We start from the raw sequence: 277,638 nt of genomic DNA on the forward strand, positions 1-277,638 counted from the left end.
CTAATTAGCAGGAACGGTAGCGAAGGCACCGCCGTGCTGAAGCGTGATGACCTTTTATTTTGTTTCTTTAAAATTCAGAAACGCAGTCGCATAAAACACGCTTTACTTTTTAAATGGATTTTAAAAAGCCAGTTGGACTCTGGACGTTGAAAGGCTTGAGAGTCCTTAAATGGTACCAAAAAAAAAAGTAAAATACTCCAAACTAAAAGAAAAAGCCACCAAAGAGTGACTAATCATATAATTATTATTTCAGACATTAAGTCGCTGGTTAACTCAGGTTTGCTGCAGCAGATATTAAAGGTGGAAGAAAAACTCTGATTAAAGCAAATTAATATACTCAGTAAAAATCCAAAATGAATAGTTGCAGCTTTATTTAATTTACTTTGCGTTATGCATGCAGCTGAATGCTGCATGTTAATATTTTCAAACAAGCAGCAACAACAACTGAACGAGTCCACCTTGATTGCCTCATTTTTCATTGGGTGTGTCTTGTGCCCCCCTCACCCAAATCAGAGATATTTCCACCGTTTGAGAACGACGTTGCTCTTTTTAATTTCAGGGCACATCGTTCATATCACTCCAGGCATATTTTCTCTGAGGTGCTATTTAATGTACTTTCCTCCATTTGCACCTTGTGCAGAGTCTCGCTCTTTAATTACTGAGCAGAGGTCTGCTCGACGGATTCCAGCTCAGCAGAGTTGCGCATGTTCGCACCTGAGGAGCTCATCTATGAGCTGCTTCCCAGCGAACCGCCGTATAATCGGTCTTGTTATGCAAAAGCACTTTCTGACAGGAGACTTTCTGCTATTTTATTGTTACAATAAGCAAAAAGTCCAGATGGACAGAAGGGTTAAAGATTCCATGAAGTAAATTGTGCGATTAACTGAACTGAAGGATAAACAGATTGTGTTGAGCTGCTGCTTTTTAAATTGAGAGGCTTTGGTAAAGTGCACCAGCCTCTTGGTAACGATCGTAACCATCTGTTCACCCCCCTCGGGAAGGCTGACCATTTGGGAGGGAACCCTGGAGCTTCCTCCGGCTGCTCAGTCTATTTGACACCTTGACCAGAGTAGGAGTAGCTGCTGCTGCTGCCACTGTGCCACCGAGCAATGGAGCAGAATCAAATATTGAGTGGATGTTGCTTTGGCAGAAACTTTCAGCTAATGAATTAATAGTTTGCAAAAAAAAAAATTATTAATTAATAAAAATCCCTTTAGGATTTAGGACGGCATTAACAATCAGTCTGGATAGTACTTTCTCCAATGCTACCAGTTTTGGAGATCAGGGAAGATAAAATAATAAAAAAAAAAAAAACTCACTCAGAGCAAGCAGACAGAAATGTCTCAGTTTGATCAACCAAGCTTCTAAAGTTAAAAACACAGGGATCTAATTGATCCCAGAGGAAGGTCTGTGAAGAAGGCATGGAGGTTCAGCCGGAGAGAGAGAAATCCCAGATGTGGACTTGTATGAAGGTGTAAAAAAAAACTCTCACGCTCTGCACCTATTCCCCCGCCGAGGGCAACACCTCTGCTGTCAGACTCAGCCGACCACCAACGAGTGTGAGCATATCGCAGGAGAGGTAGGCTTCACTTGGTCACTGGGTGGACAACATGTGGAAATGAAACACATCTGGTCATCTGTTTCCACAACAGTATGAAAAAGAACCCAGATACTTGTGTTAACAAACCGGAGTAAACAAGACAAGTTAACCTCGATAACAGGGGGACAAGAACATCCCAGCAACATCCACTTAGACCCCCTTGGATAAATTGAGTCTGGCTGATTAATAGGACCTTAAATGTGCCAGAGCACAAGTGGCCCGAACCCGGAGCGGGTGGTGGAAGTGAGCGATGCGTTGTTTATTTAATAAGCAGGCTGGTCAGAGCGTGTCAATTATTTCTGGGTGCTGGGAGGGATGTCAAGGAAAGGAAGGGGAGGGAAAGGGAGGGGAGGGGAGGGAAAGGGAGGGGAGGGAAGGAGAGGAGAGGGAAGGGAAAGGGAGGGGAGGAGAGGGGAGGGGAGGGTAAGGGAGGGAAAGGGAGGGGAGGGGAGGGAAGGGAAGGGAAGGGAGGGGGAGGGAAAGGGAGGGGAGGGGAGGAGAGGGGAGGCGTGTGACCAAGGTTGTGGGCGAATTGAGGGTGAATCTGTAGAGCAAACAAGCAGGAAGGTGTGCAGGAGTGTGTCAGCGACTGCGTAATGTGTGATTGCAGAAACCCGTAATGGATTCCAGAAGGGGAGCCGTAACAAACATGAGGGAAATCAAACAGTAGAAATTACAAGTCGCTCTAAACATCGCATCAAGAATGCGCCGGCAGGTTTGCTGTCCAATTACACAGCTGAAAAATAATAACCTTTTTCTGTTTTCCTACCCCCTCCGGACCATGCAGGGCCTAAAAGTACGATGTGGCATCTGGTGGCTGAGAAATCAGTCAGCGCTGGAACGAGACATCTGAAGGTTTGGACCGCTATCTCCCGCGCCAAACGTCGGCCCTGCTGGCCCGGGATCAAATCCCTGCAGCACCTTTTTCTCCAGCGTCTCCTGAAAAATCCTGCGCTGTAAACCATCCCACTCCTTCAATGAAGCAGAAAAACAAGCAAAAAAGAAAGAAGACCTGTGGGAGTTGACTGCAGCGCTGTTGGAAAATGTTTTAAATAAAATCCCTAACCATGTCACATTCATACCCGGGAGTTCATTCATTATTCAACCTTTGCTGTGCAGCCATGTATAGCTGTGTCTCCACTCATCATTTATTTCTGATGATGTGCAAAGTGCAAACTCAATTCCAGCCCCTTTGTCAGAACGTCTAATGCCTCAGAGGCAAAACACACGATTTTACCGAGAACGATGCTGCTGCCGACAGGATGAAGGTGGGTTGGGTTGGGTTGGGTTTGGGGGGGGGGGCAGCGTCTGCAACACTCACAACACAACACTGAAAATGCTGCATCAAAGAGCAGTCCAGCCAGCAGACATTGCTCCGACCCTGCTTGTTCACACTGTGTTAAACTCAATTACAGCAAACACACCAGGCTAAAATACTAATGCTGCTGTCTGTGAGAATGAGGTTCATAAAAAAAGCGTTAAGAGTCAGCAGGCCTGTTCAGGAGACCAGCCCGTCCTGCTGTACTACACTGCGGCGAGGCCACTGATGAGCTGGCGGCTGGCGGTAAACAAAAAAATTAAAATAAGTATGCGAGCCATCTAAACAAGCTCGCAAAACAACATTAAAATGAGTGAATCATCGGCTCCTACCGGACAAAACCGGACACACAGGTCAAAGGTCCCGTACAGGCTGGAGGCCGATGTCAGTGCCTTCTTTAATCATCGTGCATCTATAATCGATTCTGCTAAAAGGACCAAAGTGCCTGTTTTAAAACTAACGGTATCAAAAAAAAAAAAAGCATCCAACCTTGCAGATTTTCTCGCTCAATGTGTTCCTTCTTTAAGGCATATTTTTGATGGCGCTGTCGCAGCTGTTGCATCACTGTGCACATTAAACTGATGCGGCGTGTTGATGAAAGAGCCTGGCTACCTCGATCTCTCTGCCTCCAGTGCGCGTGCTAAGCTTGACTAATTACATTCTAGCTGCAGCCAAGAAGTAAATAAGGCTCTTTCCCATAATGCCAAATTATTCCATCAATTATTATATTCTGTCGGTCGCTATTCCCAACAGCTGCATAATCTTTTTTTTTTTTTTTTTTTTTTTAAACAACTTCAGTTACAAATATCAACTTTCTGGCAGTTCATAGTTAGCAAATTCATTCTCCTTCTGTCAAAATGATGAGGTGTCCTAAGATGGCCACCACACTGAGGGGGCATCTTGTGAACAGAAAGCATTTTTCTGTTTTGTTTGTTTTTTCAGCACAACACTGAGGAAGGTATAAACTGTTTCTAAATGGACTAATCCAATGCCGAGGCACACAAATGCAAATTTAACTTCATCGCAGCACCCCTTTTTTTTACTATCTGCTGAGAGCGTGTGAAGGTGGCTGCGCGGACACATTATCGCAGTCAGGGAGAGGTTGTTATCAGGCTGAAGGAGTTCATGGAAAGATGGCTGCTGCTCCCCCGCACTGTCAGTTAACTTCCTCTCTCTTCAGCCAGAACCTTTGCTTGGCAGCATCAGTGTGTGTGTGTGTGTGTGTGGTGCATCTGTATGTGTGTCTCTCCAATCTTATATTTGCTTATGCTTATGCTTATATATATATATATATATATAAGCATAAGCAAATATAAGATTGGATATTTCTAAAAAATTTTTACAAAAATTTTTCGATTAGTGTCTCTGCCACCATCCATCAGCCGACTGGGCCGCCATTTTGATTTAAGGAAAAGAGTCCCAGAAATGAGCGTTGCCTACTTCTCTGGGAGTGGGGCTGCAAATCAGGCTGATAAGGCTTCAGCTTAGTATTAATGGTGCAGAAAATTAAATTAAGGCCAAAGTTGGGAAAGAAAAATGTCTATGTGGAGAGCGGGAGGAGCGGGCGGAGGAGAGCTGGGGGGGGCAGGGGTTAATGCGAGGGAGGGAGGGGTGAAAAGAGGCGAGGAAAGAAGTGTAGTGGAAACATGGAGGGGAGTGATAGTTAGGAGAAGATGAAGAGGACACTTGTGGTTAAAGTAGAAGAGAATAGAGATGGAGGAAGAGGAAAGGGGGAGTATGCAGGAATGGGGCGGTTGGAGGTGGGGGGGGGGCAAGTGGGAGCAGAAGGGTGGAATGCTGGGAGGCAATTTCAGGAGGAAGATGATAATTGTCCAGCTAACCACAATAAAGACGCCTTCAAAAAAAAAAAAAACTATTTCATTTTCCCTCCACAAACTCATACTGTTAATGGGATTTCTGCTCTCTGCCCCTGCTGTCACAAACACACACACACACACACACACACACACACACACACACACACAGTCCTTATTCAGATAGACACTAAGCACAAACACAGTCGATTCGTTTTCATTTGATATTGGGAAAAAAACAACAATAAAAAAAAAAAAGAAGAAGGGAAATGGGGACGTGGTTTAAATTTCCATCTCGCCCCGACGTCCTGCCAGCATCACCCTTTACTTTCATGCCAATGAATCATGTCAGAGTGAACCGAACTGAAATGGACTCGGAGGTTAGAGGGTGTTACATCCTGTTATTTTGCGCACAGCTTTTCAAATCATTCATTGTCCCGAGGAAACGGCTCGGCGTTGCCTCTCAAACCGTGGAATCGGACATTTGTCGGCTCCGTGGATGACAGGCTAAACACAAACACTACACAGGTGTGTGTGTGTGTGTGTGTGTGTGAGATGAAGAAATGAATGGGCATGTCGAACATACAGAGACAAATTACAAAGAAAGTCATGAAGGTGTCTGAAGCTGTGCTTGCATCGGTTTTGCAGATTAGCCAATCTATACAGGCCCAGGCTCATGCATGCTGATGACGCTAGTGTGTGTGTGTGTGTGAGATTATTTTCATCTCGAGGGAAAGTGAGTAAGAAATCTTCCGACCCCTTTGTATGGAAAGAATCTAATCTATCCATCTTGTGTTTTTGTTTGTTTGTTTGTGACTCAGCACGCGCGACAGGCGACTTCTGTATTTCACTGCAGAAAACAGAAAAACCTTCTCTTCCCCTCCTGGTGAAACCCAAAAACAGTCGCCGTCCGATTCTTCACGGCTGGTTTCCCACAGTTTGACAAAAAAAAAAAAAAAAAAGGAAGAAAGTGCGGCGCTTGAGGACTAGAGGCTCAGAGGTCTTGTGCTCAAAGCGAGCAAAGCAAAGAAATTAGTCCACTTTCACAACAAAAAACAAGATCTTACATCCATTTTGTCATCTCAGGTATAAAAGGAGGTGCTTCAAGGCTTCTTCACGTCACTTCGAGTTGCTTGCACTTGATTTTGTGCCAGTGTGAGTCATTATTAAATAAATACAGCAGCCGGCGTGTCGCTCCTGTTTTAGCATCAGGTACGTTTTTATGTTGACTTAGTTAGTTTGTGTTGTCAATTATCTACAAGCACTCACACGGCAGAGCTCCAGGGTTCATCTTTGAACTCCCATAAAAGTCATCCTGCTGTTCCTCACAGTGGCACCCACACAATTATTTTAATGATCAATCTGTGGCCCCTTAACATTAAAAAACAATCATTTTTTAAGTTGTTGTTTGTGGCTCTGGTCTGTTTAGCCCTTTTAAAGCTTCGTAGTCGTTATGTGGAGAGATAAATTGTTGTCGTCCTGCTCAGCTTTGGGCCGAAAGCTGCAGCTGTGAGGGTCCACTGTGAGCGTGGACCTGTGGCACAAACATTCATTCATTCATCTTCAATCGCTTTTCCTTTTCCGGGTCGTGGGGGGTGCTGGAGCCAATCCCAGCTCACACTGGGTGAGACAGACAGAGACCAACAACCACGCACACTCACACTCAGACCTACAGACAATTTAGAGTGGGGACTCCACGCAGAAAGGCCCCTGTTGTTGTGGGGCAACACTAACCGCTATGCCGCCGCGCTGCCCTGTCTTAAACAATGAAAACGAATTGGAAAGTGTCAAAGTGCTGCTCCTGCTGCCAAAACCGGAACGGGAAAACAGAAATGATGATAGATACTTTTGTAAGTGTGGAAGAAAAGCTCCCGTTGCTTATCCTGCGGTCGAAAGCGAAATGAAATGCAAATCCCTCATTTTGCTAGAGCTACAGTTTCCCAGTGTGAGGTTTAAGTATTATGCCATAACACCCTGACACAGTGAAATGGCAGCCATTGTGCCCCCTCTTCCCACCCCACTGCCTCTGCCGTCCTGCATCAACCTCTGCAACAGCAGCAGAATACACTGTGAAACTATAATTTATCCCGTCATACCATCCAGACAGATAATTCCCAGTAATTTGTGGCTCTCAAAACAGCTTTTGTTAATCATATTACTACCCAGCTGCAGTATAATGGAGCATAATTGTTGTAGTAGGGAGTTTGTTAAAACCTCTTCTAAAAACACCAAAGAGGATTTATTCTTAATCTTTTACACCAGAGTTACTATGATTATCTGTACCCTAAAGCAGGAATTTAGAGGTGCAAGTAAGTAATTACAGAATAAATCTATCAATCTTTTTTTTTTTTTTCAATTAACTGACTTACTCTGTCCGTCAGTGAAATTCGTGGGCGGGAAAAAAAACAAAACAAAAAAAAGGTGTTCGCTCCGAAGATGTGAAACGCAGCACGGGGATGTGATTATTTTCCATTTTGAAGTTGATTAAACGATAAATAAATTCGACACGTTTCGGTTAAAATATGTTCAGGGTCTTTGAGGAGGCTCTGCAAAGACACCTGTTCATGACACAGTCCTGTAAAGTTCAGGATCCTCCTCCAAATCAGGGCCGTTTATGGTTAAAGCAAAAAAAAAAAAAAAAACCTTCACTGAAATAAAAACTGAGAAAACTGGGTGGAGGCGTTGAACTTTACTATTTTAGTTGAAATTGTGTTTTAGCATCTCTGCTCTCTTGGTCTTATAGTATCTGAGGAGCTCGACTCCCCCCGTTTTCTTCTTATCGAGCTAAACAGAAAGGCACCCTGAACCCCACTGAGCTTCAGAGAGTCCTGCCTGATGTTCAATCACACACCTGAGGCAACTCCATCTGAGCCACAGAACATGAAGGGTCATGTGAAAGCAGTTTGAAATGGACCCGTTTACCTGAGGGGGGGGAGGAGGGGGGGGGGTTTATCCTCAGTGACGCTTAATGACGAGCGATTGGCTCAAACACTGCCGGCATTCAGAGTTCAGTTCTCCTGAAGTCCCATATGCTGCGGTGAAATTGGAAAGGAGCTTTGTACCGTAACCTGAAAACGAAAACAAAACAGGAAACCTAACAGGAATCATGCTGCATGCCGGGCAGCAAATCACAGCGTAGCGTGTGTGTGTGGAAGTGGATTTGCTGCCATGTTTGTAGTTACACCGCTGAGTGAGCAGCGCTATCGGTTTGCTTATGCCTGCTTCCTGGTTCGTTAGCTCCTGCCTGCCACTCACTCCTGCTCACCGGGCCCTGCTGTCAATGTCTGACCTCTCAGTGTGATCTAGTCGTTTTGTTGTTGGATTGTTGGATTTGTATTCTGTTTGCTTGAAAAGATGTAATATGTCATTTCAAGACGCTTTCATTAATATTTAATTCTATAGTCAATATTTCCATTTAATCAAAGGTTCAAATGGTTCAGCTGTAAACTCTGAGGTGACGCAAAAGGAAATTTCCTCTCACCGGAGCAACACAATCAATAGTTTCCTAAAAAAAAAAAAAAAAAAAAAACACCTCAGCGTCGATGAAATCCCAATTTTCTGTCCGCCAGGAATAATGACATTTGAATTAAACCCGACCGGACCACCAGGAGACTTTACTCTGACAAAATAACGAATACAAACATCAGCTGTTCTTCACAAAAATAAGTGCAGAAAAATGTGTCACACCCCCATCGCCCCAAAGGAATCCCTCCCCGGCCTGTATGATCAGGCTCCACCCGCCCCACTCAGGCAGAACTTGGCTAGGTCAACGTCTCTTCATCCCTTTAACCCCCCCCCCCTCCCCCCCCCCGATTCGAATGGGTCCAGATGGCGTAGCGTGACGGGCCACGTAATGTGCCAATCGCTGTCTCACAACCGATTGCTTCGTAAGTCACTGAAGTGGAGGAGCGGACGTCGCACCCCGACTTCTCCTTCCTCCTGTTACCGACCGCCAAAGGCGTCGTGATGGAGATCCAGTATCCATGAGTTGATAAGATCAGGTTTTCATCATAAGTACCAAAGGTTTGAGGTTCCATTTCACTGGAGGAGTTTGTAAGAATATCAGTGCTTATTTGGAGTCGTATTTATTGGCACCTAAAATAAAAAAAAAAAATGCATTCCCACTTTTAGATACAAGCCAACACTTCATCTTTTTGTCTCTTTATTTCTTCCCATTTCAGTTTGGACTCTCCCTGACTGGACTTTGTCAGTCGTTGAATTGTCGTGCTTCAGTTTCCTGTTTGGATCCCGAGCAGAGCTTTATTTTGGAGGGAAACGACTGCCCACAGAGGATGATGAGCGTAGTAACTGATGATACTGATGCATTAAGCCAACGCAGACTCCAGAACTTTCAAAAGCGTCGTATTGAAACCCTGAAGGAGTTTTGGACCGGCAGTTGGTCTGAACCAACCCCGGATCAGTAACGGAAGAGGTGAGAAGTAACAATTTGTGTAGAAACATTAACAGCACACGACAAAATGATCTGAAAGCGAGACGTGACTTCCCTCCTGATGAGTACGAGCACACGGTCCTCAGTTTGTGCATGTTCACCTGTCAGTCTGCTCGTTGTGCATTCAAGCAACATCGTCAAGGGAATATGAGTAAAAGACGCTGTGTGTGTGTGTGTGTGTGTGTGTGTGTGTGTGTGTGTGTGTGTTTGTGTGTGTGTGTCATGGACCTCATGTCACTCTACATCTACCTGCCTGCCAGATGCCTGCTAACAAGGACCTAGCTTCTCGCAGTCTAATACTCTGCCTGCCCATCATACACAGGCCCACACACAGACCCACACACACACACACACACACACACACACACACACACACACACACACACACACACACACACACACACACACACGCAGAATACCAACTAGGCAGCGGCAGGGCTGCTCTCACAGAACAGTGCAGGTCTGACTAATAAGTGTGACTCACACATCTCTGTGTGCCCAAGACCTGGACTCATGCTTAATGCATGATGTCAGGAAGTGCACACACACACACACACACACACACACACACACACACACACACACACACACACACACACACACACACACACACACACACACACACACACCCCAGTGTGGAGGTAAAACCTTCTCTGAATTTGGTATCGTCTTCATGTCAGTAACGTTGTCCGTCCATGTCCCTGAATTTGTCCTCATCGGTTAGGCACCAGAGATAAGAGCCTGACAGCTCTGTGTGTTGGGCCTTGCTCCTGCTGTTGCGTTTGTGTGTGTGTGTGTGCTTTGTAATGTGTGGTCCTTGTCAACAAATGTCAACAACTAATACTACCCTCGAACAAGGAGAGAAAGAAATCAATTAATAAAGAAAAAGAAGGACGAGGCTGACAGAAGTATTGAATACATAGCAGCAAAGAAATGAAGCTCCATTAAGATGTGCCGTAAAAATGTTCAACCAAAAGACTCCCCAGGGAAGGAAATAACTGCGGACCCCGCTGAGTGTTAGTATCTGTGTTCACGTATCCTAAGCCTCACCCAGCTGAAGCACACGAACATCACACAAATCCCATTTTCATAACACCGAAAAAAAAAGGAACCATATGTGCACAAGTTTAAGAGCCAGATTTCCATCTTTCAGAGCGCCGGTTAATCTCTTAAATGGACAAAAACTGGGTAAAATAAAAAAGGAAAAATTCCAATGGGATCTTTGCTTTGTGTTGTTTGACTGCACATTGTGGCCCATGTGCCAAAGTCTTTCCCTGCCAGAAAACATGTTGCCTTGAAGACGAGTTAATGGCACACAGTCCCCCAACACAAGTCTATTTCACAGGTACACAATGCTTTTTCTGAATGACTACAACTTGAAATAGCACAAAAGGGACATAAAAAAAATAAGAATAAGCAAGCAAAGCTGAAGCTGAGAGAGAATCTTCTTGATGCTGCAAACACAACAAATAGAAGAGAAAACTGGAGGAGCGGTCCTGGACAACTGGCACTCTGCAGATTTTAAATCGGCCTGTTCTGCATTCGGGTGTGCGTTTAAGTTGCTTCAGCGTTGTCGAGCCACAGGTGGCAGGACTCGTTTGAAGTTCTGTGCCAGATACACTTAAGCCCTCAAAAGACGAATGAAAGAAGAAGCTTTTCAACTTTTACAGAACATTTGGCGGATCGTTTTTAGTGAACGGTTTGCAATTAAACATTTTTCAATGCATCCTATTTCGGAAATGAATCAACGGACAATTAAACCTCTGAATAAACTCAAAAGTTGATCAAAGAACAGCTGTTTGGAAATTTTGAGTGGTTAATGGGCCCCAGAGGCAGAAACATTATACTGTGGTTGTTTGCATCTAAATCTTAAAGAACATCGCAGCTAACTGCAGCACTTCATTTGATCGTATCTGATATCAAACACACTAACGGGACAGAAACACGCCAGTTGTCACAACTTTACATAAAGTAAAAGTGCGTGCAGCTGCGAGTCTGTTTCGATCAAACTTCACGGCAGACTTGGCTGCAGTAGATGTGAAGCTCCGCCCCCTCATTCTTATAATGTTAAGCTTCAGCAAAGACAAGAGCCCAAATCCATCTGAATTCACCACACGTCCTCCCTCCTTCTGCAGCCAACACACAAACAGGCAAACCAGCAGATTCCCCACGTCGTTTCCCCCCTTCGCCACTCTTGAATGATGATAAACGACACAAATCCAACGCCATCACGTGGCCGAATTACAGAGATCTAGGTAGACAACAAAGTATGTACTAAATAAATAAATAAAAAGACAGACAAGTCGACAGACATCAGGTGTTTCATTTGTCCAACAGTATGACACAACGTGCCAACTGCGGCTTCAGCAGCAGAGCTTCTGGCAGGTACCGATGAGTTAGCAGACCAGTAATAAAGTGTTTAGCGCTGAATATTTAACAAGCTGTGCTGAGCTGAGCTCACGATGCTGCCGGATATCAAGTCAGGAGCAACAAATTTGCCAACTCGCTGAAAAAACAACAAAACTAGTTACTCATTCCTCACACACACACACACACACGCAAAATGGCTGCACATTTGTAGTTTTGCCCACCACCACCCTACACACACTCACACAAAGAAATCCACATCAACTGTCAGCTACATCTGTCAGAGCGGCGGCTCTCCTCGGCATCAGCCGTACACGCCGTTTTATTTATATCCACAACTTGGCAACGACTCACACAACAGCCGTGGAGACGCACTAATGTGCACAAACGCACTCATGTGGAGCTGCAGCGTCGCACACTCAGCTTGGAAACTTGGCGGAGGGGTGAACAAAAGAAACTTGTGCACTCACTTGTACAGTACAAAGTCTGAGCCACAATTACTGTCAAAGGCATTGTTCCTGCTCATTTATCACACACTGATATACACACAAATACACACACACACACACACACAGTCTGCTAGACTGTTCGGTTGGTTGGCAGTCTCACATATATGGAGAGGATGGAAGGCTTTCACTAGAAAGGAAAAAGAGTTCTGTTTTCCTTATTACAAATATATCAACAACACAACACACACACACACACACACACACACACTACATATGCTCCCCACACACAGCCCAGAAAAATGAATCCAGCATTTAAACTGAATGTTTTTCAGAAAGTGGCTGTGAAAACGTTTTCCCGTCTGGCCCTTCGTCTCCTAATGACTGAGACTGAGAGATTTCGGCTCTCAGGCCGAAGACACAAGCAGGGAAACATTCAGCATTTCAGGCTTTTGGGCTTTTGGTCGATGGTTTCATCCACCGGGCTTTAAAATGCAGGAGCAGGTGGGGGCCGCTGCAGCTTATAAAAGGACACAGGTGGATAATGAGAAACCGAAAATTGACACAAGCCTTTTGAAAATATGATTTTCCATTTGGTTGTGATTTGCTTTGGGTTTTTTTTCCCTTTTAAAATACATATTTGTAAACATGACAGTTTATTAAAGAATAAAATTGTTCCAAATAGCCATTTACGTTGTCGCACTACTTTAATCTTTGGACTGTCGGAGCAACATTAAGACAGGACCCATCCAATATTCTTAAAAAAACAATGAATGTTTGACAGATTTGACAGACAAATAAAAAGAAATGTGAGCAAAAAAGCAAACAGTGATTAAAAAACAAGCTGAAACTAAACCTAAACTTAAAATACATAGAAAGTATTTAACTGTCAGAGTATTTGCAGATTAACAATAAAAAAATAAGGAAAATGAAACGGATTTCAGCACCACGGACAGAGGCACAGGGAAAGGTTTTTTTTTGTTTGTTTGTTTGTTTTCCAGTTTTGCAGCTTTCCTTTTTCTTCTTTTTTTTTTTTTTTTGTCTTCAGCGCCATGGGCAGCTAAAGCCGATATGTCCAAATGCAGAGAGACACTTTGGACAGGCCACCGCTCCATCACAGCGTGAACACAGACGTGCCGGCGCTCACATTCATGCCTGCGGCCGGTCGAGACAAAGTCCACCTGAGCTGGAGTGTTTGTTTGGACCGCTAACTTCACGCAGGCCTTCGTCTGGCTGCAGAAAGCCGAGGAGCCTCTCAGACAGAGAATTTGTTAGCGCCCTGTTGTGATGCAGATTACAAGAAAAGGTTAACACCTATAGATCGAGCTCAACAGTCGAACCCCGGTGAAACAGCCTGGGGCGCTCTCTTTCTTTCCGTCTTTTCTCTCTCTCCAGCAGCGTGGTGTTCAGACCACAGCAGCTGGCTACAAGCTTGCCTTGATCCTTGTTCCAGCATGACAGACCATTGGAAAAATACAATATACTCCACCGGCCTCTGGGTGATTCATCACTATTCAACCTTCTACTCATCTGCAGCATAACAAACACATCTGACCCCGTCTTCTCTGTGCCAGGACTCCTCTCCACAAGAGCCCTGAGTATGTTTTGGTCTAAGAGGAAGAACACAAGGCTGGAAGTTTTGAATTTAGATTAGCTCTGACAGACTGAGAGAAAGAAAGCCGCTTTCATTAATAATCTAAGGTTTACTTGAGTAATGATGGTCTAAATTTTACTTTTCTTGTCTTTGGTTTGCGTCACTGTTCCTCCTGATGGCCTCTGTTTGGTCTTTGTTCCCCGTTTGGATGGAGGACTGGAGGCGCCCTGGACCTCCACAGCTCTCAGACAGCCTGCTGCCAAATGCCTCGTTCCATTTTAACAGGAGGATTCAGTATAAAACATGGAATACACTCCAGTTGGAGTGTTTTGTACATTTTTCTTTTGCTACATGGCCAGTGATCGCATTAACAGCTGAATTTTCACTGCGTTAAAACGAAGCCCTTTTCTTCAGGACGGACTGGACACTGCAGCGACTCCAGATCAGAAAGGCTCAAAACAGTCCAGGCCGGGACGAGCCAGTTAGCTCGGGAACTTCTGCAGACAGCTCTTGGTGAGTTTGTCTGACTTTGGACGACTTTGGCTAAAACCTTATAAACAGCTCCATTATGATAGAAGTACAGTGTTTAGGGGAACCAATTTAGCGAATTAAGTTTTTTCTGCGTAATTGCACAATCACACAATCTGACTGTCGAGCAAATGAACTAAATGTGGCAAACGTTTCATAGTTGATTCGGTCCACGGGAAAAGTTCAGGTTTTTCCCCAACACAGTGTGCGATTTCAAAGATCTGCTGTCTGCTAACGAGGCAGAAAGGAGACGTTGCTGCGAAGTCGTACACAGTGCGAGTTATTTACTCAACTATATTTCTGAACTGTGCTGACAGTCTTCAATAATTTCCTCTTTGTATGGAGGCTTATTAAAGTAGACGTGAAACTCCAACACACTCAGCAGAAATTCCACTGATAATGTGCTGGAGTACCAAATCGAATGAAGACTGATGTATTCTCAAAGAACGTCGAGGGATTTGGATCATGGATGGTAACCTGCTCAGATTTTTGCTGACCCGTGCAGTCTGTGTTTCATCTCCAAAAGTCACTCTTCACAACGAACCTATTACTGAATCAGGAATGTGCTCAGGTGTTCACGTTCATTTCTGTCCTCCACCGGAGGGGCCGAGGAATCACAAAGATGTAGGTTAAGTGCTTTGGGACGTTTTTCCAAATATTGAACTAATCTGTCTGCTTGAATCTAATTTACGAACATCTAATCTGCCCTCGGGAGCGACTGCAGTGGTTGGAAAATATCATCAGAGTCATTTCAGGGTGTCAGGTTCAGGAGTTAGAGACGGCCGGTAAAAAGGTGGAAGCTGATTCAAAGTGAGTGTTACCATGGTTTCAGGTACAGTATACATCCATGGAGCGATCACAGAAGTGAGTCACATTATCCTATTCTGCCCAGTCACTTCACTCCTCTCGGCTCCGGTGGGTGTTAAGCATACGTGTATTCAGTCCCTTCATAATTATATCATCAGTTCCCAACCTTGAACTCACACAGTCGGATTTTCTCAGCAGCTTTAGGATTTGTATGATCTAAACTGCAGGACTAAAGTGGGAGATGAGAACTTTATCTCAGCCAGCAGAAAGAAAACAGACACGGGGGGGAGAAAACACCAGGGACGGCTGCCACCCGGCTTCTCCTCAGACCCGCCGAGAGACTGCTTCACTAAAAATTGCGGATTGGCTCCTGGAGCAACAAGCGGCGGTAGAATATCACCTCGTAAATGAAGCCAGTGAGCTGATTTTTAGTATACAAAGGGAGCAAGATGGCCGAATGAACAGCAATTAGGAAAACGACTGTGTGTGTATGTGTGTGTGTGTGTGTGTGTGTGTGTGTGTGTGTTCACGCTCACACATGTGCCACAAGCTGGAGTTTTGAATTCAACAAACATAAGAGGCAGAGCTTGTCTGGAGGCAGAGATAAGCTGAGCGAGTTAAACCTCAGTGGGCCGAGCCAAACAACCACAACTTTCTCTGGTTACGTAAACGGAAAGCAGAGCAGTGTGAGAGAGGGCAGAGCTGCAGAGGAAGGAGAGCCTCTCTCCGGACTATCACTCCTGACGGAGAGGAAGCGAAGCTGCAATCAGGAAGATGTACCGAAAGATCTCTGACGCAGACGCCTCATCGGGGCAGATTCTGCGTCAAGAGCGCCGATTCCAATGTCCAGGAGGAAGGTGTGAAGTGAAGCAACATTCCAGCTCAGGATCGCAGCCGCTGTGGGCCCTGGAGCTGTTTGGTACGAGCTGCCTTCAGCTCATGAAGTGAAAGTGAAAGTCGTGACATTGGACTCAGGATTTAAACTCCAAGGCCACATCTGAGCCTTACTAAGAAATTTTACTTCATGTGGAAGAAAAGAAGAAAAAAAAAAAAATCACGTCTCAAAATAAACTTTTTCAGTAGATGAAGAGCGACCTCTCTCTCCAGAATCAATTCAGTTTAATGATGCAGGTGCAGCCTGACTGAACTTATTTTAAAAGTGGACAAAAACACCACCAGCTTTGTCAACATCTTATGCCCACATCTTGAAACAATGCTTAAATGAATAATAGGACGGGGACTCTTCACGTCCCACACATCATCTTCCTTCTCCATCGACGGCTTTTTCTGATAATTTCACCACAAAGAGCAGTTTTCATTCTCGTGTGTCAGTTCCCAGCGGAGGACAGACTTCAGCTTATTTTTGGATGATGGATTTGGCTTTTAAGTAAATGACAGGAGACTGTTGTGGTCTGATAAAGACTTGACAAGTAGCTGGAATAAAAGCGAAGCTCCGCACCTTTCAAAGTCGGAGACAAAACAACGTGAAGACGAAGCCAGACGGCTAAAAATGGGATGAAAAAAAAAAAAAAGAAGAAGAAGAGTGGAGCCATTGTGCGTTTTGCAGCAGGAAATTTAGTGCATGAAAGAAAGCTTGTGACGGTCGTCCTGCTGAGTCAGAGCGCACAAACACGCAAAGAAAAGGACGCCGTGTTAACTCACACTCCCATTAAAACAGACACATAAACACCGACACACACTCACTCAAAGGCTGCTGCAGCTGCCACTGGATACTTCAGACCTGCAGACAAACACGCACACACGTGACAAGTGAACAACACACACAAATAAAAACAAATACTGTCAATAAGGGAGACACTGTATTCGTTCAAACAACCAATATCACGCACACAGACACACACTCTCTGGGTCAATAACCCTAATTGCTGTCCGTCTGACTAAAACCATCTCTAAGCCTGCAGCGTATGAACACACACCATCTGCTTCCTCCTGTTATGTGCACACAAACACACACACACTCACACTCACCGGCTCCCTCCATCCATTCCAGTCTGTCACTTCTGTCAATCATCCTCCATCGCCACTTCCCTTTTTTTTTTTTGTCCTCCTCGTTGCCATCACTCTCAGCTTCTCTGTAGCTTCAGCATCTCCTACGTCCCTCTTTCAGCCTCTCTTGCTCTCGTTCTCTCATTTTACATCCTTAAAAGTCAGTTTGAAAGAGAAATGAGTTCTGCAACAATCATAAGAGTGCACTGATTCATTCACGTTTAGCGTGCCGCTTTGAGTTCGGTGTCCTTTGGCTTTTAGGAAAAAAAAAAAAAACACACATATTGTGAAAAGGTGCTTGAAGCAGACCATTTTTTATTTCCTCATTCAGTTTCCATCTGCCGAAGTGACAGCTAGTTTGTGTCGCTCCAAAAACCTGAATTTGCCCGATTGGACAACTCGCACTTGAAGTCGCCCCCCTTTGAACTTCCTCTAAAAATCCACAAAGCACGGAGTCACCCTTTGATGCTTTTCCCATCATTCATAGCAAAACCTTCAGTCTGCCGTGCTTCAAAACTGGTGTCCTACAAAGTGGATGCCAGTCAGCAGTGATCTCAACGTGGCTGAGGTCACCTCCAACGCCCGACCTCAGTCAAGTGTCGGGGAGATCTGACTTGTCAAAATCAGATGAAGTCTGATGTCACAAAGCGTCTCTTGCCAAATGAAACCGTTCAGAGAAGATCAGACAAACCAGAGCTCCCCGATGTCAGATCTTTGGTTTCCGTATAAATCGACTCCCCTCCGTCAGGGCCTGCCGAGACTTTTTGGTAATTAAGTTTTTAAACGTCCAACTGGCCATCGTGCTGTGAAAACATTTCCTCTTTCTTTATTTGTGGGTTTTTAAAAAGCAGTGCTTATTTTGTCTCTTTATGGATTTTGACTTTCTGTTCAGCGGTGATCACAGTAAAAACTGCCAACGTGAAACAAAAAAAAATCTAAATAAAAAAAAAAAAAAAAAAGGAGAGAGACAATTTTAGAACAATAACAATAAATGTTCCCAGTTGTTGACTTTGGACACTAATCGCTGCGCTCCATCAGTCGACAGCAGCGAGCAGTGACGCTGAAATTCATTTATATGAAAATGTTGCAGGTTATTTATTGCTTTTAGATTGAGCATCGACATCAGGCGATGGCCGTGATCTCAGAGAGCGTGTTCACAGTAAGTGAGCCGCGGCCTCTTTCATCCCGTCACTGAGTCACTGAGTCGATGTTCAGCAGGACGGTTTGGTTAAACATTCGTGGTTGCTGAGAAAGGAAAACAATGCCGCTGCAGGTTTTTCTGTATTCTTGGACGGTTTGGGTTTTTGTTGTGGAAAGCTTTCAGGCCTTATCACCAATTTAAACACACAATAAGTGTATTCCAGGTTAATCGAACCTGGGAAACTGAGGAATATTACACACTTAAGAACACGCAAAGGGAGTCATTTGCTGGTTCGCAGACAGGCGGCAAACGCAAATGCAGTCGCATCCCTGTTGCTTTCGTCCTCGGTGAAAAGGCAGAGTGAAAACATTTTTCCATCCCTCTCAACCGGAGACACCCGGTGACTGAATTAAACTGCAGACAGAGAAGGTGAGATGTGAATTACACAGCACAACCTGTCAAGGTCGCTTCAACTCAACGGCGAACTGTTCTCCAAAGAGTCTGTTTTTCTCAGAAAGACTTCCCAGCGAATTCACTCTGCTTAACTGAGGCCTGTCATGGTACTTTTGTGCGTTTGTGAGCACGAGATAGAGCATGTGTGTTACTACTCGCTAATAATAACAACAACAACAACAACAATCCCTCAGGTAGAAAAAATTTAATTCTCATCAAGTTAAAATGAGATCAAAGCCTATTTTATATATTCAGCTGATGTCGGGATTCACTTTTAGACAGTCAGCAAAATATGGTGCTTTTTTATTTATTTATTTATTTTTTTTATCCCCCTTCTGTTTCAACAATGAGAACATCCCCCTGTGCACAAAGACGGGTCCATACTGAACCCTGAACATTGATATTTAACTCATCTGTGCTCTTGAACGGGAACAGAAAGCCCCTCAGATATTCAGCTGCACTGCCTGTTTGTGTCATACAGTGTACAACATGTTTTATTGCAGGAAATTATTCTTCAGACGGCGATTTTTTTCTCTGAACAAAAATATCTGACCGCTGTGGAAGCTGATCCAGCAATTCAAATATCACAGGTTTGGTTTTGCGTTGTTGTTGTTGTTGGTTGGTGCCCTTTTAATTCTCCAGACATGTAAAGTTTTTCTTTTGGGTTTGTTTTTTTATTCTTTTACTGAAAACGAGCAGGCTGTTCAGGTCCGTGTAGCTGGATTGCTTAAAACTGAAAAGGTGAACTTTAACAATCTGTTACCTAGTTGGAACAGAAAGAGCACGTCTCACATTCAGGCTTGTTAAACCGATGTCTGTGCTTCCCTCAACAAACCTGCTGCAAAACCTGAAGCTATGAAAAAAAAAAAAAAAATCTTTGCTTTTGAAATTCAACTCCAAAAGCCCGACGCTCCAGACTCCTCGAAAGAAGTCTGAAAAACTCAGCTGTAGCTGCGGTTGGAGTTCAACAATGAAATGACTTCAGTTTCAGCAAAACCGAAGAGAAAGGGGGGGGGGCGGGGGCTGCACACCCAGTGGATTTAAAACTATTTTAACATGACTGTTCTTCTCCCACAACGTCATGTAGGACTTAAAGCATTCTTCTTTTTGGAGTTAGGAGGACATTCAGAAGGACGTCTGTGGGGAGGATTTTCAGTAATTCCTTTAAGGTTATACCTGCAACCCTGCAGATAATTCCTCCATAAAGATGTCGAAAAACTAGCCTTAATTTCTATTAAGCGACTGAAACGGGGGCTTTGAACTTCGTGAAAGAGAAAATGGAAAGTAGTGAGAAACGGATTAATGCACCAAAAAAAAAAAAAAAAACCCTGAATAACCACAGACGTGTGTTAATTCAAACCTGATTACAACCTGAATCCTAAAGCTCATTAAGTCTTAAACTTGATTAACTTGTGGTGACGGGACAGTAATTTCCACGAGGAGATGAATCCCGACGATGAATCAGGCAACACCAAAAACGTCTCAAATCTCTGACTTAGGTGCAGAGACTCCGGGTCTCTGAGGCCACAGCCCCCCCCTCAGTGGTGCTGCATGTGCTACACCATAATTAAATAACAACTCTAAATAATTTGGAAAGAATCTACCACTTCAAGTTAAGTGGTTGGCAGGAAAATGTCAGACTCCAGTTTACATGGTTCTTAGATTAGATGAAATTAAAGTTTAATGATCCCTGATGGTAAATCGGGCCGTTGCTTAAAGATGGTGACGGCAAACTGAGACCACAGCAGCAGGGGGAGAAAAACATTTAGAAGAAGAACACAATGAAACTAAGACGCACTGCTCCTAAAATAAACCTAATTGGTTGTTGAAGTTGCTCAGAGAGAACCAACTGGACTCAGTGTCATGGTGCCACAAGACGCGGCGATAATAACTGACGTAGTTCGGAGCACGCGGTGAGTCGGAAGAGCGAAGAGATGGGCAGAGGCTAGCGGGTTAGCGTGCTAACTTCAACGGAAGAGAAGACGGTCATTACCTTTTTCTTTCCGAGGCAGGTTTTGGAAAATAAAGGAAGGTAGTTCGTTGCTTGAGAGCTGCAGCTACTGATTATTTTTTGGAAGTACTTCCCATCTATTCAGCATGAAGAACAACAACAAGTTGGGCTGAAACGATTACTCGAGTAATTCCAATCATTTGATCACAAAAAAAAAAACATCCAAGATTTGTTTAATTTACTTCACTCATTCTGCTCGTGTTTCACAAGGATGGTTATTACTGACGCACAATTTTTTCCAAATGCAGCGATGCTATCACAGATTAGATGACAAAAGAAAACAGCGACTGTTGGCGCGTCATGCTTTGGTCGCAATAAACTAAAAGAGCAACGCAGACAGGCTTTCCACAGGACACTCTCCTCTGTGGACCTCCATCTTGTATCTTATTACACGCTTGGTTTCTCATCCGTCCCCTCTCTCACGTCAAACGGCAGAAGTCGTCATAATCAATTTATTACCAGACACACAAGCAGCTTTAAGTGTGGACACGTTGCTGGTCAGATACGAAAAAGATATCACAGCCCTTTTTGATTTTTTTTTTTTTATTTTTATTTTTTTACCTTCGACAGGTAATTAGTCGCAATCTTTTCAAGTTCTCCCTTCAGGCTGAGCCGTATCTGTCTGAAGCAGAGCGAGGAGCGGTAAAGGAAATGGCTCCTGACTTATCTAACAGTAGTACACACTTCATTTGCAAGATAAGGTTAGTCCTCCACAGCCGGACCTTTCCGCTCACTTTGTTTTAGCACCGTGACAAAAGATGAGAAGAAAAAGAAAAATGGGAATGAAGTGGAGGCAAAAGGTGAGTGAGATTCAATACTACTCCAAACAGAAGTAATTAAGGTGTTTGAAGTTATGTAAGCATTCAGCTGACATGAAGAATCTTTGGAGCTCGTTAGAGCAGATGAAGTGACCGGTCAAAAGGTGAAAATGGAATAAAAGGGTTAACACACAAAGAAACGGGAGCAGATCTTTATCTTTATCTATAACAGAAATTGGTATTTTCCTATCATCAGTTGGAGAACTGGGATCAGATGGTTGAAGAAAAAAAAAAAAAAAAGGCCGAGCCAAGTTTCCCTCCTCGACGAGTTTTTGCCCTGAAAAATCTAGCAAGCCGGCCCGAGATCAGATAAATTAAGCAAGTCTTCAGTTCTTCAAAATGTAATTACCCGGCGCTGAAGCTGCTCAGGTGTGCCTGCAGGTCAGTAATGGATTACAGATGAAGAACCGCTGGTGGCACAACTCAGAGGAGTTCAGCTTCTGATGTTTGAAAAATGTTTATGATCGTTAAAAGTATTCATTGATATAATTGTACTGTAACATTTTTACAGCCTGGTTTCTCCAACTTTCCAAATATGGAACAAAAAAAAAAAAAAAAAAAAAAAAAAAGGAGGAATAGCAAAAGGATAAAAGAGAAATTCAGCACATAACCCCGGAGGAGCTTCTAAAAACATTTCACCCCAGAAGAGGAAACTAAAATTAACATGACAAGGAAAGAAGTAGCTACAAGTAAATACAAACAACACCAGAAGTTAATGGGACAGATAACAAAATGTACAATTACAAAGAGGAAGCGGGTGAATTAAAGTAAATCTCTTTAAGCTAAATAGGAGCTACAAGCACGGTGTGGAAAAGCCCAAAGGCAAATAATAGCTGCTGCTCCAGTAGTTAAAGTAATTGTAATAGTCCTCACAGTGTGAACAGATGTTATTTAAATGCACTGCTTCTACTTCTGTATGTTCTGCAAACACATCTTAAGCAGTGTTCACTCAGGACTGGTTTCTATTTAAATGTGGAGAGCGTCGGTGGAATCCAAATGCTTTTCAGCGAGTCCTCGTGCGGACGTGAGCAAAATTCTCAGTCGCTGGTCGTCCCAAGAACACAGATATTTCCAAAAGGAAAACTTTCAGCTTCCGAGGAATCCAACACTGACTGCTGGTTTCATGTCTGCCGCACTTTTTATCTTGGAGGAGAGACATGAGCTGTAACAGGAAATGGTTAATTCAACCTTTATTTAAATCATTAAAAACTGCCTCTTAAATAGGTTAAATAATAACTATAGTGCCGACGGCGAGAAGCCACGGAGAGCTTTCTAAGTAAACCGAGGTCTGCCGTGTCGTTCCCACACAAACTTTCTCTTCAACGATGTCGGAGTAATGAGTCTCAGAGCAGAGAGATCAGTTGTGGGTCATTCTGAGCTTCTGAGAAACGCTCTGTAAAACCAGAGTGGGTGTCTCCATCTGTCCAGGCCACATTGAAGTTAAATATGTTTTTTTTTTTTTTTTGGGTAGTTTTTTTTGGCCTCCACTTGGCCCGTTTGTCCACCTCCAACCCCTTCGATCTCTTATGCCACTCACTCTGCTTCTTTTTTGTTCTTTTTATTTAGTCAGTTCTGAGAAAACCTCGGCGCAGAAACGACAAATTATTTCAACCCTCGCCTGCTGAGCGAAATGTTAAAATCACGTATGTATTTATTACACACACAGCCACATTACGATTGAATCAAACGGTTCATTGGAATTATTAATAAGCACTATTGATAAAGTAAGTCCTCCTGTATGAACCTTGAAGGCCTCTGGTGTGTTTAAACCCCCGTCACTTTATTTAAACTGCACTGGAGTCGGGCCACCTTTTTCCTTTATCTTTTTTTTTTTTTTTTGACCACCAGCGTAAATGAAAGTAGACGAGAGAGAGATGCAAGAGACACATAATGAATCAGAGCCGGAGCAGCCGTCGTCGGGCACAGACACAGATTTGAAATTGTTTGTGAAGCTCTGTTAGAGCATGGCCTCTGCTGCATTGTGACAGCGAGAGCCGCTCCACACCACATCACGGCTCCTGAGTCTGGGGTGTTTGATAAACAGCCTGCAGTGCAAATGCACCACTTCAGCCTGAATTTTTTTAAGCTCCCGCGTCCAAGTTTCCTGCACAGTCGACGCCCTGAAAGTTGTCCTCTGCATATTTAAATATCCGAGCGGCCGCCCCGCTGAGTTTAGAGATAAAAGCAAAAGGCAACACAATCTCCTCCATCTGTTAGACAGTGAAGATTCAGGCAGCTAACAGCAGGGCTGCTTCTACTTCTGAGAGAAAATTACAGGACGCTGGAAGAAACAGCCCTCTAAAGAAGTGATGTTTTCCAGTTTCTGCCCCCAAAACCATTTCCCACTTTGCAGATCTAGAGACCACTTTGTGAAAGAAACAAAGATCTAGCTGGTTGAGAGACACTTTATTTAAATACTTACTGAATATATAATACATTTAGTGTCAAACAAAGAAAGGCAGAACGCTCCACCTCTGCTGTGGCTGAAGGTGTGGAGTATTTACTCCATCGCTCTCCTGCCTGACTGAGCTTTATGAAACACAGAAAGAATCAACAGAGGGAGAGAAAGCAGCATGCGGTGGACTCGCAGCATTTCAGACAAGCTTTTATCTAAAGATGAGTGAAATTACTTCAAATACATATGGCGATTACCTCAAAAGGACGACAAGGATAATTACTTTTCCAACTATCAGTTCTTCTCCGTTCTGGAGACGACCTGATTTTCAGTACAGATGGTCTCTCCTCGCACTGTCCCAAAAGAGTTTGACAGGCCGGAGACAGGAGGTGTTACTGTTTCTGAGGGGGAGGGTTGATGCACAACATGAGTAAAGTATCAACTGAATTAATAATTCAGCGTTTTCCTGATTTTTCCTCTACACTGTTCGAAAACGAACCGAGATCACTCAAACTAAAAGCTGCCAAACTCATTTCAAAGGTAATTTAAATCACGTTGTTCAGTAGTTTTTCCAAAAACATTCAATAAAAGTGATAGTATTAAAAAGATGTGGGGTAATTCCAGTGAGAGGGTTTTCTGTAACAACTTTTTTTTGTTGTTGTTGTTGTTTGGAAAATTTCAGAACAAAGTAGGAGCCAAGGCCAAATTCCCTTTCCTCCACTCTATATGCAGGTTATTTCAATTTCTCAACTCCACTGTGACTTGCGTTTGTATCTAGTTTCCATTCTTTTCAACTTTTGTTTTTTGTGGGGTTTTTTCTCCCAATCAGCACCCAGAAGATTATGAAGTTTGAGGCAAAAAAAAAAAAAAAAAAAAAAAAAACATACAGAGAGAAGGTGTGTGTGTGTGCGTCTTTGTATATTTATGTGCCTGATAGAGGGAGTGTGAAATCCGCAAACCAAACAAGAACTTTCTTCCATCACCTCCCAGCAGATTCAGCTGCTATCATCATAAAAAAAATAAAATAAAAAAATAACTCCAAGAAGAACTTCCAGCCTTTCTGCTGGCTACAGGATGAGGAACATTAAAGATTCCCCAGCTGTCTCCAGCAGCAGCAAAGAGAGACTCACACAAGTGCGACATGTAAAAAAAAAAAACATTTTAAAGTCCTAACTGAAGGAAATCAGATTATATGGCACACACAGGTAGCAACTCCCCTCCAGACTTCAGGATGTTGTTAAGATTATGGCGGCAGAGGGAACAATCAGGGAGCGACGCACCACCTCACGTCATTTCATCGGGAAGCAGCTGCGAAAAAAAACGGACACTATGGTGCAACAACTTTTTTGTAACGTCAAACACAAAGTGGGGGCCTGATGGAGTCTAGTCTAGCTTCAAGTTCCAGGAATTGGACCACTTAACGGATGTTAAACGCAGTTATGATCTTAAATTTAGGTTTAGCTGTTAATCGGACGACTTTTATGGGCTCATGATGAGCCCAGAGCAGGAAGTCTCCGGTCGAGTGGCGTCTGGAAAAACCATTTATCAAGTGTCAATTTCCCAATTTCCTGCCTCTCTCCACTGTACTAATCAAATAAAGCTGTCAAAAAAATAAATAAATATCAAGGGCCTTTGATATCTCAAGCTTGTGCAGTTAAAAGCATACATTTTGCCAAGACAGTGCAGAAACAGCAGTCACATTTTCTACAGAGCATTAATGAAAGACAAAATCCCTCCAATGGTTCAGCTGCCACATCGTGAATTTGGACCGCTGTGATCGTCCTGGATTTCAACCCGGACCAGATGAGGGTGAGAAAGAGCCGGGAGATTTGAGAGATGAGCTGTCAAATCTCACGTTAACTTCATCGTAACATGCGGAATCTAGCCAACATAGCAGAGCGAATGTCTGAATGTCAGCTAAAGGCAGAATGGGTCTGATGGCGGAGCGCCTTGAAAAACATCGAGAGAAAACTTCCCTCTACTTCTGTAAACCGTAAACTAAGCGACGTCGTTCGCTGGATCCAGTACCAGATTACAACGTCTAATTCTGTACGACTTCAGGAAGGCCTGCAGCGGCGGCACACTACAACAGCTCCGTCCATCCCGTTTCCTCCTTTTGTTGTATTTATGTAAGAAAAAAAAAAAAAAAAAAAAACAGCCAAATGGTATTTTTCTCCACCAGCCGCAGTCTGCTGTTTCACATTGGCAGAGAATAAATATTGGTTGAAGTTTCTCCGGCCCTGTTGCTGACGGTAATGTTGGAGACAAACAGCGGAGTTAACGTTCGTCTCTTCTCTCTCCGCCCAGGCAGAGATCATTAGCGCCGCCCCCGCCGGCGTGGAGGTGAATGAATCACGTCTGGTATATCATGACATTTGAACCCCAGTTGCAGGGCGGCGCGGTGCTGCAGCGGTGAACACTGTTGAGTTTGTGTGTGAGGTTTGAGTCCGAAGAGATGCGCAGGGAGGTTGATGGGTGGATGTTGGAAATAAAAAGACTTAAAACTAAACACTGAAAGCGTGAGCTTGTTTAAGTGCATTTCCCATAGATTTCAACAACTAGTGGGATCACCCAGCGATGGCCTTCCCTTTTCCGCCACAGTGTTGATGGCCGTTTCTTTAAAAACCCCCTCGTAAGCCGTCAAACTTTGAAATGGTTCCGTGACTTTCCCGCCTTCAGCTCCCTCCCCTCGTCACTACCAACTCCTGTCTCAGCTTCAGCAGGGGGGGGGGGGCCTTAAACCATCTCTGTTAGCGATTTCTTTCCCTCTTTTTTGTTGTCTCTGCCTTTAACCCGCTCATCGCCACCTTTCATGTCGGGCTCTCCTGTTGCTTTTATTATTAGCTTGTGCAGAGAAACGGAGGGAGGGAAAGACACGATGTTGCCTGAGTCCAGTTCTAATTTCGCTGCTGGTCAGAGGCTGCGAGCGATCGATATTGATTTGTGCTTTGCCTCCTTTTCCCCGATCAGAGATAGCGACTCGCGGAAGGTTACTCATCTGTGTTCGTGCTCATGTGGATCATTGAGATATTTGTAATCCCTCTTCATCGGGGAGTCCAACCGACTCAAACCTTTGAGAAACACTTATTGTTGACAGTTCTCTTCTGCATGCAGCTCTGCTGACGTTAATCGTGCATTTAGAGGGACAAACCTCACGTGCCGTCTGTCGCGACACGACGCAGGTGTGAACAGGCAGGTTGTTCCTGCGGCTGCCTCGTCTTTGCAGTTTTTTCCCTCCGCAGAGTGTGCTGGCCCTAAAAACACGGGGAGGGACTCTCTCACGGTTACAGTATGTACGTGAGGAAAAGGTTCTGACTGATCCAAATGTTGATGTGAGCAGAAGACTGTCCGAATCGTGGAAAAGTAGAAAAACCTGGAGATTTAAAAAAAGGAAGTGGAGACTCTTTATTTCTGATGCTGCTTAATTTAGCTCATTCAACCCCAAACTGAATTTAAACAGAACTGATCTGTTGTGAGTTCTCTGCTAAGACGTTCACTCACTTTGGCTTTTCCAACTAATCTGTGGTGGGTGGTGGGGTGGTACTGTCAACCCTCCTTCACAATAAAAGCCTGTGGCTAATATCCCTGCCAAGCTCAACATGGATGGGGGGGGGGGGGGCTGGCAAGCCCATCACTTACTGTCTCCCCATCCACCTGTTGCCATCTACTCACTTCCACTTAGCTTTTCTTTTTGTTCACATGACCCCCCCCCCCCCACACTGATAATAAAACGATGTCATCTGTGTCACTTTGCCTGGACTGTATTTCCGTCAGACCGGCGTGCCTAAACAACACTGACTGCCACTGCAAACCTCCGCTGACTGATAAACCCCTTCATGGATGGAGCTCACACTGACTGCAGAGTCTCTGAGCTTATTGTAGGAAACAGTGTTCTCAAACAACACGCTTGTTTTTCTCCCATTTTTCTTTTTCCACGTCTCACTTCACACATTTCGACTCTTTGGTCCTACAAAAAAAAAAAATAATAATAATTTCACCTTCCACACAGGTTTCACTCACTTTGTTTCAAGACTGAATTTGTCTTTGTGGCACTTGTAGATATTCTCCGCCTGGTGTTCTTCAACATTTCCTCCGTCCTTCTTCGCTTTCTCGCCTCCTTATCTACCTCATTCCCCCTTTCCTTTTTTTTTTTTATTTCCCTGCTCACATTTTCTCTGGATTGGGTGTGGCCCCGTTGGGACCTTAAATCCAATTCTGTGTTCCAGCTTCGCCTACGTTACCGCAGCCGCCCTGCAGACACAACATAAAATGCAACCATTCCCCAGATCACACTTTTCAATTGACTTTTTACGCAGAGAAAGGCTCCATTAGGGCATGCGGCCTCTTGGCTTCGGGATTATTTCATGAGTCACTCTTTCGTTTTAATAGAACACAATGAGTAAGAGCTGTAGGGATGGAAACCTGAAACTGAATGTGTTTCCCTCAGCTGCAACGTGGACATCTCTCTGCTGATGCTTTGACTGTGGTGTTAAAGCAGCTGTACATCACCAGATGCCTAATGCCTGTACACCTGCCTGCCCCCCCCCTCCACCAAATAACAGCTTGGTTATACTGTGGCGTATTTCACAATTTCACATCTGGAGAAGAGGAGAAAATATGTACCTTCTAAATTTAATCGGCTTCAGATCAGATGAAATTGTTCGGCCTGACGATGGACGTGGAGGAAAAGTTTCAGCTCCACCACACCTGGAGTCTCTCCATCGATTTGGAGGATGACAGTGATGATCAATGTAACACTGATAAAGATTATTATGGGATACGGGGGAAGTAGATTGATGATGATGCTGCTGCTGGTGATGATGACAGAGATAAAAAAAAAAAGAAGCAAGAAACAGGAGGGAGGATCACCAAGAAGGTGAATATAAACAAGGAAAAAATGATGATGGTGAGAAAGATGAGATAATGTCATGGTAGCCTACTGATGAAGATAATTTCATGATAAGGTATCTTTGCATTTTGATGATGGATTGTTAGGATGATAGCAGGGTTAATAGGAGCTAATGTGATGAAGGAGAACGGGACAAATGTGAGACAGTAAGGATGGAGGGAGAGATGATGAGGAAGATGAGGAAGATGGCATCTGGAGACAGACACAGTACAGGGATGGATGTTATTATTGATGATGATGATGATGACGGCTCCATAAACCTTGGATGAACGAATTCAGCAAGATCTGAGTGACCTGGAGGCAGAGATGAGATCTCACCGGTGGGGAAAACGTGGCACTGCTGGTTGTCACATCGCATAAGTCGTGAGTGTTTTCATCAGTCATGTCCAAACGTGTGTTTGGCCTGCTGGCCAACCCGGTAATAACGCGGGGGGGGGGGGCTATTATTCCGGGTGAGATAGGTGGATCATCCAGATCAGTCGGTGAGGCGTCAGCGGGAGATCGCGGGGGGACCCGGAGCTTTGTGCGTCAGTGCGCAATGGAGAGACGATAAATCAAAGGGCTGCCAGGAAGCACTGGTGTAGGGCGCCACCCCCCACCCCACCCCACTTCATCTCTCACACCCCCGCCCCCCCCCCTCTCTCTCTCTCTCATCTTCCCTCCATCTCATTTTCGATCTCTCTCTTACTCTCTCTTCGTCTCCAAAGGCGCACACTGCTGCTGCTGAATGAGGTTTGCAGGACTGAGACTAACCCCCCCCTGCCCCCCTCCACTCCACTCCACCCCCCCTCCTTCATCCTTACTAATGCACAATTATCCAAATAACCACTTTGATGTGGAAATGTATAACTGGGGCACTCAAGTGAGCTCCATGCTCAGATTTCTTCTTAAAACAGCGATCACTGCTGTACACCATCTCTGCCGTTCACACACACACACACACACACACACACACACACACATTGTGATCATGCTATCTGCACACACCCATGCAGATAGCATCGCCGCCGCGCACACCAGCAGCAGCTGTCCCTCTCCTCCGTGTTTGGCACCGAGCAGTTCCGGCACCACCTCGGCGCTCCGAGCTAATCAACCCGGGATCTGCTGATCCGCAGGCAGCCGCTACAGACCGGAGAGACCCCCCCCTCCCTCCCTCCTACTCCCCCCCAAACACCGCTGTTCAACAGCTGTCCTGCCCACCTGAATATGAAAAACACAAGCTGTGAAGCCGGAGCGAGCCGCCTGCCCTTTGTCCATCTCTTTAGGACGGACGGGGAAATTGTCAAGTCAAGTCGCGCCGGCAACTATTTGTCCAAATCCCTCTCAGCCTGCTCTCCGTTTCTTCTGCTTTCCCGCTCCACCTCCACACAGACAAGGTCCGGGACAGCAGTTACACCGACTGGCACACACGGTAGGACACATTTCCGTGCCATCCACACACACACCACAAGCTCGCAACGTGGCAGCATGCGTGTTTCCAGAGCGCACACGGACAGAGCCAACACTCCAGCCGGCACTGACAGCCCGGAGCCCGGGAGGGAGGGAGGGAGGGGGGGGGGGGGGGGGCTCCTACCTGGATCTGGGTCTCGGTCTGGCGCGGAGGAGGAGGAAGAAGAAGAAGAAGAAGAGGAGGAGGAAGAAGAAGAAGCAGCTTTACGATCCGTTCTGCGGCGGCACAGACGGAGAAAGCGAGATTATTATCCCTGGACAGCTGCGGAGGTCCGTGCGTTCCAGCAGAGAGAGAGGGAGAGAGAGAGAGGGAGGGAGGGAGGGAGGGAGGGAGGGAGGAGGAGGGATGAGAGACAGAGGCGGGCTGGATGAAGAGAGAGAGAGAGAGAGAGAGAGAGAGAGCGAGAGAGAGAGAGCTCAGTCCGACGGTGGGGTGATGCTGAATGGGAGCAACAGCCGCTCCCGATTTAACATGAGTGACACAAACCTGCAGGGCGCACTCACAGGAGGAAAAATAAAAAAATAAAACCAAACAGGCTGTATGAGCTTCTTCTTCTTCTTCTTCTTCTTCTTTCCCTTTCCTCTCCCCCCTCTTGATGTCAGTGTTTCAGAAATGTCGTCGTTAAAATGCCAAAGCGAGCCCGCTTTAAATGCCACACTGATATTCCCGCCGGGACTTCACGCATCTCTGAGCCTCAGATGCGGAGAGTTCGTCTTAATGGTGCTATTTTTAAAATCATCATCAGGGGTCATCCACGTCCTGAACAAATATTTATTTATTTATTCATATTTACGGGCTTCAACTTCTCAGTCGCGGATGAAAAGCGCGTTTACCGGGAACGATGTGCAGATACTTTGAATTGTGGGACTGCTGAGAGGTGATAATTACATAATGTTTAGTCTCAGGCAGTGACTGTGAGATTCCGGGGCGGGGGGGGGGGGGGGGGGGGGGGTCGGTCTGGGTGGGGGACCGGGGTCTCTATCCATCTATCCACCCCCACCCCTTCAATCATTTCGGTAACTTATTGCCTCCACACGCGGCGGCGCGCAGCTGCTTTCCAATCTGGGCACGTAGCAACGCGCCTCCGAAGCGCGCGCAGCAGAGAGAGAGAGAAAGAAAGAAGGGGTTCACGCACACGCACGCGCAAACACAAGCACCGAGCGAAAAGGTGGATGAGGAAGAAGAAGAGGAGGAGGAAGGGGGGGGGGGTGGCAACTGACGTCATTGCCGTTCAGTTTGAGAGGTATTGATCTGCCTCTGTGTAATTTGTGTATGAGTATTTTTGGGCATGTTTATGCCCCCCTCACACACACACACACACACACACACAGCTGAAAATATTAAAGGAAATGTCGAAATATGGGAACTGCTGAGTTCCTCTCAAGAATAATAACAACAACAACAACAAGTTACAGCTTTACAAATAATATCGAGTTAAATTCTAAAACATCGGTTTATATTGTGGCGTGACGTCATCCAGACACACGTGCACAACAAATAGTTCCAGCTAAATGATGCACAATCCAAAAGAGAAAAAAAAAAAGTAGATAAATAATAAAACAATAAAAATAAATCACACACTAATAATGAAGGTCTGACAAACACATCCTGCGTTCGGCAGCACCACCAAAAGGCTGAATTCCTCTCCACACCAAGTGCACTGGATCGAAACAACATTGATGTGAACACAACACAACACAACACAACACAACACAACACAACACAACACGACACGAGGCGGCCGTACAGCAGGTATTACGGTCAATCAGCCGAAAAGGTGAGGAGCTTCCTCCACCGGTGTAACTCAATCAACAACCCGCAACGCATTAAAACGGACACGTTCACAAATAGATCCATTCAGGTCGAAGATTAATCCTCAACAAGCAGAACAAGAGCAGGTTTAATCATAAGGACGATGACTGGACTCACCGATGATGGTCGTCTCTTCAGGAGGAATGAATCCTTCGTGTGCGCAAATCTGTTGAATCCAAAAGGAGGAGCCGAACCCCAGCAGGTGTTCCGGCGGAAGTGTGTGTGTGTGTGTGTGTAGTGTGCTACAGGTGTGTCCCTCAGTTCAGGTACGGCGGCCCAGAGAGGAAAACCTCATCGACAACAACAGCGCGCAGCAACACCGGAAGCGTTTCCGGGAACGCTCAAGATCGATGCACCGATTTTATTTTAAAATCGAAATAATCACCGGAGAGATTGAAGCTTCTGAGAGGGAATCTCTGACTTTCTAAACAAACCACCAGATTACTGAGCGAATGAGCGTCTTTCATATTATCTTTGGGGTGATTTGATCTGTGGGGACTAAACAGCTACGAACAATTTGTTGCTCAGCCAAAAAGTGTTACTGAAGTGTTGGAAGGATGAGCTAACACTTGATGTTGTCAGGTTTTGTGTTAACAGTGCGGCGGGATGATTCAGATGTTAGACTGCTGTTAGTGTGAGCTGTGTGATGACAACAAGCAGTGAAACACGTTGTGTTGGCCTGCTGTGGTCACCTCACTGTTACTGTACATCAGCGTCACTTTCATCAGCTGTAACTCTTAAACTTCGTCTTTTATTCGGACCCATCCGTCGTGATGTATGCACTGTGCTTGTGGTGTAATTGCTCCACATTTGTTTGTTTTAGGTGAGCAATAAGGCTGCAGACGAGTCTCGTGGCTTCTACATTTGTCTTTTCATTGGGGGGTCATTTCCCAGCACTTCCTGGCTGCTGCTGATAAATTAGTGCAGAGAGGAGGAGGAGGAGGAGGGTGCAGACTCGCTTCAACCGCCGAGAGCTGGTTCATTAGAGACGCTGTTTAAAGTGATCAGTTAACGTTTTATTTTTTTATTTTTTTTTACAGATCTCACTATCCACTGCAAAGTAGATGCAATCACAAGAAAGGCTTTTGTTTTTAAGATATTTAAGGGTGTGGTGGTGTGGTTCTGCTGAGATGGATGCAGTTACTATATTTTGTGTCTGTGGAGCTTCACTGTGTTCATTTGGCCGCTGATCCACAGAATAAAGACGTTGTTTGGATGCAGGACGATTTTTATTGTCAGAGCTGGCAGCGTGGTTCCCACTGGGACTGCAGTAATATGCCGGTAAGTGTGCTGCAGAGGGGTTTCCTCCAGGTACTCTGCCTTCTTCTCACAGGTTAATTGAAAACATTAAATTCTGGACTTGTGACTTGTCTGGGTCGGACTGGGCCTCTTGTCAAATGTCACCCAGGGGTGACTGTGAGCTTCAAAACTAACATAACACAATAACTTTATTTGGTTCGGCACCAAGGTAGCCCTCATGTCGCCTTCCTGAGTCTGCAACATAACACTGAACTCATTTTATTACCTTTTGTCCAATGCTACTTTCACAGTTTCGCTGTAAAACCTAAAACGGCAAAGTCCTGTCGTTCACTGTAAGAAGTCCCATTTACCATCCAGAAGCTGGCGTCAACGAAGACAGATCAAATTCACCATCGTACGATATGACGAGCTGTAATCTTTTCTGAATGAAAGCCAGTGTTAAGTGGTGAGTATTGAATTTCAGCCACAGTCAAAGCGTTTTTTATTTATTTTTTTTTTATTCCATTATAAATTGACAATAATAACTTTTATATTCTCGCTGCTCAAGATGAAGCACAGGTGATTGCTAAAAAATGAAATATTACGTTTTATATATCGGTCGTGAAAGTCTGGATTTGTTACAAGGTACTGTCAAACATTGATTAAAGGAAATGTGTGGTGACGGATCTATAACTTCAGTTACATAAATATATATAGAGAGATATTTTTTACAAGAGGGGATTGTAAATTTGTTCATTAGTAAATAATGACCATTGTTTTAAAGTGTCCGCATGACAGTCGTGCCCTTAAAGTTTATCCTCTTTGTTCGAGGTTAGCTGTGTTACTTTCGTTCTTCGTAATCCCGTGAAATGATTTTCAACAGTTGTTTTACAATTTGAAAGAGATGGCAGTAGGAAAAAAAACCCAAAACAATCCTCCCAAATAGGAATGATTTCATTATGCTCCTCTCTGCCGTGAAATTGAGGCAACGACTCACTGCTGGAGCGCCAGTATTTTTAAGGGGAATGTAAATGTGGGCACAATGCAGTGATATGGTTACATAAACAGCGTCTTCATACTGCACTTCTTTATTTTTGTTTTTCGTCTTATTATATATCCACATTTGCATGTTTGCATCCAAAGCAAAGCAAAATCTGTCAGTCTCAGTACCACATGTTCTCATTTGCTCCCTTTTCTCTTCTATCTGGGGCTTTATTAAGGACGTCCAGAGCTAAACAAACACAGACGTGTATTTTTCACCCACAACAGTCCTCGGTATTCAACCCTTATTGACTCTGCTGCTATAGACGCTTCTCCACGGCCTCTGAAACATTTAAAACCTCCAAGCCTGACATGGATTTGCTCTTTGGCCCCAGTTTGTGAGCAGCGGCTGTGTTTAGATGACGCCCGTCACGCCGAAGATCACCTCAGGAGAGATGTTAATTTGACCTTTGACACCACGAGAAAGGCTGGATCAAACGCCACACGTGTGTGATTTATAAAACTCCCCCTGCGAGCCTTCCTCTCATCCTCACATCCGCACACATCATTTGGTAAGTTCATCCACATTTATAAAAACACAAAGCTTTTATTTCTATTCACACATTTTACACACATTTTACACTTTTTCTGAATTGTTCATAATCATAAGAAAATTTATTTTAGATTTATTTGGCCTATCCATGAGAATACAGAACATTTCAAGTAAAACAAATTAATCCTGCGAGATTGGATGGTGGGAAATGCGTTTTATATGCAAATTAAATAGACAGATAGACAGTTAGATAGATAGATAGATGATTTTGCCTCAGGCGATATATATTTGGCAAAAGGTTGTGCGAGCTGAAATGCGACAGCGGCTCCATATGTAAACATCTCATCCTTCACAAATTATGCAGCAGCCCCCCTTGAGCCAAAGACCGGCAAGATCCATCATTCTTTCAAGTTTTATTCAAATTAGAGCGCTGGTTGAAGTTATGTCCTCTCAAGGCTCTTAATGAGGTCAGAATGTGTAAATGTTTTAAAAAGCAAGAGACCGTAACGCCACCCATAATCTCTCTCTCTGCTTTGACACTGTCGAACTCGCACCATTTGTTTAATCTTGTCTGAGTTAAAAAAAAAAAAAAAAAAGACAATAACTCTCCTTTACATGAAATAACTTTCTCGCCACCTTTTTCTTTTGTCGTTATTTCTCCTTTTTTATGTATTTATCTATGTATGAGCTGTAAGACTTGCCTATGTGTTTTTGTAAATAAGCTCCTTCTGAAGTATATCTAAGAGCTGCAGCTCGGGGGAAATGTGACAGAGGGATTATGAGATGACAGTAATCTCATTAATCTTTGTTCTTTGTTCTTTTTTTTTTAGGTTTGTCCTTGTCTGTGATTTTGTGACTGTGATGTTAGAAATCTAAGTGGGGATGTTTAAAGAGTAAGCTTGATGTAAATATGGGATGTTTTAGTTCAGCGCTCTGTCTGACGGCGTTCTGGGAGGGGACGTTGTTTACAGTGGTAATAAGGAGCAAGACTGAGTCGTGCCAGGCTGATTAGGGACAATGGTGCTCTGAGATAAATGCTAACATTAGCGTGCCGTTATACTCTTAGTTATGGAGACATGTTGGTGATATGCTGGCGTAAAGTTGTGCAGGGTTTGAACATTCACCGAGGCTGGGCAGACTGGCTTCCAAATAAAATCCCTTGATTTTAATTTCCTTCATAAAAACAACCTAAAATGGCCGATAAATGAAGTTTTTTTGCTTTTATTCTGTTTGGATTTTCCCCTTTGGGTTAAAGTGTTAGAGTGTAAAAAGTTCAGATCTCTTATTGAACGTGTTCTCACAAATTTGGTGCCATTTTTTTGTCCAAGATGGCATCCCTGTATGAAGGTTCTTCGTGAAGCTGAGGCTGAGAGGAGCGGCAAAGAGAAAACCGATTTTCATGGCGGAACATGGCGGAATAGTGGTTAGCGTTGTTGTCCCACAACAATCAGGTTGTGGGTTCGGTTCCCGGCCTGGGGCCTTTCTGTGTGGAGTCTCCATGTTCGTGTTTGGGTTCATTAGTGACTCTAAACTGTCCGTAGGTCTGAGTGGTCTGACCTGTCCAGGGTGACCCCAGCACATCCCGTGACCAGACAAGAAGATGTAGAAGATGAATGAATGAATGAATATCAGATTACCCTTCACTTTACAGCTGAGTGAGAAATCTTCCTAAACTAGAAATTCATCGATTAAATCGATTTATCACCCAGCTCTAATGTAGCAAACCGAAATGTGTTGGGGCGAAAATAGAAATTTAGACCTTCAGAGCTTTCACTCAAAAATGCATTTTTTTGAGCATTTGTACCACCAAGGTCAATTTCAATCCATCAAAAAACCAAAAAGGGTCATTTTATTTCAGACGTGCAAAGCAGGGCCAAAATTCTTCCACGTGAGCTAAATGCATGTAGAATGTGCCACCTTTTATTCACATGCACTCCTCTGTGTCCTTTCTTTGCCTAAAGTGGAAGAACACTCTCCAAAATATCCCCAGCAATATCTTCACTATCTCATCACACACTCAGCGGGCAGACGGGGGGGGCTTTGCGACTGTGACTGTTTTTCCATCAGTCAGGATTTACCTCAGCGTCGGCATTCGACACAGGCACGGGCCTGCGGAGGAATCCGTCTGGTGCTGCTGGCGGGGAAAAAAAGTGAGTTGTGTTTAGTCAATTCACGCCCGAGTGCTGATGGAATTATTGTATAGAAGACTCAGACACGAGTAGTAGGACAATAACACGCAATTCCCTCCCGCAGCAACACAATCCACAGCTGCTAAAATTACTCTAGAGTTAATAAACACCTTTGACACAGTCTCAGAGACAATATACGCTTCACAGAGGTTGTGTTTATAGCAGGGAAGCTGGTTGAGACACTACATTAAGCCGCGATATATCACCTGCACTTTACCAGCAGGAGTCTGCAAACGTTGAAACGAGTCCTTCGCTGTTTTGTACTCACCCGTGATTGTTGTGTGAGCTGATTGTATAAATGTGATTTCAGCCTGATGGGACCAAGTTGGACCAGATCTGCTCATGTGTGACTTGACATTTAGCAGACCGCGGTGTTGATGGACTTTATTCGTTTTGTTTAGCGGCCTTCTATTTATCTTATTTGTACAGACAGCTCTACGTCGGGTTTGAAGGCATTTTTAATGGCAAAGTCAGTTTGTGAGTACTTTAATTTTCTCCCCGCAGCATTTTCGAGCAGTTTCCTTGGACACCATTTGTCTATAAGCATTATCTTTGTTTGACATATTGTTTGCTGTACATTTGGTGTGATGCAAATGGGGCAAACAAACTAAGTGGACCTGTTGGCATCGCTGTAATCTGTCAGCTAACCCGTCTTGCCCTTTGTGTTTCTCTTCCTCTAAGCAGTTAATACATTTGCTCTGATTCTTATTTGTTTTCGATGTGGAATAAATTGTGCATCTTTATTAAACTTTCAGAAAAAGCCACTGGGGGTTCATTATCTCGCTCAGGTCTACTCATTGGCACGACAATATATATTTTACTACATTTATCGTACTTATAATTGTTTTTTTTTCCTGATACTTATTATTAGCATCAGGATGTTGGCGTTTTGTGACAGGGGAATTATAAAAACAGAACTGTGGGAGCATGCAAAGCAATCTGTTAAAGTTAAAGTTACTTAAACTGACCAGCATCTTTCAGATGACAGAACGGATGGCGTGGTTATGGCTCAGGAAACTAAAAGCCCTCGCTTCATGTCATCTTTGGCTTTAAGATAGGGCACGATCTAGAGACTCCAATCTCCCATCCAGGACTCGGCCTTTCTCAGTCCACCCATTTGGTTTTTATATCCAAGTCACAGAGTCCTGCTGTCTGGGCCCAGACAGACGGATTGCATCAAGGTCACCCTGGGCCGGACTTCTTTTTTTTTTTTTTTTAATGGGGGGACCATTTGATGTTACCACGGCTCAGATTCTCAGAAATAAACCGACCGATGATGGAGGGGGGGTCTCCAAGGAGAGTTTACAGAGCACTCAGGATTCAGTTAGATCGCGCTCTGATATTCACGTGTCTCGGAGCGAGGTGCGCCAACGCTGACCCAGATTGGTGTCAGGCTGAGATTGTTCTCAGTGGGGGGGGGGGGGGTCTGATCTGTGTAGGCGTGTGACGGGGGCACGGCCGAGGAGCAGGATGCAGGCTCAGCAAACACTCCCTGGACCAATAAAGGTTAGGAGGAGGAGAAAAAAAACCGAAAGTGAGTGTGTCAGATAGATGGATGGCGGGGTTAGTTGCTCAGGACACAGAGACAGTTGGGCATGCACCTCATTGACTCCCATGCAAACAGACATCTGGAAAAATGGACTGGACTCTGCCACTATTGAACCGAGCTCAATGGTCTGCATCACCACCGGGGATTACGACCCAAACACACACACACACACACGCAAGTTGGCCAAAAGTTACGCTGAGAGATGAATGTCGGACTCGATGGGGACTTTTTCTCAAATCCTTGAGTCCTGCTTTTAAAAGGGCCTGATTAGTTTAGAACATGCCTCTGCTGACTTGTTCGGATTCAGCTCAGAATCACTTCTGGCAGGTAAAGAAGGGGAGTAATCACATTTCCTCCTTTGTGTTGGCCCTGCGGCTTCAAGCTGAAGACTCTTACTACACTTGGAAATCACAGCTTTCAATGGCAGACTCATGAGCCGAGGGAGCTTTCTATCAAAGGGTGCACTCCTACAAAGATGCTGTTTTTCTTTTTCTTTTTTCTTTTTTTTTTACTTTAGAGCAGATACCCTGGGGCAACCACGAGCAGCCGAGATAAAAGTTGCCCCACAGCCAAGCTGACAGGCGGATTGAACCAAATACGACAGGGGAAACGATTCTCTGTGCCTGAAAGTGAAAGTCTAATGATGATCCTCCCAAAAAAAAAAAAAAAAACAGAGAAAGACGTCAAGAGCTGACAGGAACGGAACCAAGAAAAAAGGTTTGTTTCGTGAAAAACCTATTATTGTCTTTTGGACTGTTTGAAAACTCAAGTTTTAGCCTCACTTTTTGTCAAATTTTCTCCAAAAATGAAAGAGTCTGAGTTACCAGACCTGAAAGCTTCACAGCTTGGTGTGTTTGTTGGGAAAGTGGCATGTGAATTAACCACTGACAAAGGTAGGCCCAGAAATCATTGCACGATGCCTTCTCAAAGGATTAAGAATTTCATTGAAGGCCCGCTTTTGTCCTCTTGGTTCACCACAGTTAATTTTCTTTTTGTTCGTTATTTTTCAGTTTGGGAAAAAAAATACTTTCTGTATTTGGAGTTACAACAAAACAATAATCACTGTTTTCAGTCTTGACACATTAAGTCTGTGAATACTAATTCCTCCGCAGGGATGATGCTGCCTGGTGCTGCTTTTGGTTTGAACATCTATCCATTAAAGGAAGGAAGTACTGTAAGCCCCGAAGCTGGACGCTCCTGAGCCCCTCTGGAAAGAGCTTTGGAGTCGACGTTCGTTTGTTGAATAAAAGTTGGAAAATCCCCTCACCGAATGCCTCACATCCAACTTCAGATCACACATCGCAGCTCACCTCCTCGAGAGCCGCCATGCACAAATACCAGCAAGAGATAATTCTCTTATTTTGCTTCGCTGCAGTTTGGCCAGATTTTGTGTTTTGCTTGAAAGATCTATGGACAATCTCTTCTCCCGCTCTGGGGGTGAGTAAGCGAGAATCACTGAAGTGTGTTTTAAACACTTACACCCAGCGAGACGTGCAGGTAAGGAGGTGAAGAGGCAGCGGGTGGGGAAGCAGAGGTGACAAAGATGCAGGCTCGGCCAAGAAGCTCTCGAATTACTCGATTACGCCAGACAGCTGCTATTTTTGGTCTTTAGGATTATCTTTTTATTCCTACACCTCGCTGCAGTCTCATAAATCAGTCACAGCTGACTCTTACAGCGAAATGAATTAATTCATCTTCAACAATGTTTAAGGAAGGTCGTAAGTTTTCAACATGCAAACAGGGCAGCTACAGATTCCTCGTTTTAAGTAGGAAAGAACTCAACGGTGTTATGGCTTTAAATCAGTTAGAATAAGAAAATAGGCTGAAGCTGTGCTACTTGACACACAGCAGTCATCTGATTGAAATGAAATATTTCATTCATCAGTCACCCTGTTTTCTCTTCACCTCTGTCCACTTTGTGAAATTAGTTTTAAAATAGCTCAGGTTGACTTCATCACTGCTGGGAAAGCTGAAAAGTAGCACTTCATCTCAATTAATATGCAACTGGAAATTTCACTCATTGTGGATAGCTACGGTCAATAACTTCCTGCTGTTTGTTAGAAGCCCTCTCTTAAAACCAGCGTGAGCTAGTGGCTCCAATACTAATGTTTCTTTATAGCCTACGTCTGATTATTATCTCGGGGAAGCAAAGTCATTCTGCTGCTCTGTATTGCTTCTTAATGTATGTCGTAATGTGAGCTCTTCACACATTTTGATTCAATCCTCTCAACTGAATCGTCCATAAATGCAGCGCAGAATACCACAGCTCATCTCTGGCTGTTCTCACTTGGGAACAGATGCCCAGCAAATCATTACATTCTACAGCCTATCCGTTTCCGGGTTGTTGGGGGGGGCGGGAGATTGTTGCTGGAGCCAATCCTAGCTCAGCCTGGGTGAGGGGCGGGGTCACCCTGGACAGGGCGCCAGTCCGTCACAGAGACAGACAGACCAACAACCACTCAGTTACTGATGAACCCAAACATGATGTCTTTGGAGACTCCACGCAGGAAGGGCCCAGACTGGGAATGGAACCTTCTTGTTGGAGGAAACAGTGCTAACCAGTACGCCGTCATGCTGCCCCCGGGCAGATCATAGGAAACATTAAAGGGGCCAGCGAGCACCAAATCTAAATGCAGTTTTCGACGATGAATGCACCGTCTATCAATCCCGATGAGTTATTTTGTTTTTTGCTTGTTTTGGGGTTTTTTTCAAACTAAATCCAACAGTTTTGTTCATTTGACCCCCCCCCCCCCCCCCCCCCAAAAAAAAAAAAAAATAATAATAATAATAATATATATATATATATATATATATATAAAAATCAGTGAAATGTCTGACATGCTTCAGTGAGCTCATCCCCAAACCACAGGTTGTCAGATTCTTCCCACACTCTGCCCCCCCACCCCAAGACATAAACAATCACTCAGCTGTCAGCAGTGTCGACATCTTCTGTTGAGAGAAGTGCAAGTGGGAGTAGAAATATTTATAAGTAGTTTATACGGTTGATCAGTGTTGTTGTTGTGTTTGTGGGGAATTTCCTTCCTCCGCAGCATTCATCCATATTCACTGTAGTTCGTTACTAAACAACAGAAATGGGCCGACGTAACATAAACTATGAGCTGCAATCAGTTTGCTATTTTCAGTTTTTTCGCTGAGTTTGTTCTTAAAACTCAGGCGCTCTTTCGCACTCCCCAAAAGTCAAGTCAAATCAATGAAGCTCTCTGAAAACAAAGCAAAAACGGCTTTCACGCTAAAGCAAAACTATTGCATTTCACAAATTTTAACTTTACAGTTTCTTCAGGAACAAAACGACAATTAATTTGATTGTTGATTCAATTATTTCATTTTTATTTAACTTGTTTACTTTACTTAAAATTTACTTTAAAATTTACTTCTACTTCACTAACATTAACCATCCATCATAGATATTATTCATAGATCTCTGAAGTCATGCTCGCCAAGCAGATTTAAACAACCACACATCTCCGTTAGCTTTGGAGGCTCTCTAAAAGTTGGATTTCCTCCTTCTTACTGGGCAAACATACAGTAAAAACCAACAAATTGCCAAAAGAAAAACAAAAAAACAAAAGCATTTCTGTATTAGTGGGCAATGAAGTGTACGGTTTCCTGACACCATCCTGACCGACTAGTTGCAGCTCTCAAGACAAACACAAGGCCGCCGTTTCCATTTGGAAGTCGGTGAAAGAAGCTCAGCGTTTAATTACACCTGTGGCATTTTTCTAGGAAGCCGTGAGCAGCTTGCCTTTTGCCAGTCAATAATGCAGCGAAGCAAACGGTTTGCACACAGGCAGAGCGAAACCAAAGAGTCTGTGGAGTTAAACTCTGAGCTCTGATGTATAATTCCATCCCATCTGGGCTAATGAAGGTGGAGAAGGTAGTGGAGTCTGCCAGCATTAATATCAATATCATAGCACTTAAAGTCGTGCCCATGATGCATTGAGGCCTCCGCTGTGGCATTCACGGATCAGTAAGAGCATCCATTTGACATCCAAAACATGAAGATGGTGGGCAGCAGTTTAAATCATGAATTGATGGGAGGTTCTTCATCTTTAATAGCCGAGGAACCGATACATTACCCGCATTGTTTTTGCCTCTCATGCTGAGAGAAATCATTGAACTGGACTGCGGCAGCTATTTCATCCTTCGCCGATACACTGACAGTTACAAAGCACTTTGTGCTGTGATCGCACAGCACTCAGATCTATCGCACATTGCCTCTGATCACATAAAAATCTCATTACATGATACTCTAATTGCGACCCAGCTATGAGGAATGAATGCAGAAACGGCTGCATTTTTAGATTTTGGAGCATATTGGTTCAATTAGCTATTTTCTTTTCTTTTTTTTCTTTTTTTTCATTCCATCCAAATGTATTTTTATGGCTGTTTAATCTTTTCAGCACAATTAAAAGGAGAAAGACCAAACAACACGAAGACAGCTGATTTAATGTTCGCTGCCTGCTGATTAATTCACTTCTTTGATTTTGGGTGAAATGTTTTGCGCTTTTCCATGAAACTACAACACATAATGTCCCGTCCGCTGGCGGTGGAGGAAGAAGAATGAATTATGTCTGCTGATTTCCTTGCTCTGAAAGCAGGAGGAGGAGAAAAACGTTGCTCAGAAGAGCTGCGAAGGAAACGACACAATGCGAGAAGATTTGCAAGTAACAGGAAGATGTTTTCGGCGTGTTGGTTTGTCATCGCTGATGAGACGCAGACAAGACCGTGCAAAACAAACATGGCACCCCCAGGGGAACAGTGTCTGTGCGTGAGTGTGTGTCTGTGTGCGATCATTGAGCAAAGATGTGTGTTCCCCCTCGTCCCCTTCAAAGAATCACGGCTGCAGCTGATGGCTTTATTTGGATTGCCTCCCTCCTGAGATCAAATATTCACACTTCGCCGCCTCTTTCAAATGATAATTTTCAGATAACGTCATTTGCACAGTATGTTCCGAATCAGTGTTGGTGTAAACTTCTGCAAAATTTAATCAGTTGTTTGTGCTTTTTCACCATAATAGAGTCGGACAAACTATCCATCATTTATTCCAATTTATCTCTAACTACATATTGGATTAATCACAGGCGGGGAGTAATTAGGAATTTAAATTAAAGGCGAGCTGACTAATTATGAGTTTTCAGAGTGGAGTTGACTAAAATACTTAAAAACGGCTTTGTTTTGCTGAACTGCTACGCGTTTAAATTCTTTTCTGTGTGCGTTTTGTGTTAGCTTGTTAGTTGTCAATCACGCCACGTTGTAATGCCATATCCTCTAAAGTCTTTGTGTAACGTCTTCAACTAATTAGAAGTTTTTGATTTACTTTAGTTTGATCAATTAACCGAAATGCCGGCCAACTGATGGAGCCAAGAAAAGCTTGTTTTGGGGAGAGAAGGTGAAACCTGAAATCTCCGTAATCTCAGATCTGAGGAGCACGTCTCATCATAAAACACGCCTCCATGATTAGAAGAAGTATTGTGTTTGGCACAAACATTCATCGGGGCTTTAGAAAATTTGCGACTTGTCATCCAGCATAGTCCAAACAAGTTTTGGAAACTTTTGTCTGTGTAGGTAATAACAGTGAGGATATCAATGGGAAACCTTTCATTTGTACAACTTCGGCGGTGGAAGTACGCACTCAGCTGACTTACATTCTAGTTTCGACTATTCTTGGAAACAATCCTGCTGAAAAGTAGAAATTGTAATCTCTCTCCTTTTATATTTGATTTTGTCATTGTGATGTGAACTGTGTCATTTTAGCATACTTAAATACATTCCACCACATTCCACCAGTATGGAGTTATCTGACTGATTACTTGATCAACTATTTGTAAATAACGTTCGCAGCCTGCCGATCTCAGTGTGCCTTTGAACGACGGCTGAAAACAGCCTTGTTGACGGATGATAATTGATTCATCTGGTTTCTTAAGGCTGCCATCCCCTCCTCCAATGGATCCATGTGACACCCGCTTTATGAAGAGCCTGATTATTTCCTGAGCAAACAAAGTGTCCCCTAGTGAGATGTGTTAATCAGGTACAAGCTGTTTTCTCTAATGTCCGTGGGAATGTGTTATTTCACTCGCCTGTCAAAGTGACAAAGAGACACTAAGAGGGACAAATGAAAACAGACCGGCGTGGCGGAGCCAGCACGAGCGGCTGCTGGTCACGCCGCTGAATAAAAGGAAGGTATGGCGCTCATACATTTCCAGTGCTGTCTAACTTTTTTCTACCTCTGTAAAAACTCATAGAGCAGCAAAAAAAAAAATAGTAAGAAAAAAAAGTCGCATTGCAAATATTTGACAGACACTAAGACTGCGATATGCAATTTCTTTTTTAGCTTTCAAAAATATGTGATTTTTCTCGGGGCTGACAGCCAATATGGTGACGCATCCTTCATCTATATCTTTATGTATGAGTGTGTGTTTGGCTTTTTTTATTTTATTTTTTTTTTTACAGTTTCTCTAATTTGCATGTTGAACCTTGCGGTTCTATTTCCATTGATCGCCACATTTTTTTTTTTTATATTTGCCTCCACATTTAAAAATACAAGCTGATAGTGACACCGAAGACATACGACAAAAGAAACATAAAAACGTTTGACATGTTGACATTTGGTATTTCCTCCTCCAGCCACCAGGCAATATTAATTTGATTTCCATGTGACGTACAGCGGGCGTGAATTCAGTGAATTTAACTGGAAATCTAATGGGAGCTCTGAACGGCTGTTCTCCGTCACCATCCAACCACTGATTGTTGATGTTTGAGAGTCTGTGGCGTGGCGGGAAAAGACAAAGTTACATTAAAGCTTGTTTACTTGTCCGTCCATTCGGTTCCAAGGAATTTGTCCACATCGCCATACGGGGCCTGTCACCGAGCAATCTTTCAGTCCAGACATCCTTTTCTAAAATGTCTCCTCCAGCTCCTGCTAGTCAGTGGAGAGATTTAATCCCCCCCCACCACTCCCCGACTCTGAACCGGCTCTGACTTCATCACACCCCTCCAGAAGCATCATTATCTGGCCCACCTGTCTGCTTCACGGTGTGATAGTGAACAAAACATTTGAAGGATTTTCTTTGTCGATCTATAAAATATGTAAATGTGTTCTGCACAGACGCTGTTGAACAAGACTGGAAATGAAACACCTCGTTTTTTGTTGTTGTGGATGTGTGTATGTGTCGCACTGACAGCGGCATGACAACGCACACCTGCTGCCTCCCCTTCCCATACGGCGTGCGGTCTAAATTAGGACATATGAAGTCTCATTACATCAGAAATCCAATCGCTAATCCGTCTGCTAATGTAATCAAACAGACAGCCACTCGCAGACAGCAGCACCCAATTATGGCGCTCTGGTCCGGCGCCGTCACATTATCATTTCGCCGGTGTCACATCTGTGGCAACTTCCCACTGTTATTTGTCCCCGCGCCGAGCTGCTGCAGCAGAGAGATGACTGAGGCGGGGAGGAGGGGGGACTGAATTCACACAGGTGTGCCGCCATTGTGACTCGAAACAGTCTACAAGCGAACTCAATTTGTCTTCGGAGCCCATTAGAGCGATCAAGGTGAAACTGGGCAGGAGTTCATTTCCCAAACAGCCCATTATCCATTTTTCGAGACTGTGAGGTTGCAATTAGCTGTTGTCCACCAGTGTTTTGATATTGGAAAATATTTTCTGTTGTTTCATATATATAGGAAACAATTCCAGCATTTTCCCCCTCAGCTGGAGGGCCGATGTTGTACATCACATCTGTTCGGTCTGCTTGCCGCTGTGCCGAGGCTCCGGCTCGGTGGTGGCTTTCTGTCATTCCTGAGGCTGCTCGTCTGTTGTCGCCGCTGTGTGTCATGAGCGACCTCGGGGGTTTTTGCTCATCGCTCTCCTCTCAGATGCTACACACAGTCGCACACCAGCGATTGCCCCGTAACCTGCACATGGCTTTGGATAAGGTGACTAGAAACGATGGTAGGTTGGCGGGGGGGGGGGGGCTGGCAAACATGTTTGTGGTCGATATCCTGCGAGTGGTATTCATTTTTGTATACCGCACTACCACTGACAACATGGCCGTCTTCATCTGAAAACAGTTCAAAACCAGGCGAGTGAAGCCTCCACCCAAATGAAAACAAAAAAAAAAAAAACCAAACAAACAGTCATTTATGGCAGCAATTTGGACGCCGTTGCAGACTTCATTATCTACATTAGTCGCTTCGCATTAATCCCTAACAAGCCTAAATAAATCATTCCTTGATGTCAGCAGCCGTGCAGAAACTTCCATTAAAATCCAAACCCGGGGAGCAGTTTGTGGCGTTCTGCTGCTCTGACCTCCGTCGATGTCACACCCTGTCAGGCCAAAATGAATATCACGGGTGTGTTAAGGGGCAGCGGATGCAGAGTCTGTCATCTATCACACCCAGACCTTGTGCAGTGGAGCATAAAAGGGGGGGGGGGGTAAGGCTGTTTCTGTCACATCCAATATGAGATCATAGTCAGGTGCATGGCCTTTAGGAGGTTGTGTTTGAATGATCAGCGTTCACAATCTCATGTCGCACACAAGACACTTTTTTGTGCGCGGTTTCATTCATTAATGAAAGTCCAGAAATAAATATTCAGGTTAATGCTAAATTAGCACACATTAACTAGCGTATATCCTGGTTTTTGATTTGACCTTTGACCCATCAAAGACAAAGCGCTATTGTTCCCACTAAAGTGGAAGTGGCTGCTCTTTTTCTTTTGTCTTTCTGTGGACGTCAGTGTCGTCTTCTTGTAGAGAAGTGCTTCAGGAGTGCTGAGAGAAACTGACATTTTTCTCACAGTTTCTGCTGTAATATTGAATTTCTTCAAGTTTATTTGACGTTGCTTTTAAAGCGTTTCTTATTTCCACCTGTCTCTTGCTCACTTTCATTCCTCTGGTAGCAGAGAATCAGTTTGGAGTCTGACGTACCGCTGACATGTCCCGTCAGTCAAAGCTTTCCAAGTCGGCCTCACGCGGCGCACACACAACCACTTAGGTTGTCGACTTGTGGATGCACAGAAGTGCAGGTTTGGTGAAGGATGAAAACACCTCACATGCATCCGTCACCCCCCCAGTGTACTCTCCAAGAAACACCCTCCACCATTCCCTGAAATATTTCTACACCACACGCGCAAAAACAACATTGCAGCATACATCTTCAGCACAGCAACACGAGGCAGCGCCGGCCATCAGTCATCGCCCTCTCGTGTTCCAGCCCGCTGTCATCATCCAATTGCCAGCTCACAAAGCCATGAATCAACCAATCAGCTCAGGCCAGGGGCTGTCCAAATATTGCTCTGCACTTTGTAGACAGAAAATAAGCTGTTATAGGAAGAGAAAAAAAATCTAATCAAACGAAATCCAATACATATTTTGTCTCGTCTGAAATTTTAGTGAAGACAATGTTCTCAAAAGGACATAAAAGAAAGAAAAATGGTGGTTTCAGCTAGAAAACTAAAAATAAATTTGTCAAAACTGCACAGTAGCAGTTGAATCACATACAGAAGAGAATAACTCCCCAGTTTGGTTCCTTTTTGTCCAAACTGTGAGGTTTCTGCTGTAATTCTGAAATATCTTTGTAATAAACAATAAAATTCATTTAAAGCTGCCAATTTTTTGGTTGTTTGTCTCCTAAAAACATCAAAACACAAGAAGCGCTGTGTGAGCTAGTGAAAAATAAGCACGACTGTATTCATCACGTAAAATTACAGCATGCGCTTAGCTGGGGAAGTCAGCGTTATCCGTCAATAAGGAACATTAGGCATGAAAACAGAAATAAAATGTCAGCAGAATGCCAACTTTTCAGAATACAAATCAATATTTGATTTGTTTTTGCATGAAACCTTTTTCTTTTTATAGAAAGCAAGTTAAGTAACAGCAACTAAGCAGAATTACCACAAAATAAAAAAAGAAAGTGACAAAGAATTCTGGTGCCGAAACATTTTAAATGCTTGGATAGGAACTCGACTGTCGGAGGTCTTCTGGGCCCATTACTGCAGAGATGGTTCATAAAGTCACCATTCTCACACAATCTCAACCTCCAGCAGTGAAAATGCTGATCAAATACAGCCTTCTGAGGGGTTTTCTTTATTTAACATGGTCCCCTCTTCCTGCTGAGGGCCCTCTGTGGACCAAGCAGTGTGTGTATTGATATGCATTCGACGTCCACCGCCAGCTGTGTGGCTGACAGTTGACAGACCCAGCTAATGACTCAGCTCATGTTCTGACTTTGTGTGTCTGTGTGAGACACAGAAAGAGAGAAGGACAAAGCAAAGAAATTAAATCTCTAATTAGATGTCTTTCTGCCTGCAGGGAATCGTGATAATACGTTTCTCTCTATTATTATATATGACGTTAATTTCATATTTCATATATCATATTTGGCAAGAAAATTAAGTCTTTTCCATCCACATATGAAGGATGTGGTTTCTTTTGCTATTGTTTTTCTACTGGCTAGATGACGAAGGAGAGATTTCTAGTTGTTTTTCTTCCTGGGAATGGTTTGCTTCCTCTAATTAAAAAAAAAAACCCAAAAACAAAACAAAACAAAGAAAACTTTCAATTTATACTTTAATTTTCTATTCCTCCGATTGAAATGACTCACAAGACAGAGCTTCAAAATTTATGTGATTTTGACTGGAGTTTGGACATTCATAATAAAGTGAAGTGTGGGAAAGCTGCGATAGCTAACCTTCGCTCAGATAGCACAATAAATCCGGCCCATGCTGTGATTCTGTGGACCATATGCTGCGTGATCATCAGATGCTACTTCCACATCTGGACCAACTCCCACGGAAAATATCCAAGCTGTCCGCCAACGCCCTCGGATAACAGCCAGATGTTGAAGTATACGGGCCAGACTCGGCACGAGGACCCAACTGTCAGGAAATGGGGCAACGGAACTGAGGCCCTTTCATCACACGTTTAATTGAAATCATTTAAGTTCAGACGAGGACGTCTGAAGTGAGACGCAGATCATTTCAATCAAACAATTATATCGAGAGAACAAACCTCAGAGGTTTAACAGCAGGAAGCCTCCCATCGAACAGTAGAAAAACCAATCCCCTGACGAAACATTTCAAAACCACGCAGCACGTCCCGCCGAGTGAAGATGTGCTCTACGGTTTTCAAGAAGGGAGGTGGGGAGGAAAAGAAAATCTGGGAGGAAAGGAAACAAAGAGAGGAAGTAAAATGTCTAATTAAGATGAAATATGGGAGGAAAAAAATAGGAAGACATCGAGAGGACCGTTAAAAGTGAAGGGGCTGTCAGCGGAGCCGCTGCAGGGGGGCTGCTGGATCTACCTCCTCAGGGAGAAAGTAAGATCACAAGACAGAAGGAAATAAAGGGGGAGGAATTTTGTGTTGCAGTGAGAACTAATCCACAGGCTTGTCGGTGTGATATCATTTTAAATGCAACCGCACACAGAAGCACACAAATACACAAATGCACATGAGGTTTGAGGTGCAGGAATTGAAAGGGAGGCAGGAAGAATTAAAAAAAAAAAAAAAAAAGGGGACAGGAAGTAATGGAGGAAGTTGGACTTGTTTTTTCTCTGCTAATTAAATTTGATGGCCTTAAAGGACAGATATGACATGATGGCACTTCACTACGAATGCATTCAGTTGAGATAGCACCGCACTACAATATGTTGCGTTACATTCCACTGTGTTACCTTAGGCTGCCACACTTTAGGTTGTGTTACTGTAGGTTCTGACATCTTGTGTTGCAGTGATTATATTGTTGGGTTGCTTTTAGTCAAGTTTGCACTTGAATCGTCTTGAGGACGTAAATTTTTTGCAGCTCTGATGTTTGAACTTCAGTCGACGACGCACCAACTGAACCAAGACCAGGAGCGTGAACGAAGGCCACTGAGTCCATTCAAACAGCAGTGCATGAGATTTCTCTTCAATCGACGCTTCTTACGCTTGGCCCAGGGGTCACAAAAAAACCCAACAAACACTCTAAACCTTTGGCCACCTGCTCGGCATTTCATAATTCATTCAACATTTCAGATTTAATTAGGAAGTCTGGACTCACACAGGGAGAGTTTGTTTTGAGGGATGGTGGCATAACGACATGAAGGGCGAGGGGGGATCTAATGACGTGGGCTGAAGAAGAAATGATGAAATGGGTGAGATAGAAACCGGCTGAAGAAGGAAAGAGAGAGAGAGCAGGAGTACGAGGGGAATCTCAGGCGCTCCACCCCTGGGTTCGGCCCATCGTCATGGTAACGGCAGCGAGGCGAGACGAGCTCCAGGAACACCAACTCGCTCTCTTGCTCTCTCTCGCTCCCAGTCTCGTTCTACGTCTCTCGCCCAGGAGATTAGTAAAACAGCTGATCTCAGTCCCCGACTGCATTTGTCCTCCTTGACGAGAAACGGACTGACAGCAAGGAGACCGTTGTGTCCTCTGCACACTGACCACTGTGTGTGTGTGTGTGTGTGTGTGCGTGCGCATTGCGTTGCTCTCTGGAGTTTTGATCTTGTTCTCAAGGTTCACATACGTCGACCTTTTCTTCTCTAAACTGCCGGAGAAATCCGCTTCAGAGTTTGACAACACTGCAGGCAGATCGCTGCCTTGCTCAGCAGCAGTAGCTTTAAAGATGCCGGTTCAGATATACAAAACATAAAATGAAACACGTTTCCACCAGCACCTCTTTATTTATATTTACTTGCACCAAAAAAAGAGGTCATCTTTTAAAAAGGTACGTCCAGTATTCCCTCATCGTTTGCTCCCATTTTGGTCTCCACCATCTCCCGGGGGACACATTTTGCTCTTAAGCTGCTAAATGCTGTGCCATGTTGGCCAGCTTGTTGCTGTTAAACTGTGCCCTGTGTGTTTTTAATGCTGGAAAATGTACGTGCAGCTTTTACAGATTTTGTACATTTTGGCAGGATCGAAAAGGGAGGAAGTTAAAACAGAGCAGATGGCGCCATTTTTTAACCCAATCCACGAGCCAAGTCACGTTTGAGTCCAAACTGAGCTAAACCCATCTACCACTGGATCCTCTTCTCCCCCAGACTGTGATTCATTTTAGTTGTGATACTATTCGAAAAAACACTTGGAAAACTTGCTGATTGTGGATATAAAGACTAAACTGATTGAGAGCAAGCAAGTCAGTTTAAAAGAAATGAAGAAATATGCTGTCGTTCTGCATTTCCTCATTGAGGATTTATTTTTTTTTTAAACTCCTTTTTCTTTTCTGTTCTTCTGTTTCAGAGTTTGGGATCACGTTTTTGTGGTTGCCATATTTCACATTTTTCCCCCCCATTAACTATAATGGAATAAACTCGTAAATGACCCAACGTACCCAACCCTGGCTATGTCATTACCTGAGCTCTAATAACACAACCGCTTCCATCTATTTATCCGTACACAGTTGTTATTCATGCTAGCCGCCCTCATTCAACCTGCCCCAGTCCCGCTGCTATAAGTGAAACCCCAGTGCATTATGGCTCATGAATCAGAATCAGACTGGCTGAGCGGCTTATACAATGGGTGGGCAGAAATGCATCACACACAACTCAAATGCACTCCAGCAGGAGCTAAACAGAAAGTAGCTGAGCGGAAATGAATGTGAGGACAATAAAAATGTCCCCAACATGAAGACAAATTACAAAGCAAACTTAAAAACACGCCGCAGCAGCAGCTTCTGAATGACAAAGCGGCGAAGTGTGACGATTAGCAGGCCGAGTGTGATCAGCGTGAACGAGCTGAACAGATTGGCCGGAGCTCCTGTTTATTTTGTTCTAATTTTTTTTTCCTTGTTTCATCCATCATTCATCTTCTGCTGGATTTCTGTCACATTGCGATAGATCTGACATTTGACCCTCAATCTGCGTGTCGAGGCGGCTCAGACTCTGAATCACTCGGCTCAAGCGGTTTCCCTCCGAGAGGATATTCAGCGCTTTGTAACATCACACGCCGCCGTAGTTACTCATCTGCCGCCTTTAGCTGTCGCTAAATGAGCTGGTGTTGCTGCTGTATTTACTCGGATTTGTTTGCCTCTTCTCTCAAAGCCTCGCTCTGTAAAATGTCTGCGTGTTTTAATGCTGCCTGAAGACCCTGCGTTTGCTGTCTCAAAGGGATTCATTGTTTCAGATTAGACGGCGTCAACCTGAGCAATCTTTGCCAAACGTCTTCCGGCAGATGAGCCGTCTGGAACAAAGTTTTTGGTTTAAAGGAAAGTTGAATTTCAGAGCGAGTTTAATCACGTTGTGATGTTGGTATTGACCAACACCTGTATAAACCTCTCAGATGGTATATTATTGTGAGCCAGGGGGCAATAAACATGATTGCCTCTCACACACACAGCAGCCAATTGTGTTATCTCACATTTTGTTTTCGGCAGATGACCGCTTGGTTTGGAAACAAGATTTCTTGTTCCTCATTGGAAAAACAGGGTGACGACTTAATAGAGCGTCTCCCAGAAGGGTGGACGACAGGCAGGGCGGCCAAAGACCCTCCTGACCCTGAACTCCATTAGTCATCCCGGTCCCGTCGGCAGAACCTTTTTTTACCCACAGGAGCACGGCCGGCCGGGCCAGATGCACCGTTGCCAGAGCAACAGGAGTGTGAGCAAACTGCAGAACATCAGAGCCGAATTGCCGGGACGGCGGAGGATTGGCATCTGAGGGGCTGCAACCGAGCGTGTGCCCGCAGGAAAATGAAAAAATGTCGAGAGATTAGAGCGCAGGGGAAGGAAAGGGGGGGCCGGCTGGAGAGTTGGTCGAGTATTCTGTGTGTGTGGCTGTGTGGGTTAGTGTGCGCAGGAAGAGGGATTTGTAGTTTTGTGTTGGCATGCCCCACCGACTCTGCCACCTGCCAGCTCGTTCACAAATGTATGCATGTGTGCGTGTTCATGCACATTTTTACAGGAAGAAGTCATGTGGGTTTACGAAGCCTAAGGAGAAGCCCACACTGTACACCTCCGGAGCCTCAGCCTCAGGTGGATGTTCGTTAAAGCAGTAACACAACATCATCCGACTAACACCGCCAAAGCTCGTTGATTCAATCAGTGCGTCCTTTCTGTTCACCGAAGATTCGTCTCATAAAGGCGCTGCACTCCAGCAAGAATAGGCCCACACGGACCTGAACTGCCTCAACAGCCCAGAGTATTGAGTACAAAAGCACTTTCAGACACATTTTAATCTCTTAAAAAAAAAAAAAAAAGGAAGCTGGAGGATCATCAGCAGTCACTTCCTCGTTGAGCATTTCTGGGAAAATGGTGCTGCTGAGTTTATGGTCTCACTGTGTTTCCAATACAACATGTTGTTATGGTCTTATTTATTTATTTATTTTTCCATAGACCACAAAGCAGGTACGCTGTAATGGACGATACACTACTTCAGCGCGTGACACTGGAATCTCGAGGCGTCTTAATCTGATATTATGTGACTACCATTGGCTTCCTGGACAGAAATCATATGGATATGTTACCACAGTAAGATTTTCCTCAGGAAAATTTCCTCAAAGTGGATTCACCAGTTTTAGGAATTGAGCATTCGGGCTCGTTCTCATTACAGAGTTCTTGTGAGATTGCAGCATCCTTCTAACAATTCTGGCGAGGGAAGTTTTTGTTCAAATAAAAATGAGAAAATCCCCGCCGATGATTAAAAGCCGAGGCTAAGTTAATCTCAGCGGATGTCTGACCTTCATTTTCAGCCCCTCAGTGCAGAGTGTGTTTATTCTTTAGAAGTTTTTCCACATTAAATTGTGGTTCAAATACGCAGACCTGTGTTTTATAATTGGAGCAGTTCCAGTCCTGATCTCAGGATCTGAGATGGGAAGCATCATATCCGCACCACCGCCCCGTCAAATTCACAAAGCAATTACATCAAATTCAGACAGTTTTTTTCCCCCCATTGATTTAAAGGCAGCGTGAGATTCACACTGGAGAGAGCAGGTTTGAAATGGACCCACTTTCTCATTCTGCAACAAAGCTTTCAGTCTTAAGGACGATCTAATGAGACCTGCTTCAGGCCGGTGCTTAAAGCCGATGATACGGTCGCTGCAGCCACCGCTCTCACTTCAGCTACTGGTAATTCATTCAAGCATAAACCTCTAGATGTGCGTCTTCTTCCGTCGAATGCTTCGTTAGTGAGAAACACATCAACTGCTAGGACGAGACTTTGCAGAGCACATAAAGCCAAATCAGATATTATCATTTTGATCTGGAATAAAAACTGTACAAAGTCATAAATTGAAAATCCAAATGTTATTTCCTGAGAAACTGATTCCAGAGGAATGATGTAATAAATTCCAGAATCAAATTGGCGCCAAAATGTTCGGGTTTTTTTTTTTCTACTCACTGGTTTTGTTTTGTTTTTTGTTTTTTTTAGCTTTGTTGGTTTGTTTTCTTTTTGATTTAATCCTGCTGACAACCAAACAGCCACTGGGTGAAAATGTAAGCTTCTTGCTGGAGGTGTTTGGCATCAGGCACAGGCCAGACGAGAGAGAGGGAGCGCATGAGGGATCACAGCCTCTGGATGCTGGCTCTCCTCCGCAGACCATTTTGACTGCTGGCCTGACAAAGCAAGTTGTCACCATCAAAGCCCGCGCTGCCCACCCACCCCGCCCGCCACACAAAATTTTCTGAGCGGCGCTGATGACACCGCTCAAGTTATAAAGGTGGCTGGAAATTGCACCGGCTGACAGCTCGGCCTCAGATGGAGGAGTGGCGGACTGGTGAGAGGAGGCAAACTGTTGCTCATGACGACTGTAGGGAGAGGAGAGAAAGATGGGCCTTCACGCCGAGCATTGTCCATCAGAGGCAATTTTCGAAGGCTATTTTCTCTCAGAGGACGGGATGTGACCACACCAGGAGGCAAACGTTCGGCAAGGACGGCAGAGGCCTTCAGAATGACGGGCTATTTTTGTTCCCGTTGTGTTTACTGCCCATGCTCAGGGTTAGTTTATTCACCGATGGCACAATAATCACCAGGCGGCCTTCCGACTCCGCTCACTTCAAGTGCCATTTAATTTCTTTATTCTGTCATAAAAAAGAAGAATCCTCAACTATTTTAATTTGACACTGAGGAAATGAACAGTTTCATTCAGCTCCTTAAGTGTGAAACATCAGCTAATGGTCTATAAAAGCCTGCACATCTTTAAGGGACTGAGTTCTTCAGATTAACGATGGCAAAGAGTCATATCTAAACAAGACCTTTAATTGAGTTCAGGCGCTTCCATTGGTGGATTTATTCTGTTGGAGCAGAAAAGAGCTAGTTCCTGCCTTTTCTCTGAAGGGTTTGAGGAAGAACAAGATCATTATTCAGCTGAAACGTTGTTGTTTGAGCAGAAGTGAACCCAAAGGAAAAAAAAAAAATGTTCGCCACAACGCTCACGTTGGCCTTCAGATGTCTCAGATGATGTGATCCATAACTCGAAGCTGTCTGAAACCAACTGTGTGTGTTCTTGTCCGTTCATAGATCATGTCGAGGCTCGTTTATGGCCGCCGTCGTGCCTGTTTTTTTGAAAGATTCCAAACATGGAAATAACAGCAGCACCGCTGGATGTTTCCGGGGCCAGTGTTGTCAGCTGTTCAAGCGAGACTGAGAAACCACCAAAGCATCCCCAATGTCTACAATCCGTTTTTATCTCTTTCCTCCACATGCAAACTTTTCACTCTGGGCTGTTTATCCTTTGCGTGCAAATAGAACAGAAACAGTGAGGTTGATCAACATTGCCAGCAGCCTGGATTTAATTCAGCGTTTTAACGATCAGAAAACATTTTTTCAGCGCTTAACTGTGGCTTCAAGTCTCCCAGCATGCAACTCTGCTGACTTGTTTGCTCTCACAGGTGGGATCAAAGTTTCCTTAAATACAATTTTTGTATGAAAAGGCTTTTTGTTGTTGTTATTTTGTTAATTTAATTTGAACCGACAGCCGACCAGAACAGGCTTCAATCACAAAAAAAGAAGCCGGTCAGGCTTCATCATCAATGAATATTGTCTTAACAACATGGCAATAACTTGTTCAGAAATGTTCATACTCGACTAAGCCACTTTGTATTACACAACAAAACTATAGCGGATGAATAATACAGGACGTTCACAGCAAACAGATCCGAACCTGATGCATTCAGAATAACAATTACTGAGGTCGTGTTCACCAGCAACCTTCTCCTGCACACCGTCGGCTGCTCTCTATTGTCGTTTCCAAATCCTCTGAGTATTAGCATGCGCATTCAACTCAGACTGCCAAATACAGAAAGAAGCACCAAGAGAGCCAAATGAGCTCTTTGAGCGGTTGAGTAGCAGCAGCAGCAGAAGCCATGAAACAGAAGCACACTGCACAATAGTTGACGCAGGAGGTCACATTGGCTTTGGTTTTATTGAAATTAGTGTCGAACTCTCAGACTCAAAAGGGCAGCATGAGCTAAAGAATGTATTCCAGTAATATAACGTTCAAAAGGGCACAGTACTGTGATAAAGCTAATCGCTCATCGTTGTTTATCAGCTCCAATGCTAGCTGCTAGCTGTAAATGAACAGATAACCTGACGTTCATTCATTCATTCATTCATCCATCCATCTTCTACTGCCTATCTGTTACCGGATTACTGGGGGGTGTTGGAGCCAATCCTATCTCACCCTGGACAGTCCACCACAGGACCAACAACCACTCCAACCACGTTGGGAAGAGCTCGTCTCCATTGTGTCTTAGGTTCCGCTGAGGTTAGCATGCTAACTGCATCTAAACCCCTCGTACTGCTAACGCAACAATCTCTGCAAACGGCAGTAGCACAAACGTACAACTAGCCACGTTAAGAGGTGAGGTAATTTGGAAACAAGTCTTAATCAAAGTCCGCGTTCAGGAGGGACCAAACAAACAGAGAAAAAGTTATGGGCCCTTAAAAACAATCAACGAAACAGAAGTAAGGGAGAACCAATGTAACCTTTATCCTGGCTGATTAGACCAAAGACAAACAAGAGCGGGCCGACAGGAGCGAACTCTAAACACATAAACAGGCTGAGGCCTGAGAAAAGAAGTAACAGTAAATAACAGTAAATAAATCAAATGACGAGGAGTTTACCCTCCTTCGTCCGGAGCAGCCACAGTTGGTCTCTTCCACCTAATTACGTCCAGGATTCAGGGCAGCTGGACTGAGTGGCTCCTCTGTTGGCCGTGCCGCACCCTGAACTGAAGGTAGCACAAAGTAAACCGAGCCAGTAAACAGAACAAACACTGACAAGGTAACTAGAAAGAATGCAGGATACTGATAAAGCTGTGAGTATGTCGTCTGTTTTAAATCTACTTCTGTGAATATAATAATCGGCATCGGCATGGAGTTGGAGCATTGTTGATGACATTTCAAACATTTGCCAAAAAGAGACAAAATGCACTATAAATGCTGCTGAAGATTTTCATTTTTATATATTTTTTAATCTCAATAAAACCACTGCCAGTGATCTACAATCCTGATGGTTGTGATCTGGATCGGTAGATGTGATTTTTGTTTGTGCGTAGAGGAGAAAAATGCACCGACGAAAGCGACGCAGTTAAAGTTGAACTGGTTAAACCAACTCGCTGCTTTCTTACATGAAGATTTAGAAGCTCTCTCTTCTAATCTCGCCGAGGGAGAGCTGCTGCTGGCATCTCGGTGTAACTTAAGCTCTCCTGGTCAAGCACCACTCAGGTAGAAGCTGCCCGAGCAAAACACGAGCCGGGAGGCTAATCCTGGAAAATCCACATAAATCTGAGTGTTTTATATCCGACTCCTGCCCCTGGATTAATTCGAGCCAAAATTGAATCTGAAATTGGTTTGGTTGTCAAACACTTGCCTGAAGAAAGAAAAACACAGCTTGACCCGTCTCCTCCAGTCGGCCCTTATGGAAACGGGAGACCAGATTGACATGACATGTAAACAGTAATTGCAGAAAGGAAGAAGAGACCTCCTGTGAAAGTGAATGTAAGCGGAACAAATAGATCTGAGAGAGCAGTTAGTTCTTTCTCCTCCTTTATTTTTAACTTCCTTTGTGCATGGCTCTCTTTACTCCCCGACAGGCACGTTGTAATCAAGCCTAATGTTGCCATATGTCGCTTTTATTATCGGATATACACAAATTCTTTGGATACATTAAGATGAAGTTATTAATAAAGCCATGAATTTTTATACGGTACAACACGTTTCCATATATCTTCATTAAATACATTTAATTCATACATACCAATTAATAAAAAAACCCAACCTATTAAAATCATGTTTTTTTTTTTCCTAAACCCAACATAATTTATTCCCAGTTGTCGGTTTGACTCTCGGCTTCAGCGTGCATTTTGTGTTTTTGGGGGGGATAGTGAAGCAAGCCACGATAAATCATCGCTGTGTGAATGTGTACATTGGGAAAAAGGACTGACTGCTTCTGGCCTCTGCTATAAAGTGCTTAGATCGGAAAAGCATTGTACAAGTCGTCTGTTTGCCAAAGTGATCTCAGATTTATGCAACAGATTGTCCATAAAATCAGCAGAGCAATGGATCTAAATTATAAATAAGTTCACATTTCTCTGTTTGCTTTTGAATGTTTTAGTTTCACTCATGTACATCTTTCTCCACTCGGAGCTCTGTTTATATCTTTCTGTCTTTCCAGCCATATAAATCCTCTTCTTGTTTCTTTTTTTTTTTTTTAAACCTCACGACTCTGCCCTTCGATTTCCACCAGAGCCACCTGAGAAATCTCAAGAAATCAACTCCATCCATTCCACACCTGTCACCGGTGATCAGTCTCCGAATCCATCCAATCCGGAGATCACGAAGGAACTCATCAGGATGCAGATGATGATGCGTGCAGCACAATGAAGCTGCACGCTCTGCCGTCTCCCCCCGCTTCTGGTCCAGGCGTTGCCCTTCATTGGTGGGTGTTTGTCAGCAGACTGCTGCCTCTCGGTGGTTGCTGGCGGTACGCTTGGTGCCGTTCCGTTCACAGCTGGAATGTTTCTGCTCCATTGTGTTTCCATAATGGGAGCATGGAAGGGGGGGGGGGGTGTTCCCAAATGAACCATCCTCACTTTTTTTTATTTTTTATTTTCCTGCTTTCCAACCCTTTTTCCCCGATGTCTCTTATCTTCTTATCACCGATTATGGCATTGAGAAAAGCCTTTAAAATAAAAAGAAATTCTTGGAAGCAGTCTGAGCACCGACGCTTCACATTAGTAGCAATTTAACGCAGCAATTCAGGCTGAACCAAACAGCAGTAGAGCGGCGAGAGAAACATTCTTCAAGGAAGGAGCTTCGAAGAATCTGGCCAAGATAAATGGATCTGAAATAACGTTTTGGTTTTTTTGTTTGGCCCTTGAGCGCAGACAGGCAGAATCTTTACATCCTTGTGACATGCTTCATTTGAACCAGCCTGAAATCCAAAAGCTAGATACAACCTGGTTACGAAACATTTTCCATCTTCCCTCAAAGAAGGGACCGCACAGGCCATTAAACAATTCACCAGGGCACAATGAACAGGTATTACAAGTGCTGCAAAGAATAAAGCACTCTGGTTGTCAGCTCATGCCGACGAAGGCCGTTTTACCTTCATCACATCTCTCTGCTCCTTTCAAACAGGACAGCTCTCATTGACCCATTATGACATATTTAGTCTGGAAACTCGTACTTCAAAGAATCCATCTCCTGAATTGGGACACGGCAACTTTGTGCCTTTTGATCCCTCTCTTTCCTTCTGCAGAACTCTACGTTCCCTTCGTCGCTTCTGCTGAGGAAGCATCCTCACGTGCTGAGTTTCGCTCTGGCGCTTGAAATGTTTTTTGCGACCGGTCGAAGTGGCAGAAGATTTCACTCTAGAAGTTTCTCTGCCGGTTTTGGGCAGTGCAGCCATTTTCAAACCCAGAAAAGCAAGATCCAATTTTGTATTGGTCGAGATTGACGGGTTTTGCCTGGATGCAGATCCCTCAAACAGATAGCGACCCAAACATTAGTTTAAACTGTCGTTAAGGGTTGCATCGAGTGAAGATGATAACAGGTTTACCGAGCCAGATCAGTTTTCTATGTGAAATTTTTGCTTTATATTCAAAACAGTTGTTTTTAAAATTCTCTCTGAACTCGATGCCATGCCCAGTGAGCACACGCCTGCAGCTGGATGCTTCATTTGTAGCAAACAGACATGACAGCACTATCAATTTTCTCCTTCAATTCTTGGCAGCATAAAAGGTGAATTGCCCAAAATGTTGAAGTTAAACTCACACCGAGTCTGCCAAAGCTCCTGTGTTTATAAGCACTGATTTCAGTCATTAGGTTTTCACTCCAACACCTAACTTGCTAAGATGTTCACAGCTGGAAAACGTTGAGTTGCAGAAAAAAAAAAAAAAAAAACGAAGTTTCACATCTTTTTTTTCCGCCTCCACAAATCCATCATCTTTCATACAAACACGGGAGAAAATGGCTGGCAGCTCAGTCGCACCTGCTACGCCTGACATCTTTCCATTAAGTTCAGCACTTGGAGAAGGACAAGGAGAGATGCTATGACAGAGATATGAAGGGAAGGAGGTGGCGAGACGGTGAGCGGTGAGGGATCAGATGAGGCTGAAAACAACAGATTAAATCAGATTGGAGGGGAAAAAAGACCGCGATTGAGGAATCAGAAGGAATCTGGGAGGCTGAATGCTGAAGACAGAAATAATATGTGGAGAGAGAAACATGCAGGCAGCACACAAACAGCACACAACATGTATTTACACAATCACAAATGTGTGCCGTGCCACAGTACTCAACGTTTAATTTAGGACTGCTGCAGGGATGGCGTTATTGTAACTCAGATGTTCCCGATTCCCTCCGAAAAAGTTAAAACTAAACTGAGGTGGGACGCAGGTGATAAGAGGATCACTCTGCTTCACTTCAACACTTTAAATTGTAATGACTCTTCAATTCCAATCCTCACAAGGTGATTCGCGGTCCGATTTCCAAGAAATGGTGGTCGAATATTCAACAAGCTAGAGAAAGAATATAAAATTTGAAGTGGGAATCAAACAGACGACACCATCTGCTGTCATTCCAAAGATACATCTGCACTTCAGCCATTCAGAGCAGCATTTTTTTTGTTTCCAGACACTCAGGGCGGCACACAAATAAGATGCACCTTCAATAGCAGTTCAGAAATCTGTCTTTCACTTGCTGGTAAAATTACTTGTAAACGAAGGATCCGGGAAGTGGAAACCTCACAGTCTGACCTGATGCCACGGTTCACTGCGTGGCGGTGATGAATCACTTGTCAGAGGGTGAATTTGGTGGAGTCTGACTCTGCGGTCGAGGATAAGTAGTAAGCACTCGTCTCATTTTGTTCGGCCTTCCTGCCCACCGAGCATACGTCTCCTTGAGTTGGGACTCAGCTCAGGTGTCGCATAAAAAGCCTATCATTCTTAGATTCCAGCTCTGTCGGGCAGTCCCAACCACAAAACTGACGTGAAAAATGCACAAAAACCTCACTTAGCTTCCACAAGAGTGGCATTAATCTTCTAAAGAGGGCAAATTTTCCCCAAAACTGCTTCTTTAAAACAAGTTAACTGGCACACGAATCATCTTTACAACATTTCCACGAGATTACTGCTGAACACTGAAATGTTTGATTAAAGATGTCCCGGCCACCTGAATCAAATTCAAGTCGGGAACTGGGAAGGTTTTTCCTCTCTGTGGTTCCCAGATTCTGTCAGATCAGCTTCTCTCATAAAACCCCAACAAGTCTAAATCATCTTTTTTTTGTTTTTTGTAGTATTTGTTGAACTTATAAAATGTCCTGCACCGATTTAATCGATGTGGAACGCTTTGGATTCAAGCGACTGCCAAAAACAGAAAGCACGGCCGTTGTTTTAATTGCAGCACAGAACACGTCTCTCACATTTAAATTCTGTTGAAATGGTGTTTATATCATCATATCTGAACCATAATCATTAACAAGCAGAAACAGTCCTGCGTTCCGCTGCAGCCACAGAAGCGTTTCATTTCACTGAACGGTTGTGTGATCGCAGTTTTGTCAGATTGTCATAACACAGCACATCCTTATCAGCTGCTTGCCCCTTTGTGTTGCAGACGACTCCGTGTTTTTCTTCCTCTCCACTTGTGTCTACAGTTAGCGCTTTAAATGTAAAACAGAGGTATAGATTAGCTAATATTGCTGACAGCTCAGTCGCCTTTGTGTGTATGATGAATACACGCACGCTGAACAGTAACAAAATAATTACTATGCTGGAGTTTGTACGATGACTCAGCATGTATCCGACAGCCATGCAGGGGATTTGGTGATGGGGGCCCTGACACTCCGGCTCTGTTTGAGCCAATAAAATCAGAAGTCAGACGTGGTAAATAACCGCCGTGGCCGTTTATTCAAAGGCTCAAATACAAGGAGAGGCGGTTGTTTTTAATACATTCATAAACTGTCTGAGTGCAGCCTCGACATTCACCGATCCCCGACTCGGCGTTCCTATTTCCATTTTTATGCCATCTGGATGAATGAGCCTTTCCAAAATGAGTTGACAGTTTCACAGAGGGAGACTTTGATTGAAATGCCACCAAAGCAATCAGTTGTTACAGTCTACCATATTAAGGCCTTGGGCGTTTGAAAATAATTAAGGCTGGAAGGCTGACTCTTTCTGAACTATTGAACAAATTAGATTGAAGTCCTTTTGCATTGATAGTGGTGTGTGTCGCTCCAAGTTTCCCAAAGCTGTGCGAGAATGTGCTCGTGGGAGTGTTTGTGTGAAAGTAATTTCAAAAACCGCCTTCGCAGCTTCCCGTCTACAATTGGCCGCCCCAACTGTCGACCGATGTGCTCCAACATGAACACCGGGGGTGTGCCAGAAAAATCAATTCAAATAAGAATCGTGATTCTCATTCTCACGATTCAGAAACGATTGAAAATGTCCCAAAATCAATAAAATAAATAAATAAAACAAATCCGCAGGTTGTCTGCGGGACATCCTGACGTCACTGACTGACACTAAACCACTTCAGCTTTGTTTAGCATGAACTCATCTTAACACAACCAGATGATGAACATTTTTATTTAAAAGCATTTACAACACAAACTGGCACCTCTTAATTTAAATGGCAATCTTCTTTATCCTTAATTCTTCTGCACAAATTGGCTTTCTGTACATACATACACACAAAATGTGTCCCTTCAAAAATACCCCAAAGCTCTATAAGAAAGTAAAACGGGGGTGATCAGAAAATTCTCACTGAAGAGGCCCTAAGACCCAGACTGACCAGAATGTACTTCTATGACTGCGTATAACGTACAATAACTCTTAACTGCCTTCACAATGTCAAAACGCTGAACTTGATAAAACCAGAAGGAAAACTGCAGCATCTCTTAGTCCTTTCTTTAGGCTGATGTGATCGACGCTTTGTGATAATAGCTTATTAGAAACTTGGCTCAGCTGTTTACACCATTAAGAAAAATACCACAGTTCCTTTCTCATCATCCTCCAGCAGATGGATGACTGCAGGTCAATCCTCAATTATACATCTTAAGAATCAAATTAAATTTTATCGCTCGTACGAAGGAAGATCACTTCTTGCATCTGATATTTTTGAATTAGATTCTTAAGAGCTTTCTGCAGCCACTTGCTCATTCAGATGAGGACGAGAGCAGATTCATGTTCTAGCAGAATCTTTTGTGGATTACATGTGTTCTTATCTGGCTTTTAACACTGATGTTGTGAAAGAGCACTTGGGCTTTTGTGTTTAAGTCTTAAAAATACTTTTTGAAACTTTTGTTTTTTGACGAGTCCATAGAAAGTGGTTAGAAAATTGTGTTTATCCTTTCATCACTCAAAATCCACTAAGTCTGGCAGTATATCCTTCCTGAGGGTTATAAAGTTCAGCTCGGGTTAAAACTATTGTACAGAGGTGCTAATTAGCTGGGTTACAATTTGTCTTGTTGCTGTCTGTCTAGCTGTATTGTGTTATTCTTTGTTATACTTTGTTGCTTAGCTCACCCTCCTTGACAGCAATGGGGTGGAGAAAACAGTGCGGACATCATTCAACTTCAATTCAATCTGCAGCCTCAAAAACTATCACACAATTCAGTCAAAACCTGTACAAAACTTCTTGCAAGGAGGATTTGTGTCAGTTTTAGCTGGTGTCTGTAATAAACTGAAAACTGACACTGGACTGTACTTCTTAAAATAAAAAAAACAAACAAAAAAAAAAAAACCAATACAATTCATCCTTTATCTCTCTTGGCAGCTTGAGACCTGCATGGATTTAGAAATGGGGTTTACTATAAAATGTATAAAGTTACCTTTTTACTGTAGGATTATCAGTTGGATGAGAGCCTGTCCTCTTCATTGATGACGATGTTTTCATGTGCAGTAAGTCTGATTGATGACAATTTTTTTTTTTTTAAAGGAAACCAAAAAAAAAAAAAAAAAAAAAAAAAAGAAGAAAAATGCTGGTTCTCAGCAAAAGAAAGCAATCTACCTCCTCATTTGATCTGACCTGGCGCTACACAGATGCTGCCAGGAAAAAGGTGTGTGAATGGTTGAGCTGAACACAGGAAGATGATGAGGGAGGGGAGAAGAGGTGCGATAAAAAAACAAGGAGATTGAAGGTTGGAAAAATGAAAGAGAAGGCAGGAAAAGTGACTGATGCGTCTGCTGGCTGTGTAAAAAAATCATTAATGCTATAAAGGTAGTTCTTATCTGCTACAGACAAAATTGGAACTACTGTTGATGCTGTGTACCTACAAATTGCCATAAAACAAACAAACAAACAAACAAAAAACTCCTAAAGCTTCTAAATGAACTGACACTCTTGTGATTCAAAATGTATGAGCTGTTGTTAAAGACGCCTGTGCAGTAAGTCGGGAGACAACCATCAGAGGGCCATACAGTCACTTTTCCTCCCTGTGAGGAGATGAGACGGTTCTGCAGCAAAGACAAAAGGTTGTGCTTTTCACGCTGTGCCTGCTGCTCCCGCCGGCAGCACCGTGGAGATCGTGGCAGTGTTCAGGCCCTTCCCTCTGTGCCTCTGGCCACCTCTTCGCCGCCCTCCGCCTCCGGACTTGAGCTGCAGACGAGACGAGGAAAACACAGTGTTAAAACGGCTGCTAAGAGAGAATAAAAGGAGCAGCGGGTGAAACTGCTCGGCCCACGGCAGCTCAGGCATAAAGATGAGTTTCTCACTCTTGTCTAAAAAGGTAAAGAGGTTAGACTTTCTCCAAAGGAGGAGGGGGTGAAATGAATAGGAGGAAGCTGAGCTACAACACATCAGGGTTTCCCCTCACAGTGTCAGCAGCGCCTTAGCACAGTGAAATGACCTTTTCCCGTTTGGATATAAACTGTCGTCACTTCATCTCTTTATCACTTTATCCTTTCAGACGTTTGTGTTAAATTAGTGAATTTATTAATGAACAGCAAACCGGTCCAAAGAAATGTTTGTTCCAGATGCAATGAAATTCCCCTCTGGGTGTTCCGAGATGTACTAAAAACATCACAATGTCACTGTGACCTTGAACTTGAATATATTGTTTGGATGTCAGGGTTGGTTGAGAATTTAACATTCAGGTACCAGCAAGGTCTATTCAGACAGACTGGGCCGCAGCAGCAGTGACGCAGCTGATGTTGTGTGTTTTCCTTTAGCAGTGCGGCTGCTGCCACACATCTAGAGTCTCTCTGGGTTGAGCTGAAGTGAAATTTTGAACTGAAAACAGCGGAATGAATGAATGAATGGATGAATGGATGGATGAATGGATGAATGGATGGATGGATGGGTGGGTGGGTGCAGCAGCTGTCGCTGGCTCAGAAAATCTAAATTAAATACCAGAAATGACCCAAAAATGGTTGAATTAGACTTCTCACTGACAGGAAGAGAGAGAGAGGGAGGAGAAAAAAAGCTCAAAGGCGACTTTGTTGCTGAAAGGTGAAGCTGCTTCACAGCAGCTGTGAATATCAAGTAAGACTGGACTGAAAAGAACGCATGCACATAAAGCTCTTTACCTTATTTTCTTTGTTGCCATCTTTACATAGAGCCTCTTCCTCCTCTGCCACTGTCTGACGCAGCATGCCAAGACAGGGAGAGGGGGAGGGAAAGGGAGTAAAGGGCAGGAAGAGCAGAGGGGAGGGATGATGATCAGACGAAGAGGTGAGTAAAGGGAGAAGGATATTTTTTTTTTTTTTGGGGGGTGTAGTCATATGGGGATGAAGGAGACGCATGGAAAGAAGTAAGAAGCAAAAAATAAAAAAGGAAAATGTAGGAAGGACAAAAATGAGGGATAGAACAGGATAAGAAAGAGAGGGGACAGCAGGAGAGAAATTAACTCATGGATTTAAAGACAAAGTCAAAAGCTGGAAGAAGGGAACAGGTACCATTTAAAAAGGTGACAAACATTTTTGACAGTTTGTTTCAGAAGAAAATGGATCTGAGGGGGAAGGTGTTTTTGTTTTTTTTTTTATATATTATTTTGCCTTTGAATTTTATGGTGTTATTAAGGCTGACATATTAAATAAGGGACTGTGCAGTTATGGCCAGAAGGAAATTGCACCTGAACTCCAAAAAACACCCGAAAGAAGTTTCTCAAGACTCAATGAAAGTACACTGACTCAAGGATATTAGTTCCTTGTATTATGCCATGATATTTTAGTTTGTTCCCAAAGCACTGTTTATGGTGTGCTTATAATTGCAACACTGGCTTCATAAAACACACTCCTTAAAAACTCAGACATCATAACGGTTCACTCAGCAGGGAATTACTCACTGGTAGCTGTGCTGTGTTCGGACTGGACGGCCGCGCCTCCTCAGTGGCTGCTGTGCCCTCTTTAGAAGTCTTCTTATTGGCCTGCGTCTTGGACTGCTGAGCCTTAGCTGCCTGAGTGTTCACTGATTGGAGAAGCTGAGGACAAAATGTTCTTGAATGAAACACCATATTGCGTGGCTGAGAGTAACACAATGCACTCGTGTGGTGCCTCTTGTCCTGATTTAGCTTATTATTTGATTTCAGACATGGCTTGTATAAACCCAGAAGCCAAACAGAGCCCTAACCCATCTCTGATGGCGTTCACTGGACCCAATAGTTTTGACAACCCTAACAAGAGCTATTGTCTGTAATAAGCCATCTCATTTCTTGTTTTGGAGGATACACCAAAGCTACGATGAATTTTAAAAAAAAAAAAAAAAAAAAAAAAGCTCTGGTACCTTGGTGATGGTGCCCACAGCTTTGGTGCGTCCTTCCCTGAAGACCAGCTTCTGGTCGCAGTGCAGGTACTCGGGGGTCTTGATGAAGCGGAAGTGAACAGAAGCCTTGTCTCCTGTCCTCAGACAGTCTTTATTCATCGTTAGGATGGTGGCCGTCTGCCTGATGCTGCCACAGTGGACTAATAATGACGAGAAAGAGGCAGGTTGAAGCAAAATTCAGTCAAGGCTGCAAAAACGTGATTTCAAAGAGGTTGTCACTAACCCATGGCCTGGTATCTCGGAGATATCGTAGTTGGGTGGTGTAACACCAAGATCTCTGCCTCAAACTCCCAGGTGGCCTGTGGCATCAGCTTTGGCGACACCATCACCATTCCTTTCCTTATGGATGAGCGTTTGATCTGAGGTGATTGGAAAGAAACAACGAAAATCAGCAGCAGGACCCGCAGAGGAAAACAAAGTTGATGCCGAGACGACTACCTGCTCCCACACACTGCTTATAAAGTTAGGAAACTAAATCATATGCACAATACATCCACCAAGTTTCAGAATAATTAACTATTGCAGACGTTTTTATTCTTTTTTTTTGTTTGTTTTTTAAGTTAACCCTGTTTCATTTGCATAGCTCAAAGCACTTAAAGTTCAGTGGTATACTGTTAGCCCACATACTTTTTTAAGGGCAAAAGATGCTGTCTGCCCACCGCGAACCTCCCTCACGGGCATCCGCTTACGATGGATGGATTTAACAGCAATGGGGATGAAGGTGCCAAGCGGGTCTGGTCCCAAGAGCAGCGTATCGTTGAGCCGTATCAATCCTCGTAACGTAGTCCCTGAAACTACTGTGCCCACGCCCTGCCGAGAGGAAATCAGCAAGAGGTATAGTCGGGATCTGTGGTGCCGGCGGTGCCTTTGGCTCCTGCTTGCATTTATTGTGTGAGTTCTCTGTAACAGCTGAAGTAACAGGACTTCACATTTTATCATGATTGTTCACCCACGTCTTTTCATCTTCAGAAAGGACTCTCATGTATACTCTTATTTTATCCAGATAACAGCTTTAGCAGGCAACACAGCTGGAAGTCGGTGCAGATTGTCTACTCTGCAAAATACTACAAAGACATTTTAAAGACGTTCTAACTTTAAAAAGTAGCTGCCTGAAAAGACAACAAGGTCAGGAACACTTGTCAGTTTTTATCTTATTTTGTTTTTGCGTGGTTTGGGCATTTGTGTTCATACCGGTACTGAATATGTGTCGTCTATTTGAAACTCTGCAGGCTCATCGTTGCTAAAGGTGGTCCGAGAAGACAGGAGGTTGAGGAACATCTTCAGCAAGTCCATGTTCTCCCCTGTCACATTTGAGATCTGGAAAATCGGACACATCCTACAGAGGGACATTAGAAAAACAAGTTTCCGTTTTCAGAAACAGGCGGTGGGAACCTGAAGCTAACCCTCAAAACAATGAGTGAAATTAAAATGGATTTCAGATGTTTGAATACAGCTCAGAAGAACTTTTGTGATACACTGCATGCTAAACAATGTTAAGAAATAATCATGATGGATGAGGATGGCTGCATAGTTAGTAACGCTGCTGCAGTTTCCCCATTCATCACCTCTAATACTTTATAGAGCTACACTGATGTCAAGTTTTAGTTGCACTTTGTCATATAAAATAAGGGATGTCTAACATTATGATTGGTGCCGTTACTTCCGTGCACAGTCTACTGATTGCTCGAAGCCTTTCCCTGCCCCTCACATAAAAGAAGCAAAATCTTTTTTTTCCCCCTGAGAGCTGAAGATTAATGCACTATGTCGAGACAGTGATAAGAAAAGCAGTGGTGTGAATGAGGCACAGTGAAGATTATGTTTGGTGTCCTGCTTAATTTGATGTTTCAATCATTTCTTTATCTTATGTAAAATTTCCACACTCAGGCTGTCCAGTGTTTCATTGAATCCATTTCAAAACCTCGAGGGCAGCAACCCAAAAATACTAGTGAGCATTTGAGACATATCCCTGTTTTGTGCCATCCTTAGAGCAGCCATACTGTGACAGAGCCCAGTGAGCTGCTTTTTCCACTCATCCATATTTCTCTTTCTAACAGTGTAGTTTACGTCTCCCCGTTTTCCTCTGCTATGATCTCACCTCTCTGAGCTGAAGTTGGAGGCTGTGACGATGACATCATCCTTGTTCTGGACCAACACTGGGATTTTCCTGCAACCCGGTGACTTTAATAACCTTTGTAATAACTTTAGTGTCTCTGCAGACAAACACACACACACAGAAGTCCACACCTTTAGTAATTCTTCAGAGAAAAGCATCAGCTCTTACTGCATCTGAGAACACACCGCAGGAATTTATATGTTGGGCTTCAAGAGTAGATACAAAAGATGGGCTTGTATTAGTTCTAAACTGTGCTGGTTGAAAGCACATTCCTGGAAACTCTGCTCCTTCTTTATCAAAAAAATTAAGGAAGGATGGATTATCATTGCACCTCGTAAATTCTTTCTGGGCATAAGCGGTAACTTAAGCAGCTGAGTGCTCCTTGAGGAACACGGAAGTGTGCAGACCTGGACTCCTCCTTTTCTAAACGGCTCCCATTTGCTTTGTTAATTCGCTCCAGCTGCGGTTTGCTATTTGTGCTACAACTCAACTCTTCCTCCTTTTGTTTTATTTTTATAAAACCCTGCAGCAGTTTCTAGGGTACGATTCCTTACTTTCCCTGAGAGGCATTTATTGTGAGTGTTGAATTTTACACACACTGCCTTAAGTTAATCAAAGCAGAGCCAAGTAGTATATAGGACAAATTGTTGTTGTTAAAAGGTTGGGTTTAATAAAGCAACAGTAAATATAGTACAACTGTGTTATACTGTTGATTTAATACTGCAGTTAAAATATAAATTATGCTGAATTTACAATGTTTTCACTAATATCTAACAGTAACTCTGCTGGATGGTGGGTGGAGTTGTGAGGCTAGTTAATGAGGATGTGCAGCTCTGCAGTTTGTAACACATATAGGTGTAGGAATGAAATATGATAGCACATCTCTTTACCTTGCAAGATGTTGGCTGGACACATGTCTATCTTAGTGACCACTACAAACACTGGTACATTTAGGGCCAGCGCCAGACCCAGGTGCTCTTTGGTCATGCCAACGATGCCTGCGTTACTTCCAACCTTTGAGCGAGGACAGAGGAACAAAGGAGACAGGCTGGTGAACTATGACAGACAAATTCGATGTCAACGGATTTCACACAAATTCCACTCTCCTGTCTCACCATTAGCATGCAGAAATCAGGAAGGTGTCCGGTCATGCCGAAGACAGTGGTTTTGAGGTATTTCTCATGGCCGGCCAGGTCGATGAAAGTGATGACCTTTGAGGATTTCTCACAGATCTTAGTCCAGTCTAGGCCTCCACCGTGGCTGTCTGGCTTGTTCACCACCTAAAGATATAGGGGTCAACAGAGGGAAGAAGACAAGATTTTACTGAAGTTAGTGAATCCAACAAGTCAATTAGACTAAGAGCAGGGGAGACAGTAGCAGAGTACATTTACTTGAGTACTCTATTTAAATACATTTTCATATGTCTAAGACGTACTTGTTTGTTTGAAGCAGAGATTTTAGTCAGCAAAATTCATTTTATTTTAGAGTGTGATAGACCATTTGCTGTGATGGTCACTGGAAAATAAATAAATAATCAACGTCCATTTATTCACTCTCTTGAAGGCAATTTGAACTTAGCAGTCTCCTGATGATGCAACATGAAGCAGAAGAGCCAAAGCACGTTTTAAGTCCATGTTGGCTATGACCAAACTTTACCGCTGTCTTAAAAAAGATTTATGAAAGCGACAATAGCAGACAGTGGAAGTCCTTTTGTTGAAACAGTTGGGTTGTTAACGGGCATTGACTCTTTTTAAACTTTTATTTGCAGTCATAGCTCCTAATAAAATGCTATCTCTGCTGCCAGTTGTTTGCCTTTCTGCTCGGACAAAGAACACACAAATATAAGGAGCAATATCATTACAGCATTTAGCACGCACGCGCACACACACACACACAGATGCAGGAGAGAGAGAGAGAGAGAGAGAGAGAGAGAGAGAGAGCGAGCTGCTTGTTGGATTTCTTTTCACTTTAACTCAAGTAAATCTTGACTGAACAACTTTCACTTACTGTGAAAGCTAGATCTAAATTTGATTCATATAATAATAATAACAACAACAATTTGCATGAAAAAATGTTTGCTGTTAAATTTCATCCCAGTAAAGGACGGTGGGGCTTTATGATCGACACTCACCTCTCCGTCCTGATCAAAGCCCAGGATATCGTTGCCCACACTGCTGGTCCTGCCGCTCTCCATTTCATGTTTGTGTCTGAAGAGCTTCTGGCGAGCGAAGCCTCTGCCGTTGTCCAGCTCACCGTGGGTCAAAACCCCTAAGAGAGTGCTCTTCCCAGCATCTACGTTTCCTACAACAGCCACTCTGGAGACGAAATGGAGTCAGGAGGTCAAGTGAGAAATTCAGATAAGAAGACTGTTGAGTTTATTTATCCCTGGAGGGGAAACTAAACTGTTATTGTAAAGCAATTAAAGAACACTAAAAATACAATGATATACCACAGGGAAACATTCATAAATAAGTATCGCTATATAGACTAACATGTTTAGATGAGCTATAAAGTCTGGGGACATCAGAAAGACTTCCTGTGACATTCCCTGAACACAGCGGGTTTGTGGGAGTGTAGAATGTGCTCTGCGTAGCTTTATGGAGTCAGTGTGTGACAGGCAGAATTTAATAATGCAGCCAAGAAGAGACACATCTTGCCTGTGACTGTTTTCATTAAGTCTGTATCTTGTACATAGTCTTTTATTCTGTTCTAACAATGACATCGACTTCCTGTTCTCTGATTTTTATTTCATTTTAAGGCAAAATGGAAATGCCCAGTGCAAATAAAAAATTCAGATAAACATAATTCAGCTATCATGTCTCACATGTAATTCTACATCAGCATAAATGAGAAGCCAAATAACACACAAAGCTCTGAAAAGATGTGTAAACAGCTCTGTCAGGTACAATGAGTGGCTGAGCTGTAATAAATCATAATCTGTCACAGTCAAGGGGCGATGGAAAATCCATCAGACTATTTTAATCCATATCCATCACTGGTTTTCAATTTTACAGCTATTCTACAGACCCATTTGAGGACACGCTGTATTGTCTGTAAATGTGCTCCTTTGAAAGAACAAAACAAAAAGGTTAAGTTCCACAAAGATTGCATTTAGACATTTGAATGTCATGCATGAATTTCACTTACAAAGAGATGCCAAATGCAATAATCTATTAGGTTACTGGTTATGTAATCATAACGATATACTACATTTGCATCTAAGCAACTAAGACCATTTTTACTGACATGGAACTGAAATAAGACTTAGCAATCATACCCAGATCAAATGACTCTGGGGTCAAGAGTGATATTTATCAGCTCTCACACTGATCAGCATTGATGTAAACCAAATGTCGCACATTTTTTTTTACTTTTCCTGCTGTGACATGTTTTAGAGAATTACTAGATGGACCTGTCAATTGAATCAGACACAACACGGCCACACTAGTTCCCCGATAACGGACTGACCTCCTGATGCGGAATAAGTTTCAAATAAAACACAATCACCAACTTAAGCAGTGTCATTTTCACAAGAGCAACAAACTGGGGATGAGACGTCACTGATCCATTTTATCAGTTTGAATTGCTCAGTTGTTCCCCAATGCATCTGCGTGTATGCTCTCTAAGTGTGTGAGATAACTCCTTTGGAGTTGTGAATCTGAGAAGAAAGGCCAACTTGACTGTCAGCGTTAAAAATGGGTCGTTTGGCCTCTTTTTTTCAAGGGTTACTCGGATTTATAAACTCTATTTATGTGTGCCAATTTGAATGTAAAATGGGCATTCGAAGCAGGACAGACAGTATTGATTGATTGATTGATTGGGTACCAAATCAGACAAAACTGTAAACTATTTGATTATTATCCAGACAAGTGCTGAAATGTGGCACTTTGCTAAAGCCACAGCTCTATCACAGTTGCTTATGACTCAAGCACCTTAACAATATCTAATGCTGTAAGGGCAACCTCTGATTGTCTCTCTTTTGTTTTTACCTAACTTCCAGAAAATCCTGCTCGCCCACACGTCGTCGAATGAGGTAGTCCCGAATCTTTCCTCCAGCATCTGTCCTCTCCCTAAGCAGGATTAGGTCAGCCTCGATCTGCTCACACAGCGACCGCACCGTGGCTACAGACGCTTCCATATCTTTCTCATCAAGGCCATAGTCACCTCCATCTGAAGAGAAAGAAAAAAAAAAAAAAACCCACCACCATTTTACATTATTAGCTGTTTCTTTTTCTTTCTTCCTTTTCTCAAACATGTTTTTGCTGCCCTCTTTTGCATTTATCAAATATTACAGCGTTAACTTAATTACAAAGAGAAAAAAATGAATAGTTTCCATGTCTACCAAAGGTCAGGGCAAATGCAAAGCCACAACCTAGGAATGTTAGTAATTTACTATACAACAGTGAGGTGGCCAAAGGACAAATGAAACACTGAACTCAGGCACTTTGTATAGGAAAGGGTACATTAACAAGTGCTTTATGGCATAGAGGGAAATGGGTGTGGTGTCAAGATTAGACTTCATAGTCTGAAACCCCGGTGCCTCCAAAAATGACTCCACCATAATCAGATAGCTTCAGGTGGGTTACTACATAAAAGGCGCAGCTTTCTTGTGTCAACATTAATTTGGGAAGGACTCACTACATCTGGTGTCATTTTCAGTTTAGTTAAAGTAAACTATGAAACAACAGCAGCCAATCAGCAGGCCATTTATCTACTCAGCCAAACAGACATCCATAAAGTGATAAACCAGTAATGGTCCCTGTGCTGAGCAGGGAAAAATGACACCCTTTCACACTTGCACCCCACCCCACCCCACATGTGTTGGACATGTTGCTGTAGCAGGCAAAAAAATAACCAGTTGTCAACAAAAGTCCCCCAGTGTCTGTGTTCAGAGAGAGAGAGAGTTGGGGGGTGAGGGGACAGAATGAAAAAACTGAAAAGCAGACAAATGGGGTCAGCAGCCTGGGAGGACACAGCTGACAGAAATGACAGCTCGGTGACCAGAAACGGAATATGCACTGCTTCTCCCTCAATCAGCTTGTTAACTGCTTCCAACTACATACAAAACTACAAAAATACACCTGACAAGGGTCAGTTGTGAGCGGAAAATAGACAACATGACTTTTAATTTGGAGGTTTCATTGAGGGAGGAAAAAAAAAAAAAGAAAAGAAAAATGGTTCTAGTAGAACATGAAAAGAATATGCTATGGTGCCATCTATAGGATCTGTTCACCACCAGCACTAAAAATGTTACTTCTTCCTAGAGCATGTCTGGACACAGGCAATTTGGTTGCTCTTAAATTTAGAGCATATCAGTTACTAACTTAGATGACACTTCAAAAGCTCAATGTGACATTCTTCACTTGATGCCAAAGAACAAACCAGCCACCCTCATTATTCAATAACAGTTTGTTTCAGACTTCTGGGGTAACAGCTCTTTAGCAAGTTTACAGATATCATCAGTCAGTCTGACATGAGGTCACCTTTGTCCTTTAAATTGTTGAAATGTATTATCAAATCATCTGATGTGGCTCCAAATTAATTTAAACTATCATTTGATTTCACTAACATTCATATTTATTTTCAAATGACATTCCTGCAGATTGTGATGAGATTGTTTCTATGATAATTGCCATTCTGGCGCAAAAATATAATTTTCACCCCTCAAAAATGTGTTCATTCATTCATTAATGCAACTTCAAAAATTATTGTAAAACTTGACTGTGATTGTGAAAGAATATTTTTGGCACACCAAGAGATTAGTTCAGCTCTAATCAGCTCCTGCATTTCTTTCATTCTGTTTGCATAAAACTAAATATACTTATACATACTAAATGTAGAATTCATGTCAGTGACAGACATCACATTTCTTGCAGAACAGTATGTCCTGAATCCTTCCACTTCTGTCTCCCTTCAAGTGATTTTAACATCCCCAATTTTCTTTTTATAGTTTTATGTGTCAAACGCTCCCTGCATATCACAAATCATTGTGTGTGAGGCAACATCTCAGCTGGACCAGGCATATGCTCATCAGCCAGCATTCATTATTGAATTCCAGGGAAAGTTAGTGGTCCTTACCAGAGCCCATTCCGACCACATAGATTGTCTCTCCGCAGCCCTCATCAATCCTCTCCCTCAAGTGTCGTAGTAATGAATCATACTGTTCCCCTGTTGGACTCACGAGGACCAGCTATAAAGTCACAGAGAGGGGAGAGACAACAGCCCGAGACTTGAGAAAGTCAAACAAGATTTAAAGTCTTTGAGAATATCTGGAAGTCACAACTTCAACGAGTATTCAAAAGTTTTTGCTTAAATGCAATGCAATTTACAAATCACCCAATGTAGTTTTGTTAAAATAATCCGTAGTGCTTTAGACATCCTTTAAAGAAATTATACAAATAAGTGCAAATTTTGCATACAGAGAAGATGTAGCCTATGGCTGGGAAACACGCCAGCTGCATGCAACATACGTGTCACTTTCTTGACTTCTGCTCAGCCAGCAGAAAATAACGCGTTGTGTGCAGCTTACATGCATCAGACGTTCTGCAGTGCAACGACACGCAATCCATTTCCACGGAATCAAAACAAAACGCTGCTTGGCTGCAGTGTCCTAAAAGTTCAGCGTTACTGGGTGCAATTTTGCATCGAGGGCCCACCTTGTTGCTTAAGTCTAAATGATCCGCGGACTCGCCGTCTGTGCCCTGGCCGTCTTCAAAGCCCTCTTCCCCGCACGGATCCTCCGCACATCCCCGGTCAGGTGCAAACATACAAGCGGGCACTATGGTCTCCGCTGCAGGTATTGCAGCCGGGCATATCGCTGCCTCTGTCGCCGTTGCCGACGCCATTTCTGGAGGGAGAATCAAAGCAAACCTCAGCAAAAAATAAATAAGTAAAAATAGAAATTAATAAACAAACTTAACATGTCTCCCTTGCTCAGCTCTGGCTGCTAAGCTTTAGCCGTTAGCAAAGACCATAAAGTTAGGTTGACAATCACAGCTAGCAGTCAGCTAATGCTAACGAAACAGCCGTTTTAACATGTCACACTCTTAAAGTGGGAAAGCAGTTGAATAAATCCTCGTGACTATAAGTGTCAGCTAGATTTTAGAACTTCTTATTTTTCTAGGACATTTCTTCGGTTAACGAAGGCGAATTAGATGATAAATTGTCTGATGAAAACGGAGGCGTACCAGAAGTCGCTAGTTAGCCGACAAGCTAACTTAGTTGTTTATTCGAGTTAGCTTGGGTTTGTTGGCACTGGCTGTCTGACACGCCCACTTTCGAAGGGAAGACAGAGGATTGGCCATTATAAGGAAAGTCGCGCCCTCTGTGTTGACGTCAGGATATACGTCATTGAGATGCCTTCTCCGTTTCCCACGCACACTAATAACATAATAATATTAAATATCTTCAAAAAAAAAAAAGGTTTTAAAAATATTAATTATTCCACCGTTTGGCTGTATTGACACCCCCATTCAAACGTTAACATGAATAGGAGGAGTGTTCAAAAACTGCCATATATCCACAACTTGCATTTCCATCCCACTTCTACTCATTCATACTTTCAGGTTAAACATACAGGAACTAACCCTTTTTTTAATTTAGTGATGGATAAAGTTTGACTTTTTGTGCGTACGTGACCATTTGTTCTCGATTTGACAGGTGAAAAGCTGGTTAAATGGTCCAAAAAAACTTCTGGTTATCTCAGCAAAGTTTGAATTCTTTCACGCCATCCAATTGTCAAGTTGGCCATCTCCCACATTTTTGATATGCCTCCCTTAGAAAATAATAGGCGTTCTCACCATAATCACTGTGCAAACCCTGACGGGGGACACTGCAGCACACGAGATTGTCACGGGGTGGTCGACATCTAGCCTCCTTTCTGAAAGGGTCATGACAGAAAAAGTCCACCATAACGTGGAGGCTCCAGATGTTTTCAGTGTGTATGACACAGTCCAAAAAGAGCCAAAGTCTAGTTGTGAAATTAGCATTTCTGTTCACTATGCTAACGTGTTCTGTTGAGACTCTCTGGTTTTTAATTATGCTCGGGCTTGGGCCAGGAGTAATGTAGTTCCTGCATTCTTTCATGTCATGGCATTTTATAAACACATCCACTGGTGCTTAAAGTCATTTTCACTTTGTAGCTTGATTTTCCAGTTTTGGGATAAAGGATACTTGTTCCCAAATACAAGATCAAACATATGACATTCAAGCAACATTTGTGACCTATCTGGCCAACAAGAAGCCCCTGTCCTAAGTCCTAAGTCCAGCTGCGTTCAATTCAATTGTTGGCTTGATATGACTATGACCGGAGTTCAGGCAGCCAAGAGTGAGAAAAGAGACCAGCATGTGATATTCTTGGACTTTACAAACACATTTGGGTCAGTGCCACATAGTCTTATTTGCGAGGCGTTTGATTATTTGAGAGTTCCTGGAGTAGTTTTTAATTTAGTAAGAGCATATTTCCAGGATATCAGACTATGTTTAAGTACAGCAGGCTTTACAACAGGTTGGCAGAGACTAGAAATAGGTATTATGGCAGGGTGTACAATTTCTTCATTAGCATTCACAATGGCAATGGAGGTAATTATTAGAGCTTCTAGGTGGGTTGTAGGTGGAGAGAGGCGGCAGGATGGGATGCGCCTTACACCAATTAGGGCATTCATGGATGATATGACATTGGTAACTACTTCAGCTCCCAGTATCAAGTCTAGTGGAGGAGTTTAAATGTACTAAGGTTAGGACAGAGCTCCTATGTGGGAGTGAAGATGTGGTAGTTAGTAAGGCGGTTCCAAACCCAACCAGTGGGGAGAAAATGGAATCCAAAAATGGCAGTGCAGGAAGCGAAAGCAACTCTTAGGCAGACAGAGATTGTGGGTAATGTACAAACAGACCGGGGAGGCTTGAGGCTTGGCCCAGGAAAATCAATGTGGAGTAGAGCAGGTCCCAAAGAGAAGAGGAAGCTAGTTGTAGAGCAGGTTCGTAGTCAGGAGGAAATATTAAGGAGTGCGAGGGCAGTGGCTCAGGCTTAGTTGGAAAGAGCTGTGGAGTATGGAGGAAAGAAGTTTTACATTTTTGATAGGGGCAACATATGACGTATTGCCAACTCCCTAGAAACTCAAAACTGAGTGGCAATTCAGTTTGTCCAAGAAGGAGGGAAAGTTAATAAGATAACAAGGAGGCAAGGCAGCTTAGAGGATGCCAGTGACTGGGAGATGCAGGTGGATTGAGGAGGAAAGCTTGTTCCCCTGTAAATAGTCTGTACGAAGCTAAGGCCTGATATAATTTTGTGGTCTAGGAGTAGAATGAGAGTATATTTCATAGAGCTGACTGTGCCGTGGGAGGATTCAGTTGAAGAAGCATATGAAAGGAAAAAGCTCAGGTATATAGATCTAGGTTAGGATTTGTCCAGTGGAAGCAGGTTGTAGAGGGTTTGTTGCCCGATCTGTTGTTGCTTTGTTGAGGGAGTTAGCAGGAAGGGGACAGAGTGTGAGGAAAATAGTGAAGGAAATGTCAGATGAGGCAGTAAGATCCAGTCAGTGGATTTGGATTAGAAGAAGTGATGGTAGCTGGGGGTGCAGCAGGGGGAGCTCTTAAGACAAACAAACTCTTGGGAGAAGCAGAGGAAGAGGAAGAGGAAGCGCAAGTGCATTTAAGTGGAGGGTGTGGCCTGTTCAAGCCTCTATGAGACCATGTGATTAGTCCAGGTGAGTCGGCCTGTAGTGGTTTTTAATTTGGTTTGATTATAGGACTGTTCAGGTGAGTTCTGAATCTGTTAGTGTAGCTTTTCCTCCACCTCCTGCACCCTCTACACTTTCCTGCCCCCTACCTGAGCCAGGGTCTGTATCCCATCCCTACTTTTATCTCCACCTAGCTGTCTTGACGTGAGGGGCGGTGATGGCTGGCATTAGGGAGGTGACCCTGGGATCCCAGTGATCCCGGTCTATCCTCCTGAAGGTGTCGTGGGACTAACTAGACGAAACACCGGTGAAAGGACGTTCCCACCTGATGGCCCCAAAGACACGATAGCTATCACTGCTCACTGGCCTAGTTAGATATTATCTGTAGGGCACATAGGGCAGGGTGAAAGTTTGTTGTTAGGTAGTTAGTCACTGAGTTTGGTCCATTTTTTTGTGTTTAATCTGAATGACCTGGATGAATGAAAATATGCACAGACAACATTTGTGACTTATTTAGTCAAATAAGTCAAATGGATGAGAAATTCATCAAATCTCAGCGATCGTCACAAGTCATTTAGTAACCAATTATTCTAGTTTGATATTCATTATGACAGTGGACCTTTAAAAAAATGACATCAAGCCAATCTTGTGGGTAAATGTTAAGATACACAGAAATCTCATATCTTATCCACGTTATGGCCCATCTGGCTGATACTTTAACCAACATCCTGTAGTATTTTTTTTTTTTTTTTTTTTAAACAGCTCATTCCCCATTGGCTGCTCTCTGTCCCTGACATCACCAGTGTGATATAAAGTACTCACCTGCCTGAAGAACTTTGTCACTCAAGGCGGAACCCACTGAAGACAGCCAAGATGGTAAGTGGCCTGGAGAGCATCATTCAACAGCACATTTCTTCATCCTGCAGATGCACAAATATCTGCTTATGTAGTTTTATTATTTCTGTCCTTATCTTAGTAATAAGTTAACACAAGATATTTTCTATTCTCACTTTCCACTAAGTTTGACTAAGTTTTTACCCCAACTTTACTGTTTACTACAACTATAAATATACACACAGGAGATATACTGTACATATTCACATGTTTCAGAATCACAGATTGGGTTTTAATGATTTTGAAGAGTTACACTTTAAAGAGGTTTGTTCATTGATTCACCAAGTGCTGGTGTCTTAAATAAAATCGACAGGAAAGATAGAAAAGTTTTTTTTTTTTTTTTTTGGTCATCGTATGTTTTATTGCAAGATATAGATTTCTATTTATCCGCTGGTGTTTTCTTTACTGAGAATTTTGCAGAACATTAAGATTAATTCATGGGTACCCTGAGTATTCTCCCTGTTAATGTAATTTGACAACATGCACCTCTACCCATGCATCTAAATCCAGGACTGGCTTTATTCTTGTCTTTTATTAAGTAGCTAATTAAAATCCAAAGAAGTGTTCATCAGTTACCTCAGGGTAAAAAAAATCTTTAACCTGTTTTATTGCTGAGAGACCTAAATTCATTACATTGGCCGTGGCCTGGGAACAGAAGTGAGGCAATGTGTTCAGAAATAATTCAAATAACTCAAACCGCCACGTGTGTTAATAAAGTATAACTTCACTTGCCTATTCTCCAGAACTTTGTCCCAATAAGTCAATGATAAACCTGTGCTAATGTGAGATAAACGATAAGGCATGACTTGAAAGAATATATTTTGGATGGCATGGCTCGGGGTCTATCTATAGGTCTATAGGTGTGGTACCAGGTATCTGAGGTTGTAGTTCATGCGTTCATGTCAGGTGATGCCCCCTGTCCATATAGATAGATAAGGGCTACAGTCGCTGGCATTTATTGCTTTTTGAATGAACAGACCTTTGGAAAAACTAAATTTTTAGTTTTGCTCACATACCCTGCAGAGAGGCGTGGCAATGTACTTATGTAGCATCTGTCGATGAAGCATGGAAGATGGTCTCTGTAAAGGCGCTCCTTTTATAGTTTTACTGCCTCTGCATGATGATCTGATGTCAGTGAGCAAATACAGGGCCTTGCTGTTACGGTACCTTTACAACTGTGGGTACGCTCTTTTACCTTGGTTGATCATCTACAGCTAAGATAAGAACACCTGTGATAATCCATTCTCCCTCAACTGTTCACTGTACAAACAGTCATTTAGATCCAATTTTTAAATAGTCCGTTGCACTCTTTTTCATTTTTATTAATATTATTTGTGTAGAGTAAGGTCCAACCATCACAGTGTTACAGAAAGGAACCATGTGAGCAAACACCCCCAGCAGGCTAATGATCAGATATTAATGGTCTGATCTGAATTACAGCTGTCAATGTGATCTTCAATGGAGTAACTTTTATTCACTGTGGAAGAAAGTTGTCCATGTAAAACAGTTTCTTTAAATCTATGTTCGGGTTGTTTCACCTAAGACTCATCCATCCATCCTTTCCTCATTACAGAAAGTCAAGGATATGGCATTCAAGGAGGGGCAGGAGCTCAAAATTCGCCTCAAGCCCAAGGATGACTGCAACACGTAAGTCGTGTTGTGAGATATCACTTTTTCAGGCGCTGACACTTTCTGAAAATGTTTCACTTCACAGCTGTAATTTCTGCTTTCATATGATGGCCCACCGAAGTATAATTAGGAGGAAGTAGACGTATCATACAGTTAGAGAGGTTAATGTTTCATCCACCTCTTCCCTTTTCGTTGTGTCCTTTTGACCTCTATATTCCCACCCGCCTCCGTTGCAGCTTTTCCATCAACATCGGCCATGACTCCGAAAACATCGCATTGCACTTCAACCCTCGCTTTTACAGCGACAACATCGTCTGCAACTCCATGTCTGGGGGGAGCTGGGGTGACGAACAGCGACAGGAGTTCCTGCCGTTCTCGCGTGGGGAGGAATGCAAGGTCTGTTGGTGCAACACGGCAGCTTTCAGGCTGGTCTAACGCATCATTTAATCGCTGATGCACGTTAAATGTTTTTTTCTGAAATTGTCAAAGTCATTAGGCCTATGCTCAAATTTGACAAATTTTACAGAGTGCTTGGTCACATAGATTTAATTAGTGGGCTTGGCTTCTGTTGCAACACTGTTAGGTCAATAGAGACACAGAGACGTAAATTTGTGGAGGGGTCATAAAATATAAGCTCATAAAGGTTAATCATAGAAAGATAAACATCTCCATGTTTCTGTTCAAAAGGTTGGCTCAGTCATTCTTTTTGAATTTCAACTATCTTTATTCTTGCATTTTGTCTGTCTCTCTTCTCTTGCACACATCAGTTTTACATCAACTTCAACATGGAGTCGTTTTACATCAAGCTCCCTGACGGCTCCATGATGGATTTCCCCAACCGCCTGGGCGACGTCAAGTACAAATACTTCGATGTTAGAGAAGATGTAAAGATCATCGGCATCAAGATCAAGTAGACATCGACCTCTTCCTCTCCCCTCGTTCTTGGCCTGCCCACCTGATGTTTGCTACTGAAACAGGCCTTTTGTTCCTGTTCAGGCTTATTGAACTATCACAGCAAAAATGAACATGGTTATTGTAATCACAAGGGATGGCCTTAAGAGGGAGCTGCAGCACATCTCACAAGACATCTGTTCAGTCACTGGGTTTGTTAATAAATGCTGTGACAAAAAGAAATATGACTCCTCTTCCTTCATGTCCCTCACCAGCACACACCATACAATATAATCTCAAATTATAAATCTTCATTTACAACTTATGTATGTTCTTCTGACTTCAAGCAACATCCATGCAATGGAGATATTAGGAGTTAGTTATAACTAACACATAAAAGAAAGTGTCAGTTGTTTTTATGTATCAAAATTTGAACATTTTTAAACGCAATTCTGTCCAAAATGGTGACTCAAAGTAACACTAAACCAAAGGAAAAAGTTTAAAGTAAACAAAAAAAATAATACAAACATGTAAGAACATAAAAATGTAATGAGCATGGGGCCAATACATTAAACTGGATTTTCAGGATAGAACAGATAAAAAGGGATAAATCAGGTTGATGTGGAATGAGGTAAGATGAAGCACACGCTTATGGAGGCAATTTACATGTGGACTCAAAAGAGCCGTGGTACGAGCCCGAGGAATGTGGCACAATGCAACCACATTCCCTGGAAGGAGATGAAATATACGTCGCCTACGTGTGTGTGTGCGGTGGATGTCGAATGGGAAAATGGAGGGAAAATCTGACTATCATTCAACCATTTGATTTATTTTTTTATTTACGTGAATTAAAATGATTCTTGTGATCAGAATTTCTCATAAAAATTTCCTCAGGATTTTTGGAATTCCACAATTTTTTTAATAAACTATTCCAATCTGGAAGCAAATATGTCTATCACTAATTTGTTCCAGTACTATCATCTGTGTCATTAGAGCCTGTAAGCCTGTGGCAGAACGTGGTCATGAGTTAAATTATATGACAATGAACAGAATTTCAAAGCTGCTTGTCAGTTTTGTACAAAATTACAAGAATATGTTAGAAAATGTCCATTTGTCAGGCTGGTGAATTAAAAACATTTTCTCTGTGGTTGTTCAGTTTTCCTCTAAAGGTCCTGCAGTGGTGTGGTCACCGCTGACCCGGGGTCGGCCCTGCTTGACCCTACGGACTGACCTTTCTGGGACAAGTAATCTTTATAGTTCCGCGTAAGAAGGGTGTAGAGAAATGGATTAATGCAGCTGTTCCCGTAGGTCAGACACGTGACAAAGAAATTCACATAATTGTGAGCAGCCGCAGACAAGGCTCTCAGGGACTCGGGAGAAAAGAGTTTGGCGAGCTGCCAACCCCAGAAAGGTAAGAAACAGGCCCAGTAAGCCATCACGATGCTGAAGATCATTGACACCACTCTTTGTTTGAGCCCTCTCCTCTGGGAAGAGCGGTTTCGACTTCCTAAGCTCGCCTGAGCTGCCCAGTAGCGCTGTGCTAGCCCGAGATACAACCCAACGATGACCAGCCCGGGAACTAAAACGCTGGTAAAAAACAAAATGGTGATATAAGACTTAAAGGCATCAGGGGTCCACGTAGGGAAGCACATCCTCTTGACCAAACCTGTTGCGGTGGGTTTGCCCTCCCTGAGTCGGATCATCACCATCATTGGAAGCGTTAGCACAAAAGCTAATGCCCAGATAACGCCTGCCACCAGTCGTCGTCTCCGGGAAGACGACCTGTGGGCGCTGAATGGTCTGGCCACGGCACGGTAGCGCTCTAAGCTCATGGCCACCAAAATGAAGACACTGGCGTGCATAGTAAGGAGGTCCAGACTCAGCAGGATGTGACAGCCAACCTCGCCAAACAGCCAGTCGTGGGCCAAGTAGGTGCAGACCACGAAGGGGATGGTGGAGAGGTAGAGCAGGTCGGCCAGGGCCAGGTTGACGATGTAAACGTACATGGAGCCAGTGCGGCGCAGAGCGGCCGAGCGCGTGATGATGAGCGTGTACGTGTTGCCCGCCACGCCAATGACACACATGATCATCAGCAAGGCGCTGAGCAGGGAGGTCACCCACAGGCTCCCGCCGCCTCCACCACCGCCACTTTCCTGGGATGCTCCATCTCCAGCGTCCGGGTTCCCGACAAGCCCCGGCTGTGGAGCAACGGTGGCGTTAGGAGTGCAGTTCATTGCAGACAATAGCCAAAGCTCAAGCTTCAGTGTTTAAGAGCCATCGTGTGTTACGAGTATCACCAGTTGTCTGAACTCTTAGAGCTTTATTAGAATCAGCTGTTGAAGAGAAATCCAAAAGGAAAGCAACAACTTTGTTAATCCATGCAAATGCAGCTTCACTCCCTACAGAGCTGTCTGTGGCTTGTAGCTCTTATCTTGTAAAAATTGAGGTCCTCCATGTGCTCCAGTGCTTCTACTAGAAGTGGCACAGCGTCGAAGCCTCTAGCGAGGATTTCAGCCATCAGGAAGCCTGAAGAGATGTTCAGTTACGTAGTGGAGGCTTCGGGGCTGGAGTATCCAACAAGGGTCATTTGGGGAGCAGCGGGATGGCACGGTGAGCCCGGATGCTGCTTTTCGACCAAACAAACTGTTGAAAATCTCAAAAAATTAGCTCCTGCGGTGCCAAGGTGTGCTCGAGAGGATTTTGCCAGCATCTCCAGAGAGTCTCACTGTGAGACGACTCCTCGGTGTCTTTCGTAGATGGCAACTTCTTACTGCGATGTGCTGAGTCAAAAACCATGTCGTCTTCTCTTCTTCGACATTCAGGGCAAAGAATTAAGAGCTTTTGTTTCATACATGTCACCCACAATGCTCCGCTGCTGCTCCTCTATTCGTTTGCAGATCCATTTTGCTGGCGGACAAATTTTGGTTTCTCATCAAATTTCCAGCCACCATTTATCTCCCAGCTTCGATAGAAGACGGCTGTGTCCGTGTTTGTCGGAGGTTTTCTGGTTTTGGTCCTGTCCCTCCAGCTCTCTTTCTCTCTTCTGTCTGACCTCCTTCTCACCAGGGTGACAAACTAGCATGAGCGTACTGATTTATGAGGTATTCCTCTCAGGCCTCAAACTGCTGTCTCTGAGCTTTCAGGTGTAGTTTTATACCCCCAGAAATGATTAAAAGCAGCATCATTTTCTTCACAGTTTGCAGTAACAACGTTTTTACTGCAAATTCAACTCCAAATTCATCAATTTAAAATTGGCAGGATCATCTCCCAACTTTAAGCTCAGTCTGGTCAGAGAAACGTAGAGAATGTTCAGAGAAAATATTTTTTTATTAGTGATCATCAGCAATTTCATATGTGACGTCAGTCAGCCTTGGTGGATCAGAGAAGTGCCTTTAAGATAGCAAATGTCACCTATTCACTAAAAAAAAGAAAAAAAAAAAAAGATCTTTTCAATGGAGAAAGACAAAACACCTTAGTGGGGAATTTTTTTTGTTATTTTGTGCCGTCTGCCACTTGGAGGAGCTGTTTGATCATCCACTGCTCTGCAGCGTTTCCATGTCATAATGAAAACTAACTGATTCACTGAAAACAAAAATCCAGATGGAAACTGTACCTAAGTGTCTTCAGTGTATCTGAAGATTTTATTTGCACGTTAAATGGAAAACAAATATTTTGCATGACAGCACTTTTGCTTTTTTTTTTTTCTTTTTTTTGTCATGACAGTAACAGTAAAGTTTAAGAAAAAGACAAAGGAACAATTTTTCAGTACCTGTTTGAGCTGTTAATGTATCCGATTCCTCACAATTCCCACTAATGTACAACACTTGATACAAAAGTCACTTATATATATATAACATATATAACAGTCCTATAAACTCACTTTATCATGAAATAAAAAAAAAGTGGTCAAAAGGAGGTGTTAGATTTCTGTCCCTGTAGTTGATTAGCTCAGACAACAGGCACTAACAGTGAGTTCTGGCCAGCTGCACACTGAGGCATGTTGTGATTGACAGGTGATCTCTTGGAAGTACAATGGAAAACCCCACAACAATGAAGCTGTCACCAAAACAGAATCAGATGGAAACGGTTACCGCTGTACATTCATGTGTTAATGTTTCCTTTGGCCGCATTTATTTTTAATTCACCAGTGAGTACCTCCTTGGTTCTGTTGTTTAACTTTAAAACCACGTTACCAGATAAAACCTTCAGTAGGACCGTGAGGGCGATGAGTCGAGTTTCCCGGAATGACTGAAAGAGTCAGAGCTGATGTGTGTCCTGTGTCAGATGCTGTGGTGGACAGACTGAGCGGGGAATGGACGGTCCATCAGGGCCTGTGCTTGAACATGGCCTCCACTTGAAAACACAAGAAATCCCAAAGTTAGGAAAAACATGACAGAGCTCCTTCACTCATGCACACAGAACATTTTGTGAAAATCTACATTTTCCTAATTTCCAACGTTTCATGGCCAAATTTCTGCAGTAGTGTTGATACTCCCATCAGCCTCAGTCGTACTCTGTGTTCAGTCCCAAAGAGCGAGTGTAAACATGAAATTAAGACATCCTTCACTCCACTGCGTCATTTTGAGATAGACAATATTTTACTTTTTTCCAGGACGTCACTGCAGCTACAAGTGAAAGTGTAATGTTTGTATGTGTCAATAAGAAACGACCAGAAGAAGCTGCTCCACTGAAACCGCTCTCTGGATTATAAACACCCTTCTTGAATGTACATAGAATCTGAATTAGCTTTTTGTGAGTGCTGATTGCTGATGTGGCTTATTATTTCTTCCACAGACCCCCAGTGGATCAGCGACTTGATGTGAAGTAAAAAAAAAACCCAACAACAACAACCAAACAATCGAAAATAATCAAGCAGCTCATTTTAAAGGCTAATAGTTAATAAATATTGAATGATGTTTTAAAAGTTCTGAATTCTCACTTGTGTACTCCTGAGGGGACATCGGAGCGTTCATGACGTTGTTAAAGTGTTTCACCCATTCCTGCTGGTCGCTCTCCATCTCGCATGTGAACAGGAAGAGGCGCTCGGGCGTTTCTATGGTGATGCCGTGTTGCCAGGCGCCGTTGCAGTGAGTGCCCGCGGGCAAACCGAGGGAGACGTTGTAACCGTGGTCCCGGCTCCCCAAGAAGACTTCACCTTTGGCATAGGCGTCCTTCAGACGGACGGAGACAAAAGACAGACAAGTTTCAGACAACTCTGAAGATATTTGAACACTTAATAGTGTTAACAGTTAAGTATAAGCTACATACTTCTGAATTTGGGATAATTTCACATTTAGAGTTGCAGATAGTTATTATTTTTCATTATCAATTAATATTTTGTTCCTTGAGTCAATCATTTGGTCTGTAAAAGGACCAGCACAATTCCCCAAAACCAAATCTTCAGCTGACTATCGACAAAAGGATGTAAATGTTTAACATGATTAACCAGTCGTTAAAATATTTTCAGATAAACGCTGACTAATTGAGCATTTTCACTGAGGGTCATCATCAGGTCCAAGTTTTAATTTCTACAAATACAAAAACTATATGAGCTTCCTATTGGCCTCTGTTGTCATTCTGTTTGATATTAATTTACAAATATTAGCATGCTAACAGATTAAACATTGAGATAAACACGGTTGCCAGCATGCGAAACAAATAAGAAATCTGATGCATCTATTCGGCTCATTACTGATGCGAAACTTCTCATCTGCCTTCACGATTCTGGGAATTTACGCAGTGTCCATGATAAACACACGACAGTTCATTCAGTTAACTGCCTGATCATGATCATCTCTTCTTTAAGTGAAGCAGATCAGTTTCCTCCACATATTCCCCGGCCACACTCGACTTCCTTTTGCTTTCATCTACCAGTTTTTCTTGTCAGACACTCTCGGGGCAAGTTGGACTTTTCAGTCACTTAGCACCTATAATTATTGCACCTCTCCACTGAACTATTACATCAGCAACAAAGCGGGGGTAATCCTCCTCTGCTTTGTGATGTGTATTTAGCCCCCCCCACCACCACTCACTCTTAAGGCTTTCTGCAAGTCTCTGTGGCAACCGCCACAGTAACAACAACAAGAGAAAAAGAAATCTTCAGTTACACCCACTTTACCAACTTATCTATATTTCAAAGACTGACATCAGACAAATTATTCGAGAGTGTCGAATAATTCAAGTACAATATAAAACACGCTCTTTTGTGTTTCACACAGACGGTTATAACTGACAGACAGCGTTTCGAAGTTCAGCGGCGTGCTCGTAGAAATGACAGAAGAGAAGACGGCTAATGTCGAATGTGTGGGGCCATTTCAAGTTGGAAAAAAAAAAAAACAAAACAAAACAAAACAAGAAGAGACAAGACTCGTCCTGTGCAAACTGTAACAGAGTGTCTTCGATGACGCTGCTCTTTTTCTCTTTTTTTTTGCTGTTGCTATTTCCCGAAAAAGTCCTCAATTGCTAAATAGACGAGAGCTGCATTCCAAATCTGAACACAGCGGCCTCCTTTAAAAGTGCCCAGTTAGCATTTGACTTTACTCTGTCATGGTGTCATGCTACAGATCTAAAGAATGAAGTGATGCTCAGATTGAGGGGATTCCTCTGTGTGATCATGTTTGCCATACCAGTGGATCTTTGAGGTACATGAGCCGCCTGTGGTCCAGAGTGAACCAGCGCTTCTTGAAGCCTTCTGTTTGCTGCAGAGAGAGAGAGAGAGAAGGAAACAGTCAGACAGAGCAAGAAAAAGGAATGTATGGATACTAAACAAGGGAGCTGATGTCTGTGTCTGGTTTCAAAATCCAATTTATCTCAAAGTGTGAAATATTAACGGGTGCCGGGCTGCCAGGAGTCATCATCAATTATTTTTTCAACTCATGAAATTGAAAGAAAAGAATGAGAGCGAGAGACACAGAGAGACAGAGAGAGAGAGAGAAAGGCCCAAAAAGTTTCCAACCCCCAAAAAGGCCTTGAAATGACTTTTTTAGTCTGACCATCCATCTAAAACCCAATATAGCTGGAATAAGTAAATGTTAAATCATTTTCTCTTGAAAGGTCTTTATCGCAATTAATCAACCAGGTGATGGTTAATATTCAGATGGAAGTCAGTGGAGGCTAATTGTTGTCAAAGAAAAAAAAAAGCCATTAACGGTGTGTGAGAGTCCCCGCGGTGGAATTTAGAGTGTCCAGCAGAAACCTGTGAATTCTGATCAGGGTGGAAATACTAGCGTTGCTCATGGATGTTCAGCAAATAAACAAGCGCAAATCCACAAGCAGAGGTCTCTTTCTGCCGTCGACAACCTCGTCAGTAATGTTGGGTCCACAAAAATGCTTTTTCGTTTTCCATGTAGCTCCACTGAAAGGGTCAGACTGAGCCAAAACTTTTGGAGAGGCAAGACAAATGTATGTGAATGGCACAGCAGCACACACAGATTTTAGAGAACTAACGGGCTCGACATTTACACCTGAAGGAGCATTTCAGGAAGACATTTAGCATCAAGACCAGTTACAGACAGCAAGTAAAACTTCTCATTCTGTTTTAACGGCTTTGTTAAAACTATCCCTGCACCTTAAAAGCACATCAAACCTGATCCCGGACTTTCAAGTTATATAAAACCAAACCAAACTTCCTATTTTGTTTTGCACTCTTGTCTGAGCCCTAAAAAACAAACAAACCCAAAAACATTAGAAGTGAAGCACAAAAGCGCACAAGCTGCATGATTTCTTTGCTTCAGATAACGAGGACGCTCAGGTTTTACCCCGACTGCCGCCTCATAAAATCATTTGATATTCTCACTGTGGCTCGAGCCTGAACGGCCGACTGTTTCCTTCTCAATTCGCCGGTGACGCCTTCTACAAATACGTCTCCCCGGTGTGAAGGAAATGAATAATGGCATCCATTCAGCAATTTGGAGCCCAGCGCAGCAAGTTAGTGACTCCTTTCATCTCTCAACCTGACAGACGGAGATTAGACAGCCAGCCTGTGTCTGTTGTGCGTCTGAATGCAGAACCGGTTGTGTCACCGAGGATCAGGTCGCTTTGTGTCGTCGGTCTGACTGCTATGAGTGCATGACTGCGTGCACACGCACAAATGCCGAACATGTGTGTGTGTTTTGTGAGCACGTTTGGGGGTTTGGCACTCGGGGATTAAGTCGATCCTCAGCTGGAAGCCTTCGCTCTCAGACACATCGACAGAGGCGAGGTCAGCAGCTGGGCCGGTTACCTCCGGAGCCCGACTCCCCTTCAGTTACAGCAGGGAGAGTAAAGAGAGGGGAATCACACAAACAGAAATTTAGTTTGAATCACAAATCCGAACTGAACCTGGACAGATTTAGTTGTTTTCATTCATTCTTTCCTGGATTTCCTTTTTTAATGTGCGCACATCATACGGTGTGAATAGTAGGTTTTTTTACGCGCACCGCAACATGGCAGATACATCGATTCACTGAAAAATATGTTGGCATTAGTTTTGTATTCAGGTCAGACTTGATGAATGTTCTCTGTTTGAATTAAAATAATGGTTGAATCATGAACGCTCTTTACACTTGGAGTCGCTGTTTCATGGTCATATCCCTCCAATCCTCCAAGATGCAGCACTGAACAATAATGAACATTATGATGTCACAGTGAAGCAGACATTTGAGTTCAACTTTGTCTTCATTAGAACGTGAATTAATTAAATCAATAACGCATACTGTGTTCATGAGAAGGAAACAAAAATGACTGAACTCAGCGGTAAAGGCTGATTAGAAAAGTAGAAATTCTTGTGAATTACTAATAAAGCCGACCTGAACTGATTTACTCTCAGGGATGAAATTAAAGAGCTCTTGCTAAATAAATTCCCACCCTGCTGCTTCAGAATATACAGCACAGCCTTATTTTCCGACTCCCACTGTTGTGGGCTTCAGCTGTAAATTTGCAAATCACGCAATTCCTCAACCTGAGCTTTTACATTTTAAACCGAACTCTGCTTGAACTGTGTATTTGCTGATTTCTGAAAAGACCGACTAAAGCTGTGATTGCGATGGCTGACCTCAGAGCAGGGAACAACTCTAAAAGCTGAGTCTACAGGTTTTTGTTTTCTGCGTGTGTGTTTTGTTTTGTTTTTTTTTTCATCTAAGGAGTTCTACTGCAATGGATTAAAATCCACAAAGTGATGCAGAGGAAAGGCCGCAACGAAGGATAAGAGGAGTAAACCTATCCACCTCTGAGCGTCACCGGAAATCAGACTGATCAACACTGTGATTGTGGATCGCTGCTGCACTCTCACTGATCTGATGCTCATCAGCACCGCACTGTTTTTGCTAATCTGATTCATTCATCTTCAACAGCTGTTCCGTTCTGACAAACAGATTTTCCACTGGGGATTCATAAAGTACTTCAGATGTATACAAGTGTGTGTGTGTGTGTGTTTGTGTTACTTGCCCTGGGACCCGTCTTTTCCATGTATCCTTCCTTCAGAAAGTTACGGGTAAGTTTGGGTACCAGCTGAAGGAACAAAGAAAACATGAGCACCACAAGGGCAGACGAGGGGTGTTTAATGTCTGAAAGAATGCGAGCCAGCGTTATGGGTGGGACAGCGCTGATGGGGCTCCGTCCATTTTAACTCTACTGCCTCACCAACACAGACGTAAAATCAATATGAATATATCATTTTAATCTCTGCGACCATCAGCGGTGGGCGGTGGGTGTGTGAGCGTTCACCTCGGCATCTGTCGCCCCGGGAAAGGCCACCTTCAGATAGTGAAGCTGAACTGCACGGATTGCATTAAACCAGTCTACGATCTCCTGAATGGGGGGGGGGTGAAGACACAGAGAGTGAGGAAGGTCCTCCCATATGCATATGATTTCACAAATAAACCAAAAAGCCCAACATTTAGCTCGTAAAAGTTTCCGGTGTGTTCTTTCTTTTAACCACCTCACTGTTTAATTTCTTTAAAGTGAGCTTTCAGAAAAGCGAGGCCGTTATTGCGTGCCGGGTCTTCAGGGCAGATTTCAGGCTACAGTGAGTCTAGTCGGTATGCCAGCTTCAGTGAGAAAAGACCTGACAGAGACACAGTTACGTCAGCGTTTCCTCTTCTGGGCACAGCTCTGCCGAAGTTTGATGCTGTACTGGTAAGTAAACAGCTGTTAAAGCTGAAAACGTACAGATGGAAATGCGAGTGTTTAAAAAGCTTCTCGGCCCCATTCCATACATCCCAAAGAGCGCCTGTGAACGGCAGAGGGGCTGATGTGGAGCCTGAATGTCAGCTGCTAATGGATTCCAGTAGCCGGTAGAAATTGGTATAGATGGTTTTAAAAGGTTTGAAGACTCGCCCACTGTAAACTAGTCCCTCTGTCTGGCAGCTGATGAATATCTCATGCGAATGCCAACTTAAATGACTCTCATCATCTGAATAATATCGTTATTCTTCGAGTGACTGACTTCACCGTTGAGACAAATATAAAGGAGAGTTTCGCGCAGACCTTCCCGTTTTCATGGTAGACGAACATGTTGCGGGTGCTGTAGTCTTTGAGGTAGGTGATCTGCAGGCCGTTGGGGTTGCCTATCTTCTCCGGCTGAAAGGTTGCGTTGATGCTGTCCACCTTGATCACTGCCTTGGGCTCCTTAGCCTGGAAGAAAGGAGGATGTTTGATTTCAGCTAAATGCAAGATTACTGAAAATCGAAGAAATTTCAGGGCGAGAAAATGCCGTATTGGTTCTATATTTCCTGAAGGTGAGACTTTTGAAATCATCACTTTTGTTCTGAACCTTTCTTTAACATGTAATCCTAAAAACTGTTCAGTTGTTGATGCTGGCTTTACTTCCTCAAGAAATACGGCAACTTAATAATAAAAAAATGCAAAAGTTATCTTTTTTTTATATCAAGGCAACATGTGCTGTGCACCGTTAAATATTTATATGTATAGTGCACCTTTATTTGCAAAAACAAGCTACTAATAGATGTCTAACCTCCCGTTAAACCTCCTGTGGACTTCAGATGAGTCATTCAGTTCAGAAGCGCATTAATAAATAAAAGTATCAAGTTGGTAAAACAATGTTAGGTGGGCTTTAAGGCTGGAGATACTTCGATTCAATTCCCTGTTATGGGTTAGCATTAATTTTTGAAAGCTAATGTTTAATAAAAAATAAAAATAAAATAAAAAAAAGGTATAGAGTATGAAGGCATGGAGCCACATTTTGTGTTGTTTCAGACCACAAAGAATGTGATGTAGAATTATTATCCCCACAAAAACTTGGATCACTGATCACAGTCCTGACTTCAGTTTATAGGACGTCTTTGTGTTGGACGTACGCAGACAGCTGCTTTACACGACATGCGAATCTGAGCGTGGACTCAGTTTTACACTTGTCGATTATCGTGAGGCAAACAGGCCGAGGAGAGCTCAGACGGTAAATTGTATCCGAATATTTGGAGGAATTTGACTTTGATCGTCGCGGTGACAGGACGAGGATGTTTATTTTGTTGTCTTATTCACTGAAGCAGAAGGATCAGGAGGATACGGATCGAATACGATCCTTTTAAAGTGAAAGCTCCGGCTAAAACAACCCAAATTTAAAAAAAAAAAAAAAAGAAGAAAACAGTCTCTGCTTTCTCTTTCTTCCTTTTTTAAATATATATCTATAAATATTCTTCCCACTTCTCCTGAGCTGGGTTACTGTCACAAACAAAGTGATCCCAGCGCTTCCAGCCCTAATTGGTTTGGGTGGTGTACAGCTTAGTGAATCAGCCACACTGACTGCTGGTTCAGCTTGTCTGAGCACGCTCAGACGCAGAGGAGGCAGCGTTCACCATTTCATTTTATGTTCTGTCTTCCGGTAAGATGGGTGATTTTGTTCCATTTTTTTAATGCCTTTTAAGGACTTTTTAATTAAAGTATTTGTGATGTAGCTGCATGTGTGTGTTTGTGTTGTGGAGCGAGCAACTACCTTTAACAGGGACATCGTCTAATGAGAGGAGGTTACTGCTCTTTTGCAGTCATGGTTATGTGAAGAGCGTGTGTGTGTGTGTGTGTGTGTGTGTGTGTGTGTGTGTGTCCTGCATAAACGCTGCTGCTTACGTCATATTTGGTGAAGTACTTCAGAGTCCCCTCCCTCTCCAAGAGGACGAATCGCCTGCTCAGGAACTGCCCGTTGTCCCGCCCTCTCTTCATCAACATGCCATCTCTAGTTCCTGCAGAAGACGAGCAGAGCTCAATTATGAGAATGAGTGCACAAGCATGCGTGTGTGTGTGTGTGTTTGCACACCCACCTTCCTCATATGTAAAATTCCTCCCGGGTTCAGAGAACTCTTTCCTCTCGTACTTTGCTCTTATCCACTGCTCCCTCAACACCCTGAACACACAAACAGAAGACACGTGAAACGGAGCCGTCCTGTAAAACGCCGCCAGATTAAAGCAGACTAACACAAGTCTTACACACTTTGTGGCAGAGTCAAGCATTCAGAGTCAGCGAAGTCCAATTAATTTTAGGAGTTATTAGTGTGTTTGTAAAACTGACCGTGAAGATATTTTAGACTTCCTTAGTGGTTTATTTCCCGTCCTGGTTAACCTGATCTCAGGCACAAGTAGCAGCGTTAATGTAGCCAGGTCTGTGTTCCCATTTTAAAAATCAAACACGACCCAAGGTCAGAGCCCAGTGAGAGTCTAACTGCTGCTCCACTCACTGAAACGTCTCAAAGTCTAATCGAATCCAGCTGATTCGGCTGCTTTTATTCACCCACCTTCCTCTAATGATCAAAGGGGACTCACACACGGGTATACATCGTTGTGTGTGTGTGTGTGTGTGTGTGAAGCCATGGAAAAATAAAAATACCTAACATTCCTGTCTGGAAGCTGTGAGAAACACACACAGCTTCTCTCAGGATTTCGTAATCTGGATCTGGGTTAAATGAGTGAGTTATGCAGGTTCACTTTTGATTTTAAGGGTTTGGGTTAGCAGTAACGTTCCTCAAAATCCTGCGTGACGCTGATTCTGGTTCAGACACTTTATGCCAAAAGCGATGAGTCATTTGAGAAGTCGGTAGCTTTGAAGCGACAACAAAGGCGACAAAAGGTCTCATACAAAATGTCACACTGAGTTCATGAAATGACACAAACCAGACTGAGCAGAAACAAGAGAGACATCACAGCAGACAGAAAAATGATCACACGGAGAAGAAGGCAATGTTTTCCGTCGAGAGTTCAACAACAACACACACAGGCCTTATCTCCTTCTCCTGAATACCTCATTTCTGCGCCGCATGAAATGCAGCAAATTAGTTCAAGAAATTCACAGGTGAAAATAAAATGCTCCTTTATGGTTCGTAAAAAAGACGATGAGGTGAATTAAATTTATCTGCAGCGTGTGGAAGAAAAACGGAAAAAAGGAAAAGAAAGTTAGCTCTTTGGTTATTAATATTTAAGATAAATTCAAACAGAGTCTTGGCGTTCATTTTGTTTTGAACATTTCCTGGACAGACAGTTATTTTAGTTCAGTCCGTCAATCAGAGGAAAATGAACAGTGAGCCAACAGGAGATGGTCGGATTTGGCGATGCAACTAACAATCACAAGTTTCATAAACAAGCTCACAGTAATGGCAAAGACCGCCACAATGAGAATCAGGATTATCGGTGCTGCTGGTTTTGGTGGACACGGTGAAACCCACCACGGCACTCACCTCAGAGCTGGGATGGAACATGTTCAGACATTAATCCCATTTTTTATCTTTTATTCAGCGCTCCCAGCAGCAGCGGAGTGAGCTGGGAAATCAGAGAGCCCTCAAATACAGACATTCAAAAGCATGTCTTCTACAGCTCTGGGCCTCAGGACAAAACCTTCTGTCCTTATTTCAAACATCTTAAAAAGAAACAGCAGCTCTCAGGCTGAATGACGACGTTAATTCGGCTGATTTATCTCTCATGGGAAGATTTTAAATGTTATTTTCAGGGTTGAGCTGGATACTTGGCTGAAAGGGTTAGGGTTAGGGTTAGTATCCGGTACGGATAAGGCAGTTTGACGAGTCAATATCCGGCTCGAGCTGAAGGAACGTCCTGTGATAGGACTGATCGCAGCGTGTCATACTCTGAAAGCCACGCCCACCAGTTAAAAAAAACACTGTCCAGTAGTTATTTAAAACATTATTTCAACATGTCACATGATTATTTTAACACGCTGGCGGTACCAGAGAGAAAACGGTACAATGAAAAACTAACCCTAACGTCCGGAGGTGACAAACAGCTACCTGATGGAGTCCCCGGTAGGACCACCATTTAACCTGATGGAGATTTAAAAAGTTAGGCTACATCCACAAATGAAGCTGTAAATAAAAATGTATTGAGGTTTACAATAAATATTACACCTTCTGACCAATCCATAACAATTTCAGCCTTAAAATTACAACTTTGGTATAAACCACGCCCACTTCTGGTTTAAGTCCCGCCCCTTCCGAGTACGACTACAGATACAGATAATGTGGATGGTTGCACAGATACGGATAATAATGTACTCCCTCATCCCTGGTTATTATTGATTGTTCCCACAGAAGTCCTGAAAAACAAGTTACTGAAAACAGAAAAATATCTCTTCTTTCATAATACCGAAGAAAATATGTTTTCAGAAATGGGAAAAAAAAAAAAAAAAACCTGCCTCCCTCTTACTGGAAATATAAATAAACTGAGAATCCTCTAATAATGTCATCATCTGAAGATAAACTGCAGGATCATGTTGGCACGCAAACACAGACACACACATGCATGCAAACACTCTGTCGAACACTTATTCATATAGTTACACAGGAAACAGGAAATTCAGCATTTGACATCTCATATGATCGGTGTATGTGTTGCCATGGTTACTCACTGACAGTCTTTGTGGGTTGGTTTGTAGTAGTAGACCGGAACGGCGGCCTCATATTTACTCTTCATCAGCTCATTACCGTTCTCAGCCATGAACTATTAAACACACAGACACACAAACGCACGTCGCTATTTGTTATGTGCTCGACAGGAGAATAAACTCAGCAGGAATCGTTACGGGAAAAAGGGAATAAATCAGAGAGCTCAGATGATAAATGCATCAAATATCTCGAGATAATCGTTATGATGTGCGAGGTACGGACGACATCAGTGCTGCATTGTTCAGATTCACGCTGTTACTGTACCATCAGAAACGTTCATGTTTTTTAGATAATAAAAGAAAAATACTTTTTTATAGAAAAGGTTTAATCTGAGCCTGAGCAAATCCGGTCAAAATCATCAATCGGAATCTGGATCGGAACATTTCTAATCCAGAGCTGAGTTTGTGTGGGGGGGTTGGAGGGGGCGGACAGGACGGGCCGACGCCTCACCTGCATCTCGTGGTCCTCCCAGCGGGACAGGCTCAGGGACTTGACCTTGCTGATGTCGGGGATGTTGCGGTGGATCCCCGAGCAGGCCAGACAGATGAACACCCCCAAGGAGCAGGAGCCCCAGCCGGGATCTGCAGAAAGATAAGAGGAGGATCAAAAGACCGATGTCAAGACTGATTATTTGCTGAATTACATTTTCGCTCATTACTTGTGTAGTCTACAAAATAAAAGCTCCAAGATCACGAAAACATCCATTCATTCAATACATATTAGGCTTCCTGAGTTTTATTCCACATTTTCAAACCAATTCAGTCACAGAAAGCTCGAGGTCATGGCTTAAATTTAGTAGATTTGTCAAAGCAAAACAATTCAAGCTTATTAAAAAAGTTTTATCAGAGAGCGAGAGAGGCAACTTCTCACACATAAAACTGCATTCAGAGGACGTTTTTTTTTTTTCTTTGTGACCAAACTTAAATCATTATTTGATCCTCTAAATTGTGTTTGTGGTGATGGACAACAAACTACCTCAGGACTGTGAACAACTCCTCAGAGAAAGAACTTGTTACGAATGCGGAGGAATTCAAAAGCAGGAAGAAGGCGTTTCTGAATTCATTGGGGGTTCCTCTGGGGCCTCCTCTGGGGCCTCTGAAGAGCAGCTGCTATGTGGGAGCATTTCACCTCCAGAGTCTAGACATCAACCACATCAGTGCTGCACAACTAAGTCTGCAGCCTGAAACCTTCAAGGTTAATTCGTCCGCCTGTCTCTCCTTCCAGTTCTTTAATGTATGACGAATGTTTTCTTTGCTTTAACCGCACCTGCCTTATCTTTTGGACGCACTCACTCACAGATTACAGTTAGACTGATTCTTTTGTGCGGGCCTTATCCTTATCACCACAGATCACAGATGAGATGTCCGAGCAGGGAGGTCAGGTCATCTTTCATTTTTCACACAGTGGAATCAGAATTTGATGCATTTGGCCGCCTAAGAGAGTTTTTTTTTTTTTTTATGGTGAATAAAAGGTGGCCTCAAAGAAACAAACAGCAAAGTGATTCTCTTTCATCTCCAATCATGTGGAACCGAGGAAATGCCCGGGGGCTGAAACTGCATCTGACCAGCAGCTTCGGTCTTACCTCTCAGTAAACACGAGAGCCGTGCACTGAGCAGCGAAACCTTCCTTTGATAAATCACAATTTCAAAAGATGAAGCGATAGTCTGGCTATGATGATGCTATCATTGCTGCATTGCTCAACTACAGCTACATCCTGCCTCCGGGTTCAGATTCCAAGACTCCCAGATTTCACTGCAATTAGAAATCAAAAATCGCTGCAGCTAGATTTGAACTGTTTTTTCTTTTCTTTTTTTTAAACAGACCAGCGTGTCATGGCACACTGTTGAACATGTTGCTGCTCCAAATGATTATTTCTTCATCCCTTTTGCGTTTCATTCAGTGAAATCGTATTCTGACACAGTTACACTGAATCCAACGGGCTGATGTCAGTGTTGATGAGATTTGGGGTGCAAATTTAAACACAAAGGCAAATAAAAAGTGTCAACTCTCACTCTTACAGATGGGAGACAATGAAATTTGAAAATGACGGCCTGTCAGTTCATGAATAAAAGTTCATTTTTAACACAAATTGAAATTTTCAAAGTGCTGCCTTTAATTCTTTAAACACTATTCAGATGCAGGAAGCACAATCTTTCTTTCTGTGTGTGTCTTCTCTCCTGGTTGTCTTTTTTGGGACAGACTCCATGAAGCTCAGGCTGAAGGGTGTGATCACCCAAAGTCTCTGCGTGCCAGGACCTGCTGAGGTCTGCAGAAGACCTGAGCTGTTACCTTCAGAGCTCCTCCCTCTGAGCTCCAAGCTCACCGTCTGAACATGAAAAGGCCAGAAAAATAAAAAGCAACAACCTGAAAGCTCGATGGAATCAGTTAAAGTGCGTCTTTGGTAAAAGCGCCGGCCGCCGTAGCGCGGACCTCAGGTCGGATAAACGGGTCCGAGCCTCCCGGACATCACATCCCAGAAAGCCAGAAAGTCTGGCCGTTTTTCAGACCCCCATCTCAGCAGTTTTTCGGCTCTTACCCGGCGCGCCGCAGTCTGCGCAGGCGTCATTTCCCGGATTCTGCAGGATCTCCCTCAGCGCCCGGGTCGCTCTCTCATTTGCCGACATTTCAGCGTCCAGATCGATTATTCCTCCGGTTTTAGATAGGGAGAGGGAGAGGGAGGGACAGGGAAGGGTGGGGTCGGGGGGTTGGGGGGGGGGGGTTGCTGCAGAGCCACAAAAGGTAAGCGAAGGTGTGTCTCATCGGGCTCCCTCCAGCTGCTCCGATCCTCCCAGCGGGCAAGTACGCACAGGTACGCGCTCTCACCGCGGAGAGTTCGATGGAGCCAAAGAGGAAGAAGAAGAAGAAGAAAAAAGATATATTTTATATTTTCAAAGTCTTCAACCCCGCCTCCTCCACCCCCAACCTTCTCCAGCTGGTTCTGCAGAAATCCGGATCCAAATCAGAGCCACAGTCCTGCAACCAGCAGAGAGAGAGAGAGAGAGAGTCGGTGTGTGTGTTTGTGTGCAATAAAATACTTCACTAGGAAGTGAAATGCAGAGGTTGTTCAAACATGCTTTTCCACATAACTCCCAGTTTGGTCAGCTGAAGGCCTGAGATCTCTCCTCCTCATTTCAGTGTCACAGCTCATTCATTTCTGGTCTGGATCTGGATTACAGGCTTTTCTTTCTTTGTGGAGGATGAGGATCCTGTCGGTCACCCCCTGGGAAGGAGTCTGGACAACAGGATGTGGTTTTGGTGGGCCACATTTCAAACATGTCATGAGTCATTCTGCTGTCTTGTAATTTAAAAAAAAAAAAAAATCTTTGGGAGCTCCAGTCGGCGGTCACTGCAGAGGAGAAGAGCTGCTTTCAGGTCAAAGTCTCTGCTTAAAACCTAAAAAGGTACAAAAGTTTGGAGAAGCAGCAAAAAGCCAGTAAAAGTAAAAATTCTACATTTAAACTCTGGATGGATAAAATAAAGGTGGAATAAAACAAACAGCCAGTTAGTCCTCTGATAGAATATTTAATTTTATTATTAAAGGCCTCAGAGCTGAACTCTTAAAGCTCACATGCTTTATACATCCATATATTTGTATTCTCCTCTCACCAGGCTCCTCTGATTGGCTGCGATGTGACATCACAAAGTTACAGATAACCCAACGGCCTGTTTGTTGGTTTCTGAAAGGCCCCTGCCAAAAAAAAACAAACAAACAAACAAACAAAAAAAAAAAAAAAACAGAGATCTCACTAAAATCACCAGAACACGAAGAACGAGCAAAGTTTTTCTCTTTCCTCACTGCATCACAATCCAGGTAATCCAGGTGGAACACCAGCTGAAGAATTATCGAACGCTTTTGTTGTTTTAATGGAAGAAAATCCCCGGAGCCAGGATTTCAAATTTTCTGAAAAGTTTATAGCATCTCATTAACGCTCGTGCTTCTAATCTTCAACAATTTTATCTGCGGAGTGTTGTTGCACGTTTCGTCTGGAAGATTTTAATCTGAAAGAAACTAAAGATGGCGTAAAATAAAATGGATGGAAAGTTTAGGTGGAAGGTTCCTGCCTGAAGGCTTCCTGTGGCAGTTCCATGTTCGGTCAGTAGGTGACAACAGTTCACCACTTTTACTCCTCCCAGCAACCAAAGGCCCAATTTCAAAAACAGAGTTGTGTTATTACAACAAAACAACAACAAACAACAAGAATAATCTGTGGAACTATAAATAAAAACTTCCCTCCGATTTGAACAGTCACTTCCCCAATTTGGTTGAAAGTCAGCTTCATTGTCAACTCCACAGTAGGTACAGGACATACAGAGCTCGTTTGTCAGCACGTTTCCTGAATCTGCCTTGTGTTTGAGTTTGCTGCTCATCGCGCCCTCTCGCTCAGGAGGCGGATTTAGAGGAGTGTCTCCTAATTTGTCTCTTCTTCCCGTCACTGGCTCGGTGAGCCTGCTCCCGCCTGAGGCCAAAAGGCCGCAAAATTCATCATTCTCTTCGCAGCACAATTACAGCCACATCAGAGAGAAGTCTGCCGTTCGGCAGCGGGCCCCTCTCTGTCTTTGTTTGCAGCAAAAAGCACGGCGCTAAAGTGCACCGTTTCTTCTCGGTTGCTCTCTCTGACGATTTCTATGCACACAGTTGGTGGCATTTTGAAGCTGGCTTGGTGTGACAGGGACTAAATGGCAGAAAGTCTGGGCCATTAGTAAGCGTCTTGCTGGGTGTCTCTGACATATCATGGCCTGTCTGCAGCGCTGCCTTTCAAGTTTGGATTCCAAATCTCATCTGTGATACTTGCATCCGTACGCGTCCATAAATGAAACCACAGACGCTGCTGGCCGAGCTCTAAATAAATCCTCAAGGCCGGCGAACCACACGGCTCGTTCTGAAGAAAGTGGTGACATCTACTTTTAAGAGTGGCGAGAGAATCCCACTGCGATTGGAACTGGATGTAAACAGCAGCGAGCACCGTCGGACTGAGCAAATACGGGCGACGTGAAACGGGCTTTGAAAACAGTCACCCCGATCTGCAACACAGAGCAGTGCAGTAAAACACAGCACAACACAATAACATTTGTCACCATCAAAAAGGCCGCGCACAAAGTAAAAATGTCTTCATTCTACCTAATGACCATCAGATTGTGTTGAAATCTATGGGGAAATTTCCTAACACGTTAATGCTCTCGGTCTCCAGCTTCAAGCCTCTTTACCTCTGACAGGAAGTTTTTTTTTTTTTTTCTTTAAATGATGGTTTTATTTAGAGAAAAATAGACCAGAAAGGGGGCGGGGCAACTGTGTGATTGACAGACTTTACCACGGTCATGACAGAATCCAGAGCAGGCAGGTCAGGTCCAGCTCTCCCTCCTCTTCACCTCCAACTTCTCCTGGTTTCAAAAAGACCAGACGGAGACGGCCGGAGACATCACACTGAAACAGATAAAAAATCCTTTTACAGATTTAAAGTTGAGAGAAACCAAACAGACCTACAGGTCTTTGCAAGTTCAAATCTGCACATGCTTTTAGATATTACATGGTAAATTAGTAATTAGTAAATTAGTAGCAGAGCAGTCAACATGTTATCCATCAATTTTTGTACTTTTTAAATACATTATAAAAACTAACTGAACCATGTCTTCAGATTGAAGTGTACACAACAAAGTCTGTGAATGTTTGACAGGGTGAGAAAAGTCAAAAGGTCGGGGGGGGGGGGGGGGGGGGTTGGTCTACAGACTGAACAGGAGTGCAGAGTTTAACGGAAAAGAAATTTAGAGACAAAAACACTGAGACAGAGGACAAGGTGGGCTGAAAATAATTGGATGTTGAAGGAGGAGGAGGGGAAAAGGAGATGACAGGGTGAGAAAAGAAGACGACACTGAGACGGAGCGACGACAAACGAAGAAAGGGTGGAAGACGGGAAAGAGGAAGGAGAGGACCGGGGTGAGTGACAGAGAATAGGAAACGGGGGGCAGGAGAAGGCGGGAGTGAAAGTGGAAGAGAGCATATTACTTGTGGCAGACTCTGTCATGGAGTTAATGGGGTTTTGCCACTTCCTATCATCGCAGCGCCTTTTGAACCGTGGCCTTTGCATACAAAAAGATGATTAATTCCCGACTCTGCCGCCTCTCCCCGTTTTTTTGTCTGCAGCAAAGAGCGCGCTGCCTGCCTTCCCGCCTTTATACAACACACTTGAATGCTGTGGCCGAAGACAAACTGTGGCGGGATTACTTCGCCTTCTGTAGAGAAGAGACATGTCCACTGACCGTTTCCTGACCTAACGCGGCCTGATTCGTGGCACCAGTTCACAGCCAGCGTTTTTTATTTTCCCACAGTGCCGAGCGTCTGGCAGGCAGCGCGTTGCTTTCGCTGGAAAGCTGCTTATTGCCGAGGTGAGCACATTTGCCACAGCATTGTCACAGAGAGACGAAAAATGGAGATAATATTGCACTTTTGGACTTGCAGTGCAGCTCGGATTGTTCCACAGGAGTCGTTTTTTGAAGGATGCTTTTATTACCCCCAAAAAAAAAAGATTCATATTAGATGGGGGACTGTGTTTTGTTTTTTTTTTCTTTAAAGAAGTATTTTATTTTACTTAAACTTAATTTGGTCTTTCTCAGATACTTGAAAGCAAATATAGATCTTTTTCCTGGTTTCCCAAATATTCTGAAGTCAGCCTACCTTTTTGCAATCCAAGTGGAGCAACATTTGCATGATCTTATCATCATTTTGATAATTCAATTAAAGCCACGTGTGTAGGATTTTAAAATGACTCCCCTTGGTGCCCTCCAGTGGTTACGTCAAGAAATACACACAGACAGCTTTTTTCCCGTCCATGGAAACTTTATCAGGATAATTAAGAGTATTGTCCAACTACAAACAACACCTACACATATTGTCTTTGATGAATAACACCAGATACATCTGACATCCATCTTTCATCACATTAAAGGCAGGACAGACTGAAGTTATCCAAAGCAGCTGCCATTTCTATTTAGCACCGCTCTTTTTGGTTGTCTCATCATCTCATCCTTCTCCAATCTGGAGAAACCCTTTGACCTCTGTCTGCTGTTACTTTGGTAAGAAAGTTAGTGGTTCAGCATTTAGAGCCAAACGGAGGGAAAAATCGGACTTTCATTCATCAGACTGACCCAGATCTGACTGAAAATCAATGCCGACGTTCCTCGGCAGCTGCTCAGTGTGTAAACAAGTGTGCAATATAAAACAAGCGTTTACTTTACATCTGCCGCTCTTAAGTGGCCCAACAAATCAGCTGCTGCAAGTCTAACATGTCGAATTTGTCCCGTCTTAATTAAAATCGATTTTTCGTTGAAAGCTGCTACTTATGTCAGTGATTAAAATGGATTTGCTGTTTTAAATTCTTGAATAGCGATCGTGCAGATAAGAGTGGATTGATTGGGAGAGAAACTGTTACCATCATGTGCGTCTGTTTCAAGAGAGGAGGGGTCAAGGGTCACAACTCCACGATGGCTGACGCAATAAGCAGCTAATGTCGCATTAAACGGCAGGTCGAGACGGAGCGGAGGGCCCGGGGCCAGACGGCGCTCACTGACACACACCCTCTCCCTTCACCTCGCCATCATGCAAGCAGTTGGGTGCAACTCTGACTCCAGACATTTGCATGTGTTTGTGATTGAGCACCTAATATTTGAGAGTTTGAGCGGGGAGAATGGGGATAAAGACGGAGCCTCTGCTTTCTTATCTGAAGCTCAAAACAGATTAAAACAACAACTTTCATGGTTACACAATTAAACAGCTTGCCTGGAGTCAGACAAGAGGAGAATTACAACAAATATGCAAGGCAGCTCGCCTTGTTTGTGTCACCCCCCCCTTCCTTTTTCATCAACTTTTTCTGCTCAGTGATTTCGCTGATAAAAACAAAACTGGACGCTCTGCATCATGAGACTTTGTACTTAAAATACCCAGAACTCCCAGTTTTCAGCTTGGGTGGCCTAACAGCAATAAAAGAAAGGTATCAATATTTTTGTATCAAAAGTGGGGCCAACGTAATGTGAGAGAGGACACGTTTCTGTGTTTCATTTTGAGAAGAAAAAGAACAAACAAAAAAAAAAATCTATATATATTTAAGCGCAGAATTTCCTACAAGCGTTTCTTCTCGCATCACTTCAAGCATTTTCTGCTTCAAAAGCTACTTTAACACCATTATTTTGTTATAGCACAGAACATTTTTACAATAGATTTGGTTTAACAATAGAACAAATCTCCGTTTTCTGAGTTTATAGGCAACAAAGCATAGAAGACATTTAGTTTATAAAACAAAATTGTTTTCACATTTTAAATTAAAAAGATTCAACAAACTCAAACTCTCCATCCATCACTTGGTGAACACAGCGATCCGTCTTCAACTCCACGCAACAGCAGGAACAGATAACGGATTACATCCTTGAAGATGAAGAGTTTCCTGGTGGCGTTATTAGACTCTGTGGAAATTATTAATGAAGCAAATGGAGGGAGCATATGCACGACGCATGACGTGTGCTCAAAGTTCTCGCAGCGGGCAGTGAAGTCAAGGTTAACTCATGTCAGCCATCTGCTGGGCAAGAAGAAGGCTGGAAGGATTAAGGCCCGGGCAGGACAGGGCCGTGACGTCTGTTCCTCCTACAGTGGAGACAGCCGCCGTCTCACGCCGAGGAGCCGGTGCCATATGTCAGCGCGGTGTCAACACCTGAGAGGGCCAGACGTGTCAGGTTATGGCCATGAACTGTCCTGAAATTACAATGTAAAACCTGCTCGGTGAGGAGAGGTGGGAGGGAGACGGCAGCTCTTTGGTCCCGACAGAAGCGGTGGGTGGATTGCCAGGACAGACATTCAAAGCAACAAACATAAACATGCCACCAGGGCTGGATGGATGTCGGATGAGTCCAGTTCAGCTGGGTCAGACTGTCAGCTGATGATTCATAATTCATATCCAATTCTATGAATGTGCCATACTTCTAAAATCTATTAAAACATGCGAGCTTACTTTTTGTTCCAAGGAAAATAATAATAATAATAATAATAATAAAATGATTATTTTTCCTAAATGATTTTTGTTTTCATGTTGTGTTTATTATGACTGATATGTTGGAATAAGCTGGAGATTCAGATGAAGGAGGAGGGAGAACACATTTTTCAGCTGTGCTTTGCTGTCGGTGTTCAATCTGCCTTCGAAGGAGACTGAATGAAGAAACTGTTTCTTTAAACTGTTTTTGTTTGTTTTTGCAGCTCAGTAATTACACTTCTTCTTTTTAAACTCTCTTTGACAACATAAATTCAAAAACTAGGAAGAGACACTAACACCTGCCTGCTCACACTTTTTCAGTTTTAGTTCAAGTTTTCCAACGATCTGTGAAACTTTCTTCCGTTATGTTATGAATAAGCTGCCAAAAATAGAAAGTATTACAGTAAATAACGCTGAGGAGCAGCAGAGATCTTCCTGATTTCTCTGATGAGAAAGAAGAAAAACTATCATTCATCTGCTTTTCCTTCATGTTTGCGTTTCTCAGTCCGGGTTAGGTTTGTTGGTTTTTGGGTTTGGGTCAGACTTGGAGTCAGGACCGATGAAATCCTGCTCACAAACACACAGATATATACTCACTGAATTCAACGTTTTGCATGATTTGTGTCCCGTTGTGCAGTGGACGTAGCGGACCGAGGGGCCGGCGGTCACGTCGGATTAGTGACGCATCTCTTATTTATTGAATTCTGCTGCAGGTGTGTGTTTGACACTCGGGGCGTGGGAAACCAAGATCAAACTGCGCTCTGCTTGGCAGCATCTGTTTCCTCCATCTACTGGCAGAACGTCCGAGTGTGTGTCGTACCTGAGTGTTCACTCCCTGTGGTGTGCGACACACACACACACACACACACAGGGTCTTTGAACATTCACCTGCTGGCACTGAAAAACACAAATTACTGAAGAAAACAACAACAACAACAACATAACCTGCAGGGTTCCAATTATTCATTTGTTTACCAGAATATTTCATTTAGAACTGGAGTCAGTGAAGTGGAACATTTCCAGAACTCATTATAATCATGTATCGGCGCGGCGGAGTCGTGGTTGGTGCTGTTGCCTCACGGCACAGAGACACACACTTCAAATTAATTGGTGACCCTAAATGTCTGTGAGCGCTGCCCTCGCCCAGCGCCGGCTCTGGTCGTGTCCAGCCGCGGATGGATGGACGGTGAAGCTTTCTGCTCTCGTGCTGTATATCGTGATGAAGTAGACGGATTCTTGGTTGTGTTGTTGTATTGTTGTAAAGAATACAACTGTTTTCTATTTTCAAATTCCTGCGTATCCACGTTAATCACGTCCAACGGTCGGCCATCTTGGATACACAGTGGGACGTTAGAAGGTTCATCCACCAACCACAGTTGTCACCGGATGTCATCTTACCAAATCAGACTGAAGCTGCATCCCGGAGAAACGCCATCACTCCAAATTACCCTCCTGGCCATGTTGAAATTAGGCAACAGCATTTTTCTCTCACTGCAGAGTCTCACTTATTTTCCTGTCCCCATTTTTCACAGATGAGAAGGCTCTTTTATACTTTGCTCCTGCTGTCGCTGTAAAGTTGCCAGGCAACAAAAAGTCAAGGAACTGCAACAATAAGTTGGGAAACCTGAAAAAAAAAAAAAACAAAAAAACGCCGTGACATAAAAGATGCAGATCTGAAGAGTCTAACAGGGACGGACATCATAATTGCAACCTCCCAGTGGTGGCTGGAGCAAATTGGCACCGTTTCATCTTGCTGTGTTTCTTTGTAGCCGTAGAGTCAAAAACTATTATGGGATTACTCCGATACTGAAGAAAACGTAAAAAGAGAGCTTTTCTCTGAGCTCTCGGTGGACTTATGGAGATTTCTTCAGCCTGTACGCTGCCGATAGGATTAAATTTAGAACATGTAAGTGCGATTGGAATAAAAAAATAAAAAGAATTATCAGATTTCACTGAAAGGAGAAGGTGACGTCCTCCATGACTGCGAGAGCTTCTCCAGATTGGGTTGGTAAACCGCCACTGACACTTTTGGTCCCCTTTCACCTCACTCATTGTCAACGTGTGTCCGTGGCTCCTTCCAACTTTTAACTATTCAATATTCTCTAATCTATTGCCCGTTTCCATTCACGCCACTTTTAATGGTTCTGGAAACCGAGGACAGATCGGTGCAGCTGAGAAAAGAAGTGCTGACATCGGAGGTTTAATATCATCTGGTTCACCGGGGAATTTCAAAACGGGACGAAATGCTGTTAAAGCCGAAAACCTGGAGGCGCCTAAAGCGATCGTTTCTTATCAAGTTACAGCGTTCAATGGATGACATATTAAAAAGAGGGTCACGTCACCTGACCTCCATACACCTGATCAGAATAATCCTCTCTCTTTGTTCTTTATTGCTGGGCAAATAAAATGGACTCGACAGAAAATGGAAATTGGTTGTTTGATTTGGTGGCAACGGGGCAACAGAATGGGTCATAATCTGTCATCACATTCACCTTCCATTACGTGACCATTACAGGAAGTCATGGTCTTCTTCTTCTCTGCATACAGGAGTCAAGACACCCAAGACTTCCCCCTCCCACCACACACACACACACACACACACACACACGTTTTTTTGCAGTTAAATTAAAATATATCTCCCTCTCTGACTCCTGCGTCGCTTTACCGGAGCTAAATCATCATTCTGCCCCCGCCTGGTACATTAACCCTCGTTACGACCCTTCCTCCCTCCGTCCCTCCGTCCCCACTGCCGGTCCTTTCATCACTGCTACAAAAGCTTTCACCTTTTGACGACGGAGAGACTTCACCGCCGCAGCAACCAGACTCATCAGCCGTCAGTCCATTTTTACCCGAGCGCCCACACGTGACGGCAGTGAGATCAATGTGTGCCTCAGAAAGACGTTCAGAATAACAGCTCTTTGTGTCTTTGTGTGTACAGGCATGTTGATGCATGTGTGTAATTCTTCTCTGATTTATATTTCTGAAACATTCATCCAATGTAAAATTAACACAAAGTGACAACCAGGTCGAATCCGTGAAAAGCAGCCTTGACTTTATCGCAATGTGAGCAGAGAAACAAAAAAACTTTCGCTTTAGTCATAATTTGGTTTGACTCAACATGAAGTTATGTCGTCTAACAAAACCTCGTCACCGACGCACAACGGAAAACAACTTAACTCCCTTTGAAGTTTGTCACGATGGCAGCTCCCGCTGCGTTAGTGCCAGACTTCGGAAAGCTGAGGGCAGCCAGATGAACCGAGCTCAGTTAAAAAAAAAAAAAGTGGATAAAACACTGGCAAGACGTTAAAAATGTGAACCGTTATTGAAAATGAAAGAGGCTAACGCCTGCCGTCGAGGCATCCACACGGATTAGCAATCTTCACACTGAGAGGCATAACGTTTCCTAAAAGGTTTATCCAAGTTATGTAATGTGGATGCAAAATTACTGCCCATCAACGTGACGGGGGGGTGTGGGGGGGTTATAGTGGGATTTGCTCTCGCAGGCTTTTGGTCTGCAGAGATGAGGAGCAGAATGTGGAGTGTGGGCTCCGGCTTAAACCCGACATGATATGTGGCGAATTGCATGTATGGAGAAAGGAGGGAGATCGGCAGTGTGCGGTAGATCACACGTACGTGCCAGCGAGGGGCATGCGTGGGTGTGTCTTCTCTTCTGTATTTATGAGCCGACAGGGAAGAGGAAAATCCCCAGAAGAGAGGACAGCTTGCCACCCGCACTCTGGATTACACATCCCGGCATCAATATGCTCTTATTTGTTCAAACTGTTTAACGAACAATTACAAAGCACTGCTGGAGCCATTAAAAAAAAAAAAAAACAACAACCAAGCAAACAGCTCCTGCACTTGTTCTCTGCAGCCACATGCTTTTGGTTTGCACGACACACGTCGCACAATCCCACGTAATCATGTACAGATTACATCTGTTTAGTCTGTTAATCGCCTTCTTGTACTTGCTACTTTCCAACGTCGGTCGCACAACGATTTATGAACTAATGTTTTTTTTTTTTAGTGGCCTCATGTGAGTCATTTAGGTTTAGTTTGCTGAACTTATAAATCAAGTGCCAATTTGGACTTCAGGTGACAAACTGAAGACGAGCGTTGAAGCCAGTCCTCCGCTTTTCAGAATGTAGGTCATGCGGCACGCAGGTTTGAAGCTTATGAGGTCTAAGCTCATCGTGTTTATGTGCGTTTCCTTCTTCAGTCACTCTCCAGGGTGAAATATATGTTGATGTATGCGGTGCGAGTGTGAGCTTCCTTCTCTTGAGGTGCTGCCATCAGCTGCAGGGTCAAGTCTTCAGCAGCTTAGACTGGTTCGCTCGTGCAGCGGCAGGAGAAACGTGGATGTCATTTCCCGCAGCACACGTGTCTAAAATAAACTGTATTTATTTTTGTTTAAATCGATCTTCATATTACATCAATTATAGTGTTGTTCAGATTGATTAGGTGTGAAAGAAAATGCCGGCGTCTAAATTTTAACACGTCCATCCTCTGATGAGTTGGCAATCTCATTTCACCTTTCTCACCTGGAAATCATCTCTTCATGACTGCCGCTTTTCCGCCTGCGTTAGCTCACATTTCTTAAAAAGATGAATAAAAAGACACTGCTCAGGACGACAACGTCAGTTTACACACCTCGAGGGACGCTTCGATCACACAAATCCACCTGCCTTTACCTATACAACTAACAAAATGTAATTCGACACACAACGCACACCTGACCTTGGAGGAGACCAAAGACTTCAGTGTGGGTCAATACGCTGCTATCACCACCCAGGCGGTGAGGTCATGGTTCACTGATCTGATTGGTTCAGGGACAGAGCCCCGTCCGTCCTCATCCCACAACGCCGAGTTCACTGGTCTGAGCAGAAATTACATCTGATTGAGCGCGGCCCTCTCCCCTGTTTTTTTTTTTTTTTCATGCCTTCAGCATGTTAATGCCTCCCTTGGTATTCACCGGCTCGGTCACGTCTCTCAGAATCGATGCTTATTTGGTCAGGATGTGTAGGTTAACAGTTTCGGATGGTTATTCTGCATTGCAAAGCGGAGCTGAACACGCAGGCGGAACATGCAGCAGGAGGGGAAATTAAACATTTATTCCCATCAAAATTACACCACGCTCCACTTTGACATTAATCAGGATGTGTAGGCTGTCTTTGAGGATCACTTTCAAAGACGTGTCGCAGAACGTATTACGGCCGCTCCTCGCAGATACTACAAGCACATTTGCTTTGTACGTCTGGCCCCAGTGGAGAAACAAATCAGAGACCTTATGAGTGCAAATATTTAAAGGAAAGGACAACAGGCTGAAGGAAAACCTGAAAAATTAGTCGACGATCAGGGCGAGTGGAACGAAGAGAAAAATGCCGTCGCCGTTTCAGGGATCCTTTGGACTGACGTGTAAACTGTAGGAACAGATGTTGCCAAAAATAAGCTCCTTTGGCCGGATGACCTCGTGTTCTGCGAGCCCCCTTACAGCAGAAAGTGAAACAAACCATGAAACTATTTGGGTGTAGAACTCAATGAAATGATAACCAAGCTTCGTCTTCGGTGACTCAATCAGCTCTAATGACGAAGGAATAGGAGAGCAGGTCAGAATCACTGCCGCTTTGAATGGGACGTGAAATATCTTCCAAGTTTCTACAATCAAGTCCAACAAACTACATGAAAATTTAAAAGGATTCCCCTCAAAGGCAGCGAAGACAAGTTTTCTTTCACCTTTACGAGCACGGTCAGGTTAGCTTGAATCTAATTCGAACAGAGCAGAAATCAATGTCGTGGAACTTTAGATGGTCAGAAAATCTGTACGTTATTAACCTCTGCACTCTGCCCTTCCATCTGTCTTTGGAGGCATCTGCCGCTCCGGGCGGATTCCCTCGCTCTCAGCCTCTTTCACACTCTTCACTCCTCTCCAGTGCAGCAGGCAGATGTTTTCTGCTAATTAACAAGCTGACACGGCAGATGTGGAGGTCGAGAGCACGATGCAATTTACATCTGCCATCTCACATAGAAGGGGGGCCAAAAAAGCCAAAAAATAATAATAATAAAAAAAAAAAAACTCTGAGTGGTTAGTTCATGGTGAGCGCTGTCCGTACCGAAACACTGCAGCCAATTAAAGTTCAACAAGAGCAGCTTTCTCTGAATCCAATCTGTGATGTGTGAGATGGTAAAGCAACTGAAAGGCAGATGAGGAAATCCAAATTAAAGACCGACAAACTGTCAACCATCCCGTGAGTCACATGAGGCCAGATTTGGGCCACAACGAATTTAACGACTCCCACATGCAAAGTTTAAATTAAAGGAAGCTAATTTGAGCCGCGACATGTGCAGATACAGGCGTGATTTGGCAGACACGTTCACACATTTAGACACACACAAAGTTGTAATTTGTCTTTGGAAGAAGAATCATTGTGGCTGTCAGGATCTTCTACAGGAGTCATTATCATGTAAATGGCGGCGGGAGGGGGGGGCAAACAGAAAAAGCAACCAGCGAACCTTCTTCCTGATTTAGCTCCCCTGAGTTCAAACTCCTCCAGATCGATGCTTCTGCCCTTTCTGATTGGATGCCACCGGCCTCCTCCTCGCCCGTCACACCGTCTAGCCTGGAAATTACAGGGAATTTAGCTGCAATTACAAATTATGTGATCGGATTCAAACAGCAATGTCCTTAACGCTCACTCACACAAACACACACACACACACGCTGACAGCACCTTAGTCATTCCAGCGAAGAGCCCGCTGAGTCATTGTAGTAATAACATGCTTCAATTTGAATCCGTCTCCGCTCCTCTGCAGCCTGCTGGAGGGCGCCGAAAACAAGCGCACACCCACAAACATGCCTTCGTTTGTCGGCGCGCTGGAGCTTAAATGTGTATGATTTGTGAGTGGAGAAGTTTGCACCACATTAATTAATTCGACTGAGTGGTAACGTCGCAATCAGGGGAAGTTATTAGTTGTGCCGTAATGAGCTGCGCTAGTTGATGCTAGTCGGTAATCAGCCACGTGGGAAGTCCGGCAGCAGAATGTTTGGTTCCACACTGAGCCTGTTGTTCCAGCTTCAGTTTGAAGGAGAGGAATAGAACTAAATCTATAAAAGCAGCTGACACTCATAAGCTCGCAGCCATGGCCAATTTTCCTCTTGCAGAGTTGTGAATCATCAGCGGGTTGCTAATGCACTTCTGAGAATGAGATGAAAACAACTCATTTTAAGAGACTAATAAGTGCTGACTTGAATGAATCTGCCTGTAATGTGTGTGCTGAAATAATTCATCAGTGGCTGCTTCACATCAGCAGCATCTCCATCGGCTCCGTCACGTCAACGGCAACGTTACGGTCAAACTCCCAAAACCACGCCGGTACACTTAATTTCGTACATCAGCTGTATGCAAAGATGGATATAGCAGCCATGATGTCACTCAGAGGTTTCTGAAGAATGATGTTAAGGCTCGGTGCCGGAAAATCCAGAAATGGACGACAAAACTCCCTTTTATATATTTTCAGTTCCTATAAGGAACAACAGGTATTCTCTTGTTTCAGTCCAGCTTGAAGATTCCTCGTTAGATGTCATGAAATGTGTCATGTGTCAGTCTCAGCCCCCCCCCCCCCCCCCCCACCTCCACTCCTTCACCCATTGTCTCCCAGCTCTGGTTGGCCAACGTGCCAGACTCCGCACACGCCTGGCAGCTCCTTCTCTAAAACACTTTCTTCCATTGTTAGCTCTGAAGCGTCGCTGCCTGAGCTTGAAGTCAAGCCAGAGCCAAGGATGTGCAGCAGGGGAGCGGGGGAAGCAGTCAGGATGGTATTATTGTGTGTCGTTGGCAGTTTCGTGTTTTTGTTCCTGCCCTCCACACATCTGTGGCCTACAGCTTCGCTCTCTGCGGCCTAATTACATTTTTTTAATGGCAATCCAAATTAAACAGAGAGCTATTATCTTGTCATTGCTTTGTAAATTCTATCAAGTGGTCACGCGTGGTTTGTCAAGAACGTGTGTGTGTGTGTGCGTGTGCGTGTGTGTGTGTGTGTGTGTGTGTGTGTGTGTCCGATTCTGTCATGACTAAACTACTTCTGGTGTTTTTCGGAGGAAATTACTACACCGCTCCTGACCCTGTTGCTGCTTCTCAATTTGCCACTCTGATGACTTTGAAAACAAATTAAATTTATGATTTTATTTTTGTGATGAAACTGTGTGTAGGGCCGGTACTTCTTAATTTCTTTTTTCATTTTATTTTATTCTTTCCCCTCTAAAGGGAGTAATTTTGACCGTCTGATCCGCCGTCGGAGCCGCGAAACCACAAATGGTTGGATTAGAGCTGCTTTTGGAAATGAGTGAGAGTGCTCTTCACTTTAAATTACACTTTGGAGGAAAATGTTTTCAAGAGCCATTCGACGTGATTAATACTCATTTGGAAGTTGTCTGACGGGGTCTAAGAGGCTGAATTCAAGTCGGTGAGGAGTAGCATTTGAATGTGTGTGTGTGTTGTTAAAGCTCCCAGTTCGGAGGCAGGTGAAGTGTGCAGGTAACACACACGCATCTTGATGAGGACCAGATGTGGAGCAACATCTGGTGGTTGGCTTTGCTTTCTGTCAGGTTGGAAATGGAGAGATGATTGATTTTTTTTTTTTTTTTTTATGTATACTTTTGATTTGATCTGTGACCTCAATTCTTTTGGGGTTTTCAGTCCCCTTTTGTACAGAGTAAACGAAACGGGGAGCTTCGCCGAGAGTGTTGTTGCTATTGTGTCACCTCGGTTGTGATTTAACACGCTGCTGAAGACTGCAGAGGACGACTGGACAACATCGGGAGGCGTGAAGGGGAATTTGTGGGAAAATGAGGTCAGCGACGATCAGCCGGAAAAACACATACAAACTCAGTGGAGGTGAGCAGGAGGAGGAGAACAGCAGATTAAAGGAGCTGAGAGAGCACTAAAACAGAATAAATCCTGGTGGCTGTCTGTTCCAGAATGGACCATTTATGATTAACTGTTTGCTTCGGTGTGTTTTTGAGGTCAATAGCGTTAATGTTTTTTTTTTTCGGTTCATATCATGGATGCAGAAGTTTGTGTTTCAGCATGGTGGATAAAATGGGGGACATTCCAACCAGCTGAGGCCGTTTGGCTTCTTCCATTTGTGCCCCATTGCTGATACCTCCATCTCTTCATTTAGTCCGTTCCTTTTCGTCACTGATATTCCTCCCTCAGGCGTCCGATCACGCTCTCTGCGGCTCTCTCTGATTCCCGGTCACATCCAATTGATCAGGATGTCATTACAGAGCTGCTAAATTGGCTTGGACACCCGCAGCCTGCGGTGTGTTTACACCTTTGATTAGGAGACGTCCAGGTGCGCGTGAGGAGGAAGAGCCTTCTCAGCTGCGAGCTTTGGGTTATGCTGATTTGAAGCCCGGCTAACTCTGGGCTGTGGCTTGGCGCTGGCTCAGGCACTTCATTTAATTGTGTGCGCGCAGGGTTGGCAGAAGCTCGTTCTTCATGCATAAACGGATTGACTTTGCTGGCAGATTTTTTATTTATTTATTTATTTATTTTTTAAGTAACTCTACATAACCAGCGCCGGGTCTTTTCTCGTTGGATGACTGGAGACGTGGCAGCTTCCTCCACTCATTTGTTGGTATTTGTTGCAGGCTCCATGTTGCTTAAAAAAACAAAACAAAAACGGTGCTTGGTGGCTCCACAGGGATTTAGAAGCTGAGCTTTAAAACCAGCTGACGAGATTTATATAACTTTGTGATGTCACAACAAAGCCACTCCCAAATCCAAAATCTGCCACAAAATATTGAAATAACTCATTACAGCATAAACGGCCTTAAATGTAGCTGGAGATGCATCTTCTTTCAAAAATGACTTCATTTCAGCTCTAATGTCACTTTGGTCTGAAACCTAAAGTTTAATATTTATATCATATTAATTTCAGCTTCATCCCGCAGATTTTGCCCAACATGAAATATAAACAGCCTATAAATAAAGGGTGACGTCCCACTGCTGGAAAAATGACTGTTCCTGTTCTGTGAATTTGGATGTTAAAGTGGAAAAATTTGCACTTCGCTTTCATCTTTTCGATCATATTTGGTCTAGAAGAAACACAATGAAACAAAAGTCAGTTGCTCCAACAGAGGTGGGAGGATACGATGAAACATCTGGGGAAAGATGGCGAGATATTTTAAATTAAACTAAGTTCTGTGTATGCAGTGTTTAAGTAACTGGGACTTTGTTTCAAAAGGGATTTAAGACCTAAAAACCATAAAGGGTCAAAAGACCAGGCTGCATGTTCCAGAAGAAAAACAAAGTTTCATCAACTTACTACTAACTACCAGCAAGAAGTCTTCAGCAGAGGAGCTGTAAGGCTCCCTGCTGCAGCTGCAGGTCCGATTAATAATAATCTGCACTGTTTGTGCCACATCTTGGTTCACAGATTTGGAAGAGAAGTTCCAGAGCTTTGTTGTCCGGCTGCAGGAAATGAGCAGAAAATTAATTAGAGTTAATTTTTATGTGGAGGGGGGGTGTGTGGGAGGGGCAGTGAGAGACAGAAAAGCTGTGTCACACATGTACATTTCACTAATGACATTTATGTCGGAGTTGGCAGCTGGCCTGGCTGAGATCAGGGAGGAAAGGGAAGGGGCAGCATCGGAGGAGAGTCGAGGGTGAAGGGGAGCCAAACTGGAAAAGCAGCATGTTCTTTTAAAGACCCCCCCCCTTCTGCTGAAAATCAAGCTTTAAACGTAGTTAATACAGCTGAACATCATGTCATTTAATGCCAATGAACAGATGAACGTTTCATAAAGCAGATTCACACAAGGGCCAAACGAAGGAACCAATCCTGTGAAGTTGTAGGGGAAAGGGGGCGGGGCCAAATAACAGCCCGACTGTGTCAGCTACTGCCGCTCACAAGCTAACAAGCAACACAAATAAGTGAGCTGCGGAGCTGCTGTGACGCCTCGGCGCACCTCATTTATTTTACAGCTTTGTAACTTGCTTTCAGATGAAAGCATTGTTAGTTTTCATCTTGAGCTTCTTCAAACGCTAATGTCATCTGATATTTCCCAGGTTTGTTTTTAATTTAGCTGCTTAGCGTGCTAAACAGTCATCCGTCTTGTCCTCTTAGAACTTGAAAACCTGGCACTGAATAAAATTCAAGCGTTGAAGTCAACATCATGTTGCGGATGATGATTCAGATATTTCACCCGTCCTTCACGAGATCAGCAAATATTTCAACATGTGGAAACTGTAACGCTTCAAATACGGGCCAAAATACATCACCAACATTAATATAAATGAATTTTGTTTGTGTTTCTGTTTTTTTTTTCCCCTGCAGTAGAGTTTCCAAAGCAACCGGTTTTTCAGGGTGAAAAAATAAATTACATCTGAAGCTGTAATAGCAGAGCTCGGATCTGTTGTTTGTATACAATTATTTGTCAAGGAGATTATTTCCCATGGTCCTGTTGGAGAGAGACAGCCGAGACCAGTTCTTATTGTGTGTGTGTGTTGGTGCCAGCTGGGCTGAGACTAAATAATGCTGCTGGTGGGACAGACACCCGTCTCTGGAGGAGTTTCATCCGGAATATTCCAGATCCTTCAGTACCGTTACTGGGGGGCTTAAAACTTAAAAAAAAAACAAAACAAAACAGGAAACGTTACCTGAACGTGTCAGACCTTCTGATTAAAGGGGAGGGAACTAGTTTTCCCTGATGTTTTTATTTTAAGATGAATGTCTGCGTGGGTAAAAATCGGGGAATTAGAATGCGACTCTCTCGCCTGATTAAGCCACACAGGTGTAGCCTGTCAACGATACCAGTGTGGAGTCGACACAGGAAGTAATAAAACATTCGGCGTCAGACGTCAGGCTGTGACTAACACTGTTAATTTTGGTTATCTCTTCCATTTCAGCATGTTTGCTTGGAATATTTATTTTTTTTTCTTGGTGTGTCTGAGCTGAGTTATAAACAAACAGGTTTAATATTAAAGTCTTGCCACGCCGCCCCACTTTACACTTGACAAATGCCCATAAACTAACACGAACACGAGACTGAATCATATTCATGAAGTTTCCGGACGATTCAGGTGCCGTCACTCGCTGCAGGTCGGGGGTCTGATAAAATCCTCAGTGTGATCAACGGCTGCTCTTTCCTGTCGCTTTAACGAGAAAGATAGAGAATGACAGCTAATCTCAGTGTAACTTCAGCTCCATTACCACAGGGACAGATGGAGTAGAGGCTATTTTCCGTCTCTGTTCAGTCTGCTTCAGCTTCATCCGCTCACTATCTGATCAACCCAACACGCACAGTGATGTGTAAATGTGGTCGAAGCTGTAGCTCTTTAGGGATTAAAAAAATAATCCAGCGTGTTTGATTATTCTTACTTCATCTCCAAATGGGGAAAAAAAGGAAAGTACCGGAAACAAAGTGGACTCAATATCGTATTAAAATTACAAAGTGAGAAGCTTATTAGAGGCTCCGCCAACAGTCAAACAAACAAAAAAAAAAAAAAATCGAGCCTGCGTCTTGTCTCGTCTTCGTGCGACAGCAGGGTCCAGATCTGCTGCGTCGCTTCATCCATAGATTCATTCGGCCACTTGACATTGAATGTGCAACAGAATTCCAGTTTTGCATAAAAACACAGCATGGTGTGGTGCGTTTACCGACCTCATTGCAAAAATGGGATAAAACTAAAATGTAGTGAAGGTGTCCAACTTGGAATCTTAACCATGATCACAACCTTCCCTCCTGTTACACTGCCGAATAATGGGGAACATTATGATGCCACAATGAAGGTGACCTTTGACCTTTACAGCTATAAAATGCCATCACTTCATCCTGCTGGTGCAAAATGTGCAGCGTTAGGCCACAGCGACTTTGACCTTTGACCTAGAGGCATCGATTTCACAAGAACATGACGGACAACTTGAAAATGCAAAAGCGGCTGTCACCAAAGCTGAGGCGTAAAATTAATGAAGCCAGAGGCTCAAGCTGAATTAATCATTCAGCTTAATTTAATTTGTCACTTTAGATGTTTCCCTTCAAGCCATACCGTTAAAGACACCGCTAAAACAAGGAAGATTTCAACCAGGTAGAAAAAAAATAAATAAAAAAATAAAAAAAGTGCAGCAATCCTTATTTTGAAAGAACAACTTCAGGACTCCGAGGCTGTTGAAAATCTATCTCACTTTTATATGACACTAGAATGACATTAAGAAAACAGAAAAAAACAAACAAACAAAAACAAAAAACCCTCCCATGCATTTTGGAGAAAGAGGGAAAGAAGAGGAAAAAAAAAAAAAAGAAATCACACTCTCCGACACTCGGGAAAACACAAATACATCATCATCCCTTCAGTGACCTTTTATTCTAACACATGAATTCAGGAATATAATCTTCTCTCATCATATTGCCTATCTATACGAGTCTCATACATCTAACTGTACATCTACTGTAGCATATTGCATATCTCAATTAGAGGAGCGGGGGGGGGGGGGGTAGTCAATATTCATTTAATACTCTGGCTTCCCAGTGGAAGGGAGCTAATATAATTGAATTGGGGCGGGGGGGGAGGGGGCAATGAAGACAAGTAGAGAAAGATAAACACTGAGGTTTTTTTCTGTCTCATGTCGAACAGCTACAGAAACAACCTGCAGCCTTTTGACATTGACATCTTCGATATATGTGTGTGTGTGTGTGTGTCGACTGTGACACAACTACTTTATTATACAACGGCTCGTTGCATCAGTGTCAAACAGGCGCTCAAAGTTACAAGTGACACCAACTTGGACCAAACTGCTTGCCGTAGTTTTGGCTATTATTCTCATATCTTGCTACACTCCAGCAGACCTGAGTCAAACGATCACAATGCAAAACAAGACCCGCAAATCCCCCCCCCCCCCGATAAGCCCTTTGTCCACCAGCTTCATCCTGCAGAGCTGCAGTTTATTCAGAACAGCTAGCTAAAACTGCAACAGTCCGGCTCCAATCAATCTCATCTACATTAAACCCACTAGCTTCAGTTTTCGTTGGGACGGATCAGTGGATAGTAGATGTTTCAGTTTTTTTTTATTTGAGACTGGCCTTTTTCTTTGCAAAATTCAAATGGAAACTTTTTTTGCATTCACCTGCTGCATCACAGTTAAGGGCAGAAACAGTCACAGTTGCCCCCGTGTCACCTGCTCTACGGTAAATCTCTTTAATCAGCAGCCTCCGTCGTCGTTATTGTGCAGCATGAAGGCCACTGCTGTCCAAATCAGCTGCATCAGCTCCTCAGAAACTGGAGCGAGATAAGTCAAAGATTCCGCTCCATGTTGTGTTCGCAGTAAGAAAAGAGTTAAATCCATCAGAAACCAGCAATTCAACATACTCTAAGGGAACTAGGAATTTAGTGGAACTGGTAGTCCACTCAGCCAAGAATTTGAAATTTCAGAGCAATTCTTGGTGCTTTTTAAGTTTCCAATCATTCCCTCTCCAGATTTAATTGGAACAATATTTCTAAAAGGTTGAAGGAGATGACCGGTTTGGAATACGTCACCCAATGGAGAAAAAGATGAATCGCAATGGTCAAATTTGCCAAAGCAAAAGACTCTTTGTACAAAATACAAGTTGTAAAGTTAGTTAGACTCGCTCAGTTAGTTTGATAACGAACTCTGCAGTGTCGGTAGCCTAGGCAGTTGTCAGGAGAGGGAATCGACGCTGTGATGATTTCCAGGACAGGAGCCTGTGTACAAAAAAAAAGGAAAATCCTCCTTCGCCTCACTGGCTGTAATTCATCTTCATCTTCCGGTTGTCATCACCCGACGCCTGCTGCGGAGCACCGCTCAGTGGGCGAAGCTGCACGACCCCAGCTGCTGAGAAGCGCTCGGCCTCTGGACTGTTTCAGTGTTTACCGATTTGAAATTGTTCTGTACTTACAACCGATGAACATTTCACATTTACAGAAGAAGCCTCCCTTCTCATGCCCGTGACACGTCCATTTCATGTGTAGACGTTATTAGCTTCAGAAATCGTCTTCCAGAGTCTATTATGTAGCTTGGAAACGCTTTCACAGCTTTACGTATCAGAAGACAATCTGCCAGTCGTATTTGGCCCAGGTCTGCACTCAAATCATTTTTAGCCCTTCCACTAACAACCCACACGTATGCTCAGCAGCAGTCACATATCCACGCTTCTATTCAAAGAGGCCCCTCGTCAGTTCCCCTCACCCACCCAGCCCTCACAAACAGAGACAGACACGTCTACATTCACGCAACTTCAGCAAATCAAAGCTGCAAAAGAAGATGGAAAAAGTACGACCTTTCCATTATCTCTTACCCTCCGAAGCTGCTAAAGAGGAAAAAAGGTCGGTTGATGCTACTGTTAGCGATGAATATGACAAAACGTACATGTAAATGAACAAAAAAAACCAACAAAAAAGAAAACAAAAAACAAAACTGTACAAAGTTCAGGTAGTCCTCAAAAGGAGCATTGAGGTTTGCCGTCTGTCTAATGTTGACAACACTGTTTTTGCACAATGGTTGAGGGCACGTTGGGTCGAGCAAACCCTGTTCCCTAGAGAAAAATGAGTTTCAGTTTCATCAGAATCACATCGCCTCAGTAATGTTCCTCCATCATGGCGAGTTTCAGCCCTGTCTCTCTGACGGCTTCCCACATGGCTCAAATGTAAAAGCCCCCCGACTGAACAGGCAAAAAGCCTAAAACGCCACCATGTCGCTATTGTTAAGTCCTTTTTCAAACCCCAACCACATCTCCTGTGGAAATGAAAGGATGCCAAGAACTCAGAAGAAACTGTAATCTTTTGAGAAATGACTGATCCCAAACAGCCAGATCTGGGGAGGAGTGAGAGAGAGAGAGAGAGAGAGAGAGAGAGAGAGAGAGAGAACGAATCAAAGACGAGAGAGAATTTCAGAAATGGGGAAAAGGGGCATGTAGTAAAAGTCTCTCCCCATTCTGTCGAAGGTCCAGAAATGCAAATGTATAAATTGTTCCAATACAGAGAGGCAACAAGTGTTTCATCTGTTTTTCCTGGAGGCCGTGTCTGTAGGTCGGCTGCTGCTTTTCATGCTGAAGCCTGTCACGTCACTGTCCTCCTCCTCCTCCTTACTGCTCGCCCGTCCTTGTGTCCAGCGGCTGGACAAGTAACTGTGGGCGTCCATGCCGTAGAGGTGGTGTCCGTCTTTATGGCGGGCGGGCAGGTTGGCCTGGTCCAGAGAGCCCGTGCTGTGGCATTTCTTTACCAGCGTGGGCGCCAGAGAGCCCGGGGTGAGCAGCGAGGTCAGCGAGAGGCTGTTCAACGTTTCCGACAAGTGTTCGCTGTTAAAGGCCTGCTGGCAGCAGTCTCCGCCGGCCCCCGTGCCCACGTCCTCGTCTGAAGGGTCCATGGAGTCCTGCCGGGGACAGCTGGGGCTGGTGCTGCCTCCGCCGCAGCTGCTCTGGCTCCTCTGGTGCCCCCTGGTGGCTTGGAGGGTGAGAGCGGTGCTGCGCCTCTTTAGTAAAGGGTTGCCCTGGCCTCCTGTGGTCGGCTCCTGGGGGAGTAAGTCGCGGCTAGGGAGTGGACAGAGGAGAGGTACGGGGAGATCCAGGTCCTGAGGTGGGGACACGCTGAAGCTGAGGCCCTCCTCCAGGGTGGTCTGCAGGCTGCCCTCTGAACTGCCCGTGGCCAGGGAGGAGTCGCTGTGGGAGGGGTGCTGCACGCAGAGGGGGGAGGTGAGGAAAGAAAAAGAAGGGAAGTGAAAGAGGGAATTTAAATCTACAGAGACAAAGTTTGTAAAAATCGATCCCTTTGACATAAAACTAAAATCACCCCATCAGGGTTAAATATTCATCTGTGTTTGCCCGAATTCTCCACAAACATGCCACCAGTGCTGCAGTACTTTGCTACCACTCAGGCAGAAAAGCTCGAATGGCTTAAAGAGGCTCGAAGAGAAGCCGTCGCTCCAAACTGCATTTTTCTCGCCCTCATGTTTCCTCAGTTTGCTGTGCCCATGTATCCATGTGACTCTTCTCCAAAAGTCTGATTTGGATTTCATGTAAAAATGTGGAGATTTTAGTCTCAGTTTAGAAATATGAATTGTTTAAGAACTTCTTCCAATATTTGTTGCATCAGAATTTCTTTTTTTAGTCCTGACCGGTGCCAGCCACCCCCCCTCCTTGCATCACCGAGCATTTGTTCCATTCAAAATATTACCCGGGCAGGGGGGGGGGTCCTAATCCTCATCGCTAATGCTGGCACATGCCATGCTCTCAGTGTACATGGCCGCAGGAGGGAGGGGTGGGCGATTATGAAAGAGGAAAAATAGAGGGACAGTTGGAAAAATGAGTCAAACGAGGATAGAAGGGGACACGAGAAGAACGTGAGCCAGAGTGCACGGCGTCGAACTGGCTAATTAGCCGAGCGCTGCAGAGCATCACCGCAGCAGCTGAGGATCACAAAGGCACTCAGGCACGAGCTAAACAAACCAAACAGGTAGAAAGGAAAGACAGAGAAACCCGTCTCCATGGTTACGCAGGAACAAGAGCTAAAATAAGAGCCTTTTCATTATTGTTTGTTTCATCCAGGAGCAAACCGAAGGGGCGGTGATAACTCCATATCGATGAGTGACCGGCTACAATTATGACTGAGTAGCTTCTGAGTAGTGTCTGTCTACAGATCTCTTCTCGGTCCAGACCTGTCGGTGTCGGAGCCTCCATGTGAGACCCCTCAGTCAGTGATTAAAACTTGTTTGGCTCACAGTTGTCGGTCTGAGTCGGCCTACGTTGTTCTGTGAGCTCTGAAAGATGGAAAAGAGCGTTTTGTTTAGATCAACTTCGATTAGACGTGGAAATCTCTCTTTATGCAATATTTATAGTTTATATATTTATATAGTTCATTTTTTTGTCAAGCATGTTACTGTTTCAAGCTTCCAGAGCCACTTTAAATTCTACCTCATTTGTCAAATCCCATCTGACTGCGTGTTTGACGCATGAAAACTTCAGTTCACTGAACGTCCCCTCAGGAATTATTTATTCAGACTGTTGCAGTGCGTCTCTCATGTGTTGCACTGAGACACTCATGTCGGTTCCTTCCCATTTGCATGTGAAACCATCCAGCTGTTTCTAATACCTGCGAGCTCAGGGGCCTGCTGTTGGCTCCGGGTGAGCGGAGAGAGGCCCAGGAGGCCGGCGAGGCCAACCTGGACGGCCCCCTGTCTCCTGGGCTGACCCCGTCCCCGGGACTGCCCGGGTAAGCGGCGGCAGCGGGGTGGAAGAAGTCCGCAGGCAGGTGGAAGACGGGCGAGGACTCGCCGCCGCCTCCATCGCCGTCTGGAAAAAAAAGAGGAGCTAGTTAGAGAAATCAGTGCAGTTCGGTGTGTTGCTTCTCTTTCCCGTCTCTTCACGAACATCCTGTTGAACAGTCACCCTGAGTTGACTTTGCCTCTTATCGCTCCATCTGTTCCAGGCATGGCAGCTATGTTACTGTAAAAGGAAGATGTATGTGTGGTGAAGGAGGTGTGTGTGTGTGTGTGTGTGTGAGGGGGGGGGGGGGGGGTAGAAGTCAATCAGCTGTGTGGAATATAAGACGCTTCCCTTTGTGGGAAAACTAAAAGTCTCTTCTTATACTTCTTCTTATTTAAACGATACCATCAATGTCACGTCAAAGTCGCAGCTTAATGAAATTGCAGTATTTAAACACCAGCGAAGGTCACAGAGAACCCTGATAAGGATAATAAGAAGCACTCATGAAAGGTAAACCCGGGAGGGATTATTTTAATACCACTGCTTGATGCGAAAGATTCAATTGAACTATTCGGATGCTGCCGCCGCTCAAATGGAAAGTTATTAACAATAAGTTGTTTTTAATGAAAGGAGAAATGCTCCTTGGTCGTCGCCTGCGCTCTGTTACCTGCACAGTGTGCCGGGCTTCGCTGCTGTAGTGTGGGAGTGTTCAACTGAGGATGGACGCCGACCTCAAACAGCTCCTGGACGCCGTCCTCGCTGCCCGAGCTGGAGGGACGGAGCCCCCCGTGGCCGCCATGGGAGGGCAGCCCCTCCGAGCTGCGGGAGTCACTGCTGCCCCTCTGAGAGCGGGATGGAAAGAGAGGGGGAAGACGGCGGTGTGAGGAAAAAGAGAGGCGGGGGGGGGGGAGACAAAGAGATGGAGAGAGAATGAACACGATATCCAGGTGCAGCGATGCTCAGCGGAGCAAGAAAGATATCAAACTGAAGCCTTTCATTTCCCCTTGTCGTAATGGAAATCTGAGTACAATTTGTTTCCAATTTAAAAAAAAAAAAAAAAAAAGCCCCCTTTTCATGTCTCCTCCTTTATTCATCCACACAGATCTGATTAAAATTGGATGTGCTGAAGAGAAAGGAAGTAACGGGCAGGCTTCAAAGCTTCAAATTGCTCGGCTGCTGCTGTTGTTGTAAACCGGATCAAATGAGCAGGCCTTCATTGACGTGGCGATGAAACGGGCCAGGTGGAGCCGCCTCGAGCAAAGTGATCACGGGAAGATGGAGGTGCGAAGGACGTGTTTACACACACAGACACACACACAGTGTGCATGTAGGGTGCATGTGTGCCTCCCAGCGTGTTGCCATCAGGAGCTCAGAGGGAGGCATCTGTTTTAATCAGCCGGTTAAGCGTGTAAATAGTAATTAATGATGATTAGCAAAAGGAGGGAAGAGGTGCGATGACAAGAGCTGTGACTCCTCGATGCTCCGACGACATGAACCTGTGTGTGTGTGTGTGTGTGTGTGTGTCTGTGTGTGATTACTGCGGCTAAATGCTGAAGATGACATCGCTGGTACGTCCGTACGTTTGCTTCCCTCAGCCGTAGACTGTGTCTGAAAAATGGAGCCAACGCTGTAGCGCCTCAGATTCAAGGATTCAATCCAATGACGGGTCTAAGAAGTTATATTGAAGTATATGGGAAAATGGCCCTTCGTCTCACTTGATTTATTACGACTATGAGTTTCTGGTTTCCGTCTGTAGTTTCAAATCTTCTTCTATACGACATGATGTTTTTGTTTTTTTTTGTTTTATTTTCAGGGAGATGGACTGTAAAGCTGGGGATAGATCACAAACCTCCAAGATGCAGAAACAAAAGGCGACAACATGGTGGGCTGCTACTTTACCTCTAACTACATTTTATCTGGACAGTATTGATGTGATATCTCACCTACACATCATGCCCAAATTTCATTATTCATTTCAAAAACCTTTCTGCATATTGAACATCCAAAGATTCATAAATGGTGTGTTATTTTTGTTTGGTTTGTGTTATTCTGTGTGTGTTTACCTGGCTGTCTCTGACCAGCAGCTGGTAGCTGCTGTGTTCGTCCAGGCTGAGGTCGTCGGGCAGCGCCGGAGACGAGGACTTATCCGACAGCTGCTCTGACATCAGAGACGCCTGCTCCACCTCCGCCAATCGGATCTGTCCCACAAATGCACAGCGAACGTCACCACGAATGAAACAGCAACATCAAGTAAAAATGTTCCAAAGCATCCACATATTCAGAATCAGCATAAACTCAGCTAATGATACGTCACTCAATGTAATACAGGAGCAGCTCATTAAAGAAAAAGAAAGCAAAAAGCTGACCTCACATTTTCCTTTTCGTAGAAACCAGAACAGTGTGAGCCATAATAACAAAAGAAAAGTTGATCACAAAGTTCTTCTCATGTGTTTGGGTTGTTTTATAGCTAATTTAAAGTTTCTGTCTTTATCTGATCAGGAGTTCTGCTCATTCTTTGGAGCAGTAATGATGAAAAATCAGCTCCAAAGCCTCTAATGCTCTGAATATCTAATTGTCTTTATTCTGTCAACACAATAAACTCAGACCAACTTCTCCTCACTCTTAAAAAGACACAAGAAGATTGATGTGTTCGTAAATTTTTAGATTTCAATGTTCTAGAAAGCAGGAAAAGTAATTTCCAGTTGGAGTTCTTCAGACTGTGGCGGAGATGATCATGGCTGGAGATGGGAACTGGGATGTGTACGTATCAGCGGGTCGCCTTGATGCATACAATGACACACACAAACACACAAACACAGACTACGGTATGTTATGGAAACGCCTCTGTCCTGAGCCTGAAGCTGCTTTTAGGCCTTTGTGACTGATGTGATCACGCCACGTGTTGGTCGAAGTGGCAGCACCGGGAAACCGAGTGACGGGACCTTCTACGACAGCCTGTTGAAGACTGTTGGACGTGAAGAAAATGTCAGAACAGAAATTTATTCCTTTATCTTTTGGTTTCAGATAATCCCTCCAAGACTGGATATAGCTATTTCTGTCTTTACTGCAAATGAATCTGGGCATTAACTGTGTCGGATTTTATTTTGAAGCAAATAGACCGGATGGAAATCTGATGAGAATCACATGACAGCAGAAACTTCACTGTTTTTGTTTTTTCTCTTGAACTTTGAAGAATAGCAAGTCAGTTTTTATCAGCTTTGTCGCCAACTTTCCCTCAACGCTGCCGTGGTCCAAACATCAGCGCGTGAAGGCGGCTTGGGTCATTTCAGATAAGGACACTGAAATGTAATTTTTGTCAATATATGGGAGCTGTGGAAGTATCATTTCTACAGCAGCCTTCACACTCTGCTTGAAAATTGCAAATAATTGGCAGCCCACATTTGACTCAATAACATATGGAGGTCAAATGAATGAACGCAGTGCTGCAAGTTTGAAGTGAAAAAGACAGACAGTTTGTTCGAAACAAAAGGTGAGGATGAAATCATGGAAAACGTCTCCCTGAATGTGGGAGCGGGCCAAACGAAGGCTCATCCGGGTCGGTCCTGACCCCTGCAGACCGGGACGTCAATCGCTCACATCTTCACGCTTCATTTTTCTTCTTCCAATATCAACTGTGAGGACGAAATCTTAATTTATCCCGCCCACTGACAGGCGCCCTGCAGCTCGGAGTCGATTTCAGAGTTACTGGGAGTCGTCTTCAGCTCACCCACCAACTGTTTAACTGAAAACTACAAATCTTTTCAAACCTCCCAGCAGTTTTATTTATTTCTGTTATTCCCTATAGGTTTATTTAGGATTATTTATTTCAGTAACACTAACAATACAGGCTCTGACACGGTAGCATACTATTTTATTTTTATCAGGCGGTTATCTCGCAACAGGAAGAAACCCGAGTTAAATAAACAGGAGATTCGGAACGTGTAGGATTATTAGCAGCTCTGCCTGTCTGGGGAAAGGTACGCTAATATAAATATAAATAAATAAAGATCATTTTCCGGCGAACTGTGCCGTAAACAAACAACCAGGGGAGAAATGGAGGATGATGTGGATTCACTCAGATGTTTGATCTAATATTGACCCGGGACATACAGATGTAGAGGTGCGTTTGTGCACTGTGGGCTCACACACACACACACACACACACACAAAATAGCTAACAATCCAGTATGGGTCGGTATGGTACACACCAATTTACAGGATAGATGCAAACAATCTTTGCCTATAAGCTTCACAAAGCGATTGCTTTCGTACCAGAAAACACGAAATATGATCACAACTTTTCCGGCGTAATGAGGATATTTTAAAGGCTTTTAAACGCTTTTACTAACTTTCCTCGCACTGCAGTGCACTGCATCTCATTGCTGCCAATTTGTGGCCAGGAGGATGCACAGTGGACGGATTGATCGCAGCCTCCCTCGTGCTGCAGCGAGCGTGTGATCCCTCTCTGGCTTCTTCGCTATGAAAGGCTTTTGTGCAACCAGAAACTCGATGTGTTCGAGCTCACAGCCACTGAAGAGGAAAAAGGTCCCTGTGCTTGAGGGCACATGTGTCTCCCCCTGCGCCACCAAGATGACTCACTTTGAAAACTTGACTTGAAGTGGACTTAATTGGTATTATGCTGTTAAATATTTAGCTGTATCATTTTTTATGGATTTATCTTGTGTTCTGGGAAAAACGACAATTTTGTATGGACCGTCACATTTACAAAGAACTTGATGCTACACATATGGTGTCGGTGTGTTTTTGTTCTGAATTCACTTCTTTGACAATGAAACTATTAAAACTTTTAATGAACTCCAAAATGGTCTCCGCGCAGCTGCAGACCTTGTCTGATTGTCTGAACTTCTCTGATACTCCTGCTGGGTTACCTTTCAGAGGAGATCAGGTTGATGACCAATATTTTTAGTTTAGGTCCAAAATTCGAGTCAAGTCTTCTCAATAAAAATGTGGGTTAAAGATGAAAATAAATAAAACCAAATGCAGCCGAGAAACACGTTCTCTCTGGATGTGGCTGGATGCTCGCTGGCCCAACCTTTCCCAGGATTCACTGTGTGGCGGTAACAAAAGCAGGCAAAACCGTGAATGGGCTTCACTTTAGCAGCTCCCGTCTTTGGGACTCAGCAAGAGATGGCAGAATATCACCGGAGCAGAACGTGCTTGGATCCGGTAGGAGGGAAAACCTAGCTGCTGCTTCTGAACGGACACGAAAAAAAGTACAACGAAAGCCGCGCGCTCATTGGTTTGAAAAAAAATTATTAAAATGAGACCAACATCAATCGACTGCCTCATTCAGAGTCAGCAGCCTGGGGAGTTATTAATAGTTTGTTCAGAAAGTGTGTGTGTCTCTGTGTGTGTCTGAGTGTGCGCGGCCCCCCCACTAACCTCCTGTGGGTGACTCTTGCAGTCCTTGCAGACAGGAGGGGAGCAGTAGTGGTGGAAAACTGAACCGGACAGGTTGTCAATCATGTCCCCTTCCAACGAGTCCTTTATCAGCAGAGACACACTGTCCAGCCACTGGCTCTCCTGCAACACACACAAACACAAACGCACACACAGCATTAACCGTTTGGTCTCTTCGCAATGAGCAGAAAGGTCTGTAGCGTTTGTTAGAACTTCCTGTACAGTTAGCGTATAACGAGCTGTGGGTCATAATTATCCATCCCATTAACGATGTAAAGTCAGATACTGCGACCGTCTTTATCTTTTATCTTCTCATTAGGTTTGTAAAATGCAATAAGTGTAGTGTGTGCACATAATTCAAATTTTAAACCCACCACCAAAAGAGCCTGAATAATTCTGTCAGCATAAGGCTTATAGATGGAGTGCTGATTAGAATGATATTATTGTAATATTATTCCCCTTGTTGCTCTGGACCCTCCAGAAGTTCATGCACGGACCCCTGGAGGTCCCCGGGCCACACTTTGAGACGCACAGACTTAAGAGAAATAGTCCTCTCCACATTGAGACGATGAGACATTTATTTTCATGAGCATGTGTTCATCACAAAATAGTCCTAAAAATGATGAAACAGTTTAATGTCCTTCGACCAGATGAGCCAGTTGTATAATATCTATGTCTATTTTATTAGTAATTTTATGCCCTTCATTCACAAAGACGCTTATTTCCAAAAAGACTCCAACTGCTATTTTCACTCCACCTGCCAAAAAAGAGAAGTTAGAGAATTTACTACGGAAGCAAGAAAAATATTTATCGACCTTCTATCTGTGTAAAAGCGTTCCCGCTCTGAACAATAGCTCTTTGTCAATCTGCCATTTCTTCCATCCTCCATTTCTATCAACTTCACCCTGCAGCCATCGACTTGTTTTACAACCACGACTGCATGTTTTACAGCTCAGCACATTCACTGACTCATCTGCTGGGACTCTCACTTTGTCGTCCCTTCATCTTATTCTGTCTTAATGTGTAACGCGTGCCGAGACTAAATCTCGTCTCGTTTAATGAATCGCGATCTGACAGGTGAAGAAGGAGATGAGTGACTTTACAAAAAAATAAAAAATAAATAAATAAATTAAATCGATTTGCACCAGTTGATTTTAGATGAGCAGTGTGAACTAACTGGCAGATTCCTGCCAGTATTAATAATTATAGTATATGAATTTTAGGAAAACCGGGCTCAGATGAGAGCTTGTTCGGCTGTCAGTGTTGAGAATTCACAATTCCTCATCACAAATTCTAATACAACTTAATAAACTGCCTCTCCCATGACACCAATAACTTTATTGATTTTTATTGCCTCTTTCACTCATTAACCTCCTCTGGTTTGCAGTTTTCTGTGTTTCTCCCTCCCTGACCTGTATTGTCAGCTCTGAGTTGTATTTTTTCACACTATCTTCCCTGAAAAGGTGAGTCCAAAGTTCAAGCTGCTCTTTTTCTCTGCGTATGAGAGCGGCCGGTTGTGGATGTGAGGAGAGCAAACGTGGTCGATAGCCCGACCCCGGCTGCGCAGACTGATGCACCGCGAGCGCACAACACAAACCGCCTTGAGTGCCAGGAGATGCACAGTGAGGGGCTGAGGCTAGGAGACCTCGGAGACCATGACCCCGTTTGATTCCCCGAGCTGCCGTTTGGTTTCTCCCATCCACTCTGAAATCCACACTCTGCACCACTGAACGCTGAATTATTAACACCATTTTTTCACCCAAACTCACCTGTGGTGGATTTGGAGCTCATGAAAAATCGAGTTTATTTTTCTAAAATGCTAAATCCAGCACGTGTGAGGTAGTTTAGAGGATGAAATGATCCACATCAGGTTTAATGTCGGACGCTTGTATTACAAAGAACATTTGATTTCTACACCTTTCACACGCCTCAGAGTTGGCTGCGTTTGACAATTTCTGAAACCAGCCACATGGAAACCGACCTCTCGTGGTGGATGGCCAGATGTGTGGAGGTGAGAAAATATCCAGAATGAAGCGAGTGCATCACCGCAAACTCCCTCAAAGAGAGATCGACTGGAAATACGTCATTCTCTGCTATCCAATATTGTAGAAACTGCTTCCTGTCAAGCACGAGCCGCCTCGTAGATAATTCGGCGCGATATGAACAGCAGCAGCGTGGCATCAGGAATGTGAGTGCGAAGGTACGACGATGCAGTCGACACTGGAGTCGACAACACGATACACAAAAAAATAAAAAAAACTAAACAAAACTGACTTTAATCAAACAGAATACAAATTAAAATGATCGATAATTCTGTTTCTTAAAGTGTTTTTCCTTCTTCAGATAGAAACATAAACGTGATATGAAACTGGATATTTGTTCTGGGGCCTTTTATTGAACTCTATGGGAAAATTGCCTCATTTATTTTAGCTAAGTAAACATTTTCATTGTGGGTTTATGGTCTCTATCACTAGTTTTAGGTCTACTTCAATGCCACATGATGCTCCTTTTCTAAATTATGATCCTGTTCTGACAAAGAGATGATACTGGAGGGTGGAGCTGCTCCATGATTGACACACTGAACGGACTGTGTTATGACAATAACATAAATACTTTATTTGTGCAGCACTTAATATAAGTAACAACTAAGTGCTTCACTTCAGTCAAATATAAAACATCCCAACAGTCAAAGCCATATGTAATTTAACCCAAAATTAAAAAGACATAAAACATAAAAATAGATTTGAAGAAATTCATTTCGGCACATCTGATCTTTGATCTGTTGCTGCCTTTTTCGGGTTACAGTCCACATTGGTTGGCCCCGTAATGAAAAAGAAAACTGCGTTGTGGCTCATGTCGGGTAAAAGCTCAGAAATATACAGCCAATTTAAAAGCAATCCTAAAATAAACAGGGCAACAGCGCAAAGATCTCAGGGCACACATTTTCTGGACAGGTGAAAATAAAAACATGTGTGCCTTTCTGCACAATGATCTCCGCCTGGATCTCTATTAAAACATATTCTGTTGGGGATTCATGTATTCCAGATGGGGCACCTTCTATATATTACAACTTGGATGGATAGAGTTTTTTCTCTCCACATTATTTCTCGTAATTAGCATAATGCAGCAGGGATAAAGGAGAGAGATTCTCATTTTGACACTGCATAGATGCATTTCTCTATGAACTCTAAACTTCCTTGTGTGAGCTGTACATTAATTTTCGAAAATGCCTGACTTGTCTCCGCAGGGAGCCTCGCCGATCTCTCCAAATCTAATGAGTTGTCTTCTGTGAGACTACGGAGTGTGTATAAGGTAATAAGACTGAAATAAGTTGCATTAATGAGTGTTGTTTCTCTCTCGGTTTGTTAGTCTGTCTGTGTGTGTGTGTGTGTGTGTGGGGCGGGGGTTGTTGTTGTAGAGACTGTTTGTGTTACTTGTTCATGAAAAGAAAAATGACAGCGGCTCCTAATCCATCTGAGACATCTGGGATTTACTTTTAAAGCATTTAAACTGTTAATCTGAGAGTTTTTTCTGCGAACAGATTTCATGACAATATCTACAAGAATCTGTCTTCACATTTTGAGTATCAAAGTATTATACAAAGCTTAGCATGGTTGCTGGTTGGGATTGTGGTTTTGCTCTACAACAATGATCCGATTCCGTTCTGAATCAGAGTAGACGTATGATCTGAGTTGTTGCTCCTCTCGTGGTGAAAAACGTCAGTATAAGCACAATGAGACGGACCCCGCCGCCCACTCGCTGTCTCACTGTGATTCCCTTCGATATGAAACTGAGTCTTCTTGTTGGAAGGGATCCCGGTTTCAGTAACTTCAGCTCCGGTGATGGACACGCATTCTGATCGTCGGTTTGATTAGGCTTATAATTTGTGAGGTAGGGACGATAACACAAAGTCCGGGCCTGTCGGTATCGACAATAGGGAGATAAAATCCTCCAGTGTGTGCTGTTTTCAGCCACAGTAATTTACTGTCCGGCAACTTCCGAGCAGCGGAACAAGCTCTAAACATAATCCTGACGGAAAACTGAATCGATGATCCAAAATAGACCAACAGAAGCTCTGAAGCTCGGCTGGGGGGGAGAGTCTGACCATGCTGGAGCGCTTCAGGAAAAAGAGGAGAAAATATTCAGAACTGCTCATCAGATGGTTGAACAGCTTTGGAAACTTCCCTCCTTTCAATTCAGATTGGCATGAAGCGCGTAGGTGTGACAGCCAGCGGGGGTTCAACTTTTCATTTGTTACGTAACGAGGAACTGCTGTACTTTTTATGTACAACCGAGATCAACCCTGTCTGAGTGATTATTGGACTCCGAAGCCGGACCTTTTCTCTGGAACACGACAGAACATCTCTTTATTGTCATTCAAAATGATGGAAACTTCTTCTGGACTCAATTAATGGTCTCAATTGGACTGTTAGAAGACAGTTTGTATTGAAGTCCATGGGAAAATGGCCCGATTTCTGACTTCATTTTCAGCTCAGTAGGCATTATGATTTTTCATCAGGAAACAGTCCACCTTCTCATCCAAATGTGGCTCTCCTGGTTGCACAAATTACAGATTTTAGGGTTCCAAACAGCATTTATGAACAAATGGAGGTCGCCACTTGCTTCTGACTCTCCTTTGACGTCATGGCTGATGAAGAGCAGATCACATTTCCCTCCTTTTCTGCTGAGCAGTGTTTCCGTTTCTGGGGTCAGTTACAGTTTAGGCTTTCTTTTATCAAAACTGATTCAGTCTATAACTCTGCAGCTCATTCAGACGCAGTCAGTCGATTCGCCAAACTGCAAACTCTCTCCCCTTTTACAAGGCTGTCAAATTTCTTTTTCAATTTTTCCCTCCATCCATCCCCACTTCTTTGTGAACTCCTCTCTGTGTAACAGTAAAAAAACAAAACAACTAACTTCTCATCTGCAGGTGTTAAACTTTTATGTGAGCATGATTATAAATGCAGCTTGTGCTGTCTGGCTGTTTGAGATAAAGCCACTGTAGAGTTTTTAGAACAATGAAGAAAGAGGCAATTTAATATCTCTGGCTGTGTGTGTCTGTGGGATTTCCTCATAGGTTTAGCGGGTCAGAAATACATTGTATTTGTACAAGTGTGGTTGGCTTCATGTCATGAATAACAACAACTCAAGACGCTCCAAAGTCCCACAGAGTTGAAATAAAACTGCTGCTGTGGAGGAAGACGCTGAAGCTCTTGAAATAAGCAACACAAACATGTTAATCATGTGTTGCTTAGCTGAGCATCAGAGCAGGAACACAGCCTGTTTATGTGCCGGGCCTCATTCCAAGTCTGAACGCACAAAACCGCTCATAAATAACTCTGAATGCCGGGCATCACGAGGAGGCGTGTCTTCTGCAGATTTGCATAGCTGACGGAGTGTGGTTGTTACTTCATTCTAAATATACATCTCCATTTGTCCAAACCTGGCCTGCCTATGTTCAAATCCTGACTTTGACAACTGCGACATGATGATTTTAAAATAAGGAGAAACAGAATATTTTTAATTTGTTTTCATTCGTTTTTTTTTTTTTTTTTTTTTTTTTTTTGAATGGCATTTTCCTGTTTACACTTTTACTGTGACTTTGGAAAAGAAAGATGAAAGCTGAGTGGAAAGAGTAAAGAGCATGACCTGTCAAAGAGGCCCAAAGGCCGGACTTAAACCCAGTGGGTTCACCGTGTCGAGGAGTAATAACCCGCTCTCCACATCAGCTGCTACTGCCGGCTCTATGAGTCTGCAAGATACTTGAATACTCTTCATTTTAAATTAATTTCTGGTGCCACTGTCTCCGCATGCAGCTGCTGTAGTATCACACAGACAGAGAGACCCCAGAGAGCGGTGTCGGTTTGGTTTTTTATATTGCTGCTGTGATGTCAATGTGACATACACGGGTCTCTTCACAAAAGGCAGCGTGTCCGGTATGAGCCGGATGCCAGATGCCAGATGGATATCAGCGAACGCAACATGTGTCATCAGAGCGGCTCACTATGGCAGAAAAACAGAGCGGTCTGACGAAGTTAGGAGCTGGAAAGCAATTTGTGAAAGAGGGATGATGAGAGTTGGGAGAGAGGTGGTAGAGGGGACAGCGGGACAGTCAGAGATACGAGAGGCGGAATGATGAGCCTGTGCAGCAGGTGGTATTACACCGTCGAGTGCCGAGGAGCGGCATTATCTCGACAGCAACCTGCAGAGAGATACCTGCCTGTCTGAGCTGCAGAAGCCATCCAACAAAACCAGATAAAGTTTGGTATCTTTTCTGCAAATTGAGAGGCCCAGCTGCAATTAATGATTAATATTGGTTGCAATCATTTTTTTTTCCTGCACGCTAACCAGTTTTCTCGATATATTCAGCTAACTGACTGCAGAATGTTCCAGCTCAGAATTTGAATTTATTGGCCATCATAATGTCTGGATCTTTTAAAGCGTTGTCAGAAGTAATTAGGTTAATTCTGACAAAGGTATAAAGGGACCAAAATGTTGAATAAATGGTGACCTTGACCAAAAGCACTTCATAGAAATCACAAAATGATGAAAAATCTGACATTGAAGTCGACTAGCTACTGATCAATGGAGGCTTTCTGTTCTCGGTGGCCGATTATCTCCGTTTCAATCTCAAACTGATGGTGAGCAAGCAGCTGCAGCTGCTGCCGAAGTGCTGCTAAGCTGTTACTCATAAAGTGCACCGCCGCAGACGGTAATTGGATTAGTGATTCTGAGATTGTACTGTTGAATGATGATTCATGCGTTTGGCTCAGAGAGGACGTAGCTAATGCAGCGAAGAGATCACCGGTCTTAGAGCCCATCACTCATCTCTAACGATCCAGCGCGAGTGGCACACATGGTGGGAGCAAACGGCCGAAATGCCAGATATTTTTCTGCAATTATTTGGGACTTCTGCAACATTTGAATGAGTGAATCCAAATGAAAGCCGTGGAAGAAGTGACGCGGAGCCAGAAACTGCCCACAATGGAAGGGCTAAAATGTGGCTGCAAATGACCTATTAGTGTCTTACATAGCGGCCATTTTTTCAACATTAAAATAGAAAAAGTAATATGGACAAGCCCCAGATGTAGTTAAAATAGAGCCGCATATGTTTGCAGTTAAATAGATGATGTCATTAATACCTAATTCTGACTGGTGTGATTGAGGTCAGGTATAATAATGATGAAACACCAGTTAAAGTGACGACATTTTCTTGACGATGAGTGGTCAAGGTGTTTAAATAAAATGTTTAACAGCTAATTAACCTCTCTAGATATCATTAAAAGTGCTTCTGGAACTGTTCTCTGGAAAGGCAGAGTGGTCTAACCTGAGCCGGAGAGTAGAGCCGGCATCGATGGTTTGTGTGTCCCTCATGAGCTGCACCGGCGCCTCCTTCTCCATCTCGCAGAGGTCCCACCCCACCGCCGCTCGTCCCCGCTGATATTCCACCGACCGCTCCTCCGGCAGGACCCATGGCACCGCCCGTGGCCCCGGCGATGGCCCCTATGTTTCCCATCATGCAGCAGAGGCCTCCCTGAGCCAGCTCCAGCTCGATTTCGGCGTCCATCTCGGCGTCCTCCTGGGCCTCCTTGTTGGAGTCGTCCAGGTGCTTCATGAGCACGGCCACCACCACGTTTATCAGGACAAACTGAGCCGTGAGCACGAAGGACACAAAATACATCGGAGAGATGAACTGCAGTCCGGCGTGGCACCCGTAGTCGGTGGACGGATGGCTCGGCGGGCACTCTCTCAGCGTGTCCTGGTGGGTGGCGAGGGAGGATCAAGAGAGTTGGGGGTGCAAGAGTCATGGAAGAAAAAGGGGTGGAAGAAAAAGAGGAAAGAGAAGACCAATCAAATGGAGAGTCTACACAACATGGCAAGGGACAATTACTTGAAATATATTTTTTTCTCTGAACAATCAGTTTACAGGTGCATGTCAACATCTCCCTACTAATGCTGATCATCAGCCAGACCAGAAGTCCAACTCTTAAGTTAAGAAGACTTTTGTTGAGTCATCGGGTTGTTTATTTCAGCAGGACTGGAGAGTGATGAGGTGAGGACGAGCACTTTAGAGTACAGAAGTATAAACCAACATTAGCCTGTTAGTTTATACTGAAGCGAACTCATGAGTAACCTCTTTATAGCCAATGAAAGAGAACCGTTGTTGTCACACGGCACACCGTCAAATTCTCCAACTCTGGGCGTCTGGAAAGCTGACGTCTGTCTTCCCTCTTCATCAACAACCAGGCACTAATTTTCAAGAGCCTAATCAGCGCTGATTAACTATCAGTCAGAATTTGGGCAGCGATAAAGGACTCAGGTACTTCGGGTGTGATTGGAGAGTTGATTTAGCTGATACATGAGTGATGAGGGAGGGATTGTTGTTTATCATCAGCACAAGTTTGAATCTTCATTCATATTTGAAACGTTTGGTTGGAGTAGTTTACTACTCCCTTTTAAAAAACAAAAAAACACTTTCCACACACACACTAACCTGAACCCTCACCCTGCACCGTGAACTTTAAGACCTTCAGTTACAACCGCAGCTTCTGTCCAACCCAAACAACCTAACTGAACAATTACGGGCTGAGGATTGTGTTTCTCTGAGTTTAAGATCATACTCCTGCGGCATTTACGTGAGGTTTTGTCAGAATTGCTGTTTGAAGTCTTGAGTAATGACACCTCAACCTTGAATTTTATCATTTTTTTTTAGTTCTTCCGTGATTTGTACCACATTTAAATGAGTCCCCCGCGAGGCACTGCGGAGATTTCAGCAACACCAAAGTGTTCCGTGACCTTACCGTGACTTTGATTGGAGATGCAACATTTCAAAAAGTTTCATCATATTTAAATATTATGATCAGAAGGCCCAAACTGGGACTTTATTCACTTCATCCTTGAGTTGTAGTGAAATTTGAAAGTCCACGAAGGTGTTGCTGACATTTTGTATCCATGAAAATGAGCAAAGACAGTCAAAGCCAAATAGCTTCTCGAATCGAGGAGCCAAGTGTGATAATAATGAATAAAACTGGTACCTTCATGATGCCGTTCCAGTTGTCACCCGTAGAAACCTGGAAGAGCGTGAGGAAGGCCATCCCAAAGTTTTCGAAGGTGGCATGGCGGCTCATTCCCTCGCAGGGGTAGTCAGCGTTACACACTGAGGTGATATAAAAGAAGGACAGAGCGTTCAGAGGCTCATACCTCACTCAAGTCAGGGTGAAATTTGAATTGTTTGCTCAAAAGAAAACTGATTTGAGGCCCTTAATGATACAAACGCACGTCATTATTCCCTGTCTAGGAGCAGTCAACAAGCAGTAGGCTTAGGTTTGATCCAACAACGGTAAGTGCTGAGTGTGTCAACAACCACATCGACTCACCGCAGCTCTGAAAACCTGCCATTCAATAGAGCAGGAAAATGTGCAGAGGGGGAATCAAAACAAACATTCAATAAGCCTCATGGGCTCAGAATCTTCTCCTCCAGTGTTGTTTACACATCAACTCTGTGTTTGATAATAACTCAACCTAGAGTTGCACTTTTTATTTGTTTTCCACTCCATTAATAGAACTTAATGAGGCTGTATTTGTAACTCCTGAGCACAGATGAGCCAAAAAGAAAGAAATGAACTTTTCAGTCTGACATATTAAAAAAGTGTCATTGATCGGTTTTTCTTTTTTGTTTTTTTGTTTAACCAATCATCTCCTCCGACTGATGCGCCACACGGCGATGCGTTAATGTGTCAAAGAACATAATTTTAGTGAGGATATGGTTTAAAGCGTTGGTGTCCAACAGGTGGATTGCAGATCTTACCCAGCTCTCCAAAAAGCTCCACTCCCAGAGCAGCGTAGATGAAGAACAGCAGCATGAAGAGCAGACCGAGGTTTCCCACCTGCCACATGAAGAGAAAATCACATTATACTCACACTAATCTCATTCACCTGTACTCACTCAGGGACCAGCTAAGTTTGCCTCCGTTATTTTTTGATGGTAATGTGTTATCTAGTTATAGCTGTTAGCTCAGTCTCAGTTTTGCTCATTTCTTACAGTCTGCTCCAAATAACTCCGTTTCTGATGACTGATGACTGATGTGTTGAATATGCATATTGTTTCGTTCTTTTCAAATAAAACACTCTTGGACTGTTGAGTTCTTCCAAATGGCAAATATTTTCTGACTGAATAAATGCAGCTGTGTTGGATGTGGTAAAAATCATGAAGACAGTTCAAAACAAATAAATAAAAAAAACAAATTTTGTGTGTGTGTGTTCTCCAACTGGCCAGATGGAAAACATCCTGAACGGAAAGCCTTTGCTCACTTGATGCTCGTGCATTTTCAGAAAGATGCTGCATCAGGTTTGGTATAATTTAACTGAAGGCCGTGAAGGTCACCAAACTGAACAGCATGTCTTCCAGCATTTAATTAGATGAGAAATAGTCAGAAAACAGCAAAACACAATTCAAGCAACCACAACAACAACGAAAAACCCCAAAACAAACATCAAATTAACGATAACGATAATCACTCTATTACACTTTTGGGGGAAAACCTCACTCGACTCCATCCGTGTGCAGATTCAAAGCGTTCACAGATAGCACACAGATATGCAGTGCAAATGGATGGAGGACCTCCTGGGGTGCAATATACCATTTGCTAAGTCACCTCACAGGGGAGAACGACGGGGTGCCTTTGAATATGTGACGGTACATTTCTGTTAGATGTACAAACAGACTGAGTGGATTAAGGAGAAGTTTTTTTTTTGTTTGTTTTACTGGAGGAAAGGGTGAAACAGGAGCAGAAAAAGGAAAGTGAGATGGACTGGGAGAAATTTGGAGGGCGTAGCCTGAGGACAGCTTTTCTTTCCCTTCCTCCTCGTGCATGTTGATGTTTCTTGGTGACTTTTAAGTGATATGACGTGCCCCGAAGGCAGTTTGCGGTGTGAAACCTTAAGCTGCAACCGATCTGTCGAGCAGAGATCGAAAAGGAAAGCAGAGGGACGGGATGAAAAATGAACAGATTGCTGGATGAGTTTGAAAACATCAGAGCTGGCAAACAGGCAAACGGTTAGAGCGGACTTTGATATTTATACCTTTATGTGGTTTTCATCTCCTGCAGAAAAGTGTTCATACCGTTTATTCTTTTCCGTACTTAACCTTGACTCAGTCGCCCGTTTCATGCTGGGATATGTTCAGACTGACACATGAAAGGTCATTAGGAGCACTTAGAACTCGGCAGCGCCGTACGACAGACTGGATGAAATGTTCTCAGAGAAAGTGGGACTTTGACTTCTCTGCACACAGAGAGGATGCTGATGAGGGATGGGGACTGAAATCTGGTGCTCAAATGGCCCCGGAGCTACATTTTTAAAAATGGTTCTGCTCTCATAGATTTCATTACGGTACACTTCATTTTCTCATTTGGCAGATGCTTTTATCCAAATCGACTCGCGCTGAGGTACCGCATCGATTAAACAAGTGCAGGAGGATTATAGACACAAAGTGCCAGTTAGACATTAAGAATACAGTCTTTAGGACAGAAGGTGCTCCCTTGGAAGCAACCAGTGATAAGGTGACCATTGGCAGCTGTTACAGGAATGATCGGAAGCTGATGTTAAAGTATCTTAAATGGGGCGGCAGCTAAACTGGTCAGTTTGTATAGAAGTCTAAGGGAAATTGTGTTTATAGTTTATGTTCCGTTTCGCATCTTTTTCAAATGAATATAATATCCATTTTTAAAATTATGGTCCCATTTATAGTAAAACATGTTCGGAGATTGTTCACCTCCGTTACCTTGGTGCTTTAAAGAACGGCGGCTTGGTGATTATGGTATGGATATATTCTAATTCGGCAGTTTATGAACTTCACACCCAGAGGCTTTTTTTTCCCCAAATGCCTCCTCATTCAGCTTCTGAGGAAGGAAAACTGTTGCTGAAACACCAGCTAATGGAACAAAGTCATTCTGAAGTGCTCCTGGTTGAGTTAATACACTCGGTAATGACTTCACTTTGCACCTTTCCCTGCTTCTATTTGGAGACTGTAGCGAACAGGAAAAAGTCAAGTGCTGATAAAATGTTAATTAAGTCAAACCTCATCCTCTTTCCCGCGTTCCCTTGTTTTTTAAAAAATAAAATGGATCATGGTTCCCAAAGTCCCATTCCCCCACCAATCCAGCAGAGTCTTTTGTATTTAGATGACATTTTATTGACTGTTTAAAACTAAAATTACCCAACAAACACACTTCATTGATTGCCGTTTGTGTTATTATAGAAATAAGGAGAAATGCATTGTTTTTTCAGCGTAAAAAAAACAAAAACAAAAAAAAAAACAAGAAAAACAACAACCTTTGGCACAAATTCACTTTATTCTATTTCACCTCATCGTTATGCTGAATGCTCATCTCTGTACCTGTGGTCACAACATTGTTGATTTTCTATTGTGTGTTAGCATTCACCTGTTCCGCCTCCATATTAGCATTTTTGTGGCGGGCCACAAACAAAACCAAAAAAAAAAATACAATCTCTCAATATGGAGATCAGGTTAAAATGGACGCAGGAAAACAAAACAACTATTAATTTGCGGCACAATTGAACAGAATGTATTTTTACCTCAGTGTGTGAACCTTCATTTGTCTTAATGTGTTTATCTGTGTGCACACGATTTTCCTACCTGAACGCAAAACTCTTCCCTGAAGGCACTGCAGATGCAACAAAACACACACACACACACAAAGAACCAACTAGTGGCAGCACACAGAATCATGTCTTTAATAAAAAAGCTCTTTGGGCAATAGCAGCCTGTCCTGATGCATTAGTCTAGTTTTCTCTGGTTTGCTCACAGAGCTTCATTATGTTAGGAAAAGGGAAACTGAAATACAGCTTTTTTTTATATATGCTGTTAAAGCAAAATATGTATTTCAACCCGGAGAAGAGGCCTCAGATGAATAATGACATGTCATTATGGAGGAAAGGAGCTCTTTGCACATTTTGCTTTCTATGACCTTGCAAGTTTATGTTGATGTGACTTATCTCAGCGAGCACCGTTTTTAGGAAGCCAGTCCTGTCCATTGCAGTAACATGACACACAAAAAAAAAATCACAGCTATATTATTTGTCTTATTGACCAGAGAAAAAAATAAATGACTTAGAAGGGGGGATCTCCTAAATACGAGTATCCACTGCGTTCTCTGTGCCACTGAGCTCCGATGTCTTCACAAAAATATTTACCATGTCCGTAAAGGACACAGTTGTTCCCTCAATATGTTAAACACACACACACACACAGGCGCACACATCTATACACTGCTGCCTTATATTCTAAATTCACCACCTGTTAAAAACAAGGAGGTTTGGTTTTTCTGTAGAATTACATAAAACTTCATTCGAACTTCGTTCGTCTGAAATGAGCACTTCATCGTGTGACATCTGCTGGACAGATTAGAGAAAATCCAAAGCCTCTCAAGCATAAAGGTCCAAAAAGTTTTCATCAAGCATCAGAAAGTGTCCTTGGTGTCATAAGTCTAACTAAGACGACGTGACAAGCAACAGGTCATAGTGACGTGTAACGAGATCAGTGATATAAGGAACAATAATAATAAAGAGTGTCGACCGACGAGGGAGCAGAATTTAAGAACTTTTAAGCTGCTCTTGTCTCACCAACATTGGCGAGAATGAAAAACCTTCCTCTGATGTCACAAAGGTCTTTCAGCTTCCCTTGAATGAGCGAGAGGAGCGGGGAAAAGTTGGAAGGGCGTCGCTCCACTCGGCGGTGGGAGGACAAAATATAATCAGAACCCCAGAGCATGAAAGTCATGATGCTCAGGGAGCTTCAGTCGACGGTCGTTTATCATTCCACAAATGTTAATGAACTCCTGTGTGTCCTTGTGATAAGCACCGGGGAGGGTGTTGTGTGTGTGTGTTGACACACACCTGAGGAAGAGCCTGGACCACCGTGTCTAGCAGAGCCCTCATCCCGGTTGCCATTTTCAACAGCTTCAACACTGGAAAAAAGATGACACACAATCACACAATCCACACAAGCAGTTCATTTCTGTGAGTGTGTGTGAGACTCCAGAAACAACAAAAAAACAAACAAACACCCGCAGACTCTTTTAATAAACTAAGTATCCCAAACAAAAACAAAACAGGAAGAAGCACAGTGAACATTAATGAGACAGTTTAATATTCTTCTTATGTTCAAAGTAGTTTCAAAGTGCGGGACACTTTGATATTCTTTCAATGTCTCAGAGATTTTAGTTAGTTATTCAACAGGAGCCCTCACAGTCATCATCAATTGCCCCACTTGCTTGTTAATTACCACCAGCTGCTGTTAAGTTGGCATATCACCCATTCACCCCCCCCCCCCCCCCCCCCGCAGCATTACAGAGAGCAAAGGTCAACGGTACGGGGGCGAGGAGTAAGTGAGATTAATGTAATTAGCCTTTATCCTCCTCGGTGTAAAGTGAAGAGGAATTGGCGGAGCATTAAAAAAGAAAAGTGGGAAGGACAGAAACACAATCTGACAAAGTGAATCAGAGAAACGGGTTGTAGCGCTTCAGTCAAATATTTTTACTCGTTCACATTCAGCACATTTTAGTTTGTCACTCATTTTATTGAGTCAACGTCATGATGTTTCACAATAAAAGCGTCAGATGCTGCTTCAAAGAATGGAACTCAAAAGTGAGTGAAAAAAAACAGTGTGTGTGTGTGTGTGTGTGTGTGTGTGTGTGCGTTTGTGTACCTCGTGCTATCCTCAGCACCCTCATGATTCGTATGATGGTGGGGTTGATGGGGAGGGAAGCGTTGATCTCGATCTCCTCCAGCGTGATGCCCATCACTGACAGCAGCACGATGGCCAGGTCCAACTGGTTCCACCTACACTCACACAGACACACAACGGCTCTTTAATCTACTTTGAGAAGCGTGTGGCTCAGGACTCCATGGCTGAGATGTTAATTTTCTAATGAATATTAATATTCTTCATTATTACTTTATGCATATTTTGACTTTCTCCCACCTGACTTGGGAGAAGAATGGCGAATAGCCCAGCATTACCTGAAGGGCCGCTCCTCCTCATGAATATTTATGTTCATATTCGTCAATATGTTTCAATGTAAATGTTACAGCTGCTGAAATGCATCTGGTTGTCTGCCTGCGTCTCTGTCCTCCACCAGCAGCTGCATAATGCGTTGAATTTCGTTTTGTTGTTGCTGTTTTTGTTGGGTTTTTTTTTTACTTTGCTGCTACCATGTGCATGACATGAAGACAAATGATGTCATCTGATCCCCCAAGCCCGTTCACGAATGCCAAAAAAATAAATAAAATAAAATCACGTCTCTGCTGTTATTTGAAATTTCACCCGCGGAGGTCAAGAGTTGAATTTCCTGAGTGCGCCAATGATTCAACTCAGTTTGAATATTCTAATCCACATAACTGAGAGACACATATAACAGTTACGTTGTCCCTCTTCTTCTGCATTATCTTCTATAATAATAGAAATTCCCATCTTTCCTCAGATTTTCCTACATTCCTAAAACGAACAAACGAACGAACAAGCCGGCTGAATTTAGACAGCAGTGCTTCAGAAGCAGCCTCACGCTGCCACAGCTGCCATCCCGAGCATCAGGAGAGGCCGAGGTTTTAGCGTCTCGTTGAAAGGAGGAGCTCTGGGTCAGTGCGGATTTGTTGAAAAGCTATCGGAGGCGCTATAAGTGTTCCAGGTGTCTTTAAATCGTAAGCTCAGCAGGTTTCCAAACCTGACTTTGATTCCACCTGGCCTGGAGCTACACTGTGAGAGAGCAAGAAAAGACAATGTCAAGCTGTCAAAACCAAATCCTCATCCAAGCCGTACTGTCACCTCCAGTGGAGCATCGTCACTTAAAAAGCAGTTACACTTCCTTAAATACACATTTTGCTTTCCCTCCCCCCAATATAGCAAAGTTTCTTTCACTTTTAACTCAATTTGCTGCAAAATTGCTGCCGCGGGTATGTTCCTCCACAGTTAATGTAACTCATCCTAGATAATATCTGAGTTCCAGAGCAGCAGAACCGGCACACATCAAGCTTACGGGGTGCAAACACACATAATGGGGTTGCCTTCATCTTAGGCTTTCCTAAAAAAATAAAAAAACCAAAACAGAGTAGTACAGATGAAAAAAGATAAAGACGTAAGTTAAACCGTAAATGTTTATCCTGTTTACATGAAGAGAAAGAGACAAAGAAAAAGTAACAGTGAGACGGACAAAGAACATTAAAATAGATTGGAAGAAATCATTTTAGGGAGTTTAAGCAGGCGGAAATAACCAACAGCAATTTCCTCCCTTCTAAAAATAGATAGGAGGCAACAATAATGAAATCTACATAGTGGAGTACATCGAGTAATATCCACGCCGTCATCACAGCTGCTCCACAGGCTCAGTACAGATAGCTGGTACCATTTCTGCACCTGCACAGCTTCACCAAGTCCTTCATTAAATCCAAAGCCCCAGTTTTCCACTTAGCACCAACATCTGGCGCCAATCGGCATTAAGAGCCGGGTCAAACAGCTCGGCAGCGCAGGCTGGTAGCTATTGGCTCCAATCAGCATTGATGCAAACACAACACCCGGGTGAGCCAGTTTCATTTTGCCTTTTATCCTGCTGTAATGTCTTAGAGAGCGCAGGAGACACGGCCCGGTCTGGTGCTGTTATACCTGAAACACACTGAGCTGGAGACCCTCGAAGGAGCCGCTGGTGCGGAGGTGAGGGGCGGGGTCACCCTGGATAGGTCACCTGTCCATCACAGGGCCAACACACACACACACACACACAGACAGAGACCAACAACCTCTCACACTCAGACCTACGGACACTTTAGAGTCACCGATGAGCACAAACATGTCGTCTTTGGCTGGTGGGAGGAAACATGGAGACTCCACACAGAAAGGCCACAGGGAGCCGAGCCAATGACCTTGTTGTGATGCAACAGTGCTATCCACTGTACCGCCAATTTAGGTAATCTTGTAATACTGAAATAAAAAGTGTCTTAATATTTTGTCAAAATATGCCCCGTGACTTGTATGTGTCATCTGTTGCTGACATGGATGTGACCAACAGACTGACTCACTCCTCCTGAGATTCACTTTCTCCTCCAAATGCGGCTTCCTCTTGGTTTAAAAAAAATAAAGATGGCCAAATTACAAACTTGAGGTTTCCAGGCTCAGGCGGTCAAGGGGGCAGTCACTGTTAACAAGTTCTACAAAACACTGACACCCAAATTCACTTTACAGTGTGCAAGGATGTGATGTGTGAATGTGGAGAAACTTTCAATCTGAGAGGTCGTTAAGATTACGAACCATTTAGCTACGGGCAATTTAGAAGCACCAATTAGTCTGCAAGTCTTCAGACTGTAGGAGGAAGAAACCCACGCCGGTGCTAACTGATAAATCGTCTGCATGTTAGGGAACCAGAAAGCAAAGCGAGGCGTGTTGCGCATATGAATCAAAGGCGTCGGAACGTTTTACAATGCAGTAAGAATTTCAGCCGAAAGCCAAGAATTTCATCAGTGGATTTAAAAAAATGATTTGGATTTCCTTTCACACTCACAAAAGCCCATGTGCAGTTCATGTACCATTTAAAGGTATCAAATAAATAAATAAAAATGTGGTAAATACTATTAATAATATATTTAATAATATTATATATATATATATATATAAACGGTCAGGTTTGGCACTGAGACCGTAAATAGATGCAGCTCTACGTGTGTCATTATGATACCTGTCCTTGAAGAAGCGTCGGAAGCCAAAGGCAACCAGCTTGAGAGAGGCCTCGATCACGAAGGTGGAGGTGAAGAAGTAGTTGCAGTACTTCAGGGCGGTCTCCAAAGACTGAGAGAGAAGGAAGGGTTAAAGAGGGAAAGAAGGACCGGTTAGAAAAAAAAACAAAACATCTTTATCTATCGCTGATCTCAGTGAATCATCTTTTGTTCTTCCACTTCTGTGTCCGCAGTCAGATATTGCAAATGGATCTGTTCCTTTTTTTTTTTTTTTTTTAATCACGACAAAATATTTTCTCTCTTTAGCAGCAGAGAGGAAGAAAGAGAGGGCCGACTTGTCTAAAGGTTCAATGGACGTAATTATTATCATTCCTTCCATGACGGCACCACTGACTACAGAACTACATGGCTTATCTGTATGTTTCATATGTGAGTCATACTGGTATTTTTAAACTTGTGCTCCAAATGATAATCCTTTTGGTATAGAATCTGATTATTACTATTATTAATACTCTGAAAGCATCAAGAGCCTGAACTCAGAATCTGAGCCTTAAAAACTGCCGTCAGGACTTCTGTAACTTTGTGATGTCACAACAAAGCAGTTGCCGCCTTCAACAGTCCCCCATGTCCAGCCCAACCAAACTTCCAGGACTTGGCTTGTTTGTTTTATCTGAAATCTGCCATGTTTTTATTCAGCCACTCAGAAAACTGCCAGCCAGAAGAGAAAAAAATGTTCAATCACGTCGCTAAGAAAAAATGTCATCAAATCTTAAAGAGAGGATTCTGATTGGCTGACTGACTGGCGGACGTGTAATGTTTAGTTTAGTCTAATTGGTTTAGGAGGAATTCCTTTTAAAGCTGGGCTGCTGTGGAGATACAAATAATTGGATGTCTGGTTCAGGTTTCCTGCCCTGTTTGACATGCAGCGGCAGTGTTGACCTGCGTAACAGCACTTTATCCAGCTCCCTTTGTGTCCAGGCGTCAGTGTGCTTTAGTCGAGTGTTACGTGGGAATAAGAGCTGTAGATCTTTCTCACAGCCGTGTGGGCAGTGAAGCTGCAGACATCACCGGTGGCTCAAACAGTCGTCGACTCGGAGTGCCAGCTCCGGTTAAAAGGTGGTGTCAGCTAAAGCTAACTGTAAATAATGAGCCGAGTGGGCCGTCCCTGTGCGGTCTCGCGTAAGCGGTTCATATTTCATACCTTCGGCGCAGGCACAGTGTTATTTCAGAGCAGCGAAAACTCGCTTCCCACACTGAGACAAAGCAGCCTGCAGACAAAACCAACCACCTGGAGACCAAACAGGATATATACATTCTGCGAGAGCTCTCAGAAGAACTGTGCCGTTTCAAAAAACAAGAAACGAGTCCTTTATTGCATCACCTCCTTCCATTTCTTCTGCATAAAAGATAGCGAAGCTTGAAAAAGTTGTAGATTATTCCAGATCTGTGTGATTTGTTCTATTGTCAGCAAAGCAATGTGGAGAATGTGATTTACGCGCCCTCAGAAACCCAAAGCTTTAATAACTGACCTCCATTTATTTGATAGCATCTGAGACTAATCTAAGACGGGCCTGATTGTCGAGGCTTAACTCCATCTGCTTTTTATTTCTGCCTCGAGAGCATCTCTGCCTCTGAAAAACACTTTACGTAACTAATACCCCGATCTGCCGGCGCGTTTGTATTCCAGCACGTGGATAAATGTTTTGGTTGTTGGCTGTTTTAGGTGCTGATTCAGAGCAGCGGGTTGGCAGGCTGCCTTTGGGAGTGCCTACTTAAACAAAACAAAAAGAAGAAGAAGAAGAAGAAGACAACGCTGTCCAGGTTGCCATCCCTGCCCAGTCAGAAGCCATTTAACCTGTCTGCTGTGTGAAGAGCGGAGCGGGGGAGGGGGGGGTGTCACCTGCGGCTGGCTGTAGTGCTCCAGAGACATGGTGATGACGTTGATGCAGATGATGAAGGTGATGACCAGGTCCAGGTAGTGGCTGGTGCACAGAGAGTGGATGGCCAGGCGAGCACGGCCGTAGGAGGAGTAGTAGGGCATCTTCTGGGCCTCTGAGATGGGGAAGGAAGTGGGCGGAGATGAATGGGGAGACAGAAGCAGAGGAAACATATGACAGGAATAATAATAATGTCTCTCCATCATTCCCTCCCAGGAGGTTTAGGTGTCCCATCAGTGCTCCTCCCCCCAAAACTATCCTTAATTCCCTCGACACCCTCCATCTATCCTCCGTGTCACATCCTCTTTCCTTCCTCCACTCCAAACCTACCATTCCCTCTTTCATTTCACCCTAATTCTTCTTCCTAATCCTTCATGCCTTAATGTATTTTTCAATGCTTCTAAGAATGTATGCTGCTCTCTGGCATTTTATTTCCTCCTCCCTCCTTTTCTTTTTCCACTTACTTCTCCTCTTCTTCTCCATCCGACGCTGGCGTTTCTCCTCGCGGCGCCTGGCCTCCTCCACCTCTTGGTGCTGCCGGCACTTGTGAAAGTTCTCCACCACCACGCCCACAAACATGTTGAGGACGAAGAAACTGACGATCAGGAGGAAGGAGATGAAGTAGAGCAGCATCCAGGGGTTGTTGTTGGTCACCGGCTGGAGGAAAGACGTAGAGAGAAAGAGAGAAAGGTTGGAGGGTAAAAAAAAAAAAAAAAAAAAAAAGATGAGCAGCAGGTGATGTGGAAGTTGAAAATTAACAAAGAGCAGCTTTTCAAATTTCAAATGAATGAATGTGCACAGACCCAAAGTCCATTATACTTTAAAACTTGAAGCTTTGATAACATTGAAAAAGGTGACTTTGATGATCTGAACAAAACAATACCTCAAGGTTTCCACAATATGTCTTCCATGCTGCTCTGAAACCAGCACAGGAAGTTGCACGGTGCAACCACCTGCAACTGATAAACTCACTTCTCACTTCAGTCCAGAACAGAAAGACAACACGGCTTCAGGCGATGCATTTCTAAAAATAATAATAAAGGTATCCAGCAGACACACAAGTCCAGATATTAGGAAGGAAACAAAAGTAACGCCCACCCAACCACATCTGCACTGTAAGTAGGCAGATCCCGACGATGTAACTGAACTTCTTGTCTTCTAAGGTGTGAAAGAAAGTTCACATTGTGCTGTACTTTCCTGGAGTTATTAATGAGAGTAGAGAGTCGTCTGTGGTGCCCCGCGTGTTCGTTTGAAAGGAGGCTTTGTCCTCACTAGATTTAGTTTAATGTGTCACAGCGCTGGTATATAAACGTGATTCGGCCGAAGGAGGTGCTGTGTAGAAAATCAGCTGTCGTAATGAAGGCAATGAGAAACAGCTCTTTTGAGAAATGACACATGAGACTTGTGCTGCGGACATTCGTCCAATTAACCCGGACACCCGGAGAGCCCTGAGACCTGCCACCGGTCCGACAGCCGGGATGACAGGGAGGAGGAAAGAACGGGAAGGAGAGGGACGATGAGGTGAGGAGCTCATCATGGGAGGGAGTCATTACTACAACTTTAAAAAAAAAAAAAAGTCAAGTTCAGGTGCAATAAAACTGGAGATGAGGGAGATTTTCAATTTGGAAAGTGTGTTGAGTGCTGAAAGCACAAATGAGGATTAGTTGTTCAGTGCGTGCGTTCATGTTGGAGTGTGTCGCCGTGTCCCCCCCGAGGCGGTGGGGGGGGTGAATCATCCAGAGTAATGACCCCCTCCTTAATAAATTCTGTAATAGATGTTCGTATAAAAATCAGCTCATAAAGAAAGCTGGTCATCAGATTTTGACGTCAAACGTGCGTTTTCTGAAATGGTGTCGATGCCTGAATATAAAGCAGAAAAGTTTGACACCTGCATTCGACCCAAAGGCCATCATGGGTGGAAAAAGAAGTCATGCTGTATTGAAATTTATGGGAAAATGAATTAAGTAAGTTAACTTCTTGGCCATCAGGGTGTGATTGACAGTTCCTTCCAGAACAACTAAACCAATCAGGAGAGCATGAAGAAAACTTCAGCTCCACCTTTTTTTTTTTTTTTTTCCAAAATTTGCTTTCAACTAGCAGATTATACTTTATACTACGAGGGGGCTTTAAGGTCCAAAGACAGCAATTGTCCAGCATCAGATTTCAGTCCAGCGATGTGACCTTCAGTTACTCGCAGCTGGTGAACACACACAGACAGAGTTTGTGATCCACTATTCAGAGTTCCAGTTCTCCTTTCCAGCATTTCCAAAAGATGGTAACAAAGATGGTTTACGTTTGCGGCTGCCGCCGTGGTGTCCGTACTGCACAGAGAAGGTATAAAATATCAAAGCAGAAATGCTTATTACGACTCTTTATCCTGTCTTAGTTCATTTTTAAAAACGTAGATGTTGGATTTGAACTGATGCGCCTTTGCTTCTGGAGCTGGTTCGGCGATGTGGTCAGAAAGACCTCCAGGATGCCTCTCTGCCCTGTGGAGGAGTTCTGGACACTCGGGACACACCAGACAGATTTCAAATGCCTTTCTCTGGCCTGACGCTGCGTGGGATTCCCTCAAAGGAGCAGAACCGTGTAGCTGCTCCATTTCCTGCCCCTGAATGAATGAGAAAGGGACTACGAAGTGTGTGAGAAGGTTTGTGTGTGTCTACCTGCTGGTCGATTCCCACTGCATCCAGGCCGTGGTACATGATGTTAACCCACCCGTCTTTGGAGGCCAGTACAAACAGGGACATCAGAGCCTGGAGGGCAGCCACACACAGACAAACACACACATCACAGCTTGTCCAGCACCAACAGGGCTGTCTTTGTAACAGGATCCCATTGAACAGTGCAAACCAAAGCATTTCACAGATATTTGTCAACTTGAAAACGGATTTCCAGCAGCCTAGGTGCAGTTTATTACTAAAGGAGTATTTGTTTACTATGTTAATTTGAATTATTTTAAGACTGATGGCCGAATGCTTGTGATGTATTTGCTCTCATGGTGGTAGCTAATGAGGATTCAATAAATAAACACTGCACAATAGGAGATATTATATCCCACAGTGTTCATGAGTATTGTTTGTGTGTACATCCAGGATTAATACGTTCAAAGGAGTCCATGCAGGACGTGTCTTTTTTTTTTCTGTCCTCTTTTCGTTATACCTGTCCAAGGTTGTCAAAGTTGTATTTGTGATGAATCCATCGGTAGTTGGCAGCCAGGCAGTCGGATTTGTTTGTGATGTTCTTCACGTCGAAGCCCATGCAGTAGTAGAACTTTCCTTTGAAGAGCTTGGAGTCCAAACACACACACACACACACAACATGAGGCAGAGTCGTGCAAAGACAAGTTTTGACAAGGACATGGTGACGCTCCGTGTGCGACCGCTTCCTGACGCTTTTTTTGAAGTCATTTCATAATTAGCTGCTGTTCCTGAGTGTGTGGATAAAGCCTCCATAAGCACTCCGTATCAACAGTTTGGTTTTTCTTCCTACCAAAAGATGGGTTTTAATTCTCAATCACACTGACCACATCAGAGACGGGAAGCGACTAAAGTCACGTTTTACTCGCGGCTTAAAATAGAGACGGAGAATAATGACGTGAAGTGATGTGAGGGAGAACAGTTTGGGATTGACAGCGATATAAACAAAATGCAGTAATTACATTAAAACTGTTTGTGAGCTTATGTGTAAATATGATAACACATAAATCATATGGCTTCCTCTTATAGCAGATTTGGTTAATACTGATACATTTAGGACACTCTGGTTTGACAGTCCAGTGATTTAATTAACTGTGTTTCACTTTTGTTTGGACACTGTTATGATGCGATTTGACAGCTGGTTGTTTACATAATTTATCCTGAGAATCTCTGAATATTAATAAAAAACTTGTCTAAATCTGTGTGGTGGGTTTGATTCCCTGGATCCTTTGCTACGTGGTGAAAAAAGTGCAGTGCTTGTTATTTAAAAAAAAACAAAAAACAGATGGGGCACAGTTATATCGTCTCACTTATTCTCACTCACGCTACTTCCTGTCTCTGCTCTAGCACGCCGTGGGGGGTGTGATTTCAACGTGGGCACATGCAGTTCATTTCATGCCCTACGGTGATTCTTAGTTTCAATTTCTTACCCCGGAATAAAGCATAAAGCAAGAGCATGAGTGTGACCCTAAGAGAATATTTTGGCACACTTTGAGTCTCGTGTGCATAAAATCTTCAATAAGTACGGATATCAGGATGTTCAGCCATTTTTTATTTGCAGAAGGTCGAATTAAAGATCTTACTGAAGCTGCTCTTTAAATGTTAAAGGGCTGTAAGGTCTCCTGATTTTAAAAAAACAAGACAAATACAGAACAGAATAGATTTTTGACGCCGTTTACCTGCACACCGAGGATGCCGAAGATGATGAAGAAGGCGCAGCAGATGAGGACGATGTTGCCGATGGGCTTGAGGGACGTGATGAGGGTCTCAACTACAAGCTTCAGTCCTGGAGCCCTGCTGATCACTCTGTGAGAGAGAGAGCATAAGAAAGAAGGAGAGAGAGAGAAAGAGAGAGAAACAGGGAGGGGCTTTGAAATAAAATTGTAGACTTTTACTTCGTATACAGAGACAGGTCACTGTAAACCAAAAACTGGATTTTTGGAAAACTTCCACTTTAATTGGTGCTTAAAAAAAAGTATATTTTATGATTTGTAAGAGTTATATAAGAAAGAAAGTGAGACAGGTTGCAGATTAATGAAAAAGGATGCGGAGGCCTGAAAGACTGAGCTCATTCAGACTTCAGATCTTCTCTTAATTGCTCTGATGGCTGATAGTCGCCTCTAAACGAAGCTTATCTCAAAGCTGTGGTTCCCAACCTCAGGGGGTGGGAAAGCCCCAGAGAAGGCATTTAAGGGGGGGGGGGGGTACGAGATAAATCTGAAATGTCACACAATGATTAATGAGCCATGTGAGCAGATAGAAATGATTTTCGCTCCAGCAAAGTTATGGGTTTAAAACACAGTTTTTGCTGAGCTTTATTTATCAGATCTAAGAAAAAAAAAAAAAAAAAAAAAACTAATAATGAAAAACATAATTAAGACATGATGCTTTTCTTTTTCCTTTAATAGCGTGACACAAATATTTTTAAAAAGAAGCAATACTACTGATTATACTGTGTGTCTAAACTGACACACATCTATAAACACAAACAGAGAAATATATGAATAAAAAAGGGGTTCATAAAGTTCTTATCAACTGTAACTGCCATATTTTAGTTATAAGGTTGGAAATAATAACTGTGGATGGTCCACAGAAGTGTATGTGTTTATGGTGTTTATGTATGAAGTTTATGGTCTTAATTTCTCATCTTAAGGCTTTTTCGATTCAACACGATGTTCATTTTTAAGATTATGGTACAGTTTGGAGGAAAATAGACCGTTAGGTCAGACAAACTGAAAAAAGTAAGAGAAAAAAAAGTGTGATGTCATCATAGGCCGCTGCTTTGGCTGGTCAAACGACCTACCTGATTGGATAACGATCTGTAAAGACTTGTAAATGTCTAGCTCTTCATTAAGTTGGAATTTTTTTAAAAAGAAAATGGCTTTTTTTTTTTTTCAGATGAAACAACAAGAAAAGAAAGGAAAAAAAAAAAAAGGGCTGAACTGGTTGAAATATGAGAAGAGAGCAGTTTGACCCACTAACCTGAGGGGACGTAGCGTCCTGAGCAGCCTGAGGACACGCAGCACCCCCAGGATCTTAGCCCCGCCCGCCATGGACACCACGATGTCAATCAAAGACACGAAGACCAGGAAACCGTCGAGGATGTTCCAGCTGCTCCTCAGATAGGCCCTTTCCCCGAGATACAAACCCATGGACACCACCTGGAGAGATGAAGGGAGAGCCGAGCTGAAGCCGACACAGGCTGCACACAGACACACACTTTGATATTCAGATTTCTTATTTGACTTTTCAAACATGTATTTCACTTCATGTCAGCTGGAGCAGAGGACAGGAAACATTTGAAACAAAGATTAAAGAATACATGGGAGGAGGAGGAAGAGGACGACGATCAAGGCGGAGAGGTGTTAAAACCAAGACGTGTCACGTCTACTCGGAGATGAAAGGAATGAAAAGAGGAGAAGAAAGACGAGCAGTAGCCGCTAAATCCCAATATGAGAAGTGAACGTTCAAATGGAAAAGGGAGGGAACAGAAAAGGTGATTAAAAGTCGACTCCAGTTCAAATAGAGCAGCGGTAATCTCCAACATTTGGCTCTCGACACGTTCAAATTATGATGCATGGTTTCTGTAATGAGGAATCCTCAGCGATATCGAATTGCCTCGGATCTGTTTATGAAGTGAAAGAAATTTTATGTAGACGCTGAATTTTGCCGACAGCAGCGTAACCGAGGAGAATGTTTATGATTTAATATTTAATTCAAGGAAAAAGCTTTGGTAATCAAATTTCCATTAAGTCGTACAGTATCTTGGACTGCTGACACTGCGCTGCAGCAGGCGGCCCCAAATCCTCGAAACACAGACACCTCTCTGGACTCTGAACCAAGGAGACATAAGAAAAATAAAAAAGGTAAAACAGAAGGCTTCAGGATGAGGAAAAGAGACGGTGAACTCGGAGGAAAGAGGTTACATGGCAGAAGTTTGCGTGCAACATCATTTGACAACCTGCCGGGGATTTTCATGGCGGGAATAACTTGGTGTGTCTGTCACGACGAGAGGCAGACACCCTCATCTGCCTTGTATTTCAGGAAATGTCACCAGAGAGAAAGATGTGGAGAGATGGAGTATTGAAAAAAAAAAGAAAAAGGAGTAGAAGAAGTTGGGGCCGGATGATAGTTTTGGAAAGTCCGCCTTTCTAAAACTACCTGTCATGTCTCTTGCTTCCTGGAGACAGCGACTGCTGACAGCAGGTAAAAATGAATTATACCGACATCCAAAACTTCTCCAGCAGAACGTTGCACTCATTTTCCATTGATTCATGTGCTCGGCACGCGTTCCTTTGCTTTGTGGTTTCCGAACATATGCAGGATTTATCACTCAGGTGTGGCACAGTGCCAGCCAGTCTAAAAATACGACTGTCAGCCCTCTGAGTGGACAACACCTTCCCTCCACAGCCGCAAGGATGTTAGCCAGAAAGCTTGTTTTTCCCCTGCATGTCATCTGTGGCTGTGAAATGAACGACATTGGTGTCACAATGGCCCCATAAACGTTTAGCATGCGACTCCGTTATCATCGTTTCGATAATGATTTTAGCAGTTTTCTTTCTGCCCTGAAGAAGTCGGGACGTTTGTTGGATTTACAGCGGCGCACTCCTTCTCAATTCACTTATACGAGGAGAAGCCTGTAGATCGTTTACTGGCAGTGTGCTGTAGCCTCTGAGGCTCGTAGTGATAGATATGCAGTGACAGAAAAATATAAAAAATGCTCCTTTAAAGGTCGCTTCCAAGAATCAATCAGGGATTATTTGATGCTGATGTTGACATCAGGCCTTCTTTGGAAGGCGTTGCAACTGGGCTTCATCATTTTGGTTCCATCCTCCAGAAAACGCTTGTGTGAAACTCTGCTGCGTTTCAGTGTGCTGGAAACCGCTAACAACGCGTTCCACCTCCGAACAAACACGATAAACTCTCACCGCAGTAATTCAAAGTGAGTGGCGGCAGCAGCGTGGCAACAAACACCGCCGCGCCACGCCACGCCAACAGTTGTCAGGGCGTCGTCTCGTCAAGGTCGAACCTGAGCATCGGCGAGGCGAAAGTGAGGGAATGAAGGGAAAACGGTGGAACAAAGAAGGAGCTGGGGAAAAGACAACGGGCAGTCAGATGAAGGGAGGGGAGGATGATGAAAGACTGAGAGAGAGGAGAGTTTCATTCAGCTCAGCTAAAGAGCACGCCTGTTTGACAGCTGACATGGCCCAAAACTTTCACTGTGAGAAAATATGTCATCTGTCCTTGTGGGTTAGACCTGAACACTGTCATATTCCATACGATTGGTCTTTTGTCATGTTCTGACAGGCTATATAGCGAGTTATACTACATCTGCCCAGTTATCAACAGCAGCTGGCTGCGGCAAAGCCCCTTCACGGCCGTGGGATCTCCTTTGAGTACATCAAATATCGCCATGATAGTACATGATGCACGGGAAATCCATCTCGGGTCGATGCCAGCTCTTTTCCCCTCACACTACCAGCTGTCCTCCGGCTGACAGGGCCGGTGTGTCACATTAAATTCAAATTGCATTCAAACTCCATTTGCAATATCGCTGACCAGAAAGATACAGCAAAAATTGTACATGCTGCTTGAGTCATTTATGCAATGGGACGTTTAAGACGGGCTCGAGTTGCCACACACAGACTTAAAATGGGTATAATGACTACCCACAATGCTCTTTTCACTTCAGCCTCCTGTCAACATCACTTTTTTTTTTTTTTATCCCAAAAGCAGAATTTTTTTTTCCCACTTTCTCAGCCTGCCTGGATTTTAAAAGGATTGCTGTGTTAGCAGACGTCCATATTTATTTATTTACTGCATTTCGTGGCATATAAATGGATCCATTTCATTATTTCAGATTTCTGCAGCTTCAGGACTGCCCAGGTTTAGGGGCCGTTGACAGGGTCTTCAAAATGAACAGTCTAACACAACGGAACTGCTCTGAAGTTCAGTCTGTCTGTCGGGTCTGTTTAGATCAGTCTGATCAGTCACAGCAGGCAGAAGACCATGTCCACACTGAATAAAGTGTGTGTGTGTGTGTGTGTGTGTGTGTGGAGAGACAGCCAGTGCTACACTCCTCTCTTTGTTTCTAATTAGAATCTGATGGTCAAGGTCAGACTCACCGGGAGCAAGCAACACTCTTTACACTGATCACCGTGGGTGTGGGTGTGTGTATGTGTAAGTGTGTGTGCGCGTGGAGACAGGAGATGAGAACAGGCCATCCCTGTGATGGAGAGCGTCTCAGAGGAAACTCTGTTTAATTAGTGTGGTTGCTTAATTAGAGCTCCTCGGAGAGAGATCAGACTGACCAGCCTGGAACAACAGATTAAAACCACCAAGGGGAGGAGGAGGTGGTGGTGGTGGTGGTGGTGGGGGGGGGGGGGGGGGGGGGCAGAGGAAACAGAGCAAAATACACAGGAAATATTGCTGACAAGATCATTTAAAGATATTATAATTAGCTAAGGAAATACATTCATACAGAGCAAAATGAGGTGAAGCTCCAAGCTCCGAGACTGAATCTGAATTTATTTGATGATGATTTTTGTATTTCTGTACACGGTGTCATCCAGAGTCAAACATACAGCACCGTTTGACAAATTTCCCTTCAGTAAAATTGAAGCGATCGTATTAAAGGTCCCATATCTTGTGCAGACGTCGATGAGGCTTTTAAAAGCCAAGAACTCTCAGTGCGGTTTTGGATCTCCTCTCTGGAGCTCCGGTAATAACAGGACCGTCAGCAAATCGGAGGAGATGATCTGAGCCTCCCCTCTGATTAACTGCTGTCTGAGTGGTCTAATCAAAACAAAGCAGCCTTCCGGTAAACACTTGAATAAACCAATGGTCAGTTTCTGAATACACACAGTCAACATTTCTCTGTGGGCAAAGCACTTTGGATACTTGTAAAGTATTTGTTTATAAAAGTAGGTAAGTTCCAAAGTAGGTATTTAGGTAACTAATTAAGCATCTAAAGTTTACTTTAGACGGCATCCATCAGAAGCCCTCGGAGACCTGCTGGTGGTTTAATGCAGTCATTAATGCAGGCAGCTACCCGGCCACGCAGAGCTCTGGAAGTGATTGGCCCATTACGAACCAAGAGATGGTTGAAGATGCAGAAGAGTTTAAAGTCTGAGGTGGAAATTAAAGATATCGGTGTCGATTGAGACGTGGGTTCATGGGAAACGGAGGCAGATCATGTGATGTTGTTAAGATCTCAAGATCCTGACAGGATAAATGACGAAGAAACGCTTCTTCTAACACGCAGTGTTACCTCTCCAGGTTGTCTGAGACCGTTTGGGCCTGTAAGCTCATTGAAACATTAAATTTATGACGAAAGTGGAGCTGCAGAGTTGGCGACCACGCTGATTAAACAAGAGCGCATAAAAGACCACATTACAATCTTTGCCATAGATCTAAGTGGGAAATCTTAAATCGTTTAAATTCAACATTACAAAGTTGACTCAGGAGCAAAAGGAAAGGGAGAGGCACATGGTGCCAATTTAAACAGTGGGAGGTGATAATATTCATGCAGAAATGTATTTTTACATCATTGATGGCAAAGTTCAAATTCAATTTACACAACAGAACAATTAATCAGGATTTTGCCACATTTTCAGAATCAGAGACATTTTCCTGCACAATTTACAAATGCAAATAACGTGCTTTATCTCGATTCTGCACAACTGTGAGTGTTTAAAAAAAACAAAAAAAAACATGCGCCCGCATGTCAAATTCAGGATAAATTCTGTCAGGGGGATAGTAAGACAGATGATTGTCCAAGTGTTTGAGGGAAGGAGATAAAAACAACAACAAAAAAAAACAGCTGAGATGACCCTCATGGAGTCTGTTCAATCATAAGAGGACGAACATTTCCAACAACAAGCACCAATCAGCATTAATGACAATGAGTACTTCACCACTCCAGGAAAGGGAAGGCTGCTACAATACATCTGCGAAAATGGCTGTAGATGCTTTAGAGGACAATTTAATATCAAATGAGGCATGAATCTATAACAGGAACAAGCAATTTCGGCTTTTTTCCCCTCATACTGAACAATCGGGCTGCTGACGTGCAGTCTCACTGTTACAGCATCATCCCCATTAAATCCCCGTTTCTGCAACAATTCACTGTTCAAACCAGACAATAACTTTCATTTCTACATGATTAAGACTCTGAGGGGAGCAGGGGGGAGGTTGACCTTTGATTCAACAGTGGACAGAAGTTGGAACGACGGACTGAATCTGAGATAAGAGCTCGAGTGGCAGGAAAGAGCCGAGAGATAGCGACGGAGCTGGAATGATTAAATTAAAAAGGGAGACGGATACTCGGCTCCGTATGAAATGAATCAAAGGAGCAGCAGAGGGGAAGATAGAGCAAACGGAGAGGTGAGTGACGAGAAACCTTAATTGAGGGAATGGAGGAAAATACAGATGCAAACCGGAGAAGGGGGGGGGGTTGATGATACAGAAGAGGAAATACAACAAAGCAAACTGAGTTCAACCTGGGGCCAAACTGCATATAGGCTGCATGCGTGAGCTCTGCACCAACAAAGAGCTGCGATCTCCTTACCGTGGTGCTACAAGTCTTCATTATCCCTGGTCATAAATAAATCACTATGGGCTTTTCAACCAATGCAGAAAACGCCTGAAGTCACTGAGCCCTTAATAATGGATGATGGCCTGCTTCTGGACAGCAGATTACTGGATTAAAAAGAGAATGTGTGTGTGTGTGTGTTTGGGTGTGTTTATCAATGGGAAGTCCAGGAGTAGCTAAAGGGCAGCTGAAGAGCGATAGCCTTCTAATTAACGTCATTATCTAACTGCCCATCACTAACGGGACGTGTGCAACTGATTAAACCACGAGTTTCAGAGTTGTTAAGAAAAGAAGGAGGGAAGGGAAAAAAAAAAGCTGGGAAATGAAAAGAGAAGACAGTGGAGAGGAGATGGAGGAAAGAGATGGAGAAGAAGTTAGAGCGCTTTTACCTTGACGGTCATCTCCGCAACAAAAATGGCAGTAAAGATGTAGTTGGAAATGGTGAGAAACACTCTTTCCTGTAACAAACAGAGAAAAAAAAGGGAGAGAGGACAAAAGTGCTGAGAGAAAAAGAAGGGAAGGAAAAGGCAAAAAAAACGAAGTGGGATAAACACAGAAGTTCGACTGGACTCAGAAAGCTCAGAAAACTGTGATTCGAAAAAGCACAATCAGTTCTGCTCATCAGCAGGTTTTCTTTTTTTTTGGCAATTAAATTAAAATGAAGGTTAGTTACTAAATGAAATGGCAGCCTGGAAAGCTGCTGCACTTTCATTTGGACGCGGGTCGCGGGTCAATGTCCCGGTGCTGATGGATCACGGGAAGGTGGCCTGACGCCAGCATTCAGCTGGGAGGCTGATCTGCTTTTGGCCGTTTTATTTACGACAGACGGTTCATAGACCAGTGTGTGGCTTTATTATTTTCACTGTGCCATCTCAGTTTTGACTGAACTTGAACGAGCCTGATTGAGTTGTGCTTGTCCAAAGCTTCTAAGACTGACTAAGATTTCTATTTTTCAATCCTAGCACCACATTTTTCTATCTGTATTGAAGCTATCTGTCTTATATTCTCTCTTCTTACTGTGCTCGCTTATTAAAACCCCAAAGCCAGAGCCTCGTGTATGAAAACCCGATTAACCTGATTTTGATTCTACTGTCGACAGCAATGAGCGAGAAAGTTCTTACGAGGCTTCCCTGCAGAATCCTCGGCCTCTCCAGGGCCACGGTGATGCAGTTGAGGAAGATGAAAACCAGGACCACGTAGTCGAAGAGTTTATGGGCGATGATGGACTGACAGAGCAGCCTGAACCTGACAGGAGAGAAACACAGGAGTGGGACGGGCAGCAGGCAGAACAAAATTTAATCAGGCGAAGATTTTCAACCCTTCCACAAAGAAAAACTGAACTTCCAAATCCCCATTTTTTTTATTTTCATTTTAACACATTGGATCTAAAAATCACATAAAAAAATCACATTTTTCCACCAATAGGAAAAGGGGGCGAGCACTTTCCTTAGAACAGCTCACTTCGACCGTTTCCTGTTGCACCAAACGTGACGACAATATTCAGGTAAGAAGTCATGAATTATTTATCATCAGTCTAGTTTTGCTTGGTCTATAAACACAATATAAAAACAGTCCACGCTCATGACACAAGTTTAAACAGACGCTCGGGGACTCAGAGACTTGCTGCTACATCATCTTAAATCTATCCTGTCTCAAAAGAGTTGTTGTTGTTGAGAGCCACCAATGGCTCAAACAGAAACGTTTCTGAAACGTGGAAAACGTGCTGTCCACACACACACGTGCAGCAGACCAACATCTGCTGAGTGTGAGTGGTCGTGAGCTGCAGAAGGCTGCGAGTTACTGGCGCAGGGAATGTCTCTGCGAAGGCTCGAACATCCTCCGATACCTGAAGTGTTGTTGTCAAGTCGTCGGCGGAGTCGGCGAACACATCCCTATCTCATCTTATCCGCCAGCTATATAAGGGAACAAAACACAACTGCTGCTGCACCTGCTCTGAAGGTGAGGAAATCTGTGTGCTACTCTGACTGCTTTTCCTCCAGACCTGGCAACCACCCTTTCATCTATTGATTCAAATCTGGCAACCCTGTCCCCTGATATCAATCGCTACCGACGGCTCTGCTGGCGTAGGCACTTGAGACTCAAGTTGCGATGCTGGCTAGATTTTCCTTTTTTTGTATATTCAGCTTAGGTACATTTGTCACAGCAAACGCACAAACATACGCTTTCGCACACGCTTCAGTCCTATACGGCACACCAAGACGTAAACAAGACAAAGACGCAAAGTCATCCACAAATAAATGCAGGCAGATACAGCCTGGCGCGAAGTACACACACCGCCAACACACACACACACACACGCTTGACAGATGGCACCTGCCAGGATGCCAAAACACAGCCCTGGGGCCTGGCTTCCCTTAAGTGGCTATCAGCACGCGGGGAATTTTGTGTGTGAGCGAGAGGATGTCTGAGTGATTTTTCTTTCAGGTTGCTTTCGACTGGCGATAGACTGAAGGCTGGTGGGAAGCATAATAACAGTGACAAACATAGACAATTGCGCGCACGCGCACACACACACACACACCTTGGACCTCAGAATGAAAAACACCGGCTAGAAGGAGGACAGAAAACTAAATAGAAAAACTGTTTCGGGAGGAAACATCACTTTAACAAGCGATTAGTGGAAGGACAGCAGTTTTTTCTCTGCGTGCAGCAGACCAGTGTTTTGTCTTTGCTGGTCTTTGTTCCTCCACGTTATCAGGACAGAGCGGCTAACGTGTGCTAGCATTTCCTTTCAGGGCCATTGGTCCTGCTTGTCCTGTCGGCGCTGCACGCTCGGGTTTCTCTGAGCTTTAACGCTGTGCTGACACATCGCAGCTACATGCTTGTCCCCCTCCTTGAGAACCTCTGCTGCGATTTAAGTGAAAACCACGGGGGATCTTCGAGTTAATCAGATGCCGCGCAATAATAATAATAAAAAGGAACTTCACTCATCCAGAGACATCCAAGACTAGGAGTTACATCCGTTGTCTATTCTGCTTGTCTGTGGGGGTTGTTGGAGGGCAGGGGCAACCCCACCCCTGCCTGAAACTGAGCAATGGCAAACATCCATGGACAAACAACGTTTCTGGCTTACCGTCATATGTCTGTGTAGGGTCGCCAACACCCTGCTGCCATTGGCCAAGAGCTAGTACACCTTGAACAGGCCACCAGTCAGTCGAACCGACATACAGAGACAAACAACCATTCACGCTCACACTTGCTGGCAACTAACAGCCACCAAGGAAATCACTGTTTCTCCCAAGTAATGAGAAGAAGCGTTTTTTTTTTTTTACAGAGTCATCGGTAAGAACATCCACAGACAAGATCCTTTTTTTTTTTCAGCACATCAGCCTCATAACTTCAGACAGACAAGATTGAAAACTGAGAGGGAAAGAACATGAGAGTCCTTTTGAAGTGAAATGATAATGAAAACGTGTCCATCAGTGCTCCGGAACCAGGAGGCACCATCACTGACGCTGCCCACTCACTTGTTCTGAGGGGAGAACAGGTAGACGGACCACTCCTCTCTGGTTTCGCACCAGTCCGGCTTATACACCTCCATCATTTTCTGCATTCGGAAGCACAGACTCTGAAAAGAAAGAGGGGAAAAGAAATGAGGCGGGAAAAAGGCAACTGTTCAATCCGCAACGTGACCACTCACATAGTCCGTCTCGTCATCGAGGTCTGTTCTGTCTTTGCGTGCAGCGACTTGAGGGAAAACCTCAGCCATCAGCTGGGTGTGGGGACCCGGCGCTTTTCCGTTACAGTCCCGGTGGTCCACTCCTAAACCAACGCCGGCCACAGACCCTCCGGCGATAGAGCCCCCTGCACCGGATCCGGTCCTCTTCACGGGTTCTGGATGGATCGGGGGCAGGCCCGAGGGCTGTCCGGCTGCCCGGAGCAGCTCTGGGAGCTCCAGAGAGAGGGCCCGTCGATCCCTCCTCGCAGCAAAGTGCCTGGACAGGAACAGCGGGGGTGGCGGTGGGTGATGAGGCGGCAGAGGGTGATGGGAGTTGGGTGGGTGGGAGAGGAGGGACTCCTGCTCGGCGGCATAGGCGTAAGAGTGAGGGGAGCGGGTGCTGTGCACGCGGAGGCTGCCCCCCACCAGAGGGGCGCCACCAAACCCATAACTCCTCCGGCCCAGGCTGTGGGAGCTGGACCTGCAGAGCACAGGAGATTAAAATCAAAACAAACACAAGGTTCAAAAGTCTCGGCAAATGTACAGATAATGAATAAAAGCTATGATCAACACTTTTCTGTGCATTCAACATTCAGCCATGACTGTAATAAAGGCACAAAAACAACAGTGATGGGTTTGATGTTTCCATGTAGGTAATTAAGGTTTAATGAAGGTATTAAGAATTCATTAAGCCAATCGTCTGAAATCAGCAGCTGAAAGTAAATGTAATTATCTACCTGCGGCTCCATGCAGACTGTGGAGGGAACGGACGTCCCCAGTTGTGGTAGTTGGAGCTGCGGCTGTGGCGCTGAAAGAGACACAAAGCGGTCGATAGTGATTACTGAGGAACGGTGAACAAAACAAGAAACGGACAGACACCTCTCGTTCATTTATCTCGTCCTCACTGTTCTGGAGAAAGCCAGAAATGCAGCCTAATGCCACGAGCTCCGTGGAAAACCTGGCCTGGGACATTCAGGGGGAGCTCGAAAAAAAAATGTGCACTTTAAGCTAGATCTTTCCATCTACATTGAGGTTCCTGAAATGAAAAAGAATAGATGTGTGTGTTTATTTTCTCATTAATGTTCAATATTTCTAAACATTTGTGTCTACTAATTAACACAATGCCATAAACTCCTTCTGTTGGCTGTGGCGGCGCTGGAGTAGAATTTCACCTGAACTCCTCTTCATTCAGCGTGTCTTTTGAAACATTTGGGTTATACAAAGCTATTTTAAAATGATGATGTAGTGGCGTGGGTGTAGCCTAAATTTTTATCCCCACTAAGTTAAATAAAAATCTTATCGGGGGCCTCCATCAGGTAAATATTGATCTTTGTCAATTCCGGCCGTTCAGTGGGATCATTTCTCCATAAAAATGAAGGGACAATGAGAAAGACCAGAAATGGGACCGAGACTAGACCCGGATCCTCCCTACAATAAGAAGGTTGTAGTTCAATTCCCCGGCGGGGGCACCTGAACCTGTCTAGGTTTATTGGTTAATTGGTAACAAGTAATGGACGGGCTACAGCAACGATCAGCGCCCTGCTCAGCTCCTAGACCAGACTAGACCGGTGGCTGGACCCCCCTACAGACAAGAGACCAGACCAGACCCCTCCAGAGGCTAGTGACCCCTCCAAATGTGAATAAATTAACCACAAATAGCCTCATTAGCCTCATTAACCCCCCCCTGATATCAATATTGTGATTTGGGGTATGATTTAAATGATCCTTTCCAGAGTCAATCTGGTCGGTCAGCTGGAAACGGGCAGAGAATGAGCCAGCCTGTTATTAAAGGACAAATCAGCCATAAATAAATGAAAAAATAAACAAGTAGTTGGCTGAACAAAGACAATGCTAACGGGGCTTTGCAGTGTACTCGGCAGGCTGTCATCAGGTTTAACACACACACGTCCCCGAGTGCCAGTTCCACTAAGAGGAACACAAGCAGTTGTGTTTGTTTCCGCATGTCTAATCCTTTCAGTGTGATGGACCTAATTATATGTTTTAGCCTTGAAAACCCGCGTTGCCAGTCATACACCAGACGATCTATGTATCCGTCTCTATAGAAACTGGAGCCAAGCGTGCACGCTGGACGCGAAATAACACCTCAGGACTGCACACAGGACTGCACCGCAGATCAATTAGGAGGAAAACTGGGTCCAAGTGTGTGTGTGTGTGTGTCTGAGACACCAAATACTGCCGTCAAAGACAATTTCACAATGACCTATTCCATAGACAACAGCGGGTCCACACGTGGAGAAACACAATCCTAGAAGGCTGCATGGTGGGTGGAGATGGCTGAAAGGAGTGACTGCTCCGTTGTGTCGTCACAAAATCAAGTGCCGATGCTCATTCGAAGGCTCTGAGCATGATTAAGATAGTATTAATGAAGAACCTGGACCTGCCTGATAATAAAAGAAGACATGAAAGTCACTTTTTACAATATTTGACCTTTAAGCTGACTTATTACATCCATCCATCCATCTGCTTATCCGAGCGATCGAAGGGAACTTGTGTCCTGTGCTGAAAATGAAAAGGACACCTCTGAATCCCATCTTCAGTTTTTTATGCATCATAAGCACTTCATCATAATGCAGTCACAGTCTGACCTATTGTGTGAGACACACGGACTACACGGCGTGCCCTTTCTGCTGATGAATTAGACTGTGTTTGTGCACAACAGGCCGATGCATCATCCCCCTCTTAACTTTCATCTGAGGCAAGTGGACAGCATCAGACACGGCGTGAGAGTCGGCCAAACAGAACGCAGGGAGCCGATTCGCAGCTCACAAACGGAGCAAAAGCTTTTCACAAAACTTCAGAAAAAAAAAAAAATTAAAAATTAAAAAACCAACAAACAATTAACACAAAGTGAATTTCTTCAGTCCTGTTTGTTATCCAAGCCCTTCTTTCTCCTCCAGGTGATGTAACCGGCACCATCTGATGTTGATAAACCCTGGAGGATGCTTCAGGGCGAAATGGATCTCACCGTGTTTAACATCGTCACCTTGGATGTGAGGGTGGAGCTAAACCTCATCTTACCCCCCCCCCCGCTTCCCCGCCAACATCTCTCTCCCCATCCTTACTTCTCAGGGCTTCACCGAGGATAAACAGGAGGTAAGAACAGTCAGATAATAGATGTTGCCCTGGAAACTGCGTGGAAGTGGTTCAGGTTTTTGTCTGTTTTTGTTGTGTGTGTGTGTGCGTGTGTTTTTTTTCGGTGCAGCAGGCATGAAGCCTGTGTGTGAGTCTGTGTGTGTTTGTTTTAGACGCTGCAGGCACCGTAGAGGTTTGTGTGTCGAGTTCGGGGTGAAGCGACGAGCTGAAACAGACGAGTTCAACCTGCATCATACCTCATGACCAAAAGTAGTCAGACTGGATTGAAATCTATGGGAAAGTAGACTTCCCACTTAATTACCTCAGTAAATGTCATCATGTCAGTTATTATTTTTTTAAATGATGGTTCCAAACATAGGGCATAAAACGGGGGATGCATTTGAGCGTCTGATTGACAGACTGAGCCAGAAACTGTCTGACAATCAGGATGAAGTTCCAGATCCAGGTCAGATCCAGCTCTCACTCCTCAGCTCCACCTTCTCTTCCAAATGAGGTTCCTTCTGGTCTCAAAAAGCATGACAGAGATGGCGAAATAATAAACTTGAGGGTTCAAGTGGAAGTTCAAGTGTGTTCAAATAATGACTCACATTTATTTTAATATTTAACATTTATTTTAATAAATGTGAGTCATTATTTGAACACACGTGAGAAAAGAAGGCTGAGAAGCCTTCTGGGTCGGCCCTGTTGGCTTTTCTCTCCCCGGCTGGCACCAAAAGTGCCGCCTCACCTTGGAAAGGTGGCCGGCATTAGTTATAAAATTAATCCTACCATTTCTAATAAATCTTTCCCTTTCAAAAATTTCCCCAATAGCTGTTTCAAAGTTCAAAGATGTTTACTTCCATTCTGCTACTAAAAGTCTCGGCCGTAGTGCCATCTTGGCTGCTGAGGCGGTGCAGCTCAGGTGTCAAAGTGGGTGTCCTTGGGCGAGATAGTAAAACATAAACAGCTCTCAATCTATCAGCTCTGAGTGAGTTTTCAGTTTCTAAACACACAGTTGAAACTGAAATTGTTTTATAAAGCAGATTCTTTGGATATGAATCAGTGTTTCCTGTCATTTCCTTCACAGGGAGCAGGTGGTTCCAGAATCCACAGTGTGAGATCCATCATCCATTAGGCTGTTTTAACGTTTTTATTGTGACAAATGTTTCATAGTTATAGTATGTTGCTGCAGAGTTTGTGAACGGGTGCGAATTTCAAGTTGAAATGTCTGAAGCTGAAGCAAACGAACAGGCCGCCAACAATTTTTCTAATTTTTCTCTAATGCAAACTAAATGACATACAGCTGAATGTTGAACATTTGAGCATTCTCTTTTGAGACAAAATACAAAAAAGATTTCATCTCACGTTGACTTGAATCCTCACTGAAGCTCTGTGATGAAGGAGAGAATGCGCATTTATCCCTCCAATAAAGCTGGAATGGCTCATAGAGCGATGGAGAACAGCTGGAAAATGGTTGGCGGTGTCACAAAGCAGACACATGATTTGCAGTGAAATGGCTGACATCAGTGCGAGAGACTTCACTGACATGTCGAATATCTTGGCGTGAGTTGGTGCATCTAGTTGAGCGTATGAATGATTACCAGAGAGAGGGAACGTCTCTCCAGGCTGCTCTTGCCCAGACTCATCACGCTGCTCTTTCTGGACTCGATGGTGAAGCTCCGCCTCTCCAAGGAATAGGATCCTCTGGGTCCCGAAAGGCCGCCCAGCTCCAGATGGCCATTAGGCGTCAAGGTACAGATCCTCGGGTCTGGGGGGAATTAGACAGAGAGTCTCTGTGTTATGTTTTTTTGCTACCTCTCCAATAAATGTTGCTGCTCGCACTACTCACTGCTGTAATGCTGCTAAAAGATTTTTTTTTTTTTAAGAGTTGATATCTATAAGAAGATATTTGGCGTTTTTAAGACCCTTCTTGAGATTTTCCCCTAAACTTGAGGAAGAATAGCTCAGTTGGTGGGGGGGCTCTCATCCTCTCTTCTGATGACTGAGGAATAAAAATATAGCTGATTTCATTACAGATAAAGCAAGTGTGATGATGTATTAATACAGAGCTGAGACCTAGACATTGAAATCTCAATTTATACAATATGGGACCTTTGAGCTGGTGCGTCAACCTGGTTTAAATTTTAAAAATAATACTTTGGATTATATATCGCCTTTTAGTACTCCTGTCAGTAAAACAGAGAAATCTAGACCTCTACAGAAATGGCATCATTTCCAGGGGCTAATATTTAATGTTGATGTCTTCCTGTATATGTCATGATCTACATTTTTTTGTTCAAAAAGCTCAGATGTGGACAAACAACAAAACATCTTCCTGCCTTTCCATCAGAGTTTTACCGTCTGCAGAGATCACCACCTTCTCTGCAGCAGAAGCCCACTCACAGTCGTACATGAGTGATCTGCCCCCAGTAACTGAACTCCTGTTTAATCTGTCTGTCGAGGAGCGCCACGTAGCTGGAGAAGGTTCACTGTGAGTTCTGGATTAAGATGGAGCTCATTCATATTTGAAGACCGCTGGTTGTTTCTGTACTTTTGCGTTTCTGGGTTGAGCACATCCAGTTTCTTATTGAATAAAAGGAAAACAAAGACTACTGGCTTAAATGTGAGACGGGAGCATTGTTCTGCTTTTGAAATGAAGGAGGATATCTGGCGTTGGTGTTGAATTAAATTTAAACACACACAGAATTCAAAGAATTTTTTAAATATTGAATTTACCAAATTAAAATAACTATTTTAACTTTCGCACAAATAAATTACAGTCATCGAAATCAGGCTTTTTATATTCCTCTCTATAATTATAAGCTACACAAACATACTCTGTGCTGAATGTGGATCCGTTTCAGCAGTCGACCTAAGAAAGAGGTGACTGACGCTAATGACATCACTGTCGGCTCACCAGAGAGCTTTATGGAGTCGTGTTTCTCACTTTCGTCAAAGTTGGAAGAGGAGCGGTCGTCGTCGGAGTAAGAACGGTTGGCGTCACCCTGGAGATAAAGACACCAAAAGGAAGAAAAGATTATTCAGGGCTCATGTTGGTGCAGTAAGGCTGCGTATCTTTCAGTACCAATTTATCAAACGGTTTCAGGAATCTGTTTGTTCTAGCTTCAGTTCTATATTAATTCACAGGTCTCGGTCCAGGCAGGCTGCAGATTTTGTCCTTGTGTTTTGAAGTGTGGTATAAAATGATAAGCTTTTTCTTTTTTTTTTTTTTTGAATCTTCAATAGTCTCATTCCGCTTCGGTCGGTCTGTTGAAGAATTGATCTCGTCAGGGCGGCTCAGATCTGTGTGGTGTCTTCTGATTAAACCACTGACACACTACTCCAGTAACCCCACTGGTTTGTGTAAGACCGGTGGGGTTGGGGGGGGTTTCACCCCCTTTCAGTCTGAACGATGGGAAAATCTGGAGAGAATTGTCTTGATAATCCCCAGCGTCGAGCAGGTGGGAGATGCAAGGTGGAGGAAGGTGAGAGAGCCTGAAGTCGGGTGGGGGTGCTGACAGCGAGATAAAGCTTTAAAAAGCTTCTTTTGAAAGCTCAATCCAAATTCCTTTAATGTGTGTCGGCGTTATATCCTCCAACACAGCTGCACGCCACCAACACGGCAAAACTAGCTGGGTTACCACACCGAGCGCACAACAGTTTCCCAACAACACATCTTTGAGTCTGACAGGTGATGGCGGACTGACAGCATCACTTCCCGTCGCCTAACACGGAGATGGATGGATTCACAAAGTCCTGTGTTCAAAACGCCATTATCATGGTCTGACTGCTGATAAAGGCAAATAACCACAATCAACCATTTAAATCAGTTTTTCTTTTCATCATGTAAACAAGCATACTGTCATTTTATCATGCAGTCGGTCAGTTCACCTCTGCTGCAGGCTGTAGACAAATGCTTTTTATTTATTCATCTAATGTTAACATTTTGTCAAATATGATCCAGGGGAAGTTGTTTTACATCAGCTGCGAGGTTTCTGTTGGCTGTACTGACAACTCATGAAAATGATCAATGCTGACAAGTTTAATGATTTTTTGGGGGGTTAATAAAAAAAAAAAAAAAAGAAGCTGAAAATGGCAAAAGGTATAAAGTGGGCTGGAAAAAGTCAAGTTCTTGATCTTATGACAAAAGTTTATCGTCAACATTTACCTGGAATAGATTAAAATGTTTTGTTATGAACGCTGAAAATTAGAAAACACACACTGCTGAAGTTTGAATGAAAAATATACAGCCAAAAACAAAAAAAAAAAAACAACTTAACGTCTCAACTTCAAATTCACACTGAGCTGAGCGTATCAACAAAAGCTGCCTTGAATCTGCGACTGTATGATAGGCAGCAATGATCTGAGAGCTCCAAGGTCCTTCCAGTTCATAACACAAGTTAATACAGTATATTACAAATGAATCTAACTTTACAGATGCATCTGTTGCTGACCTATGAATTCCCCCCTCGACAGTAAATAATAACTAGAAGAGAAAATGTGTGAGTTTCATGTCTCTATCTCGTCCTCAGTTTTGTGATTACAAAAATCAGCGGGAGACAAGAGACTGGCTTTATTTTAGCTGCAAAGATCTCCGCCAAAGGTTAAAGGCCACGCTTTGAGAAAAGCGGACAGATGGACGTCAGCTGTCTGCAGAAAAAGAGAACGGACGGATGAATGGATGGATGGAGACAGACTGAAGGAAGAACTGTCAAAGCCTTGAAGTTTCACGAGTTGTCTGATAATACGTTAGATTTTTGCAGGATAAGAATTTGCTGATTTGCTGGAGATTGAAATGAAATGAGTGCTTCTTTTAGTGAGTAAATGAGGAGGAAACTCAAGCCTGTGCAGCTTGTGGCCAATTCACTCGGGAGACGAAACAACCTCGCCTCATGTCAAGTCTTTTCTTGACTTCCGTTTCTCATTTTCTTAAACTTCTTTGGTAAAGCCAGAAGTGAGCTTCCAAAGGTTCATGGACTGAACACAACGTGGAAACTTCACATCAGTTCCTCGGACTGGTTATTTAATCTGACAGATGGGATGAATGGGAGCTGCATTGCTGCCCTTCTCTGCACAAGATCAGCATGAAACTATTTGAATACTTCTTTGTGAAATCAAATATTCAGATATGAAATATTTCACATCTGATGCAGGTTTGAAACTAATGAAATAGTTATTTTAAAGACATACTTGAAGCAGATCAACAACCCTGGCCTGTGCGCCTCTATCGTCAGCAAATGAAAACCCAGGCATCAGTTTTAATGGAGAAAGTCTACATCCGGCAGATTGAAGCCGAGCTCTGAGCTCTGAGTTAACGTACCTCTGCCTGAAATCCTTCGACCAAGATGGCGACCAGCAGGTTGAAGAGGACGTAGTTTCCAAACGTCATGAGGGCCACAAAGTAAAGCGCGGCCAGCGGTGAAGTAGCTGCCATACCGTTGTACAAAACTGCGTTCCAGTCCTCCTGGGTCAGAATCTGAGAGACAAATAAAGCAGAAAAACTAACGGGCCACTGAAGCGGACCATTATTTGTCGTTTCCATCAGTAATATATCAGGTGATCTCCAACCTGCACAGAAATCCATCACGTCTGCAGGCATGTGGACGTGGATTACCTGGAAAACGGTGACGATGGCCCAGAGCAGCGAGTCGAAGTTCTTCCTGTCTGGTACTGTATCGCCGGTCTCTGTCTTCAGACTGAACTTGCAGCCGAAGATGTGCATCCCCAGGATACTGCAAAGACAACAGCAGGTTTTGATCACCAACCACATATGTAGAAAATGTACTCCACAAACTCCACAAATCTTTTGTCCGAAGAACACACGGCCTACTTAGATTAAGAGCTGCTGAACACAAGCTTCTTGTGATAATTTAAACTCTCCGTTCCCCGGCTTCAATTAAACACTTTTCTTTTGAGATGGTGAAGAAAATTGCGACTTGAGTCTGCTTACTTGTCATCTGCTCCAAAGGGCTTGTTGTTACTTTAAACCATTTACTAGCTGAGCTCTTTTCGGGAGATCCTTTTTTTTTTTTTACAACATTAAATTGTTGATACTATTCATAGTAAAGATTGTAAAACATCCCCAGCTTCGTTCCCTGAGCAAATATTTACGGCCTTATTTCAACTCTTCAATCCAACATGATTTTTGTGGGGCCGCTTATAAAGCAGCGTTCTTGGATGACATCTTGTCTTTAGATGCGAGACAGTCGACTTTTCTCTTCTAAAGGTTTCCCAGATTACAGCCAGCTCTCAGTTGTCTGCTTGTACATCAGTAAAGCAAATAATGTCAAGAAAAGTGTTTGTTACCGACCTTTTATGTGTTTACGCATATCTGAAGATACAAAAATTGGTATTTTTGAGTCAGAGTAAAACACAACTTCTTCTCCCAGCACTTTATAAAACGAGCTGAAAGGAGATAATACATTTAAGTGTGACGTGAAGGCAGAAGGGGAGGGAAACCACTCGAGGGTCAGGCCATTTACCGTCCCCTCAAAGACCTCTCAGGCCTCCAGAACGCTGCAACACCAGCGCTCGAGTGTCCACAAATGTCCGCTTGTTATGTTGCTCCAGCTCGATTATTGTTTGCTTGTTAAAATATAATTGGATCTTCAAGTGTTCGCCCATTATTTTGCTCGTTGGGTTAATGGCTGCTGCAGAACACCGTGACCTTCTGCATTTTAATGGCAGCCGTTAAAGAGGTTCGACAGAATTTAAAATAAAAAAAAAAAGAGGAAGAAAAAATAGAGCGGCAGAAATAAAACACACGTTAGAAGAGCAGATAAAAAAAAATACACTAAATCTATAATAATTAAAAAAAAAAAAAAAAAAAAAGCTTTCACATGCGGCACAGACGTGACCCCCCTTTACCTGAAGATGAAGATGAAAAGCATGAGCAGCATGCAGAAGGTGGCCACGTTGTCCATGGTCTTCATGAGGACCACCAGCTGTCTCCTCAGGGCCGGCATGAACCTGACCAGCTTCAGCACCCGCAGCAGCCGGAAGGTCCTCAGCACCGACAGGCCGCCGTCAGACTGGCCCACGATCTCACACACGCTGGCGAGAACAACACAGACGGCCACGTCAGAACAGGAACGGGGCGACGTTTCCATAGAGACATGCACAAATTCTACATTGTCCCGCCCACTGATGGGCTGGAAGATAATCAACATGTTCAATCAATACCACAGTCACACTGTTTTGGCTGATCAGCGTGAGTTGTGGTGCTGGTGACAAGTGACAATTATTTTGTCCACCCGTCAACATAATGGAAGGTCAGTTGTGTTAATCCGGCCCTTTGGGTGACATAAAAACGTGGCTTTGATTTATATTTACAGCTGCTGAGGTGTTATTAGCTGACTTCCTCTTTAATACTGAAGGCAGTATGACGTGCACTCAGTTTATGTTGTGTTGCAGGAATGTTCACTGAAGCTTCTTTAAGTTTACTTAATGATCCCTAATGGCTGTTTGCCGCTCCAGAGAAACCGGAGAAGAGCGACGGCGGAAGTTACGCCGTCCCTTTATGTTCCGGTCGCCATTTATCACGAGCAGAGATCCGTGCTCGGGTGGAAAATCTGGCTTTAAAGAAATTTATCTTCTAATGGACACGACCATCAAAGGGCTTCACACGGCACATCAAAATAGCACCGGCTGTGCACTGGCAGAGATTGAATGGGGATACTTTTACAGAGCAGCTTTGTATGAATAGCTGAGGACATCCAGATAGATGAAGAGAGAGAAATTGGGAGCGGGGCGAGACATAAGAAGACAGATGTAGATACGTTCAATCAACATGGATCTTCTGTGACGAGCTGCACATTTGATCTTGTTCGGTTTTTTGCGGCTTTGATATGTATTTGATCTCCGGGTTATAATGGGGATCACAGACCGAGGTGCACAGCCGGATGAATCAGGCGGAAAAAAATAAAATAATAAAAAACAGCTGATCAAAGGCGCAGAGATTCACCTGAAAGCTCCGACAAAAACCTGAATTTGGTGTCCAGATACATACAGCTGGCACATTTAAACCAGGTATGAACGCAGGTGACATTTCTACAAAACATGGTGTGAATAATTTTACTGCGGGGTCACTTTCCTCAACAAGCAGTGGCACGCCGATGTCAGTCAACATAGTAGTTTATAATAGCTTTGTTTCCTCCTTCGTTTGGCAAAAGACAGAACTGCTTCAGATACAGAACAGAACTTGGGCCTAAAACTTAAAACCTCAGCAGTATGTGTGTTGTGCAGGAAGGAAATACGATGTTTAAGGGCCGCAGTGATACCTGATAATGACAATGATGCCGTCAAAGACGTTGTAGGGGTTCCTCAGGTAGTTAAAGGAACCGAAAGCTGTGAGCTTGAGGATCATTTCCAGGGAGAACATGCTGGTGAACACGATGTTGCAGATCTCCAGGATGTTGGTGAGCTCCTCCGGCTGACGGAGCACAGACATAAACAGGAGAGAGTAAAAAAGAAACAATAAATATGAAGACAGGAGAAGAAGAGTTAAATACAGCACTAAACCTTCATGGATGCTTGGCTGTTATAGCATGGTGATTTTTTTTTTTATAATTAAATGAAATGATAGTCGCACACTATCACTGAAATAAAAAGCTGAAGCAGGCGCCGCATGGCTGACTTCTTCTTTTGTCTTTTATCTACTGCTTCCTCACCGCTTTGTCTAGTTAGCAGCCATTTTTCTCACCGTGGATCGAATCGTCCAAATTGATTGGTGGAAAGGGCAAGGAGGAGGACAAAAGCTGATGGACACAACTGCACAAACACACACGCACTTAGGACAGTAGGGAGTAATGGCGAGCTGGCTGGAGCTTTAAGATATTACTGACAAAGCCGCTGACGAGCAATAAGACGTGCTGTTCAAATATTGTCTGCTCTGCCGCTCCACGTCCCCGCTGTTTGCTCCTTTTCCAACTCAGCAGCAGGTAGTGAGCAAACAACACACACAACACATTTGGTCATCAAATATGGATGTGGCTGAGGCTCCTGTTAAAAAAAAAAAAAAAAAGGACCCACATTTGGAGGCTGAATTTTTGCTTCCCAAGAATGCTGTGGAAAGCTTTGAAGTAAGATATCCATTCAGCCCAGCGCTTATAACTCAACTCCGATGACGCTCAGCATGATGTGTTTATTTTGTTTGACTTGCTCCACAGTAGAACTGACTTCTCTTCACTTGCTGTCACTCTCACATCATTAATGGGGATCAATGTCTGTCTTTTCAGCTATCTTTGACACTGTTTCCCATTTCTGTCTGGCTTTGCTCAACACAAACGCACACACATCCAAAGAGCTAAATTTGGCACAATCATGATTTCCAGCACATCACTATTCCACACGGCTCCCGTGCCGCTTCAACAATGACACTTCTGACATTTTCCCCGCCCCAGAATCAATGAGCACTCTGAGGTTTGCATTTGCGCGTTTATCGGTGCGCGTGTGTGTTTGTTTGTGCACGTATATACGAGTGTGTTTGCTGATGCTAATGAGCGTTCAGCAGCGTGACAACACAGGCTAATGATGTGTGCCCTCCAGCGTTGCTAACGACGTGATGGCTGACCGCTGTTTACAGACCGGCCCGACAGCACCGGCCGCCCCAGGAGCTCCATTACCCCCGTCTCATTACTGCAGACCTGGGGATGGATCTAAAGGCCGCTGTTTTCTGCTCAGCTGATGTATGGTTTAAGAAAAAGTGACCTGTATGTGCACCTCTGAAGTAAAATGAATGAAAAAGTTTCAAAGGAGAACGTCAGCGGCAGAAAACAATGCAGCAAAAATGTATTCTAAACAGCTAAAAAGCCAATTCTAACACGGCTGTGTGTGATCTGGCAGCAACTGGACAAGGAAGGTTCCCCATGACTTGATAATCCTTCAATTACAGAGAAACGCCGCTGACACTGAGCGTTAATCCAGCACATTTGAAAGCACGCACTAATCAGCCACAGTCCCTCACTGCTGAGATCTGCAGGTTAACTGAATTTATGTGTCAGCTTAAGCAGAGCAGAGATCGATCAAATTTCTACCCTCCAAATCTCCCTTTTGGGAAACTGAAAGCATGCCGTCGTCGTCACGATAAGATACTGAGCATCAGCGTGTTCTTTACTCCCCTCAAATTAACAGCTGATGGTTATGAGCCAGTTTCAGTAGGATGAGTTTTCCTATCGCTGTTTTAACACGACTGTTGAACCAAAAGTGAGCGTTTTTAATCACAGTCTAACGCTTTTAGCGTCCAACAGGCAGTCTGCTTGCCCCTTTTAGTAAAACATGTCGCTTCGTTTTCTAAACCCACTGCTGTGGTATCACTCACAACACCAATAAAGTGACAATGGAAAATCCTATCAAGCCTCAAATCCCGAAAAAAAACAAACAAACAAACAAACAAACTAATATGCATGTTTTTGTTTTCTATACTGAGGGAAATTATCTCTCCAATAAAGCTCTCCCCTCCCCAACGTTTCAACTGCAACTTTGATTAATTCGGATCCATCTTATTAAAGCTTCTCTCCCGTGTTACTGATTCTTCAATCGTCCTCAGTTGGGGTCGCTGTGTTGCATAATTTTTAGATCAAGTGTCTCAGTAATTTCTAAATTCCGATCCCTGCGTATCGCTTTCATTTTCGATTCTAAGACATCCGACTGTTTTTGTTTTTCTGTGGTTTAATCAGAATTGTAATTACACTTCTGAACCCTCTGGTTCTTCAACACATTTGATTTCTGCCGTCAGGTGGTTTTAGTTTGGATGTGACAGTATGTGGCGGCAGCAGCAACAGCTGCCTGGTCTTTCTTCTTCAAAATCAACAACCACTTAGACGCTATGCTTGATCTCGATCCATCCCTGTCACGTCTCCGAAGTGCCTGTCATGCTGACGCATTATTACTTCCCAGACAGCTGCTAAATTCCCTGAAGTAGAAAGCAGAAGCAGGAGAAAGCAGGAGAAAGCATTCTACACGTGACGCCACTGCAGCATCTAACGTGTGAGACGACTGCGTATGTCTGACAACGGGATACTTTTGAGAGAGGAAAATAAAAAAGACTTTCCATTTCCATTCAAGTTTTTTGCATCCATCTCAAACCTTTTCCAATTCATGGCCAACGTGCTGTCAGCTCATATCAGGAATTAAATATTTATGGAGGCCAAATAACGGCTTCTCAGATCTCCTTTTTTTCTAATAATGACTGAACTCTTGGGACTCGTGTAAGAAGCTTCTAAGTTCACCATCTTTTCTTTTCAAAATTTCCTGCTGCTGCTGAACGGTTCGTTTTAAAGCATCGCGTTCTTGCTTGATATTGTGATGATGATAATATAATGAGAAAAGGCTGATACAAACACAACGTTACCCAAATAGAAGCACATATGAGACATAACAGATGGTGAGTTGTTGAGGATTTAATTTCAGTTTATTTGGACCTTTTGCCATATCCTCAGGTTGGAGCAGAGGACCACGGGCCACATGTTGGGAACTCACAGAGCAGACTGTTAATAAGGTGTTATTTCCACGGGGGCCGTCTGACGCCGCCTCCTCCTGATGTCAGAACTTCCTGTTTTGGATCTTTCATGCTTGTGCTGAAGTGTCCCACTTCACTTTTGCTACGTATCATAAATTTAGAGTGAAATGTTTGTTTTTGACCTTTAAAAAGATCACCGCTCACCTTTTTGCTGGTAATTTACTGTCATTTTCTCATTAACTTAAGCATGATGCTGGTGTTACTACAGTTGCACTGATATAGAGACGTGCTTCTAAAAATATGAGCGGCTCATGTGGCAAACTATTTTCCAGCCCAGTGAATATTCAAATCTGTAATGAACTGGTTTGTTGTAGAACTGCTTTGTGATTGTTCTAATCTCATCATGTAGCATCATTTACACACAACGCAGCTTTGGAAGAAACCAAAAAAAAAAAAAAAAGCTGGTGGCCTAAACTATTGCTGCTGCAGTCCTGAAATAATATATATATATATTTGGCTTCTTATTTGGTACACCTGGTGGAAGCACCTCGGAAAAGGCCGCCGGTCAGAGCGGAGGGCCGGATTAAGCCTCTGATGCTGCTGTTCAAACAGACGGAGGCAGGACTCCAGTTTGCTAAAACAGGCTGTGGAGCCGCAGACATTCAAACTCTGCCACTTCCTCCCCATTAAAGGAGCAAATTCTCTCTCGCTCTCTGCCCTCCCCCCCATTCTGTCTCTCTATTTTTAGCCACCCCTGAGATGAGAGACGACCCACCACTGCGGCGGTGGCAGGCACGAGTGGGCGATGGTATAGCGAGAGCAAGAAATATTGATAGAAAGAGAAAGAGAGCGGGAAGAGAAAGAGGTGGAGGGAAAAATAAATATGAGCTAAAGGAAAACAAAGAGCATCGTTATATTAAAAAAAAAAGGCGTTGGCCCTGCTGCAACCCTGATAAAGGGGCAGAAAAGATTCTAAAGACATTTACAGTGTGGACGATTCTCCATCCACCCTCGATATTAAACTTTTTAATACATGCTAGTTGCACACACATAAATGAACATAACAAGATCAGCCTTCCTTCTTACGTCACTCATGATGGTTGAAATTTCCCCCGGAGCTTAAGAAAGTGTTGTGTTTGGACTAAATGCTGCGTATGAAGCGTTTGATGGTTTGAAACAGATTCTTCTGTTGGATACTGAAGGTTGAAGTGAAGTTGTTCGTTTTGGCCTCCAGGACTTCCACCACTTGGTCACCTTTTCTACTTAGATTTAAAGTCCTACTTCAAAAACCTTAAGGCAGCTGTCGACTCAGCCTTTGGGTACGATAAACATTTCTTCAAGTGTAACAAAACCACCAAATTGAAACTAATCCAACCATCCTGAACTCTGGAACTCTTTCTTTCAGCCATATTTCAGAAGTCCCACCTTCCAACCTCGCAGAAAGAAGCAACAAGAGAACCGTTAATTTTTTTTCTCCAAGACAGCTGCCTTTGCTTTTGGTGTTTTCAAGGTCAAGGCGTCTCATCTGGGGGATTTCCCACCGAGCGCACACATCATTGAACTAATTCTGCACGTGGACATTTGAAATTCTTTGTATCGCTAAAACTCCCGTTTGAATGAGTCACACTTTGTATTTTTTGCTGGAGAAGCATCAAAAAAAAAAGCCGATCCGATAACGTCTTCATTGTCGGAGCCCTGCAGTTTATATTAACTGTCAAACTGTCAGTAACAGAGACGGATTAAGACACATGTATCAATGTAATGTGACAAAGACCAACAAGGCGTTCAAAGCGTGATAAATGTGAGCGTGCACACTACCTGCTCGTGGTGCTCGATGCCCATGCTGATGGTGTTGATCAGGATGGCGATCATGATGCCTCGGTTGAAGTACTTGCTCTCCACGATGCTCCACAGCTTCATCCTCATCTCGTGCCACAGCTCGGTGCATCCCTTCTTCGGGCGACACCCCCCGCGGCTTTTCTTGTCATTCTCCTTGACGTCTGATTGCGCCCCCTCCCTGTCCGCCTCCTCCACGGCTCCCTCCTCTGCCTCCGCACCGGCCGAGCCGCGAGCCGGTCCCACGCCGTCGCTGAGGGACAGGGCCGCGGCGCACTGAGGGCAGGCCTCGGAAGCTGAGGTGGTGGCGAGGGCCACGGGTTCGGCAGCCGAAGCGTGGTCAGGTTTGTTATGGTGGGGGCAAGGGGGACCTGAAGATACAACATAATCTGTGTATACATCACAGAACGAGATACGCTTCTTTACAAATATGGTTACTTTCCCATACCGTGCCTCAGAGCTGCTTTCTTCTCACATCTGCCTCGCCCCTTGGCCTTCCTCTCCCTCCCTTCACCGCCTCCAAAGCCTCTTCCGACGCCCCGAAAGCCGCGAGGTTTCCCCCGCAGCGTGTTGAAAAGGGCGACGGTCTGCCTCCTGGCCTTGCGGAAGACGTGGCAGACCAGCATGAAGAGCTCTTCGTAGCAGTCCCCGGGTTCGCTGGCGAGGGTGGAGGAGGAGGAACACCGCGCTCGCTGCTCCTGCATCAGCTGATGCTCCCTCTGCTTGGTCTCCGAGAACTGGGTGGCGATGACGACCAGGCACAGGTTGATCATGAAGAAGGAGCCGACCTGCGTGGAAACAGAAGGTAAGGCGTGAACGCTTCTCGACCGATAAACACCGTTTCATGTGCTGCTCGCTGCAGAGTGAGGCCTGATGGATGACTGAGATGTCACTGATGCTCTAACAGTCATCTACAACCTGACGCAACATAAATCATGTCTGCGATGAATCAATTTCACTCACCTGTTTTGGATCCTGACATCAAAACCAGCCAATGAAATTGAACCTCTTTGATTTTGTGTTCGGTTTAAAACACATTTTGAATTTGCCACAGCTCTGATCCAGCTAAGGCTGATGGGTACTGTAGTATCGAATTATTTCACATTCTGATATTCTAAAAAGAAAACCTGATTGGTTAAAATTAATCACATAGCATAACAAAAGCCGACGGCAGCATCACCCAACCGCACCATTGAGCAGCATCTCATTGTTCCCACACGTTTCAGTGTTTCGTGATAAGGAGAAGGAAAACTGGATCCTCTAAACTGTGACCTCAATGTCAAGCAGATGTAGAAAAACATGCAGGAATCCTGTAAAACTGATCAAAGCAACTGGAGAAAAGTTCATAATTTATTCACATGATGAAGAAAAAAGGTGTAGAGCTGCTAAAAAACATCTTTGCTGACATTTAGAGCCCGTGCTCTTTATCTATTAAGTTGTGCACTCCCAGTTCTTGTTTTCTTCTTTTTTTTAATAAATAAAGATTTGCACCAAATCCTGAATTCAACATTTATTCAGAAGCTTGTTTTTGAAAAAGATCAGGACGAGTGAAACTTGCACTTGAGCTCTGTCATCCTTCATTAATAATGAAGCAGCTGTCAGAAACCTAAAGTCTCTGGAGTCGACAGTCAGGGAGAAGAAAGGTCAGAAGCAGAAGGAAGAATGCCCCCTTCCTCTCTTTATCAGCTGCTTTGTGTTGCCCACCATCTTCTGCTCTGTTTCATTTGTTATTTTTTTGTAAACCAGAAGAAACCATATTTGGATGAGATCTGGATCTCTATCGTCAGGCCCTGTTTTATGGTCTATTGTCCTCTGAACGGGACCATCACTTAAGAAATGGACATCTTGATGCACTGAAGGAACTAGAGGCCGGGACCGCAGACTCATTAAGAGGAGCATTTACTGAGGAAATAAACCATTTTCCCGTTGCCTTTAATGCAATCTGACTTTTCTTTTTTTTTAGGGCAGTCGCCCCCTGATGGTCTTTAGACTGCATGCAGGTTTAAAGCTCTTCAGCTTTGGCTTCATGAACAACAACCAGGCAGAGAAGAACTTCTGAAGCTGCAAATGCTTCAACTTCCTTCCACAGTTTTAGTTTTTATTGGTGAGTGTCCTGTAGTCCTGAAGTTGGGCGGGGGGGGTTCATCCAGAGAATCAGAGTTGGTGTGAAAATGAGGAGAAAGAAGGCGAGAAAATGGAAGAGGATGGGTAAGAAGTGCGACGCTCACTCGGGTGTGATCAATATCGATTGTGAAACCTTCTTAACCCCCCCCCCCTCCCCCCCACACACACACACACACACTCTCAGCTCGCCATCTGAACCCCGTGACAGAGACTGTGAAAGTGTGTGGATGCAAGCACAGGAGTATGCACAGGATTGTGTGTTTTGTGTGTGTTTGGTGTGTTAAGCTGCTCCTCATTGATCCAAAGAAGATTTGTGGTCAGACTGGCTGTTTTTTTGTTTTTTTTTTTTCACACCAGCTCGCTGGACTCTGGCAGAATGAAACGGGAGGCGTCGGGTCCCAGCGCCTGTTCAGCACCCAGGCTGATCCCATCAAATATTTATACTCACACTGCTGGAGCCACTGAAATACAATTAGACTAGTGTGTGTGTGTGTATGTGTGTGTGGGGGGAGAGAAACGTTTTTAGCTCCCAGAGAATTAAAGTAACTCACAAATACCAAAGCTCCCTTTGTCACCCCCCCCCCAACAAGGAATCAAGTCTATAAAAAGGACACGTCGAGAAGGAGGTGTCGGGACCCTGAGTCTTTACTCACCCAGGCTTTTCTTCTTCCACTTTTTGATGCACCAATTTGATTATAATCAGGAACCAATAACCAATCAGGAGAGACCTGCTGTTCATATTCACTGGATCGACGCGAGCCAGGACGGGGTTAATTCACAACACACATCCTCAGCAGAGAATCTACAGCTCAGGCTTGATCGCTAATTACTGTTGCTGTCATTAGTGTTGTGCTTGTGCTGCATTTAGCCCATAAATGAGTCACAATTAAAATCACCAAAAGGATGTTATCAAGTTGAGTAGAGGAAGCTCAGTCAATGAAATCTTTTACTGCGTTTGTTTTGAAATACAAAAAGAAAGAAACAGCACATGGGTGTAACATTCATATCAATTCCCTTCATTCATTCGCTGCGGAAACTGCTTTAAGTGATTTGATAAGGGATTTGATAAACCGCTGCCAAACTCCGTCTCTAAAAAGGCTCTTTAGAACTGAAGTGAAGCGCTGGAGCTTCTGAAAGTCACAAAAGTAATTTCATCTTAATTTCAATTCTTGCTTGGACCTCAAGACCGTTGAATTCAACAGCACGTCCCAGCAGGCACCGAACGTATGCTGCTTGACCTTCCTGTGGCGTCCGTTACATGTTAGTACAAGGTAGGAGCGAGGGCAGAAGCCAGGGGGCGGGGCTCAAACGGTGTCAAATCGACGGGCTTACTGGTATTTCCGGATATGGAGCCTAAATTCCACAGAGCTGAGCCACTTTTCCATGCAAAGCCTTTAATTCCATCGCGTCTTTTTGTCTAAACGGCTCTACATGATGGTGATCAGTAGACGACAGAGGCTTTAAACTCTCTCCATCTTGATATCACTTCCTCGCATCTGTCCCTGCATCTGTCACTGTTATCATGGAGCTCCCACACATCGCTCACTCTTCATCCCACTTCGCCGCTTTCTGTCTCTCTCAGCACAATTTAATTTGACACACTTAATCTGCATGAATGCTACATGAGTGCAATAGTCAACGTATCCAAATCCAACTCGAACCTCTCTCTCCTCCTCTCTGAGTGCCTCAGTCACTCGCTCTCTTCTGTCTCCATAGATGGAGGGCTTTATTAGCCCCAAAGGGAAATTGCAGTCTTGCAGCAGCCACTTCACATGAACCACAAAAACAATACAATTAAATGAGAAATTCTGCAGTAACTAAAAAGATAAAGTCTTAAAAAAAAAAAAAGAAAAATAAAAAGAAAACAGAGTTGCTGTGAAACAGAGTAAGATAATGTCATATATACATAAACAGCTGCTGTGAGCAGATCGCTGTTGACCAGGCGTGTTTTTGCAGATGTCATAAAGAAGTTTGACATTTTGGAAATAAAGCATCATTGATCTCCAACGAATCGTCCATCCAATCGGCCGTTCACAGGTTTTGTGAGGTCGCTGCAACCATCTTTAGCTTTGACCACCAAAATCTGAGTAGTTTCTGCCAAATTTGCAGATGTTTCCTGGGATATTCTGTTCAGAGGAACGGGAGTGACAGACACTGAAAACGTAATCCCTGCAGGCCCGACTGTCGCCGCCGCTGAGGCGTAACTCTTCAGTCAGAGGAGTCTTCTCTCCCGACGCAGGGAAGAGTCACTGTACCGAGTGATGGCAGCTGGCAGGAAGGACGTCCTCTGGTCCTGCATGTCACGGCAGAGCTGCTGAGAGCGCTCCGCTGTTTGACCAGCAGGTCTTGGAGAGGACATCCGGCAGTCCATGCAGCGTCCTCCCGTGCACATCCAGAGGACCCCATCACAAGGAGTCGGCCATCCTGGTCCGCTGGCTCTGATGCTGCAGCCTGATGGAGCGTGTGGCCAAACGATGACGGTCTGCAGCATCGCTGTCAGTTCACGCAGTTTGAACGACAACATAATTAAAACGCTCCTCGTCTCTTTCCCCGTTTGTGCCTTTTTTTTTTCTTTTCCTTATCAATTATAACATTAATTTTCGAGATACATTGAACTGCGCTTCCTCTGTTTCAGTCATTTCTGCTCCGTGATGTGATGGAACATTTTGTAGAAATGAAGTTAATTTTGATCCTAAATTTGGGAGGTTGACTGCAGTCGAATGTTTTAAAAGGTGAAGGATTGTACAGATGCAAACAGACATTTAATGCTAATGTCACTATACTTCCCTGCTAACAAGCTAATGTGCCAAATGCTACACTCCAAGTGTCCAGTTTAGGTTATTTTTGATTTCTGATTTTCTTCTTTTATCAATCCGCTTATCCCTCAATCAATCCCTCTCCTGTCCTCACGTCACGTCTTCCCGCTTAATCACCCGTTCTCTTGAGCTCGCCACCGTCTTCCCACACCTCTGCTCCGTTTCTGCATGACCCCCTTCTGTCTATTTTCTCTCCCATTCTGTCACTCCCCCACTTTCACACCCAATGGCTTCCATAGCGTGGAAAAATTGTGTGCAATGAGACGATTTCAGGAGTCTCATGTAGAAGATAATGTCCCAACAGCAAGTCTGGGAGAGAGCGTGGGAACGTGTCCTTCTCTGAATGTAAATAAATTTGATTGGCTATCTCCCTGAGTGTGTGTGTGTTTGTGTGTTTGTGTGACTGAGAATAATGAGTAGCGTGACAGTATGAAGTATGATCAGCATGCCGTCTCAGAGAGGGAGGGGGAGATGAAATGGAGCCAGGAGGTGGCAGAGATTAAAGGAAAGAGAGAGGGAGAGAAAACAGCGAGACAAAGACTAAGACGGGCGCAACGGAGGGAAGCGTTCGCAGAAACAAGGAGTGATGGATGCTGGGAAAAGGTAAGTAAGGTGGAGGCAGAGAGCGGTGATTGACAGACCCAAGGAGACACTAATAGGAGGGGAGTAATGGAAGAAGAAATTAAGGGGTGAGGGATGGAGGAGGAGGAGGAGGAGAGAAGAGGCAGAGCTTATGTCTGCATCTGAAGGCAGGCAATTAAAAGTGTAATAAAAAGACAAGAGAGCCCCTGGGTTAGAGAAGTAACTGGGACTGGCAGTCACACTGCATCACGACACACACACACACACAGAGCATGCATCGACGCTCATACACACGAAACGTACACACATACACCCATCGCAGCACAAACGCACAGAGAATTAAAAACCATTTTACCAGAGAACAAAAAAAAAAAAAAGGTGGGGGTCTTCAGGGATTTCAGCTTCCTTCTACAGCACTGACAGTGCTGTGTGATTGTGTGTGTGTGCGTTTGTGTGAGAGTTACAGAGGAGGGAGAGGAGTGACAGCGTTTCGTTTCAGGCAACTGTAGCTTGGCAACAAAAACAGGAAATGTAAAAATAAGAAAGTTGGTTAACTGCAGAAACTACAACTTTGCCAGGTGAACGTGTGTGTTAGTGAGTGTGTGGTTTTTTGTTTTTAATGGGAGCACATCCATATGATACTGTGGTGCTAAATGCGAAAAGCTCAAACTAAAGTTTCTTAAATAATGTCAATAAATAATAAAAAAAAAAGTTTGTGTTTTCCCGCATACGAAGAGAAATTGTGTGTAACACACCTCGTTAAACATCCATCTGCAGACTTAACGTCGCTGTGTGTGTCTGTTTGTGTGTGAGTGGTGCGACTTACAATAATCAGTAAGATGAAGTAAATGAAGTTGTAGAACGAGTGTGCGTCCATCACGTAGTACATGATCTCCACCCATCCCTCCAGAGTGATCACCTTCAGTCAGAAAAGCAGGCGAGGAAATTCACATCAGTGACGTCCACAAAAAACGGGAGCAGCTTCTGGTTATTATAATTATAACGCAAAACAAACTATTTTATTCTTTTTGCTGCTGCAGTCTTTGGACAGAAGCCCATCTACTTTGTCTGGTCTTTGTGCTCAGCTAAGGTTAAAAGGTTGAGCTAAAACCAGCCAAAAGTTTGGACACACTTTCCCATTCATGTGCCAAAACTTTTCCTTGGTTCTCTGGTTCATATAGATAGATGGGGTGTTTTTGTCGTCCTTTTCCTGATACATCTATCACAGAGCAAACAAGGATTTATAGAAGAGGAAGGAAATGATATTTGGAGAAGCTATCTGATGTTTGCACTTATTAACTTGCAGAATGATTTAATATGAACTTGTCTGTTGTTTGTGGATGTTTCTTTCTCATTTCGGTTCCCGCTGAACGTTCAGCTCAGCGAGAACAAAAGCAGCTTTTAGCTGGCAGCCTGCTGCACGCCTTCTCACCTGGAAGATGACGATCCAAGCGTAGGCGATGTTGTCGAAGTTGATGGCGCCTTTGTGCGGGTTGCTGTGCCCTGTATGACACCTGGTGTAGTACTGGTTCCAGTTGACGCAGAGCCCCGCCACACTGACGCTGCCGTTGGCCGCCGGCTCGGGGCTCAGGCCAAGCGACTGGCGGTAGAGGGCGTCGTCTTTGTCCAGGCAGCACGTCCTGCCTCCCTCGCGGCGGGCCGGGACGTCCGAGCAGGACATGATGCCGTTGTCGACCGGCAGGGAGCAGATGAAGGGCCGCTCGTCGTCCTCGTCCGGGATGTAATAGGGCCGAGGCAGGCTGATGCCCGTGGTGCTGGAAGAGCGAATTGACAAGGTGGTGAGACTTCATTTGGAAATGTAGAAAGACTAAGCAAAGATAATTCAAACACTGAATCACATTAAAAGATCACGTAGGAAGTCTGATGTACTGAGAGCTGCGGCTTGGTGGAAAATCCGGTTGCACCTGATGAGCACTGAGTAAAAAATTTTGAAAGCAAATTCGCCACATCAGGTGTTTACTAACATATTTACAGCAAATCCTCAGAATCATGACAGAGCTTCCACTGAAGCCCGAATCATTTCCTCTCCACATTCTCCGAAGTCTCACTGATGTGCTTCCAGAAACACACACACTGGTACTGTAACGTAAAGAGGAGAAGCACTGACGTGGGCGAGTGTGTGTGTGAATAAAATCGATTTGTCCTTCATGGATATTTCCTGGAACTGAAAGTATGAAACATCACGATCACTGAGGGAGAGACGAGCGGATGAGTGGACAGAGAGAGAGAGGGAGGTGATTATGATTGCTGGGGTAAAATTGACATCGCAGTCAGAAAAGAAAGGTGGCGATGGAGACACCCAGACACCCCAAGCCCACAATCAGCCGCCTCCGTGGCTGCCAATTTCCTGTAGTTGTGTGTCGTGTCTGCAGTCGGCTGTATGCCGGATGTATTTGTGCGTCCGCCCTTTTGGCAGCTTCTGATTTCACCCATTTTGGTTGATTGCTGCCTCTGGCCTTACTTGTCTTCTGTCACAAACAACTAACTGGCGAATGCTGACAAACTCAGAGCAGACAAAAAATGTGCCACAAAACCGTGAAATCTGCTGCATAGTCATTTCAAAATGATGAGTTTTTTATTTTTCTTTTATCTGACTGAAGTTCTCTGGAAGCACAAACAAGTTTATTTCCTCTGATCTTAAAAAAAAAAAAAAAAAAACACAACCTGTCAAAGGTTTTTAAAGCAATCCCATTTGTCTGGTTTCTTTTTTTTTTTTTTTTTTTGGTAAAGGCAGGAATTTGCATTCTGCCGTTGCTGCATAGCCAACATTAGCATGAAGAGCTCTTTACTTGAAAGCATCAGAGCTTGCAGCTACTGTTGTGTTTACAGTAAAAGAACTTATGATAAGCAGAGAAACACTGAATTACATGAATTTTAACCACAGCGTGAAAAATGGAGGTTTCTGTAAAAAAAAAAAAAAAAAGCTGTGTATGAAACTCCTGCTGCAGTTTCTGAAAGGTTCAGAAAAGGTGAAGCAGCATGAAGTGAAGCAAAGCATGTCATCAGGCCGTCGTCACAAAGACAGACAGCCAAAACACAGTCAGCTGTGCACTGAGGATTCACTCTGGAAGGAATAAAAATGTATATATAAATATATATATATATATATATCTGTTGAGCTGTGGAAGTACGACAGCAACACTGACAGTTCCCACGTCAGCGCCACAAATCAGAGCCAGCAGGAGCTTCTTCTCTTCTGAAATACGTGGAAGTAAAAACGGAACGATACGAGAGGAAGGAAAGGAGGGAGCGACTGGAGCTGAATAAAATAAAATAAGTGAAGGTTTACGGAGGATTGGGAGACTAACAAAGAGACGGGAAAAAAAAATGGGGTGGAAAACGATGAAAGGCAGTGCTGAAACAAGATAGGTAACAAAATAAAAACACAATAAGGAGGACAACAAAAAAAAAAGACTCATTAACTGAAAGACGGAAGGATTTCGTCTCACAGTTGAAAGAAAGAGCAGCAGAGATCTGTGAGAAAGGTCAGAGCCGATGGGCGCTGAGGTTGGCTCCCATTACTCCTGACCTGGTATTTGTGCAGAGTCCATAGAAGCTGTGTGTCTTTCTTATCTCCTTTGTTGACTCTGTCTCTCTCTATTGTGTTACACTGAATACAGCTCGTAATGGAGCCCATTTATTTCTTTATTTTTTATGTCAGTTACATTTACAGCGAAGCGCTGGATGTCTCTTCCTTTCCTCGTCTGCATGGCAGCAGAGCTATATTGGTGCATAAGGCCACGCACCGATGTTCCATGTGTTTTAGACATTGTTTGACTTTTTGGAAAGTGTGCAATCGGCTTTCATGGTCAGCGTTAGAAGAGCTCAGTACCAATCCAGGTCATCTTAAATATGAAGCTGCAGCCTCTGGACTCTAAATAAATAAAAAAAAAAAAAGAAAAGTGGAGCAGCTGTGACACGAAGAAATCCTTTATCCGTCTGCTCTGAACGAACATTTAGCTGCAAACTACCAACTTCCAGCACAGAGACGCTTCACTTTAACTGGCCTTCTGTCCACGAAAAACAACTGTCTTCTTCTGTGCCAAACACGGGGCCGGGGCCAAGCCGGAGTTTTTCCAGGACCAGCCATCTGAACACCAACATGATCAACAGGTCAGCTGTTGTTATTACTTATTAATACTAATCTTGCATCACTTCCTTTGTGACTCCTGCTGGATGTAAACGTCTGAGATTTTAAGCTTTAATGGATTAAAGTTTAAGTTTGGTGACTGTCCTGTTCAGACACACGGGACAGCATTGAGACTTGGTGGCCAGGCGGCCATCTTGGCGGTCTGGGTTACTGAGAGTTATTCAACTGCTGATGCCAAGTGGGAGATAACTATCACTTAAAGACAACATTTAATTTAACCACCAGCAGACGGTGCAGCTAATAGATGTGAACCAAGAATTAATAAGAAAATAAATGAATGTAATGTCAAACTCGTCTTTGTTTATCTCCGTCTGTCTCTGTGTGCCTGTCGAGTCCATCTGCTCAGACAATGGCACAGCAGGTCGAGCAGCGTGTGTGTGTGTGTCAGGAAGAAACAACCTGCATTACAGCGCGTGTCTGCATGAATGAACTCGTGTTCCCAGATAATGATTTCCTGTTGATCACCGGTTGCTTGAGCCATTTGTATTTTTATCTTGTTGCTAACCAGAGGCCTGAGAGCGGCGAGCGAAGGTGGCCGGCGGTCCACTCATCCTAAAACTCAACCCCCCCCCCAACACCTCTGCATGTGATTGTGCCGGGGGGGAGGGGGTGTTCGATGGACAGCTGCTGTTACACACCTGAGGAGGGATCCGACTCCTGGCAACCAGGGCTACAACGGAAACTGTGCAACTGTGCGTTTGATTTACGGTTCGGTTTGCATCGTCTCTGCAGCGAATGAAAAAAATGATAAATGCAGTTGACAAAAACACTTTTTCCCATCATTGGATGACATGACTGACATCACTGACAGGACATCCTGCGATTGCTCCGTCCCCCCATCTCTGAATGGGTTACCATGGTGATGGCCGACCAACACCACCACCCCTTTCCCCTTCCCTTCCTCTGACCCAAAGTCTCTCATCAGATCATTATTTTCTCTCCGGGCCATCCAGCCCTCTCCACCGTGCAGCCAAGCCAGTCCAATCAAATGCTTGGCTGTGGATCCGGTCCCCCCCCCCCGGGCTCTGGCTCACCACAGACCGAGTCCCAGCCATCGTCTGAGTTCTGTGTTTCCGGCGGTATTAGCTGTTCTCTTAATCAGACGGATATTTGGGGACAAACAGCACCTGTTAATCTTCCAGCTACTCATTTTAAGTTGCTTTTTCTTTTTTTACCCTTATCTGTTCGTGCACATGAGGACGGGACAGGGTTAGTCAGATGAAAACACACACAAAACACACAGCTCATAACTAGGACTGCAGTTGTTCTTGTTTAATCTCTTCCTGGTTCATGTGGACTGCTAATTATGTAGAGAAAAAAAAAAACTTCTTTGGAATTAATAATCTCTTGCAAACTGCCGTCTGGGTGTAAACAAAAAAAAAAAGGGTAAAACTTTCAGCCACAACGTCAGATCCCATCTACCGAGTTCTGTTGTCGGGAAGCTACATCGTTTGATGGCACGTCATCAAAAGCCGCCACGTGAACTTGCGGAAAGACGGCCAATTTCATGAGTGGAATCTGAAGGATGTTGACATCTGAGTGACAGCTGCTGCCTGCTGCTCCTGTGCACACAGTTACTAGACGCACACATGCAAACCTTTTGCTTTCTGAAGAAGAGAAGCAGAGTGTGGGGACAGCCAGACAACATCAACAACAGCATTTGCACTTCTATTCCGAGGCGACGCGACAAAAAACTAATTGAGTTTCTGACACTTCCACCAAAATAAGCAGCCCAGGGCGGCTGAGATGCAGAAAATACCGCACAACGATAGTGAAAAGGCGAAAAGATACAGAATGAGAAAGAACAAAGTGCATCCAGCTGTGAAACTGTGAAGGTCAAAGGTGGTAGTGAGATAAAGGTACAGTATTATTAGCATCCTAAAGCTAAGAGCTTTTCCAGAACCCCTGATTCCCTGCCGGGGATATTCAGAGTGTGTGTGCATCAGTGCAGGGAAGATCTGTGTGTGTGTGTGCGCGCATTAGGAAAGTGTATGAAAGAAGGGAATAAGTGTAACTATGAGCACAGCAGGGTATTTGTAATATTTATAATATAATATTTGTAATATTCCTATAAAAATTAAGCTAGCTTAGGACAGCCATGATGGGAAACAGCGGAACAGGTCAACAGGTCGTTTCATTTTCTCAAGGTGGGGGGAGAGTCAGCAAACCCGAGCTAGAAATATTTTTCCACTGCACACTTTGAGGTTGAAAAACACGGAAGGAGCTCGAAAAAGTCCTCTGACGCTGCAGAGAAGGATTTGAAAGTGATAAAACAGAAAAGTTTGGGAAAGTCAAACAAAAGAATGAACGCTAAAAAGGAAAAAGTAATTTCCTTAGACAGACTATAGTCACGTGTGTTTATTCAGTTTCTATTCAGGGCCGTGCACAGAAAATAAGGGAGGTGGGGGCTCAGCGGCAAAAAGGGGGAACCCCTCTCAAGATCGAATAAAGTCACTTTTCCAAAACTCAGATTTCAACAACAAAACCGATAAGCATTGATGGCTTGTTCAGTTGTCAGTTCAAAGCACTTCAAGTCATGAGCCAAATTTAATTACTTAAATAAGAAATTAGAAAAAGAGGCACTCAGTAAATTGGATTCAAACTTACTATTATTAATTGTCGTATGTATCAGATTAGTGTTGGCTGTTTGGCCTTATAGGGGTTGTGTTTTATGTTTTCTGTCGAATTGTTGTTGTAATTATGTTTTTTTGTTGTGTGTGATCAAAAGCATTTCCACCATCACCATCAGTGCGAGTGCAGCAGAGGTTGCGTGGAGGTTGATGGGGTTGGACGGGTGGAAGAAAGAGTGTCAGTTTTTAATTAAGCGACTCTGTGATAATGATTTTTGCTGATATTTATGAGGACAAGTGAAAGACACACAAGCTGATGTTGTCTCTTCTTCCCACATTGACAACAACAGCAGCAGCAGCAACAACAACAACGCTAACAAACACACACACACACACACAGACTCACAGTGTGAAGTTCTCCTCCAGGAAGCAGCGGTTCCTCAGTAGCCCCGCCCACAGCTGCACGCCGATGATGCCGAAGATGAAGAAGACGAAGAAGCAGAGGAGGAGCACGTTGCCCAGCATGGGCAGAGTGTCCAGCAGCAGGTTGACCAGGATACGCATGCCTGAGACAGACACACACAAAAATGAATCAGTGAATCATTTATTCCATCTCTCCACTTTAAATCAGACACAGTTTCTGGTCAAGGAATCCGTTTTTTTAACTGCGTTTGGGGAGCGTCTTGGCTTTGGAGAGAAGGGATTTAAGAATTCAGGGTGGAGACATTGAAAAAACACAGCAATTGCAATAAAAAAAAAAAAAAAAAAAAGGTGTAGGACCGACATTATGGAGATTTGTGTTTTTCCCAAGCAGATTTTATATTTCTTGGGGGAACAGAGAGAAATGAAAGTTGAAGTCAAAGACAGATGTGTTTCCCTTTTTCATGTTCGAAGGAGCAGCGATGGTGGCGTTGACCTTCTGTTGAGCATTCAGGCTCGGCCAATCGGAGCTGCCCGACTTCACATACATCAGTCGACAACCCGGTCAGTTCCCTCAGAGTAAGGAAATGTTTCGCTGTCATCCAATATCAGACCACAATAGCGAATCACTCTTGACGGTGAAGACAAATAATAAATAATAATTTACACGGTTTTGCCCACGAACAACGGGCTCTGGATCCTTTTCTCACAAATATCTGAAAAATCTCCATGGTTGACTTGATTTTAATTTCTGCTGCTATTGGATGTCAGTCAAGTATAAAAACAAGAAGCGAAACCTTGATGTCATTCCACTTTTGTTGAAAAAAGTCAGCGTTTTGGTTCAAAAAACAAACCTTCTATTGTCCTTTTTGTTAAAGGGAAAGAGGTGCAAACACACACCTGCCTCTTCATCACCCTTACACATGCTTGCTCGTGCAAAAATAACACACCATTTCCATGTAAGCCGACCCATTATCATAATTAGCTGATCAATCTCTAATCTCTGCCGTAATTGTGATCCCCATTACTGAGGCTCTGATCTCCATGAGGAAACTGCACCAGGGGTTAAATCATATCTGTGTAAGAGGTGGAGGATTGATACGGCGTTTTGCTGGCTAATCAAGGGTAAGTGGGCAGTTGGTGCTCACATACCACCCCTCTTTCAAAAGACACTTCCTGGATGTTTGACGAATGCATCGCTCAAAAAGAAAATGTCAAGTGTGTGACATTTCCATTAAAGATTGTACCTTTCCACCGGTGCAAAATGAAACTCGCTGGTTTCTAGATCTTCTCGGGTAATATGTTGATCACAACCACAGAGAGATGAGAATTTACAGCTTCCTTTTGGAAGGTGAGATTTTAGTGTTGCCGGGGGGGGGGGTGCCCCAAAAATGTTGTTTTATCGCTGAATGTTAATGGCCCTGTTTTTATCTGCACATCCAAATTGAGCTGTTGGATCTGAACCAAAAGGTTCGATGCCAGACACCGACTCCAACATAGCCCAGTTTCTTCATAACTAGCTGAAAAATGGTTTTCTTTCTTCACAAAGCCGAAATCTCTTTGAAATCAGAAGCAGCAGCAGCAGTCACACCTAAAAAGCCTAATGTGAAAGTATGAGCAATTTAAACGACCAATTTAATATTTCCACATGCAAAGTTGTTCCTGAGAATAAAAGGAGGGAATGATGAGGAACATTGACTGAAGATGGATTAAAATAAAGCGGAGATGTTAAAAAAAAACAAAGTAATTCCAACACTGTTCACTCCAGGAAGTAAAATTAAACTCTCTATTAAACTATTGATCAGAATAGTTTAATAGCATTTAATAGCATTATTTGGAGTAGTTGATGGTGGAATACTACCAAGTGTTGACTAACCTGAACAACAAATGTTTGTATGAGGCGTCGATGATCATTTTAATTATTTACAGCAGACGGGGGTGAAGAAAATGGAAATGAGAGCGATGCAAAATAGATTAAAATTGAGAAGAATTTTATACAAATATAAAAGAAGAAAAAAGAGCAGAAGGGAGGCGATACGCTGACGACCGTCACCTTGCATCTCCCGAGGGGGGATTGTGGGTAATGCGGCGCACAGGCCGAGTCATTTAAGCCGCGGCCAGTTGGGACTTGAGCCCGGATAATTTCCATTAGCGTCCCATTAACGGACTCTTCTGTTCACGTCACGCATCCTCCACCGTGTGTGTGTGTGTGCGGGAAGGCTTGTGTCCCTGCATCTGTCAGTTATGTAGTAAGTGTGATGCGTTTGTGTACATGCTCGAGTGCAGCCTCACTGACTCTGTGCTCGCTGCTCTCGCGCAGCGTGGCGATTGAATTACCCCCGAAATGAGCTCTGTGGTAAATTGTCTTTAATAAAAGAGAGAATTGCTTCTTTATTCATCCGAATAATAAAGAGGAATGAAATAAGCAGCTTTTGGCAGCCGGAGCTGGCGCAGTTATAAAGCGACCTTTTCATCCCGTGGCCTCGGTGGCTGGTGGCTTACAGAATAATCTAATATTCATTACACATATTTATGTTGGGAACTTCCCTGTCACTGCTTTGACAAAGAACAACAGAGTTATTCAGCACTTGACCCAGAAACCTTTCAGCTCTGCGTGACACTGGACACTGAAAATGAGGAGAGAAAACATCGATATTGTTCGTGACATCTGTTGTTTTGAATGTTTGAATCGTAAAAACACGTAATGAAGCCCCCTTCGTATAGAGATCTGACTTAATTGCTGCCGTTACGAAGCCATTTCTTGTTTAGTGTCTTCATTTCAGCGAGGTCCCTTTTACACAGACCTCGGCCGTTCTCTGCAGACACCAGCGGCGCTTGAATTCTTCATATAAAACGGCAAAGCGGAATGAAAGTGCCACATTTCTGGCTCTGACAGACTACACAGGGACGCAGCGGTGCTCCGAGCTGGAGGCTGATGTTTGTATGTAAACACGACTGTTTACGCAGGTGTAAATATTTGAATTATAAATGTTGGAGCTGTTTGCAGAACACAAAGGCCAGACTGAAACATTTCGGTCTGAGGGGGGTTAGGGTTAGCACGGCTCCTAATGGATAGCAGGATAGCAGCCTTGACAAGAAGTAACTTTTTAAAAACTGCTCAAAAAGTTCTGTCCTTCACTAAAACACATTTGGATTGAAAAGTGCAACCCTCAAACATCAAGGTGTGTTTTTTGTTTCTTTGTTTTGAACCTCCGTAATGGAACATCTCAGCTGCACCAACTGTGACGCAGTCCGCGGCCTCTGAATTGGGACACAGTTCACGCTTATCGTGGTCTGTTACTCTGTTACTGCTTCTGCATGCAAACATTTCCAAATCAGCAAACAGAAGACAAAGCTAAGGCACAGGACGTCTGTACACGGCTGTCACCCAGGCACTCCGGCACTGGAACAGCACAGGAGTTAGTCGGCACCACAGTCATATCGCCGTGCCTGTTTCATGATGTTGACCCTTGTGGATGCTTCTCGTTGAAGTTGTTTTGGTCTCAGCAACGGAAAGCATCCAGTTGCGCTGTGCTTTTCCCTCCTTCACAGATCTGTAGGTGTCGACAGACTAAAGATCGTGAGCGTCGACATTTCCACTCCTGCTGCTAACTGATGTTTAAAAAAAAATAAAAATAAAACAGAAATCCTCCATCTCCTCTTATTAGCACCGTTAGCTTTTAGTTTTTCAGTTAAACCGGCATCCATTTTGTTTTAAAGTCCACCGAAACTAAAAAACTGCAAGAGGAGACGGCTTCACGTGGTGCGTATTTGTGTGTGTGTGTGTTATTTCCCCCGAGGCTCAAGGTCTGGAGGAAATTGCAACGCTGGGATTTACACCACGACCAGCAGCAGGTCGTTGCAGTTGGACAAAATTTATCACGACAGTGTGCGCACACGTGTGTGTGTGTGTGTGTGTGTGTGAATGAGAGCTGGGAACGTGTTGCTTGTTGAGCCACCTGAACGTTACCACGGCGGCGTCGCCTCTTCTCTTCCTCTAACGTCTAAATCACTGCGGCTTTCTCATCCCTCCGGTCGCTCGCCCGCTTCATCTCTATTCACCCGACGACTCCCTCCATCCTTCGCACTTGTCTCCCCGGCTCTATCTATCATCATAATAGCCTGCTCATCCGATTCCCCCCACATCTCTCCTCTCATCATCCCGCTCTTCCTCTCGTCCATCTTCGCCCATCCTTCACAGAGCTGGATAATCCCTTCTTCCCCAACTCATTTGTCTCTAGATGCCTCGCCTCCCTTTTCGCACCCGCTTCTCTCTCTCTTTCATCCTTCTTTAACACGAATGCAATTTTCCTCATTGAAATGTTGTTCAATAAACCGCATCAATCTGACTTGGAGCTTCAGGATCTAGATTTCTATCGTCCTCTCCATTATGCCAAAAGCGTTTGTTTCTCTCTCATAGAGGCGCTCTACTCCGATTTCTCGGCTCCATCAGCCTAGTTAATCACACAACAAACTAACAAAACACATTTTTCTTTTTAATGCCAGAGAAGGGAAAAAAGTCTCCCCTGCTTATAGAAGTGCCATATTACAGATGTAAACATGGCTCAGACTTAAAAGACCGCAGCATTGTTTGTGCTTCCTCCCAACAGAGAGCTGTATATAACAAACCCATGAAATTGCAAATAAATTTGGTCCGCCGTGCACAAACACACTACGTCCAAAAAAAAAAACATCTAGCCCAACTTCTGTCATGCAAAAACTCACAGTGGAACATTTTGTCTAATGTTGGATTTTGTTTTAACTAAATAAAAGACAACAAACGGGGAGCCTGGACACAAATGAGCCATAGAAGCATTTTCTCTCCTGACACCTCTGTGATTACGGTCCAACAAAACATCCAGCAGCCTGCCCGCACTGAGCCGAGGCAGATCAGCGTTGATGAGAACGATCATTTCTGTTCCGGGAGACGCTCGAAAAACCAAAGAGGACTTGGCGGAGCAATCGCTGGTAGAGATGGAAGGGTGTGGGTGGATCATGTATAACAGCATTAATCATACGGCGACAGATTTGGGGGGAACCTCTCCACCAGGAAATGACGGACCTTTTTTGTTTTCCAGCCCCGACTTCGTCTCTCCGTGAACATCACTCCAAAATAATGTCACTTTTCTTGGAAGGATTTCAGTTTTGTGCTCAGACTTGCTAAACAACACAACCTGACTCTCTTTCATTAGTATGCTAACACAACGTTGCATGTTATGTTGTGCACACTGTTGACGAGACGAAGGTGAAAGCCAGCCAATCTCTGGTTCTTTTTTTTTTTTATTATTCTCTTTGGCTTTCTTTCTTTTTTAAATTTTGTCTGGAATCAAATTTATTTCATCATCAGGTTTAATCAGGGATGATGGTGAATACGGGGACTGAAATAATCGAGGTCTTTAAAGCTATTGTCTCAAAATTAATCTGTTACAGCACCCTGATGTTTTCAGACAGCAATGTGGACAGAAATGTGTTTTTTTGGGGGGATCAGGCTGTTTCAGCCAATCGGCTCTGCTTCCCTGACTGCTGATGAACAATTCACCAGAGGACGACGTGAGTTTTGTCTATTTCTCTCTTCTGAGACAAATTGCTCTCCAGAGACTTGGAACTGGCTCCGCTTGTGGAGAGAGGGAAGGGACGGAGAGGAAAAGATGGAAGGAAAGAAGGAAAGTAGGGAAAGGAGTCCGGGTTGGAGACTGGCTATGACTTGAATGACAAAGCAGAATATTAATGAAATAAAATTAGAAAAAGAACTAAATCAGACAGAAACTGACAGCGACAGTGCTGCACATGCTCATGTATGCCAAATAAAGATCAAACACATTCCCATCAAAATCAGCTGCACCTGCTTTCCTCATGCAAAAATAAGAAATAGATATGACTCAGACAGTCGATGATGCAGATTTATGTGCAGTGGGAATTTCAGCAATTATACTTATAAACGAAGCAAAACAACATTAACTTCAAGTACCAGCATATAATACTTAGAGAGCACTCATGAATTCTTAAAATGATTGCCGGCGAGGGCAATTTAGACAGAAATCACAAAAGGCAACAAGCAGAGAGCAAAAAGGGACAAACAGGAAGCGACGCTACGGATTCTACCGTTCAGGTGACCTGAGATTTGTTTCCTCACACACCTTATTTTTTTTTTTTTTTTAATTACATGTTTCATTCCTTCCTGTTTGGTTTTGATGCAAACGTCCATCACTGTGTGAAATTCACACCACAGAGGCGACTGCACCTGCACACCACCAGGCCCGCTCATGAAAATAACCGGTAGGTGATTAAGATGACATAATTACAGCAAAAGACAATGAGCCTTTTGGGCTGCATTTGGCAGTCGGGCTTGCGTTGCATGTCGCACAAATTGTCACCACAGTGTTTGGCGTTTGCATGCTGTCTCTGTTCCTGCATGGGTTCCCTCTCACATGAACATTGTGCTCATGCAACAACACGAGATAATGGGAGCTAGTTAAATACAAAATCTGAAAATAGATGGAGGATGGTCAGGAAGGTAGCACAAAGAAGAATTAGGATATCACAGAAATCTGAGAAATGATGTCTTCCGTATCAAACAAAAAAGAAACACTCAGTGCTGAATATTCTAACATTTTTAAGGCATCAGAAAAGTGTGTTTTGACGGTTGCGATTGTGTCTTTCCATCTGTGCAGATAATAAAAATGAGAATACTTTATAATTGAAATGAACCATCGTTTCTGAGTAGGAGCAACATTACCTTGAATCAATACTCAATTAACGATTTCCCTCACAGGGTCGACATCCATCTGTCTCCCTCAAATGCCGAAATTAATAGAAATGTTCAGGGTGAATTCTCAGACTCTTCGGAGCTACTTCAGCTGCTGGATATGAATCTTGTGAGTCTCAGCTGGACTGCTGTCTCCTCCTCACCTGCTCTCACTTTCATATCACAAGCAAACACGATGTGAGAGCTTCCAACTTCTCCTCACTCTGAGATCAGAAAAATACAGGCTTGATCCCAGAGACTTTGGGTATACAAACTCTGTTTGGATGGGACCTCCATCCCTGGAGCCAATAGAGACGTGACTCTAGACGTCGCGACCAAAGTTGATGGATGAGACTCAAATAATAAACGAAGCTATAAAGCAGCAATGTCAGCTCCAGTCAAAGGATCAGATTTGAACTTCACTGGTGAGTATTCGACCAAAGTGAGGATCACTTAAAGATAAATCTGGGCTTGTTAGAAAGAGTTGATTCTTTAGTTTGATTAAAAAATAGATCATGACAAAATAAGGCACCTGAAGCTTTCCAGATTCGTTTTAATGTGGAACTGAATTTCAAATGCTTGTCCAAAAAGAAACACAAAAGTAAACATAGCGCAGCGAACTGCATGGTGGGAAACAAAACAAGACGCCAAAGCTGTTTGTGTGCAGCGAGCCAAAGGAGACTTAGAGAACAGGAGGTTAACAGAAGGTCGTGACGCGCGTTGAATATCGTCTGTATGCCAAACTGATTTCCCGTTTGAAAGCTGAGACATGAACTTAACACATGCCATTAACCTCAGACTGGAAAAGCTGCACCGTCTCCACTGCATGCAGATTCATTCATTCATTCATTCACCCGGGGTCACCAGTCCATCACAGGGGCAACACACAGAGACAGACAGAGACCAACAACCACTCGCACTCAGACCTACGGGCAGTTTAGAGTCACGGGGAGAACATGCAACTTCCGCACAGAAAGGCCTCATGCCGGGAAACGAACCCACAACCTTCTTCTTGTGGGGCAACAACGCTAACAACTTCATATTGGGGTTGGCTAAATATGAGTTCATTTTCTGCTGCTACATTTTGAAATTTTGAGTTTGTACACACCACAAATCTGAAACAGGTGAGGTTCCCCACCATTGCACCTATCCCTGGCATCTGTTAAACGAATGTGGGAACACCTCTTCATTTCGTCTTCATTACTCAGGTGATGATTTGTTATGAACTTCACAGGTATCATGACCGACTTATATATCTGAAAGGGTTAAGTCTGCTTTCACAGCACAATGTTTAAAAACCGTCGTGGCTCTAAACAGCTCGAAGCCGATTAATTAGACGAGCTCGGCGCCGTCGGAGTGTTTTTCCAGTCAGTCTACTGCAGCACCTCGGACAGCGACCGAGAAACAGCCCAGCTGCTGTCCATGGTGCTGAAAGAGAGCCGCACATATGAATGACTAAAAATTTCCAAAAATGTATGATGAGGTTTCCAACTGGGGTCAGAACTGAGAAATACATCTGAATCATGTTCCGTCTGAGGCGTTGCGACTTACTTGGCACCCTGTTGATAGCTTTGAGAGGCCGGAGTACTCTCACCGTTCTGATGGCAGTGAAGTTGACGTTCTGCAGGTCCAGCGAGTATTCAATCATGCTGGAAGACACACACAAAACATACAGAGAAACCTGTTAACGACACCAATACTCACCAAGAGAGCGCAGCGCAGAACAAACAGACATTATAATCGCTATAGCTCGTCAGCAATTAAATCTGAACTTCCACGTTGTGTTGAATGAAAAGCAAAAACCTTCACCCAGTTGTTACCTCAGCTGTGTTGAAACAAATGTGAGTCAGTGGAGAAAAGCGTGAATGTGAAATATTTATGTTTACAGGTGTGAGGCTTGACACGGCAAAGGTACACAGCGCTTCATTTGCATCAGGAAAATAAAAACAGGCGTTTTGTTCCATCTTTTGGACACAGATGGAGGAAGAGGGATTACGTACAGTAAGGCCTCCAGCATCCTTGAAAAATAGATACACCTTTTAGTTTCTGGTGTGAAAGCATCAAAGGGGATCCTGCGAGTGTGCAGGCGAAACACGAGAAAGAGAGGCATGAGATTAAACCTGCAACCATCTGAGATGAAAGCAGAGCTTTGAGAGGGAGCAGCCATTGGAGGTGGAGGTGGAGGTGGAGGTGGAGAGGGAGGGGGGGAAGTAGGTGTGGAAGAAAGGAGAGGAGAAGAGAGCGAGTATTTTGCGACGCGACCTATTTTTGACAGCTTCTCTTGGACGGGAAACATACATAAGAGGGAGAGAGCAGACGGAGCGTGGAACAAACAGAGGGGTGGCGGGGAGGAAGCATGAGGCAAGGAGAGATCAGACTTCTGAGCAAGTAAAGCACAGAGGGATGATTAAGTGCAAAGTAAAGACGGCAATAAAAGGAGATTGAGGGAGGGAGAGGGATCCAGGGGGTTTGTCAAGTGTCGGAGATAATTACAGAGTTTGGAAGAGAGCGACTGATGGAGGCTACCAATTGGAATAAACCTGGATGAACAGAGAGGAGGAGGAGGAAATTAGAAGACACTTTCACTTCAAGATATTCTGCCGCTCCATAAAAACAAGCTCATTTCGATGAGAGGCTGGACAGCCTGCCTCAAAAAAAGGCTGTGTTTAAAAAAGGATCGGCCAGTTGGACCCTCTGTAAGCATGGGCGGGTTAGAAAACGTGAAGGAGGAAGTTAAAACAGATTAAGCACAACAACAACAAAAAAAACTGAGCCATGTTAAACTTCTGCCAGGACTCTAAGCTTCAGTTAAAGGTCAAGTTTGGGTAAATCTGGGCCAAAGTGTGGAAGCTGAAGCGTCCACATCAGGTCAGAGGTGAAACTCTCGGCAGACCACATTTCCTTTTTCCTCCAGCATCCAGAATTCAGTCCAGCAACCAAACAACCTCATAAACATCCAGAAGTTGCCGGTCAAACTTGGTGAACCGCGGAGAATGAATCTCTCCCGTCTCAGGGCCGCTGGAGTAACCTTGTGGTGGGAAGTTCATTTAAATAACGGTTAAGACTGAAAATGCTGAAATGGATCTGGGCCTCTTTGAAGGATTCTGTCCGCACTGACCAAAAACAAGTCGGACAGCCTTTCTGCTTTTTTTAAAGTTTGGTCCTCAAGTAAATTTGTTCAAACTTCCTGTTTAATGTGAAGTTTGTCAAACTGTGTGAGGGAGAGCAGATATGTGATAAATGTGTGATACAATTGTGCGAGTGGATGTGAAAGTTAACACATTTGTGCTGCATCGCATCTACAGCTGCTATTGTGATCACTGTGCACAGTGTGTGTCTGTGTGCGCGTGTGCTGAGGCACGGAATGGAGTTAGTGTCAGTTTGAGCAGCAATCTTCGATAAGACGGCTCTTTTTAGTCGCACAATCACACAAGATTACCCATACACACACCAACAATTATACCTGTGCACAAAATGATGTACACTCACTCACACACACACACACACAGACCCACACAAACACAAAGCATCAGCCTTGATACAGTGTAGTTTTTTTCCCCACACTGAGTTGATGTGAACACAGATAATCTTAGTCTCACAATAACGCACACAAACACGCAGAAGCATGTCTCACCCAAAGACGCCAGTGTCAAATCGGATTACGGAGGCTGCACACACACAAAAGCAACAGAAAGCACAGATAAACACAACACACACACACAGGCACATGCACACTCCTGAGGAGTTGCGACACCTCGCACACTCTTACAGTAGACAGACACACAAACACAGTGTCTGTGTTTGAGTTGGGAATATTCCAGAGTGGGAACTGGAGGTCTTCTACTGAAAGTGGTGATTTTTGAAACACTTTTTCTTTTTGGCATTTTATCTACAGTGTCTTTTCTCTCCAGTTTACTTTACCCCCCCCCCCGCAGTTAAATATTCTCTCAGGAGCCTTTAGTCGGCTGGAGCTTTGAATGTTGAGGACAAAGCGTTCCGATCCATCGGATGTTCCTACGCCAGCTTCCGATTACATTTGGGATTCTTTTCAGGATCCTCCTCTTCATGTACAAGGCGTTGCCTCAGAGACAGTTTGTGAATTGTTTATCTCTCCATTTGGGCCCTTTGAGCAAAGCCTGCAAGGAAAAGGGCCAAACACCCATTTGGGTTGGGGGGGGGGGCTCTCTGTCTGTCAGTCACAGAATAGCCAGGCCTGAATGCAAATCTCTTTTTTAGGGTTTACTAAATAAAAGTCCAAAAAACTACTTCAGCAACATTTCAGACAATGTTAATCAGCACTCACAGAATAAAAATGTGAATAAATCAACTTTAGGACCTGTCGATTGAGCTAAATGGAGAATAATCACCAAAGAATGTCTGCGTCTAACTATTGATTATCCACCTGACGTGTCACTCAAAACCACAAACGTCCATCTCACGCCGGCTCAAGTGGAAAAGTTCAGGGTTGATGTTTATGTTATGATGTTGTGAATAATGAGATGAGATAGAATCGTAGTTTGTTGATCAGTTCAACTTGAAACAAGGAAATGAGACGCTTCTCCTCATATAAAGGTGAGGCCACAGGTTGTGTCTCCACGGACTCGACACCCAATTAAAGTTACAAATTAAATTGGGAAAATGAGATGAAGCTTCCGTGTCCGATTAGAGCCTCTCATCACGGCGTGCTCGTTCCTTAATTTAAAATCAAATGACTGCGCTGCTCCCAAAAGTGTTTATTATTTTCACCGTGGCACAGCGATCGCCAAGAAGCCAGCCTCTCATCAGTCAGTGTCGGAAACTGCACACCATCATCAGAGTCTGTTCTTCAATGGGCGCAATAAATAAGACTAATATGATTGATGAGTTATCACCGAGCTGCAGCTTTCCCCCCGAAACTGTTATTAAATAATAGTTATATTTTTATTATCTTACTGAAGGTGCCAAGCTGTCGTTGTCTTCCTCTGACTGTCTTTATTAGTCCTGTTTGCATTTTGCTTTATTCCAAGTATCCACTGATTCTGTTGTTAAATGCCGTGTTGTCAACATGAGTTGTGTTCAAATGCCTGTGTAACCATCGGTGTGTGATTAGCGTGTGGTTTCAAGAAGGCACAACACAAAAATGACATCACAGTAGCACAGCGCAGGTCCACAACAACTGAGCCGGATAGCATTTCGAAAACGGAGAATCCAGAGGAATCAGCAGGCCGTCTTCTTCATTATAAAACCCCGAAAGCTCCGAAACATGATTTCTTTCCTGAGATTTGCAACCACTCACATTTACATTTGTAGTTAACCACAAAAGCTAATGTTTTCTTTTCTGTTATTAGAAAAAAAGCCCGTCTAATGGCTGATGCAGGCTGTGGATGACAATAAGGTGGCTGAATAGATATCGCACATTTAGGCCGTCTACGAGCCGAACAGGCAGGAGTAAACTAATTGGGCAATTACCAGAGAGAAGCGAACGGCTCGTTTTATTCCAACAAGTCCGGGCCACACTCCTGCTGAAGAAGATGGCATCAATTATTAAAATAAGATTAATGGATGCAGTCGATCTTCTGTCCCAGAAGCGGTTCAGAGAAAACACAAACACGTGAGCGCAAAACGCACACGGAAGCGCCCACGTTTTAATAAAGCTCTGACTCACTCTTCTCCCTCCTGCCCTCTTCCACTAACTTCAACATCTCGCAAACTCGCCCCTTCAATCATTTCCTTTCTCTCCACTTTTTTTTGGACCTCCATCCTGTTTTTTTTTTCCTCCTATCAATTTTATTTTGTCCGCTACGTGTTAGTGTTCTCACTGCTGTTTTCCATTCTCACTGTGTCAGAGCTTTAATGAGCTACTGTTACACCTCCAGCTGGGTACAGATGCTCATACACGTGTCTGCATCTGTCTGTGTGTGTGTGTGTGTGTGTGTGTGTGTGTGTGTGTGTGTGTTTGTGTGTGTGTTTGCTTGCTTGCGTCCATGTTGTGAAAAAGATTTTGTCAAAGATGAAAGCCAGCTGTCTGCTGATGCCGTTGCGGTCACGTTGCCCATTTCTATTTCTCACTTAGCTCTTCGTCGCGTTTGAGACTCTGACTTCATGACAGACTTCCACGGAATAAAACACTGCTGGGAAACACCTTCTTCAGGCCGCACGGGGTGCTACATTATATTAAGGTGTTTTTGGATGACAAATCAGAATTGGGTTCATGTTAATACTGAGAAATCATCTCAGTTCAGAGAAAAACTCTCTGTATTCAATCAGTATTAATAACGCTGTAACTTTGTGATGTCACAATGACACATACGCCGCTCTAAGCCACGCCCCCCCCCCCCCCCCCCCCCCCCCCGGGCCCAGCCCACCTGGAGACATCTGTTGTGTCTTTATAGTGACGCTCCAATATTTTAGGAAATACATGAATATGTGAACAAAGTGGAAAAATCTAGTCCAAACAACGTTCACCCTTTCTGTTTCGGGAGATTCTTTGATGTGAAGCACACATAATCCATTTATTTTGCTTCGGGAAGAATCAGATCAGATGTAAATAAATCTATTTTATCCATGAAACTGTTTTTTTTTTTTTTTTTTTTCTATCCATTAAGAGGCTTTATTGTTGTGGCTGATTGGAGCATATCAGTAAGGTTAGGCTAAATTATTTTCAGCGTAGGCGGGATAAAGCCTCATTTCAAGCCCCGATTCCGTCTCTTTGCTCAAATATTGACGCTACTCAGTCAAAGTGAATGTTTGGCTCCTTTAGGCCATTTAAATAGATCTCATTGAAATATGAAGTGCTAATGGCTTCAGTTTGTAAGCAGCATTTTCCAGACAAATACATTTATGCTCATACACAACTCACACCTAATGACTTCTATCGTGCTCAGTTCATACACGCTTCGTGTTTGCTGTTCAGAAAAAGTTTAACTTTACGAGGAAAATGATTTAAATGACAAAAGAAAAGAACGAGTGTCATCCAGAGATAATGGACTGCACACCAAATCAGGTACAAGTGTGTATTTTGTATCACTTAGATACAACAACACAACTTCATCAGATAGGATTCAATAATTTAACACGCAGACACGTGTTTGGATAGTTAATGGCAGCAGATACCAGACTGAGCTACCAGGCTTCCTTTACAGAACTAATCAGGATCATTAACTTAATAACTGCATTCATCACCTGCCAGTTATACCATTCACACACTGCACAAAACACAGACACAAGCACAAGCACGGCCTTTAGTGTGTGTGCGTTTGTCATCCACTGCATTACATACACCGCTCCACCACAGTAATTAGCTACTAAGCATTTTTCTGCTGTTCGAGAGACAAACAAAACAAAACAAGCAAAAAGCAAAAGGCTCAGCACAAAACTAAAAGGTTATCTGATTTCTTTTTTCTTTTTTTAATGAGACAGCAGTCATGTTACGGTGCCAGTCAACACAATAATTGCTGGCCGAAGCCACTGTGGCCTGCTCTTTGAAGGTACGATGGCGTGATGTGGCGATCCAAGATGGAGGCATCGTCTGTTTGTGTGTTTTCTGTGGATTACATGGACCACCTGCACCGCTCCTCTGCTGCTCATTAGAATATAGCAGCTGTGTTTCATCTAGTTTCTTTAAAATGCATCTATTTGACATGACCGTGGTGTAAAAAGTGTTTTTGATGCTGACCTTGCGTTGAGTTTCTTAGTCACCTCAGTGCAAAAAAAAAAAAACAAAACAAAACAAAAACAAAACATACTTCCCACTGCGACCAATTCTTTCCAACAAAGGAAATGTTGAGCCTGCAGAGAACACTGGCACTGAAACAACTCAGACATGACCCCCTGAGCAAAGACGCAAAGAAAAACTCTCCGCCGCTTATTGACTTTTGAGGGAAGAAGAAATATGAGCTGGCGTTCTCGCTCAGCCCTCAATGAGGCTGCAGTCTCTTCTTCTTTACTGAGTAATGACCAGATGATAGAGCGCCTGATTCAGCACCAGTCAACGGGACGGCACAGCGATCTAAAAACAATGAGGTAGCAGCTCTGCAATCCACGAATCGAAGGTGTTGCAGTGACTAACAGGTTTCTCAACATGAGGCCAAAGAGTCAGACAATCAGATAAAACCCTTTATGACTTCATTTCTGTTATATTGATAGCCAACCTATTGATTTTGATTTAGTCATGTTGAATTAGAAAGGGCTGTGCCCGCGTAAAAAACAAAACAAAAACAGCAAATGAAGGTCAACGCTGAAAAAAACAAACACTAACATCGCAGACCGCAGATTCAGGCCTACAGCTACAAAAGAAACATTTCTTTATTTGTATTTATTTGTATTGTTTGAATTACATTTACTGACTGTTTTGAATACTTGCGTGCAAACTTATTTCCAGTAATCAAATTTGAAGAAGACACGGTGTCGGTTGCAGGATTTTATCAAGTAAGCAAACAAAATGAACACGAGGGATTATTTTTAGTTTGATCCGGCAACGTAATGCTTCCGTCCAATATTTAAGAAAAGCATCACAAACACTTATTTCTGTTAAAGGAAAGCGAGAACAAATGATACATGTGTAAATATAATTCTGCCAACGCACAACGGGGATCCATTATGGGCTCCCATCTGCTGTCCTCATCGTGCTGTATAGGTTTTGGCACCTCAAAACATGAAGGGCACAGCTAAGATATGTATAATGAAAGCATATGTTTGCTATAGAAAGGCACATACATCTTCATGTATGACAGCAATACGAGAGCAGACAGAGACAGATGGCATGGCCAAGAAAAAAAACAAAAACAAAAACAAAGAAGTCCCATTTAAAGCTAAATCATTAGACTTATGGAAACTGGTGTGTAAATTACTCTCATGAAGTCATGAATGGGCTCTTTTTCACTTTTAGAAGCTTCATTAAACTCTTGAGCCTGACTCGATTCATTAGGACTCGTAAACAGATGGAGCAGAGCAATATGTCAGCTGTCAGCTCGTGTCATTGAAGTCAGACTCTGTAAAGCTCGTTGAAGTGGAAGTTGAAATGGAAGTTAAGGCGTCAACACCAGATCTGGAAGACCAAAAGTAAAAAAAAACAAAACAAAAGGATGACGCGGGGGTCCATGATACTGAGCTCCTTATCAGGTGTTCCATTAACACTATTTTTATTATTATGTGTTCCAGCCCGCCACACGGTTACACTTTCGGTTTTCAAATGGGCAACTAAACCCAGAAATCATCAAAATTAGATTAATGTCACTCATTCCCCATTCATCTCCGATCAATCTCTTCCTCTGGCTCTTTCATACCTCTTCTCTCTTTCCTTTTTGGCCCAACCAGTCGACCGTCAGCTTCATTTTCATCTCCGAGAGCTGTTTTATAAACGATTACTTTGGACAGAAAAAGTAAATTTTGCTCTTCTGTCTCTCATTTGGAGGGGGAAAAGGCCACCTTTGCCAAATCTTAAGATGATGACAGGAGAAACGTTGTTTGGGAACCGTTGCAGTCTGGATCCAGACATCCCGCCTTCAGTCGCTGAAAACACTCAAAGCAGATCCCAGTGTTGCAGTCCGGCCAAAAGTCAGACTTTTTAAAACGTGCATTAATTGCGATAATTCTGATTGAAAGAATAAAAGGTTGTATTTTCTACAAACACAAAAATCCCCATTGTTTGAGAACTGCACTTAAAAGCTTGACAATTGTTATTCAGGGACATGCAAAACAATCTGAGCCAGGATGCCTTTCAAAATCCCAATCTGGCCTCCTACTCTGCTAAGAATGCCATTTTAGGTGGAACACGTGCTCATTTGTCCCCGTCTGGATCTCTCACCAGCAGGACTTCAGTGCAACTTTGCCAATCTGGAGCCAATCGTACGAGCAACATCTGTTGGCTGGGACAATGGAGGCACCGCAGCAAGTCAGTCAGCTGGCTCCGACTGGGCCACCGAACAGCGGCGGTGCAGCTTGAATGGGGAAATGCAACAGAGGACACAGTCCTGGCTGTCGTCCTCACAACGGGTTCCATAAGAAATGTGCAAATTTATGAGCCCTGACATTTGTCTAATATCTTTTCATGTCCCTTTTCCTTTCCTGTACGCTGCTGGCATTTTTTCACTCATGCTGTCCCGACACCTCTGCTCAGCGCTGGAGAAAGACAGAGAGAGGAGGAGGAGCCGGCAGTATGGATGGATCCTGAGAGAGGAGGTGTAAAGCTGGGCCTGCGCTCCCAGATAGCCTCCCAAACAACGGCCCTCATGACGCTAACAAAAGGATACACAAACACAAACACACATTCTGTGTTGCATATTTAAACAACAAAGACAAATTCCTATCACCTATCACTGCTTTCTTTTCCTTTGCACGAGCTTCCTTGTCCATTCAGCTGCATGTGAAGACAGCAGCACAGGAGCGCCCACAAATTATTATCAGCGTCACTCATCGGAAGTAACGTTATTACCGCAACCGAGAGCCGAAAGCAGCTGGACGTATAATCACCAGTCAGAAGATGCGAATATGGAGAGACAGATAGCCTGTGGCCCCGGTTTTATTGTGCGTAACAGAGCTGCCATCACTACCTCAACAGCAGGAGTCCTCTGTGGACACGCTGAGGATAGATATGGAAATGAATTCATGACGGTCGTTCGACCAACTCTGGCTTCATGGGAGTCGCTGTGTCTTCATGAGGTTTGAAAAGTGACGGCGTCCGTAAACGGAGCACAAATTAGATCCACCGTCATGATTCCCTGAACACCTTCACGTCTTTTGTACATTAACACGTGAGGCGTACAAGGATTGGATTCTTGTCTTACCTCCTGAAGAGCTCATTATACAGACTAAAAGTGCCACATGGTGTGAAGTGAGATGTTTGTGTCCTCGTTGATTATAAATCAGCTGTGGGTTCTATATTATTATCAAAGTGCTCAGTCCGCAGAGTACTGCTCACAGCCTGGATTCAGAAACGAGCCCTCAGGACTTTCTCAACTCTGTGATACCACATAAAGCAGTCAACACTCTCAGCCATGACCCCACCCGGCGGGATTGAGTTTCTTTGAGCATTTTATTGATTTCTGTTATTTTTTCTCTCGCCGCTCTTCTATCACGCAGAGCTCCAAAGAGGTGGAGTTTGGTTTTGGTTCTTCAAAGCACAAATCTTCTGTTAATCTTTGTATAAATATTAACATTTAACCCTCTGGCCCATCGCGGTCACTACAGTGGGCTGCTTTCTGTGTCGTCCCATACACTTCAACCCACTGCTCAGCTGCAGTAAGTGCAAAAAAAGAAAAAAGAAATTTTAAAAAAAGTCCTCCATTATTTCTGCTCTCAGAGAATCTGAAAGGTTAAAAAAGAAAAAAGTATTTCTAAGGATTCACTTCAACTTCTTTTATTCATTGTTTTGTTAAAAACATATTTCATCATTTCAAAGTTAAAATGTGCGTTATAAAAAGATGAAGTTGATTTCTTTTTCTTTTTTTTTTTTCCACGCCTAGAGAGTAATAAAAACACGTGGGAAGAAGAAAATCCTTTGGGGGGTTTCCATAATTCATGCATCAGAGCGTTAAAATAAAAATACTGAAAAATGTGAAACGGGGCCTTTAATGTCAAAGTGCAGGCCAGATTTTTCATGATGGGTTGTTTACACGAGCGCAGCAGCACGAACCCACGAGGAAAAGAAACTATGAAGAATTAGCATGATGAAAAGATTAATGCCTGCAGACTGGGCCCACGCGACAATATTCAATAACACCAAATACCACCATGTGTCCCTCCATGTGTGATATTTTTCACATTTGTGAGTCATCTTTTTGTTGTTGTTGTTGTTTCTTTTGGCAGTTATCACAGTTTGCCCAGCTGCCAAATCCCACCCTCATTTCACTGCTTAGCTCACATTACACTTTGACCGTTAGATGCTGAAATTCTAAAAAGGCATCTGGCGGACCGGTCGGGATTTCATTTAGTTTGAAATATAGTTCAGTAATCGTAACGTGAGCGGATTCCTTACCAGTGTAGCGCCGCACAATTTGCTACCACACACAACAACACTAAAGACTGTGCGACAACAATGTTTGTCAAGTTTTCTGAATTCAAAATGACGACAACTCATGTCAGAGTGTGCTTCCATTTTGGACACCTGCCTACTCCACGCGCCCCCCCCCGCCCCCCCAGGCTGTGTGCAGGGGTCTGGTTCAGCTCTGGTTCAGCTCTACAGGCGAGTTAAGCAGAGCCTGATGTGGAACTCCTGCTGCTCCTAATCCCTTTCCTGCAACTCGCCTACTGTTTGTTTTTGCAGCACACTGTGTCCCAGGGGTGCAACGTTTTATCACGCCACCCCCACCCTCCTTCCTCCAGCGCCACTTCCCTACCTTCCTGCTGCTACGCTCACCCCATGTGGTGGATTTGGGACTGGGGAGTAATTGGTGGCAGCTTTCCGCGACGTTGAGCGCCGAGCAGTTGAGGTTTGGGCTTGCTGAGACGTGGTGACAGAACTCTGCGGCGGCTGCTTAAAGGAGGATGATTGGGACATAAGAGGAGGTGGAGGTGGGGGACGGCATACGATCTGAAACTGCAGGATGAGAGCGTAAAATAAGACCATATAAAACATTAGGAGGAAGCGCAACAATGGCAGTAGTGGCTTCTTTCGCCTCGGGGCTGAAATTTATGGAAAATATAAGGAAAGTGAATGAAAAACGTTCACCTCGCTTTGAGCAGAAAACTGAGGAGGAGGAGAGAGGAAACGAAAAGGCAGAATATCGTTTCGGGGAAAATGTGTCATGGGAAAATGCAAGTCAAGATAAAAATTGTGAGAAATAAGGGAAAAAAAAAAGGCTTTGAGGGTTTGTAATTCATTGAACACAGATGTAGCTCAAATGTAAACATTTCCTTTCATATACTATTGAATTATTTGAATGTTAATTAAATTTGCTTTCATGTCCTCATAAGAAGTCTTTTCTCAGGGCGCTACAGGAAGAAAAAAAAAACTTAATATACTGTGTTTCTTAGTGAGGTCAGTGGAATGGATACATCTAATGTCTGGAAGATAAAAGAAAGGAGGGATTATATTTCTTTTGAACATCGGCGTGACCAGCAGAATTCAAAACGACGTAGAACGCCACCGGCCACAAACGTTATGACCAGTGTTCAACGAGTATGAAGCTACGAAAGGACGACATGGAATCTCTGGAAGAGCAATTTAAGGCAGGAAATATAAAAATGAAAAGTGCTATTTGGAAGATTCCTCAGCTCTCATTCTTGTGTTCAAAAGACAAGCAAACATCTTCGGGGGCGGGAAACGACTAGCTGTTTAGCTCCCGATAGAGACGATGGAACCGGTTTCCACTGTTCACCTGTACAAAAGAGGAGCCAATTCCCCCTAAAGGCTGAACATCACGTCAGCAGTTTTTCTAGACCGATGAGTAGTTGAGTAGAGTGCCGTTCATGCTAATTACCAAAGCTCACAAGTAAATGAAGAAACGCATTACGCATTATCCTTATTGTGTCATATCGATCAGCCCCTGATGGATCAGTACTTACTGGGCCGTTTTATCCCATTATCTTTGAACGAAGAGTCCCTGAAGGATGACTCAAAGTGTTTGGACTGATTGCATCACGTTGTTTGATGATTAGTCCTGGTTTCTCTGCGGGGTGCAGGATATCAGTCAGTTCTGACGTTTTTGGAAAGACGTCTCAGCCAACCGGAGACACAGATGTGGGATTTACACACTTTTCCTGGCGGTGTCATCTTCTTCCCAGAGCAATCTGTTTGCTGATTGAGTCACGTCACGCTATCGATCTCTTAAAAGACTGGAAAACATTAAAACGATAGGATCGTAATTCATTGAGTCATCAAAAAACTTTTTTTTTTTTCATTTTCACGTGCCAAGAGACAATTTGGTACCTGGCTCTATTTTCCATTGTGTTCTTTATTCAGTCAGTCAAAACTCTTTTCCGTTACTGTTTACTAAAACTGCTTGTCAAACTGAATGCGTAACAGCGAAGACTTCCACTAACACGGAGCTCGTATTCATTTCGCAGACAGAATGTCAGAGCGATGATTGACAGTTTTCTACCATCACTCTCTCAAAGATTGAATACGATGTAAAACACGTAACGTGGAAACTCCCTGGTCCTTCGGAGCGGACCTGTCTGACGTTGTTCAGATGATCGTCGTGACGGTGTGAACGGCGTCACTCGGCCTCTGGTGTGGACGAAACCACGACCAAAACAGGATTTTGTGACGGTAAAAATAATCCACCTGCTGATTCTGGGAAGCTGTCATGGAAAGCAATTTGTAAGACAAATACAGAGCGGCACGTATTGTGAAAAATGGGTCAGAGCGTGTGTGTGTGCGAGTCCTCGTTGGTGTTATGACCCCACCATATGTCTTCTCCCTCTAAGATGCTTTTATGTTTGTTATTATTCATGTCACATGAGGTCCAGCTGCAGTCTAGACTACGAGCTGTAATAATAAACACACAATGCGCAGTCAGCTCTGCGTGACTTCCTGCGATGTCGCCACACGGTAACCTTGCCAAGCAGCTGAGGTCCGAATCCAGGTTAGCGTGGGTGGTTTAGATTTAGTATTTTTTATTTTAGCCGATGCCTGGTTGTAACACTGCGGCACTGCATTTCTTTAAATTCTGCTGCATCACCTGAGAATTGAATTGCTCCATTCAATTATGGGCAAACTGACCAGCGTCCTCGGAGGGAGCACAACAAATACTGGCAGCTACAGATGTGTCTTATTGTTGTCCCCATCATCTAAAGGGTGTAGAATGGAGACCATCAGTCTCAGAGTCAGCTTATCGAGAAGAAAGCCACCAAAAGTGTCTGACAGGCGATGATCAACGCATTAATAGTTAAAGAGTTGCATATTTAACGCAGACATGATTGGCCACCCGCAGTCACACAACAGATTATGAACTGCCGAGACGAGCTTTCGGAAACAAAAAGGGGGATTTGAAGCCTTTAAATAGTCCCACGATTCATCATGATGGAACCGGTGAACTTTAATATTCAGCGGCTCTGTGCTCAGCTGCCGCTCCCACGCAGAGAAACGTGCAGGTAAAACACACTTCTGTTAAAAAAGGAAGCATCACGTGCTTCTCAGCAGAGAGCTGAACCTCTCACAGAAAATAAGGGACTGGAGGTCCTCACCCTGCCATGACGATAAAGAAATCCAGCCGATTCCACGTGTCTCCGAGGTAGCAGCGGCGGCCGAAGATCCCCAGGGCGACCATCTTGATGACCATCTCCAGAGCGAAGAAGATGTAGATGAATGCATCAAAGGCCTGGAAGATAAGACAGATGCTGGATGTAAATCTGAGTTCCTGGCTGACCCGATTGGCCTGAAGTCAACCTGAAGTGTGTTAGATGATTCAAAATGTTTTTCTTTTCTTCTCAAACTGCATTTAAATTTATTTCACATAATCATTAACTGAATCGTTTCTTGGGTTTGTTTCCTTTCGCACAAATCTTGAACACCTTGAGATGAATGAGTTAATGGCTGCAAGTGGAAAAGTGTAAACTATAAACATGCTGATGGCGTCCACAGGTTTAACACACACACACACGCACACACACACACACACACACACAAACACACACACAATGAGTGCACAATTTTATGTCTTGCATGACTCATCTTTATGAATTTAGGCATTTAGGGCTAATGGCAACATGTGCACACTGGATCACCTCATAATTGCTCCAAAATCCCAGAGGTTGAATCCAAACATCTGGACTCAGAGCCCCCACACTTCCAGACTTTTGTGGGTTCATATCTGTGACATCTGGAACGCCTGGAAGCGTCACAATCCATAATTTATCAAACCTAAAAGGCCTCCAGTGCCTCCAGGACAGGTTTCATATAAAATCACAACGGCCCAACTTGGATGTCCATTCTCATTTGCATTTATATTTTATCTCATCACCACCCAGCATGCTTTTCTGCTCAGCCATTCATGCGTATTATAACATTATTGCAATCTGTTCATAACTTCACAAGCAAAAATTAGAAACAAACATTCATTCCAGCGTCCTAAATGACAATTTTAAACGGCTAAAAATACAAGATGGAGACGCCATCTCAACACTGGTGGAAAATTACAGTGCAGACATTTCACTTCTTTCCCCTTCACACTTTGCAGATCAAATTTAGGACGCTAACAAGCAGACACTAACTCCATTCATATTGTAGTGTCTTTGATAAGCAAAATCCACCAGGCGGAGATTTGGTGCAGTCTGTAGATATAAATCCATGAAGCCGAGCATTTTGAGGAAGAGGTGGGCTCATATGCTGCCCCAGGCGTCGCCATAAAACGGATACTGAGCCATGAAAGCTTCTAGCAACCTGATCTCGTACTTCAAAGTCTCTTCCTGCAACCATCTCTTCTCTCTCTCTGACCATTTCATATCTCCATCCTGAATTCCCTCTCTTTATTAAAACAGCTTCTCCCCCCGCCCAGTTGAGGAGGTTGCCCTAAAAAGGGTAGTAAAGGAAAATAATTAGTTTGAGCAGCAATCAGAGATCAGCCCAACGTGCCAACACCTCCGTCACTTAACTCCACGTTTTAATCAATCATCTAATTAAAAGAGCAGCAAGAAAAAAAAATCTAAATAAATCAATGATCTCAGCTTCCTAATGCGTGTTATTGCTGTTGTGAGCAAAAAGCCCAGATTAGCTGGGGTTCTTTTCTGTTTATACAGGAGGATTAGAGATGGATCGACATGCTTGGCGTTGCCTCTAATTTGATTTTCAGAAGCAACGACTGTAAAAGCAGCATGATCTGAATCTGAACCACTGATTTGGAGCTTCCATTTGTCACCAGCTCACTCCTCAAGAAAGAAATTAAAATATATATATATATATAAAGAAAGCAGCCCACTCAGCAGGCCTGGAGGTGTGTAGATACGCTGGGCCGGCATGCCAATGTGGAGGAAAGGTCAAAAGGTTGAAACCTTGACCTTTTGTCAAACCAGAAAGATGGACGAGGTGCGACGGTGTGTAAAGTTCACATTCCACGGAACGTCAGGAATATTTTCCTCCCTGATATTTTAACAGCCGCCTGTTTAACATTTATCACTTCATTTCGATTTTTTTTCTGTCTTCCCGTCTTTTACGTGTTGTATTCTCTATACTTCTGCGACCCATTTTACTGAAGCTTTTCTCTTTCTACAGGTTTTCCTTCTTAGCTTTCACATCAAAAATTGGATATATCTAATATTTATGGAGAAATGCATGAAAAAAAGCTGGAGATCAAAGCTACAAATCCCCCCATTTTTTATTTTATTTTATTTTATTTAATATTTTTTAGAAAGCATACTTAAGCGTGGTGATGTCAATAGAATTGTGTTAACATGGCATTATTGTGTTGTCTTTATCATCAGTGTCACCTTCATTTTTTCACCACAGTGATCTGAATCTGACTACACAAATAGCAATCTGCTATTATATAAGTGAAAAATATTAACATTTTAATGTCGATAACCGTTTTTGGCCTGAGGGAGCTAAAGTCTGCACGTCTTTATCCCGGCTCAGAGAGTGATCAGATCAAAGAATGCTGCTATTGCAAAAGACGCCACAGGACACGAGTGTCTCAGCTTGTGTCCGAGCTCAAACGTGTTCAGCATTGCATTTTCCCCGCGAAGGACGATGTTTGCCTGCAGTTCTCTGTCGGGGGTCTCGTCGTCGACTCTTTTACATTTTTTATTTTAAGGAAGATCAAAAACGCTGTCGTCTTCGCGGAACAACCTGTGATGTCAATTAAGATCCACGCCCACCTGGGTCATTAGAAAGCTGGAAGAAAGTTAAAGGCAAATTAAAGTTCAGGTCACACATTCAAGACGCGTTCATGGATGCCCTAGGGCGACATTTGAAGAGTCTCCCAGACTACAAATGTAGGTGCCTTTGGCTTGAAAAGAACAAACGGAGGTGTCGGACTTTAGTTATTATCCAAACCACCCACCCACCAGTGTGTACCGGCTACCTAAACAACTAAGTGTGTTTCCACAGCTCGGTAAGTCCACATTTGTCAGAGTTTATGGATCGTGCTGGTGAGGCGCCATTCAAATCACGGTATTGAAAAACGGATTTTCTAAGAGGAGCGTATCGACTGTGGCGCCATAGCCCACTAAATCCATGCTGATATTGAAAGGGGGTCTATAGATACTTGGAGGAGAAATTCTATTAGGTCCAGCTCACCGGACACCTCCCCCAGGGAGCGTGAATCAATCCACTGTGTGTGCGCGTGCACGTTGGCTGTTGTATGATGAGTGCGGCGCCTTGTGTGCGCGTGTGCTTGTGTGAGCATGTGGAAAAGCACGACAGCTGACATGTGCGCACACAGATGTGACTCCCACTCGGTTCACCTTTGACATAAGCGAGACGGGATTGTTGCCGTCTTGCCGGATGATGAGGGGGAAGCCGCCGTGCGTGTGAAAGTCATGCTCGCTGCACCATAAAGACCACACACTGGCACTGAGTCACCGCCAGGAGTTAGAGGCCCCAGCATGGGAGAGGGGGAGTGAGGGGGAGGAAGGGGGAGGGAGCTAGACAAGGAAGTGCTGAGAGGAAAGAATACAGAGAGGCGGAGGCGGACGCGAAGGATCTCGATGGACACGTACCACTTCCCATGAGTGCACTCTGCCCTCATGAATGCAAGGCAGTGTGCGTGTGTGATTGTGTTTGTATTTATACTCGTTTTGTGTGTACGTTCCTGTGCATGTTGATGTACAGAGCTGCCTTTTGCAAGTTCAGCTTGTATTGTTTTGTTTAGGTTTTTTTTTTTTTCCCCTTACAGGTTATGTATAAGATATGCATGCTTAGAAAGAGTGTGCATGAGAGAAAGACCGAGGTCTTCAGCCGCGTTGGTGCGAAACATAAAGTGGATGAAGAGCAGCTCTGGATCTCAGAGCTGGCTGTTTATCTAAAAATGGGGAAAGAAGTTTGGGGGGGACCTGTCAGTCAAAATGACCAAACTGTCATTGCGGCCAATCACAAACCATCCCTGTTTAGCATTTCCATGTTGGTGGGGGGAAAAAAAAAAAAAAAAGGGACCAACAACTTAACACACACCCACAAAAAAGAAAATAAAGGCCACGAGAGAAATTACAGATGGAACGCTGTTTACCTGCAGAATCTGGCATCGGTCCGAGGAGCAGTCGATGTTCTCGCAGGGCTGGTACATTCCCAGAGTCACGCAGTTCAACAGGATCACCATCATACTGACACGTTCGAACCACGTAGAGACGCAGCTGGTTAAGGAGAACAGGCGACAGACTGATAGAGTCCCTCTTCAGGATGAAGCTGCGGGACGCGACCGTAATAAATGACAAAAACATCACTGAATCCAAACATGGTGACAGAACTGGTTAGAAGAGAAGAAAGCCAAGTCCTTAAAAGAAAACGTTAGTGCCGCTCCGATGCCCCAAATCACCAAGATAATTATGTGAGGAGGACAGGATCGACTTCTGCCTGTAATGACGAGCTGCAATGAAACTGAAAACTCAAACAAACAAACAAGCAATCACAACCATAACTTTTTTTCATAAAATGTGTATTTGGGGATGAATTTGATCGTATATCTCAATGTCTCCAATCTGGCCATAAAAATAAAATGATATGAAATAAAAACGAAGTATTATGTGACATTGCTAATGAATCTGCGTAGTAAAAACAATACTCCAGTTAATCTTTTGACCCTGCTGCTAACATTCACACCAATACTTTAGAACAGAGCCTCAAATACAGCTTCAGGTTTTTAAAACTCCTGCAAGTCCGGCAGAAAATCGGTTAGATCCTGTCTGTCACTAAATCTAATCTTTTCTGACAGCTTCGCCCGGGACAGCTCAGTGAGGACAGCTAAAAGCAAAATGTTGCCGTTAACAGTGCAGGCAGTGTGCGACTCCATCAATGAGACTCTTTCCCTCTTTTGCCGTTTTATTACTTTGACCCATAAACGTTTAAAAGTGAATGAACTCTGATAGCTGCTCACAGAATTTGAGCCAGAGAGGCGCTACTTAAGCAAGTAGCACAAAGCTATGTGTTGCTTTTATAATATTATTTTAACTGTTGGATGGACGCGTGTGACTGTACTGTCCTGTTTTTGGATGCACATACTGTGTTGTTTTTACAATAATCCTGCCTCGTTAACTATTTCAGTGTCCTCGGACTTCATTGCCGCCAAGATGCTCAATGTTTGAGAAGAGTTGTGGATGAAGCTAACAGTTAGCCTAAAAGTCACCAGGTGTCAGCAGCCTGTTGGTTAATAAACATTTATAACAGACCAGGTCGACTAAAAGAGACAAAGCACCAGACACATCAGGAAAGTCTCAGGTTTTACTGCCGCTCGTGGTGCGTTCACTGACATCTGGACAGCGGTGTTGCCTTAAAGCGGTGAGGAGAAAGCATAAAGGTCATGTCCTATTATTCGGAGATCCCAGTTCGATTCTCAGAGTCTCGTGTTTCCTTGTTTCCCGTTTTATCACGAATCCATCCAGTGAAGACACCAACATGCAGCGTTCCACCACAACACCTGAGGAAGCAGGCCTGTTGGTTGGTGGGAGCGGGTTTTGAGAAATCAGGCGGTCGGTGTCCGAATGATCCTTTTTCTGGAAGCGTGTGAGAAACGCGTGATGTCCCTGCTGGTTCAGTGGTTCCTATGAAGAAGGTTCAAGTTTACTCTGATCGCTCAAAACACTGCAGAGCAAATGTCAGACAACATTGTTGGCGATAAACGCTTTGTAGAGTGAAAACTGTTTAGAGGAAAGGCCTAGTTCCTGATGGAGTCAATAGCACCGGGAACGTGACGGAGGGATCCAATATGTACTTCCTGTGTGATTGGAGGAGGCGGGCGGGTGAGCACACTCTTCAGCTAACGAAGGAGAATGTGCTGTAATAGCCCAGAGGGGTCCAATTTTATCCCGAGGCGATAAAGTCCAGGATGCTTGAAATGCTTCCCGCGGCGGCCTGCAGCTCGGCAGCAGCTCCAGCAAGAAATGGAACCACTAAAGCAAAGAAATAAATAAAAGAAGCAAAGACAAAGAGATGAACCTGCTCTTTCCTTCGCTACACTGCAATGTTTGAACAGACAGGATTAAATTCTTCAACATGTTTCTCTTGGCCCTGCCTGAACCTTCCTGCAAAGAAATGGACGGCTGTAGGTATCAAAGCGTGGATAAAGATAGGCTGTGTGTGGGCAAAACACATGCATACACATAAACACACACACAAACACGCAGACAGAGCCTCACACACATGCAACCAATCGCCCACTCGTCAGCACGCGCAGGCAGAAAAGTGCACGTACGCAGAAATGCACGTGCAACCGAACCAAAACATTAAAAAAAAAATAAATAAATCATAAATGCTCTCACTCGCTCACCTACGCACACATTCACATTCCAACTCTCACACAAACACTCACTCAGCTGTGCGCTTTCAGAGTCCCGTTAAATCAGACATCACATCAATGTGTGTCAGCTGATGGGGCTCATTCGAAGATAAATATTCAGCACAGCAGGACGCCGAAAGGTAAACGGCTGTAAAGCCAAACAAGGTTACGACGTTAAGATGTCGGTCTCACCCCTCAGACAGCATCTGATGGGGATGAATGGATGGCAAAGTACGGAGCTCAAGTGACAAAGTTCAAATCCACCACCGTGATAATTCCAGAAAAACAACACAATCCCAACACCACATTTTGAATGAGCTAAAAAGAAAATGGTCTCTTGTCTGAAATTTGTTCGTAGGACGTGCACACATTGTGACAACAGTCGCTGCAGGTGGAACATATTCGCATGTTGTCACCTCCGGCCGTCTCACACATGCACGCTTTTGCCGCCTCAGCTGTTTGCTAAAGCTCCGGGTTCCTAATGAGGGCAGAGACGTCATCCGCTGGTGTCACGGTTCTCGTGCTGAGGCCTTGAACCAACTGGCCTAAAAAAGCGTAGCAGTCGGTGGTGGAGGGCTAAAAACTGCCGGTCAGCGCTTTCGTACCCCCCCCGCCTCCCCCAGGTGTTAGTAATGAAGACAGCCTTGGGGATAATGCTGCGAGGACTATCTCGGGGTCATCTCCACTGTCAAATGCAAACTTGAGTGCCTGGCTCTGCGGTTTGGTTCCTCCTGACTTAAAACGAGCTTCCTTAACGACATCTAACTGTCCATCTGTCTCTCTCCACTTCTGAAAAATGACTCAATTAGTGTAGGTGCCTTGGAGGAGGCTCTGCATCTTCAGTCCCCCCCCCCCCATTTCTTCCTGCTCACACAGACTCATGCACACATCAGTGCTGCAGCTGGACGGAAGAGTAGATGGAACTCAGAGCACAAAGCTCCGGTAAGGACGAGAACAGTTGTTTAATAGAAATGTTTCACTGCTATAATATCCCCTTCCTTTTTTTTTTTAACTATGGAATGACTGCAAAGTCGACTGCTGTTTTTCAGCTTGCTACGCTTCGCATTCATCCAGCGGCTGTCACTCACGACGGCAAGCTGCTGGGAACACTTACAGTATTTCAGTGTGGGCCACTGAACTGCTCCTTTGAAGAAGTAAAAAAAATAAAAAATAAAATAAAACTTTTCCATTGAACTACTTCTTGGATTCAAACTGAAAGTTTCAGGCCTCCAAAAAAGAAATATACACATGAAATTCTGAGATGTTGATGTGATATGAAGAATAACACAATTATTTGCACAATCATCAGACTAATTCGCTGCTCCATGCCAGTTCGGCATCAAAGCAGAGCGTCTAAAAAGTTAATTTTGAGTCAGCTCATGATGCAGAGGGGGAGATGACATCACTGACAGGCGACCAATGAAATGGACCGTGCATGATTAAATTAAAAAAAAAAAAAAAAAAAAAAAAAGTTTAGCCATTTTAAAGATTACAATGTGAGAAAGTTGACGTGTTTTATGGACTGATCTGAAGGACTTAACATCTCAGGATTGCAGCTAATTATTCTAATTTTCCGGATCAGTTTATCTGAAAAGTGACATGAAAAATAGCCATCACAAGCTCTGAAAGGCAAGCTGTTGTTCAACCACTGAAATGCCCAAATTCTTCAATAAATGGGGCCATTTTCTTCAGAATGAAATTCTAAACCGTCCTCTGGTGTCTGATGAAACTGAGTAATGTAAAACGGGATTCCGCTGTACGACAGTGCTGGCGGGTCACCGGGTCTTGGATTTTTAAAAAGGTCCAGATGAAATGCAGAGGAGACCCACTGCACCCACACAACAACATCGGGACTGTGCAGAAATCCTTAGCGTGACAGACCTGTGAGGTTGAAAGTGTGCGGCAGCGGGGGCTAAATGAATTCTTAATACCTCACTGCATGGTGTCACTCTCCCCGGCCCCTTTTTACTCCGTGTCGCTGTGCTGCCTTTCTCTCCCGCCTTCCCTCTCTGGGTTTTTTTTTTTTTTTATTGTTTCCAAAGAGACACGCAGGAGGCAAACGACCTCCGGTTTCCATGGCAACCGATCGACTATCAAATGAAGTGAATAGTCACAGAGGAAGGAGACGAGGAGAGAGAGAGAGAGAGAGAGAGAGAGAAGATGGGGGGGGAGGTTATTTTTGGTTTTCTCTGCTTCGGTCTCCTTAAGTGAGACCCCGACCGTTTCTTCAAGCCTCACCGACAGACGACACATTTCTACGGCTGCTGATGAAGCTGCGAGAGGGGACAAACTCTACCTTACTTAAATGAGGATTAGACGTAGAGTAGAGAGGGGAAAAAACAAAGTTTGTTGATTTGGGAGAAGGTGTGGTGGCCGGGGTTAAAGTAGCTTTGGACAGAGTACAAAGAGTGTACAAGAGTGCGTGAATGCAAAGATGAGCAGTCAGTTTCACTTCTTTGGGTTAAAGCAAAGTCAAATAGCTTCTTAAATTAAACTATAAACATGCCGTTTTCTGATGCACCATTATTTGCTCTCAATCCATGCTTGAGATTGGAAAGCATAGATAAATATTAAGTTGGTAAATGAACAGATTGTGGGCTTTACTTTAACAGTTATTGCCATTATGATCTATTCAAATCACTACAAAGAAGAACACAAAGCAGAAAATTAAACTCTTTACGATATATATGACACATGCAAATTAATTTTCTCGCTCATACCCTGCTTTATGGACCGCCATTTTAAAAAATTAGAACGTTTACGTTTACTTTCCCATAGACTTCAATAGAACCCGACTACTTTTTTACAGCTAATTGAGGGGATTCCTGACGGTTGACCTGATTGTGGCGAAGACCAGCATTAAGACTGGACCCAACATCTTAATCCTCACCAACCGTGTGGACTTCAGTCAAAATGTCGACTTCACATTCCTGCTTTTGTACACGTTGACACAACAAAAGAAACAAAAGAGACTGGCTGCTAGCGCTATGCTAAGCTAGGCTAAACACGACTGCTTAGCATATTTAACAAGACTGAAACAAAAGAAGTGAACTAATTCATTAGTCAAAATGGGATCGTTGGAATTTGTGTTGAGCAAAAATCAATGAAAAAAGAAAACATTAATTGCCACTTAACGCTCGGCTCTCATCGCATTTGAAACACGGCACAAGCGTTCGCTGCTTCAGTCTCTTTTCTGCTCTTTTCTCTCCCATCTACCTGTTGTCACGTTGCCATCTATCTCCGAGTGGCTCTCTCTCTTCCCGTCGCTCTGCTCCTCAGCTGTATAATGTTCAGAGAAACTGACAGGTCTTCTTCTTATTCTTCGTCTTTCTAAGAATTTTTCATCAGGGGGTCTTCGATCCAGTGACTGGATAAAAGGAAGAGGTGTGTGTGTGTGTGTGTGTGTGTGTGCTGGACTGCAGTAAATATCACTCGTTCATGCTTCACAGCATCTCATGTCAGCTCCTCGACTCTCTAAGCCATCACATCAGAGAGGTGTACACAACCCCCACCCCCAGAAGGCTATGTGGATAATCATCAACAACCCGTTCAGTGAATCTCTCGTTGCTTAAACTGACTTTTGTCTTCACCTGCAATAAGACCGGAACTGATATTTGAGCTTTTTAAAGTATGAAACAGTAACCCATTAGGACGACTAACAGACAAGATCATCACCCCGGCAGCTTTTCCTCATCGGGACGATGCCGACGGCGAGTTACTGTGAACCTCCATATTCCATATTGATCTGCGTTGGTTCTTATGTCTAATTTCATGTTTTCCCCCTTCCCCTGCTGGGAACAACCAGCTTCAGCGGAGAAGCCAGAAAACAACGCAAACTAGCACAACTGCAGGGCCAGAAGAGAGAAAGAACACTCGGATGGTCAGTTTTCCAAACAGCATCCTCATTTTGTATTACATATTTCTCTTTTTCATAAATGTGGCTGGGCAATTTTTTAGCTACGTAGGAAAGGGACCATTTGATGGACTGACCTGTTTGAATCACCGAGCAAGTCATGGATGTGGGCGGTGAATCAGAGATCTGGAACCAGCGTAGGGCTCAGGCAGAATGCAAATCAAACTCAGATGCATTATCGTTGCAAACAACAATGTACAAATGAAAAGATGTGAGAGAACACGAACAATTGAAGGTTTACAGCGAACTGTGGTGCAAAAGCTTTCAGAAGAGAAGAAAGAAGAAACAGACTCTGGATTTGAATATCAGAACCAGTGTTGATGAATTAACGTGTTGCTTTTGTATTCAGAAATATTTGCCACAGTAGTCAGACGGCGCTTTACCGTTTTTCTCTCGCTGTGCTTTGTAGTTTAAAATGAACTTCCCCGCTGCGGGACAAAATAAAGCTATTTGAATTCAAATTTCTCCCAGTGGCTTTGTGAGAAATGATTTAAAGATACTATATTAATCCATAAAAGGAAATGGTACAGCAGCAGTATCTCATACAGACAAACACAAATAAAGACAACAACCATCACAACAATGCGTTGTGTTGTCTTAATTTCACCACAACACCAAAGCAACCAATCAAAATGTCTTTTTTTTTTTTTATCTCCTTCTACACAGCTCGGGTCTGTCTACATCATTCTGAGACTTCAGATGACATTGAAGCGGGGGAAGTCATCTTTGCTACATCAGTTACACAAAAACATCACTTGTTCCCAAACCAACATCATTTAATGATTTTCATCCCCCCGTTCCACCAGCAGAGCTCCTCCGATGCGACCATCTTTAAAATCAGCTGCAAAATAAAACCTATTCAACAAAGCACAAGTTTTAGTTGTGTAAAACTCCTTTTTTAAGAATTACTCAACTTTCCACCTCCTCAAATCTCCGACTTCTGTTTCTGTCTGCGTCTCACGCTCTTCTTCTTCTTCTCCCCCAGATGGTCTGCACACAGCAGCCATAGGATTCCTCTAGACAAGCCCTGTTGCTGTGGCAACCAGTGCCGACAAAAATATTGGGAGTCCTGTGTTGTGCGTGCGTGTGTGTGTGCGTGCTGTTTGTGTAGTGAATGATGCACATTTTGAAATCTCGACTTTTATTTGGCCTCAAACAACAAGCGCACACAAAAAAGGGAGATTGGTGGTCTTTGTGAGATTATCATCGCGCTATGAGTTAATTGAAGAGTCCATCACCCCCTGACTGTGGAAGATAAAGTTCAATGTAGCGTGTGTGTGTGTGTGTGTGTTTGAAGACAAACACACAGATAAAGTTCTGCTGGCACACAAAGACCACGACAAATAAAAGCAGCAGGGAAATACTTTGTGTGCAGTTACAGATAGACACCTGCTCGTGAAACAGAAAAGGGCACCAACCAACCATCCACACGTCGTCTTCCTTTAGACCATCTGCTGGGATTTTTCTGTGCTTTCCGTCTTTATTTTCTGTTCCCTCCCTCCCTCTCTTTCTGTGATGTAGTATGGTGGTAATATGATGCAGATGTTAAGTGTGTAGGTTTCCTCCTCTCCTGCCCACGACCGCCGTAACATACTATTTCCATCCACCTGCGTTGCCAGGCTTGTGTAACTGGGAGCAAAAACAGACTGACCAACATTTACATAATACAACTGTGGAGACCAGAATACACAGAATTTCAATCACTAATGAAAGATAAATACAACTATATCAAAAATGATAAATTATATGAAGCAGACTCACAACCTGTATTCGGGAGGTGGGCCTGAAAACAAGCTGTTGAGATTTGTGCGATTTTGTGATGTCACAACAAAGCTGTTCCTGCCCATCGCACCTGGACCAACCATCTGGCCTGAAAAGATTCACTTCCTCGGGTTGTTTACCTGAAATCTGCTAGATTTTTTATCTATTTGACCGCCAGAGATGAGTCCGAGAGCGGAGATGCTTTTTATACCATCTCATAGATACTAAAGCTTCAAATAACCAACAGAAAGGTATTTAATAATCCAAAACCCATTTGTTTCACTCAGTCAGCAACAAATAAGTATGAGCGAAAATCACTCTTATTAATCACAGCCAAGCTCTCCGTCCCTCGCCTGTATTCAGACATAATCGCTGCTTAAGTAGAGCAAAATAATGAGAGCAAATGATAGAGACAGAGAAAAAGAAGGTCGGGGGGGGAGTGTATGACAAAGAGGGAGTGAGAGGGAAAGGTCAGAGACGAGAGAAGGAGTTAATGAGAACAAAAACAAAAGCATGCGTTTGTGTTTGTGCACCAGATGATGCATCGCTCTCGGTTCCATGCATTACAACTTCTATGTTCAATGGGACGTTAAGCTGAAGCTTAAAATCGAATTAGAAATGTGTGTAGCTGTTTGCAGTTTGAAGACAAAGTTTCCAGTCAGAGCTCTAAAGCGAACTGGACTCATCTGTCGGGTCGCCACATCACAACATCTCAGCGGTCGGAGAAAGCCACAAAAATCATTTCCACCTCAAGTCTGACTTCATTTCAAGCCTGGAGTCTTCCCCTGGGTAATATCCTTCCCTACTTATCTCCTTTCCACACCGCCATCATGCTAAATTAACTCCCGATGCTGAAAATCTTTCTCAGCCACTCATTTCCTGCTCATCTACGTTAACTTTACCTGTTCTTCACCTCCGTCGTCCTCCACCTGCGTCGCTCTAACGTCGTCTTTGCGGCGGGAGGTCAAGCAGCCCAGACTTGTAGGGTTGTGTCCCCTGGATTTTCGTCTTGGACGGCATTGTTATATTAAACTGCTGCTGGAGCATAACAAGATGACAAATTAATATTCCCGTCCTAACGAGGGGAACAAAGTGTGGCATCTGCAGGGACGAGTCCCGCTTTCAACGGGGAACCAGAGTCTGCCTAAAATGAGATGCTCATTTTGCTTCTCAGAGCAAAGGTCAACAAACACGCACAGAAACACACACAAGCATTAACACATGCCAGTCAGCAGCACGTCGACAACAATCAGAGGCGAGTGTTAATGACAGACTAATGACTGTCATCTACCTCACCTCTCTGTTTCTCACCCTTCCCTTATCTGACAGTTTATTTTCGGGGTCTGATTAAGGAATATATATATTTTCTACCTGAGGCCTAAAAAATAAGATGCATTCACACTTACACACTGTAATAATCCAACAGTCTGTCTCCTTATAAACTGCTCAGTTATCCACAGGCTGCACAAAAAAACGCTGGTTTATTATGGCTTAAAAATAAAATTGCAAAATTGTCTGTCAAAAGTGGCGAATTTCTTATTTCTCTGGAATCGTGACTGAGTTGGACGCCATTTTTGTCCGGGCTGAGTCGCCGTATGCAGCTGTCCAAGATGGCTGACATGAGCGCATCAGGTAATGATGTGCACAGGGAGGAAAGAGAAAAGTGTCTGATGCTCACCTGAGTCGACCCCTCCACCTGTGACCGCCCCCGCTGCCCCCCCCGTGTTGTTGCAGCCGCTCAGCAGACGATGCCAAACTAACAATGATGCGTATTGACAGCAAAGCAGCATGACAGCACATCAACAGGACAGGGCCGTCTTGAGCTGGTGGGGGTCGGGGGTAGGCTTCGCTGCCTCCCCCCCCCCCACACACACACACACACCATCAGTGAAAGGCTCATTCATTTCAATGACATATGACCAGACAGAACAGCACAATGTGAGCTCCAGCACGCCCCGAAACCTGGAAACACATAAGCTGCAGAAGATGAATGAATGAATGAATGAACTTAATTAAAATTAGATAGTTAGCTGGTAAATAACTAAATGACAAACATTTTTCACTTTAGAAATAAACTTTGTAATCTGCAAGTTAATTATATCAAACTATCAAAACTTTTTTTTTTTTTTTTTTTGGTAATGTTTCGGTTTGTTTACTTGAGGTGTGACAGTGAGGATGACTGATGGATAAATCTACCCAGCCAATAATGTGCTTCTTCATTCAGGCGCATTGTTATCCATCATACCGAAAGAGGAAACGTTCAATTAAAGAACCAGAAGAACTCACAGAGCCTGAGCAAAGAGTAGACAAAGCTCAACGATCCACCGACAACATTACAAAGGAGAACAAAAGAACAAAAAAATAGAGTCCAGCCACATCCATCCATCTATCCCAGATCAATACAATCCTACTGATGACTTCGGGACCTTTTGATGTTGCTATCAGATTATTGATCACTTCCACCAAGCATGCCACCAAAAACGGCCTAAATATTATAAATGACATTGTGCAGACACCGAGAAGGTTGGCAAGGCATATAAAAAAAGGAAATTGATCCATGAAAGTTCGACTAGGTGGATGAAAATAAAAAGGGTGCTGATCCGTATCCCACCCGGAGGCAGAGAGGGAGGGGTCAAAGGTCGCAGAGGCCATACAGGGAACCACGCGACCTGCAGAACATTCAGGTGTTTGTGGAAAGACTCCTTAAAAGGTGCTTCATTGAAATAGTTGTATTATTTAGGTACAAAGTGATTTAAAGCCCAGATGAGACTAACCTTTGTCTCACATTTCACCAAAATATTCTACATTAACTGCAGCGATTTTATTTTTTATCTTCATTACCTTTCCAGCATCTACCAAGAAACCTAAAACTTTGGCTGTCTTAACGGTTTAAGAACAGAGAGCTGACGCAATCGCGCGTTGCAGATGTCCCGACTAATTCAACCTTCTGACACGCACCATAAATCTGACCATGACGGCTGCGGTCAGGACGAATGGAATAATTGAAAGGCTACAGGTGGCACCATTACTTATAGATAAATTAGAAAGTCAGAATAAGTCCGTTCCCCTGCCCTCAGACGTTTTATTAAGCCGTCTCATTTGTCTGTGCTACCGCTAACGCCGGCTCTAACGGCTCTGAGGAGCAGAACTTATGGATGTAACACGACGGCTAACTGGGGGAAAGGTTGACTCTTAAAATGAATTGCAGGTTCCTGCTAAATAAGAAATCGTCTGTTCAGTGAAAAAAGGATCTGCGGATGCCGGGAGAGTCTGCAGAGCACACCGCATCTGAAGGAGGTTGTTATAAAACAGCTTATCTCCAGTCTGGCTTGTATTTTTTGATGCAAATTATGATATCTTTGAACATAACTGGCTGCAAATACACATCTTGGTATGACACATAACTTTGGGGCGTTAATGGTTTTGTTAATGTTAATGTTTTGTCAAAAAGGTGAATCATTCCTTTTGTGATTCACTTCTTCATTTTCATAGATCCAATCGAAACATCCTCCCTCTGTAATATCATTTTAGTGTTTTAGTGCCTTGGTCGTGTTGGGTCTACATATGTTCGCAGTTATTCTGGATTTGAAATAGTTATCACTACTGTTAAAATTCAGATTTTTGTCACAGCCTTAGGTGAATGTAAAGGATGTCTTTCCAGGACTAAAGAGGACTTTAATGTCATAATGCACCAGAGCTAATCCTGTCTGACTTAACGGGTTAATATATCGCAGTGAATGTGCAACAGGCCTCTTTGAACCGCTCATCGTCACCATGATGCCACACACAGTTCCAATTTAAAAAGTAAAAAATAAAAGAAGTAGAAAGAGGTAATTACTGTGGGAATGAACGGAGTGAGTAGTGTGATCTTCATCACTCTGTCAAGAGACTATTAATGGAGACATCACAGCATCTCGGCTAATTGACACCCAAAACCCAAACAAAGAATAAAAAGTAGATGATGACTTCATATAAATTCGTACAAATATGTGACAAACCCCTGATTACTGTATTTTCAGTATTTTGAAACATTAAAATCAGTCAAAAATGTTATTTTCACTACATTGTTAAAAAAAAAAAAGTAAATGTTTTTGTTTTTTGTTTACAAATCCACTTCTTAAAAGTTCCTTTAAAAACTAAAAACATAATGAGAAGCAACTCTCGGAGTCTGCAGCTTCCTCGACTCTTGCTGTCTTGCTGTGAAACATTTGCATAACCATGTTTTCTTTAATTAGACCTTGTTAGCTGTAAATCTTCCTCCGACAGAAAACAGGAGCCTCATACGGTGAGACAAATGTTCTTTTGAAAGAAGCTGTGTAATTTTGGTGAAAAAAAATATTTTTGTGTATCTAAACGCACAACAGTGGATCTCAGGTGTTGTGTCGTGTGCCATCTCCTACTGTAGCTGTTTCTCCTCAGCGCAGATTAACCCTTTAACACTTTGAAGAATTCAGTTTGCTCATCGGCCGATTGTCTCATAATGCACCAATATTTTGTTTTGTTGCATTTCTTTCTCTGTTGTCGCCTGATTTTTTATTTTTTTTTATTAATGATAGGTATGTGTGTGTTTTTTCAAAGCACTTAAAATAGCCAACAAAAATAAATGGACTATTTTACTCCCAACTATCCCTGAAGCCAACCGGGTTTCTCCCTCAGTAGAGTCTCAGTGAGGCTGCTTAAGTGGACTGAAATGAATAAACACGGAAGTGATACTACTGCTGCAGCTTCATTTTCCTAGAAATAATCACAAGATTTGCTTTGCCTGCCCCCTGAATGTTGATTCACTGCCCTGAAACAACGAATACGCACAAACACACACAGCTGATGCTCACTTTTTGCTCCACTGTTCTCTGCCTGACATGAACAGGGAGTGCTGGCGCAAGTTTTGATGACTGCTGTCACTAGCATTCACGTGCAACACACACACTAACACACAAATACAAGTGGCTCTGCATACACACAAAAACACACCCACCGTGCACGAGTGCATGTAGCGACAAACACGGCCGCCCCGATATTTTCTGTCCCTGACACATCGAGCAAATACAAAAACATGGTGAAAGAGAAAAAATATATATATGATTCACTCATATTCCTACACACACAGACACACACAGTGTTGGTGGGATCTCCATGTGTGCGTCATCCTGCTCTGTCAACATGCGGCACCATTTCAGGAGTGATGAGACGCAGAAGGAGGACGAGGGCGGACAGGTGATATCGAAAACAACCACGATGAAAACATGAAGGTTAATGGAAAGAACATTTCATCATAAAAGTTTTATTACAAAAAAATGGAATAGATAAATAAATAAAAGAGCCAATGAGGGACAAGAGGCAGATTTAAGAGGATGCCTTTTCACCAGTTTGACAGGTAGGTACAGTGACATTAGCATAGTGATTAACAGACGCATTACCATAATTAATGCAGCCATTAGCATAAGCTCAGCGGCTGGGAGGGAATGGGAGAGGGAGCCAAAGAAATGCACGTCAAGACGGGGAGAGGACGAGGGAGTATAAAAAGAAATGGTGCGGAGTGGCAGAAGAAACTGGAGAGGATGGAAACAGTGATTATGGAGCGCAAACAAAGGGGTGAAGACAGAATATGTCTTTTTCCATCACAGCTGTTGGCAGACACAGCACCATCCTCTCCGAACGCGTCTTCATAAATAAGTTTGCCCTTCGCCCCCTCATGCTGCATACACTTCTGAGACAGGAGTTGTCCCGCTGAGGAGAGACGAGCTGTCAGCTCTGTATTCCCTCCGGCCCGATTGCTTTTCTATAGGTAGAAACATTCGCCACTGCATGAGCACACTAGAAGCACAGTGAGGCGTTACAGGAAGTGAACCGCCGCTTATCAACAGAATCTCAGCTGATTTGGCCAAAATCATCAAATGAATATTTCTGCTCAGCAGGAAATCCTGTTTGTAAAAGGCAGAAGTCATGAAGGGCAGACGTGTCTTCTCCTCTGACTCATGAAGTCTTTCCTCGGGGAAAGACGGGCAGCATTGAAATGCATCGTTCCTCAAAGTGAAACAAGCCACTGTTGCACAGCCTAACTTCAGCCAATACGCCACTCTGGCTTGAGGTTAGGTGGAATTGAAAATGCCAGAGAAGAGCGACGACCGACGCCAGAAAACGAATCAGATCGGTGGATCGGGAATATTTGTGGATTACGGACAGAAACACAGTTACTGTAGAAGTGCTGCAAAAATGGTCAAACAACGACTGAAAAACAGCCGATTCTATATGTTGAGTTAATATTGAAAACATCATGTGGCCCTGCGCCACCTTCCACAGAAAAGTATGGGATGACCCGGAGCCGACGACAATAAGACACCTGATCATTATGATTCGTGTTTTTAAGTGTTAAACATTTCCCACTGTCGTCCACGGACGTTTCACATCTGTGATAAAAAGTCATCAGACTTCTGACCAACAAACTCAATGGTGACAACTATCAGGCCGAGGTTTAGTTCTGGAAAATCACCTGGGCCTGAAGAAAGAAACAAAAAAAGGTACCAGTCTGATTTTTTGTTGTGTTCGATCAGATTTTTCAAAGTACTGAAGAATTTAAAAAGACTTTTTATTTTTGTTATGGAAACCATAGCTGTGCTTTTCCACAGAGCTTTTACAGAACTGGATCCATCAACTGACTTGATATGAATTAATTAAAAGATTGTGTAATAATCTTTCTCTCTTCAGGCACTGATGAAGTTTTCAAACAGAAAAAAATATTTTTTTCGTGGATGAATTTTCAAACATAGACTCGGGATAATCTGGGCCTGCCTCAGCTTTATCTAAAGGCAGCCACCGTTTGGCTTCTGCCAACTTTGAACTGAGCTGCTCAGAAATGCAGCAAACACAACACGAGCTCTCCGCGGCTCTCTATACGTCCACCCAAACCGAGTCATGATTATTTGAGGGTATTTTTGGTGTTTAAAGTGGGCAGTGAACCGTGCACAACACCCAGCCTGCTCAGAAATTACCTTTAGGCGTCATTAAAAGGTATCACCTGCAGCCACTGCCAGCAAAATTATTTAGCAATTAAATTGATTTTGTTGAGCCGACATCTCTTATGAGTCCAGCTGAGCTGCATCAATCCAATCATCATCCAGTCACGTCCCACAAATCTCATTTCACAGCCGTCCTCCAAAACTCAATGATTATTCCAATATTGTAAGTTTGCATTTAATGTAGATGAATCTCATTTCCTTCATGCGCTGGAAAAGCCAACATGATGCCGGCTAACCGGCCGGATGCACGTGATCGACCCGTCCACACCGACGCCCCTCTCACTGAAGTGCAGTTATCTTACTGGATGCTTGTGGCACTTCAAACTCCTTATTTTAGAAGCTTCACCTAAAAGCCCTTTGGATGGACCAGAAAAAAAAATAAAATGTATAAATAAAAATAAAATCAGATAGCTGCAGAACCAATCAACAGACAGGATCGGTGTCATGTGACCAGGGAGCTTATCGAGGGGATCCTCGTTTAGGACGAGATAACTGGCCCAACGTTCATTAGATTTAAAAGTGCGCTCACAGTGAAGGCACAAAACCTTGACATTTGCATGTGTGTGCGCGTTTGTGTGTCTATAGACATCATTGGAAGTGGGTCTGTGTGCGAGTGTGGGTAATATTGCCGGTTGGCGCCGAGGGCCCCGTGTGCTGATCCAGGTGAGATTGAGAGTGAATTGGAAACTATTAATCTGACCTCCCCTCCACATCAGATTTGGCTGGGAGCAAAATATTTATTCACTCCTCTCGCTCTCTCTTTATCACCACACTCATCTTTCTGCAGTCCTTCCCTTCCAATCCGCAGGTCCAAGTTTAGATGGACATGAAATAACCTCCACTAATCCTTCCTGTTATACAGCTCTACCTTCACTCTCGGCTCAGAATCGGCACTGATGTAGATAGAATGACAGTTTTTCTTGTAGGGGTTTAAAAAAAAAAAAAAAAAACTTAACGTTTTGCTTCTCATGCAACTTCACGGTCCATTCAGCACGGGGAAACTATTTCACAAAAACAAATAGCAACTTCCCAGCACCTCAGCTGGGAGGTGAAACACAACGTGTAACAGGAAACTGAAGAAAAAACTCACATTCAGTTGATGCTTTTCTTCAATTCAGCAAACTGAATTTGGATTTTGTGCTCCACACAATACGGCGGGAAACAAAGCCTTCGGGTAAAGTAACGAGAAACAAAGTGGACTGATGCATAAAACCAAGTGCCTGATGAAACAATTTGGGGCTCTTTTTGCCTCCTATTTCTGATAGTCATATCAGAATCAGAAATAGTTTATCAATCCTCGGGGGAAATTCCGTAAATATCACATTGAGGATCAGCAAATTCATTGCTCTGCTTCGTTTATTTTGTTAATTTCCAGTAGCTGGGTTCCAAACACTCTCACTCCCCTCTTTCATATACAATTACTTTGAATATTTCAGCTCATAAAATCTAAATGTGCATTACTTGCACTGCACTGAACGGCACAGGGGAAATGCAGCCAGTAAAGAAAGTTAAATATCTAATATATATTAAAACAAAAACAAAACAAAACAGTGGCGAGCCAAAGTACAGGATGAGTAAGATGACAGATGTCCAGAGGTGTCCAATTTTGTCACTGACGGACTCTCTGCATCTGAAAAATGATTTAATGCGATGAAGGGGAGCTGAACTCCTTCGATCCAGACAGCCGGCAAATATAAAAAAACCTTAAAACCTTTAAAGAAGCTGCATTCTCTTCCACTTTAACGCCATCTTCTCTATTTTACCCAAGAAGCTTCTCACGAAGCTCACAACTTTCCTCCCAGGTCAGGGCTCTCCACCTCAGCTGTCCGGCCGTTACGGACAGAAGAGAAAAGTGGAGCTCTCCAACAAAGTGTGACTTTAAATTCCCTTTTCTTTCCTCCCGTTATTGCATCTGCAGATCCTCACCCATGTTCTCACTGCTGTTCTTCCTGCTGCACTGTAAGTTGACTCGCTGCGTCCCTATTTATCAGAACCGAAGCCCATAATGACCGGAACCATGAAAATTAGGCCCAGACTGAATTCTCAGTGAGCTGGTGCGGTTTAATTTTAGATAGTTGCATAAATCTGAATTATTCTTCGTTATCGCTTCATTAATTCATTATTCATTTACTCATTCTTTGCATAATCTGCAGGCTCCTGCAGCTCCTTTGACTCCGTCTCAACACAAATTTTGCCGATGCCCCTCTTAAATAAAGCGCACACACACACACACACGCCTGTAGTTTTGTGAGGACATTCATTTTCATTGACACAATGCATTCCCCGTCATCTCACCTTGACCCTGAATGTATAATCAGCTAAATGAACTTTAATGAAATTTTCACCCACAGACAGCCAACATTTGTCCTTTTTTTTGTGGGCCTTTGTAAATATGTGCACGCACGCACGCACACGCACACACACACACACACACACACACACACACACACACACTCGTTCACACAAATAAGATTTCACTTGTGGATCAATCTGCTGCACCATTCCGTCTGAACTCACAATGTCAGAAAGTGGACCTGGTCGATGCAGGCCTTTTTATTTTGGAGAAATAAGAGCACACACACACACAGACACACACACAAACACACGCAGACACACACGTAAACACACACGCGCCTCGATATTATTTCTGCTAATTCGGTTACAGTTGACCGAACGCTGGTGGTGAAAACCAACGTTTTTACCAATTCAGTTAGAAAGAAAAGAAGAAAAGCCACAACTGAGAAAACTGCTTTTGTCGAACATCCAGGAGGCAGCTCCGACTTATTTCTTTTCTCAGCAGCCCCTCTGCTGCTGCTCTGCAAGCCCAAACATCATGAAACGAACGTTCGGCCTGAGGAACGAGCTTTTTGACCCAAATCTCTGCGCCGCACGGCCGTGACAGAGCCTGTTTGTTCCCGGCAGCCGGTCTAAACGTAAACAGGAGCTCATCATTCTTAATTCACTCGGGAGCGTTTTCAGGTAACAACACTGGGATACTTGTAAAAGAGACACAAATGCACCGCAGGAGGCCGACACAGAAAAGAGACGGGCGATAGAGCCAAACACAAAGACAAGTGTGTTGTTTGTTTTTGTTTTTTTTTTTTGTGGTGGTTGATGTTTTCTCTGAATGGATGGCTCGCCTACGAAGCAACTGGCAGAAGCTGATGTGACGGCTGCTTAATGGAAAGGTAAGAAGGCAAGAAGTCAACAAATGGGGCTTTTCTTTTCCCTGTCAGGGAAATCACTGCAGTCAGCCGGCTGACGCCAAGGAAGGAAATGCTGCCCCTCATGACGGTTACATAAACACTGACACACACAGAAACAAACCCGATCTGCTGCTGTTAACACAATATGCTGAATCCTTTCCTTCCTCTCATCATTTGCGTTAGACTTCAGGCCGATGGCGTCAGGACACATTTCATCTTCTTCTCCTTTCTCTCTCTTCGTCCGTCCATTTTCTCAACGCCTCTTATTCCCCGATCTTTATTTTTCCTGCATCTCTGCCTTTTCCATGAGCTCAGAGGCGTTACTACTTACAGACACATCAACTCAAAGCGTTTGAATGCGAGTCACACAAGTGTTGCTCTGAAGAAGCTCAATAAGCAGTACCTGTTGAACCTTGGGGGCGGGGGGGGGGGCTCTCGGCCTCAAGTAGAGCGCGTGCCTGCGAATAAGCTCAACTCGTGCAACACAATGCACAAAAATCGGAAAAGGGAGCAGTTGCTGTGCGTCCGGATACAGAATGACGTGTCTTTCTTACAAAGCTCGGACCACATGAGATCTTATGAACAGGGGGTCTCTGACGTCGACAACAAAAACATGATTCATGTTTTTAATAAAGACAAACCACATTTTTTTTTTGTGTGTGTGTGTTTTTTTTCCCCCCATTTATGCAGCTCCGAGCACACATAAGGTCTGAACTTTAACTACAAAAACACACATTCAAATGAATAGTTACACAAAGTCTGCACATTTTATAATCTGCCTGCAGCAAAGTTAGGCCGAGTCTAGACGAAAACTACAACGCTGGCAGAAGCTGACTTTGATGGTGGGGGAGAATAAAGAGGAAACCTTGGTCCTCAGATACTGCACCACAGCAGGTGGACTGACAATAGTGATGCAAAAATACAGATTTCATTTGGAAATATTCATTTCCAAATGCAAATACCAAGCTATTTTCAACAATATATGACTGTGTGTTATCTCTTCAGTGAGCGGGAACAGAAGCTTGTTCCTTCAAAGTCGATACATTTCTTTTGGATTTCTCAGAGACCATGAAGTTGAGAAAATAGCTCAGTGGCTTTGAGTTTACAGCTGGTAGATTAGACTGACATTTATAATTTGTATTAGGGCAAAAGCAAAAACAGGAAAACACACAACGTGGCATCCGATGGTTTATGCACATTTTCCTTAAATCACAGTGCTTTTAGGAAAGATTTGCAGCTTGAACACACTCATGCTGCAGCCTGATGCATGTTTGATGAATAAAAAACGTGCCCTGGGACAAAATGTACTGAAGTGTCTGTTCATCTGGCTCCTGATCTTATTTCTACTATAAACATCTGCACCGCGAATCACAGATCATGTAAGCAAAGAGAAGAGAGAGTTTGAGCTCTAAACAGTGTCGGTGTCTTCAATGCTAAAAAAAAACAAATGAGAACTGAAATGCATCACACCTCAGTAAAGTAAATAAACGGAGATTCAGCCTGGATGTGAGGCCGCTGTGAAACTTCCAGAATCAAGGCTTTCTCAGCGTTTTCTTTATGAGAACGGGAGGACGATGGTGGTCAGCGAGCAGACTCTCGCCACCGTCGCTCACGGTGTGAAAAGGATATGGGCTGGAGACCATGCGGATGCACCAGCTGCGAGGGCAGGTGGTCTGCTTGAGGCAGAAGAAGACCATGGGAACCAGCTCAGGGTAGGGCACCACCAGCACGCTGGCGTCACTGCTGCCATCGTCCCCGTCGTCTTCATCGTCTCCATCGCACTCCTCCCCCTCCTTCTCCATCCTTTCTTCTCGAACAATCCCTTCCACTTCTATTTCCTCCTCTTTCTCCTCCTTTTCCTCGGGACACGGCAGTCGGAACGGCGAGGGCCTGCGGGGGGAGGAGGAAGTGACGGCATCGTCGCCGTCGTCGGCCCTGGCTATGGCTGCCGTTACCCTGGAGATGGCCGCCGTTGATGGCTTCGCCGCTGTTGATGTTGCAACGCCGGGGCCCTCCTCCTCCTCGCTTGTCATGGCAGCCCAACGGTCTGGGAAGAGAGAGAGAGAGAGAGAGAGAGAGAAGACAAAGGAAAAATATTATTTTCATAGAGTTTTCATTTAGAGAAAACAAAGTTGCGCGTATATTTATCACCAAATACATGTGATCACGCCTAAAGAAAAAAAGTTTGGACAGCAAAAACTAACATGGCAAAGAGAAAGGATTGTCATAATTTGATCAGAAGAAAATTGACTTCCCAGCCGAGCCAAGTAGACGGCCGGTTTGGTGCCGATCAATAACAACTCGCTGGTCGAGAACCAGAGAAGAGAAGAACTTGGAACAGCACGAGTTTGATTTCTAATGTACACCAACAGTGACGCTCTGGAAAAGCAAACTGAGTCTTGAAGACACATGAACCAACTCCAAACTTGGCAAAGTCCTCTTGCCCGAGACGCCCGACACTGCAGCTCTTCCACCTTTAGCCGAGAAGAGACAGCCTTATTCAGCTCTTAAGGAAGACATCAGGTGCCAGAAATCAGCAGCTATGCTTTCAGACAAGGATCAGATTTCTTGTTTTCTTTCTAAAGCATTGGACAGATGAAATAAAGGAAGTTGCGAACTATGTGTTATATAAACTTGGATACAGCCAGGCCAGCTGCTCCCCCGCCTTTTTTTGGGCCTTTAGCCGAAGCTCAAAAGGAACAGAAACCAAACAAGGCGATACATCCTTCGTGACTACAAACTATTCCTTCATGGGAGACAGAGAGGGAAAAGGAGCACAAATGGGAGGTCGTACAGCGAGAGAAGGTGGCGGGATGCCGAAAGGCTGGTGAGAGAAATAAAGGAATAAGGAAAGAGTGAATGAGGAGGGAGAGTTCAGTGGTTTAGTAAGAGGCTTAGCGTTGAGAGGAATCAATAATGCGGAGCTGGAGAGAGAATAGACGGAGCAGGAGCCCTGATATGATTGTGTGGCACCTGCTCATAGATTTCCAATGAGCGAGCCAAACGTGTTATTCTCAATAAAAAGCAACTAAGAGCTCAAATCCGACCGGCTCACTTGCTGAATCTGAAAGCAGATGTTGTTTTATGACTACAGGAGATTTGGCAGACCAACAACAGTCAGCGAGATAAAAATCAGGGAAAGAAAAGAGAGAGGAGTTTGTTTATCTGAATGTAATCACGACAGAAAGCGCAGGCTGTGAAGATTTGAGCTGTCGTCGGCATCAAGATACAAATAAAGTTTGAGTTTCATCTGGGCCGTAGTCCAGCGTTAATGAATTTGGAGTGAGGGAGGAAATAAAAAGACAAAGGTCAAGTGGAATCCGGCATCACACATCTCAGTACGTCAGCTGCAGAGACAAGAACTTCCAGCTTTCCTCAAAGTGGACCGTGTGCCTTCGAGTTATAGGTTGGCTTTCACTGCACGGGCACTATGGAGGCAGTTTGTTAGCAGGCATGTAATTGCAGCATCATCTTCAGACAAAGCTCACAGTTACACACAAACACGCAACAGAGGAGAAGGCTGCTAATTAGACATATTCTACCAGAGGAGAGCAAGGAGTGCTTTGTTGGAAAAAATCAAGGCAGAGACTTAAAAAAAAAAAAAAGAGCAATCATTGAATTATTGGCAAAATAATATCAAACCATTGCATCCTGTGGGGAGACAGAGCTGTTAGCAGCTGCAGAGCGAGAGAGTCTCTGCAAGGAAAGTAAACCAACACGAGTAGGTCATAAAAATCTAAATAAAATGAATGAAATCGCAAATCAATGCAGGCAAAAACAGACTCCAAACAGCTGCACATTCATGTCGCCATGTGCCGTTTTTGCTGCTGACATTTACAAGTTGAGTAAAAACCAGCAGCCGCATCAAACCCCCCGCTAATTATGATTGTGCTGTGCAAGGCTACATTAAAAATACCTCGCATTGCATCGAAGAGGCTTTTGTTCTCTTGGAGGAAAAATTGATCGTTTCATTTATTTCGAGGAATTCAGCATTTAGACAGGAACTCCTGTTTAAGGGAGGATGGATGGATGGCCACTTGTTTCTATTGCAGATTTCAAGTTTTGCAAGCAATGACAACAGAAAACTAATCCAGGACTAAAATATCAGCGTTGTTCAGACAAATTAATATGAAGAATCTGTTAAAATGTTTATGTTTACTGATTCACTTCCTGCAGCGTGAGGATGCAACGGAAGCGTTTCCTTTTTTGGATCCTTCAGGATGAAACGCATCCCTCCCTTTCTGCCAGCACTGCGGGATATACAGGGAATTTTTGGGGGAATTATACAAAGTACTTTTTGCTCAAAGCGTCAAAGTAATGACACTGGAATTAGTGAGGCCAAATCCCGTGTGATGTTCAAGTACAGCTGGGGAAAAAACAACACTTTGTTCATTAGACAACCAATTCAAAGCATTGTTGTCCGAATATCTTAAAAGGGAACCAAGGAGGAAAATAAAAACATAAAATCAATACAGCATGTAACGTACGCATATACGATACGATGCAAAGACTGACTGCCGTGACATCTTCCTGTTTAGCACCGACACCAAGGTCCAACGCAATCGTATTCGTTCACATTTATTCAGTAAGTTATGGCTGACATTTGCCATTTCATTTATTTTGCTGTTAAAAGGTCTCCTTTAGGTCTTTGACAGACACATACACGTAAAATGTGTTATTACTGTCACTGGGGTGTCGCTCTGAGAGAAAGAGTGAAGCTGTGCTGTTTGTCTAAGTTACAGTAATGTTACACTCATTCTGAGGGAAGGAAGAGACACAAGCACTGAAGTGAAAATAATAAAGGCTTCTGCTGTTTTTCAGCGGAGGACGGAGACTAAAAGGAGGGAATGTGGGGCCTCATGCATGGAGACCCGAAGCTTCTCCCATTGTCTCGCGGTAATGAGGTCTGCAGTTGGAGCTTTCTGCACTGCAGCAGCAAGCTTTGTGCTGACAGAGGAGGCTGTAAGCTATTAAAAAAATATACACGAGTATTGTTGTAATGTGGACATTGGTTAGGATTAAATGGTTGTGTAACCTGAGAAGCCGTTCAACACCGTGATGCTTCGCGCGACAGCAGCTATGATTCCCAGACAAAGCAACACCAGCTGTCGCACAGAGTCGCTCCCGTATCCTTCATTTGCTCCTTGGTTGTTTTGACAGTTGGACACCCGGTATGATGTTTGGTATTTCTTGCCGTCAGTCTGTGGAGATCTCTGTCACAAAGCCAAAAAAAAAAAAAAAAAAGTTACACGGGAGGACAGGAGGACTAATTTATATAACTCACAGACAGACACCGAATGTTTTCTGGCCAAAACCAACAAAAACAAAAATAAAGAAAATGTCTACATGCACCTTCCGTGTATTCTTTTTTTTCCAAACTCTTCCTATTAAAAGTGGTGCACCCATTAGAAATGCAGAGTGCTGGAGTCACTGACAGATTATTGCTCATTAGGGCCGGTGGGACAAAAGTGCTGCTGTTTACTGACTTCACCGTTTGCAGCTGTTGCGGAGGCAATGAGGCACTTTATATATTGCAGATGTGTCCGAAATGTTGTGAGTGTGTTGTTGAGTGTGCGCCGACTGCTTGGGGGACCTTAACAATATAAAGCAGTCTCAGTCTGCATATTTTAACCTGCACAGCCTTTTTTTTTTCCTTTTGGCTCACTCTCTGGCGTGACATGATGATTTCCATGCATCTGACAGCGACACTAGACATGTTATTCCCTCTGAAATTCCACCATTAGTCAGGCAAAGAGAAGCAAGGTGAGTTTAGCTGCATGCTCACTGTTGTTTTTAAATTAAACCCACAATGGAAATTACACCACAGGTCCATATTCTCCTGCGGCGCATCCCATTTCATCATATCTGATGACATCCGTTGGGATAATACACACTATGTCGCTTCAAAATAATTGCATGTACCGTTCAGCCAGTCAGCCATTCGCTGTTTCAAATTTCCATTTGAAGAAACTAAAGCAAACTGAAAACAGGCGGAGGGGAACGGCTACTTAAAACAGGAGGCTTCATCCCGACATTAATCCAGCGTTAATGAACTCAGACTGCCGGAGACACAAAGTTCAAGTGGGATTTGGTGTCACATTTCTATGTATAACTGGTGTGGTGGTGCAGGACGGAATGAAAATGCCATTTCTCAGGATAAAGAAAGAATATTTCTGAGCTGAGTGAAGCTTCCGTCGAAGAAACTTAACGGTCAGTCAAAGTTCAACAATCAATTTCCCCGATCATTAACCCTGAGATGAGGTTTACCAAAGTGGCACTATATGTTGGGGCACGGTTCCCATTAATCTGTCAGATCTGATAAAGACACTAAAATAACGGTGACGATTAAAAAAAGTTCACTGTTACTTCACTTGAAAAGGTCTCAGCATTATCTGCTCCAACGGAAACACACAAAACCCAAAAGGTCGCCCAGAGTCGCTTCATTATTCACCACGCCGACCTTCCTGCCTGAAAAACTAGCATCAGTTCAAATTTAATGATTTCTGGTAAAGTAATTGTTTATCTAACGACACAAAAGTCTTGGAACCGAGGTTCTTGACGCGACACCTCCGGCCGTATGTGGTGGTTGCAGCTTCATGTAAAATGCCGTGGGTGAGTCGCCATGATGCGGCCCCTGAAATCAAAGTCTTTGAGTTGGAAAAACAGAAATTTGAGGACTCGACGTTCTTTTTCTCACCACATCTTGAGTTTAAGAACTCTCGAGTTAACTAGTTCATTTATTTTAGCAGGTTTCTAAAATGTGTCACTGACGAAATCACACAAAAGTTTATTTTTTTTTTAAATTTTCACACCAAAGACCCCAAAAGGGGCAAAAAGTAGACAGCGAATCCCAAAACGATGCGATTTCTGTGTTTGAACCTGTGACTGAAATAATGAGGTGGATGGAATATTACTGAAAATAAGTGACTTTGCCATTTCTTCAGTGTTTTCCTGAATTGTTTAGGAATCCCTTTGGAAGCTAACGCTGATTTCCAAAGGTCCGTCGATTACCAGAGAAAATAACAGATGGCATCGGACTGAAAACGATCATTAATTGCCCCTCAGAGACAACATGATCTGAAACTATCCACCAGGTTGATTTTTTTTTTTCCTCATTTCTAAATGAGGAGACTTTTGTACATTTTCTCACCTGTCTTTGTTGGTAAAGCGCCGATTTATCAGCCGCTGTGCTCTGTGAATATTAAAGCTAATTTCATGCCGTTGGTTTGGCACTCAGCTAAAAAGGTAATAAAATATCAGAACCTCTCTGAGACGGTGCTGTTAAATCTGAGTGGCGTGTACGTGTGATTAACGACGCCCGTCAGGCGCAGATTGACATTTACTGATCACGTGTCAGCAGCCGCCTCGTATATCACAGAAATATCACAGACTACACAACGCTGAGGGGGGGACACACACACCCCCACAAAGACATCCAGCAAGAGTCCGCATGGCAGATTACTTCTTGAAGACAGATCGAGTTTCTCTCCACATGTTTTTGATTCATTGCATTTTGAGCACCAATCAGGCTAATGCAGCGGGAGGGAGGTACAGTATGTACTGTAAATTACACACAGACACACAAACACGCAGCTTACTGGCAATGCGAGGAGGACTGAGTTAATTTCCTTTGGTCTATTTATACTTCATAAACATGCCTAATATTACACACCAAAGCAGAGCTGCTGACACGCCACAAGTCCCACACAACACAAGTTTGTGTTGTGTTGTGTTTGTTTGTAATGGTATGATTTGTATTTCTTTTTGTTGGCCTGTAAAGGAAAACAATCATCTTAAAGGTCCTGCAGTCACTTGTTGAAAGTGAACTAACATCCCAATCTACTTTTCACGTCGTGTTTTTTCTTTTTTATTCCAGCGATCTGTAAATTCAGGTTTTCCATCACATTTACTGGCCGTGTTAATGTGGTGAGCCACTTAAAGTGTCACCGACCTGTGATGAAGTGTTACTTAATGAACGCTTGATGTGGGAAAGTGCTTCTGACCACGGCAAGCTACAGCAGCACTCCAGCACACAGGAAATTAGAATACCGATACTGATAAACCAACAAAAACAAACAATATTACATTAATCATTTTATATTTTGATATAATAACAAAGACCAGTAACAAAAAAGTTTCTGATAAAAGGATCTGGATCCAGGAAGATGATTCTGTTGGGAACATTTGGTAGAGTGCCCCTTTTTAAGCCTATTATGGCTATTAAATTCCTTCAATTTGATTTTGATGTCTGTATTTGAGATTTGTCGAGCATCCTGATTGTCATTTTCAGAGCGGTACTCAGTTGTGTGTCACTAACTCATTTTAACCGCCAAATTCAACACAACCTGCTGTGTTTTCCTTGGAAAAAGCTGATTCACCGTTCGAGTCACAGCTGGCATAAAATAAAAGATATCCAAAGTGCTCAGGGTTATCATCTCCAACTCACTCAAATCATCGTAAAAGCTACATCAGAAAAATGCTGCCGCAACTTCAATTTACCCAGCGGGGAGTCCGAAACGACAACGTGAACGGCCGACGGGAAAAAGGACAAACTTAAAAAAAAAGTGAGGCGTTTGGCTAACACCTGTCTAAGCAGGAGTGGTGATGATGTGACGGACTCGTCGGGGTGAGACCGCAGAGGACGACAACTATAAAAAGCCATGTAGGTCTGCTGATGATGTGTTTTGATGTGACAATGAACCTCGTTAGTGACTTACAGACTGTGCTGAAGGCTTAATGACCTGTGAGCTCACTTGACATCAGCATCGACACACAAACGCACACACACACTAAAAAAAAAAAAATATATATATATATGTCACTTTAGACAATAGAAACCAGGCTGTGTGACACACACACACACACACACACACACAGAGACCGGCAAATTATCACACTCAAATAAGGTCGATACACACTCATTAAAGACTGCACCTCACAACCCAAACTGCCTCACACAAACGCACAAACCCAGGCAGTTTAAAAAAGAAGCATAGGCCGGCTCTTAATGATGCTGGCTAACTCAGATGAAAGACTTTAGCGGGGCCCAGTGGAGCTCGATGCTGCGCCCACTATCCCCGCATTGACATTTCCACCAGCTAACGACGCGAGCCGTTAGCTCATCGACTTTCCCACAGAGAAACAAACACTGACGAAGGAGGGCTTATCACCCCGCCAGCCGGTTCACAACGAGCACGCATGCTTGTTCATTTTCAGAAATAGATTTTAAAGTCATCCTGGACGCAGCGGAGGAAAAGGAGGAGCTCCTGGTTCGATCCCTCAGAGGTCGGAGGGGGCAGAGAAACATTTCCATAAGTAACACAACCTGATCTTTTGACTGCAAAGAGCCTTTAAAAAAAGGCCACAGGATTGTTGTGCTTGATTTTTTTTTTTTTTTTTTTGTCTTGTTTGCCCTCCCTGTTGTGTGGACACGCAGTGATTTGTGGTGTTCCTGACAGCTGATTTGTCCTCCTCATGGAGATCTGTATGTGAAGCCATTAATTATCCAAAACCACATGAAGGTTCAAGTGGTACACCAACTGTGCCGCCGGCATAGTCAAACACGCTCGCCATGCCCCGAGGAAATCATTACTTGTTTACAAAGTGTAAACTGAAGTCCTATTTGGCATCTTAAAAAGCGGAGTGCTGGTGTGCATGAATACAGACTTTTTCTGGGCAATTTTCAACTGAATTAAAGTCTGCTAGAGCTGATGAATCGCTGCTGTTGAGAGAGATTTCTACTTAACGCACGAGTCTTTGCCTCTTTGGAGCCGACGTCCATGCACTCAGAATGTTTCATTCTTTAAATCTTAATTGGAAGACACAAAATAAGAAAAATTAAATAAATAAATAAAAAACGAGAGGGCAACACATCAATATTTATGTATCCAACATGTTCTGGAGTCCCACATGGTGTATTCAAAACATTCAGACCTTTCAGATATCACAAGTTTATGTTGCTAAACACGCTAAGATGAAAAAAGATCTGTTATGGAAGTCTAACTTAAATAAGGAATCAGACCTTTATTGTAAACTTTCTTTACTTGTCATTATAGGATATTGAGTGCCGACTAAGGGAGTAAAACATTAATATAATAATTTTTGTCAGATGAATGGAACGGAGAGGGTTTCTGAATGTGCTCTAAAAGCTTTGTGTGCTAACCCTGGCAGTTCTCCGATAAAGACAACATTAAATGTTAACCAGACTCATAAAAGCAGAAATCAGAAGTTATTATGACGCACCAGGGCAGATCAGTATTCTGCTGGAGCAGAAGGAAGGGAAAGGAAGCGTGGACCGAGCGGTAAGCACAAATAAAGTCCTCCAACAATCCAGAACAGCGTAAACGTAAACTCAGTTCAGGGATCTTACATGTTTGTTTTTACCCAAGGAAACTTCTATACACCATTCTACAATTTAATTTACAAGGAGTAGCCAAAAACAGCTTCAAGTGCACCATTTCTGGCAGAATGAGCGTCTTTAGGTAAATAAATCTGCTGGAGGTCATTTCACTTCTGTCAAGTGACTATTGTGCGTCTCTGCTCTGGATTCCATGCAATCCGGCTGGTTTCCATCAATAAGCTGCGAGCAGCTCACGTCCCCGTCCCCCGTCCCCGTCCTTTTATGGACCGAAGAGGACCTGAAGTAGCTGAGCGGGAGAATCAGCGGATTCCACATGAAGACCTCCGCAGCAGACTTCAAACACGCATGATCGCGGCCTTCTGCTTACTCGAGGAGTCCGTCCTGTCAGTTAGATTTTGAGTGATTGGCTCAAAAGCACAACGCTCGACTGTGTTGCTGAGAAACGGCCGTGTGTGTGTGTGTGTGTGCGTTTTGTCTCTGCTGTATTTGTATGCCTGTTTGTGTACGAAGCCAGATCTGTAGGTGTTGATGAGACTCCAGTTGGCAGGACTTTACGAACCTGCATGTAGTTTATGTGTGTGGGAATAAATGTTTTCTTTGTCCACGTTAGCATCAGAGAAGTCGACTGTCTGTCGGAGCAGAAAGAACTTTTTGCTGATGTAATGTCTGTGATGCAGGTAAAACCCACAACCTGAACCTGTGTTTGTGTCTGATCAGTCCTCCGCTTTACCAGAAAGATGAAACACGCGAGGAGAAATTTATCTTACAGGTGCCAAAAAAACGCTGAGATGAATGACAATGGCTGACGAACGGAGGAAGGGCAGAGTTATCGAACCAGATTGGATGAAAGCAGCTAAAATGATTCTGAAGGTTCACACGTGGATGTCAGCCTGGCAAGCTGTTAATCCATCGGCCTGTAGCTAGATGCTACGTTAAGTTCATATAAACCTTAAAGGTTAAAGTGAATTGAGAATTTTAACACCTGGATTTTACAATGTCGAAGGCAAAGCCAGTGATTTATGATATGAGTGAAAGGTCTCAAGCTTTTTTTTTTTTTTTTTTTTTTTTTTTTAAATGGCATTTAATGTTAATATCTGCGACAGAAGCTCAGAAATAAAAGGGCGCTCATCGACATCAAGTATTCCAGAAAAAAACCCCTCAGGCTTTAGGAGGTGGTTTTCAAACAGTGTTGGGCTTTCACAGTTATTTTAGAGGCCACCTCAGGTCGACATGGGTTACCACCACAGGATCCGGAGGGCTCCCGTCCCCTCTGAACACCGGAAGTAACAGAGCAGATCTGCAAAAATATCCACATCAGCTGATCCAGTCTCTGCATTAAACTGCTTCCCACCACTGTTTGTAATCCTCAGTGGGCTGAGCGGTTAATCACAACGTGATCAGCATCACAATGAGGCGAGGTCTTATCATAAAAACTAAAATGTCTCACTACGCTCCGTTACAAATGAACAACTGTGGGGCTACAGAGATAAAACTCTCTGCAGTTTGTTTGGTTCATACTAAAAATCCGACTTATATCACCAAACGATTTCCTTGTCTGCCATAATGGACTGTTTTAACCATACATCTGAGTGATTATCATAACAAAATGTGATTTGTATCCTAAATAAGCGCAAATTAAAGCTCCGAGACACTCACAAATGCACTTTGAATTATTTTCTTTAAAAGCTGGTGGATGTTAAATTGGTGAGATGATGGAGTTGTTTTTTTTTTTTTTTTTTTTTTTTTTTTTTTTTTTTTTTTTTTTTTTTTTTAAAGATCCACATGAAAATGCATTTTATTTGAAATAAAAAGGTGAAATCTCCTGCCAGTCCATTTACTTTCACCATCAAAGTTTCCTTAAAGGTCTCATCGTCCAACAAGGTAACAGGCTTCAATATGAAAAGACAAAGTTTGTCGATTTTGTACATTTTGAACGGAGCTCTCTTATGAGACAATTAAAATTGTACTTCACAGGCAGCAGGACTGACAGAGCAAAAGGTTTGGTGGCTAATTTTATTGGGGTTTTAAATTTAATTATAAAAAAACTCTCTCTCCTCTTTCAATATTTTCCATTTCTCATATTATTCAGTCCTTCCAAGTGCCACAATGTGGAGGTCGTATGAGAGGTGACACCCTGGTGCTCCGTAAACGTCAGTAAAGAGAATTAGCCTTTAATTGATAGGACAGTTATCCCATAAACCTGGTGGAGACGGTGAAGAAGGCCAGCGAGGGCTGAAGGGGAATTCATTTGTGGAACTGATGTTATTTACTGCTGCTGTATGGAGACGAGGAAGACGGGGGAGATGAGGGATGAGAGAGAGAAAGTGAGAGGAGGATAATCGCTTTGTCTTCCCCGGACAGTGCTGAAAAATAATCCCATTGGCCGAAACGAAGGGAGGGGGCGGGGCCTGCTGTGAAAAGAAAGACATTATAAATATTTGTAAAAAATAATAATTGGATACTGCTTTAATTTTGTTGTACGAAATTCATCTGCGCTGTCTAGTTAGTTAAATTAGTCGAACACATCTCAGATAAAATGTTTAAAAAATTTTATTAAAAATAAAAAATTATCCTGGATTATGGCTTTTAGTGGTTTAAAAAGCATTTTCTGTGTTACAGGCCAATAACCGGCGCATTTAGGTTCGCTGACTCCACGAGAGAGCGTCCAGGTTTGGAGTCAGCATCCGTTTAAATGGATTCATACAGCCTGATGGACTTTCTGCCTAAAAACCAACGTCACGGACTTCCCAGCTCAACGATGCCGCCGCGGTTAATTACTGTACCTCTCCTGGACGCTGCGTTTCTACCAGGAATCTCTCGCAAGAGAAGAGCGTTGATGTTTTGTTTTTGTTTTGTTTTTTTCCCAGGATCAGACCAAAATGAAGGACACAAAGCCTCAAAGTCCCGAGCTTTGTTCTTTGTGAGCCCAAACACATAACCTCCCACCTACGCTTCACTCGTGGGGCTCAAGCACTGAGATTATTTCCTCCTCTAGAGCTGCAGATCTAAATCTGCACACAGGGAAGCACAGAGGAGACATTTATGTGTTACAGATCCATCCCATATTTTCAGCCGATTGGACAAACTGACACACACATTTGCAGACCGCTGCGAACACCATTATCTCCTGTTTGACAGCTTTGGCAGAACATTAACATTTACTCCGCTGCTCCTGTTCAGCTGTACTTCTTCATTACAGCCACGGTGCCACTTGTGTGAAAATGGCTTTTACGCGTTTCCTCCTGTAAGAGAATTCAATCATTTGTGCTCGTACTCGCTCTTGATGCTTCACACACTGAGACGAATAGCCTTTTCACGTCTTTCTGTCCTGTTTTTTGCCTTTTTTTTTTTATCCATTTTCTGACTCACACCGGCTCATCGTCTGCTCAGTGGATCTACACCTTTACGCTGTGACAATAGGTTTATGGACAACACACAGGTAGTTCACACTCTCAAAGAGGAATCCCATTTGCCACGACACACTGCACACAAATCACATTTGGGCTCGCTCTAACTCTTCTTGTTACCCTTTACCCTGCGAGCTTAAATGTTCTGCACAGCAGCTTAGCTGTTTCTAAGACTCTAAGCTCTTCTAGACAGAGATCTCAAATGCTGCTCTGCTTTCCCAGCAGCCTAAAGCGGGGCTGTCCCCCCATTACCGCGGGGGCCTTCACTGCCTTTTCCTGCTGCTCGTCCATCAGGAGTTTGTCAGTTCATATCAGGAAGGTTCATCCTATTTTGACTTTGGGACTTCCAGCCCACTGGAGGCTTAAAGACAGCTCACAGACCAATGGGCTGAATCACTGCTGCTCCCCAACAGACATCCAACATATTCTACATCCAAGTAGAGTAACGGTAAAGAAACATCACCGCATCAGGTTTGGGGGAATTAACAGCAAAACAAAACGAAGAAACAAACAAAGCTGTTGCAGCAGGAGTCCAGCAGGAAAAGGGAAAACATTGTCATGGTTTAAAGTTCCAGCTGGCAAAATCAGTTACTGACCCCACCAGATGGTCATTGTCTCCATTAGACAATAAAATGAGCTCTTAAAGCAAAACATTTGAAACAGAGACGGAAAGTTTGCCGAAAACTCTCATCTGTAATTTCCGTTAGGTGCAGCAATCTCAAATCTGCTAACGAGCCATCACAGCCATCACCACCCTCTTATTTTATGTAATTAACCTCTTCTGCGTCCCGCGTGCGTGTCCTAACCTTTATCAAGAGGAATCCTACTGAGCTGAGTGCATCTTTGCAACAGCGAACCTCCATGAAACCGCAGCTGAGTGTTGTGCAGGACAAAAATAGATCCCTTCTATCATTACGAGGATCTGGCAAGCCAAACATGCAGAAAAATCATTTTAAAGCATTTTAACAAGTTCTAATTTTATCAAACAGCCTTGCAATCAGCAATTCCCTTTTCCCTTCCCCACATAAACTAAGATTTGTGTGTTCTTCGTGCTGGCTACCATTTCAAAGACAGCTTTAGCTGTTGCTATTTCACATGCTGAAAATGTTTCTAACAGCTCTGATAACTGTCGCCGCTCATATTAACTTCACAGTGCTGCTTCTGTTTATTCCAAAACACACTGCTGTTGCTGCTGGAGGATTAAATCACATCCCCTCCATGTACCATATAGAGTATCAAACAGACTCTGGGTGTTTAATCCAGCAGTCCAACCAGGAAGGAGGCATTCGTAGCGTGATCACTCCAAACAAAAGGCAGGAGATGGACAGTTCTGTAAAGAAAGTATATATATATTTACATACAACTGCCTCAAATTAGTTCTTGTAATGGGCTCTATTGCTCATTTTACGCCCTGTGTAATTAACAGGCTAATTCAGCTACAGCAGGAAGCCGTCGTTCGTTCAGCTGCACGGTATAGAAAGAGAGATGACTGAAACCAGAGAGCAGGGACAGAGGTGGAAATAAAAAAGAATCATAAAAAAAATGCAGGGATTGCGTAGGGGGAGAACAGCAGGAAAGGGGAGCGAAAGAGATATCTTGTCACATCAACATGTAGTGACAAAGTAAACCCAGCAGGAAGCCGACACAACCATGGGGGGGGGGGGGCGAGAAACAGTGGGACTTCAGCTGCAACAAAGCACTGCGGTGAACGGCGTGACTGCTGAATTATTCAGCTCCTCGTTGGACTTTTCAGCCTGTTTTTGTCTGCTCTGGGCCGCAGGCATGGACACGGGTGGTGTGTGTTGAACCGTCATGCTTTATTCTTGAAGAAATATCTTGATAAATATTTCCAGTATAGCTACAACTTGCCACTTGTAACCAGAGCAGCTTCCACTGGAACACGCTTGGTGTCCGGTGCCTTGCTCGAGGGCAAAACCTGCTTTCACCACCCGAGTAAACTCTCCGCAGAGACAGACCATATTCACCGATTCAGTCGCCCCGTGATGATACGGCGCTGACAGGTCAAACAAATGGTCATCTGGATCTACTGAGTCCATGAAAGGCCGAAGGAGAGAGAGAGACAATTAAATGGGACGGGGCGAGAAGGAGAGAGGGTGAAAGATTGAACTCAAGATTGGAGTGGAAAAGAGAAAAAAAAAGGACAAAAGGCATGAAGACGGAGAGAGATGGAGGCAATAAGTCAGCATTATCTGGACTTAATAAAATGTTACCCTCCCTGAATCTGCTTGTAAAGGCTCGTAACAAATTCACAGGAAAAAGGACGTTACAGCTGTTGGAGAGAAAAGACGGATCTGAACGACAGACTGTCAGTCACACTAATGCATGACCTGCTTTATGGTCAATTTCCTCCTTAATGGGGCCGTTATTTAAAAAAAAAAAAATGAGAGGACGGCTCATTAGGAAAATGAGGCAGTAAGCCAAATTTTACAGAGTATGTGACTTTTTGGACTGAGCTCGTCAGGCTTTATGTCTGCTTTTGAGTTTTTGCATGACAGACGGCCGCTGATGGCATCATGTGAAGAGAAGAATCTAAAAATCTACAAAAAAAAAGTCTAAGAAGCACGATGTTTGCTGGAAAGTGGGAGGTGAGAAATGAAAAATAAAAATCGGGTGTTAAACCTTTTCATTCGTTCGTGTCCGGTTCAGACTTTTGTGGTAATCCAAGCCCGACCTCGGCCTCATGAGGCAAAGCCGGGGGGACGTTTGTGGATCTTTGGACTCTGAAATGTTGCACTAAATCAACAGAATCTCGAACTGACAGTGAAAAACTAAAAGGCTGGGATCGGCGCCAGTGTCTGCGAACGTGATGTTAAATCCACAGAACAGGTAAACCCGTGATCAGCTGCCACATGTAAGATACTTCAGCATTACTTCACTTTTATAGACTGACAGCGCTGCTAAAAAGAAAATATTCTTCTTGGCCTGTCAGAAAAAATAAATAAAAATAAAAATCTGTTTCACAGGGAGCAGCACTTTCAACAAAGGTCCATTAAGCAGAAGTATTTCTTGGATGCTTTGAAATCCAGTGGGCGTAAGTGATACTTTTGGTATAAATAGACTTGCAGAACTTTAATGCGTTGAATTAAATATATATATTAAAAAATCTAGCTGTCCAAAAGACACCAAAGGACACGAAGCAGCAAGTTAAATTAAACAGAACTAGCTGTTTTTAAGCTTCTTCTAATTAATCTGACGAGTAATGCTGAGTGTCTGCCAATGCCAAGCTCAGATCAAACACCAGTGCTGCCTTTTGCTCTGTACTTTACTGCCATTTAAATTATTTTGATGTACCATGAAGCAACCGAGTGCTGCGGATCTGAACCTGACTGAAGATGCTGCAGCTGACGGGAGAAACCGATGTCTTCACAGAAACCCCAGCTGCTTGATCAGACCGGACCGGACGATACCAATCCGGCATCAGATCAAAAACCAGCAAAATGTTTTAGGGAGAAAACACTCAGGAGAGGGAAAAACTAATTTGGCCAATGAAGGCAGAGAAATTTACACCAGCTGATGAAAAGCCTCCAGAGAAAAGGTCACGGGGTCGTCAGAAATCAATGGCTTCGTCCCTGTTGGGACTATAATTTTTGCACCAAATATTCCGGTGTTCACAGCTCAGGGCCCCTGAGATGAAGCCATTTGGTAATTTGTAGGTTTCGCTGATGGCATTGAGAGCAAAAGGTCACCAGAGCCGGCGTAAACAACAAGCTTCCTCCTGGGAAGCACGAATATATCCGCCGGTCACGGACAAAGATGACAGTCGTAACGCGTTTTTGGAACTGGAACTGGATCGGCCCGTGTCTACAATCTGCACCTCTTCCTGTGTGCGTGAATTATCACCAGCGCCGTTCTCAGCGGGTCCTCCATTAGTCTAGATGTGGAGGGTGTGACAGTACCAGACCGTCAGGATCTATGGCTGGTAAAAATAGACCAGTGAAGCAGCTGTAGTGTTCTGTAGGCTGCCGCTAACACAATCTGTCTGCAGTGCTGAGGGACGGAGGAAGCTGCTTCCATAAATCATTCTCCGGGTTAAAGGATTCACCGATACAAGACAGCAGTTTCGTGGAGTGTAAATATACACAACCTAGTTAGTGCGAGTGATGCGTCACTGTCACCGACCTGGAGGACCGGCTCGTTATGGCTCCAATTTCATCCGATTTTAAAACGCTCTTAAACTATCTATTCACAGTTTAAAGAAAAAAAAAATAAGACAAACAGAATGACAGCAGTGTTTCTTTGGTCCAGTCTCGTCTCGGTTCCTTCAAATGAATAATTTGTACTTTCAAATGATGATGTGCTCCCTCTCATTAATCTGCCGTTGCTTCTTGCCAGCTTAAATGAATATAATTGTGTAGTTGGAGTAGTCGGAAGTGAAGCTAAAGGCTGGTTTTGTCGGCGGGCGCTCGTTGTTTACACTTGTTGTTGTTTGCACAGTTATGAGATTGGGTCCTCCTCTGTCAGTGATAAAGATCATGTGCTTCTGACTTTACTGACCTCGGAGAGTAACTATAGCAACAGAACGTGTAAAACCTAATTTATCTGCTTCTGCATGTTTTCTTTTTTAAACAAACAGCCAGGGTTACCCGTTAAGTGTCATCGTGTGTCACAGTGTCATTGTGTTACGATGAGGCAGCCGAGACCAGGCAAGAGCCATCCTGAAGACAAAAAAAAAAAAAAAATCTTAATCGATTACAAAAAAGCAACTTAACCTTAAAAAAATTACATCAGAATCCGAAATTATTTATTGATCCCCAGAGAGAAATTTGGTTGTTTGGTAGCTTATTTTCTGATCGATGTGAATGAAATCTTTCCGTTCTGCATGGTAGATGGATTAACCGTCTTCTGCTGCCGTTTCTCTGATCCACTGAGGTGTTTTGAAGTGAGTGAGACGGAGTTCATCGATATAACCCAGACAGAAATAACTCCACGGAGGGCCAATGTCCAGACTTTGTGTGATTATCATTATTCCATAATGCTGCTGGATGATTCAGAACAGGGTTTTCTGTAATTATTTTTTGTAATTACAGCTCACACACTCATCACATATTCTGATTCTGAGATACGAGATGCTTTGTTAGACATTTTTGACTCCTGACCCAGATATCAAAAATATGCATCAGTTTTGCTCGATGGGATGCAAAATCTTTGAAGCTGAAAGCCTCAAAACAACTTGAACATGGAATCTGATGATTTCAAGGAAATGAAGTGTAAACTACATCTAGGCCTAAAGACAGAGAGCGTGGATAGGAGTGGCTGAAATGGGTTTCCTCTGGAGGGAGGCTGGGGCTCGGCCTTATAACGCTCCTTCGCCTCCAAAGGAGCCAGGAGAGACTGTCCAGGATTCTCCTGAAGACACGTCCAACTGGACGATTCACTGGAGAGCCGTCCAGTTGGACCCTGAGGAAGAAGTTAAAAGCTTTGCAGAGGAGAGAGATTTTTGTAATTCCTGCTTGGCCTTCTGCTACTGAGATCCGATAAGCAGAAGAAACTGGATAGATTGATAGATTAAACTCTAATCAAAGTAAAACACCGATACATTTACTTTTGCTCGACTTAACGTGTGAGCTTCAGCGCAGTCGGACACCTGAGCGCTGCGTCTGTTCAAGAAGTACAAGAAGCACGAAGGAACAAACATTACGACCAGAACGATCAACACATGGACCTTTGCTTGTTTCTTTTCTCTTCAAATGTAAAAGTGATGTGAATTCTACACCTGCCAGCTACACTTTTTAAAACCTGATTTTGTTTTGAAGATTTTCAAGGAGTGAGCTGACGATCATATTCAGTCAAATGAAGACGGCATGAAAACTCATTTTCTGTTGCTTGTTTACCATTTTAATCCGATGCAAATGCATTCCGAAGGCATCGTCATTTACTTCTGCTTGCTTTTTGGGTCATTACACACGTTTAGCTCATGACATGCAATTTCATCTGTTAATTGGAAGATGGAGCAACGTTAATTAGTGGAGCTGAGGCTCGTCCTTATCTGCACCTCTTTGGGAAGAACACGCCAGGAGAAAATAGAAAGGAAAGACGATTCAGTTGGCTTTCAACATTGTCATACTAGTTTTGTGACTGCGCTGCGATGTTTACGATCCATTATTAATATTTGGGTAGATCCCCGTTATAAAAGTGTGTTATTTAAAAGCGAGTGCTGCAGCCTGTGAACACAATGGAGAGCAAAACAGTATTAAATATTCTGCAGGACTCACAGATGCTAATGTTTGCTGAAATACTGCTAAAAGAAAGCAAAATGCTAATACGCCTTTCAGATTGTTATGATAATGCATTTTGGATGTTCGAAACAAAAAAAAAAACAAAACAAAAAAAACATCAAAAAAGCAAACTGCATTATTTCTAACGCCATTAAAACCCTCAGCAAGCAGTGAACACACACACAGGCGTGCACGCAGCTGTGCGGAACATTCACTTCCTCAACCCATAATGCCGGGATTCAAACCAGCAACCTTTCGGTCACCAGGCCTGCTTCCCTTCCCGCCAGTGTGTTAGAATTGCCTGAGAAGTTGTTTTTTCTGGGGCCACAACTAAAGACAATCAACACTGCGAAGTGCTGAACAAATATAAAAGAGAAGTGCGACAACATGTGAGTCACTGCATGACACACAAGTGTGAGATAATTAAACTGTTCTTGTGACAAGGCTGCAGGCAGATTCGGCTCCTCCTTGATAAAAATGAGAAAAATAACACATTAATTAAATGAACCAGAAGCTGCTGAAGATGTTCAACTGCGGTAAAAAGCAAAAGAGAAGAAAAAGAAAACAAATCCCCCGACGAGCTGTCGAACATTTTTGGATAGTTTGAGAAACATTCTGAGATAGTTTGTGGTGAAAAGACGAAAAGGAACCTGTGAAGCTACAAGTTTGGAAGAAGCTGATGAAGAACTGTTTTTGTGCTTTGTCTGTGCCAACAGAACGGATGGTGAAGAAACAGCAGCGTTTTTCAGCTAACAGATTTTGAGGTTGAGCACCAAACAACAAATTTAGCATGTTTTTGTTGTTGTTGTTTGTTTTTTTTGCCTCATGAGCTGCCAGCTGCTGTGGAAACGTCTCATCTCTTCTGTCGGTGTCAGACCTTTCAGCTGCTGACGGCAAGACTTTTTCCTGCAGCTCGCTTTTATCTGCTGGACGAGCCGGACAGGTGACAGGTCTGTTTACAACAATACACAGCACCCCAAAAAAAAAAAAAAAAAAAAGGAAGGTGGGCGGGGGGCTCACTGCACAGACGTTAAGCTGACCTGACAGTTAATGCTGATTGTCGTTTTAAAGGAGGTGGAGTTGATGGATATAAATATAAAGATGACCACATTTCATGGTTGAGATATTTCAATCTGGACTAAAGCAGACCAAATGAGAGAGAAGAAGAAATGTGGAAATGAATGCATGAAGCCTGCTTCCTCGGCAGTGATATCAGCCGTCCAGTGTCCTCTGGTGTAACGATGACTTATGACAGCTCATCATGCTGCTGGCGTCACTGCCGCCGTCCCCGGTGCTCCTAACGGCTTGGATTCAGGCCATGACAAACACAACACAACAGTGACACCAACTTGTGTTTGCTTCTTCAAATCAGTCACGGAGAAGAATGCCGCTCCCACTTTGATACAGCCGCAGCTTTGACACTCATGAGTCACCGGCAGCAGAACAGAAGGAGAAAAGGCGTCTGAGGAAGGGCTGAGGGCTGAGGTCAGCGATCAGAGGGGCCAGAGGATGGAGATTTGTGTCCATGTGAGAGCGAAAGAGAGAGAGGGGGTGATGTGACAGATACCTCGTGAGTAACGGTGGGCCTGGATCAAAATAACTCATCACTGGAATTACACAGGAGGGCGTTGTGTGTGTGTGTGTGTGTGTGTGTGTGTGTGTGTGTGTGTGTGTGTGTGTGTGTGTGTGTGTGAGAACAGGCATTATAGGAGGAGTAAAATAAATTGTAGATGTGCATAAATAATCCTGCAAGATTGTGTGTCAGTGTGAGGAGAGCCCACGGTCGCACAAGTAATGACAACTCCCCTCCAGAATCAGAAAGAGAGAGAGAGATGTGCGTGCCGAGAATGAAGGAGGAGGCTAAAAAAAAAAAAAAACAAACAACACACACACACACACACACACAGACCTCAGCTGGTACTGACTGGCGGATAATGATGTATCGACACGACGGCCGGCACCATAGGTGGGACTTTCTGAACCTTTGCTACAGCAAATACTCAGACACACCGTCATCACACCATCACAGCACTGTATAACTGTGGGGGGGTGGGGGGGGTCAGACCACAGGAAGGAGTGACAGGAGACAGTTTCTGTCTCTTACGTCTGTCGGAATGAATCATCACAGAGAAACTTCCTTATTCGCCGCTCTGTTCCTTCCTGTCTGGTCTGAGTTGGAGGAGAGGACGGTCAACAGAAATCACCTTGGCCACTTCTCACGTCTGGCGTGTCTCCGGAAATCTTTTCACTTCCTGCAGCTTCCAATGCAGCAGTGATGTATTTTTATTCATCTCTACTCCTGATTCCTTCCCCTTCCTTAACCAAACAATTCTGTCAAATTAAAAGAAGTTGATGAATGATGAAAGATGCTCTCATAGCAGATCTGGTCAAACGTCCTGGTGGTGGTCAAATCGTCATAAATGGAGGGAACACGTTAGTCTCCTGCCTCCCGTCAGCTGGTTTCTCTCATTGTTGCTTTGAGATTGGTTTGAAATTGTGACCGAAGTCTAGTCCTTTAAGACTTCAGCAGTTACATCCAAGCTGCTGCTGAAATCCCAGTTTTATTACCACAACACCATCTGGCTAAAAATCACCAAACAGATGAGTTAAAGGCGCAGGCTGTGCTGCCATTTTGGCTATCATCGCTTAATAAATGAAAATGATCATTGAGGGAGAACGTTAACTGTTTTTCAGTCAGCGTGGAGAGTCGTGCATGTAAAAGTAAAAAAAAAAAAAAAAAAAAGACTGCACTTGTTGGGCAATAATGGCATCTGATCTCGGTTTGTTGCTTTGTGATTAAAAAAAAAAAAAAAAAGTTTCCAAAGGGCCGCCAAAACTGTGTTTTGTCCTAAATCATTTTGAAATAAAAATGTTTACACGACCAAGTCCTGCTGTTAGCTACCAGAAAAAAAACAAGGTGGCAATGTGATATTGTTGTTGGTTTCATTTGGGGAAGAGCACATTTTCCAGCAGAGACCTGATGTTCTGATCGACATCTTTCTGGTTCTTTAGCTCAGGAGGATTGGATATGGGTGAACATGTGTGCTGGAAACAGAAAGGTCAGCTGGTACGAGTGCAAAGAGAGTCAGTTAGGAAGCAGGAACAGTTGGAGGAAACGAAGGAAGCCTGACGGGAGAGACAGGTCCGCAAAAAGGAAGGCCAGCGAGGAAAAACAAAAGGAAGCCAAGAAGCTGGGAGGTCAATAAGTGAAGAAGAAGTGAGACAGGGGAAATTACAGAAGCCAAGATTGAAGACCAGGCTGCTCTCGTATCTGACATGAGTGCAGGACGGTGTGAGAGGAAATCTGTGCTGCTCTGCATTAACAAAGAAAAAAACAAAAAACAAAAAACAAACATCCTGTTTGATATGAGGATTAACATCCACGCTCGGTGGGCTACACAGTGCTGAGGCGGGAAGTGAAGAAAGCAGCGTAGATTAATACAACGGATTTATGTTTCACAAGCCTGGAATGTATCTTAAAAAAAAAAAAAAAAAAAGACAGCACACACACACACAGCGCAGACTTACACATCAACACAAACCCACACAGTCACATGCGGCTCCTTTTATTTTGGGCTCTGTCAAGACTTTCACCCCCTTTCAGCCCACATGCAGGCAACAACACGCATGCACATGTGCGCCGATACGCTACGTTCAAATTGCGTAACACGTGAGTTTTATGCAAGTGTGTCGCACACCCACTCCCTGCTAGTTGACAGTTTGCAGAGCGCCGAGGTGAAGAGGAAGGAAGGACTGAGGGAGAATGATGGAGAGAAGCCACGAACGAGGGAAAGACGGAGAAACGCAGCTGAGCAGAGCAAATCCGACGAGACTCATCTTGAGACGACAGGCGATCAAACAATAACGCTGCTTTTGCTGCAGAATGCTAACGTTTGCTTCACCACGCGACAAATACATTTTTCCAGAGAAGCAGGAGCGTTTTAAAGGTCACCACAGTGCTGGATATGATCTAGAACTTTGACTTTGATACTTGATGAATCGCACTCAAACATGTTTGTGCATTTAAAAACACATATTGGATGATGCTTTCCGAAGTCCAACACCTGGCTGGATTTACTCATTTACTCCTTCAGGCCCAAACATTTAAGCATTCAATCATTCGTTTTTTGTGCGTTTAGCTGATTTCACATGTATCTGGAAGTTGAAAAAAAGCTGTTTTTAGTTTGATTCCTTGAACTCCACCAAACGAGCCGAAGCTCTGGACTCCCATGAGCCGAGTTGGAAGACAACCATTAGTTTACGTAGTTTATGTTCATATTGTAGTGTCTTCACCTCACAGCTTCTCTTCGTGTACTATTTTATGTTCACACAGGTTCCCTGGATCGTGTTGATTTAATTCCCATGAAGGCGTGACCAGGAGTGCGTTTATGTGCGTACATGCCATCTTCCCGACACAGAAAACCAAAATGAGGTCCGCCTGGCACCAACAGGCATATTCAAATTCTCCTCTTCAATTTGATGCAGCGGAAAATGCGAGGATATTGCATCATCCGTTTGCCACCAAGCAGGGTGTTGCGTTTCCGTCCATCTGCTCGCAGTGAAATATGTGATGTTCCGCCGTCTATCACCACAGATTTTCATTTGGCCCGGGTGGCTCCGCTCAAGCTGTGCGACAATGTGCCCGGAGAAGATGTCTAAGGTAACACAACATGTGTAAACAAACACTAACGTGTGAGTTCACCTCCCCGTCTCGCTGGGATCGAAGGGAGCTTTTCACATGCGACGTTTTCCATGAAGGAACCGGAGACTCCAATAAATGCTGCTTCAGCACTGATTTACAAACAGCAATTTACACCCCTTCAGGTGCTCTCCGGTGCGTGAGCCAAAGGCTAACCACCCCGCTGCACGACTGCACGCAATAATGCTGCTGCCGCTTCGGAAGAAACAGAAAAAAAAAAAAAGTCAAAAAAACTTTGAGGGAAATTGTGGAAAATAATCATCTCATGTTTTTAAGAACAAACCTGCCTCTCCATGACTTTTTTTTAGTTCTGAGATAAACTTTCGGCTCTGAGTTTCATTTCACACAGCTGCTGTTTCAAATAATGCACTTGTCTTTTGCTCCTTCTCCGCCGTTGGGGCGAGGCCGCCAGTCAATCACACGGCCAACAGGCTCCTGTTAATGCAACACTCTTTGGACTGATGTGAACACAGAACCTTATTGCTTGTCTGCACATCATTTCTGGATTTTTTTTTTTTTTTTTTTTTTTTGCAGAGGAAGAGCAAACAAAAAGGAGTAAATGGATTTGGCGGCCTGCACTTAATATTTTTTTGTTTTGTTGTATTTATTTATTTTTTTTTGTAGGAAAGGCAAAAGAACCCGTGATGTAAACATGCCAACTAAAACACAGCAACAAGTTTCTAAAGGTGTTATTTATTTGTGAATCGCCAAAGGAAGCAGCTCTGCTGTGGTTTTAAAGGTCAGAGCCTCGTCCTTAGTTAACACGCAACACGAATACACAATCTGTGCCTTCATTACATGCATTTGTCCTGAATGCCCTCTGAGGAAAACACGGCGAGAACAGAGCCTCTATCTGCCGCCATCAGTCACCTCCTCCATCCGGCGGCCTCGTGTGTCGGTGTGCATACAAGTATTACCTCCAGAACACCGACAGGCGACGCAACACAAACTCACAGTAATGATGGAAATACGAATCGACAAAAGAACGTGCTGAGGATTACTGAGATGGGATGACATAAAGAGATGATGGGGGGGGGGTGATTCAAATTTGTGCGTTTGTTTGACACATTCACATGTTTCCCTTTGAAAGCCTGCTCTCATCTCGCTCCTCCAGTCGTGCGTGCGTTTCCCTATTTTCTCCGCTCCCATTCACCTTTGCTGTCGTCTGAAGCTGCCGTGCAATTGCTCCTCAATCTGCTGTCAATTTTCTTTTCCTGCCTTTGATTTCGGGCGCACTTAGACTCGATTCAATTTTTGCTTCTTTTATTTTCCTTTCAATGAAACCTTTCTGTCATTTTCATGCCCATCCAATCTTTTTTTTTTTTGGTCAAAGACAGCTTTGTCATAGCATAGTGGGTCAAAATACGGCTTTTGCAACCTTCTCAGATTGTTGCTCGACAAATCTTTGGGGTACTTCTAACTGAACTCTTTGAGGACAATATTTTGGATTGTCCTCCAACTTTTGATGTCCTTGCATCACTGTACATCAAGGATGTATTACTCTGTTAGTTTGATCATTGTATTAGATGACGTTTGGCATTTCAGTACAGAGGAGAAAAAAAAAACAACAAAAAAAGTCAAAAGCTGTTTCATGGTTCGACTAAAACAGCACAGCTGGTGTTAAATTTAAACCAAAACACACTAAATAAACCATTGTGATTAAGAATCAACCAAGTTTAACATTTTGGTGCCGTCAACCTGCTTATAGGGACTATTGGACTTTTCCTCTGGTAAGAAGACACAGCAGAAATATTTTGAAGCGCCCCGCTCCATGTGTTGGCGCTGAATGGACCCAAGCTGTGAGGTGCCAAATCGCCCACGCTGGCCGGGTTAGAGGCGTTTTAGGTTCATCAGCCGTTCCAGACTAAGACATTTCTTTCATAACGGTAGTTTTGGACTTGCAGATAGTTTCAGTTGTCTGTTTGGGGGCATGTCTTCAGTCCCAAACAAAGCTGGATTTGTGTTTTTACTAATTTTTTTTTTTTTTTTACATACTAGTGCGTATATACAGTGAATGTCCACCAGCTGAGGGAAATGTCTCCATTATCTTCATCAGCTAACTGCGTAACCTGCTGTTGAGCCGAGTCTACATCCCAAAATGCCGATATGAGAGCGAAGCCATGAGTGCTCTTTAAATCTCCACGAATCCGAGAAGAGCTGCAGATTTGGGTGATACCTCTCCGCTGGCTCATGAATATTAATGACACCGTTTACATTGTCCCATTGTGTCCCCGCTCTCAATTTATATACTGTTAAAAAAAAAATCAATTATAGCTCATTTACAGGCTGTTATTAAGCCAAAGTGAGGAGCCATTGTTGTCAGTGCCATTTAATTTTTCAATAGTTGGGAAACGCATGTGCGCAGCGTCACCAATAGATATGTGGAACTCTTTGTCTCCAGGGGAACTTCATTTTCTCAAGCCTCTCTGCTCTAACAGCCGTCCACTTGAAGAGTAATAGCTTCAATATTCCTCTTGCTCTCCTTCCTCGCCTGCAGTAGCACATATGTCTCCGTTCCCATAAGCATGTTTTTTCTTTTCTTTTCTTTGGTCACTTCAGTAAAAGCCTAAATGATTTAAATTTACGGGAGCGTCGCACTTCTGACTGCTCCGACTTCGTGACTCGCCTTGGCTTTCAGGACAAAGTGTGACAACGCCGTCGTATCTGGTGTTCACTGTGAAAAAGATAAACGCTTGACTTAAAATAGAAAAGTAGTTGATCTGCTGATAATGCTTAAAGTCTCACATCACAACCTGGATATTTATGGACTTTAATGCAAGTTTATTTTAACTTTACTTTAACTTCAGCATGCCATTTTCATTTGCCTGTCAGAAGTTTAACACCGCTCTGGACAGACACACAAACTAAAGCTATTTCAAAGTCACATTAATGGACCACCAAATTAAGTCACTTTTCTTATATATATATATATATATATATATATATATATATATATATATAGTTTTCCTCCATCCAAAATGATGAACTTTTATTTGGCTGTCGTCCCACCTGGCAACATTTAGTCCATTTTGAAGAAGGCACTATTGTATTGAGGGATAAAGGGAGAGTACAAACAGCTGTAGCCTGAACAATCAATCAAAGAAATGAAACTAGCAATCAACAAACGGCTTCTGCGGCTGATAAAATTCTGCTCAAAGCATTTGCATCCTTTTTGCTGTGAAACAACGAAATGTTTAGACGCCAATCATTGCTCATTGTTTGGATGGACGTCCGCTTAATGTTCTCTTCTGTTTGGCGAGCGTTAGCAATCGCAGCAGGTTAATCAACTGACATTTGTGGAGAGATGAAACATAAATCAGCCAGGTTTTCTGGAGACATTCGAGAAGGGAGAGATGACTCACTTGCTTTCTAAAGCACAGCCGACAATCTGCACATGTTCGCATCGTGTGGAGCATTGGTTCTTCATGACCGCTGACAGGTGGGGCGAGGAATAATAAAATTAGGCAGCGTCCTCAGAGTTGAAAAATGAGCAAAGTAACACAGTTAAGGTTAACGAACCAGATGATGAGGCACGGGGACTCAAAGCAGGCTCATCTGGCCCGATCGAACAAAAGAGCTACAGCTCCAGATTTGGGCTGAAGCTGCTGATGGAAAGGCGTCGCAGTTTGCCGTCAGCTGCAGACCAACCAAGGCACTGAAATCACACCATTAGAAACTGCCAGAAGTGCCCACACTGGACATGTTAGCGTCATCACGCTGAACCGCAGAGCGATGGAAGAAGGATAAAGAAATCTTTATGCTCTGTGAACGGGAAACTTCAGGTGCTGCCTTCCACGTGGAGCTCACTTCAACCTGAAGTTTAATACGTACTGTGTGTTTACAAACGCCTTCCAAATTAAAAAAAGAAAATAATAATCTGTTCACGTTTTCTCTTGTTCAAAGCTGACTTTACAGTTTCATCCTAATTTCAGTCAAACGGTGAGAAGCATTTAACCGTCTGACAGATCTGGTGAGTGAAGTGGATGATACTGGATCATATCTGACATTCAGACGCCTCTGTGAGAGCTTTCACGGACAATCTCTGTGGGAGTGGAACTACGCAGGAGACACTGATTACCTTGTGGATGTGATAATCATATTTTGTTTTGCACACAGAAAAAAAAAAAAAAAAAAAATCATAATATAACTGCAGCTGAATAATGTTTTGCAAAAAAACAAAAAAAAAAAAAACAAAGCTTAGCTCGACAAAAGGAACTATATGAAAAGCAGCCCGTTGGTTGCTTTGAATGATAATGAAAGACTTTGCTCTCTGTGTTGTTAATGATCGTGCTTGAACATGAAACAGTATTCGGCTGCTGCTTGAAGCTGAAGTTCTTCAAAGAAAGAAGCCGTCTTTGTGGATGGAGGTGAAGTACTTCCCTGGTCTGCTTTACGGAGGATTGTGTGACTAAGGACTCAGTTTATCACAGATGTATTTAGGAAAAATAAAATCTGCTTGGATCATGCTCAGTGGAAACGTCTGAATCCAGAAAGTTTGATTTCACTTTATAGAGCTAAAGGTCCGAACGGGGGGGTTGGGTTCACCAAGCACCTAATCAAACAAGAAAAGGTCAAAGAAAGATTGTGGTATTTCTTAAATATTGTTCTCGTGCTTTAAGGAAATGTTGACTTTTTTAATATTTGACCAAACCAACCATTTCTCTCCTAATCAAGGCAGCACAATTCGAAACAAAAAAAAAAAGTCCAGGGGTATAATTTACTATGATTATTTTCAACACAAAAGACAAAGATCTCAACATCGTGTCAAGACACCACGCAGGAAATCAACCTTTCTGTGAACTGAATCTACATTTCATCATCTCTGGAGCTTTAATTAGCACAACAAAAGGCCGCCGTGTCCCTCGATGACAGAGGACCTCCTTCTTAAACAAAAGAATCAGCGCAGTCTAAAATTATCTTCTTATTTTCACATTTCGGGTAAGTGCTCAAGAATGAAGAAGAATAAGTGTGCCATTTTTCGTGTTTCTCAGAAAACTACGGTCACATTTTAGGATATTTACTCACACAAAGGCCGTTTGCTCTTTTAAGAACAAAATGTATACAACGAACTGTGGGTGAGGACATTTCCTCGGGGTGTTGTCGACATAATGACAAAGACAATGAAGTTTTATTCTCATTTGCTGACAAGCTCATTACACTCCAGAAATACCCATAATGCCCCTGGCAGCCTCCATAGATTTGGGGTGACAGTATTTAAAGAACAAAAATGATGAAAACAACAACAACAGCCACTGGATGAAAATGCTAAGTACAGTTGAAAACAGCAACAGCAAGCTAACTAACTAAGCTAATTATTATCTTGAACGCTGCCCGGCTTTGAATGGGAACGAGGAAAAAGAAAGAAAACCGCTTCTTCTCCCTCCTCCTTCAGGGCCTAAACCATTATGACAGCCAGAGCCGGTGGACCAATCAACCCTAACCCGGATCTGTGTGTGTCTGCGTGTGCGACCGCCTGGTGCCGAGAGACACGAGCGAAGACGCTGATGGAAATTCTCCAGAAGGGACGTTTGATTTGATTAGCCGCAGTCCCCAGTCGGGTTAAGTTAGAGAACAGAAGCACAAAGCGAGCTGTGGAATTCAAATCTGCCTGTACTCAAACACATTTTTGTGTCTGTTTTGTGTTGTGGTTGATCGGTGCGTGTGTCGGGGGGTGTGTGTATATAAGATCACATGCAAGTGAGAGTCAAGCGAAGGCACAAAGCCAGGAGTTGAATCAGCCCCTTGCTGTCGTGTGTGTGTGTGTGTGTGTGTGTGTGTGTGTGTGTGTGTGTGTGCATAATGGATCATTGTCAAAGAGGTAAAGAGGGTCAACCTCCTCCATCTGGAGTGTGACATCCTCGCTCATCTTCACCTCCTTCTCGCTTCTTTCTTCCATTCATCCTGATCAGTCTTTCTCATTCTCTCCCTCTCAACGCTCAGCTAAGTCTCTCTCACATCTCTGCTGCCAGCCGAGCGCACTTTGCGACGACGACGACGACTCCTGGCAGCGCCTGATGTCAACTTTTCTTTCTTAGCAACTTTGGTATTTGCTCAACTTTACTCCAACGCTGCCGCTCCGCTCTGGCTGGGCTTGTTCAGGAGCTCAAGTACGACAAATCACACGTGACATTTTGACACCGTTCCCTCTTCTCATCCATCAAATGTCAGTACCTTAAAAAAAAAAAAGACCCACTAAAATACCATCAGTCCACTTCTTTGCTTCATTTCAGAATAATTACGGCTCTACAAGCGGTTCTCATCACATAAAGCAACAGCAAAGGAAGAACTTCATGCAAAGTGTAAATTAATCAGAGTTGGAGGTGAAACAAAAAGATTAAATTGATATTAGCTGGATTTTGGAATCAAAGTTGACTAATAAAGCTGTCGGAAGTGACAAAGAAACATGATTTCATTGACGAATTCTACAACCAACACAACATAAGAGGTAACCACACCAGATATAAGATGAACTGAATAGCTTAATGCTCATCTCTTCTTTGCCCGCAGCTTCGGGGTAGCTGCTGAATCCATACACTGGTTTGACTTATCAGTCATGTGCTTCTCCTGAATAAAGAAAATCTCTTTGTGATACAATTTATTTGTTCCAACAGTATTTTTCTGTCCGGCCGTTTGTTGCCATGTTGGCAGGAACTTTATTCGTTAAATAAAGTAAATGATCTCCACAATATGGGACCTTTAACTGATTAATTTAGAAAATAGCTGATAGATTAACTAGTTAGATGAATCAACTAACTATTTGATTATGAAGCTTGTGTGCGTCCAGATCTCTGCAACTCACTTTGTGAATACAGAGTTGTGTTGTCAATGTGGAGGCAGAGCGGGAAAAAACAAAAACAGACCCAAGTTGTTGCACTTTAACACCCACGGGGACGAATCCAACGCTGCAACGATAGGATTTGACTTTGTCTCTGATAAATCCAATTCCTATGACCTGAATTTGAAATAGCGAGGTTGTCGACGGTGCAACAGGTGAAAGCGAAGCAACCGCTTGACAGATGGTTTAGGAGAGGAAGCAAAAATAACAGATACAGTATGCCAGCAGTGGTGGGTGGATTTGGTTTGGTTGCAAAGGCAAAGAGACCCCCCACAGAGAGAAGCAGAAATAAAATAGGTAGGAAAAAATATAAATGAAAAGAGGTTCCAATAAAAACTGCTACGTAACGTTAAAAGCGCCGTCTCAGAGGACAGCGCGTCTCTTTTGCCTCACAGCTCGCTCGTTTCCTCTCGTTGCTCGTCCCTCTCCTCTTTGTCTGTCTGTCTGTCTGTCTGTCTGTCTCCGCTTTAATTATCAGCTGGCTGCCACCAACGCTGACTAACCGCTGCTGACAGCCAGGTGTGGAGTGACGGGGATGCACGCACAACACAGACACACAAACACTTTTCGCAGCATGCACGCAATCATTGGCCGCCATAAACATAAACAACAGGAGATACCAGCAGATACGACTCTCACTTTAACACACTAACACACACACACACACACAACGTAGCCCTTCAAAAGGAATGGGTGGGTGAAAAAAAAGAAAAAAAAAAGCGGTAAGAAAAACGATGGCGATATTGCAGGCTGGTTGGGTATGAGAGCGGGGGCGAGCGAGGATTAATTACAGGTACAAAAGGAACCACAGAGAAGAGGAGGAACCGGAGGACGGGAACGAGGAGCATGGGAAGGGAGAAAGGCGTGCGGTTACGAAACAATAAAGCTTAGCAAAAGACAACCACGAGGCCCCGGAGTGCAGGCTGAGGAGGACACACAAGAGCTGCTGGAAACAGCTGGAACAGCTTCAGCGCCGCTCCATTCTTCATCTCCGATGCTTGTAGGGGAAAGTAAACGATGGGAACTGCCGGCTGGGGGGGGAAGGGGGCAGTAGAGGGCTCCAATAATGGAGAGGCGAGCGGATTATTGAACTTCTCATCCTTTTTTTTTTTTTTTTTTTTTTAAATGTCTTTCGAGGAAACAGGAAGTCCAGCAGAGACGCTGCTGATTTGCATAAGTAATTAAATATTGGGGAGTTGGCTGCTTGTGATGATGGAGGAGATTGAATATGAGGTGAATGACTGACAGTTGGCTGCGTGACTGCTGCTCATACAGACAATGAACTTCGTCCGGCTGATTCTCGGCCTTAACGAACTCAAACTCAAAAAGAAAATGCATCAAAAGTGGCAATTCACTAATCAGTTTTCTTTTCTTTGGCAATTTGTGTTACAGCTTCAGAAAATAGCAGCATGCTGTCCATTCTCTACCGGAAACTTCAGGAGCAATCAGCGTTACGGTTAGTTACTAGTTACAAACATCACCTTGTTTCTGTTTTTCATACAGCTTTTTTGTTGCGTTTGCGTTGCCTTTTGTCCTCATTGTGTTGCGTCAGAGGGAAGTGCCAAGCTTCAAAAGATAGTGTGTTGTAACGTCTTTGCCATACAGCTCATAATGAGCAGTAAAGTTCATACGAGGCGGTCTCAGGAGAAACGCCTCGGCCCTTTCACCGGGATGAACAGAATTCACGCTCGTATTTGTGGGTCTGCGTCTCAGAAACGCCAAAGCTTGATGCATGCTGACTGAAAAATGAACAGATGCAACCCCCTCCCACCGTCTGTTCCACTTTCACAATAAGAGCGCTCTGCAGAGAGGACAAACAAATCCACCGGCGCGGCAGTGAAATCCTTGTAACTTGTTGCCAAACTGTCAAAATGGCAGATGGTGAAATGTATAATGAAGGAGAGCGAACAGGACGGAGAAGGTAAAACTCCTGGAGACGTTATGAAAAGCTAACGCATCGGCTCCAGTCCCGTGTATTCCCACAATGCATTGTTGCTCTGGTAGCAATTAGCCTGCAGAAACCCTCCAGAGGTTCCACACACACACACACACACACACACACACAATCAATCCAGCTGATTAAGGTACTGTTCAGGGACAACCAGTCAATTATTTGTGTGTCTGTGTGTGTGTATATGTGTAATTAGAAGCTGCGTTGTCGATTCATAAAGGTCTTGACTTTTAGTTTCACGTGAGATGAAATTTTTCATTCATTCACTGCTCAGCGCTGATGCCAGCGATTCTTCGAGGTTGATGTTATTACCCAGAATATACCACCAGTGATATGAAACAAACACCAGGTAATAAGATTCACTCCTCGTGGTGCATGAGGACTGAAACCAGACTTTCCCAGCAGCTCTTCAGTGGCGGTAATGTTTCCTTTCATTCTTTATTCTGCAGCGTAAAGAGGTAATGCTCCCTCTGATGATGTTTTCACTTCGTGGTCAAACGGATATATTTTGCTTGTTCATTTCCATTTCCCATTCACTTCATCTTGAAATTCAGATGCGAGTGTCGTATCTGAGGTCACAGCCGTCCTTTCTGTCTCTGACAAACGGTGTGCTGAGGAGTTCAAACAGGAATTTCAGTCCCAGTGCGCAACCCATATTTTTCTTTCTGCGGGTGTTGTATTGGTTAGCATGCATGCCATGTAACTGCAGCATTCTGGATCTGAATCCGGCTAAGGGAGCTATGCCCTCGGTCATTCCCCTCCCCCTCCCTCCCCCCTTCCTGTCAGCCTCTTTCAACTACTGCCTGGAAAAAAAAAAAAAAAAAAAAGTTTCTCACTGCAACAACACGCCATCGAGTCGAAACGTTGGCGAGCCAACTAACCAGAAATTAATTGCTAAACAACAAAAGCTTACGAAGTTTTTCTCAAATCAGAATTAGACACTGCCCTGTCTCCATGACAACAGGGCCCTCAGATGTTATGGTTTTATAATCCCATAACACATCTCATCTATGAGACATTTTTGATGACGTGGTTACATTTGTACCATTCGAACGATTGAAGGCGCCCCTTTGAAGCGTCGACACGTTGTCATGTCTGTACGTGGAGAAAAAGAAATGTTTGTGAGGAGATATATTTTTATTTTGCTGGTATTCCTCCCCGTGGAGACTGATGTTTAAAATCAAGGTCAGTTCGCCAGACTGAAGACAAACATCAACTGACGAAAACACAGTTCACAAAGCGTGGACGAAGAATTTACGACAAAGCACGTGCAGATTTCCATTTGTCCCCTCACCCCGTTCACCTCTTCCTGATAAAACCTTCCTGTGTGTGAAAAAGAGCCATCAATCACTGAAGTGCCCGAGTTTTGTCCTTAAGCACTCATAATCAGTCACGGAGGCTCAACTCAGTCAGTTTGAAAAGTCAGAAAATGTAAAATTTGGACTGTGGTAGCAGAGATGCCCACCAAACCCAAAAAAAAAAAAAAAAAAGTTTTTCTAATATTAAATGGAACGGGAGTGTTGCAGGAACTTCATTATCCACTTTTCCATCGTGATGTTTATAAACCATTTTGACACCAAACAGCCAGCCGGCTCTCGGCAGTTTTAGGAATGTGAAGTCGTCACAACGATTTGTGTGTCGGAGGAGCGCGGCCTCCATAAATGCCAGAGACGGCAGCCTAAATATAGATATGATGGAGGGAGAAGCACAAACACTCCACGACAAAAACACCATTAAGGAAGGTCAGACACACGGCGAGAACGGCCCACCGTGCACGACACTCAGCAAACACACTTAAACATACAGACAGCGTGAAGGATCGCCCATCAGGAAGACAGAGAGCGGCTCCTTAAATCATGATTTTAACTTTAACAACAACAACGTGCTCGTGTAATAAACTGATTTTCAACAGATCACCTAAAAACGCATTCGTCCTGGAAGGTGATTTTATTCTGTTCAAATATCTGGCTTCTGTTTCTGAAACGTAACGATTGGCTGTATTAAACGACGTCAGTTTGGGCTGTGAGAAACTGTGAGAGGCAACGTTGATAAATTAATGACATTTTACAGATAAAGCAGTCGAACTGAACAACTCATTCGATCAATAATGAAAATCGACGACTAGACTTAAAGCATGTGAAAAACAGACTATTGAAAAGAGTGGAAATTAACTGCAGGCTTGACAGTGACGTCAATTCTGTCATAAATCTACAATTCCTGTGGTTGCAGATTGGATTGAAGTCAATGGGAAAACGGTCCCATTGGATGAGGGATGTTTTTTTATTCCTTTTTTCGTCTGTCAACCGTTTTGAGAGCACAACACAGCAGAGACAAGGGGAAAAAAAATAAATAAAAAAAAAAATGGTGGAGCTGTGCATTAAAATTTTATCGTGTCATAAACACATCGGCTTGTCTCGCTGCCGAAGGAAATTCTGAGCCCAACGGTTTGTTTCCACGGAGCTCCACGTCTCATACCGGGGATAATGAAAAACAGTAAAGCATACAAAGAGATGATATTCACAGTGAAGGAGTCCCCAGTCTACTTGTCATGTGCTCTGTTAATCAACTGGATTCCCTAACTGCATCACCCCTTCCTGTCAGCCCCCCGGCACTCAATTCTCCTTACACCGTTGGGCTGTGCACAGAGTGTGTGTGTGTGTGTGTGCATGTGTGCGTGCACGTGTAGGTGGCTGCAACCTTCCTGTGAGGATATTTAGAGCCTTTTGAAATGATTGGCGAGATAGCACAGACATCTGTGTGTGTTTGTGTGTGTGCGTATCAATCTCGTCTCCAGAGGACAGTAATGATCTGCGGTCAGGGGCCCTGAGTTATGGGAACATATTGATCCCAGCAGCCTCGCAGTGATTGGAGGTTTTCTGTGTGGACAATAAGTCCCCGTCGCTGAGCTCTGAGCGTTCACTTCCTCCACAGGTGACCTAAAGCCTCATATTATATTTCATAAGAGTGATAAACATTTTCAGTGTGTTGGGTCAGGTTCAACGGGAAGTTTGAGTCATTGAAAGCAGATTTGGACCAGCGTGATGTGATTTTAGAGAAGCAGCACCGGCACAAATGTTTAAGGCGCAGTGTGTGAAAAAAAAATTAATTATTGGAAATATGGAAATATTGCAAATATGGAAACCTCTTCTTACCTATCCTACATACACAGCTGTAATGAATTCAGTTTGCTCCTAAAATGACAGTCCATGAACGTTATGAAAAACATGCAGACATTTGCAATGACGTCTGTCAGACGCAGGAGAGATAACAAGTGAATACAACAGCAGAGTCGCAGTAATAAATCATAAATGGATGGAATAACTTTCTATCAAGAGCAACAACACCGTCGTTATGAAAGTCGTTTTTTTTCCATAAGATACAGCGCTGAAAGTGCAACACGCCGATCCAAATGCCGTCCCTGATGTTTACATGCATTTTCCTAGAAGCTTCATATGTAATAAATTAGAATGTGAGGAGTGCTTTAGTGAAATATCATGAAGTGGCAGCCTTTAATAAGCTCCCACAATCTTCGCCTTTCTGCAAAAATTTTGAGGCAGCTGAGAGAAATGAAAAGAAGCCAAATAGTCGGCACTCAAAGTGAAGGTGCATCTGTCACAAAAACTGATAATTTATTGAACGTGGCTTTGGTTTAAAGAGGAAATGGAGGCTGTAAGTCAAAGCTCGCTCACACAGGTTTAACAGAAAAGTTGGGTAAAGCATCCATTGACAGACTGAATAACTGGATGGTACGACTGAATCAAGGTCACATGTTGAATGACAAAAAAAAAAATAAATAAAAAAATAAAAAGCCAAATAAACAAACATACAAAAACGTGGTTGTTGGTAAGTCCAACATTCAAAATCCAAGGCTGCTGCAAGCTGACACACAATCGGTACGAAAAGTAACGTCTTTGTCATCCTTTTCTCTACGTGTGCGCAGACTGACCAAAGTCTGCTCATCAACGCGGTCCATCTCTGCGACGTCACTGGAGTCACGAAGACAACAGATTGGCCGCGTGGAGAGCTAATCAGAAGATCTGAACACGACTACAACCTTCTGGAAAGTTGCAGGAATAGCAAAAGGACGGAAACGTACTTGGCCTGACAAATGGAAGAATTCCTCCATAAAGGAATGAGCCGATATGTTCTGACGAAGTTTGACAGCTTTCCCAGGACAGCTGTCGCTGCTCTTAGGAGCACAGTCCTTCTCTGGGGAATTTAATTCCTTTCCAGAGAAGTGAAATGTTTAACCAGCGCAGGAAAAAAAAAAAAAAAAAAAAGTTCTGGATACTTTTACAGGAAGATGAACGTGGAGCCGGTTTTACTCCATGAGCCGATCCAAACTGTGAACCTCTAGCAGCTGCAGCAATAAAGCTACAGATTGTGTTTATGTGAAGGGTTCTTCAAGAAAAGCACACTGAAGATTTCAATAAAACATCATGATTATTATTTTAAGATTTTGGAACATGACTTGGATGGGACGTCATATACGTTCAAAGGGAGCACTTTGCAGGAATAAGCAGGTGTACATCTGTTCTGAAAAGACACGGCACGCTGGATGAGCTAATGAAGACACGCCCAAGGCGCTTCGGTCAAAGGTGGCAGCGTGATTGTGCGACTGACAACCGTGCACAAGCAGAGCGATGCAATCATGTCAGCACGGTGCAGAACCTCAAAGCTGGCACCATCTTGGGGTGTCACTGCCAAGAAGAACTGAAACTGTTTTGACAGCAGAAAGATGTCTGACGCAGTGTGAGAGTCGAGTGAGCCCCCCCCCCCCCCCCCCCCCCCCCCCCCCCGAGTGTGTGTGACAAAAAAAAATGGGGAAAGCTCGTAGAAAACACAACTCAATAGCACCAGTACTGTGTGAGAAAAGCCAAAAAAAAAATTTAATAAAACACCCCCCCCCCCCTCCAGCATAACACCTCTTCGGTCACTAACCGCGATTGGCTCACGGTCATCAGTCCTGAGATCCCCAATCCCCCCCAACACCACCAGAGACCAAGTTCATTCACTGGATGAAGAGATTAGATGGAGAGGTGTGTGTTTGGGGGGGGTGGGGGCTGCTGACCTTCAGGGAACGATCCTGGGGCTTGATTTTCTCTGTCGGTCCCTAAAATGCTCATTCTGTTTTTGTACAGTGATACAGAGCACGTGGGAGGTCCTGTTGCTTCTGCTGCGGGTCACTCCTAATTTCTGGTCTCCACCCCCCCCCATTTGGAAACTGACTAATATATATATATATATATATATATATATATATATATATGTATATATATATTATATAATCCCATCATATCTCACACTCCAGCATACCTGCTCAATGTCAGCTTGTTTAAGTCAGAGCAGCCAGAGGTAAAGGCAAAAATAAACACATCCTGAAGCAAAATATATATATCTTTTTTTTTTTTTTTTTTTTTTAAAGATGTGCTCAGTTGTCCTTTGGCAAGAAAATTGGCAAGACAATTCTCTTTTTAATTCAGTAGAAGAATACTTAGGAAAATCAATGTGGGACATTTCTATTGTCCAAATCGTGTCCTGCTTGTTTACAACCATCAAAGAATCATGTGACACTGACACACACACACACACGCACGCATGCACGGGCCTGGCCTTCGCTCACCATCGATATTTGTGTTGGAGCCGATGTCTCTGGAGCATCCTTTCAAAGATCGTGCCTTCGTGCTGCAAGGAACTTATTTCAGCGTCTTACTTCTCACCTCGCCTCCTTTATTGTGACTCGCAAATTCCAGCCCTAATGTGGAGGCCTGGGTCTCCATTCACAGTGATTGCTTTGGCAGCTTAGGTTCCACCTAAAACTATATGAGAGATCCTTTGAGGGGAAAAAACAAAACAAAACAAAAACAAAAAAACAAAACAGCAAATTCAATTTGAAACTGAGTGTATTGGTGCTTTTGAGATTGTTCCACTCATTCCTAAAGGGACTGTACAAAAACACGTCGTGCCTTTTGGCTCTCTGACTGTTCCCTTCACATCCACAGAAGAAATTGCACATGCTGTGATTTATGGTGGAAAAGCACTCCTCATTTGTGTGCTCCTTGAGATGTGAATTATAAAGAGAGAAAGTGTGGAGGGA

The 277,638-nt window shown here is 43.6% G+C and overlaps 5 protein-coding genes across 5 annotated transcripts; 1 reads left to right on the plus strand and 4 right to left on the minus strand.

The window, feature by feature from the left end:
- Positions 1-63,435: 63,435 nt before the first annotated feature.
- On the minus strand, positions 63,436-76,965 carry gtpbp1l (GTP binding protein 1, like). Its single transcript, XM_029501352.1, has 14 exons — positions 76,926-76,965; positions 76,395-76,585; positions 75,817-75,928; positions 73,728-73,908; positions 71,870-72,053; positions 70,854-71,018; positions 70,629-70,752; positions 69,721-69,835; positions 68,817-68,961; positions 68,253-68,435; positions 67,849-67,984; positions 67,587-67,765; positions 67,150-67,284; positions 63,436-65,462 (listed from the first exon to the last, which is right to left on the minus strand). Exons 2-14 carry the CDS (start codon positions 76,581-76,583, stop codon positions 65,349-65,351), a joined length of 1,962 nt encoding a protein of 653 aa, XP_029357212.1. The 5' UTR covers positions 76,584-76,585; positions 76,926-76,965; the 3' UTR covers positions 63,436-65,348.
- Positions 76,966-80,175: 3,210 nt separating this feature from the next.
- lgals2b (lectin, galactoside-binding, soluble, 2b) lies at positions 80,176-82,958 on the plus strand. Its single transcript, XM_029509940.1, has 4 exons — positions 80,176-80,291; positions 81,883-81,956; positions 82,175-82,334; positions 82,706-82,958. Exons 1-4 carry the CDS (start codon positions 80,289-80,291, stop codon positions 82,850-82,852), a joined length of 384 nt encoding a protein of 127 aa, XP_029365800.1. The 5' UTR covers positions 80,176-80,288; the 3' UTR covers positions 82,853-82,958.
- A 1,034-nt stretch (positions 82,959-83,992) lies between these two features.
- uts2r4 (urotensin-2 receptor 4) lies at positions 83,993-85,063 on the minus strand. Its single transcript, XM_029510281.1, has one exon. The coding sequence runs from the start codon at positions 85,061-85,063 to the stop codon at positions 83,993-83,995; it is 1,071 nt and encodes a 356-aa protein (XP_029366141.1).
- Positions 85,064-86,481: 1,418 nt separating this feature from the next.
- LOC115045752 (arf-GAP with dual PH domain-containing protein 1) lies at positions 86,482-100,603 on the minus strand. Its single transcript, XM_029505598.1, has 11 exons — positions 100,242-100,603; positions 98,156-98,286; positions 97,669-97,760; positions 95,081-95,163; positions 94,890-95,002; positions 93,294-93,440; positions 92,532-92,615; positions 92,253-92,315; positions 89,456-89,527; positions 87,769-88,000; positions 86,482-87,182 (listed from the first exon to the last, which is right to left on the minus strand). Exons 1-11 carry the CDS (start codon positions 100,327-100,329, stop codon positions 87,154-87,156), a joined length of 1,134 nt encoding a protein of 377 aa, XP_029361458.1. The 5' UTR covers positions 100,330-100,603; the 3' UTR covers positions 86,482-87,153.
- A 22,124-nt stretch (positions 100,604-122,727) lies between these two features.
- Positions 122,728-239,765, minus strand: cacna1ib (calcium voltage-gated channel subunit alpha1 Ib). The gene is made up of 37 exons (XM_029501062.1): positions 239,683-239,765; positions 219,896-220,007; positions 215,922-216,055; positions 202,368-202,465; positions 194,058-194,217; positions 188,343-188,685; positions 187,737-187,829; positions 181,864-182,176; positions 181,371-181,777; positions 176,374-176,525; positions 174,962-175,147; positions 173,709-173,826; positions 173,415-173,570; positions 171,012-171,099; positions 169,701-169,862; positions 165,739-165,808; positions 164,984-165,482; positions 164,811-164,911; positions 162,444-162,567; positions 161,712-161,780; positions 155,712-155,890; positions 154,409-154,535; positions 153,193-153,318; positions 152,697-152,786; positions 150,495-150,687; positions 149,994-150,145; positions 148,096-148,205; positions 145,080-145,213; positions 144,269-144,339; positions 140,160-140,238; positions 139,387-139,508; positions 137,679-138,110; positions 130,334-130,474; positions 126,994-127,128; positions 125,598-125,772; positions 124,818-125,017; positions 122,728-123,402 (listed from the first exon to the last, which is right to left on the minus strand). The coding sequence occupies exons 1-37, from the start codon at positions 239,748-239,750 to the stop codon at positions 122,728-122,730; spliced, it is 6,594 nt and encodes a 2,197-aa protein (XP_029356922.1). The 5' UTR covers positions 239,751-239,765.
- Between the last annotated feature and the right edge of the window lie 37,873 nt (positions 239,766-277,638).

This window comes from Echeneis naucrates, chromosome 1 (assembly GCF_900963305.1).
Source record: "Echeneis naucrates chromosome 1, fEcheNa1.1, whole genome shotgun sequence".
NCBI classification, from domain to species: Eukaryota; Metazoa; Chordata; class Actinopteri; order Carangiformes; family Echeneidae; genus Echeneis; species Echeneis naucrates.

What these genes read in the sequence shown, in the direction of transcription:
- uts2r4 (XM_029510281.1), bottom strand. Translation starts at nt 85,063, where the DNA reads ATGAACTGCACTCCTAACGCCACCGTTGCTCCACAGCCGGGGCTTGTC.
- lgals2b (XM_029509940.1), top strand. An exon ending in CCCAAGGATGACTGCAACAC is followed by an intron (nt 81,957 to 82,174) that starts GTAAGTCGTGTT and finishes CCTCCGTTGCAG; the next exon opens with CTTTTCCATCAACATCGGCC. An exon ending in CGCGTGGGGAGGAATGCAAG is followed by an intron (nt 82,335 to 82,705) that starts GTCTGTTGGTGC and finishes TGCACACATCAG; the next exon opens with TTTTACATCAACTTCAACAT.
- gtpbp1l (XM_029501352.1), bottom strand. Translation starts at nt 76,583, where the DNA reads ATGGCGTCGGCAACGGCGACAGAGGCAGCGATATGCCCGGCTGCAATA. An exon ending in ATTTAGACTTAAGCAACAAG is followed by an intron (nt 75,929 to 76,394) that starts GTGGGCCCTCGA and finishes GTGACTTTATAG; the next exon opens with CTGGTCCTCGTGAGTCCAAC. An exon ending in TGTGGTCGGAATGGGCTCTG is followed by an intron (nt 73,909 to 75,816) that starts GTAAGGACCACT and finishes CTTTCTCTTCAG; the next exon opens with ATGGAGGTGACTATGGCCTT.
- cacna1ib (XM_029501062.1), bottom strand. Translation starts at nt 239,750, where the DNA reads ATGGTCTTCTTCTGCCTCAAGCAGACCACCTGCCCTCGCAGCTGGTGC. An exon ending in GGATTCTGCAGGGAAGCCTC is followed by an intron (nt 161,781 to 162,443) that starts GTAAGAACTTTC and finishes TGTTTGTTACAG; the next exon opens with GAAAGAGTGTTTCTCACCAT. An exon ending in TCGGCATCCTCGGTGTGCAG is followed by an intron (nt 153,319 to 154,408) that starts GTAAACGGCGTC and finishes TTGGACTCCAAG; the next exon opens with CTCTTCAAAGGAAAGTTCTA.
- LOC115045752 (XM_029505598.1), bottom strand. Translation starts at nt 100,329, where the DNA reads ATGTCGGCAAATGAGAGAGCGACCCGGGCGCTGAGGGAGATCCTGCAG. An exon ending in CCAACCCACAAAGACTGTCA is followed by an intron (nt 95,164 to 97,668) that starts GTGAGTAACCAT and finishes TTGTGTGTTCAG; the next exon opens with GGTGTTGAGGGAGCAGTGGA. An exon ending in TGGAAAAGACGGGTCCCAGG is followed by an intron (nt 89,528 to 92,252) that starts GCAAGTAACACA and finishes CTCTCTCTGCAG; the next exon opens with CAAACAGAAGGCTTCAAGAA.